At 32.6% G+C, this 252,608-nt stretch overlaps 12 protein-coding genes across 24 annotated transcripts; 7 read left to right on the forward strand and 5 right to left on the reverse strand.

The window, feature by feature from the left end:
- Positions 1-41,434: 41,434 nt before the first annotated feature.
- Slmap (Sarcolemma associated protein) lies at positions 41,435-67,623 on the reverse strand. The gene is made up of 13 exons (XM_068776992.1): positions 66,862-67,623; positions 62,418-62,534; positions 51,090-51,227; positions 50,298-50,432; positions 48,951-49,169; positions 48,263-48,412; positions 47,428-47,529; positions 47,066-47,218; positions 46,425-46,518; positions 45,547-45,657; positions 44,567-44,673; positions 44,024-44,245; positions 41,435-43,071 (listed from the first exon to the last, which is right to left on the reverse strand). Exons 1-13 carry the CDS (start codon positions 67,051-67,053, stop codon positions 42,388-42,390), a joined length of 2,424 nt encoding a protein of 807 aa, XP_068633093.1. The 5' UTR covers positions 67,054-67,623; the 3' UTR covers positions 41,435-42,387.
- Positions 67,624-68,093: 470 nt separating this feature from the next.
- Lis-1 (LisH and WD40 domain-containing Lis-1) lies at positions 68,094-99,089 on the forward strand. 2 transcript variants are annotated; one of them, XM_068776912.1, is made up of 10 exons: positions 68,094-68,243; positions 71,084-71,224; positions 89,256-89,409; positions 90,447-90,593; positions 91,302-91,458; positions 92,592-92,769; positions 93,416-93,557; positions 93,892-94,047; positions 95,872-96,067; positions 96,796-99,089. In XM_068776912.1, the coding sequence occupies exons 2-10, from the start codon at positions 71,187-71,189 to the stop codon at positions 96,867-96,869; spliced, it is 1,242 nt and encodes a 413-aa protein (XP_068633013.1). In that variant the 5' UTR covers positions 68,094-68,243; positions 71,084-71,186; the 3' UTR covers positions 96,870-99,089. The 2 variants fall into 2 exon arrangements, with proteins under 2 accessions (XP_068633013.1, XP_068633014.1); XM_068776913.1 differs by lacking the exon at positions 68,094-68,243 and adding an exon at positions 69,362-69,405.
- Positions 99,090-101,023: 1,934 nt separating this feature from the next.
- LOC137933570 (transmembrane protein 120 homolog) lies at positions 101,024-111,845 on the forward strand. 3 transcript variants are annotated; one of them, XM_068777561.1, is made up of 9 exons: positions 101,024-101,187; positions 101,624-101,742; positions 102,473-102,646; positions 102,739-102,831; positions 103,484-103,701; positions 104,854-105,077; positions 106,938-107,027; positions 109,756-109,908; positions 111,583-111,845. In XM_068777561.1, the coding sequence occupies exons 1-9, from the start codon at positions 101,125-101,127 to the stop codon at positions 111,625-111,627; spliced, it is 1,179 nt and encodes a 392-aa protein (XP_068633662.1). In that variant the 5' UTR covers positions 101,024-101,124; the 3' UTR covers positions 111,628-111,845. The 3 variants fall into 3 exon arrangements, with proteins under 3 accessions (XP_068633662.1, XP_068633663.1, XP_068633664.1); XM_068777562.1 differs by lacking the exon at positions 106,938-107,027; XM_068777563.1 differs by lacking the exon at positions 109,756-109,908 and having other exon boundaries at positions 111,583-111,844.
- Positions 111,846-112,011: 166 nt separating this feature from the next.
- On the reverse strand, positions 112,012-119,903 carry LOC137933567 (myb-like protein X). The gene is made up of 7 exons (XM_068777555.1): positions 119,682-119,903; positions 119,360-119,591; positions 117,296-117,490; positions 117,004-117,069; positions 116,166-116,320; positions 115,982-116,090; positions 112,012-115,862 (listed from the first exon to the last, which is right to left on the reverse strand). Exons 1-7 carry the CDS (start codon positions 119,759-119,761, stop codon positions 112,257-112,259), a joined length of 4,443 nt encoding a protein of 1,480 aa, XP_068633656.1. The 5' UTR covers positions 119,762-119,903; the 3' UTR covers positions 112,012-112,256.
- Positions 119,904-120,233: 330 nt separating this feature from the next.
- On the forward strand, positions 120,234-125,722 carry LOC137933571 (prostaglandin reductase 1-like). Of its 4 annotated transcripts, XM_068777566.1 has the most exons (9): positions 120,234-120,360; positions 120,464-120,642; positions 121,240-121,342; positions 121,925-122,110; positions 122,190-122,308; positions 123,124-123,278; positions 123,808-123,913; positions 123,981-124,100; positions 125,569-125,722. In XM_068777566.1, the coding sequence occupies exons 2-9, from the start codon at positions 120,477-120,479 to the stop codon at positions 125,631-125,633; spliced, it is 1,020 nt and encodes a 339-aa protein (XP_068633667.1). In that variant the 5' UTR covers positions 120,234-120,360; positions 120,464-120,476; the 3' UTR covers positions 125,634-125,722. The 4 variants fall into 4 exon arrangements, with proteins under 4 accessions (XP_068633667.1, XP_068633665.1, XP_068633668.1 ...); XM_068777564.1 differs by lacking the exon at positions 125,569-125,722 and having other exon boundaries at positions 123,981-124,420; XM_068777567.1 differs by lacking the exon at positions 125,569-125,722 and having other exon boundaries at positions 120,526-120,642; positions 123,981-124,420.
- Positions 125,193-148,210, reverse strand: LOC137933568 (ATP-dependent translocase ABCB1-like). Of its 2 annotated transcripts, XM_068777556.1 has the most exons (23): positions 147,836-148,210; positions 142,129-142,186; positions 141,748-142,026; positions 140,722-140,822; positions 139,661-139,832; positions 138,136-138,307; positions 136,838-136,968; positions 135,915-136,139; positions 134,911-135,036; positions 133,671-133,874; positions 133,042-133,212; positions 132,645-132,834; positions 132,489-132,568; positions 132,230-132,388; positions 131,332-131,436; positions 131,101-131,262; positions 130,610-130,813; positions 129,785-130,026; positions 129,203-129,362; positions 128,366-128,560; positions 128,088-128,294; positions 127,865-128,011; positions 125,193-127,266 (listed from the first exon to the last, which is right to left on the reverse strand). In XM_068777556.1, exons 1-23 carry the CDS (start codon positions 147,949-147,951, stop codon positions 127,072-127,074), a joined length of 3,801 nt encoding a protein of 1,266 aa, XP_068633657.1. In that variant the 5' UTR covers positions 147,952-148,210; the 3' UTR covers positions 125,193-127,071. The 2 variants fall into 2 exon arrangements, with proteins under 2 accessions (XP_068633657.1, XP_068633658.1); XM_068777557.1 differs by lacking the exons at positions 139,661-139,832; positions 141,748-142,026; positions 142,129-142,186; positions 147,836-148,210 and having other exon boundaries at positions 140,722-140,818.
- A 486-nt stretch (positions 148,211-148,696) lies between these two features.
- On the reverse strand, positions 148,697-168,036 carry LOC137933569 (ATP-dependent translocase ABCB1-like). The gene is made up of 21 exons (XM_068777558.1): positions 167,796-168,036; positions 167,452-167,552; positions 166,813-166,984; positions 166,062-166,233; positions 165,722-165,852; positions 165,039-165,263; positions 163,959-164,084; positions 161,014-161,217; positions 160,275-160,445; positions 159,710-159,899; positions 158,544-158,623; positions 157,704-157,859; positions 156,729-156,833; positions 155,872-156,033; positions 155,205-155,408; positions 153,905-154,146; positions 153,362-153,521; positions 152,682-152,876; positions 151,830-152,036; positions 150,312-150,458; positions 148,697-149,026 (listed from the first exon to the last, which is right to left on the reverse strand). Exons 1-21 carry the CDS (start codon positions 167,955-167,957, stop codon positions 148,832-148,834), a joined length of 3,507 nt encoding a protein of 1,168 aa, XP_068633659.1. The 5' UTR covers positions 167,958-168,036; the 3' UTR covers positions 148,697-148,831.
- Positions 168,037-172,243: 4,207 nt separating this feature from the next.
- On the reverse strand, positions 172,244-175,181 carry LOC137933383 (uncharacterized). Its single transcript, XM_068777327.1, has 4 exons — positions 174,540-175,181; positions 174,337-174,417; positions 173,909-174,074; positions 172,244-172,407 (listed from the first exon to the last, which is right to left on the reverse strand). The coding sequence occupies exons 1-4, from the start codon at positions 175,179-175,181 to the stop codon at positions 172,244-172,246; spliced, it is 1,053 nt and encodes a 350-aa protein (XP_068633428.1).
- Positions 175,182-184,373: 9,192 nt separating this feature from the next.
- Positions 184,374-188,110, forward strand: LOC137933214 (putative leucine-rich repeat-containing protein DDB_G0290503). 3 transcript variants are annotated; one of them, XM_068777068.1, is made up of 3 exons: positions 184,374-184,680; positions 184,776-184,996; positions 186,487-188,110. In XM_068777068.1, the coding sequence occupies exons 2-3, from the start codon at positions 184,784-184,786 to the stop codon at positions 187,843-187,845; spliced, it is 1,572 nt and encodes a 523-aa protein (XP_068633169.1). In that variant the 5' UTR covers positions 184,374-184,680; positions 184,776-184,783; the 3' UTR covers positions 187,846-188,110. The 3 variants fall into 3 exon arrangements, with proteins under 3 accessions (XP_068633169.1, XP_068633167.1, XP_068633168.1); XM_068777066.1 differs by having other exon boundaries at positions 184,374-184,674; XM_068777067.1 differs by having other exon boundaries at positions 184,374-184,649.
- Positions 188,111-197,594: 9,484 nt separating this feature from the next.
- Positions 197,595-228,924, forward strand: LOC137933361 (G-protein coupled receptor Mth2-like). Its single transcript, XM_068777290.1, has 8 exons — positions 197,595-198,118; positions 212,662-212,839; positions 217,691-217,882; positions 221,688-221,766; positions 224,781-224,956; positions 226,602-226,773; positions 227,094-227,279; positions 228,184-228,924. The coding sequence occupies exons 1-8, from the start codon at positions 197,675-197,677 to the stop codon at positions 228,311-228,313; spliced, it is 1,557 nt and encodes a 518-aa protein (XP_068633391.1). The 5' UTR covers positions 197,595-197,674; the 3' UTR covers positions 228,314-228,924.
- A 3,833-nt stretch (positions 228,925-232,757) lies between these two features.
- Positions 232,758-241,658, forward strand: Ppat-Dpck (Bifunctional Phosphopantetheine adenylyltransferase - Dephospho-CoA kinase). 4 transcript variants are annotated; one of them, XM_068777059.1, is made up of 10 exons: positions 232,758-232,829; positions 233,156-233,337; positions 233,415-233,592; positions 234,390-234,566; positions 235,186-235,334; positions 235,959-236,162; positions 236,825-236,913; positions 238,034-238,199; positions 238,993-239,175; positions 240,697-241,657. In XM_068777059.1, the coding sequence occupies exons 2-10, from the start codon at positions 233,173-233,175 to the stop codon at positions 240,886-240,888; spliced, it is 1,503 nt and encodes a 500-aa protein (XP_068633160.1). In that variant the 5' UTR covers positions 232,758-232,829; positions 233,156-233,172; the 3' UTR covers positions 240,889-241,657. The 4 variants fall into 4 exon arrangements, with proteins under 4 accessions (XP_068633160.1, XP_068633157.1, XP_068633158.1 ...); XM_068777056.1 differs by lacking the exon at positions 232,758-232,829 and adding an exon at positions 232,974-233,095 and having other exon boundaries at positions 240,697-241,658; XM_068777057.1 differs by lacking the exon at positions 232,758-232,829 and adding an exon at positions 232,974-233,095 and having other exon boundaries at positions 233,162-233,337; positions 240,697-241,658.
- Positions 241,659-245,612: 3,954 nt separating this feature from the next.
- On the forward strand, positions 245,613-247,886 carry LOC137933486 (uncharacterized). The gene is made up of 3 exons (XM_068777445.1): positions 245,613-245,648; positions 246,003-246,432; positions 246,565-247,886. Exons 1-3 carry the CDS (start codon positions 245,613-245,615, stop codon positions 247,884-247,886), a joined length of 1,788 nt encoding a protein of 595 aa, XP_068633546.1.
- Positions 247,887-252,608: the final 4,722 nt, after the last annotated feature.

A 252,608-nucleotide genomic window follows, 5' to 3' on the forward strand; every position in this document is an offset into this window, starting at 1 on the left:
TCTTATAGATTATTAAATATTCTGTGTACCAACTGATCACTTTAAAAACCTCAGAACTCAAGGATTAAAATAAAATATATTAATAGAAATTACCTCATACCTTCTTTTTCTCTATCTAAATAGTACTAGTGGGTTTAAAAGTTTTCTAAGCAAGAAACTACATAAAATCATATTAAATGGGCTGTACAATACTATTTTTATATTGCTTCAAGACATCGCATCAGCGTGCTGGATCGAACGAGCAACGGAATAATTGTCTTTAGCAGGTGTTGAATTGCTGGTTGGGTCATTTTCTTGCAGTCAAAACGCCGTGAAAAATATAGGGGAATGGGCGCACCGCTTCTTATAATGGCTTCACAAGATGCATAGATTGGCAAGGGAATTATTTAAAAAAAAAAACTATAAATCATTTATAAATCGATACCTAGTATAATCTTCGACATTCTAAGAATTTTCAGTATTACCTCTCGTGAAAAAACGCCATTTCATGTTTTCCACTTTTGCATAATATTTTAGAACCCCTTCTTTTTGTTCTATTGTCAAAAGCGAGTAAAGCAAACTCAATTTCATAAAGTCGATATGATACGTACCTCGTGCAACACAACTTGCACTTATCATTTTGAATTATGGGGTACTTCAAGCCCATAATTTTTTAACAACTGTGCCTCCAAACTGGAACACAGTTATTACTATATGGCTTCAGATAAAAACATCGCTATGGTACCGAAAATAAGAATCCTTCTACCTGTCCCTGATTATTTGTTTTGTTACTTGTTTATATCAGTCCAGGTACGCCTGTGATGTGTGATTCATGTCCATTATCCCAGCCACAGCCAGGAGAAAACAATTTCTCACCATTTTATAGTTTTTAATTTTTAAGCGCCCTTTATCTTTTACGTAACGTTTGCATTTTATCATATTTTGAATGCACGCGACTATTAGACGTAAAAAAATTGTTATAAAATATTTTTTAAAAATTAAATACAATATTAATCAATAAAAATATAAAAAATCTAATTGAATTAGCTGCCCAATATAAGTTTTTATTTTTAAATTTTTAATAAATCAGCAATAATTAAGAAAAGGTATAAAGAAATATAATTTAATTATAAATTTACATAAAAAGTAGCTCAGAAAAATATCATAATAATGTTGATTTTTTTTCTTTTACGAATCTATGAATAGAAACTTCTGTATCAACTAACTTCAAACAATGATTATTATTAATAACAATAGGTAATGCAGCAATAGATACAATAAATTAATAATAGCTTTGTGCTTTCTGTGTTATAATAATGAAGGCCAAAGTCAGACTTATATTAATTATAAAGCTATATATTTTCTTTTTTATTCTACTGCTATTTCCTTCCTATGTTACTAAAGTACAAAATCAGAATTTTGGTATAAACATTTCTTAGAAGTAATGTATGTATAACTTAGTACTATTAAATGAGAAACTTTATCTTTTATGGATGGAAAAAAAATTTTTTTTGAACTTCAGATATTCGCAAAAGAGAAAGTTAATGGTGTAGTTTAGATATTTATTTTAAAAAAACGTTTCCCTCCAGATGTTAATATTTTTCACTTTAACTTAACATGCAAAATCTATCAGTAAATAATCATAGCATGTTATTCAATGTTACAAGTCTGAACTAAAAGACATAACGTTCGCTGTCCGTGACGAATCCAAGATGGCGGATTAGCGCGGTTTGGCGGTCGTTCACCCGCACCCGGCCGAAGCCCGGGTTGCATGCAACGTCGGCGCAACATTTTATCCGATATTAATTAAGTAACAACTCAATTTTATTTTTATTAACTAAAAGAAAATTTAAAAATTCATCGATTGTCTTCTTGGAACGAAATAGATACGATTACTACTATATTATTAGGATAGTTGCTAAAAAAAACTCTAACTATTTTAACGTTTGAAGCATAAATAACAAAAGTTATTGAACACATTATTGTAATAAACCATATTTGGAGTTTTTAATTTAAAAAAATGCTAATAGAAATGGCCTCATAATATGACTAACACATTTATACTTTTGTAAATAAATATAAGCATTACTGGCGCGAATATACAGAAAAACATGGCTTCGGATTATGAACGAGCTCTTCTTGGAATTAGCGGGGGGCAGATTCTCGTTGGCAAACAGAGCACGGTTCCAATATGAGGACAGCAGGTCGGGGATGACGTCATCACAACACTCCCTCTCCTCCGCACCAAATGATTCACCTGCATGACCCGGCCTGGCTTGAGTGGACGCGCCACGGTACAGATTATAATGACTTGAATAAAATATACAAAATACACAAATAGTACAGATCTACATAATTTTTTTATTATCTATTATACACACGATTTTCTAAATAATTATATTTATCTTATTGTTATCGTTTAAACTGAACACAATTTTCCTCGATAAATATTCTTTGATAAAAATGTAGACATGACAAGGACGTGTAAAACAATTTTTTTTCTAACAATCTTGACTAACCTATTTGATACGAAACTGTGATATAACGACATTAAATAGATAAACATTATTATTTACTTTACTTTACTAGTTGTCCTAAATCCATTTAAAATAAATGATAGGTTTTATATGTACCAGTAAAAGTTTAATATTACTTAATATTTTAAGCAAAATATTATTATTTTATGGGTCTTTTAATATTGTATTTGGTTTAATACATTTATTAACATTTAGATACAAGCTAGTAATATGGCCATATATTACTATTATGTTACAGGCGTATACTTCCCTGGCCATAATTATGTATACGCCTGTAACTGGGAAACATGTGTATTTTTTTCTTTGTTAAATAAAAGCAGTGAAAATATAAATTGTGTATAGTTGTTGGTATTTGAAATAAAAAAAAATAATTTAAAAATATAATCCCTTAAAAATAGTTATTCAGCTATAAAAATGCATGTTTATTCAATGAGCTCTAGGTTTAAACTTTTAAAACCGTAACCAAAAAAATTCTATCTATAATTTGAATTGAATGAATTTGAATCTAGAATTTGAAGAATATTAAAAATTTTCTTTAGATGGTATTGATAGTCCTATATTTGGGTGTTACCTAAAGCTAGTGTAACGATGATACGGCATAGTTAATATTAATGTACCACAACATATAATAGACCTTCATTTTCTTAGTTTTATTTCTAACATTAAAATACATTATTAAATAAATCTTATTAAATAAACCTTTCTCATTCAAGAGTTTTTATTTGAACAAAATGTGTGGAACTGAAAATTGGATATTGTAGAAATATTGTGGCCGAGTGTTACAGTTGGATGTGTACCTACGGAACAGTCTTTGTTCCGACGGCGCACCCGAGGTGGTGACTCAGGGGGCGGTGCTAAGGGCGCTACGCCCTGTCCCGCCCCGCCACGCCCAGACAGCCATGATTTAGCTGTTTTCTTTTCTCAATCACCAATTCAGCCACTTCTAACACATTGTCAAACTGTGGTGTTGCTGCTTCAACTCCCGATTCTCGAATTAAAATTGTGATAATTCAGTTTGTTTTCTTGTAAGTTTTATACTCTACTCGCTAAAGCGATTGCAGAGAGGCTACTGGTGTTTTAGTTATCTGTACTTCTGTACGCGCAGTACATAGTGAGACTTCGGAGAGCTGAGTTTGTTTCGGGTAAGTATTATGTATAATTATTCTGTTTTAGTTGAATATGAACGAATATAAACTAATATCGAAAAAATAAAATAATTTTTTATGAAGAAATTATGAATGATTTTGTTCATGTGCTTTATTGTATAATAAAAGAAAGCATTTTCTTACTAACCTAACAAAAGTTGTCAATTTGTGCGTGTACATGTTAAATAGAAGGAAAGACCACAGTATTTTGGCGCCAAATGAAATATTTTGTGTTATATTTTCAACATAACAATATATTAACGATAAACAGAATAATGTGTAATTTAAATTATGTTAAAATATATATATGTATTAAAAAGTGTAATTATCAAAATCTGAGAGATTTATGCTACAAATAATACACTTTAATACACTTGAGAGAAATGTATTTTCTTTTTGGTTCTACTCTATCAATATATTTATTTAATTTAGCGAAATTTACAGTGAAAAAATCAAGTTAAAATATAAAATGAGTAAATATGCACTAATTGCACGTTCCCTATTACAGATATAACATATATTTAAAATAGTTTAACCAAAAGTAATATAATTTACATATGTATATAAAGAATAAAGAATCATTTGTTTGAATTTTGTATCTAATTACATATAATCATAAATAAAGAAAAAATTGACTTGTTTGGTCATTAATAATAGCTTTGGGCTATTTAAATTATGAAAAGAGTAATTAAAAAAAATATTCGTTTACATAAAAAAGCAAAGGAAAGCAGTCTCTCCCACGTTGTGTTTGTTTTGAATTATTTATTAAAGTTAACGCGTTGTATAAATATTAATTTTATAATCAGGCAACCCACACTCGAACGAATCTATGATGATGTTTCGTACGTGATTGATTTAATAAGATAAAAAAATTAGTAGCTTACCATAATCAAACGTGATTCGATTGCAACAGTATTGTTGAGGATTATATTTTTTTTATTTTACTTTTACCGCAGCCAGTATTTTTTCTAACAATTGATCGATAGTTTATAACTGTAACTTTTTAAATATTTTTTTTTATTATTTTTACATATTATAAAGGCAAATATAATAGTTTTGATTTCCAACCCAAAGTCACCGATGAACCATAAGCAAGAAGACTATAGACTAGGTAAGTCGCAAATATATTTAATTTATTAAATATATATATATATATATATATATATATATATATATATATATATATATAAATATATGTATATATATGTATGTATTAAATTTATTTTTATTTAGAATCGAGCATTGCTACCACTACGTAGAAAACTGAGACTTGGGTTCATAGGGGATCGATTCATTCGATCACATTTTGTGAATTAATAAGATATCAAAACCACTGCTCAGAAATAAGCTTCCAGAGGATGGGGAGCATCGTGCTCAGCGTGGCATAATACCACACTGCGATCACCAGCCCTCTTGCAAAGCGTGGTGATTATGGTATACCCTTGCATAGGTATTCTTGGGTGAGATTGAAGCTCATGCCTTCAGTGAGTGTTTTTGGCTTGAAACGAGAAACCATTATTTTAATTTAATAACTAAAATAACTAAATACTGTACCTACTAACATCTAGTAACTTCTAGAATTTACTTTATTAAAGTTAAGGAATGATACAAATATATGTCAAAGTTCGCCGATGTTCGCTAATCAAGCGTCTTGGAAAACGATTACTTAACTAAAATAATGCTAAAAAAAGCCAACTACTAAGAGTTATTTTTTTTAAATAATCTTAATAATAAAGATACAATTAATAAAATATTTTTATTAAAGTTACATCACTAGACAACTTCGATTGCACTTCGAGAATTATCGAGATACGTGAATAGATTGCAACGCGCGAGTTTTCAGAAAACTGTTTTTATTGTCCACAGGAAAACGCTTAGAGGACCTGAACCTCTGGCGTAGTTGCTCTATCATAATTAAGGTCTACGACCTGATAGGTATACAGGCCTGTAACCATTGGTTTCATTATAGAATTTCTCACTGTCGAATTTTCGATTTACAAATGCGTAAAGAGATTTTTATAGATTTACACTGGCTACCTATATATATATATATATATATATATATATATATATATATATATTATAGTATACACTACGTGTAATTTAAATTCAGGTGACGACATGACAAACACATATCCACGTAAACCAATAGTTTTGAGAAATTTATGGAAGTTTGACTCAAAAATTTAGTTTTACTCGCAAAATTTAGTAATCATATAATAGTAATAATTTTTTTTATAATCTTCATCGCTAATTTGGACGATATATGTATACAGGATGGTTAGTTAAATATATAAAAGCTTCAAATGTGAGATTGTGACACATTTTCAGCCTATTAATAAATGTTACTTCCTCCTCAATACATAATGGATTCAAAATTTTTAAATAAGGTTATAAAAACATAGTAAGAAGAAGCGTTTTTAAAATTCGGATTACTACATATTAAAATTAATAATTTTTTACAATATATCCCTGCAGACTTTGTACTTTCGGAAGGTATTGGTCTGTGGCATACGATTTGAAAAAAATAATTCACTTAACATATTTCAGAATAATAAATTTATAAAGTGTGGTCAAAAATAGGAGTTAAAAAAAAATTTTAAGCTTTTTTGACTAATGAGCTATACATTTACCCCTTGAAAGCCTTAAGATATACGTAGTTCCTGTATACGTAGCTCAAATTGCCAAATACGTTTACCCGCGTAACTTCATAGTTTTAGCAAATTTATAAAAGTTTTTACTGCCTTAACACTAATTATACCAACACTTATTGGGTCCTACTAGAACGTATGGAATATGGTAGTTAGGAAGGAAATACAAATATAATTAGACAAAAAGGTACGTTGATCATTTCTTTTACAAACGCAAAATACAAAAATTTTTGATCCATAGCTCATCATGTTGTTTAAATTTTCAAAGCAAAATATCAAAATGGGTCATTTGACCCGTAATGGTATATTTAGTGTTAAATTAAATTATATATTTATGTTGTGGAGTTCGATAACCATATTATACGCTTTATGTTTATAAATTTTTTAATACTGTTTATTGTACTTCATAGCAGTATATACATTTAACAAAAATATGGAATGAAGACGGTGTTTTGGCGACAAACAAAAGTAATCAATTGTCTGCAATTTAAAAAAACGTACTAAGGACAACAAAAAATTATGATTAAATAAATAGCTTTATTGTATATAAGTGAAAGTGACCATTATTGAAACTAAAATTAATAAAACTGTTCCAGCTACATAAAATTCACATGACCTATATTTTATGCATATATATACACTTTCTTTTCTACTGAATATCTATGTTTGACAGTCAATATAAAAAAACAAACATTAGCCAGATGGACAGCAATAACTATCAGAGTAAAGAAATTCCTACCAGCATCAATGTGTATCATAAATTTTTCTTTCGTGTCTAACGTAGTGTTCGGATGCTATTCGTCTGTGTCAAAAATAGTTCTTCAGTTCAAAAACAAAAATATGGCTCATTACCAAGCCTGGGTGATATAGAAAATAAACATAAGTTCATTAGCAATGGTAGTCCAGCGGTAAAGGACTGAGACTTTCGATTGTAGGTCGCGGGTTCGCTACTCGGGATACAGTCTTAAATATAACTCACACTTTGTCATTAACTCTATAGGATTGCCACTGATCTCTAATAAGTTCCAGAGGATGGGCAGCAACGTTCTTTACGTACCATAATACCACACTGCGATCGCCAACTCGCCTGTCAAACGTAGCGATTATGGTATATCCCACCATAGATATCTTTGCGGGAGACCTCTATACCTTGAAATGTGCGTCTATGAGCTAATGCAACGATAGTACACTAATACACTTGTATATTTATTTAATTATTATTTTATTCGTTTTTAAGAAAAGTTTGGAAGCTATACATTATACCTTTTTTGTTTTGCCAGTAGTGAATGTTATTATCACTAGATATAATCAGAAATAGGCATTACAAATTAATATAGACTTGACATAACGTGTGTCTAACTTGTGTCTTGACATAACGTCGTAAAAATGTATAAAATATAAATTACATTCAAATATTAATATTTAGATCGAAGATTTCTCAATTTCTCATTTATGTGTAAATTTATTTGTATGTAAATATTTAATTCCCATTTGCCTTAGGAAAGTAGTGTGAAATAGTCTGTCTGTGTTGGAATCCACTTGGCACAAGCCGAAACGATAAATTAAAACAGATTGTCAACGCACTTAGCTCGTAACACGAGTCTAATGTTGCCACTTTAATAAATATAATTTACATTTAAAATTAGGAGAGCCGTTACGTGTACATTTTAATTAATATAGAATTAAAAATATATTGATATAATAATTATATTAGTTATAACCATATCAAAATATTAACACATTTTCGGAAATTCTTTGGGACTTTTTTAATACGCAAATTTCTAAATAATTTGAAAGAACTGTATTACAAACTAGATGTCCATGCGACTTAGTCCGCGTGGAATTTAACGAAAAAAAAATTGTTTCGTTTAAGAAAATTTCTAAAATAAAAGTTGTGCTACCTGCCAGTGTACGTTCTTTTAAAATCGGTACAGCAATTTTAGAGATTAACCGGAACAAACAGACCGACAGACAGACAAAAATTAATTTTGGTATATACACCGTATATATTTATGTGCATTTAGTGAAAGGCGGTTATTTTATTATTATTTATAAGGATTATACACTTTTACACACTGGAAAAAAATTCAATAATTAAGACTAAATCTGAAAATAGTTTAACTAAAAGTAATATAATTTACATATGTATGTTAATGAAGAATTAAGAAAAAAACGAGTTTGAATTGCGTATCTAACTAGATATAATCTCATAAATTAAATAAAAAAATAAAACTTTAAATGAATTGCAAACAGTTGTATGCGGTTTATAATATTGAAAAGTATATTTGAAAGTTATAATTCAATGTTTCTATTCGGCACGTTGGCGCCACGTCGTCTGAACGGCTCGTGGGCTAAGATCCGTCCGAGAAAGTTCCGTCTAAAGACGCTCAATCAAAATGGGCATGCGCTCATATTATTCGTTTGCTGGTGAAATAACGGCCTCGCGAGGTCAGCACACCGACGTTACAGTTGTTTTCAACGTTGCAGACAATCTAAAGAATTTTCTTAAGATGTAGCGCAACAATTCATATTGTAATTCATCAAATACATACAATAATATTGTAGTATAATTCGAATTGCTATTAAATACATATCAGTTATTTAAATTGAAAATATTGTATTGATTAAAATCATTTAAGTATCGACACAGACTTTTTTTGCTCTCCGAAGTAATTCAAACAGTTTGTTGTGTTGAGAAGATATATTCCACGCCTTTTTTTAAAATGAAGTCAATGTTTGTCACCTAGAAAGCGTGAATTGTATGGGAAAAAATATTCTTACTTCACCTCACAATTTTTACATTTTTCTTTTCTTGAGAACTTTCCTTATGCTTTAATAAAAATATGAAAAATAGCCCAGTTTGATGAGCCTTCCATCACCGCTTCGAGCTTAGCATATTTTCGAAAATTATCTTTATTTATACAGATTAGTAATATCATCATTAGTGACAATATAAAAAAAATTACCATATTTTTGAACCAAACCGTACGACGTTTATTTATTTATCTCTTTTACAAACGCTTCGTTTTTCTCAATTACTTATATAATGCCAGTAAATTTTCTACAATTTTAACATTTATATCTTTTTTGTTTTTAAACGTTTATTCAAATGAAATTCTTCCTCCACCAAATACGCAAGATATGTAGAGTATATAAAAGTACGCAGTTAACATGAAGTTCCAGGAAAAAAGCACTTAACTTAGTACTTACCGAACAATTACGCCCCCTTACGTAACATCAATAATTTTTGTATTAAAGCGAAAAGTGTTAAACTCGAGTCGAGTCCACTTTTGAATTGGCTCCCTTAACATTCAAATTGCCTCCTTGTGGGGCGTGAGTCTCGTGTTGGGAACCAATGGTTTAACATCTCTATCAAAGAAAATGGACAGACGGGTTATCAATAAAATAATAAAGAAAGCCCATTAAGATCTAAATACATAGACAAGGAAATAAAAAAATAGTAATTTATTATTATTTTGCCGAACAACCAGACTGAAAATTAGGGAAAATAAAGTATCAGTGTATAAAAAAGTATAGTCCTGTGTCTTTAGCCTTTTCTTCTCAGGTCTGTATTCATTTTGTCAATTTATCTTGTTGAATAAAGAATATATGAATTTGAATTGGGCCGCACTTTTATAAATCAAAATATGATGATACTTGAGCACTGTTTAAAAAAGTAGCTGCATGTAAACGCAACTTTAAGTTTATTAACAATCGTTGTTTAATACAATCATCTGTCCCTTTCATATGCTAACAAAAGTGCGCTTGAAAGAGCACTATACTAACTGCATCCAACGAATACAATATAGACTTTTCTTGCACCAAGTCATCGAACCAGATACGTCTGAAGCATCTATTTCGGTATTAGTGTCCCAGTTTAAAGGGCGCTGAAACTTGTAATTTACTGGAATAACGAATTGTTGTTATTTCAACTCTGCAGTATTATCTTACATATTAGAGTATGTTTTCGAGTATCGTTAATAATTATTATTCCTAGTTCTATGTCAAATCTCTTCATTGTCACTTTCATCATATTTTCAGCCGCAGGACTTGCTCAGTTGAGCATAGGCCTCCGCCATAGATTTACAAAAGGACCGGTTATAAACGGCCTGCATCCAGCCTCTTCCGAAGACTTATTGATGTCGTCTGTCTAAACATTAGCATGAGTCATTAGATATCTGAGTAACCTGACTCAAGTTAGTGTCTGCGATCGCAGAATTTTGTTTTCGTTAGTCCTGATTAACCATTAAACATGAGTATAAAGGTTACAGAAGATATATAATATATAGATACGTGCTAGTTCCGTTTTACCAAGGATAGATGAGACACGGAGTGTAATAGTAAAAAAATTAAATACAATTTTATTTTCTAACCTCAGCTAATAAATTATTATGTTTCCGGCTATGATTGATTTCTGTCTCATTCAAGGAAATTATAAATATATTATAAAATTCAAGTTGAATATGTTAGTTTTTTAAATAAATAATGAGTGTTTGCCAAATTTATCAATGAATCAAAATACCAAATTTTTCCGCTGTTTAAAATGCAAACATTTATAGAGTGAATAAAAATTTAATTATTACTGTTAATTTATAACAGTATAAATTTGATTAAATAAACAGAGTGCTTTTCGGAAAGAAACTTGCAACCTTTGATACTAAATAGTAATCGTATTATATTTGAGGAAATCAAATTGTGTGTAGTATACTTATAAATCCGATTACATCCTTAAGAACAAATATAATAGATTAATTATCACATTTTATTATTCTACGTAATAAAAAAACATTGTATGTGATAATTTGAAATATGTAAATAAATTACGTGTGAATGTGTACTTTATCCAGTGTATTGTACACCCTACCAAAAATCAATTGTTTCAAAAATTACGTAACGTAATAGTAAGAAAAAGCATTTGTATAATTGGAATTACTACACGATAAAGTTAATTACTGTTAACTATCTATTCCTACAGATTAAACTGCAAGAAGTTATTCCCCTGTCCCGTTTCAATAGAAAAATAAATTAATGTAGCATATATATGTGATATCACAGAGATCGCTTCATACAGAGTGATTGGAAATAGGGGTGAAAGTTTTTCAGGACCAATACTGAGCGAGTTATACATTTTAAACAACAAGAAATTCATTTTAAGCCGTCAACGATTTGCTCCGCCGCTGTGTTAGACGTACAGCGATGAGACATAACTTGGCCGTCGGTCTCTCAACGCCTATCACTTGCCGTTCCATAACGACTGGCGGCACTGCATTCAATTTCAGTCATAATCCAACCTTTATTTCATTTATTTTTTATCTATATTCTTTGGTCAAAATCCTACTGAGAGTACAGATTATAAGATAAATGACATTATTTGTATTATATTTTATTTTAATCTGTACAAATTATATAAAAAAAATTACAAAACAGAAATCGTCTTCTTTGTTTGCCATCTAATCTTTTCTATGTTTTTAATTCATAAAGCAAAAAAATATTACTAATGTTTACATTAGTTGATCTGAACTATTTTGACACTAAGCATGAGTTTAAAACAAAATCCGATCAGATGGATCAGCGCTACGACTATATTTTGGATAAACCTTTTTACAACACATAATAAAGTATACTTTTCTATGTGAAACTCACACTACCTTCAATAATCAAGTGAGCCAAATAATATTTTACATTTACCCTTATATTTTCGATTATGGTTAGTGATTTCTAGTGCAATAAGATAAAATATCTTTACCATTATCATTGCAAGCGTAAGATATCCACTGTTGGACAAACACATTCTACTAAAATTTGTGACAGCACCGTTTCACAGCCAGTCACCGTCCAGTTAAATGCGACGACATTAACGTGCTCGTCTGACCACGTCCTTTGTTACGCTTGCCTAGGGTCCTTACTTTTTCTCTTAATGCCTCAGGAGTCATCAGTTCTAATCTAAAAAAAAAAAAAAATCTCCTTATATTAATACATAAAATTTTTAGGATAGTTCGGTTTGCGTTTTTGTTATCAATACGATGGTTAAATGCATAATCATTTCACAATATGTAAAACTACAATATAATTGATACATAAAATGAAAGTCACTTGTTTAAAAACAGACAATAACTGTAATAATGCACATTGGAAGAAAAATATCGTTCAGTTTTGTGAACATAACTATTCACTATCCTAACTATATGTAATTTATCGAACGTAGTACAAATAATTACAATAAATTTATTCTGTGTAATATAGTGATATTCTACTTTCGCCAATAAAGTGTGCAATTTAGAAGGTTTACATGTAAATATTTTTTATTATGTGAAGATAAAATTTAAAAATAAAACTATCGCCGATCGGCATTAATCTTATCTATTATAATGGAATAAGGATTTTTTAATCTGTTAATGTTTTAACATCTTATAAGTAAATGGTGCTCTAGTTTTTAGTGTTGAAAAATCGTGATTGCGAACGCTTAGGTCCATTTAAATGTTCCCGCCTTTTTTCTTTTTACTCAACAACTAATCGAGGTTAAAGGTGAGCAAATTGTTTATTGCTGTTACTTGATAACGAATAAAGTAGGTCGCTTTATACATATAGGCGTATTTATCTGCTCATTTTGCTTTATCGTATTTAATTATCAGAAACATTTTTAATTCATATAGATACCTCGTATAAAAAGATAAATAATAATAATGATTTTTATTTCTATTACATCTAAATTACAATAAAGCTTAATTTTTAATAAAACACACACTAGGCATAACCTATGCAGTAGAGTGAATTAAATATAAATTAAACTTTAGACGGGGAAATGACTCTAACAGACGATTAAAACTAATATAGTCAATAGTAAGATAAAATAAAAAGAATTAAAAAAGGAAAACTAAGCAGCTGCCATGTTAGAGTTAGTTATATATATTCTTTAAAAAAATTCTGAGTGTTAGCTTATTTTTTAGTTTATCTATATTTTTTTAATCTTCTGAATTTGTTTTGTAAAAAAGTTTAGTGTAACAGCTGAAGCAGCGAGAGAATACGGTTCGTACTGGAGGCACTGGTTGAATGCAAAAACGAAAGGTACTTCACTGTGATATTCTAAAAGAATAGCCTAATCTTAATAATATTCCCTTAACAACTTAAAATTCTTTAAAAACGAGGTAAAAAAAAAACATTTCTGCATCCCCATAATGCAGAAATGTTTTTTTTAAATGATCTTCACGATAGCACATCGGGTGCTTTCCAAGACAAACCTTCTTTTTTGGTTAATAAAAATGCTGTGTGACCGTTGGCATTACCACGTTTGATGATCATAGTATTGAGGCAACCGAGTGCTGAAAGCATTTAACCTCTTTGTACTAGGCACGGGGATACCTTTGAAAGCGTCAGCTAAAATTAATGATATTTCTATTTTATTCAATTGGTAAGCGTTAAATATAAAAAAAAAATATTTAATACACATGAACATCGCTACAACGTAAAACGTCCCCTGATAGACGTAGGCCTCCTCTTTAAATTTTATCAGGACCCGTTGGACGCGGCTTCCATCTAGCGTTCTTCGACGACCTTAACAAGGTTGTCTGTTCACCTTGTGGGTGGATGTCCTAGGCTGTGGTTTTCCGTCTGTGGTCTCCTCTCCAGAACCTTAAGGCTCCAACGGCTATCTGTTCTGCGCTTGTCGGTCCTCGTCGGTTACTTTCGTGGTTATGTCTTCGAAATTATTATTCGTTTGCAGTAAATTTATTATTATAAATAAATTTAATAAATTGTGCATTTTTTGCCGGAAATTTACTCAGTTTATAATTTGAAACTTTATCGTAAACATGTTTATTTTTTACAGCTTTGTCGATTACAAAATCTTTATACATCTATACGAATAGTTTCATTTTTTTTTTCTAATTATTGTCCATGGTTTACAAAAGAGTGTAAATAAATTGAAAGGCCTCCTTTAATGCTTCTTTGACCTGTTGTTTGCAATGCGCATACATTCAGGAGGTGTCATCTTTTTTAAGTCCTTCCAAACGTTTATTTAGTCTACTTTTTCTTCTTTTACAATCATGTAAGTACTCTTCCGTTACTAGCCTATCTCTATCACTTAGCACGTATCCTGTCTATCTCCATTTCACAGTTGTTAATTCACACAGTATATTAATTTATTGATAGGGCGTATATAAATCACTTTGGAAAGATGCCGTCTCCAACCGGACATGTTGGAAATGCATTATGATGACTCAAATTTATACAGCAGCTACTCTTGGGTAATCATAGGAAAGCCTTTAGTATTAACACAAATTCTTATGAACACAGTTTTCTTCTATGCAGAAAGCTGAAATGTTGCTAGAATAAAAATATCACAAGAATTTTTAGTTTTATTATAAAAGATAATGTTATATAGTTATATAATTTTATGTAAAACATTCGGCCTAAATACAATAAAAATAATATTACTTAGAACTAACAATCGTTCATAAGACGGACAAAATAAATGAGCTGAAATATTATTAGAGAAAATAAATTACATAAATATGTATTATATGTGTGTGGTTTTATTTCCTCTCATCTAAAAATTAAATCTCAACTAAAAACTAATCTTACATTGTCGACCATAATAGGTTACTACTATGTAAAAAAAAACAAATTCGCCAATGTCTGTGAGACCATTATGCTATTAGTTATAGCTATTAAAATATGAAATGTATTCCCGCGCTTTTTAAGATGGTAGGTTATGGCCATTGGTGCCTGGGAGTATATAGAGATCGTACGGAAACATCGAACGCGGAACGTCGAAATTTAGACTCAGTATCGAGCGAAAAATGCATGTGTGCTAGGCGGGAGGGGAAAACGGGCGCAGATGAAACATATTCGCGAGACGCTAATATTTCAGAGGCGAACGTGTCCGCCCCTCCACCGTATGACAGTGACCCAAATGGAGCGCCGGCGCAGTCAGTTCCGCGAGCGCGCGACACCTTGCTTGACGCTTGCGCCGGTACCACAATATGCGCAGCTGCGTACTCCCATTCGCTAGCGTTTGTGTACTTTGCGATTGGATATTGCCGTGTACAATGCAGTGTGTGAGCGCCGGCCGTGTGCCAGGTGGCAATCATGCTAGGATCATGACCCGGTCAAGGTAAGAAGGCAAAAGAAAACGTGTCGTATTTTTCGAGTGAAAGCAAAAAGACATTTATCGCAAAGCGTTTCGATGTACGCGTTGCTAAGCGAACTGCGGCGGTCGGATGGGGTGATGAGTCACTCGCATCTCGAATTTTCCTTTTGTGCAAATAGTGGTATTGTCGAGCACGGTGACGGCATGTGGCTAGACGCGGCCGTCCGCCCGGCAACAAGTCTCCGGCCCACCGCTGCGCTCGCCCCTCAGCTAAGCTAACGGAATCGGATTCCTTGCGGCCGAAATTCCGGCGCGGACGTTCACGTCGCGACCGACTGAAATAAATCGCTCCTTTAACACAAATAGCACAGCATTGTCGCCGCATTGACAAGCGTTTCCGTTCCTCTCCTTATCTATCTCCCTCGCCGCTGGAACCATTAAAGAAGCCCGCTTCCTCTGACGCAATCGTGCCTTCCGTCATACATAATTCCGTCGGCCATTACGTTGACCACCGAATGCTCGACAAAAGTAATTTGACTCGCATATTAGCGCGGCCACAAAACGTAGAAGCAAATTCAACTCTGACGACATTAACAGCGTACAAAAAATTATTCTACCGCTCCGAAATTGCCGCGTACGCGGCGACCTTGTTTAACGAATAATTAGTTGCAAGCGGCGGCGATAATGCGAAGATGATAAGCACAAATTGCCGCGTGCACGGCGGCCTTTTGATGATTACCTTCGGCGCGGGAAAAGGTCGGCGGGTGTGGGTCATCCGTTGTCACTTCGGGGATATCTTAGTTTATTGCTGGCGAACGAGCGCAGATGCTTCCTCAGAAACAAGACTGTGCGCGGAATCGTTGTAGATAAGGCAGCTATCATGCGCGTGACGTCAGAAGGCGATTGCGCGCCGCCGGTGACTCGATCGCTGAACTTTGCGACAATGTCACTGATAACGACACCACTAATTCCAAATAAAACTACACAGAGCGCATCCAAATTACCTCATGTATTCAGGATAATCGCAGGACTATTTCTGCTAGGGAAAAGGGCCGTAAACGTGAAGCGGACTAGAGTAATATAAAAAAAGCCAAACTAAAGAAGACTTTGATACGATTCAACTTCTGTTAGTTCAGGAAAAAACTTTTGATTGTCAAGAATGAAATTGTTGTATAAACTTGTCGGCGTACTTTGAGCACATAACTTATTTCATGCCATTAATCTCATCTCGGATTTTTAAACCTAATATAAAATAATATTTCAAATCAAATTTTAATCAGGTATCCCCTGACCACGTGGTGTTTTTTTTTTAATTCCAGGAGGGTACTTTTGAAAAAAAATTCTGTGATTAAAAAAGATATATAGTAAACCTAAATTTAAAATAACGGCTTACCTGTGTTAGCTTTAAGGTTAATCTTAAACAAAGATTGTAGGGAAACTGCACGAAGTTAAACGTTTTATAATTGTGCGGAGGTTATCGCGCGGGTCCCGGCGGAGGGCGATCGCCTCTGTGCTTCAAGTTGCGACTTGTTACGACAACTTCACGCCAAAGGAAATTACAATTTAAACTAACAGTTTAAAATTCATTTTAACTCGATGCTTTTTTAGACTACCTGTGGAATTTTTAAAAAATAATAGTGGGTGATATAGATGTAAAAGCTGTGAATACATTATAAGCACTTGCTGTTTATATAATTAAAATAAATCAACGGTTTCTAAAATAGCAAATAACGTAGTAAGAAAACGCATTTTCGAAATTCAGATATTCTGTCTACATATGCAGAATTTATTCGCCTGACGCATTGCAATGGAACAAAATAAATTTATGTAACATATTCAGAGTAATTACTTTATACCGGATGATTGAATAATATGTAATATTAGATTTAAACGATTTTGTGACAAATAAGCCATATATCCACCACTTTAAAATTTTCAAGTTCATAACCATAAAAAATAACATAATCAGCCAAGTCAAAATAGCAACACGAAATATATGTAGCAATATGGCGGGACGGTTGACAAATTTTTAGAATCCATTAGCTATAGACTTATTCACTTAAAAGCAAAACGTGTAAAAACATATTGTAGGTATAAGTTTAAATTGTTATTTTTAAGGCGGTACGATAACAAAAATAAAAGATAATTGTCTGAGCAACAAACACGGAGAGGATTGAGTTGACGCGGCGCGCTCAGACGCGGGCCTTCGACAATGAATGAGTCACGGGGCCGGTTTCCACTGCAACGCGCTTAGCACATTACCGACTGTCTCAATTCTAGCTTACGTGAAAATAAATCTGTTCACTTTGAGAACTCGGCTCATTGAAAATCGCCAATTACTTCATTCATATTCGGCTACCTTAACCGCTTTTATAGCTTCATCGACCTCCGATCCGGAATCGACGATTTAAAAAACTTGTCAAAAGATCTTTTACATTAATTTCAACCCCGTATGTTAATTAACCTTTCAATTTACCTATTAATTCCGATAGAAATTAATAAAAAGTATTTATAAAATTTACATATTAAGTTTCAATAAACTACCAGTTTGATTGTCCATATATTAGGAAGTCGATGATGAGAAAGCAGCAGTCTAACACAATTTTATGAGCGTCCAGGAACATAATATTTTTAACCTTTCTAATAAGTAGCATTAAATTAAATTTATAGTAAGTTTCAAAGAAATGTTATTCTTTATTGAAAATTGCTTAAGGAGGAGTGTACGTGCACTAATATGCCATCACCTGTTCTAAAATTAAAAAGCTAATAGAACTGGAAGGTACTAAATTATTTCATAGTGACCGGTGATAAAAATAAATTATTTTAAAAATACCCACAGGTGTAATTCATTTGCTATATTTTACAATAGGAGCTAGCACAGAATATGTATTCGCTTCATAGATCCAACCCGCACACAAAGAAAGATAACTTATCTCCCGACTTGCCACCATAAAATCCATTTACATCAACGTATATCACTGCACTTAGTCTAGTGTGGTATTTGTCAGTCATAAATTTTGGAGAAAGTAATAATTTTACGTTTTTAATCTTAGTAGGAAAATATAACCTAACTTTAAAAGGAAAATAATTACACATTCAATAGTTTAATATACTTTTTTACTCGAACATTTAAATCACTTTTATTTTACCTACTTAAAAATAAAACAGATTATATGAATACATCTTACACCGTTTGCCTCTTTTCCGTTTTTATTTGTTTAAACACAATGTATGTGTAGCGGGGAATTTTTTTTGTAGGAAGGATGCATTTTCTACCAGTTAACCGTTTGGGCGGTGAAGGAAAATAATAACGAAAAATAATAATAACTTATACTTAAATTACAACAATACTTACATCAAGCTATTCGGTTATCCTTGTATCATAAAAATACATGGTACCTTGGAAAACCCTTCATTACTATAAAATAAACAGTAATACCATATAGATTACTGAAGATGTCCCTCTAAACGACAGCAACTTTTTATATTTTGCTTAAATATTAATCTAATATTTTATATTATCTTATTTATGATTTTGATTACCGTTAAAATATGTTGCGTTTTCTGTCACACTGATGAGATCAGAATGGTCTCTGAGTAATAGTGACATATTCTGTCTTTACACTATACACTTGTCGATGATAGGGAACACTTTGGAAGACGAACGCCAGCGGAACACCGCTGTATATAAAATGGTACAGAGTTTATAATTAAAGTTAAATCCCTACTATAAAATCTGACGGAAGAACACTCCGGACTCTGGAATATGAGGGTATAGCGATTTTCAAAACTGAACACAGAAGAACTGGAATTCTACTATAGATACTTTTAATTACTGTATGGATACAACCATCTAGATGGCCGATTGCACAGAAGAAAAAATAAAAGATTTTTATAGTTAGAGAAAAAACACGCGATTGTCTCAAGTAAGTTTGTTAACATTTTTAATGAAAACACTAGGTATTAATTAAGAAATAACGTAAAAATGTTACAATAAACATTTTTGAACAAATATAATATTGATGCTTGTAATTGCATTGCGATACACTCATATAAGGAAGTTGCAAAGTTCGTATAAAAAAATACGTATTTAGTAGAATTTTTCCATAGATACTTCGCAATTGAATATAAATTGTGGGCGTGACATGTAAACTGGCAAATAACTCAACTAATTAACAATCAAATTAAAATTATAAGAAAAACATGAATAATAAATACATATCATACATAAAACATTAAAAACCTGTGTAGTTCACTACCTGTATTCCTATCGATATATACCCTCGTCTCGAGTGAAAAGTGAGTTATCGCAGAGATTATAAAGTTTGCTTTTTGATACGTAGTAGATATTGTGATAATGTTTGTCTCAGGGACTCCTATGTTAAAAGAATATGTTCAGGCAAACTAAGGAAAACAATGAAATCGAAGACGTGGCCGCCCAAAGCGGTGGACGAACACTGCAGAAGTGAAGGTAGTTGGAATGACGTGGAGCGAAGTAAAGCGCGAAGCCCAAGACCGCTCGGAATAGCGACGTACTGTGGACGACCTCTGCCCCATCTTGGGGACATAGGAATAAATGATGATGAATGATGAAGAAAAACAATAAAAGCTATATTATTCAAAAAAACTATGTTGATTTTTTTTAAATCTAAAATAGACCTGGTTTTAATCTTTAAATGACGATTTCAATACACTTTTACTCTATTTGAAAACCTTACTTGTTTCAGTACTTTTTTTCTAAAGTAAGTATTTCACTATATTCATAATTATTAATCACACCAACTGCAACCTAAACAGACATGATTTAAATCTTTATTCATAAAATAAAAAGCTATATTGCTATTTATGCTATTTTAAACATGGTTCTATCATAAGGCAAATAATAACAAAAATTTTTAGACAGTTGGTTACACGTTACATTTTCAAAGGTTTGTATGAATCTTACACGTTCTTCAATTTCAATTAAAAGTATTATTGCCTCAAATTTTACATAATTACTTTAAATCTGTTTTCAGTGAACATCTTATTTTAGACTTAGTTCAACGTTGTTTTTCTACATCAGTGTTAAAATGTGCGTCTATATTATTTTTATTCGCGCACGTCAAGACCCAGGGCGTTTAGAAGCTTAGTACATTGTCGAAGTATAACTCAAACGTGATTTAGATATAAATCTAGATGCGACTCTCGGCCGAAAGCGTTAGCGCGTGATTCAGTGGGAGCTGACGTGGGCGCGGCGTAAGCGCGCTGACAGCGATGCACGTCACCGACACACGACCGCGTCGTCACACGTATATTTAGAACGGAATGTGGAAAAATATACATAAACTTAACACCTACACTTTTTCCGGAAAAACTTGGATCACGTCCAGCGCTGTCAGGTAACTAGGTTCAAAGAAATGGGTAATAATAAATTAAACATAGATGCGCACAATGCAAATGGCGGGAATGTAACACGTGTCAGCTTTACTCCGGTGCAGTCATACGCATCTTCGATCTATATCAATCTTCATCTTTTGTTTTATATACTAAAGTTAATTATTTACTTATTTGATACTCTTTATTGTATACTACTGAAAAGACATAAATGCACTGAAAAAAAGTTCAATCGGTAGTCGTATCGCTCAAGGCAATTTCTCACAGAAAAACATACAAATATATATGTATTATACACATACATTATACATTTAATTACAAGCATATATTTATGATTAATTTTCATAAATACTTTTATTATAATATCACAGATTTAACAAAGGATTTTACGGTATTTATTCTATTATTATAATATTTTATACGGTATAGTTACAATCCGATGAGAGTGTACCAAATTTATACAATTATATCGCACTTGCTACGAACGGCCTCTAATCTGTTTTCCTAATACTACTTAAGCATGTTCGTATGATAACGCAAATAAAAGAAGCGTCGGCTTCGCTCTATGAACAATCTAATCAGTTAACGAACTGTGACGGACGGACGCTAAGAATTCCTTAATTAGGACATTAAACTGTACACTTTCCACTGCGCTGTGAATCTGAACGCTGAGGTGTCCAAATTATTATAAAAACAGTTTTAAATAAACTAAGTGTAGCTGTTTTTTCATGCAAAAAGTTACCATTTAAAAATATATTTAATCCCTTCTGCCTTATGCCTTCTTAATTCAAAATATTTACATTTGAGACAGATGGCAACTTCATGAATATTTGGTATTCACAGTTTGCGAATTAGAAGTGGCAGAACGCTGGGAACTCTTAGACAAAAAAAAACTTTTTTTTTTAGTCTAAACTACTCTTTAACTCTTTTTCCGCTAACCAATCTGTGTATTAAATATGTAACGATATATTTACTTGGTTATTATATTAAGAGCAATTATAAAACATTGTATGGCCATGTTATGTTCACGTTGAATCATAAAATGATGTACACCCATATTACAAGTTGAATATAAAATAAGTAGAGAAGTTAGATGATATCATGTTTAAAAGTAATGAGAAATACAAAATAGTCTAGTCAAAATAGTCTTTAGTTTATATTCGTTTATAAATATATATACATATATATAATCCTGTTTAGTTCCCTCCATTAGTTCTTCTCAGGTATGAGGCATTAATCGCTCCCCTGTGTAGAATAAAACATTTTTGAATTTGTATATCGTCTACGAGAAATGGATCTAAGCCATGTCATACTGAAAACAAATGATTTCAAAAAATAAATTATTCTTAAGTATTAAAAAGTAAATTAGTAGCTGTTTGTTTAAAAATGTGAAACAAATAATGTTTAAAGAATTTGAAAGATGTTATAATTCCTAACACACTTAAAAAAAAAATCGCCAGTTGTTTAATTTTTTTAAATTAATCCTAACTAAGCATCCCTTATCTCTCTTTCCTTTAAAATAACTTGCAAAGATTTACCGAACAAAGAACTAGTACAGGAAAAGTTTAGCCGAACAAAGAACACTTTAATCGTAAGATCTGATTATGTTTTGGATGTAGGACGCTGTACTATCTAATTATACTTGCGAATTGCGTAGTGCTCCGCACATACATTGTCGGACCGTGCCAAATGACTCATTCAAATTTTCTATACGAAATGCGACAAAAATTTGGCAATTTACATTTGTTTTTCAAACGATAAACATATCCCGGAAACGTAAATCGGGTATTCTAAAAACGTAAAAATCCAAATCTTCTGTACAAATAGTTTTTTCAAAACTTAAACTTTCATTTCAATCTTGGATGCAAAATAGAATTAGTCCTCTCGTCCCTGACATAATAATCGTCGTTTCAGCTCATAGACGCACACTGCAACGAATAGATTTCCCTCAAAGATATTTATGGGGGATATACCATAATCGCCACACTGTGCAGGCGGGTTGGCGATCAGAACCTAATAATACTTAATTAATCTTCATTTCATACAAGTCTTTTTATTTCTTAAACTTAGCTATCGTCAGATACACATAATGATACAGACAGCTAAATTGACATTTAATTGCTTTGAAAAGGATATATAAGTGACTATTTATATCAATTATATTTTGACACAGAATAGATGACTCTTGAAGTAGTTCCGTCGGCTTCGTGACATGCGCTGCCTTCCATGGGTGTAAATTCAAAAGATCTATTCGATGTAACTTTTAACTTGCCAAAAGAATCATTCTGGTCATGTTCTATAGTTTAAAAATACGCACTTTTTCAGGAACTCTCCTCCAAACCCTCCTGAGGAAGGAATGGAAAAATTCTTTCTCAGCCGACTTCTACTGAGCGAAAGGAAAATTCCTACAAAATTTTAAGTTTCTAAACATTACGGTTTCTGAAATTGTGATATTGGTACATAGGTGGATCTCTTATTTATAAATACATGTGTATATGTAATATGTATGCACACAAACTTCGAGTGTCCCGGGTGTTATTGTGTTTTGATAGTTTTGTGATGTTACTTCAAAAAATCTATTCTTGGTGATTTTTAACATACCAAAAAATATTGTAGCCAATTTTTGTAAAAAATCAGTCCTTAGCTAATTTTTACTCGGCCAAACGAATGTTCGTACTTAATTCTAAGTTTCTGAGCTTTATGGTTCAAGAGATATCGTGATGAGTCAGTACTTAGGTGGAAATCTCATGTATATGTATAGACGTTTGACATTTGCAATGTGAACAAATGTGACTACATTGCAAAGCAACATCTATTTTTTTGTCAGTAATTAGCTTCACTGATCGAGTGTTGGCGCGCAATGCTGGCGTCCCTCAGGAATGCGGTTCAAACCCGTTTCACAGCTGTGTCCTGATGTAACGATAACAGTTTCACATAATACAACATAATAAATTAATAGGAACTGAAAAAAATATTGGAAATACTATGTCTTTAAAATATATTTTTTTCGAATCAATATGATAGTTTGCTGATAACATGAATCGATTTTTTATTTAAACGTATAATAAAATTACTCGCAAGCTAAGCGTGAAGGTATTTTTTTTATCTACTTATAAAAACACTATAACTCATGTGTGTCATTATAAACACATTGGATAAATTTTACATTGAATCATCTGTTTTTATAACAAAACCGAAAACATTTCGATTGCTTCCGATGTTTTCGTAGAAACGACTCTACTCAGCTGACGATGACGTAGCACACACTCGCTTTAGGTACGATGACACAACATAGATAAAACACGCACACATAGACAAACGTTTTTTTATTGACGGTGCAGGATAATGTATTTTAGATGTATCATTACCGCCTCTTATGGATTACCCTCTAGATTATTTACTTACATTTTAACTAATAAGCATAATTCGGATAAATGGAAGCATTTTTGCCTAAAGTTATTTTTGAAAAAGTATGTGTGTAGCTTCAACGAGCTATTAATGTCTTGTTCTAATTCAACCGTTTGTAAAATACCATTCAATACTAGTCGATAATCTTTAATTACCTAAATAATACAGCCGAATAATCTATCTTTGCTAATAAAAATATGCTTTCGCATGTATCGTAAAAATTAAAAAAATATTAGCTAATATTATAAATATTCCTTTCATTTATACATATAATAGAAGTATTGCATCATCATCCTTTTAGCCGAAGGTTGTCTACTGCTGAATATAGGCTTTCCCTATAGGTTCCTAATAGGATCGGTTAAAAGCAGTCAACATTGATTCTCTTCAAACGACATTAACAAGGACGTCTGAACACTTGCAGATAAACGTCTTACGCAGCGCTTGCTGGAATGGTGGCTCCTCTCTAGAGCCTGTAGTCCCAAGCGATCCGTTTTGTTTATCGGGGAGACCTTTTATTAGTAGAAGACGTACTATGACTGAAGTGGTGATATCCAGAAGTGTTTCTACAACTTACTTTAGCATATGATCAGAGATGTGCGTGTGCAAATATAATTTAAGTTTGTCTTAATGACAATGTATTACTGACAGATTGCGCGCAAGCAGGTATAATTTTGTTTTACTGAAATTTGCCGTTCGTTTTCTGGGATTTTTACAATATAGAAGTGTTGTTCGTGTTTACGAAATAAGCATCTGAAAATTGAAAATTATACAGGATGATTATAGGTATAAAACTTTAAAGAGGTCAATATTCAGCTCATTTACTGTGATTTAGTATATCTTACACCCTACCTAAAAATCAATGGCTACAAATATAATAAATGACGTAATTATTGTGTACTGTCTTTTCCTGCAGAATTTGTACTGCTAGAAGTTGTTGATCTGACTTATTCCGACAGGAAAGTTGAATTAAAAAATTAAAAAGTGTTTTATAAATTTCATTTTTCTCACATTAACCAATTTACCCCTTTGAAGCTTTTATTCCTATAACCTAAACTTAACTTTGCGTAAAGGTTACGTCGTTCGTTACCAATGAAAATAATCTGTGGTGTGATTGTTGCTATTAAAATACTTATAACCTACCTATAAATATGTTACAAAATATAGGTATAACTAAAATAATACCAATCAAGGACTATAAAAAGTATATCTCACGTGTTTAATAATGTACCATGAAAACATCAACTCTTCCTTCCTTAATTCTTAAAGTACTGCTTCCATGATTGTTACGAAAACAAAGTAATAAAAATAATACTTGAAGCGGTTTTTAAATAAACAAGCTTCGAAAGTATTTTCAATTATATTAATTAATTCAATATCGACTTATTTGCTTCTTTTTCGAAAAGTAAGACTAATGGAATTTCAAGTTAACGATACATAATTTTTTTTTAAATTTCAACGTATTAAAAGTACCTTGAACTAAAATTAATTTTTCTTTATGAATTTATTGTTTTTTTTTTAAAAAAAAAAAGCATACCATAATTATTATATAGGTCTTAGTGATCTTGGATCATCATAATCATGATCCTTTTAGCCATAAGACGTCCACTGATGAACGTGGGTCTTCCCCATAGATTTCCAATAGGTAAAGTTAGACACGGCCTGCGTTCAGCGACTTCTGATGAATTAAATAAGCTTGACTGTACATCTTGTGGATCGATGTGTGTGGTCTAGACTCCTTACACTCCAGAACTTTAAGTTTCCAGCGGCAATCTTTTCTGTTACGTTCCTGTTATGGGCCTACCCACTGCTACTTTAACTCGCGAATCCACTTTTTATTGCCATCAATGGATTGACTATAAATAAGACAACTCAAATCTTTTTAAGATATTAAAAAAACAATTTATATCTAGGACATGAATAGTTTTTTTTTATATAAAGAAGTTTGTTATCTTATAATTCGACTAACAATGAAATATTTTTTTGTTTCAGATAACGTTGGAAAAGTACATATTGGTAATTTACAGCTGTTTTCGATTATTTAAAGTCCTAGTTTTTTATTTAATTCTTTAAACCTTTTCAAAAATAAATAATTTCAGTAAAATGAAAATTCAATGTGAATGAAAATGTGAAAATTCAAATGTAAAATTCAATAATACGAAAAAATCACGAATACTTTAAGTGGTTTGACTGTAAATGAACTATCAGCAAAAGATTGTTTGAGCCAAATGCCATGGCCGCACATAATTAATTCAATTTGGAGATTTTTCTCGGAATTGATGAAGCAAAAACTGTCAATCGCGGAACGACACGTGCAAGGCATTTCACGCATGTGATATGTTTAATTTGGCATATTATCTTAATTAAGGTAAAAGAATTCTTTAATCAGCGGAATTCGTCTCATATTCTGTCACGTTTTAAGATATTCTGTGGTTCAAATTATTTTATACATATAACCACATTTTCATTTTTTGCTGTGTAAAAATAAAATAGTTATTACATTCCAAGACAAATTCACTTAAATATTCTGTACGCGTACATTATGCCTTTGACTATATTATAAAATAATTATAAGCAAAATAATAAGCTGTTTTTATTTTTTAATTAAAATACTACACCGTGTTACAAAATTTAATTAAATTATCAGTTAAAAATGGCATAAATTGATCGGCATTTCGTATTACGTCATCTATAAGTATAAACTATACGAATACATTTTGATCTACAAAATCAAATCTAAATTCCGTCGCATTTTTTTAAATTTAAAAATGCAAAATTCAAGTAACGAGATTAATTCTGTTACTTTTTAATACAATAATAACGCATGTAATTCATTAATAAAACCCGATTTATAAAAATAAAAAGTAAAGTAATGATTTAATTTATTCCAAATTGTTTTATTTGCAATTCATAAATGTAAAATACTATTGACTAAATTCTAAAATTTAATCACATGTCACACAACAAAATGTTCTGAATAACAATAGTTGCTATACAACGGACGGAAGGACGTGGTCACCGCTATTGCGGTCAACGATTCCATTACGATATAGGAAGTTGATTTCTAAGAAATGTTGACAGCATCATGTATTATTAACTATTTTTTTATTGAAATAAAAAAAAAATTGCTGTTGTTTTTGTAAAATTTAAGTAGCTGCTTGGTTAAATTACATTGAATGCATTTTTATCCATAGTGCTACATGTCTTTTAGGTTTTTACAAATTCAATATCTAAATTGAGCTTGGTTCCGGAATCCGCATGCTAAATATACACAACAGGAATATATGTTGTTGATATGTTTAATGTATTCAACAAAATTTTCCTTACTGTGTTTTGGCTATAAACAATTCACGGGTGTAAACAATAATATTTTGGAAAAATAAAAATCTAAGACGATCTAACGATATAATATGATTACTGTACAATGGATATAATTTTATTTATTTATTTTGTCTACATACAAAAAATCAACGATGAAGGACGAACACTTCCATTACTTTACATAATTTTGGTATATAGCTGTAAAATAGGCTATTTCCAAGGATAAAATAACATTAGTACCTGAACAGTTTTTATTACTTTCAATAAAATTATACTTTATCTGTACTAAGATCAGAAATCTTCAACCGTACATACCATCTAAAGATATATCTTGGCTCCTTCAGATTCAAACACTTCAACCATGAGCGAGCGTCTATTATACTGTCATTTTGGAGGCGACTAATTCACAAACAAATGACGATTCGGCTTGGCCTAGCTCGCGCTCCTCTGACTCATGTTACCGGATACGAACATATTTACAATAAATATTCATTAATAATTAAACACTACGAAGCGCATTGACGGTTACCCAAATAAGAATATATTTCTTCAAACTCATACATATCCATTCATAGATACTCCATGTATTAGACAAGCATTGTTTTTTGCAAATAAAAGTCTATTGTTATCAGAAAAGAACTTGACTAGTATTATCAATACAACAGTATCCAAAACCGCTTATAATGCCTTATGTGATGACAGTTTTCAATTATTTTTATAGTTATAAATCGTTTACGTGGATTTTATTATTATCATTTAATTTAATTTTTATGTTAAATTTAATTCGTCATTTGTTAAGTAGGGTTACATTTTGTAGGTTATTTATGCTTTTTATAACTTACTTAGTTTCTACGTGATATTAAATGTTAAGCAAATTTTACCTAGTCTATACGAGGCATGATAAATATACGTGACTAATTTTATTACGAACAAAGTATTAAGTTTACATAAAATTTAAATTAAGCTCCTTTAAAGTACTCGCCTTAAATAGCGATACACTTATCCCAACATTGATAACACGAGTAAAAGCATTTCTGAAATGCTTCTTTCAGAAGGCACTTCAGCTGGTTTCGTAGCTCTTGCATGGCTGGGAATTGTGTCAAAACGGTTTCCTTTCAGCACGGTTTTTTGTTAAGAAGAAGAAGGTGGGTGTGTACCGACAGTCATATCTATTTGTCAATAATTCGCGAAACAGTAGTGATGTCTGGGAACAAATTTCGACTCGTCTCATTTACAAATCATCGTTCAAAGTTATTTGCACGGACACACACGAGATGTTTTGTTCTTCAACGAGCTCTCAAATCGTCAATCATCTGTTTGATCAAACCAACTTTGATACTCTTTGCACGTTTCCTTCGGATTTTGAGGTCGGGAGACACCTCAACCCTTGCTCATCGTCGACCGATTTATTCTTGCCTTTGAATCGCTCCTGTCAATTGTTTCTTTAGTCACCACATTATCGCCATACAAAAATATTAACATTTCATGAGCTTCTTTGACTTTTTTTTGCAACTTAAAACAAATTTTTATGTTAACGCTTTGTTTAAAACCCACGATGCGCGACAGATATAACGAATATTACCGCACTCTTCCAGTCTGGAAGCTGATAGACAAGTCGCAACTTGTTTAAATTTGCTACAGACTCAATGAATCATACTATAAATAATAATAATAATAATCATACTATAGAACATAATTATTCAAATGAACGTAGATTCAGTAAAAATTCATTCACCGTATTTTTAATCATACCTCGTATTCACTAAAGCCTGATTTTTGCTTCAAAGATGGATGTTGTAGACCGTTTAAATAAATGTAATTGAAACATAAAGAAATGGGACAGAAAAAAATGTACACTTCTCATGGCAGGTATGTTACTAACTGCAATAGTTCAATAACTTCTGACACTTTAAGAGTCCGGAGAAATAGTTATTAGTAATTTATTTTAATATGTAATAAATCGAATTTTAAAAACAATATTTTCACATTATACAATCACTGTTTTGTTTGTAAAGTCTGAAACTATTTATTTACAATAGGCTGTACCATACATTAATTGGCAACAAATAAGCTTTACAATCATCGCTTTTAAAGCTTTTACACCTATAACCAGTAACCCTGTATTATAGTTGAATAATTCTTTTAGTGTCTCCTTTGGTGAGCGATAAGAATGTCTGTACTAAATGTAAATATTTCTAATTTTATTAGTGACTGCATATAAAAATGTCATTTTATTAGTCGCAACGGTTACTTGACATCATGTAAAGAATTTTAAAAGTTAATCCAATTAATCATTTCAACCACTTTAATTTTCCCTAACCTAATTTTTTTTATTAAAATTTCATGAAACTTATTATTTAACTAGTTACGTTTTACTGGCAAGGTATATACACGGTGTGGCTGAATTGAAACATTTTCTGTCATTTTAAACTTTAAGTTTTATACTTAAAAAAAATCGTCGATTTATAAAAAAAATCGCTAATTTTCTCTTTCTATTCCTGTTTCATTATTAGAGCCCCAGCAACGAGTGGTAGGTAATTACAAGAACTTAAATACAACTATTACGTGGTGTCGCTAACTTTCTACACTGTTCATATACACTGTTAATATGACTTTATATTTATGAACAGCGTGAATATATTAAAATTATAATTACATATATAAATTATATTAGATACATGTAAATAAATTTTATTATTCACGAAGGTTTTTAATTAGCTCTATATTTACGGGTAATTACTTTTTGTATCTAAATCGAGCAATAATAATATTTAGATCATTGACAATTACTTAGGTTAGATTATACCCGCTATAACGTTCCTTTATTTATTTTATTATACAAAAGATATATGATTAAAATATCTTTTAATAAAAAATAATGTGTATATAGTTGGTGTATATTTAATTCGTTAGTTTATTTTCCGTTCCTGCTTAGCACGTGGTAAATTCTATTTCGAAATTACCATTATAGCCCATACGTATAATGCAGACGTGATAAGAATTCATTATACACGCGTTTGTGTAATAAGTACATACGGTACTTAAATTATAAATTTTATAGCTATTAAAAAAAACATTGTTCGCTTTTCGTTTCGGCCATTTTTGATAAGTAGGATCCGTGCCGTAGGAGGTTATCTAAAATCGAAAATATAGAAATATGATAAAAAGTGGCGTAAAATATAATGGCGGACTAAACTTGTGATGACACGTAGCATCGGCCGGGTTAACGACACCTGACTCACGTCCTGCGCCGGCGCGAACTCCGCTGAAGTTACACGGGCATTGCTTGTTGAAGTATTTATTACTTTGACTCAATTTTTTTATGTTTCAATAACAATGTTGAGATATATTTATTTATTTCAAATAGGCACACCAGTACAGTTTACATTAGTTTCATTTTAAAAAAGTCCCTAATTAAATATGTTTGCCTATTATAGGCATAAACGTAAAAAAATAACAAAACATGTAAGAAAACAATATAGGAATTATTTATTATATGTTAAATTAATTATATACACAATATTATAGGACCAAAGAAAAGTAAATTAAACGATTTACGAAGTGTTCAAATATTCTATCTCTAAAAGCATCACCAGAGTCGGGTAATTTTGCAATCATTCATATATTCATACACATACATACTCTTTGAGAAACTTCTTTTTTTTTCGGACAATTTTGGACGTGTTTTAAAACATTTGACCTAAATCAGTTTTATTTGATTTTCTGTTGCACATTGATCGTCTTGCTTAATATGTAATTTCTACGAATCAACTCACTCGGCTTATTGGTTTCATTAACAATTATTTTTTTTATTATGATCATGTTCCGTGTATATTACCTTTTCGTCGTTTTCGAGAAAACGATCCGTATCTAATGCAAGATGTTATAGTTATTGTAACAAAAACGTGATTAAAAACATTATCTTTTGCTTGTGAATGGTTTTATGGTTTATGTAACAATGTTTAACATCACGGCTAATTCCTACGTTTTCTTATTACCTTCTCACTTTAACTTCATCAAATGTAGCTAACTAAATATAATATACTTGATATTTTTGTGTGTGAAATGAAAAATTCTTAAGTTTTTGAGATGCTAATTCTCGGTACTTTGATCTATAATTTTATTATGCATTATTTATTTATTATTTATACAATTCTAAAGTTGTGGTCAATAGATATATTTAGTCATTTATTCCAATAACATGATTTGGTGTGAAATGTGCCTTTTTTTGTACTCAAGTTAGCAAACAATTCTTCCAAAGAAAGTCAGATAACGGGCTGTAGACCTATCAAAGATCAAATCCGGTAAATTTGGTACAGATATTTCATTTAAATCGCAAGGGTGTTTATCGGTATTGCCAGTATAATTTTAAAAAGTTTTATTTACAATAATAAACGGATTTATATTCAAAACCGAATCTTAAATTATACTGATTATATTTGTACAATATTTGTTAAATTATTTAACTTTTTACAGTTCCAATTTAATCTTAATTTATACAAGTGCCAACTTACCAATTTGACAATTATTCAAAAATTTCAAACTTTAAAAATATTTATTACATCAATAATACTATATTCTTACTTATAATATTATATTCTTTTTAAAATTGTTATTATTTGCCAGCGTTTTGAACATTCACAGTAATTATTAAAATTAATGTAAAAATTCTATTACAAAATCCAGATTATTAGTATCCCGTAATGTTGGTACTGAAACAATTTAACGTGGGCGACAATTTGCATCAAATTTTAAATGCTAAACTGACACACAGCCTACACAATATAATAATAGGTATAGAGAACATTCCCAATAATAAATTCGATATTACCAACCGCTCATCGTGGTTGTAGGTAACATATTTGTAACTTTTATACCATAGAATGGTCTCGTCTGCTGCAAATATATATTAATATGGTCCTAAAAGTTTGCGGTTTACTTATTTTAACTATACTATGGATTACACGAGGCGATTGGTTTCAAGCGTAAAATTTTAAAAGAATGAGTGTTTAACTCATTTGTTGTCAATTTGTTCAAAGATAATTTAAAAAAAATCGAATAACTGCATATTAAAATTAATCAAAGTTTACTATTTGTCCCTGCAGACTGTACTGCCAGAAGTTATTGAGCTTGTCGCATTCCAAAAGAAAAAATTAACTACAAACATATTTCAGAGTTATCACTTCATATAGGCTGATTGGAAAGAGGTGTAAAAGCATTAAAACTTTTGCTGAAAATGAGCAGTACATTGACTTGATGCATTGGTTAAAACTTATAACCAATTACCTAATTATAATTATTGTTTAGACGTTGTAGTAAATAATGACTTAATTATAATGATACATATTAAAATTTATTATTCCTTTATTTCTCAAAATGGTGATTATTTTAATATCGGCGAGCATATACAGAATTGAATTTAGTAAAATGGGTACAAACAGCCAAATTTTAAGTTAAGCCTATATTTTAAGTTTTATTAAAAGTTAGGCAAGTGTTCAAATTCACAATTATTAATTATTGAGCTTTATAACAAACAACAATATCGCCGAAAATTAATACACTAGTACACGAAATTTACAAATTTCGTAAAAAATATATTTAGCCAGCTATTATTATTCTATACGCTAACTCTAGCTCTCTGTATTTAATATTACGTGTAATAATCCACCTAACTTAATAACAACACGTTAAATAAAATTAATGCTTACAGATAAAATAAAATATGAAATTGATAAGAAAGGAAGAAAATAAACAAATAATCGTCATTAAACATTAAGAATTAATTGTTATTATTTATTTGTTATAATGAATGTGTAATCAATTTAGACACTAGTCATTTAAGTGAAAGTTTTAAAAAGGTAATTCAAATATTTTCGCGCCATTTCAAATTTCTACGTAGCAGTAGTTGCGCGACGACCCTCGACGGTGACGTCAAATCTCATGTTGCATCCGCCATTTTGGTGATAAATGGATGATTAAAAACGTCAGACTAATTTAGTAAGAATTAGTACAGTTTGGATTTTTATAACCATGTTAATAAAAGTACAATAATACACGGTATTTTTAAATAAAATTATTTTACTTAGTATAATTCTGTAAGTTATGAGTAGCAATTAGCTCATAGTTTAACGACGCTATTCATTTATTTATTTGAATGGAAACCTACTGCTGTGGGAAATCATATGTACAAAATAATATTCTAGTTAAACTAGGAGCCAATGACAAGTCTTCACTTGTAGCATTTCAATAAGTTACAAATGGAAAGTAAAGTAAATACATATATAAATATATGCCAAAAAAACTTAGGGTATGTATAAATGGTCACCGTAAAAGGATCTGTCACGCTGCCTACAGAGACTATTAAAGTTTTTGTTCGCTAGCACAATATCGCTATTTGGCCTATAGTTATTTGATATATTAGGTACACATATGAGTGGATTATATCAGAGGGCATAGCCAGGTACATTATAATTTATTTTAGATAGGAGTTCGGGCAAATCACGTTCTCTTAATTATTTTTAAAGATAAAACATCAAACAAGGGGCAGCAAATTAAGTTTTTGGCATAAATCCGATAAATTTTTCGTCTCGTATGTAATTTTTTGCTAGCAAAGATTTTGTAGACTGACGCTGATTAAGTAGTTTTAAGTGTTCCATATAAATAATTAAAATAAATTAACTGAGTTGACCGTTAGTGTGAATGCATGTTTCAGAACACGTGCGAAGGAGTGAGTTTGAAAAAAGAGCGCTGAAAGCGTGGCACCGGCGCGTCGTGGCAGCGGTCAACATTCGGGCGAGTGGTTCCCGCCAAAGCGGGCGCAGGTTGTGGCGCGAAGGCCTGCGATTGGCCGGCGCTGCGAGGCGGCGGCGCGGCGGTCGCCGGTGCGCAAGGCCGCCGGTTTTCCCGCGAACAATGCCAAATGGTGCATTTGTCAAGGTGAGTTCGTTCACCGCCGACGCCGGCGCCGCGCTCTTCGCTCGCTCACTCGCGCCAAACGAAGGTCGTCGGAAGGCAGCGGCGCGTTTGGCGCTCTTTGCATCGCCACCAACACACCTTAATTACTAAACCGCTTCTATACAGGTGAAATCATTTCTTTTTTTTTATCACTTTTTAAAATAGTATTTTTAAAATGAATTCAGACTTGTCTTCTCTTATTGTCTACTTACTGTCAATTCATTGTTGATAATGTTGAAGAAATAAAATTTACAAAGTTAACGCAAACTTAACCAAAGTGAGACATGACTTTCGAGTACCATTTGGTAATATATACCATATTGGGAGGAAAGGAAAATATATTTAACCTTTTCTTTTATCTTAATTTATCGCCAAAATTACTTATTCTCGCCATTAAAATTTTTTTTCCAATTTTTTTTAAATGTTTATATTTTTAAGATATTATAATATTTAATTTAACAATTTTTTTTTTATATTTAAGTGAAAAGGTACGACAAAAAAGAAGAAAGAAAAATTTTGAGAATGTAAAGGAAGAAAGAAAAAGAGTATCAAGTGCTACGCCCGGACGAACTTCCCAGTTCGGCCGACATTCACGGGTCGGTGGGATCTTCGTCCGTTTGTATCGCTTATACGTTTTATCAACGTCAACATGTTCGGACATGAAAGTGGCGGCACGGAAATTCTATTTTTAAAGTGAGAACAGTTGGAAGAATGTGTTTGAAGAAAAATATGTTCCAGTGAAAGTATTGAATGGTAGAACATTTTAAATAACTTCCATAATAACAGGCAGCGTTGTGAAATTGCTGAACGCGGGAAAACAAAGCCTACGTCAAAAGTTTTCTGTCATTCGCGATATGAACAACAAATACAGCTTTTTTTACTATTTTGTGCTATGTCATATAAATATAAATTTATCTTTTAGCTTATTGACATTTGTGATTTATTTATATTATTGTGCACTACTGTATATTCTGTATAATTTAAGTTAATTTTGTATATTAAGCAGGTTTTTAATTTAATTTTTAGGTTAAATTATATGATGAAGTTAGCCATTTTCTTTATCCTGATCTTATTTTTAATTTTTCGAGAGAACCGACTCCAGCGTCTGACGGCAGTGGCAACAAACTTTGAAAGGCAACGTGCATGGTCATTGAGAAAGACTGCGATGGGAAGAAAATTGTACTCATGAGAAAACATCAAAAAAATTTAGCATTCGATCGACAAAGAGCTAGACTACGAAGAATATTATTTCCTTATTATACATTTACAGGTATTAAATCAGGACACTCCATTGAAGAAAAGAATCAAGAATGAAAAGAATTAATAAATTAATTTAAACCAAGTAGCAATTTGTATTATTTTTAAAATGTAAGTCACGGAAAGGTGGGTATTTAAATAAAACTTCAAATGTTAATGTCTTGGACATAAGGATCACAAATATTGGAATAAAACTATGGTCAAACATTAAAGAGACACTTTAGATTAGGGAAGTTAAAATAAGACTAAACCGACGCCATTTAGGTTTGTTTCCATTGCCTAAGTATTCACATTGAAAGGTTAGCTAATACTGCAATATGATACTGTAATATTGCGGAAAAATCGCAGTTTTTCTGTTCCAACGGCGCTATAGTAATTAATTGACGTAACATTCTATTATATTATTCAAGGTAAAAAACGAAAAATCTTTTTTGCGTCAGACATGATATTAAGAAACGAAAATGTATTAGCAAAGACAATGGCATATCAATACGAACGATACTATTTTTTTGTATACGAACACATTTAGTAACTAAATCATTTTCTTGTTATTTATTTTTAAGTCCATGTATACCTTTAAATAAATCTTTATACGAATATCACAGATTATTTATAAAATTATATTGATTCGTTTGTTTAAACATGAAATTACAAACGAACCCTAATAATTAATAGTGGGCAGAATTTTTCGTATATTAATACTATTAATTATAATAAAATAAGCCAGCAATACTTTACACTTCGTATCGGAATGTATGTAATTATAGACATGAACTATTTATATTATAATTATGTATGAACTGCAATATGTCGGTGCGGTCAATGCGTAAGTATTATTCACAAAATTACTTAACAGGACCACTTTCAGTATTAGCTTCTCAGTAAGTTTAATTAAAAATGAAACAAAATGATATTTCCTAGCATTCAAGAATACTTTATTCAACACATAACGACGTCTGTTACTGAAGTCAAGCTGAGTTTACCACCTGTTCGCTTGATAAATACCTCAGAAGTAAGAATAACAGGTAAAAGAAACAGCGAGACTGTTTATTAAAAAAATATAAAATAACATATTTAATAAACATTGAAATAGCCACCTTCTATAAGTATTTTACAGTGTAGTGACCATTAACACAAACTCTCTAAAAATCCACCTAACTTTCGCTAAATCTATGAAATCTTTCTGAACATTATTTGGTATCCTGTAACCAATTATTAGTAAATATCATGAAATTAAATTATCATTTTTATATAAGAAAATATTGAGATAAGGGGATCAAGACATTGTCAATATCGATATTTCGATGTATCGCTAATTGGTATCGTTTTTAAACAAAAATCTAGAGATAGGGTTCCTATCGGTAAAACCGAAGATTGTAGGACTCAGCTTGAGCAGACCTTGAACTAAAACAGAATCTTTAAGCATCAGCCGTGGGTCTATCCAGCTACCATTGCTAGTAATTCAAATTAAAAAATATTAATACTGTTAACAGACTTCCGAAGTAAAGTACGTCTAGTTTCCATACGTGAACATGAGGTAAAATGTTCATAAATTCGTTACGTGTTAAAAAGAAAGGTAAGGTTTTTGTTAATTTCGAAAGTCGCATTCCGATCTCGTAAGTTGGCACATCGTGTCGGTACGATTTAGATGACTCATCTTACATCGCCAAAAATTGCCAAGTTTTGAAAGCGCGCATCTCAGAGCCGTAGAGACTTCGTGAAACCAAAACGATTTCTATCTCTATAATTACACATTTGATTTTTATTCCCTTGTTTTGAATTATTGTTTAATCGATTTTTTTTAAGGTAACCTCGTAATTTGTACTGCAATGTATGAAGATAAAAAGACACTCAGTTATTCAGAATCAATATGAAATAACAAATTGTTTAATTTGCAAAGGAAATTAATGAAACAATTTTTATTTCATCGTGGTTGACTAATACGTGCTTTGATTCCGTTCAGTGAAAAACATTTATATTGTAGTTAAGTTGGTAAATAAGAAGAAGTTCGTATTAATTAAAGCCGTCGGAACGCTGAACGCAGGCTGCTTTCAACCGGTCCTATTGGAAATCTATAGGCAGGCCTATATCCGGCAGAGGGGCCGTCTTACGACTGAAATGATGATAATGATAATTTAGACGAACCGAAGTAACCAACTTAGCAAATTCAAGTTGCAGTGAGCGGGCCATATGGCGCGCTTGACGCTGGTTGAAATTTTGATGATGACGTTTAATTTCGTTAAAATAGTTTATATTTTACTTCGGCAATAAACCTACATATCACACGTGTATAAGTTTAAGTAAAACTTCATAAAGTTATTCACGGGTTAAAATATTACTGGAGGTAAATCTCTTTTCGAATGGAACGTCCATGTAAGTGACGGCGACCGTTTCTACTACTAAACACTGGCGTAAGCAATATTTCAATTTGATACGACATTAGATTAGATTCATTATAGAATTTTATACTACGATAACCTATCATCAAATGATCATGGCTGACGCTGCGCTAATGCCATGAAAAAGTTGTACTGCCAGTGGGTAAATTTAATTAAATTGAAATTTAATGAAATTTTTACTAAAAGGATGAAAAAAGTGGTGTTAATTCTTAGAACACAACCGGCTATGTATTAATTTTCTAATTGCTGTTGATTCACATGGATATAGGATCTCTTTTGAATAAATATCCATCGTAACATGTTTTACCCAGACACAGCACGATATTTATTTATTTATTTATTTAACAGTTTATTGTACACAATAAAAACACTAAAGTAACAATGCAAATATAACTGACACAACAGGCACTACTTATTTCTAACCAGAAATTTCTTCCAGTAGGCCTACGGAAGGAGATTCATAAAAAGTAAGGCAGACACAACGTGCACAATAATTAAATTGAAATATTTACAATAGATATTTTATCTTTTCATTAGTAATCTATTATTATTTTCTAGTTTCTTCACATTTTATTTAAGAAACGGGGCAATAGGCTCCTTGTAATAAAAACAGAGCTAAACTAAAGTGACTACAGCGCAAAAAAAAAAAATAACTTTAATCTTGTTCTTAAGCATTCCCGTAAAGCTTAATATTATAGATTAATAAGATAATCATAAAGTTGCATAATATGTATGCTAACAAGATTATTGTATGATGTACTTAAAAAAGTTTGTACAGTACATAACTTTAACAATAATAACTGAAATTATTTGATTGAATTATTTATTTTTATTAATATAACATGATAGATACATGTTTTGACATTACAGTATGATAAATCCAATTCCAGTTTGTGTGGATACTGAATTCAATCACAAAACCACAAGGATATAAACTTGTATATAATTTAACTACACATAAAACCGTATTAATGAGGTACTTATATTTTTTGTAATCCAAAATCAGAATGACCCAAAAAGTAACTAGGGTAATTTGCTAAGAATACAATAAACTAACTTTGCGAGACCCGTATAATGCACAGATACCACCAGTGCAATTTTGTGATACTTATATAGATATATATACAATATGCGTTATAAAAACATAATATTAAAACAAGGACAATCTTTTTTTATGTCTGTTTCAATAACACGAGTATTTTAATGAGCCCAAACTAATAAAGTATGTTTTAATTTTAGATCTGCCTCATTGTAAATTTGTTCTTTTTTTTTCAATAAAATCAAGAAGAGGGTGAGTAAGTAAGAATTAAACATCTTCCTAAGTTAACAAACTTGACGCTATTAAATTATTTGTGAAGAACTAAAATAAATAAATAAATTTGCAAATCAAATTAAAATAATATATTATAACCTCAAATATTTATTAATCTGCTTAAAGAACAAACAAATTAATTCAATTACCCATTAAGAATTATTACAAGTATTAAAATGTAGGATACTAAAAAATATAAATGCGTAACTCAACGTTTTCCATGGATTATCTACGTAACATCATGTTTGTTAAAAGCAAGTAAAACAGTGTGATACCAATAAGTCACAATATGAGAGTAAAAAGTGAACAAAATAGGCTTGCCGGTTAGCCACAAAATATTGGAACCATAAGTATTGTAACAAATATTGTTTTAAGTACAACTTAAAAACATTATTTATAGGTTTAGGTTCCAGGAGCTTTATAGAATTTAGAAACAGTTTTTACACAATACATAAGCAATATTTTAATCATCCAGACGATTTCTAATGTTTGATATGCCTTGCGTTAAAAAAATATGTGGTTAAAGCCCCTGCCAAATATTGATGTAAAGAAAAATATCTTTTTTAAAATACTTGTAGATGTTAACGATTATTTAAATACGATTCGTATGTATAAATATGTGTGACATTTACTCAATTAATATATTTATTGGCAGTTTACTGTACAAGATATAAGCTTAACAAAATATTTAAAGCTATAATATTACTTCGAGACTACAATACTTAATAACGGCTTGAAACGTGGTCATCCTGCACTGCAGAATAACAACCATCCAAAATTGTAACACTTTTATGAATAAAATATCTATCAAAAGTTATGAAACAAATACAAAATATTCCATAGAAACATTTAAAAATAATATTTTTTTAATATATTATTTTTAATCAAACAACTTTTATAAGAATTTATTAACTTCAATTTTAAGTCATTAGTGCCTTTCATTTTCAATTGTCTTCGGTTTTCTGCTGCATTAGTATTGTTACAACTTCAGAAATTTGCATAATCGTAAGGAATAAAGAACAACAAAAAACCAGCGCCAAAACGTAATAAATATTTCTAGACCAGGGCCTCTGAGGTTGTGGAATAGAGACCACGGGTCAGCAAGAGCGCGGTAGGCAGCACACCCTTAAAGTGGACATACAAACTTGTCGATCGAAATCGAATGAAAATCATTTAATTAATGTCATTTCATTGACATTGGAAATCTATGTCGGAAGCGGATGTGCAGCAATTGGCGTCCAACGGCTGAAATGATGATTTTAATTAATCAGCCTTACTGAGGCTATCATCATCACACAATTTTTTTGATATAGGACAATTTTTTAAAATTCGGCACATTTTAAATGTATTTGAACACGATTACGTTACGTATATAAGGTTTAAAAAATAAAAATCCCAATATTTAAACAAATCAATATTATTTCCAATAAATTTATCAGAACATCCACATTGAATGCAATATGTTACTTTCTAAAATAAAACAAAGTCTTCGACAGCATGAAACTAAAATGTAAGGAGTATATGACGTATTTACAATAAGGTGGTTTAAACACAAATTAAACATAGAACATAACAAAAAATCAGTGCAACAATAAAATAATAAATATTTCTAGACAGTGGTTCAACGTGGTAAAGTTACTGTTAAACTAGAGATATAATTAATTTGTTAGTTATACAAGTTTTGTTACAAAATTATCTATTGGCCTTCACATCACAGAGCAAAGCGGTCTCGAGGTTCGACCGACGCCGATATTGCAGAGACCGCGAAGCCGAGTGAAACCTCCGATCGTTAAGGTCGGTTACGCGAAACGTCGGGGATTAAAAATATTTAGCAACAAATAAATGGCTATCAAATACAAAGAAACTTGCGCACGCGACCTCTACAAATTCATATTAGGGCCTCGAGTACTAATTGTAAAATAGGATATATTACTTTAACATTAATAGAACTTTAAAAATCGAGGCACCGACAGGCGAATGGAGGGCCGAACATAACCCCGAGCCGTAAGCCGTAAGCTGTCAGCGAATTAATTTTTCCCGGGCCCTATTCACCATACCGATGCAAATGATACTAAGTGTAGACAACATATCAAAGATGCTCACAAGTAAAAAACTCATTGATAGACAACTCCCCACCTAAGGCTCGTGTTAACTGCAAGATGTAAAACGTCATGCAATCAAATCTAAATCGATTGTTAGGACTAGAAAATGCAAACGATTCCAAAAATGTATCGACGGCTCGTTCTGGAGACACGCGCGACCTTTACAAAATGATATGTGCGACAACTTCAACAAGAGCAGCTGCCGAAGCGATGCGGTCTCTCGGCAACACAACCTTTGCAACATTACATCATGAACACACTATCAAGTATGGTACAGATTATTCAACAAGGATGATATTGGTAGATTCATTTCGCCTCCAATATATCACTCCACAGAGAATTTACTCAGAAATATAATATTGCGAGACCTAGTATAGTAATAATTTACAACTTAGACAGTCGTTAGGCCTTAATATAAACAATATACAGTTATTATGGCAGATATCAACAACGAATTTAATATTTTATCAATTTTCTTTTATCAATAGGATACCGACATTTTTACAGAAACAAAACTAGACAATATACACGCGATAACAAAACGCACCGACCCCCGCGGCGCCGCGACACTTCACTAACAAATGGCACGTCTTGCAAAGCTCGTTCGGCGCCAACCATGCCGCCCCACAGCCCGCCCGCCGAACGCTGACCAACTGTTACATACTAAATTGCGCTAACTCCCAAACAGGTCACTTCGGCTACCAACGTAAGACATGATTGGCGCGAGTCACTACTCTCAAAATAGAATAAGTATTACGTGAGCAAAAATTTGAACTTGTATCGTGGGAACCCTTTTGGAGTCCCTGCCGCCACGGGCGAGTGTCGGGGCTAAGCGTACCCGGGTGGGTCCCAAGTGGCCGTCAATCAGGAGATGTAAGGAAGCAGCAGATAGTAAAGGCAAGCGAGAGCGATCGGCAAAACCAGGGCAACGCCGTGCGAGGCGTCGAGACGCACGGGTTTCTTCTGCATGGTCGCCAACTGCGCGGCCAGTCGAGCCCGGTCCGCACACACCTCGGCCCACTTCTCTTTGGTTCGCACTAGCTCTTCTTCTAAAGCGTGTAAGGTCCCGTTCTGCAGGGTCACTTGCAAGCGCTCCTCGTCGTCTATTCGCACGTACTCGCTGCCGAGGCTCGCGTCGACGTTCGGCTGCTCAGTGACGCCACGATTGATTTCGGTCGTGACGGAATCAGATTCGTCGTCTTCGTCATAGTCGAGCTGGAACATTTCGTCGATCTCAGCGGAAATTTTAGTTGGGTCAATATCTTCCACAGTTTCTATTTCGTCTAGATGTTCTAACGACCTGGAGGTTTCGACCGCTTTATCTAGCGTGCACCTTTCTTTGTTCAACGCCGCTTGAAGTGTATCGATCTGTTGCTGCTTGGCAAGCAATTCTGTGCGTAAGGCTCCGACAACTGCGGTCAGATCATCGATGTCGGCGCGCGTTGGTCGGAAGGCTAACTCGGCCTGCATCTCGGCCGCGTTGGACGCCAGCCGTTGTATCTCCGCCAGGTTAGCCTCTTCAGAAACAGTCGTACGACTCAATTGCGTCTGGAAGGTTAACACAAAGTTTTATTAATAAAGCGGTCCTCATATATAAAGTCACCATTTTTAATTTTCAACTGGATCAATTACATTGTTTAACAAACCCCCATCCCAATTTTAATACAATAGTTTCCAAAACAACAACAATCAGGACATGTGTTATTTGATTAAAGTACTACTTACGGCAAAAACAAACGCTTCTTAACCTTGTTGAAATTATACTATGAAGATTTATAATTTAAGTTAAGCCCGGATACTTGTTTATGATATGTGAGGCTTATGACTTACTATTACATTAACATGCAAATATGTACTCTTCACGTTACATTAAAAAGAAACCTTGTAAAACTGGACTATTTGCCAGTATTATAGAATTGTACTACATAATTACATATTTTGTAACAAAACGAATTACTAAATATGTTATTGGCTAACATTATTTTAGTAGGTTATACACTTACACTGTTATCTTTTATGCAACACAATATATTTTTTAAATTGGTCACTTCTATAATACTACTACGTCGTAACTATTTGGAATCTAATGGAAGGGCTTATTAGATTATTAATACATCTTAATTTGTGCAAGAAACGGCGGATTTTTTTGTTATGTTAGTTCAATTTATGTTTATACATTTATCTAGGATATGTAATGAGTTATTCAAAGATAAATAAAAAGCTTAAATTAAAGTTTGGTTAGTGCAATGAAGTGGCAGTGGGCGCTGCACTTTACTTGTGCGACCATCGCTCGTTTAAAAAAAAAAATGGCAATCATGAGCCGATAGACCGACGTCAATGTCAAGGTGACAGGAAATCGCTAAATGCGGGAAGCGCATGACCAGTCGTTGCTGTGATTTTTGTCGGAGGCTTATGGCCTTGCAATGGGCATCTATCAGCTGACATAATGAAAATAATGCTTGCACTTGAATAATGTAATAAAACAAGTTGGAGGTGAGACCTGGAGGTCGTGTATCTTGGCCCGGTAAGCTGCGGCGTCCTCATGGTCCACTGGGGGATCATGAGGGGGATCGGGCTGCGCGGCGAGCAGCTCGTCGCGCACGTCCCGCAACTGCTCCACCTCCGCGCCGGCCGCGGCCAGCCGCTCGCGTAAAGCATGAATCTCTTCATTCAACCCAGCCATAACGCGTAGGATGTTCGCGTATTCTACCTCCGCTTTGCTCTGGATACAATTAAACGCACTCATTAGTTTATTATTTTTTTATAAAGGTACACCGGAAGCAAATTCATTAAACTGGTACAATAAGCATTATAACCATACAAAATTAAATTCCAAAAATTTATTCAGTCTTGCATTCTACCTCTTACTCTAGTCCTCGATGATGATTAATTAAATCTAGAAATTTTACATTAACTTAATTTAGAATCGATCTTGTCTTGAATATTATTTATTTATGAAGGCTAATTTGGATCAGCTAGGCCAGACTAGACTTACACAGAGATACTCGGTGCGACTGATTAAAGACAAAAAAATGTTACTTACGGGCAATTCGACCGCCGTGCTGGACACGCCGTAAGTTGAGTTGGCGTTGTTGTCAGGATGCAGGTCCCCGTCAAGTGGGCTAGATGATTCCACTTCGTGTCCTGGCTCTATAATTTAATTTAAGATATTACCTCACATCAGCTTCAGGTGACAATAATAAATTTTACAAAGTAACAGTAATAACAATAAGAAAATTCTAAAATAAGATTATATGTAGTCAGATTTAACAAATTACTTTACACACTATAATGTCTCGTGATTTGTCTCGAATGATTTATAGTGCAAGAGAAGTATCGTTATTAATCATAATCTAATGCTGTTTTTTCAATGGTATGTACAGCAATATATTTGCACCGTTGACAATTTATCAACACCCTCGTTTAATATATTATATTAACTAAGGTTGTCGGAAAGCTCTAGGTTGAAACCACTTCTAACCGGTCTTATTTGAAATCTACAGTAGAAGCCTATGTTTAAAAATTTTGTGGACATTCTATGACTCAAATAATGATGGTTAATTATATTTTTTTCTCAATAATAGTAAATGTTTTTATAACAACAGATAAACACAATTAAACACTGAAAGTAATAATATGAAGCCTCAATGTACAAATGATTACTAACTTTTGTAATAATCAACACAACAGTAAAATCAATACTTCCATAAAATTTCTCTAATTTAATATTATCTCCTATGATTTTGATTATAAATTTGCCTTAGTTAATATAAATAGGTAGTAGCGTAAATAGTAAATCTATTTGAATGAATTTGCATAGGTAACCTATTGGAAGGTTTATATATATTTCTATTGAAAATTTTTCACATATAATTCTTGGTCATTATAGACAACTTTAACATAACAGACATCTCGCAAAGCATTATAAATTTTGTAGTAAAATGTCATTTATACACAATAAATATTTCTGTCAATACTTGATTCAAGTTTAACTAAACTTTGTCACACAATAATTATACAAACCATGATTAAGCCGGGATTGCTTTTCGTCATCAGTACAAGAATCGGGTTCTTCTTCAGATTTTTTTTCTTCGCCGCTGCCACCAACTCCTCCATCTTCCGTTACTTGTTTCTCTGTCAAGAACATGAAATTACAATGTTTAACTTTCTTTTTCAATTTTTATTAATGTTCGGGGCAGCAAGCATTTAAAACAAATTGGTACGAGTTTGTAGACCAGTAAAAATACATAAGATTTATGTGACTGTTTTTTTTTAAAAAAACCTTTAAACGAATCTATACATTGCCTCATTTAAAGCTTTTACATCTAACAGCAACATGCCTTATGATTTATTGCACAATTTTCATTCATCCACAGTACTCAGTCTACAAGAAAGTTGTTACCGTACATGAATTGACAGCAAATATGCTACATATTTACCAAAAGCTTTTACACCAATAATCATATCTAAAATTGCTCATTATTTAAAATAAAATAAGAAACAGAGGCAGTAATTTGGAAGCATAAATATTACTATTATATATTTTATTTTTCCTGGGAAATATATTCTTTGAGCTTGCAGTGTTGACATACGATATTAGAATACCTAAAGTTAATATATTGTTTTATTGTAGGAAACAATTTAAAATATCTTTTTTTGGAAGTGCAAATGGAACAGATAGCTACACCTTATGCTAGTGAGACAATTACCACCACACATGATACTTTAATTTCTTATTGCTCATTTACTCATAAGTATCTTATAAAAGCCAACTGAATTTTTAACAAAACTTTAGGTAAATATGAGTCCAAATATTCGACCTCTTTCCATAAGACGTACATAAATTGAAAGATACAAATTGAACATTTACTACATCATTAAATCAAACGCATTGTCCTTACCTTTATTGTCAGAGTTGTAAACATTGTTCTTTTTTAATATTAATTCAAATTCTCTCGCAGATTTTCCTTCCGCCGATATAACTTTTATGCCAACCTAAAAAATATCAAATGAACCCATAAAATAATTCTTTGAATATGTACTAAATAGTGAAAACATAATCATAATCATCAAATCAGCCATAGGATGTCCACAGTTGGACATACCAATCACAGATTTCCAATAGGACCAATTCAAAGTGGCCTTCATCTAACATCTTCAAACTACTTTGGCATGGTTGTCTTTACACTTTGTGAGTGGATGTCTAATGCTGCGCTAGCCAATCCTTGGTTTTCACTCCAGAACCACAACGCTCCAACTACCGTCTATTATGTGCGCTAAGTGATCAGCTCACTGCCACTTCGATTTGCCAATCCCCTGGGCTAAGCAGGAAACATTTATTTCTCTGTGTCTTCTTATTCCTATTTTGATCTCGTAGAGAAATCCCAATGAAACCTCTCTGTGAATCTGAGGTAAGTGAGAGACCACATTTGAAGGTATTATTAGCTTAACTTAATTAAAAACTGAAATGAACATTACAATGGCTCTCTGAATTGGAAATTATTATTTTAAGCAGAATGTTGATGAAGCTATGATACGAAACCTTATTAAGAAGGTTCTGTGGGAGCAGCAACTTGATGTAATCGGGCAGGGCACGCACTGCATCCTCCAGTGACCCACTTCGCTTGGCCTCAAGCAACTTGTTGCTGTCCGTACTCAACACCAGCATCTTTGCCTCGCCGTTCTGCACCGAGCACTATAAACAAAGTTTTCATTAATAAAGTGAACATTAAGATCATTAATTGAAATATTGAATGAACACGTTAGTGTCCTTCTCATACAATGTTTAATGTGTTAATGTGTAAAAACATACAAAAATGTGAATAGACATTAACTCCCACCAAGGACCAATAATCTACATAATAACATATGTCCACTGGCTGTTTGACACATTACAGTACTCACAGTGAGCGGAAGATGCTTGCGCACGGCTTGTTCTCGCTCTTCGGCCGCTGCGATAGCAACTCTAGCTGCGCACATTTTCCTCTCGCAACGCGCTGCTAGTTTCTGTAATAGCATATAATGTATATTGAATTGTGTTAACAAATGTGAATTTTGTGACTTAATACGAAATCACGAACAGTGATAAAACTTGGCAGTTAGAAAGTTGTTTTACAGTTAAATCAATGGTTCCGTAAGAACGAATTTTTCGCAATTGCACCCCGCAAGGGAAGTCAAGGTTGTCCATTAAAATGCGTATTTTAAAACTAATACCTCATGTAGCTTTGGTAAAGCTTAACCTGAATATTATAAAGAATTGATTTCTTGAATTAACACCCACAAAAGGCCACACGAAGCGCGCGCGCGGCGAATAACTAATTATTTATAGAGGGCGATTGGTTATTGATTTAAAACTTTTAAAGGTGTGAATGTATAATTCATTTCTTTTCGTTAACATACCAATATAATATACTCTATCTAAAAATCTTTGTTAAAAAATAAATAATGATAATATAATAAGTATGCATTTTTAAGATTTTGAATACTACACATTAAAATCAATTATTTTTTACTATTTGTCCCTGCAGTTCTGGTATTGCTGAACGTTATTGGCCAGTCACATAATATTAAAAAAATGTAATAATATAATGTGTTTCAAAATGATCACTTTAAAGATTGGTTATAGATGCTTATTGCTGACTTGTCGATATACATTGACTCTTTTAAAGCAGTTTACACCTATAACCGATGACCCTGCATACTGCAGGGCGGATAGAGGGACGTGATGTGAACTATATACCTGCAGCTCGGCGAGTGCGTTGTTGGCGGTGAGGCGAAGGGCGTAGTTATGCTGGTGAAGCGCAGCTGCCTCCCGGCTGCGCCGCTCCAGCGACTCTTCCAGAGCCAGTCGCTGTTCATGCGCGGTTCGAAGACTTTCCTGCGCCACTTCCTGCACATATAACACTGTCACATTAGCAATACTTATATATATTAATGCACTGCTGCGAGTGCAGGCAGCAAGCTTGCACAGGCAAGGCAATATCACCCAAAGGGCAATGGAGAGAGCATGAGTAATATGCTCCGAGTTTCGCTGCGAGATCAAATCAGAAATGAGGAGCTCCATAGAAGAACCAAGGTTACAAACCTAGATCGAAGAATAGCACGTCCTTAGTTGCCCTCAGCTAACTTATCTATACAGTAACTAAATTTGAATGCTTCCTAGGGTCAGACCTGCCAGGAGTACTGTTGTTTGGAACCCTTTAAGCTTTATTTTAAGTTAAAGTATCTCATTAAAACGGAGCTCAATTTGAAGTAAGTTCTGATTGCATTTTCTTCTACAGATGCTTAGTTTCAACCTTTGCTATGCTACTTGCCTAACATTTGGCTAGTTTTCATTAGTTTTTGTCTATGATATGCTATATTTTATATTTAAGTCTATATTGTGCCATGCTATTTATTTTTAATATATGGTATAGTGTGCGTTGGACCTGGTAGTTCCTCTTGTCGGTGAGCAGCTGCACGACGTGGTGGTGGTCGGGGTGCTTGCCGGCCGCGAGCATGGCCTCGAGCGTATGCACGCGCGTCAGCAGCCGCTGCTCGCCCACGAACAGCTCCCACGAGGCCTGCGCATCCGCGCGCGTTCGCTCCACGCACTCCTGCAGCGTGCGCAACCGCCCTTCTAGTGACGCTTCGCGCTGAATTGCTTCCTGTAAACAGCAAAGTACACTTCCTTTAGCTTCAACCACTAGTTTGCATACTAAACCTTTTAACTATCGCTTTAACCGAGGTTAATAAGAATAGGGCTAAGGCATCCTTTACAGGTCGAAAAAAAAGACAACAAAAGGGCATCGGGTACGCGGGCAAATATAGTCTACATCGCCCACTAAAAGCGAACCCTAGAAAGACAGCAGCGATAAATAGTCATGTTGATGCAGCACAGCGGAGATGCCGACGACGTTGTCATAATAAAATTAATGGAGAAACCTAGCTAAAGTTTTGAATTTCAGTCAATCGCAAATTTTACAAAGGGCGGACATCTAAATCAACATAAATGAGAAAAAAACTATGCCAAATGCCCATGTCATGCCCACTCCAATAGTAGTAGTTCTTAACTCCTGCGTGTGCGTGAAGTAAACAGTCAAACTACATTAGTTGAATTTTAAGAAAGATGTCAGTCGTCGCATACAATTCGGCTTGATAGTATTCGGGAAACGGAACGTTATCATATATCACATATCTATCTATGTTTTACCAGTGATAAGCTATAGTACAGAAACATGGTCTCTGACTTTGGGTCTTATTGGGGAGGGCTATGCTCACGATTTTTCAACGAATCCGATGGCATGAGAAGACACCAAGTGTGAAACGATTCATCGACAAACGAATATAACCATAGCTCAGTGGAAGTCAAGTCACATAAAGATCAAAACAAGTGGCTGCTGGAGCCGTACAACGGTTCTGAAGTGGAGATCACTGGTCGACTATCGCAGTGTATGACCTCCATTCACAAGATGGACAGATTAACATGTCAAATTCGTCCGAAAACGCTAATTACAGGCTGTTTCCAGTAGGGATTATTGGAAATATATGAAAAGGGAGTATGCCAAGCAATGTATGTCCTATAGCAGAAATGATGATGATGAAATCTTTGCAATTCGTTCTTATTCTCGTTTCTATCAACACTTTCAACTTCAGCTGTCCCTTCATTTATGGCTCCTAGAGATGCTGTTGCATAATGTTTCACGTTATTTCTTTATAGTGACTTTTACTTTTACTTATATTTTACTTTTACTTTATCGAGAAGACGTTGAACAAAACAATCACAAAGCTCTTACCTGTATATAATTATTTAGCTGGTATAACTCTTTCAAATGCAGCGGCGTCGTCATGGTGGGATTAAAAGAGAGCTTCGCTTCTTTGCCATCTGGATGGTACAGCTTGAGGAGTGCAACGACCGGTGGGAACGTGTTCTATAATATTAATGACAACTTATTTATACAAAAATTCAAATATAAACAAGAATTAAAATTAAAACAAAAAGAATTATTACAAATATAATATTTAAAGTAAAGCTGCGTAATGCATAACGGTTTGCAATTTAGTAAGAAAGATCAAATCGACCGCATTTGCGTCTAATTGCAGACGATGTCCAAGAGCGTAAGAAACAACAGCCAAATGTCTGAAGACCTAACTAGCCACAGGGGTTAGTAACCTATGGCTCTTCGGATATTACGTTGCGCCATCAATAATACTGTATAATGTAACAATAATATATAAAACATTTTCTTGCATAAATATTAAGTAAAAAGCTAAATAACAAATAAAAATTAATGTATTATACCGTAAACTTAAAAAATATGAATCAAATTTATCCAAACATTGTTTAACCACAGTGTTGTAAGTAATTGTATGAATTATGTAATAAAACCATGTGTTATACACACAGTGTATACATTTTTGGTTCTTCCGACTTAAAAGGTTGCCAAACCCTGCCCTAGCTAGTTTTTTATCATCATCTCTTTATGATTCCTATAGCGTTTATTTTATTTGCGGCGTAACAAACAAACAGTAACAAAAAACAACAAATAACACATACAATATTACGTATATGTATTTAATCAATGCACCTTTTCGGAATTTCCAGTATTCTCAACGACAGGAATGCCGAACTGGACCACGTCGCCGGAGAACACCTCCTGCGGCTCGAGTTCCGAGATTGAGCAGCGTTTGTTGTTGATGAACGTTCCATTGCTGCTCTGGTTGTCCTGTAAACACCAAAACAACCTTGTCACCCGTCATTGAACACAAATGATATACAATGACTCGTGGCGCGTTTGTTTACGAATTGTAATGTATGACGTTAAACAGCGAATTCTTATGAACACTAATATTGACATAATATTAAAATCTTGACTTTATAACGACACCCGTTCAAAGATGTAGTTTAAGACAATTAACATTAAATACACGGTCATAATAATAAACGAGAAACATTCACTCACTCTGCCTCTGAATTAATATTCAATAAATATACGAATATACGCAATCGCGTAGTAAAAGCGATGATTTTTCATGCTATCAAATACGCTGTAATAGACATTTATAAGTGTTAATAAACATTTGCACAATTTTTTTATACCTTTTTTGCGTATTCTAAATAGATTTTTTTATTCAATTATATTTAGAGAGTAAAGAATATTAATTCTTACAGCTCATGGAATGTATCATTCAGCTCAATAGAGAAACAACCTGAAGAATATTATAACAAAGAACGTATTCCGCGAAAACAATACGTTGTTTAAATCTGTACTGAATGATGTGTGAATCTGCATAGAATATGCAAGTTTTTACTTTGTAATTGCTGAAGCCTACATTAATTCTTAAAGTCAACATTTTAGTTCTTCATTATCGAAAAGTGGTAAATTTTCGTGGATGAGATTTCGCTTATGAATTGTGAATCTCCATTTTTATCGGGCCGACGTAGAGTCCGTCGAGTCTGCCGTAGAATCCTGGGCGTCCACCTGGATCACTTTGTATATATTTATGTATACAAACTAGAATGGTTAACAGAAAAATATTGATATTTAATAATGTATGTAGCGGTGAATGAAGCTCCCGAGGCAGTCCCCTAACATACGCCCTGCCAATTCAAACCCGCGAAATCTAAAAACGCCAATAGGACAATAGTGATCATACATTACAAAAAAGCAGTTACTAATTACATTAATTATTTCAAAATTGTTTATAAAAATGGAAATAAAATATAAAGAAAGATAAAGTCAGACTTCATACAGGATTCGACCAGACAAAGAAAACATAAGAGACAATGCATTTAAATACCATACGTGATGCATTAAAAGCTATTGTAAGAATGTCGAGTCGCTACAGATTTTTCTAGGTAATAAAGTAATTTATTCCGCAAGCACAGACAGCCAGACGTCTTTAGAGACATACTGATTTGCTATTTCTTAATGCCTACAATTTTAAGTCAATAAGTACAGTCAAACGTTGTTAGGAGTAACAAATATACACATAATAATAAAAATATTTACCTTTAAATACATATTTCCTAACAAAGGATTGAAACAATCTATTTATAAAGAATTTATAGCACGTTTATTTGCAGTCAATTAATGTATGGTTCATCCTATAAATGAATGCTTTATAAAGTAATAAATAACGTAATGCTAAAATAGCAAGAAAAAGCGTTTTTAAAATTAAATATCTATAATTATATATGTAATTTTATAATTTTTTACTATTTTTCACTGCCGATTTTGTAGTGCCAGAAATTATAGGCCTGCCGCATTCCGATAGGAAAAATAAATTAATGTAACATATTTCATAGTGATCACTAAAACACAAATTTTTAAAGCATTTTGCTGATCAATGAGCATTGCATTCCGCCCCTTAAAGGCTTTTATACCTTTAACTCGAATTGCGAAAGGTGGTGCTAAGAAAGTAACTAGAGAACCGTTCGAACAATTCGGCCAATTTTTTGTATTCATATATAAAGAACTGTCCCAGCATGAAAACATCTGCCCTTAGGTATTAAACATTTGTCGTAAACCAAAATAAAAAAAAAACTAATCTAGTTATTTCAACCTAAATTTAAATAATTCCAGTGAAATCAATAACATAACGTTCCGAACCAAGGCTTGCAAGGGACCGCTCGAGTTTAGCTGCTATTAAGAGGTCTAAACCCTTAATTCCTAAAAGGAGACCCTATGAGGCCGTCCACAGTTGTCTCGGCGAGAGTCTATGTCGACGTAGCAAAAAATAGGGTTCACAATTTGTAATCGGAAATCCACGAATATTTGTCTGTTTTCGATGGTGAAGAACTATAACGTCGGCATGGCAAAGTAGCCTGATAACATACTGCTGGAGATACACCTGAACCTGCTAATTTAGATATTAACCTATGAGAAAAAAAACATCTGCGAACCTCTGGTCTAGAAAAAATAAAACTTCTTCATTACTCTGCTACGTCTCACCCGGTAAGACTGTTGAAGTAAACGGACTAACGTCGCCAATCCGCAACAAAATTACTCCTATATAATTCCCATCTGCGCAATCAAATATTATAAACCAACAGTCCCTCGCCCGCTTCGCGAGGCTAACACCATCTTTTTCGGATGCCATTTCATAAAATGCATTCTTGGTAATTTTTAACGTACTAAAAATATATACTAAGGTTTAGTTTTATACCTATTAGAGCTATATTTTAACAATGTAACAATTCTTTGAGAAATGCCATTCCTTATTCCCCCTGGAATTATGTAAATCGATTCTTCGCTGAGACTACTCGGCGAATGGGATATTCGTACCAAATTTTAAGAGAGATACCGAGGATGAATCAAGATAGATACGATTTAAATAGAATATCTTGCCGTGAATCTTTGTTACACAATTTTCATCTTCAAAAGCCTCTACAGACTAGAAGGTTATCCGCTAATTTCCTTATTTTCTCGCAATACTTGCGAGGTGAAATAATTGCTACAAATTCCTTAACCTTAATTTTTTCATTATATATACGTTAACGCGCGTCTCGTTTTGAGGTTGTTTATCACAGAGATTATATAAATTTATATTAATAGTGACGGGGTACCTAACCGAGATGCCACAGATTTTTGTTATTAATAGATGTATATATTAAAACGAATCCCTACTTTCCTTGATCGCACCATTACTTGAAAACGACTTGTATTGGTTACATTCATGTTTTATTTATAAACTTCTTCAAAACTTTAAAGATATTTTTGTTCTCTATCTTTAAAATCTGTTTTTCACATGGCCATGGAAAATTATCGTGATTATTTATTTGTGCACCAGAAAATAGATCTTTCTGATATAAACTTTTTTATTAAGGTTCAAACTGATTACACGTAATTAAGAGTGTTAGAGTGTACTAACGCAAGTCGTCTTAAAACGAAAGTATACCTAATGTATCAGTAATATAGAGCGGCAAAGATATCAGTCAAGAATCGTACTACACTCAAAGAGGGTGATTATGACAAAACAAAGACAGCTCGCCGAAGTAGACATGTGTCCGCAAGTCAGTGACAGTAGCAAATAGTACGGAGGCATTTCCAGCGAAAACAAAGAATAAAAAATTAACATCATTGTACTGATAGAGGTCGATCACGTCAGCGAGTTATTACGATGCAGCGTCGATATCGGCCAATCAACATACACGTTTGTATATGCGATGACGACCGGTGAATAAGTAAAAATAAATGCGTGTCGATGCATCCAACTAGAACCATTACGACTGCTGTAGTCGTAATGGTATATGCATACATTCAAATTGAAGAAGAAACAAGTATTATTTATTTACCAGTAATCAGTATGTGTAATTAATTCGTGATACTTTGAATATTTTTTGTGTTCAACAAAAACTAAAGGACTACGTAACACTTGAAATTCTGTACACGATAACCTACAACTTTATTTAGTTAGTATCAAGGTCTGTAATTTGTGAGCCAATCGAATTTTTGCTCTTTCGTATTTCATACTTTGTTCTTCTATTTTTAAATTACTTTTTTAAGCTTTTAGCATTGTAAAAACTCAATTAAAAAACATTTTTTCAATTAATCAACTAATTTAAAAGCTTTGAAGTTATTTTTTTTTTGTTAATTTTTACGTATTTATAATCTCATACATATTTGTTACGGTTCGTAAAACAAACCCATATATTTCGGTTAAAAATATATGGTATTGTTGCCAACCTTTGAAGACATGCCCGCCCGCTATGACCATTGCTTATATTTAGAAGATGCCCAATAACGGGTTAACATTATGCCTAGAGGTAGGTTCCCAACGGGAGTCTCTCTCTAGTGGGCGAGGGAGGTTTTCATAACCGTCAAAAGAAAAAAGTGCTGAGGTTACGAATGCAATGAAATACCTCCATTGACAAGAATATACATATTATCTAGACGACTCAAATGTTTTTTTTTTCATTATTATGTGCAAAAACACTAAAATATAATAGGCATTAAGTATAAGCAAGTTGATGGTACAAGAAGCACCATTAGAAAGGGAGATGATATTTTTTTTTAATTTGCGATTGTTAATTATTATCTATTGGACCCACTAGGTAGACAGACAACCTCAAAGTCGGAAGACGCCAGATGCGGGCCGCTTCCAACCGACCCTGTTTAAAAATCTATAGAGGAGCTCTATATCCATGTGCCAATAAGCAGTGAGTGCCCTATGGCTGAAATTGTAATGACCTTACTACTTATAGCGTAATAAACGTATTTAAATTACATAATAGTTAATATGATTATAGCTTTGCGACTGGATCCAGTATTTGGCCTGGACTACCACAAACCTTAACTAGGTTTTTGATTTATTTATTTATTTACTTTATTGGAGATAAACAGTAACAAAAGGCAGTAAGAAAGTACAAACTTAGAAATATAAAAATAGTTACAATTATTACCTTATAACTATCTCACTAAGAACATTTAATGAATCAAAGTCAAACAATAACAAAACAAAGAAAAACATTACCAAACAGGGATTAAGGATCCAGCGCATTCTGCAGAAACAGACAGTAATAATTACGAGTCACAGCAAGCCGTCACGTTCCAACGAGGTTTAAATTGTATTGTGAATATTCGATATGAAAGAGCATGAGAATATATCCCGTACCGTACCCCGATATCGCATCGTGAAATTAGCGTATGCCTTTCTCGTTTAATAGATACATAAAAAGGTAACCTAACATGTATAATTAAAATTTCACGTTAATGAAAAAGAGTTATATTTGATAATTAACTATTTTTCATTTGTAAAAGTTAGCGTTGGAATTTTATTATTATTAGAGAGGCGGTAAGATTAAAGACCTGTGGAATAAACTAAACGAAACTACTCTACATTTATATAATTATGCACATGATACAAAACATGTAGCTAATAAAGACACGTGCGTATTTTCCACGGTGAACAAGCAGATCACGTATCTCGTCAATCATCGTATCGACGGCTGAAGATCCGGCATGGCTCTAGCACGTTCGCGCCACAGTGCTGACCGCAACAGTGCAGCTGATTATGGAGTTATAATCCCAATGAGATGTCATCCGTGACCACAATGCAATGTTTTGTAAATGTAAAAATAATAACGTGCATTGTTTTAATTGTCGCTGTCGGACTGTATCAAACATCAAACTTGCAACTAAGACATCAATTAATTTATACAAGATGTCAGGTGTGGTCTCTGACGTAGGTTTTTTTTAAATTAATTTGCAATCCTCGAGTCCAACGAAGCTGTAAAAGCTGGAAAAGCTAACAGAGCATTCCTATAGAAAACAATTAATGAATCTAGCATATTTCAGAGAACTAACTCATTTTACCCTTCATATTTAGGAGTAAATTTTTTAAAGCTTTTGTCTCTATAACCTATTACCCTGTTTATATATCTTTTAAGTTCACGGACCCTTCCGCTCAGTGAACACAGCTCCTATGAAGCTGTAAAACCTCCCGGGCTAACAGCAACAACTTCAACCGAGATGAAGTAAGCATATATCTGCTAAATGAATAGACATTCCATGTTAGTTTACTACTACAAATGTCTTCCTAACTACACATCGCTTTAAAAATATTAAATCTGAATACTGCACTTTTTAGTAAATTAGATAAAACAAACTAAAAAAAATGTTTTTATTATTATAAATAAAACGTTTACTAAAAACAAAGTTTTCATCTTTCAAATTCTTCAAATGGAATAGCAAAGAAAACGAAAAATTTTAAAACTCCACGACCTTCTTACAATGTGTAACACGTGCGGTATGTAGATAGTATAAAAACGTAATTATCATTAGTGGGTTTTTTTTATTAGCACCTTTTCAAGTTTCTAACCTTATGAATTACACTCATAATGCAGTAATTTAATTTACTTATGTGCAATAAATGTAAATTTTGTAGATTATTTAAATATGACACACAATAGACTAATACAATACTTAACTCCACATTCTTATTTTTCTTTTTTACCCAAGGTGGAGGACTATACGTTTTCTACTTCCCTTATAGATATCCCATAGGACTGATAGGATGCGGTCTGCATCTAGTCTTTTGAAGACCTCAACAAAGTTATTAAGTTCTTTATTATAAGCCTCTACATTTTTAACACAACACAATAAAACCAACTAACACGTATCTGGTGATTCCATCCTCTTCCTGTTATCCTTGGCAACGTAAACTTGCAGCCTTTCGTTCATACATACATAGATTAATAACATACTTAACAAAGTTGTCTATCTACCCACATTCCTATTAAATATTATTATATCTGACCACGTAAAAAATGATTATAATGTAAAAAAATCCTAAATCATCACCATAGATTACACCACAGACTTGTACATTTCACTAACAATACATCCAATGTTCCATATTTAAATCAAAAATATCTCATAAAAATTCCTAGGGCCGTATAATAATTCAATTGTGAACCTTTTGCGATCATTGAACTTTCAAAAAAGGACAACACGTCCATTCTATGGCTTAAATGGTTTTGCCAAGCCCACAATGAACCGTTATTTTTTTGGATTCTTAGTTTTTACACATTCAAAATTATTTCACTTTATTTATTTAAAGATGTCGAAAAATTTTTGACTGCACAATAATAACTAGAGATTTTAATTCAAATATAAATTTCGTGAGCACAATAGAGCTATTAAAGGTTATAGACAAACAATAGGTAACAAAAATGAAATCTTAAAATAAGAGGATTGTAATTTTTTCCACTATTTACACATCCCACCCATATCTTATTTTTTTTCTTTCAATCCAGCACTCGGATATCGTAAGTTGTCTTAAAATTCGTTTGCAAATTAAAAAAGGCAACAAATGCTATTGACCTGTCAACTACCTAACAGTCGTATACTCTAGTCCGCTTTTACGATACACAAACTAGAAATCACTAGTGGGCGTAGCAAGTGAGAGTGGACTCGTTACGAGCCTAAACATAGATAAACCAATTAGGTTCTTTCATAATAGCAGCATGTGAGAACGGATGACGTAAGCATCCAAATTAAGGTTGTTGCACATTAGCAGAGGCAATTTATAAATAAAACTATCAATTAATGTGTCATTGACGGATAATTTACCCCGAAGCCGAAATCAATGTATAAAAATTATTGTAGCCTATCCAAGTGTGTTGTAAAAATTGAAATTGCGAATCGAGTCAGTGCTCAAGCTGAGAACCTATCAGAGGTCTTGGGGTCGAACTATATGGTTTACCAGTCCAAATGTAATACTTTATAGCATCGTTTTCATTACCGTAATATGAAGAGAGCCAGCATGATTGATATGATAAACATATAAAGAAGTCTTGGATAAAAAAATATAAAAGCCCTGACATCCATATCAAGTCTACATTCACAGGCACGAATGTATAGAGCAGTGATTCCCAAAGTGGTATATCGACCCCTAGGCGTCTATGACAACCGGCAAGAGGTCTGTTTACGTCAGCGAAAAATAATTTGGGGGTCCATGAAATGAAAATTGGGGTCCACAGACTGGACATCATTAGCCGAGGAGATTTCAAGATTAACCCTTACAAAATTGACGCCAAATTTTGATAATTTATTATTAAAGCATCAGGTTCATCCTTCTCACTAAAAATATTGACTTATTGCTTAGGTTATTTTATTTATAGTTTATTTTATGTTTATTTAATGTTACGTATATTTTACATAACTGGTACAAAATTTTATTTTGAGAAGTTTTAATTTAAATTCAATTAATAAATGTATAAATTAACATGTGTTTTTACTTTAAGTTTTTAACACTAAACTTCACTAGTTAGAAATTTACAGGAAATCCATATCAGGTAAGTAGGGGGTCTACCCAACACGGAAAAACATGGCAAGGGGTCTACGACACAAAAAAGTTTGAGGAACTCTGGTAAGAGTCACAAGAACGCAGCTGTAAAATAAATTCCAATTTAATGAAATAAATGATCGTGACATTAATGTAACACCGCCTTTATTTATATTGATGTCATGATTGACTGATGTGTACATTGTTCTACATATATTATGTACTCTATAAAGCTGTGTGCCGAAAGTCTTATTGTTTTCGTATTTTTACTTTCTTATGTATAAAATATTTAATAAATATAACTTTTTTACTATGCCCACTTTTAAATTTACATTGAAGATTTTTTGTCATTAACAAATGCTTTGTCCACATGTATTTACAGATTTACGGTATTTGAGGCAAAGCGTTCATCATCATATCAGACGATAGATAACCACTATAAGGCATAGGTCTACTTTTTTATCTGTCTTGCTCTAGTGCCCAAAAGACATTTGCAGATTCCGCGGGTGCGAGAGCGCAGGGCGCTGAGGGCGCTTTGCCTATCACTTCTTTTATAGACGCAAAGCACGAGGACTCTATAGGAAGCGTCGGCTCAGGGCCGCTATATACTACAATTTCACCGGAACCGTTAGAGCGCTTCGGTGGACGCTCCGCGGAGGAATCACAACTTAGGCTGTCACTCGTCGATAATACCCGTTTACCATTCCGACTCAAGGATGCACGAGACAGCCGAACTTCGACTTGGTCAGTAGTTATTACCTGGCTAACGTTACAGCCACTTCGGAAAGCGTTAGCGTTGTAAAAGAAAATGCGGAAAAAATTCCAGCAACGCTTCTATCTACAATAATTGAGGATTTCGACTTGTACGAGGTCGGTTGCTGATAGACTTGCTCCAAAGATAGCTTAGCCTAAACTAATTTACAGGAACTATATTCTCATTCTTGAGGGCACCTTCACGAACCCAAATCGGGGCGATAATTTATTAAATTCGATGGTTTATTTTTATAAATTGTATATCGCACATGTAACATCTTAAGTACTGGTCGTACGGGATTTTTTTAAATAAGTATTTCTTATTTTAAACGATTGTCATTATATGGTAATTGCCAGTAATAATTCTTTAAACGTACAACGCAAGGCAAGATATTAATAGTTACGTGGACTCTACAACTGGCCTATAATCTTTTATCTTCCAATTGCGTGCATGTAGTGAATGACTTTTCATCAAGCCATCCGTTCTACTAATTTACCAGCAGTACAGGTACCTTTTAAAAAACGATCCAACAGAACCGTTATTGATATTTTTTTAAAATAAACTAGAAATACCGAATCATACCCTTTTTGTATTTTCTCTATTGTTAATGAAAAACATAAACACACATTTTATGCATATATTTTGAATCGAATAAAAAATAAAGCTATAAAGTTTTTACACGTAATAGTATTAAACCATTGTATTAAGTGATTAATCTGAAATATGTTACACTCGTTTACTTTTTTATTGGAATGCGAAAGGCCAATAATTACTGGCAGTAGTCTGTAGGGATAAATAGTAAACAATAATTAATTTTAAAATGTAATAATCAAAGTCTTTAAAATACTGTTCCTTTTATGTTACCATTACGTTATTTATTATATTAGAAAAACAATAGATATTTGTAAATCGTGTACCGTATTTTAACTAACATGAGGGATATATTCACCCCTTTAAAGCCTTACACCTATAACCAATCGCCTTTATAGAATCATAGTAAAGTTTATGTTAAAACAATTGATCGTCGAAAAGGGCTGAGTGTACGAAACCCTTCAAACGTTAACATTTAAAAATTAACCCCCACTTAATCCTACAGTTAAGTTGTTAACAGACTGTTAAGGAAATACTACACGGTTAGTAAATTTGCATTCACCCGTGTTTTGAATGCGTTTGTGAATTTAATACGCCTTGACATGCATTTTTAAACTGACTGATCTTCGATATTTTGGTTCTGTATTACTCGTTTTTATTTTACAGGTCTTAGATTCATAAATTAAAAAGTGTTAAATAACAGAATACAGTTATATGTTATTTAAATAGTTACAGCTATTTAAAGAAATAGAAAACCTTTGCAATATACATCGCGATTGGTTTAATGCTGAAAAGTAGTTATTGTTTAGCACAGCAAAAAGTTTTAAAGCTTTTACACCTAATGCCCAATCATTCTGTATAAAGTGATGACTCTGAACTATTTTACATTATTTTTTTACTAAAGGAATGCGACTGGCAAAGAATTAGTAGTACAAGTCTGCAGAGATAAACAATAATAATTTTTAATGTGGAGTAATCCGAACGTGGATAACGATTTTTCTATTTATAGTACACGCTTTATTATATTATTTAATAACAGCAAATATAACAAATCGCCTTAAAAAGATTTAATATCTAAAACGTATCACCAAGAAACACGTCTTACGCATTTTCACACAATTATATTTTAAAAAATATATGTATTCGTTTATCAACCACAGTTTTACATTCAATAGTTATAACGTTTTAAAAATTTTTAAATTATGAATTTCATAATATTACTTTCTTCAGTTTATTTTTTGTTTAAAAAAGATTTCGTCACATGTTGCCTGTTACCCCCATAGGGTAACAGAAAGAATGAACTCTACGCATGGGTATATAAAGTACATAAACCTTTATATGTGTTTTGAAAGGTTTTCATAAAGATTTAAATGATTGTAATATTTTCCTACAAGAACAAATTACAAATGAGGAGATCCATAGACGAACGAAACTTATTGACTTGCAATTCTACAGATTGGCAAGTGGCAGTAGGCTCTATAGCCCACAGATGAAGGCCCGCGGGGGCCTTAAGGTGCTAGAATGGAAGCCACGGACAGGTAACCGCGGCATAGGACGTCCATCCAAAAGGTGGCTAGATGACCTTAAGGTCGCCGTAAAAAGCTGGATGTACTCCGAAACGGTCTTATTGGAAATCTTTTGGGACATCCTACGGCTGAAATTATGATTATGATGATATCTAGATCAGCTACTTGGAATGTTTATAACTTATAATTCTTATATTCGTAGATAGATATCCCAAACGCTGTATATTTGCTAAATGAAAACAAAAGAAACTCACCACAAGATAAAAGTGTCCTTTGTCATAGTAGAGTGTAGCGTGATGGCGGGAAAGGACCCTACATTCAAAGATAGTGTTCGTCGGTGTAGCTGTCGCTCTGTAGACGTTTCGTCCAATCTGAAATTACAAAATAGTATTTAATATTCATAATTATTTTACGAAGAAACGGATTTAAATAGGCAAGGCTTCGCAGAAGGAATAAATTCAAATTCAAAACACCTTCATTAAAGTAGGCACTTACGTGGACTTTTGATTAGTCAAATATTTTAGACATTATGAAAGGTATAGTATATTTAGTCCGTGAGTGAAGCTACCACGGGCTCGGAATTCTGATCCTTTCACTACAGAAGAACTGCCCTGGAACTCAACAGTTGCATGAGACTAACTACGCCCAAGCAGCAAGTGCAAACAACATTTTATCAACATTTTGGGCGCAATGCAGCGAAGAAAGCCACTCACAGCATGGACGTCGTCTACCTTGTTAGGATCGGCGGACCACGCTGGATGCTGGTAGCTTCCATGTGGTCCTATTGGGAATATATGAGAAAGATCTATAGTGGCATCTAGTACAGGACCTGATTGCCACAATGCTAAAATAATGATGAACATTTAGTTTTTATTATACATTACCAGATTGAGGTTTTTTTTTGTTATTTACAATACATGTTTTGACGATGACATTTAAAAACTTCACAGATTTCGAAATGGAAGAACGCTGAGGGCGCGTAAAACTCCTTACAATAACTATGCACGAGGAAGCTGTTAGAAACCTCGGGATGAGCTGTTACATTATTTATTTTATCGGCGGCCTTCTGGCTCTGAAATAACTTGAACAAACGTCTGGTTTCAGAACCTCCGAGAGCACTTCTCAGCTAGGTTTCTCACGCACGCGTTTAAAATTCCGATTCGAGTGTGCCCCTAGGACGTTCTTCGACCCTATCGGTAATTATAGGATTAAATCCTGTACCACCTTACACTTATTTAAAACACTTGTCGATATTCAGCCACAATATTAAAAAAACAAATTTCATCTTTTAAAAATACTTTAGTCAATACAAATAAATATAAACCACTTTCCACGCAGTGTATGAATAGGAATTGTTGTAAGATTTGATTTTGTTTACAGCTATTGTGTCGCTGATAGCAATAATGGATATTGTTAATAGGATTAAAGTTTAATTCAGTATATAATATACAGACTGTCTCCCGCCTGCTTCGCGAACTCAACGCCTTTGCGGGTGAAATTTCGAAAAATTCTTTACTGACCTCTATTCGATTAATGGAATATTCCTGCCAAGTCAACCTTATGGTTCAGAGAATATCGATAAACTTTATAACAATCCTTGCATTACGGTTAGAACTTTTACACAAGACGTTTTGTGAATCTATAATCCACAATTTTATTTTCATCTTTGAATGCCTCAAGTCAAGTTATCGGTTAATTTCTTAACTTCTCGCTATACTTATGACGTGAAATAATTGTTACAAATTTCTTAACCCCAATTTTTTCATTAGGTATATGTTAACGCGGCTTTTTATTTAAAATTGCCCATCACATATGATGGACGTAATACAAATTTATATTAGGGGCGCCGAAATGTAATGTCGCTTTTTTAAGTTAAATTCTTTCGACTACATTTTTAACAAGTTTTTATTTCTAATCAACAATATTTGCACCTTCGTAATTTGCCATCTAGTATACAACAAATTTTCAATGCCGGTGCGGAAAAAATCAATCGCTTTTTGTGTAAAATATGTCAACAGAAACGACATTAATTTTCGGCCCCCTTATATATACAAACATTGTGACGTTTTTAAAACGTAATGGTTTTTAAAACAATATCGAAATGTCATTACATGAATATACTAACCGCAAATTATTAGTCTAAGCGGAGTCTAATTATTGCTCTAAGCCGACATCTTCGGTGGGCACTCCGCTGTTATTAATATTACGCTTCCTGCACTCGTTGCATACGAGTGATAAGAATCAACTTCCGTTACAGCAGGGTAACAGATGCGAGGTTAGAACCAACACAATTTAATCTCATTAAATTTAATTGGCGATCCACAATTGCTGCCGTCTCGAGCACCACGGGTTACGCTGACTCAGATCCCGGGACACGTACCAATACATAGCTTATCATACACGACATTCATACATAATGAATTCAATTGACAATGACTCGTAAAAGTTGTATCTAACTTGATAGAGTTTTACACTAAAAAATATTTCAGAATAGCAACAACAGATATATTAAACTACCACCAGCTCGGAATACTGATCTGTTGCGAAAAGCCACTCAGAGACTCAACAGTTGCTTTTTTATATAAAATTTATACATTTCTTGGTGTATATGTAATAAAATCAACACCTTAAATAACACAACAAACCGAATTCCACACTATTGAATCATCTAAAAAGTCTTGAATGCTGTAATAAGATTTGATTTATTTCATATATAATTTAAATTTTAGATTAAAAATTAAAAATATTAAGGTCTACAATATCTTATGGAAACTTCAATAAAGTACCATATATTATTATTTTACATTATTTATATTATATATATATATATATTATATAATATATATATATATATATATATATATATTATATATTTATATATATAATATATTTATATAAAAGAAACTCTTAATTTTTGTACAGTGTGTACTTTAAATTAATTGGCAGCAAGTAAGCCGCCCATTCACTTTTTTAAACATTTCATTTCATTTTTTGCATTTTGAACGCACACACAAACACACTGTTGAACATTATAAAAGCTATAGCTCTTACCTAATTCTCAATATAGACTATTTAATCAACAATCAGAGAAAAGTTACAGACAGATTATAAATCTTTGTTTTAAACACATAAAGGTTTGCAGACTCTTGTTCAGAGGGGTGTTTATTCAATAGTAAAATGATTTAGTAGGGAAATCAGAATAAAGACAGCTTTGTGAAAAAGACAAAGTAACACGAGTAATAAACAAGTATTATACAGATGTAGATTTCTGATATAGTTTAAGTCAAGAAATTGCAAGCATAAAGTTACTTCGGAAGGTAAAGGAAGTTAATAATATTTTAGGTGATAAACATTTATTAACATAATAAGTAGTTTTCATCTGTAATAAATTACTAATCTATAATAAATTTAATCATGTCCTAACAGAAATAGATCAAAGTAATGAAATAGACTTACCACATAAGTACCTTTGACTAGCAAGATAAGTCTACATGAAACCTAATATTTTGAGGATACAGAAACAGTGATAAACATTAGTTATACTGAGCTGTATATAGATAAATTCTTATCAACTGTACACTTACAATACTTGAGATTATAATGTACCAAAATCTTGAATTACCATGAAAGTTATAATATTACAAATATCCTGCCTTTTTTAAATCACAAAATACAAAATGTTAAAAAACTATATTCAATATTTATTGCGATATCTTTACAAATACTTTTAATGACAGTACTATAGTTGTTTAAAGGTAAACAATAAGTCAATGAAATAACTACACTGATAAAACAACATGAGGTATCAAATATTAAAAAAAAATGGTGCAAATTTGGAATTTAGATTAAATTACTCTAGGTACCTCTTATTCAATAGCGTTAGAAGTATTAATATGAAGAATAAAGAAATAAATGAAGAATAATGTATTGACTTCATTGCTCAACTTTGTGGGTAGGTGATAAGATTTTAGGCAACACATATATCTAAGTGTGTATCACAAAATTCTTGGGGTAAACATACAATATTCTTGAAGCCACAATTAGAAAAGGATTTTAAATACTGGTTGGATATAATACTACACCAAATACAAAAATTTTTAAGTTAAAACATCTTAAAAAACAAACCTGTGACTCCAAATCCTGTCTTGGTGTCACTGGCCTGTATTTTTATCGAAAACTTCTTTATTCTCCACAACAGTGAGACACATAATGTAAAAAAAATCATATGAAAGCATTCTTATATAATGCTTGAATATCTATTTTTTTATGATTTAATAATGAGAATACTTTAATAACAATTTAAACTTGTTGTGTGTGTATGTTCAGTGGAAAAATTAATGAAATGTGTAACCTTCATGTTGCACAGTTATTGATATGTAATGTGTATTTCAACACGGTTACAAAATTTATTTAGATGAGCTGTTAATTATACACAAGGATACTAACTAAATTACAAATCTAAAGACTTCAAAGTGAAATTAAAAATCTCTTTTTAATCATATTATTAAATTCTGTATGATGCTTTATTAAGAAATAATTTTAATCATACTCAAATCTTTTACGGCATATTCCTGGTGATTGTATACTTACTTTGTAGACTAGCCATGGTATATTTAAATAATAAAATAACATTTTCAATTTACATACCATAAACTTCTAAATTTAAGATGGTACAAAGTAAGACATCATATTATTTACCTTGATTGGTTGTTCTAATGTGACACGTCTTTCGTCAAACGGCAAAGAATTTGAATGAGGAATAAATATAGCCCGAGGAACACCCACTTCTTGATTGTTGGGAGGTTCCTGGCCAGATGTCCAACTGTAATCCATGCTTTTTATAGTATTGTTCATTTTGGGCTTAACCTTCTTACTCTTTGCTATAACCATCGCACACACCGCTTTGCAGAGTCAACATCCGTGCTTCGTTTGTGAGGTAATGACAAACACATCAATGATTAGATCCAGTCTACTCACTCAGTTCATAGTGAAAGGTAAACACGATTTCACTGGCATCCCGATTATTCCCTAGTCCTAATTGAATATAAAAAGACTATTGTCGTAAAAATGTTTCAAATACTTTAACACTCATTCGTTTATAAAACTGCAAAAATGAAACTTGATTCCACTCGGCCGTTCTGGCAAAATATTTTAGTTTTCCAAATAAATTTTATAAGAAATTGTGATATTACTAAAACGAATATAGTATACTTTATAACTCACATATGCCCATACATATTAACACAAATTATTTCGAGGGCGTTGATCGAAATTATCGTTTGAAGAACTTACGAAATGGGCGCACGAATCGGACATTTGTTTTGTTGAGGTGGGTAGTGGATACCATCCGTATCGTATAGTTCATTTGTTTTTAACAAGCACGTTATAATCTGTACAGGATACTTTTTCTTCGACATCGTTACAAAGAAAAAATAGAAAAATAGGATTTTCATAAATAAACTAAATGATAAACTTTATCATAATAATAAATGTGTAAAAAAATTAGCATTTCCATAAATAATCACTTCACAAATATATGGTATATATTCATATGTTATAATATGTGTATATAATATAACATAAGAATATCTTCCATAGCATTGTTATAAAATTTACGTATTTAACGATTAATCAAATCAAATAAATAAGTGATAGAATCAAATAAAAATTAAATCAAATCAAAAATAATAATCTAAAATGTGGTATTTAAAAACATCGTTGTCATTAAAACCCATTTTGTAATTTTCTCTTAATAATTTGAAATTTCTCAATGCAATAAAATATTAATAACAACAAGTTTATTTAATAATACTTCTTATAATTAAAGTATTATTTTATATACATTCGCGACGTAGTGTTGCTTGATCACAATTTTTAAATTGTAAAACCATAAATCTAGGTGGCGCTGTGCACTTGAAGTTGGAAAAGAAAAAAAAAGGAAAATCGAAACTCGCCATTGTAGTGTATTGAGTGATTTTGAGCCATTGCAACGAAAACGGTTTTCTGCATTAGGTCTCACGTGAAGTGTGTTGATTTTGTGTGTGATTTACATTTGATAAAAGTGCAAATTTTAGTGTTTCGTAAGTATTAATTCATTTTTAAAATTGTTGCATTGATGACTTCGTAACGACGATGTCTGTCTTTTTCGTTTCAGTTACGAGATACAGTTCAATATGGCCGTTCTGATATTTTAATATTTCCTTTACTTTTACTTCTAACGGATCATAATAAAACGTTAAAGTCAGTTTTTTATTAATTTTATTGACGATTTGGTTAATTCGTTGATGTGGCAAAATGACAGTATGGTCTTTGACGTTTAAATTCTGAGTCATTTACTGCAAGCTCCTTGAATTTGCGTTATTTATTTTCGCGCAAATTACTTTTGGTTATAAATTCATTAAGGCCATTGATTCAGTGTCGGTTTGTCTCTCTTATACAGAACTCATTTAATTTTTTAACAGAACTTCGTTAATTCATGTAAGTCGGCCAAACTTACAAAGCAGTAATCTTAAGAGTTGTAAATTATTACCTTTTTTTTGGAGAAGAAAGCTTTTCTAACGTGTAACATTTACGTCAGGTTTTTCTTCAAAGTGGTATCTATAGTTTGTTACATAAACGAATACCAATTTCTCTTTAAATACTTCTCTTTAATGAGTAAATAAGTAAATAAATATTGAGAAAATATTTGATTTATGATAAAATTTAATATTACTACATACATTTCTGTATACATACTAACAATTTAATAATATGCAATTTCTTATGTAATTTTATACCAGACATTTTGCTCAAGACGTTTTATGTTAATTTAAACAACATTCACAAAAATGTTATTTCTTCTTCCCCTTGCTGTTTTACCTCAACTACTGTAAATTGAAATTGAAGAAAAAAGTATTTAATATTTGGTAATCAACTACCTCCAATTTCTATAGACATTAATCTTTCTGGATTAAAAATTTATGCATACAGGGAGTAAGTGTTATATCAACTGTATTGTATACATTTTTGTTCATTAATAAAAATTTTCATGTTAACACAACTGCACATCTTACTATTTAGTACTTAGTAAATATAATAATAGCCTTGGATTTTCTTTCAAGGCCATTATTAAAATTTATTAGTTAATTCATGAAAATCCATTTTAATTTTTAATATAATATTGGTACAGATTAGTTTTGAAAAATTAATACAAATTATCACCAATGTCAAGTGATGAATCTTATGATATCAAGTATAGGAATAGTAAGTAGTAATAGTCTGAATGTACTTCGTGCTTTATGTTAATTTTAAATTGTTACAATTTTGTAGAGGAGTAGGTGGCTAAAATCAAGCTTATTGAATAAAAATGAAAAAATCCTCTGTATAATATAGTTAAATGCAACCCACCACTTGTTAGCTAATGAAGCAAAATTTTACAGGTTTAAGATTTCTATGTAAAAAAATGAACATGCATGATATGCCAGATGGAAAATTTACTCATTGCACATCCAATGTGATAGTTGTTTAGTTCAAGTTAATAAATTGACTTCCTATATAATGTTAGTATTTTAGGGTTCCCATATTTTTTTTTTACAATCCACTTTCAAATTTTACTGATACTGCTGGACATTCTGTAGCTATTTTACTATCATGTTCCCAAAACTAGATAAATGTGAAGGTTAGGTGTAACTAGGGAAATTCGTGTTGGAGCTGAGTTCAAATTACAAATCATTACTTTTTGAAAAAAGAAGTGAGAATTTATCAATTGATTAATTGTGCTATAGAAAAAACTAAATAAAGTCTGTTAAAAACACAATTCAACATTAAATTATTATCTGCATGCATTCATATTTAAAATGAGCTACCATTTTTATTTTTTACAGCCTCCACTTACAAATTGTGAATCCATATTTTTTTGTCTATCACATAGACCATCATTGAGTATGTGCACCCTTGATTGGTCTAGATGTATTTATCTATTGATCAGGTTTGATTTCATATGCACTATGTAATTATGTTTTTATGAAGATTTTGCAAATTCTCATTGAGATTTCAATAGTTACACTCATATAAAAAGAAAATGGGTTGTGAATGTTGAACAGATTATTGGTCTATAGTTAAAAAAATATACAATGTTCCTAATTATTATAATTTTTACATGGGGTAAAAGAAATATTTATAACTAGCTTTTGCATTGAAAGCTCTTAATTACTGCTTAACCAAAAAAGTAAATAAGCATAGTAGCTAAAGAAGCCATAAAGTAACCCAATTCATCCATTATGTGAAACCTTAACATTTTTGAAGGAAGTAAAATTAGTGTCATAGGGCTTAAAATCATTTGGTGTTTCATGCCAAATGATTTTAAACCTTACTCATAAAGAATAATTATTTTCTTACTTTCTTTAGTTTAACTTAAGGGTGTAACACTGTGTAATATTATGTAGTGACATGATTATGTTTTAGTTAATGAGATTGGTAACAATTCTGTTGTAATTAATATGTGATTTCTAAATAAAATAGTAAAGTGAAGTAGTAAATTCCTACTTTGAGACATGGTAATAATGAAATATTATGAATAATTTTAGTACAGTATTCTTTCTCATTTGAATAAGACAATATTGAACATTTATTCTAGTTTTTTTTTTAACACACTATATTTTGTCTTGCTTTTAAGTTCTAAAATTCAACATTTCTCTGAATGTGTACTGATTTGTTTATAAATAATACTAGAGTCTATATTATTTTTTTACTTCTCAGATGGCTTCTTTGGATATTTTTAGTTGTAAATTAGGTTAATGGGACCAATGTTTAGCACTCGCAGTGTTTATAAACTCAGTTCTTGCACTAGGAATCCATGAGCAATTACTGTTAATTAAGGTCAGGACTTTTAACATTCCTGAACAGTAGACAGATGTTTTAACTATTATGTGCTTGCCTACAGGTGTGATAATGGCAACGGCGTTCCCGCCGTCGCCCGCGTGAACAAGTAAGACTTAGTGCAGAGAACCTTCTGGGCCCGCCGCCTCAAGCGTCACCCAACCACAATGAAAATGGTGTTGTCACAACGGCAACGAGAGGAGCTGTGAGTATTTATTCTTTTACTACATTTTATACAATTTATAGAAAATATATTTTTTAATATTGACAAATGCCTTTTGCCCGTAGCATATCTGCCGTCCTTGGGTATTTTACGGATTACACTTACCCTGTTCGCGAGGCACGAATGAATATTATGTATTTGAGGTCTACTTGTGAAGACAAAACTCGTTACTTGTTTAATTTTCTAAATCGGGGGTGGCCAAGGGTGCCAAACGTCAGCATAATCAGGTTGCTATTTTCGAATAAAAATATTCCACCGGCAAGCGCAGCGTAGTATGGCCACCTACAAGGTGCACATCGTATCTCGCTTCTAACTAGTTTTACTGGATAGCTATGGGGGAGGCTTATGACCAGCGATGAACGTCCTACCGCAGAAATGACGATGATAGAGAACATTCGACCAATACGTAGGTGCTAATGTTTTTATTACTGAAAGCGAGAAGGCGAATAAGGTGTTAATCCGATGGTAGATAAAACAATTTGTTCATAAAAGCGGTCTGAAAACTATTTTAATACAAAAATATTCTGTTTAAAATCTCGTTTAAGACATTACATTACCTAGGCTTGAAAGGACGACTGCCTTTAAAGTCTCTCTTGCTAAGAAGTTATAAGTTATACAAGCTTCATTGCCCTCCAAATCGAATCATGGTTTGTCTACCCTCCACTATTTTATATAGCGGTAGAAATCTTTGGCTCAAATCGTACCCACTTATATATTTTTTACATAGCTAATCAAGCAAACGCTCAACCTATTATACATAACGCTTTATTTACACGCAAAGTTCAGCTGCAGTACATAAACAGTTTTTATATTTATATTAATAACAGTCATTAGTTATATTCACACCGTATTATTTTACATTCAATTATTACACTTTTTTAATTTTTTTATTTACCTATTTATTTTAATCGAGACAAATACCTTAACATACCCGTAATTATAAAGACAAGTACATGTGAACGACTTTTACCGATTAAAACATTATTGATGTTCGTTCATTCCTCGCTAAATGGAGGGAGGATGAGAACATTTTCACACATCTGCAGCCTCGCCGGAGACGGCCGTCATAGCGGAGAAAATATCTGCCCTTTTTTTCAAGAAAAAGGTACACAGGCTAGGTGCCGGCGTACCTTTCTTCTCGGCGCCTCTACCTAACACAAGCAACAAACAACCACAAGGCCGTCGCCCAGAGACCAAAAGAATTATAAGAGCGAGTTCTTAACTATACTACCTCCTCGGTCCAGTCCTTAACCTTGGATATATTGGTTTCTCTAAGCTTCTCGGGGTTGATTACTTTTGGAAAATGTGGTGAAAGTTTTTATACTATTTTACCTCTTCTCGTCGTTCGTTTTCTAATGAAACAATGTTTTGAAACAAAAACTAAAGTACGAAGATGTACTTGAAAGTGGAATAGCATACTCAGATGCATATTTACCTGAAGTTCAAGGGTTTTCCTATTATGGAAAGCCCTTTATTATCTAAAATCCCTCCCGACGAATGAGCGAACGACACGGATCTATTTAACTTACTTGTGCGAGTGAGATGGTAAATTACACCTGCTTGTGCGTACGCAGGTAAAGACTCCGAAAATATTTAGTAAGTTGTTATAGCCGGTTCCAAAAAGTTTTAACTAAAACGTTACATCCGAGTGAGTAGCTGTCGGATTATCGGATTTCCGCCAACTTACTAGTTGTACTATTTCTGTAGGCCTCTCATCTGTTAATAATAAGACCAAGTAATGCAAATTATAACAAATTCGTAGCAATCATCTGATAATCACATTGATATGTGAGGCTAATGCATATATTATGAATATGCATTATTAATATTTAATACGCCATTAAGATTTATAATCAAAAAGAATTTAAAGATAAAATAGTTTATATTAAAGCTTTAAGGTCTGGAAAGACCTGAAACCTTTATTTTACACGTTCTTCTTTGTTCTGAATTAAAATAGCATCGTAATGATTGTGTTGAACTTTTAAGATGTTATCTGACTGTTAGAATATAACTCTCAGATAAATAATAATAGTCGATGGGCTTCCATTACATACTGTTACTGTAACATAAGCAGCTAACAGCTAAAGCTACTCGTTTACTATTAGATTCTCTCACAGATTATCTGCGGTGACGCGCTCCTATACACTTGCATAATGATTAAATAAACTATCACAAATGAGAATAATTGATAGCTTTGTCTTTGTAAATAAATTATTACCTTTATCATCATATCATAGAAGTAAATAAGTTTAGGTTAAGTGCCTTCAGCGCTCTGCAACAGCAACACCTGGTAAAACTGTACATACTAATGGACAAATACTATTGTACAATGAAAAAAAAAAGTTATTTCCCTGTAACTATGTAGTAATCATTCTCTGTTATACTTGTGAACTATCGTCTTCTTTCAACATTATATACATGTAAAGCGTCATTTCATTATTTTCTTTGATTTTGCTCTGGACTAAGGTCAGAGACAGAGAACATATAAACAAATCGAATACATTCACCATTAGACCAACAATTAGCTCTCTAAGAACAAATTAACCAGTCCTACAAAACTTTACTTTTCTTTAACGAAAAACTGAAGTGGTTAATAATTATTATTATAAAAATAGTAATTCATTACCTTTACAATAGGAGTTTTATTTTTTTTTATTTCCGGTATTATTTTGATTTGTTGTACTAGTAAATATGTTCGTTTCGCAACTGGGATATGGCGTCATGAAAGTTTTTTTAATTTTTTTTTAATTAAAATCATTTTAATATCTCGTCATACAACTCTTAAATTCAATTAATACAACTTAAGAATAGTCCCAAATATAGAAGAGATAAAAGTTTTAAAGTTAGATTTTGATTTGATATCAATACCGATATAAAATAAACCATACCACTTATCTTATAATATTAACAATTTATCAAAAATTATCTAATGCGGCATATTATTGAGGAGTATGTTATAAATATATAGTTTCTTATGTTGATTCGATTCAGCAAGTTGTATGAACATCATTTTATTTCTCTTATATGAAAGTGATTTCCAGAAAGAATTTTAATGGCTTTAAAAATTGATTACGTTACATAATAGATCAATTTGACAGTCTGGACATTGATGTCATGATAATTAAATATAGTATATTAGTAAACCCCCTAGGAGTATATATTTTTAATTTTTGGTGTCCCCGTTTAATATGAAAAATAAACATACACAGAAAGAAGATCGAGTTATTCGAAGCCGCGGTTGACGAGGTCGATTCTAATTGGTTAGGTTAAGCAAGAATAATCATTGATTGCGGTTTTCGCACCAAGTTCAGATTATTGTTGATAAATATATTAACGATAAATGTCTTAACGTTTTGTTAAGTGTCAATAATCTATATCTTTAATTATAACTATGATTATTTCTGTATTAATGCGTTATCTATTTCGGTCCTATGAGATGAGCCCTATTGCTATTGTTTCTGGATAGCATAAATTATTATTGGTCGAGTCCATATCTTGTGTAAATCCCATAGACGGAACATGTACTTAGGTAACTTTATTTTTTTTTTAAATGGTTAGACTAGAGTATTATTTGGTAAACGTATAAATACTAACAAATTAATCTCTTTCAATATGTTCACAAAGATTTAATGTGCAGCAACCAAAATTATTTTTTTCTGTTTAGAAATTAGATTGCTATGCGGCAGAGCATTTGCTGCATTGCGTATTTCTTCTTGCCATCGTTAAAACATTTCCTAGAGAAGTTTTATTTCCTAGTGAAGTATTTATATATAGTATTAAACAGCATAGACGTACGTTCGTTTGTGTATATACATATTTGTTTTATGCTTTTCTTGTTTTGTAATTAAAATTAAAACTTACCTATATATTTCACGAATATATGTATTGACACATATATTCGTGAAATATATGCCGCGCATGACCTCATAGTTTTGTCGACATATTTTGTTCGATTATTTTTTTGGGCATACGGTTATTTTCGGCCATAGTGTCATTGTACTACAATAAGTAACACATATGAAAACAATCTTGTACTTAAGTATCACTCTCACAGTAAAAACTTTACTCTATTCCTCTTTCGAAATATATTCTATTTTTCTCTGGAACGCACTATTCATTATAAGGATTAACAAGAATAGTTACGCATTTAAATAAAGCGAAAATCCGAATGCTTTACTTGACAAGCCCATGGGTTCATCATAATTATTATCAAACTTTGATATTAAAATTGTCATTTATTATTATATACATAAAAAATAATTTTTGTACGTACATATATTTTTAATTGTTATTTCTGTTAGATCTTTAATATACGCTTATGATTCAAAATAGATGATCTTTTTTATCACTATATTATGAAGTATCTATTAGCGTTGAACGAGAATAAATAACATGTGTTTTTTATGTTTGACGTCTTAGTGGTGAGAAGTAAAGAGAGGAAGAAAATATGTTGGCAAATCCTAACTATTCAAGTTTTTACTTGTATTTTAATAGTTAGGTTTCATCCGCCGGTGCGTTATCGCAGGTCGTCCAACCGGCCGCCTTGCACCTCGCCCGACCTTTGAAAGTAACAGTGCTCTTATAGCGCCATGTCGTTGACCCCGCTGTCGGCGACTTCCCTCGCTGATCCCTCGTAGGTGTACAACTTTCTTTATGAACCTAGAAATCTCATCATCATTATAACAGCGTCTGTTTAATTATATGGGGCAGCTTGACGATAATGCTCTCCGAACAACTTTATGTAAGAAACTCGCCTAAGCTTTTTGCTCGGAACATGGATTAATGAGCAAGTAACTGTGCTTCTGTTTTAATATGATGACATATGACAGAGTATACATTATATTTCTGCTTTCAACAGTTTGACGCTGATTGAACCTGATCAATAAGTTTGTTCATTTTCTTTAATACGGTACATGTATCATCAAAACACATTGTATTTTTTTATTATTGTAATAGTATTACCAATAAAGATAAATTTACTCCATTAAGTGTCATATAAGAGTTGTATCGTCATGACTATTGTTCACTTCACCGTTAACAGGATGCATTATAAATATTATTTGAAGTTTTTATTATATTAATGTGTAGTAGTTACTTTTTGTTTTAAGGAAATATATAAAAAAATACCTTTCCGATTGCCGATATAGACAAATATAGGGTGACTGATTATAGGTATAAGTTTTAAAGGGGTGAACGTATAGTTAATTTGTCAGCAAAAAGCTGTGAAGCTCTTTCACCTAATTTCATCTTATCTAAAGTAATCCCTCTGAAATATGTTACATTAATTTATTTATTCCATTTTAATGCGACAGGTTTATAACTTCTGGCTGTACAGTCTGCATGGATATCTATCCATCTTTACCATCTTGTTAATTATAATTAATTTTTATATGTAGTTATCCGAAAATTCAAAACGTTTTTTTTTTTAAAAAAAACGTTATTTCTGAAATTATTTATTATTGCATAGGTTAATACCATACATTAATTGACAACAAAGAAATAGACTTGTTTAAAGCTTTAACACCTATAATCCCTTCACACGTTACTAAGAGTTAATTTGCGTTTTTATTTTTTATACCTAGTCACGTGCGCGCCGGTTTACATCGCTTCTGTAGGTTTTATTATTGTCCATCTGTAACTATATTCAAATCGCATTTGTTACGTTTCAATTACGTTTACCGTGATTTAACTAAAAGCTGTTTATAATTTGCTTTGGTTACGAAAGCTGCGTCGAAATAATTATTACGGAATTTTTCAATCAAGAAAAAGTTTATACCTACTGTCGATACAGGAAAATACCAGTAGTTACAATTTTTACGTAAGTTTAGTGAATAGGTGGCAGATGTTAGTTAATTATCATAGTGCCCTAGTAACATTTTCCAGTTACTTAAGTTTCGTAGCATTCGTTGATCGGGTCTGTTTTGCCGTCTTTGTTTATTTCGTTGTGCCTTTTACTTTTATCGTCTTATCCATTGTAGTGTCGTGACCCGAAGTCCTCGGTTCACTCCCTGATATATTCTTTGCAATCACTGCGCGCTAAAGTGAAAGGGAACCACTGCCTATTCTAGTAAACATCAATAAACATGTCAGTCCGTTAGCGACGAACGATTGTTTACTGTTTGCGAAGCGACGTTCTAAATTACCTTTATAAACAATTTATTTGTAATCACTTCTCTATAATGTAGAACTTTTAGAGTAATTTCATTGCCGTCTATAGAAAAATATATAACATGGATATGTGTAAATAATCCTTTGATTCGTTCTCCTTTTAAAACTGTATAGTTAACGTAAATGCAGGTCACTTTCAACCGCTCCTATTGGAATAATATGGCGGAAACTTATATATCCCGTAGTGGACGTCCGTCCTATGGTTGTAATGGTGAAGTCCAACGCTAGGACCCAATAACCAAACTCTAATATCTTAGAACCTCCAATTTAGTGCTAAGAAGTTTTCACTTGTATATATCACACTCAATGTTGTTAAATGTTTATGTATTCATTATGTTATAAGCCGTAATAACAAGTGTCCCTGTTTCAAGCGGTTTACGTAACCTCGATACAGAAATGCGATCGTGCTTTTGTCGTAAAGTGTAGCCTTCGAGTGACAGTATCCTTAAAACGTTAAGCCGTTCGTTGCATCACCATCTGACCGAGTAATCATTTACCATGTTGGACATTCTCTTGTAACTTGTTTCGGACACATCAACGGTGCGTCGGCAAGCGTTGACTGGTTATTGGGCATGTTTCTCTCGGCATCTCGGCGTGTAAACCAATAGCAAAATCACGGACAAAGTATGTTCGTCCTAGACGTCTGTTCATCTTGTAGGCGGACGCCCTACGCTGCGCTTGTCTATCTGCGGCCTCCACTCCAGAACTTTAGGCTTCAACGGCCATTTGTTCTGCACTTTTTGTGGCCTTTCAACTGCCACTTCTACTTGCCATTAGTGCTTATCGGTGTTTATTTTAGAGTTTTCTATTAAATGAAGATTAATTGCGATAAATAGTTAATATTTTCTCAAAGAAAACTTTTATTTTAAAGGAATATTATAAATATGTAAGATATTATAATAATACCACCTGCCTTAAAAGTGTGCTATATGTAAAAAAAAAAATGGTCTACACAGCTATTGGGTGTAATCCCACAATTAGTAGTAGATAAAGCTATGCATGGTTACCTATTATAGCTCATAACTGTTTAAAGCTATAATAAGTGACGATGATATGTATCTAACTAACCATAATAAGCCGTTATTTAATTAAATTTTGTGTGGTCTTAATTCTTGTTATTTTACGCATTCATCAATAAGAGTCACATTCAAGCAATTTTTTAATCTAAAAGGCTATTGGTTGTTTGCAAGTTCGTTTCTAATTAAAACTCTTGTTGTTAATTAACCCGTTTCATTGCCGTAGCCATTCTCTACTAGAGTATAAAACAACAAGGCAATCGTCGGAACAACAAAGAAGATATACTTTAGACTTTTTTTCTTTGAAGGTCTTGAAGTTTATTAACCATCTGTACAATTACACACATTATTGTATCGCTAGGACTGTCGATTAAACATTTCCTTGTTTATTTGTTGATTTTTCAAATCTGGCAATTTTAGCGCACGTCAATATTTATCATAGTTATTATGATCCTAATAATTACGATATATATTGATGAGTGTTTCTTTTAAATGTAAACCAAAGCTCTAGATAGTACCTTTCATTAAAAAAAATACGCACAAGTATCAATTATCTTGTTCGTGTCCGTTAAGGTAGGTTAATAAAATTTTCCAAGACATACAAATTGTTACTTTAAACTGATCCTGATCTTTTTAGCGATTTGAATGTAAAAAAAATCTTGCGATTGTTTTATCGTTTGAAATGTAAGAATTTTGGTGTAAATTAGGTACGCGAAACATTGATCTTGATCAATCTTTTTTGATTATATCTTCGCATATATGTGTGTGTGTGTGGTTTCCGTTAAGGGAAAACTTGACTACATCTATGTAAATTGTATTTAATGTTGATGTATTGGAGCCTCTGTCTTTTAGCAAGTAATTTATTTAAATGATATTTATTATTATTGATTTTATACAGGATAGTCCTAACAATAATTCGTTTTTTATATCTTAATACAGATTCGCCTCGCATTCAAATTCATTAACGATTTTAGATTACATAGATAAATGTGCCAAATATTGAACTTTCTATGATATCTTCGGCTTACATAACGAACTGATCGTGTTTGTAAACTGTGACGTAACATTTTTATACATAGCAATATTGCCTACGGCTATAGCTTCATTGAAGACGATAGGCGGTCTCAAAACCGGCGTGTGAGATCTTTATCAATCAACCATTCTAATAGTACTGTAGTAGAACTTTTAGTGTATTTACTGCATGCGCCCGCTACACTTTCACTCTCAATATTTTAAAGTGGATACTATAAGCATCCTGTCGTAAGTATGTAAAACATATGTGCAAATAAAAGTATAACGTTTTCACGGATGAGTTATAAATTATAAACCAGTATTTTAAAAATAAGGTTCACAGGAGACATTTTTTAGTTGCGAAAAGTCCTTGAAGCCCATAAAAATGACGTCAACTCCGTTTTCGTCACATCTGTCACACAAGTTTCTAAAGGCGAGGTGAATCATCAACGGACATCAAGTATTAAGTTACCGCCATGTTGACCTTTACCTGATGTGTTAATAAAATTCATAACCTTAAAACTTCCGACCTGTTTTGCCAAAATTTACATATAAACATCTTTGGAAATAATGCAAAACTAAGAGTTTCTCAAACGACACTACCAACAAACAAACTTTTTTCAAATAAAAATAAATTGGTTGATAGATTATAAACTTGTTATATAATTAATATAAAATTGTTTAAAACAACCCTTTATTTAATTTAATATTTAAAAATAATAAATTGTTTTTTACAAAAAATCAAATTAAATAACGTAAAAAATTCATCGTCGTCGTTCAAGCCCATAGACGCCCACTACAAGGATATCTATGGTATAGATACCATAATTTATTTGTTAGCAATTGTGGTTTTATGGTACAAAGAGAGAACGCTGGTGCTCATCCTCTGAAAACGTTTTGTGAGCAGTGGCAATTCTGAATATTTAATACACAAAGTGTGAATTTATAAAATTGTATTATGGATATAGAACCCGCGATCTACCATCGCAAGTCTTAGTCCTCTACCGCTGGGCTATCACTGTTCGCCAAAAAACTTTACCGCTACGAATTACGCAAAAGGCATCATAAGATGTGTTGAAATGTCTGGCGTATCTCTCCGAAGTCAAGATTTTTTAAGATTACTATATCACAGTCACTCATTGTTACACTGAGAATACTCTCAAAAGTCAAAGTATAAAGAAACCCGGAGAAAGATACCTTTTTCCGAGTTTTTCATAGTCGGACTTATGAATTTGAATCAATAGTAAAGTTAAGAATAACTTGTCGCAAGTGTCATCATTCCAACATAAGTGCAAACACCATAACTGGATATTGCTACTATAGCTGTTTCAACCTTTTCCTTGACAGAAATCTATCGTCTCTTTCTGTTGTACTTCTTTGACGGGCCTTTACATTTGTAAACTATCTAGTCTGTTAGTCTAATAACATTGCGAAAAATCATAAACTTGGAATCCCATATATTTTCTCTTTTTGCAATGTTATGAGACCATTTTTTTCTTTACAGCTTTAGACGCCTTTAGACATTATTACTCAATTTTATTATCAAATGATACATACGTACCAATACATTATAAAGACCAAAACAGATGTTTAATTATCTTAAAAAACAACAACCCGCAAAATGTTATTTTATGTCATTTAAACCTTTGCGTTTCTCCAAATATGTCTATAAGTTGTGTATATATAGCGTTTGATACAATTAGCTGTTTTAATTCAGTTTTACATGACCACCCATTAGATTTGCGGTACAATTTTGGATTGACGAAACAACATAGTTGATTCTGTGAGCATGTACAGTCAATGTAAGGACTAAGCCGTTGTCCGTTCATCGGCTCGCGGTGGATCGAAAGGAATGCAGTTTCCACCGGTCGCCTCGTATGCTCTGCCGCATGCCGCATTCTGCATACTTGGCTCACATTACTCTTAATATATGAACATAAAAAAATATTCTAGTTCTAGTTATGTCGCACCGAAGGGCGCCGCCGGTTGACTATATTTCTCATATTATTTGCTAGACTAGCACAATACTACCACTAAAACATTTATTACATGCAAAAATCTTGTTTGTTTTCAATTTGTTTCAGATCTCTAAATTGCTTACAATATTAACCCATTATTAACATTGCCTTTAAATAACAATAGTTACGTACTTCTAATATTGTCGCACTAGAATCTAGAATAAAATGTATTGATTTTACTTTTAAATACATTTTTTTAACTATCTGTGTTGTTTATTTTGTTATAAAATCTTTATAAATTTCCGAGAGATATAAGCGGATTTTCTAGATAATTTTATTTTCCCTATGTAATACGTTATTCAGTTGCATTTGATATTTTACTTGTTAAAGAACTGCATAGCAAAACTAATTTTTTTATAATTTCCCAATTACTGGCTTACGATACTTGTAATATATAAAATTATTTTTATTATATTACTACAAATAAAGAAAATGGTTGGACAATGTAAGTTGCTAAATAAAGAGAAGTAAAATTTATTACCGGCTAAGATTTGTGCATAAAACACAGTAGCTATAGTGCTTGTGTTGAAACACTAAATTTAAAAAAGGCTAGTTAATGATTTTATCTTGGGGATATAATCACTTCAAAATTAATAATTGTCTGCAGGATGAATATGTACTCGGGCACTGATATGCTCTACTACTACTTACTACAATTTAATGTTACAAAGCTTTTGAATGAAAGCTAATATTACGTGTATTACATCATTGGACAAAGAAAGCTTCTATCGATTATCGTCGTTACCGTAAACATACCTAAGTATTCTTAAAATGTATGAACTTACTGTATTTAATAATTACTCTAATAAAGTATTAAAAACCTATAAATAATATGCGTAATGCTTTTCAAATACACACAGCTTAGTTATGTTTAAACAACAAAATAATTATTCGTAGCTGTTACGATACAAGAAATGATTGAATGGAGATCGTAATACTAATGTCTTTCCGGCAAAGGAAAGATAAAATATATTTCCGGTTGTCATTGTCGTTTTTAACTGATTGAATGGTAAATGACGATGTAATATGATCATATAGTTTAAAGAATATTATCTATACTCTATTGGCCGGACGAATTAATCTCTTTCAATCGCACTTTTATGTGGAATAAATGGGAGGGGGAGGGGCATTTGTCCAGCAGATGTCTTACGACTGATATAATCATTGTGATCAAAATTTAAAGAAAAGTTTTTTCATTGTTTTGGTTGACGTAAAATAACTTCCAAATCTCCTTTTTGCTAAGTTTTTCGATGTACTTGCTATCGTTGTCCAAGAAATGCATCGAGTAACGAAATAAACAGTAATCAGTTCAAAAATACACCAAATCACAGGTTAAATAGAAATCGGTCATCAATGCGACAACACGTGAGATTATATTATATTCATTCTGTTTGGCAAAGACAGTACAGTGATATTATAGACCAAACGCGACGTACCTACACGTCTATAATATCACTGTAACCATAAGGCACAAACAAAATTTAATTAATATTGTGTCATTCAAAAATTTGGTAGAGCCGTTACTTTATGAATAAAAAATAATGTATACTACAAATAATCTTGGTCGTTTTAGTCTTGCGTTGTATAAAAGAAGTAAACTATTAAAATAGTCTAAAACATAAAAATTTCCAAAACCTTGAACATGTCGTAATGGAAATTTTCTTTTCCAAGTCACCAACTGATATTTAATCTTTATACATGACGTCATGTTTCCCCTTTTCAACATAACCCTCTGGAAATACTTCTCCATCCCTTGCAAACAAGGGTTAGCCCGATGTTTCATTATACGAGCGAACACGCTACAAACATTTGTGCGCAGGTTATTGCCGATGGCAACTGCTTAAGCCATGCCTATTTATTGTATTAATTAATTATTTTATTATATAGTGGTATAGTTTAAGACACGTAAAAATAACAATTTTGTTTTGGTATCGGACATATAGTATTAAAATTAATACACTCGAATGATATGTAGAATTTTAATTGTATCCACATATACAGGGTGATCGATTATGTGTGAAGTAGATGTATCGTGTATCATTTATCAGCACACTTCTTTCCTATCATCTCTGTATAAAGTAATCACTCTGAAGAATGTTTTATTCATTTATTTTTTCTATCGAAATATGACAGACCGATAAATTTTGACTTTATACTTATCAGGAAAAGTTAGTAAAAAGTAGTTAATATTTACATGCAGTAATCTTAATTTTAAAAAGGCGTTTTTTAACTTATAATATCATAATATAATTATTTCTGAAACCATTGATTTTGGATAGTGTATGTAATTATCAGCAAATGCTACCTTTTGTTAATCACCTTTTACATCTAATATTAGTTTATTTTCATTAGAAATATAAGGCGCCGACAGTTCGTAACAGATCCGAAATGACGCATTTGTGACGTAGACGGGCGCCGCTTGCTGGCGCGATCGATAGCAGTCGCGTGGGCGACCCTCTCCCGCCCCCTTCCCCCGCGCGCTCACGACGAGGAAATACATAAGTGCAGATAATATTCCTATAATCCCCAAATTTTTCCAAGACACAAATGCCACAAATCATATGTTGATTTGTGCCCTTTTAATTGAAAAACAATAAACTTACTAACCAGGAATATGTTTAATGAAATTAGAAATTATTAGTAGTTAATGTTTTTCGTTGAATACGTAATCTCATATGTGTCTTTTAAATTACCAAGATAACCATATGTTGATAATCTGATAAAGTCGTAATTAATGGACTGTCAATTAATAATTTTCAATATATTTTAGTTTTTCGGGCAATTCTAATTAAAATTTATGTCGAACACGAGTCGGTATTACTATAAATAGAGTTTTTAGCTATGCTAGACGGACGCTCTTAATCGGTCGACAAAGTTTAACAACGTTTACTCTATATTCTACTCCACAATCGGACCCTTCTTGTGTAGTTCAACTACTCTCTTACTTATTTAGGGCATGTTTAACCATTAGTTGTCGTTGTCATTTAGGGGTAACGTTCACAACGACCTGATAGTTCCGTTTCTTCTATGCGTAGCTACAACTCTCTAAACTATAATATATAAACATTTAAATAGTTAAGTAATAAGCTAAATTTGTGAACGATTTCTCTATTCTATTGTAAACATCAATATTGATTATTGAAAATGAACAATAATAACTATTGATCAAGCGTGCGAAATCATTTTAAATGTAATTTAAATATTTTAAACGTAAACTTACGTATACAAACAAAACTCTAAATTCGGAGTAATTGTATGTGAATAAGGTTAACTACAGGTTTTGTAATCTATTATGTTAAGCATGCATGTGATGTTGCAATCTCTTACAATGAGTTATTATAGTTGGTTAATATATTGGAAATACGAAAGTTTCTTCTAAATAGCATATCACTGATTAAACTTTAAGAATTTAGGGGCTTTCCCATGGAAACAGCCATTCTTCGACTAGTTTCGGGTCAAGTCAATATATATGCAAATGACATACGCTTTGTGCGCCGTACTGATAATACTAATTGCGATTTGTTTTAAACGTCCTTCAATCTACCGTTCGCTTTGTCGTTTTATTGTCTTTGTGTTTGCCGTTAGACTTCTCCCAAGATGCTTTTGTTCATCAGCAGGTTATTTTACCGCAATGATTTAAGTATCTTCAGGGGAATAATATTATTTGTTAGTCAATTGCGGATGTGATAATTAAATGATAACTCTAACTATGCGGAATTTCGTTATGGCTGTTATTTAAAAGATTTTTTATATTGATTTAAATATAGAATGGTGGGTTATTAAGGTGTAAAATCTTTCAAGAAGTATAGCCAATTTCACTATCTTTTACACCTATGTACAATAATCGTGTATATAGTGGTGATCACTCTGATATATTATTTACATAAATTTATTTTGTCTGTTGGGATGCCACAGACCAATAACTCCAGCCAGCTCAAGGATTGCAGAGACAACTGTTCCTGCGGTCAGAAGTAATAAATGTCAATAAGAAATAATTCTTTTTTAAGAATACATTTTTACTGTATTGTCATTTTGTATTTCTGGATCGGCGGGTGTTTAACAACAATACAACAATACGTTTATAATCAATCACCTGTATATATTAATACTATGATTATTTGTTCTCATTACTATCGTTAATAAATAGCGATTAATACAAGATAATTAATCGCTTAAAAATAGGACTAATTTAAAATTAAACGAAATATGTAATTTTGTCGTCGTGTAGTAGAGCCAATCAATACGTTGGGGAACGTTAAATTACGTTAAAAGTTTGAACCAATTTAATGCACGTGTACTGAATGTCATTTACATGAGTTCAAACGATTACATCATTGATGCACAACGTTACGCGTGTCGCCGGCCAGCGTTCCGCGCGTCGGGTAATCGATGCTCGAATTGATAATTATATTTATTTTCATAAAATATCAAGTAAACGGGATTAATGCATTTATTCATGGAATGTTATTTAGGACATCGCAATTGTATAATTATGTTATTGTATAGTTATGTATAAAAGCAGGTAGACGTGTCGTAGGTAGGCCCCCAGTATGTAAACCCACGACAGTCAATGCTGCTCAATATCGTCAATCTAGAAAGATCTCTTTGGAGGAAACTTATATTTTACAGTGGGCCTCTGCCGGTAGACATGTTCATGTACTACAGTTACGATTAAATTTACAACTACTAACGTCTTTATAAAAAAACGTTATTTCTCTTAACAGACGTGAAAATTTTGGTTTAAAACATTGTATAGTATCACATATCCCTAAAAATCTTGACATATCCATATTTATCAAACGTTAGAATAAATTTTGTTATTGATATAAGAATGAGCGATTAGTTTTTAAATTTTGTTGCGAATATGGCATTATTATTCAGGGGAGTGATAAAGATTGGTTTATGTCTATTTTCAAATTATAACGGGTTTTTGTTTTATATTTTTCGTTGTATCAAATATTTGTCCGTATAACTGTTATCGTTATTTCAACCGTACGACATCCGATCGAAATATGAAGACCGGTAGAATGCGACCTGCATCCAACGTTTTCCATCGACCTTAACAAGGCCACATGTTCACCTTGTAGGTGGACACCGTGCTTGCCAGTCCGTAGTCTCAAATTTAAAACCTTTGGGCTTCTGCGGCTATGTCTATAATTGTAGTAATATAACTATAGACTGTATTAATACGTAAAAAGAAATTAGATTGAGTCTCATACTTATTGTAAACAAAGGCACATAAATCCATTACAACGTATACACTGTACGACAGCGGTTACTGGTTTATCGGTTGAAATTCACAAGTGCCCTTCATTAACAGACATTTCGACAGATTATTCACGTCAAAGTCTTTTTTCACGACTGTTATGTCCACGCGCTGATCTTCCGTGCACGAAACTCGTTGAATACACATGTGAATCAAACAAAGAAAGTTTATTTGTTAAGGGTTGCTACACTAAACTCCACACTTGACTACATAGAACATACCTTTGAAATTGTCTTCGCTTTCCAGACTATTTCAATGTTTAATTTTGTATTCTTTTAAAATATATTTAATCCCTTGAGTTTCTTTCGCTTGCTCTGAGACCTGTGAGGTCTGTAGTATTTATCATCCTAAAAGGTAGGTAGACTCACTTTGCCGTCAATATGAAGTAGGATTCCTCGTATGTTGAATAAAGATGATTTGATAAAGATTATTCTTTATTTACATAACAAACCAAAAGCTCGACGTCATAGAAAAAAAAAATAACAATTTAAAAAGCCACCTAAAATCGCAACCTAGTTAGTGTCTTTAACTTTAATTACATCTGTTTTGTACGTTTATATAACACGATAGATTTCATAAAGTGGCAGATTCATTTCAAAATGATTTGCTACCTACGCGCTCGTACTTTTCTCTTAACAAAAAGACATGGTCGCTCCCACACAAACAATAGCCGCCTTATATTGTCTTTACATTCGATTTAGTTTCACCATTTAGATATCGAAACTTGATATAACAACCGAGAAATGAAATGTGTACAAACGAAATCTCAGGTGGAATATTCTGTAGATTATTTTTTATCTATTCGAATAACTGCTGTACATTCGTGCATAGATTGCGAAAATTGTTTTTTTTTTCAATATTGCAATAACTGATTGAGTTTATAGGGAACAATATTCAAAGATAATAATCGAGCGAAAGTGTAGAGCGTATAAATAAATTATTGCAACTTTTTTATCAGCTGATTTCCTATAGAATACATGAAAAAAAAATTAAGTGCTGCTAATTCCTTTTGCGTAACGCATTCGATAGAACCAGTCTCAGAACATCATTCGCTGTTTGGATTAATCAATAAATGATAACTTATACGACATCAATCTAGCGAACCTGTACTTTTCCTTTAGAAAGTTGTCAACTCGGAAAGTAAATTGCTGTTTTATAATTTTTCTTGTACGCTTCAATGTAGCATTTCCACTGCTTTTTTATTTCATATTTAGTATTCATTCATTTATGTGAACGTATAGACGCCTCCTGAATGGCAAAGGTGCTTCCCAAAGATCTCCACTATGACCAGTCTTGTGTTTCTTATCCCCTATTTATAAAAATAATAGTGCAAAATGCATAGAATGCGTACACGTGTACAATTCCATTTATTAAACCTATTACGTTTTTACAATATTTTAAGAAAACATTGTAGTACAGTAAAGCAAAGTCAGTCACTCGCAATATAAATGTTTTTTTTTTTTCCTCTAAAATGTGACAGTCCATAACCCGCATAGCATACGAAAAGAGATAAAGGTGATTATCAACTTTTGCTGCAATAATATTTATCAGTTCTTGTTGGGAGTCATTCAATCAGTGGAAATATTTTACACGTGGAAAAAATATATAAACGTGGTCAATAGGAAAAGCCGGATAGATAATTTATAACTCTTCTTATAAATGTAACGCTTTAATACGTTAGCCTACAAAACGACATACTATCACCCCAATAGAACTAGTTATACCATGAAATGTTATTTAGTGGACATTGATGCAAAACGTATTAACTATATTGTACTGAAATGCGATGGTAATTTTATGTTTTAAGTGGGTCATTTATGTTAAAAAAAGTTGTTAATAATTTGTGCGAATGTATTGATTAAATTTGTAAGTTAAATAGTTAATGTATAAAAGTGATCTCGGAGTCGCTTTGAACCTTGCTTATTTGAGATACGACCACTACGCTGTTATTTCTCTCTTGTGTTAAATACTATATAGCAGGTGTGGCCAAGCTTCTTGATAGTTCGTCATTGTTCAAAATTTGAAATTTTTTGCTAGCCGCAATTGAATACGTATTTAAAACACGCAAATGAATATTTTCTTTACTAAAATTATATTTATCGAAATTATTTAAACAACAGTACAAATATGTGTATTAAACTTAGATATAATGGCACAGGTATATGACAGCATTCCTAATAATACTTAAGATGCCGGTTAGTTAATTATGATCGGGGTTTAGATTTTGTTTCATATAATGGTAGAATAATAATTAAAATTATTCACACTAGTAATTTTTTTCGATTTCCCATGAGCTGACTTAGATGATATAAATTTAAATATTGAAAAATTCGACAGTCAATTGGAGCCAAAAATGATCGTTCAAAGAGCCGCATGTGGGTCGCGAGCCGCGATTTGGACACCCCTGCTATATATAAATGAATTCTATTTTTTTAGCAGTTGTAATTTTTTTTTCTTCGGGTTTTTTTGTTTTTTACCTTTTTTCTCTTAAATGATCGATTGCTTATTCAACGTTAATTTGTATTTGGTTGCAGGAACAAAGCTATCGCCGACTACCTTGGCAGCAATGGCTACACAGACGCGCTTGAAGCTTTCAAAAAAGAGGCCGACATGACCGGCGAAATGGACTGCAAATTCGGCGGCCTTCTAGAAAAAAAATGGACCTCAGTTATAAGGCTCCAGAAAAAAGTTAGTTGTGTAGTCTGTAAATACTTATTACACAGCACAGATAATGCATGAAGAGAAGTAGGTCTAAACCAAATTTACAATACCATCCAAAAATATTTTACTGAAATTACTGTCATTAAATTGAACCGCATGAATACTTCTCCCTTATTCACAATCTCAATTATTCAAAATTAAAATTATTTTTTATTTCACTGTTAGCTTTATAAAGTTTAAAAAAAGTAATAGTACAGAACCTTAACTTCATAAGTTTTACCAGTTCGAAAATAGAACTCTCAACCACAAGGCCACACCACATTTTATTGTGATGAAAGTAACAAATAATAATTTTACATTACGAAATAACATACTTCTTATTTAATATGAAATAAACGGACACAAACAGTAAATTAAAATTTTACCGTTGTAAAAGCTATTGGGTCTAGGCACTGGGATGGATCGATCGATGTGTCGTCAAAGTTTCTAGGTCGCCCGCAAGCTCTGCATACCGGATGCCTATTATATGCTATATATACATATACTTCAATGCAGTAAAATCTCATTTAGTTCCGTAGCTGTTACTATAAACAATACAGAATTAAACATCTTTTACCTCATCTATCATATTTGAAATCCTGGTGTACCAAAAGATTTTCAAAAACACTTCTATTTACCATAGCACTCACTATTTGGGTTATTGTCGCATACACATGGAGTACATGCGACAATGTGATCTGTTTGAGGTGATGAGGAAACCATAAGCTGTGGTTTAAATTGTTTGTCCACCATTAGCGATTAACTTACCTATTATGACGAAGAGCATATCCAAAGGTTTAAAAAACTGTTGATTGATTTATTTATTTATTTTTACTCGTTGAGGAAACTTAAAAACTAGTTAAAATTTAACAAGCCACCTATACTTCAAGAGGCCACCTATACACACCTTTCACTATCACGGGAAACGGTCCAGAATTTCAACAATGTTCAATTGAAAAGACAAGTAACAAAAACCATAACTAAATATGTGAATGTAATTTCGTATTATTTTATTACGTTTTCAGGTAATGGAATTAGAATCGAAGCTTTCGGAGGCTCAAAAAGAGTTCATGGAAGGCGCGCCTACTCGCGGTAAGCGCACCCCCGCCGAGTGGATCCCACGCCCTCCGGAGAAGTTCTGCCTCACGGGGCACCGGGCGACTATCACGAAGGTGAGAATATCAAATTATTTTGTAGAAGACATCGAGTTTTACTATTTTTTCCTGTTACATGTTATTTATGTGTGCAAGATCAGTCATCGTGGCTATCTTTGGAGAGCCCTGTGCTTTGCAGTGGACGTATGTCGTCGTTATATTATCATCAGGCGGCATTTGATTTCTTCTTATGTCCTGTTTATGCACAATACTAGGTTGTAGGTTTGTTGAAGGTTCTCGTAGACCCGGCGTTGGCAGGTACACCATTAGGCGGACCTATCACATAGTTAATGTCGCGCGAAGTCGCTGGATACGGGTAGTGAAAGACCGGTCGTCATGGAATTCTTTGGGGGAGGTCTTTGCCTTGCAGTTGGCATCCATCCGCTGGTACAATGATAAAAACGATTTAGAAAAAGAGTAAATAAAACAAGTATCTTTCCGCTACCTTTGTTAATTAATATATATAAGTATATAAATAAAACTATATAAATAAATATCATTGGCTATCTTTAACCTAAAGGGGCAACCGGCTACATGATATTCAGTTAAATCAATTATAACCGCGTGTTCATCCTAACAACTATAGTTGTATTTCTCATTAGTTCAATTATTTGAATAAATACGGCAAGTAATACCTTCATAGTTTTTAGTAAGTACCTTTAAGTCAAATTATTTAATATCGAGTATAAAATTAGTCTCATATTTATATAAAATACATTATTTCAGGTGATATTTCATCCAGTGTTTAGCTTGATGGTATCGTCAAGCGAAGATGCCACCATCCGAGTGTGGGAATTTGAAAGCGGTGTGTACGAACGAACCCTGAAAGGGCACACCGATTCCGTTCAGGATATCGCATTCGACCATCATGGCAAGCTACTTGGTGAGTAGTTATGCGTAGGGTTTTATTTTTACTTTAATTTTTGATTAAAAAAGTGAACGAGTTACATACCTAGTCTAGCCAAAAGTTCTGTTACAAAGAAAATATTCGATAATTTAAAAAAAATATATTTTTTGAAGTTTTCTATGTGATTATGTAGAGGGAAAAAGATATGTTAACATACTAGTTATTCAAAGTCGGGCCATTCGTCGATGGATGTACGAAAGGTTTCCTTTGAAAACTTTAACACTGCTGCCTCAAAAGATTTCTTGAGGTTTAACTACTGCTTCTAACACGTTATCTTAAAACTTTGGTTAAGGTTTTCACTCCTTTTTCACAAAAATGAAGTTTTTTAACCTCTTGGCAAGAGATACCCTACCAAACCATGATGTATTCTGGATAATGGCCTCGCTGAAATTTGGCCACTACTTTAGAGCTGTCTGCATACACTCGATCATTTTGTTTGTTGTAGTGCTCCTCCATTGTAAAAATGTTTTCATCGGTAAAGAGAATTTTTCTGTTTTTCGTCCGCGTATCGGAGTAACAGTTGTTTTGATCTCTTTTGTTTTTGTGCCTGATGTAAGGACCTAAGTCTTGTTTGATAATCGTGGAAGTGTCCTTGGTGGGATTCTCATTTTTCTGGAAAGAATTTTGTTCTTCCTTATGGGATTTCGACGAATTTTGGCATTGACTGCATTAACGGCCTCGTTTGTTCGAATAGACTACGATCGGCCGGATCTCTCGCGGTCATCAATAGACATGGTTTCAGTTTCCTTTGGGTGGTACAACACACAAATATTCAGCTAATCTCTAGCTTTTTCAATGTATCGAAAATGTTGGCTGGCTCCTTACCTACTTTATACAGCGCAATTACTGCTATCTTATTCTTTTTAGTGCCTCATTCCATTTTCAAAACAAATAATTTCTAAACGAAAAACTTAACAATAATGGCGAGAAAGAAGTTCTATTTTTTATCATAGAAGCTAAGGTTCGAAATTCAAATTAACGCTTTTAATGTATATACAGCCAGTAACAGAATTTATGGCTAGACTAGATATATCGATATATTTACTGTCGATCTTAAGCTAGGCAACATTTTTATTTCATTTCTAAACTCTGTTATATATTTTATTTAGTTTCGTGCAGCGCCGATATGTCAATCAAACTTTGGGACTTCAATCAGACGTTCGAGTGCATTAAAACGATGCACGGTCATGAGCATAACGTGTCTTCTGTGGCGTTCTCGCCAAGCGGCGACGTAGTCTACTCCGCCAGCCGGGATAAGACTATCAAGGCGTGGGACGTGGCCACTGGGTAAGCTTCACATTAAATCATACTTTCAATGACAGCCATCCTAGGGCCCCATAGTCTGATACATGTCGAGTTCAGACTATCTCACAAACGCTGCACTCTTATAATAATTTCTTTTAAAAAACGTTCATTCGTTTTGAGAAACCATTTAACACTTTTCTCTGCATGTTGATCTGATGTTTATATTTTATTTTGTTTAATAAATTTTTAGTTAAATTAATTCATGTTTGTTGTCGCTTATGAAATAACACACACCTAACAGAACCGCTATTTATATGTAAACTTGTACAGTATATTTAATTCATGTGTACAAACAAACAGGTTTAACAAAATAAATCCTAATATTATTAAAGGCTCATTTATAGAGGCAGTAGGTACCGCACATTGCTCGTGTGGCATTACCGCAATGGCTGTTGTGGCCGAAAGGTTCGCGAGTGTAAACGCGGCTTGGGTAGGGCCCCCCACGAGGTAGAGCGACGACATAATTAAAGGAAGAAGCTGGATGTGAACAGCGCGAAATCGCTCATAGTGGCGATCCTTAGGGGACTCCTATGTTTATTGTCCCACTGTCTATCGTTTGATATGATGATAATAAAATGCATTTTAGAATTGTTGTTTAATTTTGTGTAATTTTCCTAAAAATCTCCAGGTACTGTGTGAAAACGTTCAAAGGGCACCGCGAGTGGGTGCGCATGGTGCGAGTGTCCAGCGACGGCGCGCTGCTCGCCTCCTGCTCCAACGACCAGACCGTGCGCATATGGAGTACTGACAACAATGCCAACGAGTGCAAGGTACTGTTTACTCATTTATGTATACACAGAGTGATTGATTACAAGTGTAAAAGCTTCAAATTGTTGAGTGTATGGCTTATTTGCCAACAAAAAGCTTTTACACCTATTTCCAATTAATCTGTGTTAAGTCTTAAATGCAACAAATTTCATAAAATTGAATATGTAATGAAAAAGTAATTTCAGAAACTTCATTATTGGTATACCTTCGTTTTTTTAAATAATTGACTAGAAACGAGCTATACATTCACTTCCTTTTAAAAAGCTTAAAAGGTATTACACCAGTTCTCACTGTGTACACAAAATAGAGGCATTACTTATCAATAATACCTATCAGATGGAGTTGCGTGAGCACGAGCATGTAGTGGAGTGTGTGGCGTGGGCTCCGGAGGCCGCAGCCAGCGCCATCAACGAGGCAGCAGGAGGGGACAACCGTCGCGCCAACCACGCCGGACCCTTCCTCGCTAGCGGTTCGCGGGATAAGACCGTCAAGGTATAGTTTTGTTACCGTCATTTTATTAGGAAGCAAGGCGGGAAATGTACCTTATTTTCGTTGAAATAAGTCAAAGATCTCTTTTACAAGTCTCAGTTTTATAGTCGTCATTTTGTTAGAGGGTAAGGTGGATCAACCTTATTATAGTTGATATTATGATTCCAATACAAAATCCTGTTTACAAAATAAATACACAATTTGTAGAGCACATTATCTCTCACCAAGCATATAACTGGTCTTATAAGGTTGCTAACTAGCCTAGCCACAAGATACTTCTTTAAAAACTACCTACCATAACTAAAGCACAAAATCTTATTACATTTGTGGTCACAGTCGAATTACATAGAAAAAAAAAACTTGAAAATGGGCTACTTTTATTCTTATTACCTAATTTTTATTTTTTCTTCTAGCAATATGTTGAACCATAATGTATAAACTGTACAACATTTGTAATATGAATTAGGCTTACAACTTCTTGGAGATTATGGTTAAAAAAAAATCTCCAATTATTTATTTACTTATTTAAAATATATCTTATACAAAATATAAAGGCAAACTTAACCCAAAAGCTGAATACATTTTCTACTGTTTAAGGATTTACGCAGTGCATGAATAAATTATTGTGATGTAGGTAGGGGAAATAACTAAGTATCGTAAAAGAAAAAAAGAAGTATATGGAAAAAAGTAAAATGAAAGAAACCATGACATAAGTATGCAAACAACTACTATAAACATTATTATACTTATATAAATAGGTGGTATTGTTAAAGAAAAGTGTGTAAAGGTAAATACCTATCAGACAGCAAATATAAGGCCGTAATATTTCAAGGATTCAGTGCAGTAGCAAGTTGCTCAAGAAGTGAAGTGTCTTTTCTGTATATTGGCTACGGACTGGAAGAGAAAAATATAAGTTCCCACAAGGAACAGCGCCGTCGCATAGGCTGACATTTTAGTGGAGCATGTTAAATCATTTGACAAAAATTATTTTCTGCTTAGTGTATATTATATATTATGATTTAATATGTTCTAAATCAGAGTTCCCTAAACTTTTTTGTGTCGTAGACCCCTTGCCATGATTTTCCGTGTTGGGTAGACCCCCTACTTACCTGATATTGATTTCCTGTGAATTTCTAACTGTAGTGAAGTTTAGTGTTAAAAACTTAAAGTAAAAAAAACATGTTAATTTATACATTTATTAATTGAATTTAAATTAAAACTACTCAAAATACAATTTTGTATCTGTTATGTAAAATATACATAACATCAAATAAATATAAAATAAACTATAAACAAAATAACCTAAGCAATAAGTCAATATTTTTAGTGAGAACGATGAACCTGATGCTTTAATAATAATTTATCCAAATTTGGCGTCAATTTTGTAACGGTTAATCTTGAAATCTCCTCGGCTAATGATGTCCAGTCTGTGGACCCTCATTTTCATTTCGTGGACCCCCAAATTATTTTTCGCTGACGTAGACAGACCTCTTGACCACGGGTCTGTGACAACCTGTGTCACAGACCCGTAGGGGTCGATATAGACCACTTTGGGAATCACTGTTCTAAATGGAAAATACATAAACTTTATAAATAACACATCAATTAACTTTCTATTAGATTAAAGTATAACAATAAATCTATTATTCACCTACAGATTTATTGTTGATCTTATTTTTATTTTTATTTTTTTTGTACTTGACCTGTTTTTATTTAATTTGTTTTTGTGTGTAATATTGTGAATTTTATTCGTAATCTTTAATAAATAATACAAGTAGTTAGTTTAGAGGTGATAGGATTAGAGGCATATACATTATCGATTTTCAGATCTGGGACGTGAGCACAGGGCAGTGTTTGGCTACTCTGGTGGGGCACGACAACTGGGTACGGGGTGCTGCCTGGCACCCGGGCGGCCGCTACCTGCTGACGGCGTCCGACGACAAGACACTACGCGTGTGGGACGTTGCGCACACGCGTTGCCTTAAGACGCTCTACGCGCATCAGCACTTCGCCACCAGCCTTGGTGAGATAGATGCTTACCAATATTTTCTAACTTTAAAACCAACATAGATTGGTCAGTAGGCAGGCCAAATAGTGTGTAACTCATTCAAATTTAATTATTCATAAAAGTCACTTAACTGTTCTTGTCCCACTTTGTATTTTTTAGCATATAGAGCTAAAATTTTGAAAGAAATAATGTGCCCGTTATATATACTTACTACCCATTGTCAAAAGGAAAAATAAAACGTTTTACGGAGTGATCACTTTGTTTATTAATGTGATGCCTTAAAAATAACACAGTTTTGTAGTGTACAAAATATTTTTTAACTTCTTAAACACCCTTTTTGATGTTTTTATTTATTCTGTTCTTTGTATGGAAAAAGAAAAGAGTCAATTTTAGAATAACATCACATTTTTTTTTCTCAATCATACCTTAGCGAAATAAAAAAATATATGTGGAATGGATCAAGATTAATTAATTATTATTTTGCTCACAGTTAATATTATACTTATGATTAATATTTGAACTTTTTACAGGCGGATAATAAGTTTGTTGCAATTGTATGAATGACCTGAAATTGGTCACTCAAAAATTTTATGGTGCTGTAGTTTGCAATATGTTTTTTTGGTTCTAAAACTATTTGTAGCAACAGGGTAAATCATTTTGAATCTCAGAGCTGAAAAAAGCGTACTTATTATCCTACTTTTCTTGGTAACATTTGCTAACCAATATGTTATTTTTGTTTTCAGATTTCCACAGGAGCTTGCCATATGTGATTTCGGGCAGTGTCGATCTTACCGTCAAAGTTTGGGAGTGTCGCTAAGAGCATTGCCATTTTAGTAACCTTAACTCACCGATGATATCTTTATCATTATTTTTCACATAATAGCTGCAATGAGAATGTTATGAGTTTCGATTTTAATGTTTAGATCATTTAGAATGGAAAATAGTTTTGATAATTTATTGATATTTTATTCTTTGGCTCATTGTAGTCCCTTCCTGGTGTACTTGACTGTGCTATGCCCATATATTTGGATAAGTTCTCAAGATTCAATTAGTGTTTCACATTCCATTTAAGTATCTGATTTCCAGATATCACGTTTTTAAATCAATATCCTATAGCGGAGCCTGTAACACTGGCCACGGTAAATGTTCTTTCATCATCTACTGCGACGTAGCAGGTCTTGTACGCCACGGCACGATGGAGTGGGGAGTTAAAAGCTGTGTTATAATTTAACATTTCATTATTCTGTTTTATTTTATAGTTATTGTTTATTGATAAGAGCGTTTAGATGTAATTTTCTTTCATACGAATAGTTAATATGATATACATGTCCGCTCTTGAAAACTTGTACCTTGATTTGTTTATGGATAATTTAGTTTTATTACATTTGATATTGATGGTTATTCATGACAGTCAATCTAAAGTTAGTCATTTTTACGCAAAACACATGCGAAATTCATTTAAACCTACATGTAAATAAAACGCTTATTACTGTCTCTACTCGATTCGATCCTCATTATGTTTGTTTGCTTGAAGGCTAACAGCATTAATGGATATCCATAGAGACAAAAGCTCAATAGGTCATTACTAATACGATAAAGTGAAGTTTGTTGATGGAGCTTCGTGCTTTGGTATGGACAAATAGCCAGCCGTGTTTAATAGCAACTTATTTTAAGTTTTGGTTGATTCAAAACTTTAACTATAAGTTAGAGTGTTATATTATCAAAGTTTTTTTACTATTTATTTACCAGCGTTTAGTTTAAATCTCTCAAACGAAATTCTCTATAATTGTACCTAGCCATTATTAATGCTAGAATAATGATTATTTTGCATTGATTTTATTTAAAAAATAATTACTTTATATCATACTTGAATTTTACATAAAACGAAGCGTGTGATATAATTATTAATATATATATTTTTTAATCATCGCTCCTTTTCGAGGTAGCTAGATGCAACGTTGATATAACTTAATTTTGTTCTTTGTTAGTTATTTATTTATGTGATCGAGATATTTGGTTGCCTGGTAATGTTAGAAACTAGAGATAGAGGTAGTTGAGTATGGTCAAATAATTAGAAGCTTTGCAGTGCTAGCACATGAGTTAAAATAAATACAGAAGTATTTGCTGCGGTGCCATGGTTGATTGTATATGCCTCTTAACATTTTTCTAAAATAGGTAATACTTATGTATTATAATGTGAAAGCAATGTTTTACATCGGTTGCTTATTAAAACTTATAATTTAAATAAAAAACATTTGTTTAAAAAAATATCAACTATAATTGAGACATGACAGCTAAATAATTTTAATTAAATGTAATTATTTTCTGTTGTTCCCGACTATGATAATGCTTTGGTAAAATCGTAATTACTTGATGATGGTAAATTTTTTCAATTTTTATTGAAGGGGCTATATTTTAAGAAGAGATAGAGCCTGGCACCGTAGACTTGTGCTTAATCAGTTTAGACTGATGGCAGAGATCAAGGAGATTATATTTTGATTAGATGTTCACTCTTGCTATCTTTGAAGTTGGTACTTATTAACAAATAGATATAATGGTAATTGTTAGAAAAATTCTTTTATTAACGGCTTATAGATAGACCATTTTTAAGACTGTATTATGATTGGAATATCCTAAATACAACTTTCTATAGCTTAACATTTTTTGATATTTGCTCTTTATTTGATTATATAATCTCCTTGAGAGGAATTAGGGGGCAGTCTTATATTTAAAGCTTGAAAAATTAATGTATGTTAACATGAATAAGGAGTTTGTATTACGAATATATATAATAGTATTTGCACTCATGCCAACATTATTGCTTAACATAATAATAAATGTGTATCTAAGCAAAATTCTCTAACCGCGAAGAAGATCTTAACAGCAACTGTTCACTAAGCTTACTTTCGCGAGGATTTTGTACATGCAGCATGTAACCATGTATTTTGTCTAACTTTATATAGGAAGTTACAACCAAAATTTAATAGGATTTGGTCTAATATTTTCTGTAAATAAATCGATTAAATATGTAATTTTATTTCGTGTATTTATTGCTATGCCCTACTGACTTTTTAATTCAAAACTGAAAACAATTATTAAAAATTTATTTATTGTTCTTATCGTTAATATATTTTCGTGCAAAAGCCTTATACGAAAATATGTTAATACTTCAATATAAAGAAGAGAATTTAAGTTTTTGACAACCAAGTGCTTTAAATGTGGTGCATTTTTTGTGGTATATAAGTTGTTGAAAACGTTTTTTAATATAATTAAAGCAAGCAGAAGACTCAATATATATGTTTCCATAAGTCAGCGGCCTCAGCACCGGATGAAACCTCTATCAAAATCCATCATCCATGTCCTGGAGGAGTTTGCTCATGTGAGTCGCTTAAACGTACGAAGTGCCTCAGATATTTAGCAGTTCATATTGATGAAAACCTTTCATTTAAATTCCATATAGAGGCTCTCTCGTCAAGAGTCAGAAAGATTATATCAGTAATGAGAAGTGTTAGAGATGTAGCAAATCGGGAAACCCTCAAATCAATTTACTACGTATTGTGCCAGTCAATAATAACATGCTGGGGGAGTGCTGCCAAAACCTTCATGATCCAAGTCGAGAGAGCACAAAGATCAGTTCTCAAAACCATGCTTAGGAAGCCATATAAATATTCTACAGACAAACTGTACAAAGAGGCTGACGTTCTTAGCGTAAGAAAGCTTTACGTTTTAAAAAGCACGCTGTTGACGCACCGCAAAATATTATCTGCCCCTGATGAGTACAAATATCTACGAGATAAAAGGGTCTACAGAGTGAATATGCCAGTGGTGAATACTGCCTTCGCGCAACGCCACGGTCTCTTTGCCAAGGCGTTTACATATAACAGAGTGGCGATGCACTGTAACATTAAAAACAAGAAAATCTACGAGGTAAAAAATATCGTGTTAAACTGGCTTGCCTCGTTGTCCTATGGCGAACTCGAGAATAACCTGGATTTAAATCGGCTAAACTAAAAAAAAAAAGTGATAACTCATCTGTACATAATCCTCACGACACAGGCTTAGCCTAGTGTGAGGGTTATAGGAAATAGAAATTTTAGAAATAAGTAAACTTTGTTAATCTATATCGCCAAATCTAAACTGTAAATAATTTTTGTCAATAAATCTTTTCATTTTCATTTTCAATAAAAATCGGTATACTATAATAGTTGCAGATTGAATAAAACAAAAATTAATTTTCTGTCTTAACAAATGTAAAAAGAAATGCTTTCACTTCAATCTAAACAATATTTTGCCTCTTACTTGGAAATATTTTAAAGGAGTCATGGGCTAAATTTCACAACTAAAACTCTAAGGCTGATTACTTATCACGGTTCACGATAATGCTATGATAAAAATGGTGTGGCCATGTGTGTACATGGCCACACCATTTTTTAGTTGTACTCTCTTGGGTATAGGACACAAGAGGGCAAATATCCTCTTAGTCTCTGTGGTAAACCTAATCTGACTCCACTGCTTATCAAATAATTTGCAGAAGATAGTGAGAATGACACGCATACACATTGCTACCGTGTTTACGGTGCTATTCACCTTAGTCCCCGAAAGATACACAGCGTACATATTGTAATTACAAGAAAGTACAGTGTATGTAGTTTTGTTAAGTTTTATTGTTTATTTCTGGTAGGACTACAGTTTTATTTATTTTGCTATGGATGATCCATGGTTAACTCTGGTAAAGTGATGTGGGTCGAACGAGGTTCTTTTTAAAAATAATTACTTTTGTAATTTTTTCCACTTTTTTATAAAATTACTGCAGTACTTTGTCGTGACAAGAATAGATAAAAGCTTAACTTATTCAGAATCGTTGATAAAATTGTAAAATTTTTAGTAATGTAGTTGTGGTAACATTTCTTTACTACTGTCAATTTACTTAATTCATTCTCATGTCACTTAGTTCTTTGTCACTTTGACAATTATAAGCGCAATAAGCATGAGATTTGAAGTTTAATAGCGAGTGCCGAAATTGACTCTATTTTTCTTTCTTTAAATATTTATTAAATTTAAAATCGGCAGAAATGGATGTTGAAGAATGTATAAAAGAATGGCAAGATTTAATTGCAGACTATAAACGGCTAGAGGTACGCAAATTGAAAATGATACCTTAGTAGTATTAACTAGTGTTTAATTACTTGTGCACTTTACTCCCGCTAACAATCTATATTAAACTATAAAATTGATCATTCACTTTAATAAAATGTAACTAATTAATTTTAATGTAAAGGTTTAATGCTCTGTAGGTCCAATGTCCATATACACTTCATTTCCTATCTCTTTTCAATTATCAATAGATTTGGTATTACTTATTTGATAATACATACTGCTCTGGTATTATTATTTATATTACCATTTTATCAAAGTTCAAAAATTCTTATTAAACATTTTTTACTACATCTGAAACATACATATAGAATATTAATTTATACTATTGTATAGCTACTAGTTGATCATTATCAAATTGTGTGATTATTGATCTAATATATGAAGATAAAATTCATAATAGTATGTATATTCCAGACCATAAACAAAGATTATGCAACTAAATTAGAAGAAGTTGGAGAGCTACAAGCATCATGTATGAAGGAACTCAATCATCAAAGATATCGCATGTCAATAATTACAAATGCACTTAAAAGGTCAGACATATTGTTTACAGTTAAGACACTAATCATTAGCTTAACATAATTTTCTTAGTGTAAATATTATATGATCTACATTTATACCAAGTATATACTCATTAAAACCTATTTTAGAGCAATATATACTCTCATTACTGAGGCATGAGAAGGACCATCTTGGCCTGCTAGTTTCCTTAGTTAAAGTACTTAAAACTGGTATATATAAACACATACAGATTTGAAATAGAATTTGATGGCATATACAATATATGCAACCAAATTCTAGCACAATTTCATTGCATAAACCGCATGCAATACAAAAATATTTCTAACTACAGCAACAAGTATTGATGTTAAAAGATAAAAAAAAAACTTACTTAGTTAATCTACACAGACATTAACAAATATGTAGAATGTTTTTTTTATAATTTATTCTCTATTTAAATTGCTTTTGTAATTTATTACTTAATCTAAGGAAATAGTTTTTTATTCAAAACAATTTTTATAGACATTAAATATTTTATCTATATGCCAAATATTTCTGCTTCATACTGTGTGATATTGCATAATTAAGCAGTTTATAAATTATAGACATATCAATGTTAATAATTACAGTTGGAACTTAGTAACAGTGTTACATCAAAAATGCCATAAAATTTTAAAAAATGCCAAGTTTTTATTGAACTTTTTAAAAATCCTATAAGGAATAATATGGCCTGATTATTAATTAAAACATTTACATATATAGATTAGAAAGAAAGGGTTTACCAAAGGATGAGAGTGTTGCAAATCTCGAGAAGGAGATTATGAAGAGGAAAGCAATGTTACATGAAATTGAAGCCACATTGCCTAAACAGAACAGTTTATATTTAAGGATCATTCTTGGAAATGTCAATGTATCAATATTGAATAAAAATGATAAGTAAGTCTTAGATAATAAGAAAGGTTTTTTAAATATCCAACACAGTACAAAACTAACAAATATGTTTATAACATGTGTATTTACAATTTTAGGTTCAAATATAAAGATGAATATGAAAAATTCAAGTTGATTCTTAGTGCAATTGCATTTGTTTTGGCTGTTGCAAACCTATACATAGACTTCAGGTAATCTTTATTTACAATAATATATTTGAAAATTTTTATATTTTAATGTGGATTTTCCTAGCTGATATAAATAAGTAAGGTTTAAGCAGCACTTTAAACAATTTCTGCACCAACCAACATGTGATGTAAAATGTTTACACATAATTTTTTTCATATTAATAATCTCAATAAGATGATGTTTTAAAATAACTGTTTATGCCCTAATTTCAAGACATTTAGCAATGGATCGTTCCTGCATAATTGATTTTATGCATATGTTTTGTATAATTAATTAAAACTTCTTGATGGCAAATTCAACATTACCTTGTAATACTCGTCTCAGTAATTCAAGAGTTTTCTTACATTTTTACAAGTTGTGAATCATGTGACTACTCTCTTGTCTTTCCATGTTAAAACTGAGGCGATTCTTGTGAAAATGCAGTCAAATAGTGAGCAAAAGTGACTTCTTGAGTTACTGCATCAATCCCAATCGTGATATGGACTCACCTCTTCAGGGCAGAGAGTTAAATATGAAAATTTTTAGATTTAAGAATTTTTTTGGGATCAAATGAACAAACTCAAAATACAAACTACAATTGTTAAATCAATGTGATGCTAGGACATCTATTTGACACTCCCCAAATGGATGATTAAAAATTCTATAATTTTTTAGGCCACTTCAATTGATATTGATTTTCCTTTTGGTATGGTATTATTGTACTTTAACCATAAGGGAAAGCATTCTCAAGGTCAACGGGTCAAGAATTAAAGGCTGGTGGCGGCTACATCACTTTATATCTACTGTAGTTGCGGGCATACTGTTAATCTGGCCACAAAATAACCCCTGGGAGTTGTTCCGACATACATTTATGTGGTTTATTGCCTATATCAGTATGTATACTATTTATATTACAGTTCTTAGTTTTTGACTGATTTAATTTATTTCTTTTAGTGTATCTACAACTTTTTGTGTACAATTTTAATTATGTTAACTTTTATTAAATCACTGCTAATACACGATATTGTCAAAGATTGTAGGGATATTTCCTTATGACATTAGTTCATATCACAAGTTCTTAGACTTTTTTATTTTTTCATAACACAGTTTCTAAATTTAGATGGTCTGGTGGGCCCTTGCTACATTTTTGTTATATTCCTAAATATTGACAAAAACATGGAGATTAGATATATATTGAATATTGAATTACGAATGTTTTTACAAGTAACAGCTATTGAGCTTCTTAAAATATTACCTGCCCACATTGATATAATTTATCAATGTAGGCAGGTCAGTCATGTTATTCACTATCGAAAACAGATAAATTTTCATGGACTCCACTTACAATTGGTGAATTTCTATTGTTTTGTCACACCAATGAGGACCCCAGTCAAGTCTTTCGTCGGACCTAAAGGTAAACTTTAACCACTTTGGAAAAAAGGGGGTATAGACTATAGGTTTCCGACGGGGGGCGATACTTCCCTCTAGTTGGGAACTAGAACTTTTTATGGGGTAACGGGTTAAATTTTTAGTAAGTATGCACCCTAAAATCAAATCTCATTATGAAACACTAATAGTATTTTGATAAAGATAGTAGGAAACTTTCTCCAAGGGTACTAAAGAATGTCTCTAGATTTTGTCCACTGATTCTTTGTAAAGATAGTAATTTAATGACAGACTCTGTTAAAGATATAAAATTTTTATATTAGGAAATATAAACAGAAAATTAGAAATTTACTCAACTTATCTAAAATTAGTGCAACCGAAGGCCGTTTGGACCAAAATGACGTCCGCTATCCTGTAGACGTAGTGTGGGGAGGTCCCCCTCTAGGTATACCGACAAAATAGTAAAGGTTACAGAAAGTAGCCACATGCAGCCAGCGCTCGACCGTTCATCGTGGCGAACCTTGGAGGCCTATACCTTGCAGTGAGCGTCTACCGGCAGACATGACGATGATCATGATGGTTCAAAATTATTAGTAAATTAACATAAGTAGAAAATATTTAAAATTAGTTTTAATTTTGTTTTACATTTATTTTTACAGGTGTAGTTCAATACATGCAGTTTAGATATCAAAGCGGAGTTCTATACAGGCTCAAAGCTCTGGGGGCTAGACATAATATGGATATTACTATAGAAGGTTTCCATTCGTGGATGTGGCGCGGATTGTCTTATCTTCTACCATTTCTTTTCGGTGGATATATCTTTCAACTTTACATTGCATACACTTTATACCACCTCAGTTACCACCCGGAGGCAACGTGGCAGGTATGTTTTATTATAAATTTTTTTTCGTAATTTAGTAATAAGAGACAGTACAATTAAGTGTCCGAAACTGCCTGGTTCAGTGCTCTCGGGCATCTATCCGTGACATATTAAATGGAGCTGCCAGTTAGACTACAGAGTATAGACTCGCCGTCTTCAAAATAAGTATTAACACCAACTTTATCTTGAAAATATAGTTTTTTTGTTTTTATTTACGCCGTAATCATAAGATAATTAGTTGTGAAGGCTAAATTAAAAATAATGAAGCTATTTTTGTGCCCGTGCCACCCAGACGAAAACGTACAGCGTTCACTAACGGTCGGTACCGTCTCTTTTTCTGGATCGTCTACCGCCTACATGAAAACCGCTAACCTCTATTACTGTCGGGAATTTAAGCCGTAGAGCATCCGCTCAGTACAGCGCCTTCCTGAGGGCGATACCACCCCTGTTGGAAACCTATACCATAGAGCATCTGCCCCCTTTTGCGTTTAGATCTTCTACAGCCTCCATGAAAAGCTTCAGTGCGCACTATGGGACGTTACCGCCCTTGCTAGAAACTTGTATCATAGATCTTCGGACCTCTTTTGCCATTGGAATCTCTTTCACCCTATGAAAAACAATACCCACTAAGGGACGGTACCTACCTCTTTTCCAATGGCACGTACTCAAGAGCATTGCGACTTGCTAATTCGATGGAAGATGTAATTTATAGATCAGAGCCGTGAGATTGCTGTTTACAGAATTCTTTATAATTTACAGTCAAGTACAACTTTGGTAAATGTTAACAAAAGGAATGGAGAGTAAATTAGAGTAGTCTGTGTAATTCAGAAATATACATGGCAAGAAATATTTTATCGCATAATATCGTTTATACTATGCCTTTTATTTACTTACGAAACCATAAATTAAAAAAGGACTCGCGAAATTAGGTCGTTTATTGGTGACTATTATGCCTATAGAGTATAAACTATACTGGCCAAATCCAACTCGGATGGGTAGCGCTCAGGAGGCCTCAAAATACTTCGTTCAAAATACCGCAGTGTTTGAAAACGAAGGTCTTTGACCAGTTCCTAGCCGGTGATAACTTACGGATCCGAACCGGAGTCGCTTAAGCATAGGTTGCGAGCAGCGCAAGCGCGTCATCGTTGCGATCTTTCTGCGCGGCCTATAGCTCGCAATGAGCGTCTGTCGGCTGAAAAGAAAGAGAAGATTAGTTAGTAGAAAGACTTCTTCTGACTGAAATTTTGAACATGTATTACAGAAAGTAAAAATTACTAATCTATCAATATATTCTGAGAGTTTGCGTTAGCCACGGACTCAGTTCCATAAGGCATTACTCTCTTAATGATTCTTACGTTAGGTTTGTTTTCAAGACGTCTAAATAAAACGGTAAATGGAACCTTGTAATTTGATAGTTTAGTTTATGTTAATATTTTAAATAGACGATCACTAACCTGCGAAGGCTGCATATCCTTTTAACATCAGGCGATATCGTATAGATTCATATAATTAAAAATTTGAATCACGTTTTTAGATTTGCTTATGTGATTTGCTTATGTGAATTATTTGCATTTGTGGTAGTTGTTTAAAACATCGAAAATTTTGAAGATGTGTTTCTTTTTTCTTAAAAAATTACTAAACTATCAATATAGATTATAGGAAATGTGGATTTTAGAAGCTAGAAGTTTTTGCGGCATTAAACTCGCTAAACTAAATGAAACTAATTTAAAATAAATGTTGAATATGAATTATTTTTTTCTATTCAGTCTATCTTTTTACACTAACAAAATTGTGTAACTGCTAACAAATACAATGTTCATTTTTATGCCATATAACCAATATCGATGTACCGCACAAAAACAGGTAGCAGCTTTAAGCATATCATTCCTGACGATTGGCATTGGCAACACTGCTACCACGTTGATGGTGATACCACAGAAGCTCAACGAGCAGGTAACGATGTAACCGCTCAATCTGCACATCGAACGCACGTTTTACAATGTAGTGTATAGCTGACTTGTACCTTTATTTAGAACAAATGTTGTGCTGAATGTTATTTATTATAACCTATTTTAGTTTTGCCTTCGGTATCTGTGTGCTTCGACTTAGCGATTAAATAATTAATTAGATGTATATAATTGTCAATGAAAATTATAATGGAAAAAATATATTTATTATTTATCAAATGGTGTTAGATCTGTTTAATTTTTTATTTGCAATTTGCATTATCTTTATTTATTATGGCTTCAGTGCCAGATATTACAGATAATACTTGACATTATTTTTTGTATAAAATTTACCTTGATGCTTTTATTTATATACCTTTGTATGCAAATATATAAATCGAGCTTCATCGAAGTATAAAATATTAGGCAATATTGCCCAATTGGTACGTGTAAAAGCAGTACGCTTTGTATAATACATTTTGATTTTAATTCACTTCATGTATGTATTCCGATAATTAAAATTAATTACTGTATTGTAATCGTCTAATAGTGTTAATAACGGAAAATGTGAAATTCAGTTTATGGGTTATATGACCTGGTAATTGAAAACAAGAGTATACATATGGGCGAAATAAAAAACAAGTGGTATTGTTTTATTGCATTAAATTTGTTATAATTGTATTTTTGAATTATTTTAAAAAATCGTTTTTCACTTTTTAAAAAGCAGGCATATGTTAAGCGCATCTTTATATTTGCATCTTTTGCTTAATATTATTTCCTATTTATTAACAATCCGGCAAATGTAGTATACGCTTGATAATGCTTTTAATTTTTATTCAGTCCCGTAGTCAAAGCCGGAAGATATTTTCTATAAAAACCTTGTTACGCAAGATAAAAACTTTGCATAACATTACGTAATGACATTTTCGTGTTCGTAATTACCACTTTACGAGTGTTTTTTGACGCCCAAGTTTTTTTACTTCCTATATTTGGAGTTACAATTTTGTGTACAGGTATAATGTAATACATTTCATTTTACTCATCAAATCACCAATAGAGTTAAAAATTGTACCTCCATTTTTAGGGTTACCTGTCTTTTTTTTAAAAAAAAATTACAACTTGAAGTTTACTTTATATACTTGAAAATATTTTGTTATATATTGTTATTTATATGCCAATTTTTAACAAACAAACTCAGAAACACAATGCATTCATTTATACAGAAAGTGTTTAAAGGGTTATAGCGTGCATTTATTTATTATGTTGTCATATTATTTAAGGCGGGGTTTTATTTTATAGGTTATCAGCCGTTAATGATTAATAAGTTCAAACGTTAAATATATATTCCAAATGTTTTATAATCTATGTATTACAAATTGTCACATAACATTAATATATGATATTGAAAAATCAGCGCTAGAATGTTTTTGTTAGATATTACAAATAAATCCCACTCGGAAGCATTTTTTTTAAACTTATTGCTTGGACCAAATGTTAGACATAGTGTGTAGATTCCTATTTTGTTTTTCAGTGCTATATTTAAAATTACCTAATCTGCTTTTGCGGCTTAATTCAATATCTTAAACCAAATAGAATGTAAATAAGATCTGATCAAGAGTTTTAATGGTAAGAAATTTTATACAATATATATGTATATATATATAAATTCAAATAATTGAATGAAAGTAAATAAATCCTAAACCTTCGTATAAACATTTTTTTAGTTTGTGAACATATTTATTGTGTAATTTCGATAGTTTATACATGAGTATTATATCCATTTTTGTCTGTAAATTGGTAAAAGAGCAAGGCTTGTAACTTCGTTATTAGTATAATTTCAGTTTTGTCTTAAGTATTCCAGTTTGTGGTGTAAATTTAGATTTAATCTTATTTTCATGTAATATGCACTTATGTTATCTACACGAACCTATAAGACGTAAACAACGTCAGAAATAAGTTTATTAAATATTCACTATCCATTTTTGATTTCAACCATTATCGGACAAAAAATGATTTAATCAACACATGGAAAGATTGTAATTCACGTTAAAGAAAATCAGTATTTATTGTTTGCATTTCAAGACAATAATTCAGTTTTTTTTGCTTTCTCTAATTACTTTGCCAAATTTTAAAGATTTTGTTATTTGTATATTTTTGTTACTTAAATAATAATTGTGAATATAAATTATGGCATTACGTAAATAAACAAAGCAACCAATACTTTCTATTACTATATGGGAGACGTTTTTGTTTTTGTTGAATCTGCATTTTTTTAATAAACACATTTGTCGTATGTGGTATGTTAGTATAATGGTAAAAGACAAGAAAATTCTTGATCGTTTAGTTTATTTATATAATTTTTTCTTATTTTTGTTTATGAAGAATATTATCTTGTCAAATATAAATTCAATAAAACCTTATTTTACTACAGTTAAAGTTTGCTCTGTCTAACTAGGATATATTTAAAAGTAAATTTTTTTAACGAAATTTATAAGTAGCCTTTATAGATGCTGATGTACAGAATGCAAATTGATGTTTTTTTATTATAATTACATAACATGTGGTGTAATACATATTGTACTTACGCTTTATATTTTAACGTGTAAGGTCTTCGTCGTGCCGGATTTTAACTATTATTATTTGCAATACTGGTTTAATAAAATTTGTTTTCAGTTGCAGCTTTTTTGTTGAGTATCATTTTTTTAATTTTTTATTTATTTTGCAATATTTGGCAGGTTTCTTATCTGGCAGCGCTGTTCCTTATCATTCACTGTTGCAATATGTATACGATTTTAAAACTATTGAAAAAGAAAATGAAAGGCGGCTTAAAACTTCGCTACAAATTGCGTGCCATTGCCTACAGGCTATCTAATGAAATTGCAGTATTGGTACGTCTGAAAAATTCGGATAAAACCTGTAACGTCTTTCATCACCTCATGTGAATGTGCTTGATCTTTAGTATCATTATTTAAATAAGAGCGCCGTCAAGTAAATGATTTGATTATGGTAGTAGTTCTATCACAATATTACAAAAAAATATATAAGAATATTATTTTTACATTTGTACGTTATTATACTTGGGACTGTTGGTGGCAAGTTTTCTTGCTAAAGGCCGTTTAGGTAGATATAACCGCAGTTCCTGTATTTTCTGCCAAACGCTTCCAGGTTTGCGAGTCATTAGTTATATTTTATTTACCAGAGAGAGTTAACACAAGAAAATCGAAAAGTTGTATCATTGGCCAGTCATAAGTTGGGTGCTTTTACTTGCATGTTTGCATGATTCGACTGCGTTTTTAGTGTCGTTTTGATTTGGACAACGATCTCTCTGTGTCTGGCACTAATCGGTGAGACATAACTCCTGAAGATGCCCCGTGGAGGGGTGAAACACGTGTTGAATGATTTAACGGTGGTAGTTATGTAATTCGCATTGTTTGCTGCATGCGCATTTATCAGCGGGCTGGCGGGCGGTGCACTTTGCACGACTACCAGTGCATGTGCGGAAGTAGCTAAATATTGGACCTTTTCTTACTTGGAAATAACTTGTTTTAATTATTTCGTCATATTATTTTTTAATATATAAGTTTACATATGTAACGCATTTGCATTTTATAAGTCCATATCCGAATTCTTTCGTCCCTTTTAAATAATAACAAATTAGACAATAAGTAGAAATCATTTATTCAAGAATTCACTTATCGTTACATTGAACGAACGTAAGTGCATAACAGGACAACAAAAATACCATTTTTCAAGTTTTAGTAATGTACTATATAACATGTTACGTTTTTCCTACATTAAAAGAAAATTTTGTATTACAAATATTGCAATCAAATAAGAAGCAAGGTTTACAAAAACATTGTTAGAACATCAAGATTATGATTATATGTAACAAATACTATGGTTACATGATGGCCTACCTAGCATGTTTGACATCAGAGAATCATTTTACTAATATTTTTTCTAACTACTACAGTAGCGGGAGTTTTAGTAATTTTTATCTATTTATTTCGTAAAAATCAATATCTCCACTGCTTAAAAATTGAACATGAGTTATTTGAAACAAATTTATTTTTCACATCAGCATCATCTAATCACTTGAATAACCTGGCCAAAAACATTGCTTTCAAATCGCTTGTGACAGAAAGAATGATACAGCATCCTATTATCATACATTAGTGTATAAATTGTTACACTTGCTTGCATGCTCCTGTATTTTTTCATTATATACATAGTGAGTATGCTTTACGTGTGTGATTATTTTATGTCATCATAATGCTTTCATATCACAAACTTTTCACCTAACATCATTTTTTAACCAAATACTTAATCTGTGGTCGGATATTTAGATGCATATTCGCCTATAGTTATTTTCAAGTGGTTATAAAACCAATTTAATATTTAAATTAATAAAAGGAACTTTTTAACTTGCCCAAAAACAGGTGTTGTTTGTTGTCTTTCAAAAATAAGTCAATACTTCTATTTTAGGTAAATATGCATTGGCATATCCGATCTTTTTATAATATATACAGTGTTACCAACTGAGCCATTTTTAATGATTGCAGGAACAAAAATGGAGACCAAATAAGTTGGAAACCAAACCAGAATGAAAATATGTTTATGAAATTGTGATTACATGGTGGTTGATCATTTGGTGTATTTAACAATATTGTTTTTATATTTAAAATTATCTTATAAACACATTTATATTTTCATATTGCATGGTCTTTGATGTATAGTTATTAACAGTTCTATGTAAATAGTTTACATAATAACAAATCATTGTCTTTATTAATAAAGCAAATAAAACCTACTGTATCCTTCATTGTATGTCTATTTTAATAACATGGTCTTCATGGTTTATGTTATCCTAGTTATGGAACATCAATATTTTGTTATTTACAGTGCTACCATTTGTAAAGTAACACACTAATGTATATTTACAGGTAACATTAAATATTATAATGATATTACATATTAAATTAAAACAAAAATTTAAATAAATATTTTACATTTTAATTATCAAATCTTGCCTTATAAACAGTGGTGGTATAGGCCTGTGACGTCATCCAAAAATTTATGCACACAAGACTCATTGTCCACCGCAACACGCCTATACCTCGCAGCGAATGCGCTCCTATTTAATTACTCCTCCATAAATCACAATCACTATCACTTACACTAACATATTTGGCCACAGGCCTATATGAGCTACAGTTTATTGAATTGGCCAAAACTTTCAACATAACTCTTCCTCGTTTTCACTATCGGAATTTGAAAAATTTTCCTCATTATCTTCTGGCCGAGGCCTCTTAATTAAAAGTCCTTGCTTTTGTAATTTCTCTAGTGCTTCCATGGCTCTTTTGGCGCCACTATTTTCTATCCTCTCTTCTACCTGTGCCGCTACTTTGGAACTGGTTTTTACAACTTTCAATCCCGAAATGTTTCCTATTCTATTTAAATTAGTGCTTCTGCACATTTCAGACTTAATTTGTGTGGATGTTACAACAGATTTACCTTTAATGTTTTTGACTTTGCTTGTACAGTCAGACTTGCTCTGTGTTGCAGAGAAATGCATTGTTGCTTCTCCATCTGGCTCAGTTTTGTGAGATGTTATTTCTGTAGAAAATTCTTTTGGTTTCTTAAAGCAAGTGAACTGTCCAGTTGACTCTGTAGAAGACCTTTTCATTGATTGTTGAGCCAGAGGTGAAATTTTTAAGGCTCTTCCTATTACTGGAGGTTGCTTTGCAGGTTTGGGACTACTACTAGCAACAGGTCTAGCAGAGCTACCTGTCCTAGTGGAACTGACGCCAGTCCGAACTGGAACTACTTGATTTGATGGTCGAATACTTGTATTATTAACAGAATTAGCATTTTTTATTTTTGTTCCTATGCTCGGCGCTGGATGTCTAACCGTCAAATTCTTTATGATTCTGTTTGGTTGATTAAAGTTAGCAATTTTTTGATGTTTAAAACTGGGAACAGTGCAAGTTTGGTTTGTACTTTTAACCTCTCGATTGACAGTTTGATTTACTGTTCTTATTGTTTTAGTTACAGTTGTTGTTATTTCCTCTATAACTGTTTGAGTTTGAAATGTTTTTACAGAAACTTCTTTATTTATAGTATTAAATTGATTGGTTGTGCTTTCAGCTTTGTCACCAATAGTAGATAATGTTGTTTGGTTTTCAGTTATGTTATATTTCGCAATATTTGATGAAATTGATTTTCCAAGTTCTTTATTACATGTACTACCAGAATCCATTGTTGAATGTTCTTCTTCACTGTTGGTATCATTGATTTTATTGGCATTCAATGACTTTATTGTAATTTCTCTATTAAATTTCTTAATATTGTCTATAGAAGACAGTTGACATTCATTTGATTGCAGATTAGATTTAATTGATTGACATGGCTTCTCTAAAGATTTGATTTTTATCTTGCTGTGTGAACTATTGTTTTCAACATCTGAAAATGATTCATTATTTTCTTCATCAATATGCTCATCGTCAGCATCACTGTCAGTGGCTGTCGGAGATTTTACCAAAATATTTTTGTCCAATTTTTTCTCATCTTCATCAGACCAGTAATCATTTTCGCTTAAGGCACTATCTGTTACTTCTGTAACTTTTACTTTGCCTATAGCATAATCTGAATCACTTCCACTATCATATCCATGCATGCCCACATTTTGAATTTTTATGTCATGGTTTTCTCTTGAATGTAAATTAGGAAGTAAATTTTTGGACTTTATAGTGATATGCTTACCAAGATTCTTCAATGTTGCTTGTAGATCTTCATTATTATGTTTAATTAATTTATTCACAGAATTGTTCATAATTTTTTCAGTTTGTTCGATGTTTTCATCTTCATCAGAAAATGGAGCATTCTGTTCTGGAAAATTCTCCTCGTCTTTATTATTTCTCTGTTTTATTAATCTTTGATTCTTAGATTTGACTATTGTATTTTTACCAAGATTTTGTAAACCCTCTTGTGATCTAGGAGCGGTGTTACTGTAAGTAATTTTATTGATATATTGTCTGGATGATTTAGGTGATTCATTGTCACTATTTGCATCTTGTTTGTCTTGGCTATCGCTATCAGAATCGTCTATGTTGAATATTTCTATTTCGTCATCATTTGATTTTTCTTGTTTAATAATCTTTTCAGTATAGTTCCCTTTTTGAGTACTTAACAAATGTGCTGAAGATTGAACTGTTTGCTGGTTTATCTGAAATTTTTTAGGAATGTGCTTTGCAGTGACATTTGTTAAACGTTTCAAAATTTCAGTATTTTTAGTGTTTATTTTATTACTTTCATCTAGCAAATTAGGTGCTAATTCATTGTCTAGTTTTCTAAAATTTTTTTTTATGATCTGGTGAGATGGACTTTCTTGGCGGTTTTTTGCTGACGATTCCTGTTGGTTATGTATTTTTAAATTGATTACCTTTTTACCAATAATATTTTTCGATAAGTTTTTGTTCAACAAATCTAAAGATTCTGGATCAGTCATATTTCCTGCTTCATCATTTTCATCACAAAATTTGTCTATGCTGTGGGGTGACAATACTCTGGATGCTACTGGTTTAATTGTAACGTGTTTACTAAAATTTTTTAAAGTGTTTAAGGTTCTAGGAATGGGTTCTTCTTCAATGTCTGATTTATTTAACTCCAATTCCAAACATTTTTCTTCATTATCGTCTTTTATATCTTCATTGTCCAATTCAAGTTGTGACTCTTTGAAGTTATCTTGACCCGTGTGATTTAAAGAGTTATCATTTCGAGAAGGTACAGAACTGAAATGATTAACCGACTTTACCGTTATAAGATGACTTAGATGTTTAATTACATCTAACGTATTATTAGGAACCTCTTGAGGCTTCTGTTGAACAGTGGTTTCAATATTTTCATTGTTTATTTCATTTCCTTCAATGGACTGTTGAGCCACATTAATGTTTTCTGACAAATTATTTCTTAATATTTTTGTTGTAGCAAGGTCTTCTTCAAAATCATTCAACGTTTGTCCTTCGACATGTTGATTTATAACATTTATACTAGAAGCTGCTTTTTCATTTTTATTCATGCACTCAGTGTCTAATTTGTCATCGATTGTTTTGTTTATAGATTCATTAAAACTGTTTTCTGTTGTTTCAGGGAGGCCTTTAATTTTACACCTACTCTCTTTAACATCGTCTCTTCTTACATCACTATCATTAGGGTCAGAGTCTTGCATATTTTCAGTAATATTAATTTTGTCATTTGGTTCAATATTTAAGTGTGTTTCTTGTACTAGATCTTTATTTTCTTGTGACACATCAATTGGTGTGTTTACTACCTTTTTTTCATTTGTGCTTAAGTCTACATTAGAATTATTAGTTGCAGTCTTTTTTACTACTTTAATCTGACTATTACTTTGATTCATTAGTTTTGATAACACTTCACTAGATGTGCTGATAGCATTTGGGTTTATACTAGTGGGTTTTGAAAAACTTGAGCTATGACATAATTTTAAAGGTGCCATTTTTTTTTCAGTTTTCCTTTTAATAATTATACCTTGTTTTTGTAATTTGTTTATTTCCGAAGGCAATGGCACCTTTTTTTGACAATTTTTTAAACCATGTTCTTTTTTAGGTTTCAGTTGTTTGGTGACCACACGGGTGGGAACTTCTTCTACACCTTGAAAGTTTAAACCTTCGCCAAAAACATCAGTATTCATGTTCAGAAATTCATCTAAAGTAATGGCCTTTTTGGATTTTTTGTGCTTTTTGTGTTTCTTTGACCTAACTTTCTCTGAATGTTCCACTTGTTCTTCAGGTTCTTTGGTCATGGTCAATTGTAAAAATTGATCCTGGAATAACAGTGAAATGTTAGAATTGTAACAGAGAAAATATAAACCCATAAAAGTATAATGTTCTTTGATAATTTATTGTGTTATTAATAATGTTCCTATATTAACTTAAAACTTACAATTCCCATTGAATTCAAATCTTCATTTTCTCCATCAATTGCAGAAGCTTCCAATTTCTCCATTAAAGGGGGTACAGTATCTAATGAAAATTCAATTATTTGTTTAAGCCTGAAAATATATAAACAAGAAGTTAAATAATTCATTAACAATTAGTAGATTTAATTATGTGTACTCTATACTTACATGTCATTTTCTTCACTGTATAAGTCATCCGATGAGTGGAAAGTGAGATGCACTTCATAAGCATCCAAATGATAAAATATGGCTTCACATAAAGGACATCTGAGTACATCCTCAGGGCTTTGATTTTCATCATTATGATCATCAGTCATGTGTTTCTGAAATAATTAGCAATTTTTTAAGTAAAATATTAAATAGGATTCTATTCCCATATTTCTCTTTGGTAGAACTGTTTCTAATTCGTTTTGATAGAACTAAAGGTTGAAAATATCTTTGTCTAATATGAATAAGTATAACATTATAAAAACAAGTTTTCGTGCCAAATAAGGAAAAATGTATCATTTGAAACCGATTTTTGAATTATATGACTAAGTGCAATGTCCCTAAGAATGACTTAAATGGTGCAACAAATTTCGACTCGGAAATTTTCAGTTTCATCAATATTAATGTTGGTTATAGACTAGACTCACACTGGTCAACTGGTTACAGATATCATAGCAACTTTTGGAAAATATCAAAGGTGAGAGTTTAGTTGTAGTAGAATGTTAATACATACACTAGCCTTAAGTTTGTACACTCACATTTACACTTTTATTGGTCTGTTAATATTTTTTTAGGTAATGTTAGATCACTAAATGCCTTTCACAAGTACCTGTTGCAGTTTTTTTTTAGATCAAAATTGATAAAATTACTAGACTAAAGATATATTATTAAATATAATTTCATGTTACATCAAAATAACATGCAATTTTAAGAGAATAGGTGATAAATTTTTTTACACTAATGTATTTAATTGCTTTATTATAGTAATATCACCTAATATTAGTATTTAAATACTTACATGTAAGTTAACTTTATTATCATACTCTTCACCACAAAATGGACAATAATATATTTGAACCAATTCCTGTAAATAAAATTAAAAATGTTACTTAATCATATTATTAGATAATGATAAATTTGCTAATATATCAGTATAAAAGAAATAATGTTGAGCAGTTATAAAAGAAAAAAATATGTATTTCAATTTCGAATAAAGCTATTTTTTTTTAATTAAAAGGCAAGTTTATAGGATAAAATTTCACATAATATATTTTAGCTGAAAATGTAATATCTAGAAAATATTAACTCACCTGACATAAAAATTTTACTTTTTTTGAGTATCCAACTGTAGGTATGTCTCTATCTTGCCTATGAAAAAACTTATTATGATATACCATAGCTGATGGAATAAAAAAATCAACATTGCAACAGTCACAGTGGAAGCAGTGGGTAGCTTCTGTTTTAATAGAATCATGACTTGTTTCCAAATGCTTGTTATACAGATGCTGAAATCATAAATTAAACATAGTGCATATGCTTTGTGGTAGAAAGGAAACAATCAGAACAATAACAAGACATAAGCTATTTATTTTGATGATGTCTTACAAACAAGTCTATGAAACATTGTAACATAATAAATACTAAGAAAAAAGGGGCACCAGTTTCTTTGTGGCATACCTATTACTTTATTCATTGTTATATCTATTTCAAAGAATTTAAGTAAGGGTAGTTGTGGATTCAATTAAAAACAAAAATCTTGTGAGCTTTGTTAGCCACACCCATTGTTTGCCTGAAGGCAGCTTTGGTCTTAGGCAATAGTGAAAACCTTGAGATACAACAAAACTACAATTATAATTGTTGTTTTGTCATAACTTTGGTATGAGTGTGGACTAAAGTGTACACAGCCTTACAGCTTTTACTTGCTGTGCGCTGCTTCACGCAGTGACACTGAGCATGTCTTACTCTTTAACACATTTGATGAGAGTGTTTTACATTACAAGCAGATATTACTTGTAACTTAATTAAAACAGTGATCATATTTTGGTGTACAACAGTGGCAGTATCTTTTTACACATATGGTGTGGACCAGGCACAGTGGCAATAAACCCTTTTGGGGCTTTTGGTTAGTTGCACTTTTCAGAAATATATACTTGTTTTGCATTTGTAATTGTACCTGCCAGGTTCAACTGAGTGTTTCCACGGGTGCAAGTGCCATGTTTGGTTATCTAATTATAAAACCTGCCAAACAATAATTGTGGAGTGTTCCTCGAAATCTGATTAACAAAGCTTTTTCTTTTGGATAGAGCGCTGTCTGCACTGAGAGAATAGCACTATTGCTAAATGAATACACATGAAAAGTCATTCTGATATGATGCATTACATTGACCTAATGTAATTATAACAAACTGTAATTGCAGAGATAGTTTAAAATTTCTTAGCTGACAACTGAAGTTGATGCTCGGCTGTGTCCTTTCACAGCAGTTAACTGTAGTTGACTTTCAGTTGTGGGTAAAATTTTATGGCCAAAAAGCACAATACCAAAGTAGTTAATGCATTCTTTCCAAGTCCAGACTAGCTAATGTAGGATCTTTATATTCCCACTGTAAACTGTTATCTTAATTAGGAGAGAATATGGGCTGTACAAAATCGTTATGCACAGCTGTAACCATGTTACATGTACTTCAAAGAAGGATTGAACCTACAACTATTGCCATGCAGTAAACCAATTCTGACTGAGGGCCGCTCCAAACCTCTGTTTTGTGAAAATGACATCTTTAAGTCATAAGGTATCGGTCATAATGAAATTGAGCCATCAAACTATTGTAACCAGTTAATGACTGGTTACCATATATATATATATATATATATATATATATATTCTGATAAATAAATATTAGCTTTTTAAACTGAAAGTTTCCTCAGCTGTACATTTTATCATTATTGTAAATTAAATTTCACTATGGTTGATCTTTAATATAAAATGTCAGTAAATCTAGTACTACTAACCAAATGATTTAATATTACTAAACAATAAATTGAAAAATAAGTACTATTGTATATAATAATATGTGTAATATTTAAAAAATAGTTAAAAACTTTGAAATTTATTTTAAAAAATAAAGAATATAGGAAAGCAGAGGCCAGAATCTTGTTAGTAGGGAAGTTAAGAAAATTAATATATGCAATGACTATAGAAACTGCAAGCGCTAGATGAACCTATTTGTTTGTTTATCATGTTTCGTCCATAAAATATTGTTTCTTACTACGAATATCAAATACATTCAAAATTAATATTTTTTACTGAGAGGCATAATAAGCTTTTGAAATTTACAAAAAATTGCATTTGGACTATAGTTTTAAATTAGCATATTTACCTTTAAAGTGAACAACTTGCCGCACCATGGACAAAAATACTTGGCGTCATGATCTGGATGCACTTTATGTTTATGCGTTATTGCTTTCGAGATTGTTGGAAACACTTCAGAACATACATCACACGAAACCATTTCGTTGTCGTCTTTTGATGTCTCACTGGACGTAGGAGATTCACTCTGGATGCGAACTTTAGCTTTTGCCGTTTGATTAAACTTTGGGTCGCCGTGTTTCCTATTGTAATAATAATATATATGTTTATAAATAATATATATATTTGACAGTAATTCGAAATAAGTACATGTAAAGTACATTGATAACAACCTAAAATGTATTTGTAGTGTTTCTTTATCTTCAAAACTTTCTTTGCAAAATATGCATGATAACTCTTGTAGAGAAGTCATAATGAAACCATTTATTTGTATGCCTATATTATTTCAGAATTCGTAGTTTAAGTATCGGTGCTTTACGTAAACCGTCCATATTCATCACACTTTTTTTAAGGTAAATGTTAAAATTCTACAATAACGAATATGGAATCGACAACAAGAGAACGCGATTCAGCCATTTAAAATTGTAGAGTATAATAAATACAATACTACATTATATTCTTGCAATATAAAAAAAATATTGGACTACTAAGTAGGCTGTTTTTGTCTATTAAAAATTATAATAAATTTAGGTAATGACATTGTTTTTCATGAAATTAATTTAAAGCAGTGTTATAATATACCATCTTTGTACACTAGAACTAAGAATTAAAAATAAATCTAAAAAATCTAACAGATGGCGTTCTTTTCCTTCTTGTTTAAAATATATTATTAAGTATATATATTGTGGTATTGTTTCTGAAGATGTTAATGATGTTAGCTCTAAGGCTTTTACAGCTTCATCGGTACTGAGTTCACGGAGCGGAAGGGTCCGTGAACTAGATCATAATTAAGAAAAATATTTATGATCGTTATCAACCGCGTTTTCCTATAAGTGTGTAAATCGTGTCAAGGTCAATATAAATTGTTTATCACTTTTTATAATCACTCACTAACCTCCATAACCAATAAGTTCATTTTTTTAATAGTTTCCTACTTTAATTTTCCTTCACCTAGGTAAACGATTACCATGGCAAATAAAGTTAATACAACTTTTTTATTTTGGCGACTGTATTCAGGATATGTTGGAAAAATACATGCTAAGAAATATGTCCTTACAAAGCATTTTCGAGGCGAACCAAAAAAAAGCGACTTTGAAATTGTACAGGAAGAACTGCCAGAATTAGCTGACGGAGGTTTGTTGTTATTTGTTCTATTTATTTTATTAATTTAATAGAACGAAAGTAAGTGATTTCACACATACATTGTTAACTTTCTTAAGTTAGTTTAGAGTTAAATTATACTCTTTTGAGATCAAGATAGCCTGGAGCTCTCGGATGATACGAATATTGCGTCACAACTAAATTACACAGGTTCACAGCCTACATGTAATAAGTTCGTACTCGTAATATCGCTAGGTTCCAGGCAGATTCTAGGCGCAATTGGAGTTTCTTCTGCCACTTTTACCTTCACTAATGCTTTCCGAAGTTATAGTGACGTTTGCTTTAGTTCAAACGATAATTTATAATATAAAAAAATCGAGCCATAATTTGGCCCTCTCGGAAAACGAAATGCTAAATACGTTTCGTCGTCATACGTAAAAATTAAAGTCGCTTTACGGCCAGTTACTTCAAGTAGCGTTCGTCTAAATATCTGGAAATTACCTATCATACCCATAACCTTGGCGGTTTCTCCCTTCGGGAGTAGTGACTGCCTACCGCCGAAAAGCATTTTTTTATTTTTATTTTTAAACAAAATTTAAAAAGGTAACATTATTTAATATTTTATTGCAGAAATATTAACTGAAGCTGAATTCCTTAGTGTAGATCCATATATGAGAGCTTATATGATAGGTTACAAATTGCCGACGCAGATGATTGGGGGACAAGTAGCCAAGTAAGATTTTATTTTTTATTAAAGATTATATTTAAATATTCGCATATAGATTGCGATATAGACACCTATAGTGTAAGTAGAATTTGTACATTAGCTATTTCGATCTTATACATTTTTGCTATATGATTAGTAAGAAAGGTCCATGTATACAAAGAGTTGCATTTTTTTTTAAAGTAACCGGTTCCATAGACAATAAATTCCGGTTCCATAGGTAATAAATTCACTAAAATAAATGATTAAAATGATATTTGTCAATCCATTAGTTTTATTGATGTGAAATTCCAAGCTGACGAATTGACCACAAATATTTTCCGCTCCGTTATTGGGGTATTTTTATACTATTTATAAATAAATATAAAACATACACACACACACACACACACACACACACACACACACACATATATAAGTATATATATGTTTGTGTATATATATGATTATTGAAAATTTATACAACGGGTAATTTAGGTTTTATCGTGGATTCGTTAATTCCTGTCAATTTTTTGGAAATTAATGACGTTTAAAATATTGCAACTTGTTTAATCATCAAATTATTTCTTTAAACAACACATCTTTTTTAAGGATAACAGCAAGTCGGAATAATAAATATCCGGTAGGTGCTTATGTAGTGGGACATATGGGATGGCGAACTCATACTATTTGTAATCCCAACAAACCGGTCGAAGGCCGTTTCTTACCTTTATATCTACTGCCCGATATAAAATCCTATCCAGTTTCTCTAGGTTTGGGAATACTTGGAATGCCCGGGTAAGGAAATAGAAACGAATTTATTTAATATTTTTCCGAATGAAAGAATTTGAAATAATTGTTTTTTATTTTATCATAGCAACACTGCTTATTTTGGTATGAAAGAGCTTTGTCAACCTCAAGCTGGTGAAACGATTGTTATAACGGGTGCAGCTGGTGCTGTTGGTTCTCACGTGGGACAAATAGGCAAAATTTTAGGTAAAACGCAAACATTAAAAAAAACACTAAGAAAAGGTGTTATAATTACTACTTTATTTTAGCTTAAGTTACATGTTTTAGTATTGTATGACTTCAATTTAAAGAATTTATTGAAATTGTAATTATTGTGTTACCGAAACTTTAGTACTGCATCTTAGGAAAGGGCGCTGAGATGGAGGCCGAGAAAAGAAGAGCATGAGCATACATTACTTATGAAGATGCAAATTACGATTTGATTCTCCCTACTGCAATGTTAATAATACTGACATTCTTAGTTTGCAAAGAGTATATTTTGAATTATATTTAGAGAATCCATCGGATTACCTTTATCATATAAGTTCTATTGAATGGACCGTTAGCAAAGATCAAATATGTTTAACACTGTTGTCTAGAGAATGTACTTAACCAAAACTTGAACTTGAACAAAGCGGCATTTTAAATAAATTTTCTTGTTCGGATCTTTCTCAGCTTTCTATCGCATTAAACTCGGTGAAGCTGTAAATGCCATCCGTTAAGATCACTACATTTACATACAATTACAAAAATAAAATAAAATTCATAGTTATTTATTGCAAAGTAATATTATATACTACACGTTAAGTTTTCTTATTAAACATGTAGTTTGTTGGGTATTTATAAGATAACAGCGATTTAAAGGCAGTGATGGAATGTGTGCATCATTGGTAGCAGATATTTAAAAAGTTAACAAGTACAACGCTTATTTGTTCATACCCCCTCTTTTGGATCTATTGAGAACTACTTAGTCTAGTTTATCATGATCAATTCTTTCTCAAGCTGATATTTTTCTTTTTAAGGTTGTCGTGTTATAGGATTTGCTGGGAGTGATGCGAAATGTGAATATTTAGAAAAAGAACTTCAATTTGATCACGCTTTCAATTATAAAAGTGTCGATATTAGAGCTGCTCTCAAGGAAAGTGCACCAAATCGCATCGACTGCTATTTTGACAATGTTTGTATTTTAAACATTCACCTAATTGTACACACTAATCTTTACAAATACTTGGTTATAGGAGATGTTTCCCTTTTTATATGTACTATCATTGCTAATGGCACCGTGTTAATATGGACTGCGTCCGTTGCAAGTCCGATTTTGTTAAAAAAAAACACTGGGCTAGGATTTTGACAGTTATTATATCAAAATATATATGAATCAAAATAAAATAAACTGTTGTAGTTAAACATTACATCGCCGAATAAAAAGTAAACGAACGTTAGAGATATAAAGGAAACATAAGATTACAATTAATAATCATGTCTTACGATTAATTAAAAAAAACGTCATGTTTTATAGACTATATGACTATATGACTGTTTTTATATCTAAATATTTATATTTGCAATTATTATTAATTATATAATTTATCAATATTGTTTTTAGAATAAACGAAAGAAACGTATCATTCTAAGATGAGACTTGTGTAACGTGTATGAAAAGTTGGATTGGAATATTTTATGCTAATAAGATATTTATTTTCAAGGTTGGAGGTGAATTAAGTTCAACTATAATGACGTACATGAACAAAAATGGCAGAGTTGCCGTGTGCGGTTCTATTTCGTCTTACAATGACTCAGTCTTGCCAAAAGGTATGTCGGGATTAAATAGTGTACATTCTTAAGATATTGTTTGTAAAGAGTTTGTATGATGTTTCAGCGACTATATTACAGCCCGCAATTGTTTTCAACGAACTGAAAGTAACAGGATTTTTGGTTAGCCGGTGGATAGATCGTTGGGATGAAGGTATCAATGCAAATCTGGCTTGGCTACAAGAAGGTAAACTTAAATACAAAGAGAAAGTTTATTACGGCTTCGAAAACATGGTAGAAGCGCTCGTAGGCATACTAAGGGGTGAAAACGTCGGAAAGGCTGTTGTAAAAGTCAAGTGAAGTGACTAAAATAACGTAATATTTTTCTTCAATCAAAAATCGAATTCAAACAAACGCTAATGTTGTGTAATGTTGAAATTATTTCAAGAATTGGGTATATGATATTTACGCATACACAAAGAACACTTATATATTTCAGTACCTAGTTTAAGTGATGCACTGAATATTTTTTATACTATTGATTTAAGCATTTGTTTTATTATTTTAATAAATGAAATAAATAAATAAACACTTGTCTTTTATTTTATCCCATTAAATACATTTCGGATTTTATGTTGTAAAAAGCATAATAACACAGATTACCAAAGATGAAAACAATGAATCAATGTTAGAATTCGGAATCGCTTTGTAGTTAAAACCAAAGCACAAATTTTACTCTAGGAATACTTTCTACGAAAGCTATATTCACTTGATCTAAAAAATACTTCATAATAAAAAATCTTATATTTCGTCGCGAAAGTCTTGATATAAATCCCGGAAAAGGTGTATCTTTTTAGTAATAGTATTACAGGTTACACTTTGGATTAAAGAATGTAGAGATTTTATTACATATTTTTACATACATTACATAAAAGTCAAAAAGCTTTATCTTTTACCAAACTAAGCTCGAATAACATCTTTAATCTCTAAAAGAATGTCAGAAGGTGAATTTAAATATCCAGGACATTTTTATAAATTTTTTATTAAGTATGTGATATTTTTTTAGCTATAGTACATGATAAATAATATTTGACGGTTTATTTTTATGAATATTATTATTTACAGTATATAACTATTTTATTCGAAAAAATAATTTAATTAATTTTTAACATTCCATAACATTTTTTTCCAGTTGCCATAAAAAAAATCCTATAGCGTGAAGAACAGTTATTTTAATTTTATTTAACGTGTGAACAAAATGATATCCGAAATAATTAAACAATACTCTAGTAATAGAGAAAATAAAGTATATTTAAGTATTTTTAATACATCTGTGGGAGAATTAATAGCTGCTGCGGACGATAGTTATATTTATTTTATTCTCAGTTTAGATTCAAAAGACTTAAACAAAGAATTACAAATTCTTGTTAAGGAAATTAACTGCACATTTCTAAACGATAAAAACGAAATTCTCAAAAAAGTCGAGATTGAGTTAGAAGGATATTTCTTAGGTAAAATTAAGAAATTTAACATACCAATTAAAATGATTGGTACCGATTTTCAAAAGGTAAGCTTGCAATATATTAGAGTTAATTTTTATTATTTGCGACAAAATATCGTAACAAAATCAGAAATATTACTAAAAATTAAATTTTAAGAATTAAGTGTGATTTGTTTACTTCAAACTATTTTGCACAATATTTAATTTATAACAGGAAGTGTGGAACAAACTATTGGAGGTTCCATTTGGTTCAACAATCACATATGGAGATCTGGCTAAAGCTATGGGAAGAAAGGCCAGCCATGCAAGAGCAATAGGTGCAGCTTGCGGAGCTAATGCTCATTTGCTTTTGATACCTTGTCATAGAATAGTTGCTTCTGGTTCTAATGGTGGTTTTAGTTGTGGATTAAATAGAAAAGAATGGCTTTTAAAACATGAAAAGAAATTTGTATGATATATTAGACTAGATGCCTTTACTGTTAATTAATTATTTTATGTGAAAATAAAGATATTAATGTTATATATTTGGTTTGTATGAGTATAAAAATTAAGATCCTTGGTATCATGAAACTTCAGATACTTATTAATTGTATTATTATTATGTATTTTTGTCATTGACAATTATTTTTTACTCCTTGACCTTTTATGACATAGCTAAATGATAAAAATGCTAAACTTAAACCACAACATGGTAATTAAGCTCAGGGTCGACCTCAGAGGTTTGGATTCAGGATGTTATGTAATTTATTTTTCAGAATTGGACTCTTGTCTTATATTATATGCTAAGAGTTCTGCTAACATTTTTATATCTGCAAAAAATTGATTGTTTGTAATGTTAAACAGCTAATCTTATAGTAACATACATATTCAGGCAATAACTTATTATTTCATGATCAAAGAAAAATAATGAACAGTAATCAGGCTTGGTTGGTTTTTCGGCCTTAGAGCATTTCCATTACAGCAATACTTAAAATGTTTTGCTTTATGGTGACTGTGGGTGTGGCAGATGCTTATGTGAATACCCTAATCCTTGCTGTGGAGACCTTTTTTATACTAGAAAGAGACATTATGACTAGGGTAATAAAAAACTTGATGGCAAGTGATGTTGCTTACACATTCTGTAAACACATCTGTTCCTACAATGAATTATTACATGAGTTATAGTATCAGTTCAGTAATTTCAATATCACATTAAGAGTAAGATGTGAGTGAGTTAAAATTAAATGCTCATATTTTCACTGTGATATTGTGAATCTGTTGCCATTTTGATGCATGCCTTCATTTTAGGTTAAAACAAACTATTGCTTTCAGCTAATATTTTCCTACCGGTCTATTATTCCTGGACTGGATATTAAAAAAGTTATTAAATAAAATATTCTTTTACCAATTAAAATTTTACTATGTATAATAGTCGATACAAAATTAATATGGTTTAAAATTTAGGTTGATATTTTAAATGTCACATGTTAACAGTTAAATGTAGTAACTATTTATCACTTTTATTTATACATAAACAGTATAAAACTATATTAAGGTTTACCACTCGAAACAATATGAACTCGGTTGTTAATGTAATCATGCAAGAATTGTTTTTCATAAGAAAGCAAAACTGGCTGGTAAATCTCAAAAATTGAGATACTAATTTTTTGGAACATTGCATTGTTTTAGTAGTGAGGTACTAAGTTATGTCTAATTCTAATAATTAATTTAAATAAATCTATGTGTAACCCCGTCTGTTAAGGTTGTAATACAGCCCCTGTGCCTGCATGAGCTCTGTGTGCGTGCCACTCTCGGCCACAACTCCGTTCCTCAATACGCAGATGCGATCAGCGTCGCGGACTGTGCTAAGACGATGCGCTATCATAACACACGTTCGACCTGCTTTTGCTGCATCTAGAGCTTCTTGCACAACCTGTTAAAATTTTTCATTTTAATACTTTCCATTATATATCTTTTTACATTACTAAATATTTCTCCAATGCGGCGACATTAAAAAGAGTAACTATTGAGCTTATGGCCGGCTCTTATTAGCGGATCAGCATTCCCAGCCAGTGATAGCTTGGTACTTATAATGTTGAAATATTTTCTTCCGCTTGTTTTTCTCATATCTAAGGAATTTTGAGATGTAACTGGAGAATAAAATAAAGAATTTTTAAATTTGAGATATTTGTTCCTGAGGAAGCCCTCGGCTTAGTTTTTGTAAAGCTTGTTACATTAAATTCGGTGAAGATAATTGCTATTTATCTCGGGCAAACATCAATCATCCATAACAAAAATAAAAAAAAAATATCAACGTAATCATTTCAGCCGTAAAGCCGCTAGAAGTAGACATTTCCTAGAGATTTTCTATAGAACCGGTTGGAAGCGGCCAGACCTTAACAAGGTTCCCTTGGTAAGGTCTGGCCGCTGCAAGGTTCCACCTTGTGGGTGGACATCCTACGGTGCGTTTGTAGCCCTGTAAAATCTACCCCGAACCTAGAAAAGTATAAATAAAAGTAACCAATTTCCACCTTTTCACTCTCTGTGTCCAAAGCACTGGTTGCTTCATCAAGTAACAGCATTTTTGGTCGACGAATCAAAGCCCGTGCGATGGCAACCCTCTGTTTTTGTCCTCCCGATAGCTGTGTTCCTTTTGAACCGATATTCGTTTCGTAGCCCTAAAATTTATCGGTATTACAATAAAACTATCATACAGCAGATTATTTTCAAATTTCAATTTGTAAACATTTATACCAAAGGTAAGGACATAATAAAATTATGTATGTTAGCCTGTTTAGCTGCTGAAATTATTTCATCCATGTTCGGTTTCCTTGAGTTGTCGCCATAGGCAATATTTTCGCCTATTGTTCTGTCAAACAATATGGGTTCTTGTTGCACAAAACCAATCGATTGTCTTGCGTCTTTTAGACGTAGTTTTGGTAATGGTATGCCGTCAAAAGCCTGAAAATGTAAATATTGTATAAGTACGAAATATATTCCGTAACATTACTGCCAAGAAACTGTATACGTACAACTATGCCGTCATCGGGATCATAATATCTCTGAATAAGTTGTATGACAGTACTCTTTCCGCAACCGCTAGCACCGACTAAAGCAAAGGTTTTCCCTCGTTCTATTTCAAGATTAAACTTTTTCAATACTTGTATCAGTGGGCGAGTTGGATATTTGAAGTCCACGTTTTGAAGACTTGCTTCCCCTGTACCTTTCTGAAAATTTTACGCAGTATTTTTCTATGTTATTAAATTTATAGAAGATAATTTTATTGGGACATGAGGCTTTTAAACATTGAGAATAGTATAAATGAATAATAGTAACACTTGAATCAAATGGATGTAACAAAAAATAAACATACAGAGTAAGCTTAGTATCTCCAGCTGATATTATTAATAGATGATACAATCAGAATTTAGTACTGTGTCCTCTTTGTTGTCAAAACTATCTACATTCAACGGAGCATCTTATTATCAACAAACTTAGTTTAGACCACTCAGCAAATGGATATACTGTAAAAGTTAAAAATGGCGTCTAAACTAGGCCTAGACTCTTAGACACCTGTTCTTTCTTTAACGTAATGTTGCGTAATGAAAAAGACTAGTTTTTTTTAACAAACTTATTTAAATAGGTCAAAGCCGTTTTGAATTATAACGACCATGATTACAGGATGGCATTTTTTTAAATTACCGTCTGTGATGGTTTACTGTTTAAGACTTCGAGAAGACTAAGGACTCGTTGTTTTAAAATACGAAAGATATATTGACTTTTTTTTACGATATTTCACGTATATTTTTAAAAAGATTTTCTATTTCATGTTCGTTTTTTCTTTTAAACCAATATTCGTATTAACTTACAAAGTTTTCTATGGCAGGCTTGTCTGGGTCTGTGATGGTCGATTGTTTATTCAGAAGGACATAGATACGTCCGGCCGCTTTTATACCTTTTTGGAAATTAGGAGCGAAGGCAAAAGCTTGAGCTGCTGATGATGCGCCCATTAATAACGCCTGAGCGGATCTAAAATAATTAATTATTTTTTTTTATTTATTACTCTTTATTGTACACACGAGAAAAGAAAAAAAAACATAGACGCATAATAACTTAAAAGTACAATGTACGGTTTTGTCACTGAAGGCAATTTCGTATAGACAACCATAATAAGGAAATAGAAGACAACACAAATAGCGGGTTTTCGACGTGTACAAACATACATATATTTAATTATATACATACATTTATTAATTTATGTTAATAATAAGTACAATATAATACATAATTATAAATACAACAATAAATAAAAATATAAAATTAATCTTGATAAGTTCCCACTTACCAGAGAGAGGAAAAGAAAACAAAAAAAATGGATAAATAATATTCTTATGAAAAATATTAATCAAAACGTAATATTTATAAGGATATTATTGTGACAGTTTACTTACTTAAGTACTACTGAATAATTAACGTTGTCATAGATCATAAGTGTTCCTCCGTAGTACATCGCAGCCGCGTACACAAAGTTGAAAAGTCCTCTGGAGAGCCCAAAGACAATTCCTCGCCAATGGGTTGTTCGCTTGGCGCTTAGTAAAGCTGGAAATAGTTGCCTTGCGTACTCGTTAACAAAAGTTTCCTCTCTTCCGAGAGATGCCACGGTCCGTACGTTCGCTACCGCCTCTACTGCCAACTACAACAGCATCAATATCATTATTCATATTATTTCTCATGTTCATTTATTCACATTATTATCGACATTGGGTCATTTAAACTTATGTACGTCATGAAAAAATTGCCAAGAGACTCCATTTGTTAAAAACTAGAATCCGATTAAATTCTCTATCACCCTTCAACTAATATATTCCAAACGCTCTTCATCTGATAACCCAAAACAAATACAGTTTTTTGTGGTCACTTACAATATCGTTAAAATACTTGTTAGAGCAACTCATTTCCAAGCTATCATCACTTAAAATATCCTTTACCCTATAATAACATTTTTTTTAAAAAATTTTCTTTATGGACTTCTCAAATTATTTACTAGATAATTCAGAGCATATTGTAATACCGTACACAGTTGCACATAAAAGACTTACTATTTTATGAAGCCTCGAGAAAATATTAACAAGCCTTTTAAATAAATAAAAATTTCTAGAGCTAACCTTTTGTACACCTCTACTTTTATGTAATTTGTTAACGTTTTTATATAAGACTAAATTGTCCAATTAGACAAAATAATATTAACAATACATAAACATAAAAAAATACTCTACCTTGGAACTATTTTTCATTGTCTGTGCAGTCCCAAAAGATTCGGCACTCACCAATCTACCTTCTTTGTAGAGAATGGCAGCAATAAATGGAACAAATGTTAATGCCACCAAGCCTACTCTCCATTCATATATCAGAGACAAAGTCAAAGCAAAACTGAAAGTCCCAATTGCCTGCAATACAGTTCCTATACGTTGTCCCGTTGCCTAAAATAATTATCAATTATATTTTATATTGTATGTTTCCATTTAAATAACAATTTTTAATGTTTTTTTTGTATATTGTCTATTTGTATATAATAAGGATATAAGGTCTGTAAGGTTATTTGAATTTTTTACTTGATGCTTATGTCCAACTGTGGACATCTTACATTTGAAATGATTATGTAAGTTGTATGTTTATGTGAAGACAAAAATGTGTGATTCTATAGTGAAAAAAAAAATCGTTTTATTGTGGTAACATGTGGTTAGTCCGAAAAGTAAACATTTATTACCCCTTGGACAGTAGCTGCTTCACCAGAGAGCTGAGCACAAAGGGCTCCCGTTGAATTGTTCTTGTTATCGAAAAATGCAATCTCTTGCTGAAGCATTTTATCAAACATTAGTAACCTCAAACGCGCAGTTAAATGTTCTCCGGCTACCGCATACATAAACACCTGTGTATAAAATTTATTAACAAAACACTTAAAAGATAGCAAAGTAAAAAATATATGTATTAACAATACCGTTATGAAGTTGGAAATTCCTGTAAAAATGCCTATACCAACGAATATAAGCGCAAACCTTCTGACTTCAGCAAACACCTCATCAGTGTTAGGATTTGAGAGAACCTGTAAATAAATTTAGATAGTTTAATGATAAACACTCCTGTCAAGATTTATGGGCGTATCTCGAAATTAATCTCTAAATGAAATTTAGTATTATATAACAAAAAAAAAATAATCACGCAAAAGTTCTACGTGAAGGTTTTATCTGTACATGAAACAAATTTCATCGTCTTTATAGTTTCATCATTACGATGTTTCCGTAATCATAAGGCTTAGGTACTTTAAATTTGTTAGAAATATTAATTTCGTCGCGTATAGGTCAGCAATGAATTTACCGAAGGTTCATTTAAAGTTCACTAGTTGTTGTTCAGTTGTATAGGGATTGTGTCAATTTCACACTCCAAATTCAAAATTAAATTGCGCTCATTAATTAGATTATTTAATTCCGTTATTTCATCGTATGTGGCACTTTAAAGCCGAAACATAGAAATACAATTTTAGTGCTTGGTTGCACAAATAGGCACCGTGACAGTGATAAATATAGGGCAAATTTATCTGTGATTTATGATCAAAGGGGCAAAAACTTTTACGAGTTTATAAAGATTCTATATCTTGTAAATATTTCCACAAAGACCATTTTTACACATTAAGTTCTCAAGGCCTCTATAAATAACTTTTGAATTATACAGAAGAAATATTATGGATAACAGAAGAATTATTATATATAGATTATAAATTAAATATGATGGTTACATATGTTATAATCGTTATCGTCATTTCGTCCAATGTTGGATGCTGGACCGGTTTGAATCTATGCATTAAAATATGTTTTTATATTTAACAAGGAAGTACTTACTCCTACAAAATCCCCCAGGATAACAGCTAAAAGAGGTATGCCACAACCACTGAGCAAGGAACAAATACTGGCCAATGTTATAGACTTCCATTCGGGTGAATTTAAACGAATGACACGCTTGAATGGTATCTGTGTTTCATTTTCGATGTCTTCCGTTTCCTTAAAGAAAAAAACATTTATTCAATACTCTGCATGAGATTTTACTCTAATATTTAATTCTTTATTATACTACAATAAGTCATTATAAAGAAATTCTTACTTCTATTTTAGTTTTTACTTCTTCATCTTCGTCTTCTTCAACTACTTCCGATACTTTTCTTGCTAGAACACCTGATGAATCTGAAATTATCAAAGAAGTATATAATAAAACAGGAATACACAATAAAATTATCCGTTTAAATATTTACAAGACTACCTGCGGTGTCATCGCCTTCCGGAGAAGACTGTATCATTACCATGTCGTAGTAATGTCCTTTCATCTTCATGAGCTCGTCGTGATTTCCATATTCTAGAATTGTACCGTTTTTAAAGACGTAAATTAGATCCACATTCCTGATAGTTGATAGCCGGTGAGCTACTACAATAGTTGTTCTTCCTTTTTGAGCCTAAAAATAACGACTTTTTATCTATATTTTATTATTATCAAATATTTTTAATAGGATTTGTCTATTTATGTACTGCTCATCGCGATATCTTCGGAACCATGAGACTTAAAGATTTTTAATTAGGAAAGAATGTTTTTCCAAGTATCAACAATTTTCAATACCATTCGATAATCAAGAAGTAAATTTTCAAAAATAAATCCTACTTACCCTATCTAATGCGGCTTGCACTTTAGATTCGGAAGACGTGTCAAGAGCGCTGGTTGCTTCGTCGAGCAACAAAATCCGCGGATTGCGAATAAGCGCTCGTGCGATCGCGATCCGCTGCTTCTGTCCGCCAGACAGCGATGCTCCTCGTTCACCAACTAACGTATCGTAGCCCTGCAGACAACAAATCATGGCTATATATCATTTATACAAAATTATCTGGACAGATTCTTCATTAATTTTAGTGTGCTATTGATAACAATACTTCCTTCATTGTTTCTATTGAGTGTAGTTGCTACTAGCCCGGGGGTCTTTAGCAGCTTCATAGGAATTGAGTTCAAAATTCAAATTCTTTGCCCATATTATGAGACTATTGTGTATACTCTGTAAAACTCTCTCAATCATGCCTCATTGATAGTGTCCACCAACATCATGTCAGCCAATAAACGTATTCTGCGAGATGCGTAAAATTTTGTACAAGTACTGATAGAGGGTTCTTTTATAATAATAATCCATAGATTTAATTTTAATTTTTTCAGTATCCTATGTCTAAAAAAACCTCGACTGCCAAGCTGCTAGGTTACAATTTGACAATTCTTTTTCTAAAATTGATTTAAATAGTTTAGACTTACCGCAGGAAGTTTCATAATGAAGTGATGAGCATTAGCTTGTTTGGCAACTGCTTCAATTTCAGCGTCCGAGGCATCAGCACGTCCGTATCGGATGTTCTCTCGCACTGTGGTGTTGAAAAGCACTGGCTCTTGACCTACCAGACCTATTTGCTCTCGTAGCCATCGAACCGATAGGTCACGTACATTTTTGCCATCGACATATACCTGTTATACACGTCAAAAATTTACCACAATTATAAACAATTAGTGGGTAGGTGGGTATGAAAGTAACTGCTGTAGCCCAGCTGATTGGCAAGTTAGAAGTGCCAGTGGGCAGACCAGATAACGAGCAGAACTAGCCGCTGCGGTCTTAGTGGACACTTATACTTAGTGGACAGACGATTTTCTCAACGTTGCCGGAAGGCAGCGGATGCAGAACATTTCTAACCGACACCTTTCGAAAAATATTGGAGAGGCATATGCAAATTATTCCACTCTTATGCTGGATGTATTAGATTTGAAACGCTTCGCTTAGTTGCGATGCATATCTTACAAGAAAGAAATAGATGGATTGTGCTACTCAAAGTTCATGAATAGAAAGTGAACGGTCAAAACAGACTCAAACAAACACCTCGTAAAATCTGCTTTGACTGGGACACTATAATGCAGTGAGGGAAAACGTGAGGATGAATATCATTCCGGACAAACAAATATCTCGAAAATATAAAGGAAACTAGATAAAAGTAAGCCGCTGTAAAAGTAAGCGCAACTTAACAGTTTCGGGATGGATTCTTGGGGACACAGGCCTCCAGAGATTACCAAAAGGACCGGTTCAAAGCGGCCTGCATCCAGCGTTTGCCGATGTTCGTAACATGGTCGTCTGTCCACCGTGTTGGTGAATATTTTCGAGCTATGCGGTCTTCTTACCAATACACTGAGATTTATCTAGGCACGTACCATGTACCGATTTATCATATAAATGTAACTTTAAATATTGTTGTAATATTATTATTTTACATTACAAAAATAATAATTAGATTGTTATCTATGCTGTACTAAGGTATTTGTCGATAGGAACTATTAAAATCCAATACAGGACAAAAAGATAACATTACGCTTATCTAATTATACTATCTATGTCTATAAATAATAAAAATACATGTTTCTGCGTACAATTAAATCCGCTTTTAAATCTTAATGACCTTAAATTACACTTGTTGAACATGAAGAGATTTTGATATAAACTTTATAGAAAACTTACACTTCCATCAATGGTGTCATAGTAGCGTGATATTAGCTGTATAATGGTAGATTTTCCGCAACCAGAATGACCCACAAGTGCCACTGATTGGCCCCGTTTTACGCTTAGGTTTATTCCTTTTAGCACCTACAAGTTTTTTAAATCTTTATTAAAGTTCACATCTCACTCCCTACATATTACTAAATATAGTGCTAGTGTAGGTTGGCCCAAAATATGTAATTCAAAATTTGCTACCAATATCGCTTTAGAGCGGCGGAACAGGGGGAGAATCGGCCACTCTGTTGCGTCACTCCGTTGTTAACGTGGCGCTCATATAATTTTTCCGGCCCCCACCTCACCTCTCTCTCTCTTTCAGGCGCAGATGTTTCGGTAGCACTATTACCATATTTATCGAAGAGATATAGCGCTCTTTCAATAGCGCTTTAGTAAGAAAATGAAAGGACAGGATGATTGTAGTAGTCAAATTTCACAAAAAAATTAAAAATTAGTTTACATAATTGTTATTAAATATTTAGGTACCGTCCTTTATTTTTGTTGCTGGATCTTTTGAAGCAAAGGCAAACGTGGTACAAGACAAACAAGAGTAAAACACGACAATTTTTAAATTTATAAGGTATTTGAAAAAAGTGCAAATAAAATGCGTCCTCAGGAAAGCTGGTTATACTCACTTGCGGAGAAAACTCGTCGAATTCTCGAGCAAGGTTTTATAGGAAGGGGGACCTTCAGCAATGAAGATAAATAACCAAGAAGAATATATATGTAATTGTAACTGTGATTGTTAAATATTAGTAATATTTTTGTCTAATTATGTTAATAAAATGGATTATAAATTAAATATACTATTGGAAATAATTGTCTTTTACCAAGAGACTTCTGTTAGAGGTCTTGTGACTTCTCCATCTTTAGCCAAGCAGTAGGGTTTGAATAATGCTGTATTTTAGTGTGACGAGTAAATGATAGCTCTGCTTGAGAATTTGCTATTTAGTATATAAAAACATATTTACTGGCACGTCTGGTCTGGATGGATAGTGGTAATATACATCCTTAAGTTCAATGTTGCCTTCAACAGCACTGGGAACCACTCCTCGATTCAAAAGAGGGTTGATCGTTGGTACCAAGTCAATAAGATGAAAAATCTGTGCACCGGCTCCTCTGGCTATTCCAAACACCTCCATCAATGTAGACGAAATTCCAAAATTTGCTGAGCCCATAAGCACACCAAAAAAGACCTAAAAAGATTTGTTTTTGAAAATTGTTATTTTTTGCCACAATTGCATGTAGCTCCTTTTAATTAAATTATTCACCCGCATTTTATAATATAAAGGGAAATAAATTTACCGCCTAGATATATTTTTAAACTAAATTTACATTAAACACGGGCAAACAATTGACAAATTGATTTACAATTACTTTAAAAATTGCGAACAAAAGTTTTTATACCTGTTTTCATTCAACCTGTGGGTGCATGTCACATGAAACATGACATATTAATTATTTTTTTCTATTGGAAAGGTTAATAACTTCCGGGAAAAATTTTGGCCCAAAAAATTTACAGCAACAGATAGTAAACAATAATTCATTTTACATGTACTAATTTGAATCTTAAAAACGCTTTTTCTTACTATATAATCATTACGTAATTTATGGTTTCTGGTAATATTTATTTTTGGACATGATGTAATGTTCATTAATTGACAGAAAATATGCCAGATATTCACGCCAAGTACACCTTTAACCAATCACCTCTGTGTATGATACATTTTGCATGACTAGTCAGCACAGGCTTTATCACATATGTTGTCTTAAATAGTGCTAGATGTTTCTATTTAGTATTTACTAATGTATATATGAATATAGTATATATGAATTGGAAATTCATAAAGCAACAAGACTAGGGAAGCGGCAAACAGTATATTTAAATACTCACTGATATCATAGTGTTGATGTCATAATTTTCTGGTTCGTCTACCATAAGTTTGTATCCAAACCAGAAGGACAAAGCGTAAGAACAAAATATGCAAAAAAACAGAAAACCCATCGCCAATCCGGTGAAAAATCCTGAAGCAAAATAAATATTTTTAATACACATGTTAAATAAATAACTAGAAAATTGCAGAATAATAACACCTTTAACTTTTTAAATTAGGTTAATGTAAATAGATTTCTTGATGATCTAATTATTATTTATTCTTGTTTATATAGCGCATGTTATGGTTCGCCTGTCATTCAATGATAATTGAAATTATTCCTATATTTTTAATAGCTTTGTATTCGTACATAATATTGTTAATTTTGTTAGCTATTTTTAATAAATATAACAAAAAAATTCGACGTACAAATATAAGAAACATTAATGCTTCGTCGTAATCGTTTCAGCCCAAAGACGCCCACTATATTCGCCATGCTGGGCAGGCGGGTTGGCGATCGCGTGTAGCATTATGATATGTAAAAGACGGTGCTGCCCATCCTCTGTAAACTTTTTACTGAGCAGTGGCAATTAATATTGCATAAAGTGTGAACTATATAAGATTGTATCTCCGGAATCGAAAATTCGACCCACGGTTGGATCTCAATCTTCTACCGCTGCGCTACTACTGTCTAAGCTAAATATGCTTAGTGTATTAGAATTTTTTTAGTGAAACTGGAACTAGTAGCAAATAATTATACTTTGGTATATTCTGTATAACAAATTTCCATGGCACATTTTTACGTACAAACTATAAATTAAATTTATGTGCAATATCGCATTTGTGAATAGTTAATATTTTTCTTAAAACACTAATCTTTAAATGAAAGTCGTGCTCTATTTGAAAGGTTTTTTTAAAAAAGCTATTTTTTTAAAAAAATGTGTACCCTGCAAGACATTTGACATTGACAAGGTTTATTAGAATTAGGTGTAAATGGGTGAATGTATAGCTTATTTACTGTCAATTAATGTATAACACGCCTTATGAACAAATCAATAGTTTCATGGAAAATAAATTGCCAAAAGCCAAAAAGTGTTTTAGCAGACTTTACATTGCTAAAAGTTGTTGGCACGTCGGCATTCCAGTAGAAAGATATGTTAATGGAATATGTTTCATGGTGATCACTTTTTATGCTCTCAAGTGAGTATTACATTACATAAAGCTCTTTAAAGCTTTTACAGCTATTTTTAATCATAGTGTATACTTCGAAAGTAATCATTAAATGTATGAGAGAGCTATGAAATAATATAAGTCCCACCTTTCTTAATATTGATACTTCTAGACTCTTCTAGGTAGGTATTGTATCTCTCTATTTCCTTCTGTTGTCCACTGAAAGCGTATACGGTGCGCATCGCAGAGAGTACTTCCTCAGCCACTGAGCCGGCTTTTCCTGAAGCTACCGCCTCTTTCTTTGAAAGTCTTGAAGCAATCTGTTTTATAAATAAATAAAAATAACATATTCCTCCAGTGTCGGTGTCAAACACTAAAGACAACTTGCGCCAAACAAACAATGCTTGACTTTACGTAAGTCAGTCAAAAAAAAAAATCAGTTGCATGAACAATATTATTACTTTGACTAGTACAATGTAATACACATATATAAAGTAAATTATTATTGACCCATGTACCGTTTAGGATAATCGTTATAGTTTATAAATAAAGTTTATTATAATTTTATATGCTGGTTACATTTGTTGTTCACATTACTATTGTATTTTACTTTGCGCTGGATATTTTGAATAGCCCACAAAAATGTCCATCGCCGGCTGCGTTATGTGACACTCCTATACTACACTAAGTTCGACCCATGTAACCGCCTATATCCAATTTCTCTCTCTTTCATACGTACTTGGTAAATAAGTGAAAAGAAAAGATTGTAACGGACGGTGGCTATTGTAAAAAACATAAAATTCGTTTACATAGCTACTGTTTTAAAATATATAAACAATTTTTATGTATTATAATAAATTCCGTGCCTATCTCTTTTTTTACCGCACCGGGCGGCACTTACTTTGGGGCGGCATTTTTTATATTTACTTATAGTTGTAAAAAGAAACTTTTTCATTTCAAATATATTTTCTTTCTTGAATAATAAATGATTATTATAAGTTTAATATTTGATTTATATAAATTATGATTAACCTTATGATTTCGAATATTATTCCTCGGTGTATATAAATGCATTTTAGTGTAAATTTTGGATTCTAATTCAAGAACAAGATAATAATTTTATTTTATTGTATTCATTAAAATTCGTTGAATTCGTAAAAGGATCTTTACGACTTTGTTCGGCAATTTTTCCTAACTAAAATTTTTTGATGTCAGTTTATAAATGTCATTTCTTTTGAAAAGTTTATATGATTACTTTGAAGTAATATATCAATAATTTTTAAATCAAAAACCACTATTTGATTGACATATAATAGAAAGGGCGGCAAACTGGAGATCGCCCCGGGCGGCAAACTGGAGATCGCCCCGGGCGGCAAACTGGAGATCGCCCCGGGCGGCAAAAGTTCTAGGTACGCCACTGTGTACAGCGGTTTCGGTAGCGCTATAAAAGTTACGATACGAATCCTATATGAATGCTTTCTTGTTTTTTTTTAAATTAACCACGTATTAAACCCCGTTCAGTTTAAACCCAATGATATTCAATGGCTCCGTTATGCCCTGAACATCGAAAATTAAAATGAAACGAGAACTTCAGTTTTATTCTTCTCCTAATACAAAATATCTGAAATATCTAGGTCCTATTTAAGAAAAATGAGTTCGAAAAAGTAACTTACGAGTCCTGCGATGCCAACCAAAAACAACGTCACGGGAAATGTAATTAAACAGAGCAGTGCCAGCTTCCATCCCTTAATGAGCGCCATTGCGATAGAGCTAACAAAAGACGACTGGTAGAAGATAAAAGTGCCTAACTTTTCTCCGATTCCGTCTTCAAGCTTCACAACATCACTGCAAAATATTCAATGTATCTTAAATAATTAATTGTCCTTTATTATTGTATTTATGAGAGGTGCAGGCACATCAACTGCATCTATAATTTAAAAAATATCGCGGAGCAAAATAGTCAAGCCATAAAAGAGATAATAATATGACATTAAAGAGGCCATAAAGGTATGTAATATCAAATCTATTACAGAGTTCCATGTCCAGCAGTCGTCGTTCGTTGGCTGAAATGGTAGTGATGACTACGTTAATGAATAATAAATTTGTGTACATCAGTTACTATAATTTAACAGAACTCAATAAATAAAGTTTAAAAATAAATAAAAAGATACCGATTTTTTTAAAATTAATATGTAAGGTAATAAATGACATGTCTTCAAGGTAGATAAACCAAATGTTTTTGAACTGTATTACGGGGTAAATTTGTATTGGTTTGGTTTACAAATGAATTTTGAAAAAAATATTTAATTGAATATTTACTTATAGTGCTAACGAAACCGCTGTACCACGCATTAGTGACGGGATGGGATAGTATCGACCGCTCCATTCCGTCAGTCCGCCAATAAAGATCGCGGCGGCTACGCTCATACTCGTTTTTCCACGGCCACTACGTCGCCGCATTTTCATATAGCACGGTACAGAGGTTTTGGCAACACACCCGTGCTGTCTTCCCAAGATTTACTTTAGTTTCGTTGGCATTAACGATTAGTCTTTCTGGCCTGGCGCTATGCGATACGATGACATTGTAATATGACTAGTAACATTGATATCGTACTTTATGATACTTGAATGATAATAAATTGTTAATTCCTCCATTATCATTACTAGAACAATGCAACCGTCTCGAAAGGCGCATCCACTTATGCTAATATTGATAATCTTATCTGATATTTACTCGGTCATTTTTGAAGCGAAGTCTCCAGTTTGATGCATATCGAAAAATTCGAAATCCTGGTTCAACGCTGCTTTCAAATATTCTTGACGAATTTTGTAAACCTAAAAACGATAACAAATTTTCATGTGGATATTCTAAAACTATTCCTGTATAACCTTAAAACAAATAAAAGATTTAGATAACATTTTTTTCAGCATAATTTTTATTTGACAATGTAAATTTCTGATAGTAAATAAATAAGTTGATGCTTTATTTTTAATTCTAGAATAAAGCTTTGCTAGTATTCATTTTCATAATTATGGAATATTGTTAAGTCATGACGCTAATTCTCGTATGATCAAAAAGTCTTCGTGCACTTGGTGTTTTTGCGATAACATAGTTATCAAGCGAGTGCTTAGAATAGACACCACTTATAGCACCAAGTAGTACTTGTGAACAACAACAAAAACAGGATGAGTTTATCCCTGAAAAATACTTATAATTACTATTTACATCGAAGCATTGGGTGCGGAACAAATGTTTATTCGTAAGGTTCGATAAAAATTCTTTAGTATATCAATTTGACAATTTGACAATGTCTATGGCTCAAATTTAAATCAAATTCTGTATTTTTTATAAGTAACATTTATTACACAAGTATTCATTCTTATTATTATTTCACCCAGTGAACCATAGTCATAATTTGTACATCTATAGAAGAATGGCAGGGGAGTCAAATTTGAGAGAAATTATCAGAACGGGAAAGTACTCAATACTGACACTTTGCAAAATAAATCTGAGAGGGTTACAAATGTGCCCTAATGTCTGAAGAACATAATAAGCATGTATGTATGAGTTTTTTGTGTGGTCATTTTCAATAACCTCCTTAATCATCATTATGTCAGCGAATAGACGCACACTGCAAGGTATATACTTTACTAAAGATCGGTGCGATGACCGATCTTGCTCTCCTCACATTCAACAAGTTTCCGCGATCTTAATGGCAGTGCCAGAAATATGTATTTTTGTTATAAAAGCATTAGTTACCTGATTAAAAGCGGATATGTTCATCAAGACGGTTGCAGCATAAGACATTATGACAAGAACAATGCCGGCAATACAGTTGTACAACGCGAACAGACCCAAATCAGAGAGGAAGACGTCGCTTTGTGGCGTTCCAATTATAACAGAAATTCCGAAGTCGACCATGCTTTGCAATAGAGAAGCAAATAGCAGAGTATTTATAGGCGTTGTTATCCCACATATTATCGAAAATATTATTCCAATAAATATATATACTTTGTCTTTGGTGGTGGCAAATCTAAACTGTAAAGGAAATATCGTATTTAGGATATATCGGTTGGTTTTTAGAGATCGATAATAGCTAACTAATGTGTAATGTTGAAAGTGGAGCTTTTTCACGCTTACCAATGTGAAAAATGAAATGCTTGGTAATTCTTCTGTTTTTGCTTCCGGCTCAGAGGAACTGTAACAATATTAAACGAGTTATCATTTTAGATACAGTCATTGCACGTGATTAGCGGCTGATGTAAATAAATCAATAATTTAAATATAAATTGTCTTGCTCCTCGATATTAAAAATATAGTTGTTTAAATGTTACAAAAATTCTGTCACAGTCTCCGATAACTTCTTGACTCGAGACAAGAAGGGGTTTTAAATCTTTGTTAAAGAATGAGGATCCATAAGTGATTGATAGGAATTTAAATTCGTATATATTTTAGAATGCAGTGTTAATGAACGTAGAACAAAAGATATCAAGGAACCCGGAAAATCAACAGCCATCAGATTAAAGATCACATTTTTAAAAATATAATTATTAAGGCGAAGAGTAACAAAAATCCTATTTTTAATATCTAGTTAAGAAATAGTACCAAAATTATTTTAGACCTAGAAAATTTTTAAATTTCCGAACATTATAATAATACGGAAATTGATATCGAGGATAATTATTATTACTTATAATCGCTTTACGTTACAGATAAAAAAGCCAAAAAACAACAATTTTTTTGGAATATAGCGGAATGTTAAATGAGCATTGTGTTATCTATACAACCAAGGTAAAATTCCTATGAAATCAAATCACTAGAATCAAATAGTTTACCTATAAATTATTTGGTTAATAGTAATTGGAAATTCGTTTTTTTTTTTTAATTCTATATTGTTGCTAATATTGATATTAAAAATCATATTGCTAGAAATGCTTTTAAATGTAAGAGATAACGAGCAATATCCATTTAGCATTGAGTGTTTATAGCTTTAGGCTTATAGTTCAAGTGCGGAGATAATAGTAATTCCTGAAATCCTCCGTTTCTGACTGTCACCATAAGTTCAATTACACCATAAAGTTCATTAACAATAAAAATAAAAACTAACTTTTATATAAGCTTCTGCTATAAACCTTAACAATAATCAAAATTTATTTAAATTAATAATACTTTATGGTAGAAGTACGTGTCTACCATCCAAAAGAGATATTAATGTAAGTAATAAAATAAACATACATTTCCTTCGTAATCTTGGAAATAATTCGAATTGCAATTCGGGCGAACTAGGATCTTGAGTTCTGCGAAGTCTATTATTGTAACATTAATAGGAAAGGATTATAAAAATTGTTATAATCATAAAACTGATAGCGTATTTGTATGTAGCATTAGTAAAAATGTTTGTTTTGGATATAAATAAAATTATTGTGACGGAGCACAAAACTGACGTTTCCAGACATTTGTACGAAAAGTTCCGATCTCAGACTTATACGAAACATAAATTTACAGAGTGAAAATAACATTATTTAAAATTAAATATCTAAAGAACTATAGCAGGGATTGTTTATTGAAAAAAATCGTGTTTTAATTACTTTTTAATTTCTTATTTTTCTATTGAAGTTTGGGAGGTGATACGGATTGTAGTGGCCATTATTTAAGAATATTTTCCCTGAATCCTTGAATTAATTATGTCTTGTATTGCGTATTTACACATATGATTTATATAAATCCTTTATTGTAACGTTGCATGTTAGCGTCCCATACATCTCAATCAAACAATTGAAAAAAAAACTAATAACTCGTCTCCGTTCTTCAACTATATTCTCGAAGCATCTTTAAAATCACGCCTCAGTATTTATACCGCCTCGCACCTTTTAGGGTGCAAGTTTTATACTTAAAACAACTTTCGGTCATTGAGGTTGAATCTATTCGTACCTCGCACCGGCACGAACACATCCTTCCAACTATGGGCGCACCCTGTTTTGACTTGCTGCCGCTTGACCATGCCTGGGAAATCGTGCGTCTGCTTGCCACCACCATTAGGGTGTACCGAGTTACGGTGTAAAATCAGACCAGGACTTCTGCCCCCCTACCCTTTTTATTAAATATATTTTTCTTCTGTTGTCGAATTCGCTGTTTTCTTTTTTTACCTTACCACACACAGCTAGAAACGGTACAACACAAGAAAATATGCTCTGTTTAACGTACTTAAAATTCTGCAGTATATAGCGAAGTAATGTGATACTTTTAATTAGATACCATAACAGTACTAGCATTAAAGATTTAATGTTCCATGAAACGACTTCGTGCCTATTACCAACTATTTTTTTTTGAAAACGAGTGCGTGTTCAAAACACTCATCAAAATTACCTCGAACTCTATTTCTAATGTAGGTTAATTTTATGTCCATTTAAATAATTGGTTAACCGATAATAACATTTTCTCTACACAAACGGGGAGGGAAAAGTAACACCTAGCTCTTGAGTGTTGACGGCGATTTATTATTATAAATGCCTCCGATTGTAAATATATTCCCACTATTACCTTCACTAATTAAGATGTAGTTACAAACAAGAAGTAATGATTCAATTGGTATGTTTGACATACCAGAGTTCATTTTTTTTAAGTCTATCAGTTTGTACTACCTTGGGAACTAATAATCATCATCCTTTCATCTGTAGGATTCCCGCAGCTGCAACTTCCGCATAGATTCCCAATAAGACTGATTGAAAGCAGCTTGCATACTGTATCTCCCGAATGCGTTAATAAAGTCCCATGTCCTGATGACCTTGTGGATAAATGTTTACTGCTGCGTTTGCCGGGCTGTGATCTGCACTTCAGAACTTCCACTTCCAAGTGGCCATCTGTTTTACACGCGATATTGCACGCCCACTACTACTTCAACTTGCCAATACGAAATGTAACTAACAAAGTCCATAAAAAAACAAAAGTAACCGAAATGATCCACCTTTCTCGGTAATTTTTTACGAGGGTCACGTTTACATGTAAAATATAATGAGGTCGTCATTTTATTGTGCACAGCTCTTTTTTAAGACTTATGAAAACTATTTGCCTAATAACATTTACAACTTCCCATAGTTTAAAGTGGTTGGTAATTAATCTTATAGTTTCTTCGGCGAGCCGTGGCATGGGCTGTTAAAAGAGTTTGAAATTAAAAGCCGCACAGACTGATACTTTATGAAGTGACGCATATACCTATTTAACTTTTCGATTCGATGGTGCTCGAGTGAGCAGAACTATAATTTTGTCAATTGCTATCATCGGATTATGTTTAATTCTAAGCGAATACGTACATGTGCGATGCATAAGTACGTTATTATTAACTTTGTAATGTCTCCGCAGTTAAAACATGCTGTTTTAGAGCGAACATAGAACATTAATTAACTTTAATTCTTTAACTTTATCAAATCGTTCATTATATAAAACAATATTTTATATTTTTTCTACATCATCTATATTTTCTAGATTCATCACATGTTAATTGTAACAAAATTAAATATTGTATTGTACTTTGGCCGTATCCTCCTGTTTGTATCTTATATGTAAATAAATACGTAATTCCAGAACATTCCTGCAACGTCATTTATTGTGATTTTTGGTTGGAGATGCTAAGCGAGTTACCTTCGCATATGTTCCTTCGCGCTTTGCAAGTAATTTTATACTATCGTATTAATTTCCAAAAACTTGTGTCTATTGAGGTCGAACTCGCGACTAAACCTTATTACATTAACGTTAGGTCTATCGCTGTTTTCTTCAGTAATCAAGTCGTAAAATTAGTCTTAATTTTTTTTATACAATGTTTTAAGTTTAACTGACGCGTAATGTGATCAACTTTTTTTTGAATTTCCTAGAGATTGCAATTATAGCAAAAAATATGAACTTTAGTAGAGCTAACTAATAAATTTATATCAGTTCAAATTACTAACAATTTATATGATTTAACAAATCATATTTGCATATAAATAGATAAACCTTTGGTACGTTAATAGTCATTGTTAAAACAACGAGTATTATTGACTAAGGTTTGTTTATATCATATATTTATATCATACACGCATCAACGTAAATAATTATTCATTATTTACGTTGATGCGTGTATGATTGTGAAAAAATATTGGCGAACACGTGTAGACGGTCCCAAAAATTTACTATCATGCGTGCGTCTATCGAAACTAATAAATGCATTAATTTAAAAGACAACGTGTTCCGAATTCGATAAGTGACGTTTAATCATTCCGGCTAATGATTAAACAAATTGTGCATGACGTAAACGCGTGATGCAAAATTACGATTAAGAAACTAATAGCGTTCATTAATTATTATTTGTTTTAATATTTGTACCAACAATACATAGCTTATGGTTATAATTGCCAATCATCTTCTAGTCCAATAAATCTCTGTGCCTTAAGACGATGGTCTACGATCAACGTTAGCAGTGTTACTAGTGATGACTTTTGGCAGTTAAACATGGATTGTAACTTCAGGCCTGATTGTCAAGCTCACTGTTAAGGCATGGAAAACATTGTGCTCTGAATTTACTCCGCGAGATTGATTTCGGGCTGTGATCCGTAGAAGAACAAAAGTAACCAACATGTTTCATCTGATTGGAAGTGGCAGAAGGCAGGAACACATCGCGCAGAACAAATTGTATGGGCTCTTAAGGAGAGGATTGAAGAGCATCAAAGAGACTTGCGCTGCGTACGACTTATGAGACGCTGGATGCAAGTAGCTTCTAGTTAATTTTCAAACGACAGTTGCATAAGACTGCTTTACGGTGACAATCTGAGTAAATACGCGAATAATGTTGCGAATAATATGCGAATAAGTTTAATGACAGTTTTAAAAATTAAGCACTAAGTGAAAAGGCATATTAGAATAGCACGTAATACCTTAATCTAAAACAAAGTTACACAACGTTAAGCGTCGTCCCATTTAAAAGAAGAATTTGCAATTTCGTCCCTTAAAATATTTAATTCAACCTAGATTTCTCAACAGATGCCCTGTCAAGATTATAAAAGAGGAATATAATCGGAAAATGATTTAAACTTCAAGAGCTTTCAAGAAATACCTCCGAATTTACAATTGTGCACCGTCACGCCGAGAATCTTACTTCTTATATATTAACGAATATGAGAAAAAAATAACTTCTTTAATTCATAATGGATGCAGTCGATGGTAAATAAAACACAATATTTTTTAAAAAATCATGATTTTTACACCTCGCAAGATAGAATAAAACATGATCTAATTGCCGAATCGCTATTATGAGAAGAATTTAAATTAAGGCTATTATAATGAGAGTCATAATGTTATTAAAATTTTAAGTACACAAATAAATTGGCAGTTGTTTAACGTTTACAACATGAATGAATAATATTCACCGTTGTAACGTACCCTTTCAGTAGGAGAAGCAATATGACGCATTTAATTTTTCCATGGCAATAAATTGATTGTTTGATTCATAGAGGTTTCTAGGCGACATGTGTTTCATTGGTGGACTTACAGCACTCGTTTTTAATAACCCGTCATTTAATTGCGTAATATTTTTGTCGTGAGTGCATAAATATTCTATTTTTTAGAACATATAAAGGAAAACGTTTTTATATTGTAAGGATATAACGACGTCTCTTATTTAATCATTATATTTTATAAAAAAAACATCTTTTATACTGAATTTGATGTTCATGAAACTATTTAATGTTTATAATGGATGCTCAAGATCCGCAACCTTGGTTGCAGTTAAGGCAAATTTATCGATCTAATAAAGCTAAAAATAACGACACTTCTTTACATTGCTGAAAATTTACCAATTAATTAAAATAATACTTACTTATCTTTGTCACTTCCCGAAGCTTTTGCTGTAAATTCAACGTTGGTTAGATCGTTGACTTTATATTTGTTTTTCATGTTAAATTTATTTAAACCATTACTTTTTAACTCTTTCATATTTGCTCCAACCTTCACTATATTATTATTTCAACCATGTGTAAATAATTAATTGGTATTTTTTGGTACAGGAAAAAAAAATCACAGGCCCGTAAAATAAGCGTTCGCAGCCAGTCAGCGTCACAATTCAACTATCTTTGATATGACTTATCAAATAGATAAATTCGCACGTTACCACCAATTGTATATTGAAACACATTGTGAAATATTATATATTAATTTTTGTATTTTATTTTGTTTGTGCCAAAATCTATTTTAGTGATTCGGTACGACTTCTTCTCTGAAATTACGAAGACTGACTAAGATTGTTTAGATTTGTTGACGGTTTGTGGAGACCTATCAATCTGTTACAATTCATACAATTGTTAGTTAATGAGTATTGACGTTATCCAAGCGGCAGATTATTTTTACGTTGGTTTTGAAATACTTTATTTTTAATTTTAATCGATTTTTAATTGACCATTGCGGTGTCAATGTCAATCAAAATTATAACAATAGCTTTTAATAATTACATGTTATGTAGGAAAAATTTAATTTATGTCTCGAAATTTTTCACTTGTGGTATATCTACTATATATTAGCAATATCCATGTGTACACAAATATATTTGTGTAAACATATATAAAAATAAATAAAAATATATTTTCGAATGTGAGTTTTGTATATTTATAATATACATAAACATATTTACACATGTTTATATATATGTATATATAAAGGATAAACAATAGGAATATAGGCCAAAAATTGTTACAAAATTAAATACCACAGTAAATTATTTAAAAAAAATTATTTTACAGTAAAAATACAACAAGGATGTGTAATTAATTACTTTCACTTAATAATCTTATTATTAATACATAAAAATAATTTATTAATTTTAAATATTGCCACGTCGATTAAGGTTGTAATATAGTCCCTGAGATCGCATGAGATCGGCATGCGTGCCGCTTTCCGCAACCGCTCCGTCGTGAAGCACGCATATGCGGTCTGCATCTCGCACTGTGCTAAGCCTGTGCGCTATTATGACACAAGTACGACCAGCCTTCGCCGCCGTCAACGCTTCCTGGACTACCTGCAACATATAACTGACACATTATGATCCAGTAGAAATCATTTACTAATTAATAACTTAAAAGATAGATAGCCATACTATAAACTGCACATATATAGCACAGCTATTAATTCGCAGGCTCCAACAGATGGTATGCTTCAAGCCAGCAATTCAAGTACGCCGCCGCAGCAGACTGCGATGAAAAACGGTATGCCATATGACACGCCGTGAGACAATCAAAACTTATTCTTATGTTAATTGCGCAGGTGCATAAATAGCCGTGTAATTTTGTCAGTAAAAACTTTCCGTATGGAACAGTTAAGCGTTTTACTACACACAATAATCTCCCATTTCAATAAGCATACTATCGTATTTTTAAAACAGTAAAATTCAAAAACTTTTTAAAGTTTTATCAGGTTTAAACTGTTGAATACCTATTGACATATTTATCCGAACTCCCCGGCTGCGTACTGGTCAGATGTGCCCGTAATAAAGCGGGTTACTTTATATCGAATCAGCTTAAAAAACAGTTTAAATCGCTTACTCTGGGTACGGACCACAGGATCGTAAATAGTAATATTTCATTTATCAGTAAAAAAAATTGTGTGTGACACTGACAGGCGCCATGTTGCGGCACACGAACGTTAAGTTGACACAGTGGTGAAGACGTGCACGGGGCGTCCGCGATGTGGCGCGCTAAGCTCTCGAAAGCGCGCTATGCGCGAGACACGTCGTTGGAGCGATCATGCCCATCTTCGAGGCCTGGATGGAGGCGACTAGACGGAAGGCTCACCTACAGGCTTACGCAGGTGATCACCGGACACGGTTGCTTCGGTGATTACCTGTGTAGGACTGAACGCTAAGCGACGGCGAACTGCTTCCATTGCGGTGGGGCCGCTCAGGATTCCGCCTCGCACACGCTCGCGGACTACCCGGCGCGGCATTCGGAGCGGCGGATCCTGGCGGACGAGATCGGACAGGACCTTTCCTTGCCAGCAGTCGTGTCGGCGATGCTGAGCGGGTCATCGGCGTGGAGGGCCGTGGCCTTTTTCTGTGAGACCGTCATGGTCCAGAAGGAGGCGGCCGAACGGGATCGGCAAAGGACAGATCCTGCTCGGAGACAACGCCGTCAGCGCAGGGACGCGCCTCGAAAGAACGAAGAATTCCTCGTATGTGCAATAGTCATAATTACGTACTTCACCTGATAAGAAAGCCGCCAAGTCCAACACGTCATGTCGTGTGCAATCCAATAAGCAACAGTTTTGAGACAAAAATGACAGTTAGAGGGAGATGTAAAGTGTTTTACCTTTTCACTCTCTGTATCAAGGGCGCTCGTAGCTTCATCGAGTAACAGTATATTAGGTTTTCGAATGAGTGCTCTAGCGATGGCCACCCTCTGTTTCTGTCCTCCTGATAGCTGAGTACCTTTTGAACCAATGTTTGTGTCATAGCCCTAAAATATATAAAAAACAAATCACAACCAATCAATTAAGCCGGATATGGCTAAGGCAGTTGGAATAAAATCCGCCAGTTGGAATAAAAAAAATTGGTTGGAATAAAAAAAAGAATGCAGTTGGAATAAAATCCGCCTTTGGATTGTTGTTGTAAAAATTTGTTGCACTAAACTTGTCACTAATATTCAAATACAAAAAATCTTGTTTTATTATACTGGAGAATTAAATCGTTCAAGGAGAGGTGTGGTTTACGTTCGTTACCTTCGAGCATATACTGCCTATGCTTAATCTGTCCATAAAAACTGTTACAATTAAAAAAAAACTTAACTTTAAATTTCATTCTTGTATAAAGTTTAATTCTGTTTTATTCTTTTTCGCGCCATTCAGTGTTAAATGTTTTTCTGATATCAATATGGAGTGTGGTGATAAAAAGAACCGTATTGCTGTAATAGAGTTACACGAACTTGCAATTTTGGAACTCTCCAGCAGGTTTTTATTTAACCTCATATGTTTTTATGCAGTCAAAAATCTGTCCTTCCGTTATTAAAAAAACAAAGCAACGAAGAACTCACGGATTTTAAGATCAGTTTTTAAGGTATGGTAGCCTTTTAACACCATAATAAATTTAACTGTCTGAAACCATCCATTATAATATTGGCAGTGAAGATTTTTTTCTACAAAGGGAGTGCGTGATTCTATTACATATAACTGGCATCAAAGTTTAATTTTGATTTTTAAACTTACGAAGATCATTTTGAACGAGTATCATATGTTTTTAGTGTTATTATACCAGTGTGTAAACTAACATGTATTACATTGATAAATATTTCATGTTATATTAAAATAAAACATTATTCTTTGTAACAAGGAAAATTATTAAACAGCAGCTAAAGTCCTATCTAATCCTCTATAAAGAAAGCATCATTATTAACGGTTTCTACAGTTAAATGTAGCAGAAATGTAGTTTGTAATAATTGGCTAAATACCTTTCGTGATTTTACTAGAACATATTGTACTACAAAAACTAACTTATCATCATTGCCATCTCAACCTTATGATGTCCATTACTGGACATTGGACTCTCTCAAAGATTTCCAGTGGATCCTATTGGGAGCGGCCTGTATCCAGCATCTTCCGACGACCTTGGTACAGTCTTCTATCCACCTTATGGATGGACGTCCCTCTCCATGGTTTCCACTCCAGAACACAAAGGCATCAGCGGCCATCTATTCTGCGCGCTGTTCCACTAGCACTTCAACTTGCCAATCCGACTAAAAAACTTAAGTTTAAATAATACACACAAAAATAATATACATACATCCAAAAAAATAATGTAAACGAATAATAATTTAAAAGTGTAAAATAAATACATTAGGTAGAGAAAGAATGAAGTTATGTATGTTCGCTTGTTTAGAAACTTCAATGATTTCATTCATGTCAGGCGTTCTTGAGTTGTCTCCGTACGCTATGTTCTCGGCGATGGTCCGGTCGAACAGTATTGGTTCTTGTTGAACAAACCCTAAAGTCTGTCTTAAGTCCGCTATACGAAGTTTCGGTAAAGGAATACCATCTTGAGTCTGTATAGAAAAATAAAGTATAATTAAAGTCGAAAATTGTCAGCTTTTTCTTGTGAAAATAATAAAATTTTAATGTAAAATAAAATGTTTTTGTAAACTATATTTAAAAATGGAAATAATTTTGCATAAGTATGAGATAAAGTTTATATATGGTCTTTATAATGATGATTGAAAATCTGTGCAAAAGCTTTAAAGGGGTAACGCATAGATCATTATTTGTCCAACAATGTATTTGTACCCTTTTCCGAAAACCAATGTTTTCAGAAATAATAAGTAAGGTAATAATCATTTACTATCAAAAAGCGTTTTGAAAATACGGATTACTATATATTAAAATTTATTATTGTTTCATATCTATCCTTGTTGACTTTGTACTGTAAGAAGTTATTAACAGTTGCATATTTGATCACTTTATGAAGGATGATTGGAATTAAGTGTGAAACTTTAAAGTATTTTGCTGCTAATTGTATCATCATGTATAGAGAAAATCAAAAAAAGAAGATGTTTCATGTCTAAAAGCTTCTAGTGATGCATGTTTTGACTTTTAAAACTCTGTATAGCAATGCGTTTTTGTGAAGGATATTGACGAGGCAAGTTGAGACTCGTCTTGTCATTTAAAAGTACAAAAAATATTGAACTTCTTACCACTACACCAACTTCGGGGTCGTAGTATCGTTCTAGAAGTTGGATAATAGTACTTTTCCCGCTACCGCTTTCTCCTACTAGAGCGATCGTTTCGCCACGCGGTATTTCGAGGTTCATATTTTTCAGCACCTGTACCGCTGGTCGCATTGCGTATTTAAAATCGATATTCCGGAGACTCGCTTCGCCTTTTCCTCTCTTTCGGAAAAATAATTAAATTTATCAAATTTAAGCCAACTTCATATTTTCAATAAAGTTTAATTCTACATTTGAGATTATTACTCATACTATTTTTCAGGGTGATTGACGTCAGTCATCATCATTTTAGCGAAGGGACGTTACAGTTGGACATAGGACACTTTGAAAACGGTTTGCATCCAACCTTTTTCGATAACCTTAACAAGGTCGTTTGTACACCTTGTGAGTAGACGCTTGCCGATCCGTGAGACCCACCTTTCAGGCCTGAAACCTTAAGTCTCCATTGACCATCTTTTCTGCGCGCTATGTGACTTACCAACTGCCACATTAGTAATCCTGTGAGCTGAGTCGGTTACCTTCACACGTCAACAGATTAACTTTATTTACTAACTTTACTTTTTTTATTAACTTTATCCACACTTGTATAAAATATCATTTTGGCTGTACAATAAAAATAATGTAAACTCATTTATGAATAAACTTACAAAGTTTTCAACTGCTGGCTTGACAGGATCAACAATTTCAGATTTTTTATCAAGAATAACTATAATTCGTCCTGCAGCCTTTATACCTTTTTGGAAATTTGGTGCAAAAGCAAAAGCTTGTCCTGCGGAACTTGCACCCATGAGTAGAGCTTCAGCAGATCTGAAAGTAGTACAAATTACAACTTATAATATTAGTAGGTAAAATATCTTGACAAGAGTTAAATGACATATTATTTACTTCCTTCATAAAAAAAAACTAGCCCCGGACTGCATTTTGTACCATATGCGAAAAAAATTCTTGTCAAGTTTTTTATCTATAATAGGTAGTTTAAAAATATCAAATAACGCTGTATCAACTTACCTTTACTTGGCGAATGAAATATTTTTGGAAAATTTTTGGGACTTGAAATATAGAATATAATTAAAACCTGGAAATTAAACTCTGGAACCTCCAGAGGTATCATTATATGTCAGTACATAAGTGGAAAGATTTCCATACGAGTTCTTATATACTCTTTCTTATATATACAAAGTAGTACTTACTTAAGAATGAGTACGTAATCGACGCGGTTGTAGATCATCAACGTCCCGCCGTAGAACAAGGACGCTGCATAGGCAAAGTTGAAAATACTTCTAGACAGACCAAAGACTACACCACGCCAATGAGAACTTTTCTTAGCGTGCGTGAGGGCTGGCTGTAAATGCGTTGAGTATTCATTGACGAACATCTCTTCCCGACCCAAAGACGCTACTGTTCGTACGTTTGCAACTACTTCCACCGCTAACTGTGGTAAAATAAGACAATTAATGAACGTAACATTTCAAATATCACGTGAATGAAAAATGAAATATAGTAAAGAATACCATAATATTATAAGGGTATTTTGCGTTGATAGAGTACTGAAGGTGTTTATCTTGGACTTCTGCTCTCTTATGCTTTTCAGCCGATGGACGCCCACTGCAAGGCATAGGCTTCTCCCAAAGATGGCCACGATGTCTGGTCTTGCGCTGCCCGCATCTAGCGAGTTTATGCGCCCTTAACTATGTAGCCGGCCCACCTAGTGGGCGGCCTTACGCGCGAAGCATTGCACTATTTATTTCATCGGATCTCCCAATCCAGTGACCACTTGACTTGGAGATCTTAAAGCTACTCTTTGGTGATCAACCATGAGCGGTATTTCAATACACACCGCGTAATAAATTAAAGTTTTTATTTACAAAACTTGTAAAATATTTTTATTATGATTCTTTTTTAAGTGATAATAATGCTCGAGAATGAATTTTCCACTGTTGTAGTAAGCATTGTTAAAATACCCACAAAAAAAATCTGTTTCTTGTGAGTTTGTATCAGAATAGCGCGCGATTGGAACCCTCGTTGTTTTACATTGGAGTATGTAATTGCTGGGAGCTCTATCTGATTCTAGTTTCGATCCAATTGGTCTTTCTACAACGTATATAAGTGGTCACTGTAAATGACTCTTTGCGGATGATATGAAGAAACATTAAGTAACTTAAGTAGTTTTATTACATTTCTCAGACAGGTCTTGGAGACAAGGACTGTGCAAGAGCACTCAAGTCAAGTCAACTCTCGATAACGCCCGAATGGGATAGACTTTAGCTATTGCTGTTATCTGATCTTAAAATGTAAATACAGTCGTGAAATTGAACAGATTATGCAATTAATTAACACACCATTAAATGAACAACCTTCTCTTTAATCGCTCGAAAATAATAACATGCTTAGAACATAACCAATAGTAATAACCTAGTGTTCTTATATACTACTTCAGATATATATTTTATCAAAACTATGGTCACCGATGAGTCTGTATTCATTTTTTACCTTTGATGATGCCTCCATTGCTTTCTTCGAACTGGAGGTTGCGGCGTTAGCTAGTTTACTTTCGTAGTACAGGACTATGGCCATTAGTGGCACGGAGCACATAGAGATCAGGCCTACTTGCCACTGATAGTAAAGAGCAAGCACCACGGAAAATAAAACGGTGCCTATTGCTTGTAAGACTGTCCCGATTCTTTGTCCAGTTGCCTAAAAATTTTATAGAATTCATGTTGAGTAATATTGCTGTTGAGTTAAATATGGAAGGGCCCATCTGTACGAATTTTGGTTAGTGATATTAGATTTATCTAAATCTTGTATTCCATGACGATGTATGTACCTTGTGTATCCCGTATAAATACTTCTTTACTATACATGATATTCATGTATAATATATATAGCATAGTGGTGCAGTGTCTTACGATAGTTTGTTGTAGGTTCAGTAAAATATGGATTTATTAAAGATCGTTAACATATATAGAGACAGAAGAAATCCGCATATCCTAGAATCAAAAATGCTTTACGACGAAAAACTACGACTAATGTGTGTCACAATGTTCGATTATTACATTAGATAATTATAAGTTTAGATGACGGTAGATTACAACATCTTTCTTCTGGAAGTAGACTCTCAACGCTGGAAATATTATGACTAATTTTTATATCAACAAACCCCTTGCACCGCTGCAGCCTCCCCGGAGAGACGTGCACAGAGGACGCCGGTCGAGTTCGCTTTGTCATCGAAGTACGCGACTTCTTGTTGCAGCATATTTTTGAACAACAACACTCGGAGTCTCATCGTTAGATTCTCCCCCGCCACACCATAGAAGTATACCTTGAAAATTATGTTTATTGTTCCACTAGTAATAGAGAGCTATTCGTGTAAATTATACAATGAGAGTTCTGTAAAATTTTTTAGTGAAGAGTTTAGTGAAGAAAATATAATAAAAAAGATAATTTAGTGCCATGTCACAATTGTAACATAAAAAATCTATTTTACAGAATATCATAAAGATAAAAGAAGGTGGCTCAGTTTGTACTGGCCTGGTACAAAGCTGATTTATATATGTATAATATGATGATCAGCTAAAGAACAATAATAAATGTTAAAAAGTAACGTTATACATAAAGTCAGCAGTAGAAATAAAGATAAGTTGTTATACCTATCTCTGGCATAATAAAAAAAAATTCAAGAAGTCTTAAACTAAAACTTGATAAATACTTAGATATGAAAAGGTAAATACATGGAGTGAAGATTTGATATTGGAGAAGTAAGTAAGGATAAAGAAAATCAAAAAAACCCATGTGAGGTTGTTGTGACCTCTTTTCAGATCCGGTCGCATTTGGAACCTTCACAGCTTTAAGTTATAGTATGCTATTATAGGATTCTAGTATTTATATAACTTGGCCCTTTTGGATTCCTTTAACCTAATTTTTAATCACTATAAAAGTTTTTTGCGAGGCTACCTTTAGTCCAATAATAATGTCCGCTAATAAAGATGATCCAAACGATGATATTAGTATAGTTACCACTACGAAGTTGACGATTCCGGAAATGATGCCAATTAAAAAAAAAATTATTGCATATCTCTCCACTTGTACAAGAACTTCGACGGTGTTAGGATTTGATAATACCTGTAATAGTAAAATTTTAGGTGAATTGAAAATTAAAAAGAAATTGTTTAAAGAATTCCAGAAAATAAGTAAGAAATTCCTAGTACATTAATGCGGATGTGTTATTTTTTGGCAATTCGATCATTGAAAACAATATATAACGACGGAAATGTGGAGAGCACAAACATACTTATAAATGTACAATTTATTTTGATATCTTTCGTCCTCACCACAATCAAACGATGTACTTTGATAATTTAGAATAAAAATTATCCAGTACCTTTTGAAAAGTTGATTCATTTTCACAAAATTAATTTACAACTTTATTATAATAATAATGTACATTACATTTATTACATTACTAATTCTATCCTTTTAAAATATAAAAAAATCTCTATTTCATTTTCGTAGTATACAATGATTTACAATTTAAAAAAAATCTAACATCGCTATACTTTTTCACTCAATAATTAATAAGGTTTAATTATAGACACAACTTCAAGTAGCATTCTAATTAATAAAACAGTAAACAAGCATTGTTTTTGGCGAGTTAAGGTGGCATTGGGCAATATAGCGCGCAGAACAGATGGCTGTTAAGGCCTCAAGTTTCTGGAGTTTAGACCACTGATCGGCAAGAGCAGTGAAGGACATACACCAATAAGGCGGACAGACAATCTTGTTAAGGTCGCCGACGTTGGATTCAGACTGATTCCAACTGATCCTATTGGAAATCTACAGCGGAGTGCCGAGTCCAGCTATAGATGTTTATGAAAGAATGATGCTCTCTTTAATCTTGGGACCACAGATTCGACAGCAAAATAATATTTCAAATTGCGGCTACCATAGAATCGCCTTTATCATGACGACCACTATTAAGAACAAAATAATTACCCCCATGAAATCGCCCATGACAACTGCAAATAGCGGCATAGCGAATCCGCTTAACAAAGAGCAGAGACTGGCCGCTGATGCCGACTTCCATTCTGGAGCGTTAAGACGTATCACGCGCCAGAATGAAACAGTTTCTTCTTTTTCTTCCTTCTTTTCCTATCAATGAAATACATTTTTTTCTAGTTATCACTAACTGGAATCTGATCATAATTAATATTTTATGTATTTAATATGTATGCCCAAAATTGTAGAAGTTTGTTGTGTACATCTATCAACAATGCTCTGAAATATTGGCACAGCTGTAAAATGTCAAAACTACAAGCGCAACAGGCTCAAGCATTGTACAATAAACAGGGGACATCAATACCTATCCATTTCACTACATTTTATGTTCAGCAATTTTCAATGATTCTGCTGATATTTGAAAAAATTTGATTTTTTTGAGAATTCCCGATTCGTACAGACAACCAATTGACGCAAAGTAACTGACAAGCCTACGCTCCTTACCACAGTTAATCATTCCTTTATAAATTTTGAAACAACATTGATATGAATATATTTTAATAAGCTTGAACATTAACATTAATTTCGAGAAGCTTTAAAAACTTATATTCTTTATTAATTCCACATATTAAAACTAAATTTTGGAATAAGATCTGCATAATAGGTTAGATAACACTTAGTTTCTCCAATTCATATTATATATTTACACTTTTTTTAAACGACGTAGAAAGTAAATATTTACAGAAAGTGAATTTAAACTAACATAGCAATACTTATTACACCTTTTGAATAAAAAAATCACGCTAATAATAATACTAAGACAATAATAAATATTACCTCGATTTTGACAAATTCACCTTCATCTTCTTGCATTTCATTAATATCCCAGTCTGACTGCACAATGGTATTCATTTTGTCTGTTAAAATTTATTATGGATTAAATATATTACAACGAAAAGTCGAGCAAGTTGTACACACGATGTTGAATGACACACAGCTAATATAATAAGACCCTCTAAACTTGATTGCGTAATAAAAATTCCTGTCCAACTCTTTCAATTTCCTTAATGTTCGGTTATGTTTATCCTTTCGAGTTTTGCAATGACAACTCAAGGCTAATAAATCCCGGATAGATTTCTATTAAATATTATCTACAGCAACATGTTCTATTAACTTCTCCCTACACTAATATCTAAAAGTACCGAAGGAGTAATTTTTTTTAAAAAAAGGCATGCTTAATGCTATTGAATCGCTGGGAAAGGAAGTATATCGACTTCAGTTGATGCGAATAGTACTGTGCCAAAAACTGCCAAAATACGAGCAAAAACACTTGAAAATGTAATTTTACATTATGACAACGCTCGGCCTCATGTTGCTTAACCCGTTAAAACTTAACGAAAGGAAACTTTCAAAAAGAAGGTCCTAACCGGCTCGACATATTCCCTAGATAGGATAAGGTCTCTGATAGCTCATATGGAAAAATCCTTAGTGAATTTATTTGTGGATAGCTTGAATGGAAAAATCCTTAGTGGATTTAATTGTGGATGCTTGAATGGAAAAATCCTTAGTGGATTTATTTGTGGATAACTTGAATGGACAATATTTAGAATAATATATATGTAGGTATTTCTTCACAATAAAGTTCCATTTCATTAAAAAAGTAACGGAATTTAGTTGCACATCTAATACATATGTTTATTATTAAGTGTTAAAAAATGTTCTCTTATAAAAATTGATGTTACAAATAGATTTTCAGCGTCTTCCGAACTCGTTGTTATTTACATATGTGCATATACAAAACTTTTTTTAATCTTGGATGCTATAAATCTTTTGTGACAATTATCATTATAATCGTGTCAGCTGATAGACGACAACTGTCCACATGGCATAGGTCTCTCCCAAAGATCGCCTCGATTACCGGTCTTGCACTGCCCGCTTCAAGAGGCTTCACGAGCGAACATACATTGTCTTTTAGCAATATAAAGAAACATATGACTGATAACCTGTTGTAATGTTTTGTTCCGGAGACGACTGTACCATAACCATGTCGTAATAGTGACCCTTAGTGTTCATCAACTCTTCGTGGTTGCCGCATTCTATCACCTCCCCATCTTTGAATACGTAAATAACGTCTACATTTCTTATAGTTGAAAGTCTATGAGCTACAATAATAGTCGTACGACCTTTTTGCGCCTGAAAAGCAATAAATGTTTGAAAAGATCTTATAAAACAATATAATTGTAATGTTAGGATATGTAAGTTAACAGATTACAATTATTTTTTTATTATTTTGCCACATCTTTTGTTAAAAGCATTTTTTATGTAATAATGGTGTTCTCGGGTAACATTTAAAATAATAAAGTTAAATTTAAAAGTGATGAAATGGTAACCTTATTTCTAAAAGTATAATACTTTGGTTATACTAGTAGTGGCGTCAATAACTAAACTTATCTTTTTAAAAAAAGTTTTTTTTAATAAGGTTTTTTTAGGTATTTAAGGTGATTTCGAATGTTATCGCCACGACAGTAATCTAGTTTATTAAAAAAAAAACTACCAATTGTTAAATACCTTATCTAGAGCCTTTTGAACTTTTGCTTCCGAAGACGTATCTAACGCACTTGTTGCCTCGTCCAAAAGCAATATTTTCGGATTTCTAATGAGGGCTCGTGCAATAGCAATTCGCTGCTTTTGGCCTCCGGAGAGTGACGTACCACGCTCGCCCACCAAAGTGTCATAACCCTATATATTAACATTTGGTTAATGTTTTCCCCCTTATATAACAAATAGCTAAATTGTTAAACCAGTGTTAATACTAATTTACGTAAAAATAATGTATGTAATAATGATGTACGTCTAAAAAAGTAAAATGTGGTAGTATAATGTAATAAAATTTAAGCGGCACTTACTTAGCATTATTTTACTTTAGGGTCTAAAAGTTGCTGGTAACATAAGATTGGTTAAAGAAAATAATTCATATTTTGTGTTTTTTTTTTCAATAGACTATTTGAGTTTACTTTAAAACAATTGTTTTTTTTTTATTTTATCATCATCATCATAATTTTAGCCTTAGGACGTCCATAAGCTTCCACAATATATTTTAGTTTAGAGTGAAAGCGACTTTCTTCTAGCGTCCAGCGTCTTCGGAGCTTTACACGATCGTCTGTCCACCTTGCCAACAAGAGTAAATTGAAAGTTAAGAATTCCATAGTATATGACCGTTATAAAAAGCTGTTACCATCCGCGGTAATTAACTTAATTATTTTAATTTTAATGGTTATGGATAATAAACATTACGTAAATTATTTACCGAAGGTAGTTTTATGATAAAATCGTGGGCATTGGCTTGTTTAGATACAGATTCAATTTCAGCATCAGAGGCGTCGGCCCGCCCATAGCGAATGTTCTCGCGAACGGTAGTATTGAATAGCACTGGCTCTTGGCTCACCACACCGACCTGAGCCCGCAACCAACGCACTGAAACCTCTCGAACATCGTTACCGTCCACACTAATCTGAAATATTTTTATTTCATTAGGGAGATCAAACATTATTTGTTATTAACAAACAAAAATAATTTAAGATGAAATTAATATTTATTCTTTCGCTCTGCTAATTACTTTCTAAAAATCAACACACAGATATATATATAATATATTTTAATATTTATTTATACATTGTGTTACTGATCAAAATATTTCAAATACTACTACTGCTAGGCCCAGAATATTTACTCTATCAAGAAACTGGCAAGGAACTCCATAGTTACTCTTTTCAATGATTTTACAATTTTTCTGTAATGAATCATGTATTTTTTTATATTAAAATCAACGTGATATGAATCCCAGGCATGTTTATGTCCTATATAATTATAAATTAATACAAAAATATATTATAATTTATTAATTATTGGTTTAATATAAGCTTTGATTTTTTTCGCGGATGGAACGTAAAATTGCTACAGGATTTTTATTACAGAAACTTATACCTTGTACCAAAAATGATGAATCAACTTTATGTAAACGAAAACTGGATAATAAAAGCTTATCTCTTATTGTTGTATTAAGAGAATTGTGGTCGCTGGTTTTTTTTTCGGAATTATGTGTATTGTGTTTTATTGTCGAATATAATGGATATTATATTTAATATAATACTTCACGACATCAATTTTGTTTTAAATAGAGGACATATTTTAAAAATTGATATACTCGAGAATCTCGCGCTTTGGGATTGTAAATTATGCTTTTAACTATAAATTAAGCTGTAAAGAAACAATTACACACCCAGCATAAATTGCAGCAAAAATTCTGAACAGAGCGGATTCTACGTTATACCCATAAATAAAAGTAAATTGATTTCAATATAAATCAAATATAATCAGTCCGATTCTTAGTCCATCAGCTCTCTATAAATAGTGTATAAAATAAACATTTTAAACATTTACTGCAATCCCATATCTACGATCAAAATACAAAAAAATATTTTAGAACATATTGATGATAAATAAATAACTGTAATAATTAATTAATCAGTAATTAGATAATCACAGAAAAAAAAATATTCACTAACTTTTTAAATTGGATTAATGTATATATGTAAATAGATTAGTTGTTGATCAAATTTTTTTATTTCAAATATATACTTTTTTGTCCCGTATTTTTTTAACGCTTTTTATTTTTATTTTAAATAAAATGAACATGACAGAGGCAGAAGAAATTTTTACTTCAGAAGATAACCTATATAAAACATCTTTAAAATTATCCAAGGGCATAACAAATGGATCTTGAAAAGATAGGCGACCATTATAGGCTATATTCTATATATACATAGTTAATCTAATTAGTCAGTTGAACACTTTTTTGTCGATTAGTTGGTTTCTACAGATCTTATAAACAAGCACAGTATCTAATACATACGAGGGTGGATTGAAAAGTACTCGGCCTAACACAGATCCATTCAATTCTAAAAATCAAATCTACGCACATTATTTAGTTCAGTTCAGACTAGTTCATTGTGTGAAGTTCGAAACGTGTGCGATAATTAGTTGTGATTTTATAAATTTATTAACAAAGTAATCGGACATAATTTCCGCGAATTGAGCAAATCGAGCAGCGTGCCGTCATTAAGTACCTCCATAAGAAGGGGCTATCATCAAAAGCCATCCATGATGACATGGTCAGTACATTAGGCGATTGTGCTCTGTCATATTCATCCGTCAAAAAATGGATAGCAGAATTTAAGCGTCGTAGAGAGAGTGTGAAAGATGAACCCCGCTCTGGAAGGCCTTCGACGTCAACTACTGACGAAAATATTAAAAAAGTACTTGATTTAATAATGGGAGACCGCAGATTAAAAATTAGAGAGATAGCCGAGATTATAGGCATCTCTTATGAACGAACTCAAAACATCATTGTCAACGAGTTGGGTTTCCACAAGGTGTCTGCGAGGTGGGTTCTGCGACTGCTTTCAGTTGAACAAAAAAGGACGCGATTGACTATTTCACTCGACTGTTTGGAGTTATTTGAAGCCGATGCAGATGATTTTTTGAATCGTTTTGTTACTATGGACGAAACATGGGTTCATTACTGTACACCGGAAACAAAACAACAATCAAAACAGTGGAGAAGACCTGGTTCACCACCCCCTAAAAAGGCTTAGTCGATTTTGTCGGCAAATAAGGTGATGGCTTCAGTATTCTGGGACTCGAAAGGTGTGATTATGATTGATTATCTTGAAAGGGGTCAGACTATAAACTCTAATTACTACTGCACCTTACTACGTCGTTTACGAGAAGAAATTAAAGAAAAACGTCGAGGAATGCTCAGAAGAAAAGTCCTGTTTCATCAAGATAACGCCCGTGTTCACACGTCAGTACAGTCAATGGCTGAAATTCACAACTGTGGCTTTGAACTGTTACCGCATCGGCCGTATTCACCTGATCTGGCACCATCCGACTTCTTTCTGTTCCCTAACCTAAAAAAGCACTTGAGAGGTCAAAGATTTTCGACAAACGACGAGGTCAAAGCAGCTGTAGACGCATATTTTGACTCTAAGGAAGAATCATTTTTTTCAACGGTCTAAATGCTTGGAAGGGGAGGTGGCAAAAGTGTATTGAACTTGATGGTGATTATGTAGAAAAATAAAAATATAACTGATTTAGTATGTGTTTATTTTCTTGGTTAGGCCGAGTACTTTTCAATCCACCCTCGTAATATGCAGATAACGCAAAACACATTATAAAAATAAATTCGCTTACATTGCCGTCGATAACATCATAGTACCGGGATATGAGCTGTAGAATAGTAGATTTGCCACTACCCGAGTGTCCCACCAGAGCGACGGATTGTCCACTTTTCACATTTAGACTCACACCTTTCAGCACCTGATCGAAAATATTCGTTTTTTATGGTAAGGTATCTATATGGGAGACCTATACTCATACGACTGAAATAATGATGATGATAGCGTACCGTCAATTCCGTTACGTAATCATGTTACGGTTGAAACAAGCTTATTGAATAGGGTAATAAAAGTAACTTATATAAACACCGAGAGGACAGAGACATGCGTTCGTAGGTATCGTGTTCGATTCCCCGGATGCAATCCTGTATAATTCACACTTTATGCATGAATTATATAGGATAGCCACTGCAAACAAACAAGTTTCCAGAGAATACGTAGCAATGTTCCGTGCGTACCATCGTACTACACTGCGATTCCCAACCCGCCTGCCAAGCGTGACGAATACGGTATATCCCCTCATAGATATCTATGGTGGAGGCCTTGCAGTGGGCGTCTAGGAGTTGAAACGACGACTATAAAATCAAGTCTTCTTAATCATGATGTTAAGCCGTTGAATGTTTATTGCTGGATATGCCTCCCCCATAAAATTCCAATGCGAACAGTAGGGAGCGGACAGCACCTATTATAATTGGACAACCTGAAAAGGTCTTTTGTCCACCTTGTAGAACGTCTTAAACTGTGGCCACCTTTTCTGCGTGATGTATGGCCTGTTCACTGCCACTTCTACTTGCCAACCTACTGGGTCATGTCATTTACTTTCGTTCGTTTACAGGCAGACTACTCTTGATTCTACATCGACTTCGTTTTCAAATCTCGAGGAAAGACCTCTTCATGATTCATTCGAGTGACCGTATGTTTGTCAATAAAACTCGAAGGAAAAGCAGGTAAAGTAGTAAAATCAAGTACTGCATTAATATAATGAATACTTGTGATAACGAAAAAATGCACCAAAATCCGTAGTACCAAATATGTAAAAATGCAATGTTTTTTTTGTTTGGGTATTTAATTTACTTTTTATAGTGTAATCACGTACAGGCACATCGGGTCTCGACGGATAATGGAAGAAAACATTTTTGAATTCAACGTCTCCATTTATAGAGGTAGGGCTAAAGCCTTGGTTCATCAGCGGATTAATGCTCGGTATATTATCGATTAGCGAGAAAATCTGTACGCCAGCGCCTTGGGCAACCCCGAAGACTTCCATCAGCATCGACGACATACCGAACTGACCCGTACCAGTCATGACTCCGAAGAAGACCTGAAAATTATTTAGAATCTATTGAAATCTAAACATATGTTAATAAATCAACCTATATTATATTACTTATGTAGAAGAGTAAAATCAATGCACTCATTTTCGTATAGACCTGACTTTATACAAACAAATGGAATAAAATTTAGGTTCAAACAAAATGTGACAAGCATTTTTATAACGTCTTTTAGATTGAGGTACGTTATATTTGACAGAAAATATACCAAATCGCCAAAAGTTTATAATTAAATAAGCTTTAAATTAACGAGACGAGAGTGGTAAAAGAGATAACTAATTTTTTTTCAGGAACATAGATATTTTCGTTAATAATGTTATACATTTTTATAATAAATCTGTAGTTAATGAAAACACATAATGGAGACTATGCCTGTCTTTTTATATAGATACGATAGATTTTTGTTTATCATTCCGTATGCAGTCTTGCTATAAATATATACACTTACCGCGAGCATAGTGTTAATGTCATAGGTCTCAGGTTCGTCTAACATCAACTTATATCCGAACCAAAAGGACAAGGCGTACGAACCGAAAATGCATGTGAACAAAAGACCCATGGAGATGCCGTTGTATAACGCTAAAAAATCAATACAAATAGTTTAGAATATTATCTATCCTTAAAACAAACTAACAATCTTTAATAAAAATGTGTGTCCATTACCATTTTTGTTTAGTTTTTTTTTTCATAATTACGAAAAAAATGTTTCTTGAATAATTCATAATACTCTTGTATGGGAGGCAGAATAATAAAATACCGACCAATTTTTTACAATGATTTTAGGTTACCTTTATTTATGTTAGCATCTCTTGCCTTAATAAGATGTTTTTCATATCTTTCAGCTTCCTTATTTTGACCATTAAATGCGTATACAGTTCTTATAGCACTAAGTACTTCTTCAGCTATAGAACCTGCTTTACCCGATGCATCAGCTTCTTTCTTCGATAGCCGAGAAGAAATCTATTAATGAGAAAGCTAGTTATGTGTTTTGAAAACTTTTTCGAATATAAAATTAATGGGTAGAAAGGCGTTCGAATTTCAAAAAGCCTACTCAGCAATATTACGGTACTTTTTCTTTCAACAACTGCATAATTTTGCAGGATATGGTTCTGACAAGACGTTGCGATATTAGATATATTTAATGAGTCAGGCAGTTGTAAGCGAAATGTATAGTGCTAAACTGATATCACGTCTAGGGAACACTCCGTAGTCTCCTCGGAGTCCAGATCTTTCGCAAATAGATTTTTTCTCCAATACTACAAGAGTTGCGTTTACGCCAATAAACTGTTGACGAATGCATAGTTAAAAAACAACACTCGCGAAGAAATGTCTGCTATCAAACGAGCGATGTGCAAGCGAGTTTTTTTAGTGTTAGGTTCGAGTAGAGTCTACGTTTAGATCGCCCATATCTACTTAAGTGATGTTATTTTTAAATATAAAATTCCCATGTTTTTAATATAACATTTTTATGATTTTTTAAAATCTTCTAAACATAATGATAAAAACAAATAAAGACATATAATATTCATTTTTACTTACCCATCCCGCCATTGCGACAGGAATGAAAGTGATCGGAAATGAAATAAGACACAGCAAGGCCAGCTTCCAGCCTTTAATTAAAGCCATGACTACACAACTGACGAAAGACGCCTGATAGAATACGAAGTTTGCTAACTTCTCTCCGATGCCGTCTTCGACTTTTACTATGTCGCTGGTGAAAAAAAGAAATATTGTACGAAATCATTCAAAAGCTTCTAAGTACTTTCAAAATTAGATTAATCCAGTTGTAATAAATAATTGTAAAAAACCTGTTTATTAAACAAGTGTATAAAGGTTGTTTATTTAAGTTATTTAATATTTCTACGTAAATTACTATAAAAAGTTTGTCTTATAATAAAGTTTACAGGTATCTTATTTCGTACGATATATATTAAAACTTATTATATAAAGTTTTCAATGTATTTTAATTTTCTTGTTCGTATTATTATTTCAAGTTATAAATTAAGGCGTCATGGATATATATATGTATATATTCTATTATTATATAAATAATACTATGTATTCTATTATTACATAACCACAATTATTTTTATAAATTAAATTCAAAATAAAGCTAAAATTGTTTGACTCAAATGTATGTATGTACAACTAAAAATGTAAACATGGCATGAGACTCACTCCGTCATTTTAGCTGCAAAATCTCCCGACTGGTGTGTATCGAAATATTCAAAGTCTTGATTAAGGGCCATTCTTAAATACTCCTGTCTTATTTTGAATATCTAGTACAAAAGTTGTCATTAATATTACATTTTTTATTGTCATTCTAGTATGAAATTTATTAATTCTCATTCACATTAAGTTTTGGATTAGATAAGTAAATTGCAAGTGATTTATCTTGATTATTATGAATAGCATTAATTATTTGACACATGCCTAGTTATTACTCAATTAAGAAAAGAAGAAAAAATCGTCATTAATGAAAATATTAACAAAAAAAAATTGTACTTTCATGCCGATATTACCTGATTATAAGCAGCCATGTTCATTAGTACCGTTGCAATGTAAGAAAATATGAAACAAACTACTCCAAGTACACAATTGTATATAACGAAGTCCGTGAGAGCTTGAAGAAATAGTTCGTTTTCTGGAGTACCCTCAATCACCGACTGACCATATTCAACCATAGCTTGAAGCAGGGCAGAGAACAGTAATACCCCAAGGGGAAAAGTAATCCCGCATAGTATTGAAAACAGGAGCGACAAGAAGATGTATAAAATATCCAGCCTGTTGGCAAATCGAAACTAAAAAAAATGATATTTTTAAAATATTCTCTTATTCGAACGAATACTTGGGTTGACCCATGTTAAACAACTTACCAACGTAAAAAACGATACACTCTTCTTACTTTTGCGTATTTCTTGTTCATCGGAAACCCTGTAATAATAAGTTAAAATTATGACATAATAATATTACATTTTGATTAGTATTTTTATTTTTTTAGTACTTTTCATTGATATCCTGCATACGTTTTGTAAGAAAAGACTGATTGTTTTAATGAACAGGATATTTATCACACAAGTAACTAAAAAGTCTTATTTACCGAAGTTACGCTTTCTACGATTTTTTAAAAATGCAGAGATATCTAATTTATTCACTGAGGTGTCGTTGATCTGACACTGAGCCGCTACAATCCTGAGAGCTCGTATTTAGCGCAAGAAAAATGTCACACAATATCGAATGTATCGAATCCTCCATTATTTTATTTTTATAAACAAGTGATATTCATATTTTGACATTTGATATCTGTTATATTATATCAACAGTAAGCTTATGTGATTTCTCGGGAACGTCGGCTTAAACAGTTGTATTATTTATTCTAAAGGATTTCAAAGCTACGAAGGTCTTAAGCCGCTTAGTGTACTGCTCTCACTGATTATAATTGAAGAATTAAGAAAAGTAGATTAAAGAGACCTGTGGAGGCAACTCGTCGCATACTAGCAAGGCTTTCCAGGAACGTTGCGACCTTCAGCTGTGAAGATGAAGTATGAAGAAGAAGTATGCGAAAATCTACATGTAACCCACTTATTGCTTGTTCTCCAAGTTCTTTTGTACTTTCTACTGTCTAACGCTTTAACGACGTACTAATTGTCGAAATGACGTCCTGTTAGCTCTCGATGACGTTTAAACTGTCGATACAATTACTCAGTATTTCACCATCCACTTGTTTATTTTAAAACTTCACAGATAAAGGCATTATATTTATTTAGCGGCTGTTTTCCAAAGAATCAAAAAATATATCTGATCAATGCGTACATTCATTCGGTGATCATTATATATTTAATTTTTACTTACACTTTACATGCTTTCGCAGTATCTTTAATAAATCCTGTATAATTATTTTCATCACCAGTTTCATTAGTTTTCAGTGCACCGTTATCCCGTGGAATCATTTTGATATGAAATTTTTTATATTAATAACGGGCCACGTTCACGTGTTACTTCTCCTCTGGCTTCATTTAGACTAATTTAAACACTTATATCAATCTGTTAGACGTTGCTTTAATTGCTAATTAAATAGAAGCGCGCAAAACGCAAATAAAGTATGAAATGGCTTAGCGTTTTAAAAAAAGTCATGTTTGTTAGATAAAGGCGCGATCGTGATCTTGAAACGTACATACATGGATGTGTTCAATGTTAGATTCTCAAAATATAAACAGTGCTTATCAACATCATTTACCCGATTGATGAAAAATTCCGCTCCGTCTAGCGGCACGTGGACTCGAGAACTTTTCGGCACCAAACGACTATCGTTTGCATGAGCGATGTGCCCCATCCACTGCCATTTCAGACGAGCAATTCTTCGTACTACGTCGACGACTATAATTCTTTCTACGGATCTTCTCATTTCTACGAGCATAGCCCTCTCCATTGCTCTCTAGGAGGCTTAAAGTCTTCTTATAATGCCCGTATTTTATACCAAACAGTAGTGAGTAATTATAACTTTGTTCCAGTTTCAGGATATTGTCACGAGTGTAATTACAGGACTGATAAGACATACAATCTTAAAACTAAAGATAAACATAACAAATAAGGTAATATGATGGTGTTAGTATTAAAAAAATGTATATCGCGCTATTTTGAGCGGGTTAGTTAACATCATCGAGCCTTTGCTACATTCTTCTTCTTTTCATCCAATGGACGCCCGAAGGCTTAGGCCTTCCTTAAAGATCGCCACGATGACGCTACACTAGATGCTATGAAGCTATCTATATCTGTCGTATATCTGTTACCCCGCAAGTCCCCTGTCGTTGATTTCCCTCTTGTGGACATTTTTATATATACTCGGACATCAAATATTATTAAATTTCATAAAAAAGGGAATTGTTAAATTACTGTCCGGCTCTTCTGAGCAGATCATCATTCAGAGTCTGTGTTAGATTAGTCACGGACTATCTATATCGAGCTTATTATAATGAAGAAAAAAAACTAACGATTCAATAATGCGTGTAAGTCCCTATTTGGATGAAGATAATTTGATTTTTTTGTAATAAAGGAACTTCCTTCATACACGGTTTCTAACGCGGTCGCTTTGAGATGGCTCGATTAGTCCACTAAAGAGGCGAGCATGTGCGTAGCTAATATGACACTGGAGAAAAATGACGGCAACGCAAGATAAAGAGCAAGTCGGCGACAGTGGAGCGCCGATTTTAAAAATAATCCATTTATATGTTGCATGCCTTTTAAGTTAATAAATATTATATTATTTTTGTTTTTTACCTTTTTTTTGACCGACGACATAGTCGAGGTCGCAAGAAGTCGCTGGATGCAAGATAAGCAAAACCGGTCATCCTGGCGGTCCTAGTCCGATACATTGCAAAACTCCGTTTTTGTCAGAATTCACTCTGAATTAACTTACCTATTCAACTAATTTATTTTTAGTCACGATCTAGACTAGTGATTTAACACATGAAACTAGAATCAAATTAAGGCGGCATCCTTCAAAAAGCTATGAGGCGGGCACTAAACTGAAAAGAACCTACAAAAAACTCCGACGAGTCTTTTTTTGTGATCACTTTCACAATTATCCTCTAAAGTAATTCATTCCTAAACTTTATTATTACTTTAACAGTTATTTACATTGTGAAACGATTATTTCACAAATTGTTGCTTAATAATTAACACGATAAAGCAGAAATCCAGTCAAATAATGAGAATAATAAAAAGACAATAAATAAAGAATACTTATCTTTAAAGTCCTCTGTTTTGCGAGTTATATTATAAGCGTTAAGATAATACTAACAAATAAAAATAAAGATGTTTATTTTGTAACATAAGAGTGATTAATTATGACTCAAAATTTGTGAATTCGTGAATAGTTTTCCTAGATGTTAATAAGTATTATTAAATATATGGAAAAAAGAGGCGCAGAAATAAATATTAGGAAAAATTTTTGTAGCGTTGGAATTATTTTTCTAGTCAAATCTTAATATAAAGGTACATGCAGTTTAATTGTACATTTGTAGAATAAACCGGAATGCTTGCTTTAGTGTTAGTTAAAAGTCAAAAGTTAAGAGCAAATACAAGTAAATGTTCATTTTAATAGTATGATAACCACTACTGAACAAGGGTCACTCTTTTATATTTTCAAAAGAACCGGTCGCCTTTGGCCTGAAGCTCGCGTCTTCCGACAACCTTAATGAAGTTGTCCACTTTATGTCGATGTTCTAAGTTGGTGCTTGCCGATGCGCGGTCTCCACTCCAGAAACTTAAGGCCCAAGCAGCCATCTGTTCCGCGCGCCATGTAGCCTGACCACTGACATTTCAACATGCCAATCCATTGGACTATGTCGGTTACTTTCGTTCGTCTACGTATCTCCTCATTCTTGATTAGCTCTCATTTAAATTAATATTTACAGCGGCAACATTGAGTTAAGACAGGAACGGGGTGTGACAACCGAAAGAAAGGAGAAATAACAGATGGTCATGCAACAATGTGGAGCATATAAAAACTGTAAAAAATAAACAAGTAATAAATACAAAAAAATTACACAGTAAGAAGTTTATATTATTTCTCCAAGAGTGACGCTCACAAATGGTGACCCCGACGTGATAATAGTTATCATATAGATAATAGTTATAGTTAAATCTCGGCGATAGCTTTTTTTTAATATTGCAAAGATAATTGTTATAAATAAAGATAAATAAAGTAGAATAGAAAGACCTAATTGCAATGCAGCGCAGAGCAATGATAAAATCCAGCTCTTAGTTTTAAAAACATTTTTTTTTAAATTAAAGTCGTCGTATTTCTGATTGAACATATAATTATTTTGTCATTAACAATGCCGTTTACCAATCTGTGGTATCACCGGCTTTGAGGTGGCTAAACGAGAGTACTTAAAGCTTTTTCTTCTAACATCATAGAATAAAAACAGCATATAGAGTTTTTATTAACTTTTAATAAACATTTAAATTACTTGATGCTCTGCAATATGATAATTGTATAAGTAACGACTGCTGAGGCGATAGATACCAAAAGGGAATAGTCGAAGCGGAAAAAATAAGCCATGTGAAATGTAATAGCTCTTGACTGTACCAAATCTCGAAATTCCTTCATTTCCGTTCGAACAATGTTACCTGAAAACAAAAGGTTATAAAGATATGTTATTGCAAAACTATTAAAATTAACCAAAATCATCTTGGTACCAGATAAGAATCTGGTGATTTATACAGTTTATACAGCATACAACATATAAAATACATAAACATAAAACTTGAAACATATTAAATATAATATTACAATAATATTACTCTGGAAAAAACAAATATTACAAATCCACAAATGTAATTTAACTTTTTAACACCAAATAATAAAAAACTTACTTGTTTTAATTTTTATAAAAAAAATATTTAAAAAAGCAAAACTCTGTTGTAAATCTCACATAGAATAAAATAGCTAATGTAAAGAAATCCGCGTTACAATTATTATTACCATTTAGCGGGAATCCCGAATTTTTACGACATTCTTTGTAAATCTGGCTTAAGGACATGTAGATAATAAAGTGGACTTGTAGATGGTAAATATGTACATAAATATCAGATTTGATAACATGATATGATGATATGCGATTTTTTTAACTTTATATCTTTACTACACTAATTGTTACATAGTTCCGGTTTGAAATTGAAAATATTCGCATTTCTCATAAGTCGAAATGTTAAGAGTTCAGACGAATCGCGTTTATTTTTGATACGAATTCGAGTAGTTCATATTTGTTTAATTTCATTTAGGAGTATAAAGGTCCTCTATCCTACATGAAATGAAATATTATTGCATGAACCGCTTGGGTTCATACGAAATGTTTATGTTATCAAATTTACATGGCTATTTATACATCCGCGGAAATAATACGCGGATTTCGACAATTGGCACACGGACAAAAGGCGAGTCGTCTGTTCAGATATTGTCTGCTTGTAAAAACATGCCATCGATCGGGGCTCACGAATCAACAATTGTGCGATTGTGCATATGTAACTTCCAGCGTGGTAGCTACAAATATTTCTTATTATTTTTTTTATACGTTGATATTTCTTGGCATGTAATTATTACACTTAATTATTTTTGTAAACTTACAAAAAATTGTTCTACAGCTTAAGTTTTATTGTAGTTTGTTAAAAGAATGGATATAAAATAGTAGTACCTGCCACTCGAACCTTACATAATTTACCCGCCGCTTGTTATCCCGCTAGTACCACGGACGCCAAAATGATCGTCTTTTTCACAGACATCGGACTTCGCGCAACCGCTGAATCGCGAAGGGACTATAACTTATGCGCCGCACGACTGGGATCTTTCCATTATATTATTTCAGTAGGTATATAAATGAGCATGTAATTTTGACAGATACAAGCTTTCCGGATAATAGGGTTCCGCTTGGTTTACTTCACACGTCATTCTTTTATTTCAATTGGCATAGAGAACCTGTCTACTCCCATGGTTCTCTATTCTTAAAATGGAACAAGAGTTCCGCATGACGAAAGTGGTTCAATTGGGAACTACATAAACAATAAAAATTAATAAACATTGTCAATATTAAAAAAAAAAAACAAACAAACATACCAAAGAAGTAAAACTTACTTGGATCTTTCATGATGAGATAGTGGTCAATTATCCATATAAGTCTATCCCTTTCGCGATAAGCTTTTTCACAGTGGTCCACAAGGCTGATTACAACAGCTACACATGTTGACAGCCGCATAAGACTGGAAATTGCAGGGAAATAGTCTAAAGTGTCTATTACATCCTGTAAATAGATGATATTTGTTATGTAGGAAGACTGACATATCTCAGCGGCAGCATTTGTAAGTTGCAGAGGCAGTGGACGAGCCACATAGCGCGCAAATCGCCGAACGTTCGAAAATCGAAAAATAAATGTTTACGACATGTCGACGTGATTACATATTTATAAAGCAAAAAAAAAAAACAGTACGAGAATACCATATGACAATTTTTTTGATATTATGGTGGACATATAATAAATATTAAAATATCATAATTTGAATTACCTGCGCGTTAATTATGAATCTGACGGCTATGTTTGCAAACCTAACCATATCGATCAGCAAACTCAAACTATTTAAAAGTATCTGAAATCATTTTATTAATTTTTACATTCAATAATTATTACGCTAGTTGGCATAAAAGAGTTTGATCAAAATTGTAGAATTTTGTGAAGAAAGAATAAATAATTATTTGTTTACGCACATACCCGTAATCCATACATATTGTTGATGAAGGCAGTTTGCTCGATCAGCAATAAATAATATTTACGAAACAATTTTATTTCGTCGTGTATATTCATCGATGCGTTTTGTGGGGAATGACTCGAAACTTTATTATTTTGACGTAAGCATATATATTTAAGTGCGCAATAGTCAAAAGCTCTGACATTTTTCGGATTACAATAAGTTAACAATAAATCACCAATGCAACGCAAACGACATTCGATATGCATTACTTGCGAAATTAAATCAAGAGTTGTGAGGATTTTTATTAGTAAGTAAACATAAGCAACCGAGTAGATTATTGGAGCTTTCCATCCAAAACTAAGTAACCAAGCAAGGAAATCACAGGTGCTACTCATGGTCCAGATTAAAGCGAAGAATGCCATTAATTTAATAAGTCTTTGTTTAATGTCTGAATAATAAGTCATATGGATAATATTATCAATCCTTCCATATTGTTGAAAATATTCCAAGCTCATATCTTGTCCGAAAATTAATATAAATGTTAAATCAACTATGTACTGACACAAATCGTATACCATTTGAATAGCATCTGTTATCCTAATGGAAAAGTTAATCTTAGAGTAAAAGTTGAAAATCTTCCAATACAATGAGGTTAAACTCATTGTGCCGAGAATCATAGCCATAATGACACGTCTTGTAATCAAACAAAATTTGGATATATTCGAGTTTTCTTTTTCTTTGTTACAATCCAATAAAAATATTTTTAAAAGAAAACGGAGCGCTTTGCATGAATCACACGTTTGTTGAATATTTATGTTTATATTTTCTTTTTCCGTTTCTGTTTGCATGGCGGACAGCGATGGAGGCACTTAGTTAGTTGGTTGTTAATTTAGAGTGCGTGCTGACCAAGTTTTCCACGCGATAATAAATTTAAACGTTTCACGAAACAGGTTTTATATGGATTAACTTCACATAAATAGAGTTTGTAATATTAAGTTTAGTACAAAGGATGTAACATTTAAGATATTTGGAGAAAAACAACAATAACTTTTAACCTTATTGTTACCAAGTTTAACAATCTTGTTTAAAATTAAAATTAACAAGCGAGTTATTAAATGAATCAACCAGAATAAAACGACTGAGAAATAGTTTCCGCCGTCTTGGCGGCGGGGATTAGATTCATTGACTTATTTATCTAAGGTGAAGCTAAGAATAACCTCAATATGTAGCTTAAAAGGTCAGCCTGAGGCGTAAAGGCCTGATTTAGAACATAGTTGCATAGCAAGGTGCTTACATCAGCGATAGTGAATGGTCAGTGAGTGAATGGAATTGCGATGCGCCGCTCTCTCTAGCCTTCTCGATTGAATGAGGTCTCCGTAGATGCAGTAGTGGAAGAGCCGTGAGGGTTAACGATCTTTTGGGACAAAACTATGGTTAGCAAGGAAGCCCAGAATCAAATTCGTCGCAGAAGGTTGAAAAATGCATCTAGTTGAATGAAATTTACGGGGTAATAAAAATGCGGGGGAGGGGATGCGAAAAAATAAAATGGCCGCTGAAATCTCGCACAGCCATGTTCGAGTGCTCGCTACGCGATCGTATGACTTCAGTTTCCTGAAAATTTCGCTTTTTTTCGGAAATATTACCAACTTTACCTTCCGGGATGGATTTTTTTTTTCAAAAACACCCTGCCGGAGCCTCCGAGTGAAACCTGCAATAAATTTCACTTTTTACTATTTCATCATCTCTTAATTGCGACGTCGAGGCCTGTAGCTTCTGAGAACTAGGCTCACTGAAGTTTTTAGAGGCCAAGTTTTTTACCCCACGGTCATAAAATTTTCCAACTTTTCAATAAAGAAATTCGAAAATGGAAGGAGCAACTTTTTAATGAAGAAATCACACCGATAAATGCGTCGCGGTCGCAGTACTGATATTTGACTATTTTTGTAGCAGTTTACTGGCAACACTGGCCACGGGTTTTTTTATTAGAGTGCTTTACCCAAGTCTTACTTCCGGAAGGTGGTGGTAGTGGTTCGCAATGTATGAAGCATTTTATCATAATTTTCACCCTAATAATGTGTATTTGTATGTCTGTGTATTCTATAAAAATATGAAATTAGGTAAATGCAAGATGACGGCCGTGCTGCAACTTCTTAGCTTTTCATTTGCCACGATATTGGTTACATTTTCGGCAATTCAGTAGATTAGCAATACGGTATGTTTAAAAAAATAATAAAAACAAGATGGCCGCCGACTTAGATAAGAATTAGTAAATTAGTGTATAAAGTTTGTCGATTTCCCGATGCAAGCCCGCCAAGTCACTTAGTTTTTTCTTTGTTTTGTCTATTTTAGGCTGTTATGTGTACGATTGATATATATAATCTACCAAAAACTTGTAGATGCGGAATGATTTAACATTTTTTAAAATTTTATGTAATATCGAGGATTGTCAATCACAGACGGCGTCCCTTTTAATTGTACGTATAATAATAATTTGCAACATACTTTGAAAGCCACATATTGTCATCAATACAAGTACACAACTGTATATATGTACAACACTTTCAAATGCCACTTGCCGCCATTAGACTATATATAGTTTGTGCAAAGAGTTACACATTTGGCTTGTCAAGATCCTTCTTATCGAATCGTGCTTTTAGATATCGCTTAGACCAGTGATTCCCAAAGTGGTCTATGTCGACCCCTAGGGGTCTATGACAACCTGCAAGGGGTCTACGTCAGCGAAAAAAAATTTGGGGTCCATGAAATGAAAATGGGGGTCCACAATAGTGGATCTCAACACATACACTGATAGTACCTATTTACTTACATCATACTATCTTATAATATCAAAACATTTACATTATTTATAAAAGTACCTATGAAGTAAAAAAATATATGTTTATAAAATTGTGTAAGTTGTAGGATGTTGGTATTCGCTTTGTGGTCGCAATACAATTTGAATTTGTAAAAACCGCCGCCGCGAATAGCGTGGGCTATCCGAGGTAGGATCAGTATCCTTCTTAGATTGCCGAGTGGTCCACGCTGCCGTCCACACTTAACTCCTCACTCAGTACACTTCAGTAACACTGACGAGACATGCGCGCTGACCGCGGCCAACTGAGTCGCGCTGGGTTTGTGTCCTCGAGGGCTGGCTGGGTGAGCCCCGCTGCTTCTATCTCGCGGCCACTACCTTTGTGACTTCCTCGTCTCTCCTGTAAATTTTATATAGTTCACGGACCCCTCCGTTCCGTGAACTCGTCTCCGATGAAGCTGTAAAAGCCGCAAGGCTAACAGCAAAAGCTTCACATGAGACAATAGACAATAGTTACACATACAACTGTATCTGTCAGCACCTGTGGAATATTTTTTATTATGTTGACAATGAACTAAAGTATACTTTGCGTATAGTTATACAAGAAAGAATCAAATAATTTAATTACGTAATCAAATAAGGCTTTAAAACAACGAGTTTTTAAATATTAATATTGAAACTCGATATTTCAAAATGATTTCATTTTATATATATTAACGACATCCATCGATTGTTTTCTTAGAACACATTTATAAACTCACTAAACAATTTTTTTCTTTGTTGTACTTGATTCGAAATCGATACTTTACAATATTGATATAAGAAGATCAACGTTATCGATATCTCGTCAGTTTTGCATTCAGGAGCACGATTACTTGATAAATGTTAACTCAAGTCTGAAAAACATTACGAATATTGAGTACTCTTATTACATTTATTTGTGTAGGTGTTGTGGCATTTACGATTTACATTTACAACAATTACGGTGTATATTATTAATTCATTTAAACAAATCACGGTCACCGTGTAAACGCTTGAGAGTGTGTTCCATATCGTTACGTTATTCTGTTACCACTGCGGATGCGAGCCGGCGCCGGCGCTGCGATCGCTCCGGGGCTCGCGCAGGAGTAACGAAACTACGATTCCAACTATTCAATAAAAATATTTCTTGCTGTGATATGGGCAGTTAAAATAGTATCGAATATTGAATATTGAAATTAATAAAATTAGGTTACGTTGTTAATAATTGTACAATTTGCAAGTGCAAATACAATTTTTCAACAATATTTGAAAGTGCAATAAAGTCATCAAAGTATAAAATAAAACTTTCCTACTGAATTGCCGTATATGTAACCTGAATAAAAAAACAACTTACAAAGACTCATTTATCCCAAGGCTAAAATAAATCTGTTCATCAGCGCAAAACACTGTCATTTAATTGCAAGTTTAATTTAATATTCAATAACATTTAAATGCAATTATTATGAACGAAACGATTAATCTATTCTATTAAAACGTTCATTTATTGATTAAAATTGATTAAAAGTGGTCACTAAACTACACATGAAAAATTTTATAATAAATCGGTCCAGTATTGGAATTTACTAATCAACAATTGGTGTTAAATTGAAGGCGCGGATTGACATATCCCAGCCAGGTTAAAACCCTTTATTAAAAATAAAGATAGTGTTAATAGGTAGTTAAAAAGTTACAGCAAAATAATTATTTAAAAAAAGCTAGGTATAAATTTAATATATAATTAAATTTTTCGTTAGGCTATGCAATAGCCTAAATATCGCCTGCCTTTAAATATATAGGTATGGGAACAAATGGTTAAGATAATATTTTTTTTATTTAAATAATAATGAACTTGTTATTTTGTTTCACATTTAACAATTAAAATGTACTAAAACATTTGATTAACGCGGTTGTCTGAGTTGAATATATATAACGTCTACATATACCGTTATATCATAGTTTTTAAACACAAACAGCATTATTAAACAATTGGACCAATGTCAAAAAATTTTTATTTGAATTTGAGAAGACTTTTATTCGTTTTTATTTTAGGTTAAACCTTAGATTTATAGTTTTGATTGTTATTTCTTCTAAAAAGTTTAATTCGTTCGAGTTTTTCGTCCTACAATTGATCTCTAGTAAATGTATGCCAAAAAGTGTCTTTAATTGTTATTATGCTTTATTTTATTTACAAATAAAGAAAGATTGATTAAAAGCCACGAAATTATTTAATTTTAATATACATAAAAAACAATAAATACAAAAGTATACAAATAAAATTAATATTTACGTAATATTTGGACTTCAGAACATAGCGGTCCGAGAGACCGCTCGTCCATGGTAGTGTGACAAAAAAATGACGTCCATAGTTAAAGGTTAATACTTACCTACAGAGCTTGTGTTTTGTGTTTTAGATCCGAGTGCCAGATCTTGGGTTTTGTGAACGTCTCTATACAAATAGCCACCGAGATATGTGACATTTTTTTCAGTGTCTGTGAGGTAAGTCGCGAAGGTGAATAATATTGTTCTACAGATTGCATGTACACTAAATATTACCGATCGAATTAAATATAAGATATAATATATTCGATAAGGAGATTTGTTCGCAGTTTTGTATGTCGTTTGAATATTTTCTTGTGTCTCAATCGAGTATGGCATATATGTAGGTTTTAGGTAGGTGGTAAGATGCACGCGCACAGAGCAAATAAGTTTCATATATAAAACTACCATATTTATAACTCAAAAAAGTGTATCAGAGCAATTTGTAATTTGAAACCAATGGACAGCTGAAAACCATATTTCAGAAATTTTAGGTAACTTTCATTTTTATCGTTGCGTCTACGAGATTGCTGTGTTCACAAGGGCTAATATACAATTGCACCAACATCTGAGACGAATCGACTGCTCATTTCAAGCGTAACTTGCACACACTCTTGGTCAATAAAGCATATTATACAGATGATGAATTTTTAAATGATAAATTAACATTTAAGATTGTGTACTATTATGTGTATAATATATATATATATATATATATATATATATATATATATATATATATATGTGTGTGTGTGTGTATATGTGTGTATAATTAGTATATATTTACATGAAATGTATGTTTTAAGTTGTAAAGGCAGAATGTCGTCATAAACTTATGGTCAATGTACAACACCATGTGTAAGAACCGCTGACATTACTTTTTTATGTTCATTTATACAGAGTGGCCACATATGCCGCCCTAAGCGATCGATTCACAGCTCTAATTGCTGAACATGAGTGGTCGGTGATCGTAATGAAAATTATAAGTAAATAACTCTCTATATATTTATAATTAATTTAATTTAATTGATATTTATTTACGACTTTAGAAATTAAAAGGTCTAAGGCTAAAGGCATTAGGATTTAATCCTACCGCCAAGAAGTATTGCATTTAGAATAGACCGTAAATATTCTAGTAGTTATTTCATGGTAAAGATACATTTTTTGCATAAATACAGGTTCGACGAATCGGTTATCACATAAGAAACCGGTTCTCGAAGAGGAGCTTTGGCTAACCTGCAGAATCCTTCCAAGAGCCGGTAGATCTTGAAGGTAATAACAACACGAAGACCGAAGTAGAAGTGTGTATATTCGTTTAAGCTTAGCTCATATATATAGGGATTTAAAAGTATGAAAGCAATGTTCAACCAACAAAAATCGTCAGCGATTAACAAGTGAAGAAGTATCGTAGAGCGCCCTCTATCGCTCGATATGTTAAAGAATTATATTTCTGTGGAATTCCTTTTTTCGATGCGCCGCTGATGATGGCGGAATGTAGCTTCTACATCACTATTCCTCAAGCGAAGCGTACGGACGGCTTGACAGTTCTTCCAGTTTTTGTGACGTAAAGTTGCTTACCTGCAAATTGAGATTCTTCATCTTCGGTGTAGATGTAGGCGGGTTTCAGTCGATGATACCGTAGATATACGTATTGGTAGCTAGATCTTGAAGAACTTGTCGTAGCGCGGTTGTACCTCGTACGATCCGTCGTATGGTGACGTCTGAGGTGCTCGAACTGTATCTTTACGAACAAAAACCATATGTGCATGAGGTTATTATGCACAAACGTTCGTAGTTGCGTCTCTGCCTTGGTCGGTTGAGACGCGTAACAGCCAAAACGAGCTGTCGCGATGTCGCAGGATGTTTTGGCAATCGTTTCGGTAGCCATTTCTCGACAGCTTCTTATAATGCAATAGGGCACTTATACTGTAGTCGGATGCATCGGTTTGCGAGCGTAGAGGCAGGGACTGGAAGACTCAATTTTGTAGCTTTTAAAATGCTTTGGCGGCAATTTTCAAACGATAATTCGGTCTGCGTCGTTCAAAAAAAATTTTACACTGGGGATCTTACCTCAGTTACGACGAAGACGGCTACATGCGGAGAACTATAACCGTGTAGGTGTATAGTGTAATGAGTGGGGTATTGAGTATGTAGCACGAAGCGAGGACTACTCGACGGTCGGGAGAGACATGGTACTGCCGCTGTGAGTGGGGGAGGGAGCAGCACGGAGTGACCTCTTCCTCTTGCCAGTGACGAGAGTGAAGTCGTCGGTTCGGAGGATAGACTACGGTCCGTCGATCTCCATCGCCGAGTCCGAGCCAAGATACTTGGACCCGGAGGTGTAGTCCGACGAGCCGTCGCTCAGGTGTGGGTCCTCGACGGGGAGAGATTTTCGCTCTTCATAGCGAACGGGGGTGTCTGGTGACTGCGAGGAGTCACTGAGGAAGCAGGTGGGACGGTATTTGGCATCTGCCTTGTATTCTTCCGGGTATTTCATAGCCATCTTACGGCCGAAAATAATGACCGGATCTTCACCGAAGGGAGGGCCCGTATAATGACGCCAGGATTGCACCATCGTTGGGTGTAGTGATTACGTTGGGGCCAAACTACTCAGTATCTCCCTGCCGAACGGCTGGAGTGTGGGATGGACACTGCGAGCACGGAACGATGGAGAGCGCGGGATCGCGGTAGCCTAGATAAATTGACCTCTGAAGTCACTTTGGGCACCCCTGTGCCGGACAACGGTGTCCGGCGAAAGGTAAACCCGCGTTACTGAGAGTCACAACGTCAGCAAACTGAGCTCGGCGAAGACTTAACCCTAAACGGTCGTAAGGGGAAGTGGGGTCACCCGGAGTCCGTAAAACGTGCCAAATGGTCCTAGCCTTATCTACCTAATTCCCTGAGCAACCCACGCGGGGGTGCCGTTGGCGGGGAGGACAGTGTCTAGTCACACGCGGACCGCAGCTCCGCCCCGGGGTGGGGATAACGGCGACGACGCGCAACGGGTGTCGGAACGCGGAGGCGCGGGGAGCTGGCAGGCCGCCAGATGTTGACCGAACACGTGGTTCGGGTGCGGCTTGCTTCTTGACTTGGCACGACGAAGGAGCCATTCGGACCGAAGCGACAAGAGCAGCGCAGTCTGCGACCGTTAACAGGCTGAATTTCGCTGTCGGTTACTCAGGGACATTCTCTACCAGTTAGAAACAATAATCTGCTTCAGCTACTAAGGGAGGCGGGGAAATCCGAAGACACTTCCGACACTCCAAACGCTGATCGCAGGGTTTTCTTGCACCGAAGTGCAAGAAAACAGACACTACGTCGGCAACTACGGGACGCGGGAAAGTCCGAAGACACTTCCGACACTCCAAATGCCGAGCGTAACGAATCCGTGCGCAGGTTCACAGGATTTGACGGGCACCAACAGCAGAGACGGCGGCGGTAAAGTCCGAAGACAATTCCGCACTTCCAAACACTGTGCGCAGGAATTCCTTGCACCGGGGTGCAGCGAACCTAATTGCAAGTCAGCAATACGGGAGGCGGGAAAGTCAAGAGACACGACCGAACGCTCCAAGCGCTGATCTCGCAATGATGAAGTTTTTATTCAAGCTTAGCTCATATTTATACCAATTCAAAATTATGAAAACAATGTTCAACTAATAAATATTGTCAGCCAATCACAAGTCGAGAAGTATTGTAGAGCGCTCGCTTTCGCCCGATGTATATAAAGAATAATATTTCTATGGAATTCCTCTTTTTGACGCGCTGATGACAATGACGTAATGTAGTTCCTACAAACCTATCCACTACACACGGTCTACCTTTGCGCGGTGGACCGAGTTGGCTGGCAGGTCGTTAAAAGCATTGTTTTTCCACGGCTACGGTGTTATTGAAATATGTCAGAGGAATCATGGACGGATACGAATTTTATTTGAATATTTAGGTGACAACAAATTGAAATCAATATCACTATGCACCCTTTAACTTTTCGCTGGATTAATTTATTGGATTTAATTTACGCAGTTATTTACGTATCGAGATGAGTACTTTTCAATCTTCATTTTTTATAAATTATATGCACATATTATATGTTTGATGTCGTATGTCATATTATATGTATTAATTAAAAAATACATCCTAAGAGAATCAATACGTTTTAAGAATATTTAATTCACGAATTTTAAAAGATACTTCTAATAACCACCCAATCGGCAATGTAACCACCGCTAACAAATAAAGAACTCGTTTCAATAATGCATTTAAAACTAATGAAAAAAGCTATAAAAATTATAAACAATTTCTACCTCTTTATTGCAATATCCTAATTAGCGAAGATTTTAAAAATATTGTATTTTCAAGGAAACTAGACAATATTCTTTAACGTATATAATATTATCTCAAAAGTTTTTACACTTTTTTACTTTGTAATAACAGTTATCGTTATTTGAATGCGAAATTTGTGTTTGAAATAAATATAACGTTATTTTTACTAAAGAAAAATATGTCTTAACATTTAAACATCTTGGTGACCATTGTTAATAGAAAGTTAGGTAATAAATACTTACAATGAATCCTTTTATTGTTATATTTGATTATTTGTGGTTATTATATGTATGCATTATCTGTGGTCTCTGTTTGCTTAAATATCTGTGTTCTATCTGAGTTATTGGCTCAATGTCAATAATTGTGTTTACGTTTGATGGTGTGATTTATTATTTTATAAAAATGGAATTCAAGGAAATCGTAATATCTGCGATATTTTCTTCTGAATAATTCACTTAATGTAAATTTTATATCAGACTTTAATGTATCAGAAATGATTGTAGCATATTTTATATTTTATGGAAAGAATATTACGAATATAAAGAACTTTATGGTGTGGAAACATATAACTATGATGTTCACCAAAAAGTAACATGAAGTGTTGGAGTTCAGCTAAAATATTACACATACGTCTGTACCATCGATCCTAGTGTTTGTGCTTGTATGTTAAGTGTTCATTTCAACAGGTTTTAGCATTTTTCTTCTGTTACCTACATATTTACTTTTGTATTGTATATTAAAGATGTAATATTTATCATATAAATATATCGTCGGTTTCTGTTTTCAGCCTCAAAAATGGGAGGATGCCGCTGTACCTACCGCAATTGTATGGTGAAGACAGATGGAAAAACTCATATGTTTCATTATCCAGTATTTGATAAAATACGGTGTCACCAATGGCTAGTTAATGCGCGCCGTCTGGAATTTTTGAATTTAAAAGTATCACAACTTAAAAATAGAGTTGTATGTCAGCATCATTTTAAAAATGAATGTTTTATGAATTTTAAGGTATGCAATGAATAAAATAAATCAAGTTACCCATCTCACAAAATATTAACTATTTACTTCAATATTTTATGATAGTGATGATGAATTAAAGCAGTCTGCTAATTCATCATTTCAGCCCATAGACACCCACTACAAGGCATAGGCCTCCCTCACTGATATCTATAGGGGGCTATACTATAATATTCTATAATCACCATGCTTGGCAGGTGGGTTGTCAATTGCAGTGTAGTATTATGGTAAGCAGAGGATGCTACTGCCCATCCTCTGGAAACTTGTTTAAGAGCCATGGCAACTCATCTTGATTGATGCATGAAGTGTGAATTTTAGGATTGCATTCCGGGAATTGAATCAACAACCTATGATTGCAAGCCTTAGTCCTCTACTGCTGGGCTACCACCGCTCTAATTTTTTAGTATCATTATTCTTCAATAAGTAGTTATAGTAACTTTTATCTTACAGTCTCAATCCTATTTAATTAATACATTATAAAAATACAGTACACATATAAAAAGAAAAAAACAGGTTTATCTAAGTGGAGGTTTTTTTTTTCATATACCATCTAGTAAAATTTATAAAACAAGCAAGTTCTACTAAAATTCATGAAAATGAAGTTAAACACATGTTAATCACAAACACATATAGTGATGCTAGTCTTTGTTTTACTAGTTGCATTTTAGGGAATTTGCAGAAATCAACCCCATGGCCATTTTAAATTAGTTAAGATGCTCAATAGTACACCTATCCCCCGATTTACACATTACTCATTTTACACGTTTTCGCTTTTACACGGTTTTACAAATAAGTATTTTTTTATTTTTAATAACCAATTTTATTACCATTTCTCATAATGTAAATATTTCTGCTTCAAACATCGAATCGGCACAAATAACTTCGAGTGATGAAAGTGAATTCGAACCTTTGATTCCGAAAAAAAGAATGAGAGTAATTTCTGACAGTAATAAAGGATAATAAAATACCTTTGGTTTAATTTTTTGCTCTTCTGTTTAATGTATTATAACTAAATAAAAAAAACAGTGTTTCTGTAATATATTAAATATTTTAACTTCAATGCATTTTATTTTTATTTCTGAGTACACCTAAAAATATTGAAAAAAATAGCAACTGTAAAAATAGCAAAATTATGCATTTCCTGCAAGTTTTTCGATTTACACAATTTTGACTTGAAAATTTTTAATTTTCGATTTACACGTTTTTCTCAAGAACGTATCTACCGTGTAAATCGGGGGATAGGTGTATACTATCTTTATGTTATAAACATTCATATCACTTTGTAAACATGTCCCCCTATGTAGTGTTGACTGTAACACATACAAGAAAAGAATATTTATCATTAATGTTGGTGTTTTCATCAAGAGAAATATTTAAAAGATTAACCGTTACAAGGGGTGCAATAGCAACTGTGCTGTACAATTAAGATACAAGATGTTAACATGCTATGTATAATTAAAAAGTATCTTAAAATATTTCAGAAAGAAAAACTCACTTTTGAAGCTATACCTACTGAAGATGGACCCTATTGTGATTCTAGCAAGTGGATTGATAACTCACAAGAGTTTTCTAAAATATATCCAATTGTTCTTGAAGATATTGAAAATGAATATTATTCAATTAATGATAAAAAAGCCAATTTTTCTCTAAAATATTTGGATTTTCTCACAAATTCCGAAAGTGTGGAATCTTCATATTTGAAAACGGACATTAACTCACTGCCATCCGGACAATGTGACAACCTAGCTCAGCTAAACTATGTGTTAGATAACAATTTAAATGATAAGATAAACCAAAATATTGATGAGCCCAATCTGTTGAATGATAAATTGGTGACAACAAAAAATAACATTAATAAATCCCAAATGCAACCAATGCTTATAGTGCCTCCTTACTCAGAAAAAAATCATGAGAAGAAAACCAAAGGTGTAGATCAACCAGAAATCATTTCTAACATAGACTATACTCTTAGACCACAAACAGAACCAACAAAACAGAAAACAACACCAAAAGTGCAAATAATATCTGAAAGAACAATCACAAATCCAGTTGCAATAAGAGGTTCTTTTGAAGCAATATCTCCATCTGTATTGCTTAATGTCTCACCTATGAAAGGCAATCATTTGAAATCTACAAGAGCAATGCTTGATAACAGGACGCCAGAGCAACTAAAAGTAATAAAAACACAAGAAATGGAACCAATTTTATTACAAAAAGAGCCAATGATGAGCACAGAAAAAGATGAAACACAAGATGTAGAACCGATAAAAAGAAAAATGTATATTCAACCATCATGTAGCAACGACTCTGGAAAAGTATCAATATTGAAATACAAAATACCACCAGAGAGAAGAGCTGCCATTCAAGAAAAAAGAAAGTTCAATATGAAGTTAAAAGATGTTATAGAATCATGTGTTATCAAAATAGAAGATCAAGAACAAGTTGATCAAAATAAGGGGGATCAAGTTAATGGAAGTGATCAACAAAAGACAGACGCCCTTACTAAAACAAATTTATTGCAAAATAATAAAGCTTATTTGTCTTGTCTTGAAGCTAGAATGACCAAAATGGAAAATTTATTGTTAAACAAAATAGATCAGAACTCTCAAAGTATTATCGATCTTAAAAACTCTTTGAAAATTACTTCTCAAAAGAAAAAGAGTGCATCTACACAAACTAATAGCAATCAAGAAGCTTACAAGAGATTCCTTTATACAGAAATTTCTAAATATTTAAGTTCCGAATCAATTAATCTAATTTACGAGGAACTATTCATTAATAAGTTTACACAAAATTCATGTCTTAGTGATGCTCACACAAAACGTAGGAAATATAGATGACAATATAAGTAACAAGACTTAGTTTATTTAATTTTGTAATCTGTTATCATTAAGTGCATCCCATTTTAGCACTTTTGTTCCATTTGTTGCATAACAAAGTTAATTAGATGTTATAATGTATTAAAAAGAATTTTAATGTCTTGTTTTTATACATGTCTGTCCATGTATCCTTCACTGGCAAGTACGTCAAATGTAAACTTTTTTTATTTAGCCCTTCTTTTTTTCTATATTTGTTTAGTGAAAAAAATTAAATGTATTTATGATTTCTCGCAGTGTTCCTTGAAGTTACTCCATAGCTGTCATACTCTTTTATTATATTATTACATAGTTTGATTAGTTATAGCAGTAGAAGCTTTAAAGGAGTAAATATATAGCTCATCTACTGTCAATCAATGGATGTTACACCCAATCTAAAAGACAATGATTTCAGAAATAATAAATAACATACACATGGTAAGCACACAGCAATGTGGCAAGAAAAAGCGTTTTGAAAACTGGTATTACTGCATTTTAATATTAGTTATTGTTTGCCCAATTCCAAAAGTTTTAGAATGATCACTTTACACAGAATGATTGGAAATAGGTGTAAAAGCTTTTTGCCGACACATTAGTTATAGTTTCACCCTTTTAAAGCTTTTAAGAAATCTAAATCCAATTTAAAGTTTGTACAATATTCAACTTTGTTTATATTTGGTTCAGTCGACCTCATGTCATTGTATTTAGGGTCTACTATACGATGTTTCATATTTATAAAATGCTTGTGTCAAATAGTTCATTTACTATGTTTTCACTTTATTATATATTTTTTCTAAAATAACTACATAGATTTTGTACTATTCTGGACGATTTCAGTTTTGCTTTTCAATAAGCTATTACATCTATAATATTTTCAATGATGTAATATGCGCGGTGTTTATATTATAAAAACAGTTCATTGCTAAGTGATGTATTTGGTGTATCAAAGTTATTTCTTAAAACCAAGCATGCGATTGCTGATCTTGCTTAGTTTGTCAATAGCAAGACTATTATTTTCGCGTCGGTGTAGACTCCTGGCTCAGCAAGTGGCCAGTAAAATATGAATGTTCAAGTGGAAGCTACAAAAATATATCGGATCGTTCAGCTTTTTCATAGCAGTGGAGTTTTTTTCTTTTTTAAGTCTATAGAGAAGAACAATCCAATTGTTTTATGGATGACAACACTAAATGGTTTGAGCAACAAAATAGATAAAAATACGCATTGGAGATTCCTTAGAGCTTGTTCAGGTAGTCAGAATTATGCGTGTAGAAGAGTATCTATATATTATACAATGATTTCCACACGTTATGCGCGGTAGACAACTTGTAATATGCGTGCCAAAAAGAGAAAAATCTAAGTTTAATTTGATGATAAATCACATTCTTACGCGCGTAATTTGCTCTGATATTAATGTGGTACTTTCTTATCTACTTAGTCTGGCCATAAATACTGTTACTATTCAAAAAAAGAAAATATTACGTTTGAATTTGGAATCTGTCATTTTTATATGATTGCTTGATGTGTTTTCTTATTTTCGCGCCATTATATTGTTAAATATTTTGTTATATTAAAATGGAGTGGGGTGATAAAGAGAACCGAATCGCTGTGATTGCCTTACATAAAGTAGGTATGGAGAAAAGTGCAATTTTTAAAACCCTCCACCCGCTTGGTATTAGTCAAATGTTTGTTTACCGGGCTATTGATAGGTACAATGATACCTCCTCTGTTTGTGACAGAAAAAGATCTGGCCGTCCACGTACCGTTCGTGTGAAAAAGGTGATTAAAGCAGTTAGGGAAAGAATTCGAAGAAATCCTGTCCGTAAGCAAAAGATTTTATCTCGGGAGATGAAGATAGCTCCTAGAACCATGTCGCGTATATTAAAAGATGACTTAGGACTTGCAGCCTATAAGAGACGTACTGGTCACTTCTTAACTGATAATTTAAAGAAGAATAGGGTGGTAAAATCCAAACAACTACTTAAGCGGTACGCAAAGGGAGGTCACAAAAAAATTTTGTTTACGGATGAGAAAATTTTTACAATTGAGCAGTATTTTAATAAACAAAATGACCGTATTTATGCTGGAAGCTCTAAAGAAGCTTCGCAATTAGTAAACAGAGTACAACGTGGGCATTATCCCACTTCAGTGATGGTTTGGTGGGGTGTTAGCTATGAAGGGGTGACTGAGCCATATTTTTGTGAAAAAGGTATTAAAACGTCGGCACAAGTTTATCAAAATACCATTCTTGAGACGGTAGTTAAGCCTTTAACTAACACCATGTTCAATAACAAAGAATGGTGCTTTCAACAAGACTCGGCACCGGGTCATAGAGCTCGATCCACCCAATCTTGGTTGAAAACTAACGTTCCGGACTTTATCAGCACTGAAAACTGGCCGTCGTCAAGTCCTGACCTAAATCCATTGGATTATGATTTATGGTCAGTTTTAGAGAGTAAGGCTTGCTCTAAACGCCATGATAATTTGGAGTCCCTAAAACGATCCATTCGGTTGGCAGTGAAGAATTTTCCTCTAGAAAGAGTTCGTGCTGCTATTGATAACTGGCCTCAACGTTTAAAAGACTGTATTGCAGCCAATGGAGACCACTTCGAATAAACATTGTATATTTTTAATAGTTATATATTGATGTATTAAACTAACTCACTATGAAAGGAAATGTTACGTATAAAAAAAAAATCGTGCTTTTCTTTATAACAATATTTATGGCAAGACTAAGTATATAAAAAATAACGATTTGCTTATATAAGAAAATATATTTTCGCATTACTATATTGCATGTACTTAACAAAAGGTTCCATGGACAGTCCTTCAGGATACCATCTTTAACAGACTAGTCCCTATTACAATTGGAAGTTTTTTAATGTATGCATTTGCAGACAATAAAGTTTACAGAGTAAATATATTTTTTTTAAATTTTAGACAAAAACCAACAGGACGTAAAAATAAAAAACAAATATTTTAATTCCATTTATTAACACTTGACACAGGTTTCATGAATTCATTGACAGTCAAGGTTTCTTCATAAACCTAAAACAATCGAAGACAAAATAAATAACGATAAAAACAAGATTTATGCATTTGTTGTAAATAATAATTAGTACCTAAGAATGATAATATACGAGTTTACATTTCAACTATTTTATTACCAATAAATTGAGAGGTTGAGAGGAATTGCAGTGTATATAGACTGTTTGACGTTTACGTTTTACGTTTTCTGTTTTTCCATCTAGTTTAAAAAGTAATGAAGAAAAATGTTATAATTAAATTAAGATATTTCTTGTCATTTGCATCTGCGACAATCGTATTTTTAAAGAAAAGTCATATGTATAATTACAAAATATTTACTTAGGGGGTGGGTGCCGCCATAGCAACAGCAGTCAGCTGTGAAATGACGCTTCCCGTCACAAGGTTGCCATAATACGCTTGAGCTGCAGCCGCGGTGCTTCCTGCAACTATACCACCGCTGCTGAAGCCTAGCATGGGCGCTACCCATGCAGCTCCGAGGCCACCTGTGCCATAAATAACTGCTCCTCCGACAAGGTTAACAGCAAGTGCTGCTAAAAATCCCATTTTTATCTGAAACATGCAAAGGAGTTCACGCATATGAACACACTAATACCTCACTTTGCGTCGTGACAACGTTCCAAAATACACGACGCAAAGCGAAAGATTTTCTATTGCAAACTATGTAAAGATCGAAGATGGGTTACAGGGTTACGGAATTACACAATGCAGACATTTAAAAAACTTTAAAGTAGTTTACACTTTTGTAAACAGAAACAACACGTAAAATTTATAGATCGCTTAAAAAAACCAAGACAACGTAATTGGAACTGAACTCTGAAATTAGCAAAACAAAGAAAAAAAAAGTGAATTTATATGGAGTGTAGCAAACTTTAGTAACGTTCGAAAGTACCATTGAATAACCAGCAATATGAATAGTTATTGATGCTTACAGCTAAACTAGTTAAATCATAGCAAGATGGTTCAAGTCGCCATTTTATAATGCTTTTACAGCGCAGTCTTAATGCGCACAAAATTGTTTTAAAAATCGGTTAAGCCACCAGAAGTTTATATAAGATTTTGGAAAATGTAATGTAGATAAATGATTTACACTTAGTACAAAGAGTAATTTTACCTTGGATATTAACTCCAACAGTAAGCACAAAATACAAGTCACCGCTGTTACTTCGTGAGTCCGACTAACTTCCGGAGGAATTTTCATGTATATATATAACAAAAATAGCAATGTTGACATCATCCGTAATTAATTTTCCCTGGAAAATATCCAAAAAATTTTCGTTCGTCAATTATATTTAAGATTATCTAGTGTGTGTTGCTTTTAATAATTTACTCAGTTTTGTATATTATAGGAACTAGTTAATTTTTCATAGCCAGCGCGACCTTGCTGGCCGCCAGAATCTACGACTAACGCGCATGTCTGGTCAGTGTTGCTGAGGTGTACTGAGTGAGGAGTTAAGTGTTGACGGCAGCGTGGACCACTCGGCAATCTAAAGAAGGATACTGATCATACCTCGGATCGCCCACGCTGTTCGCGGCTGCGGCGCCGGAAGGCCGGCGCCGTTTACGTAACGGACGATGAGAGCCGGTATTAATATTTCTCAGCCTTATATAAGCAGTCATTTAACAGTTGCCACTTAAGTATTAGAACAATTAAAGTAATATGTGTTTCGAAAATTTCAACTAAAAATCCTAGTAAAATTTTATTGTAATTAGTGTAATAAGATATTTGAAATCTATATATTGGAGACTACTGTTACAAAAAATATAAATTTAATGTGAAATTAACTACAAAATAGAGAATGAAGAATTTACACTAAATTTCTTAAAACAAATAATCAAACTGTAAAAAAAGTGTTACTGAAGTTTTCATAACTGGTTTATGAAATTAATTTGACTGAACCAGTATCCTCTTAAATTTACTACGACGAAACTTTAAGCAATGAAAAAAATTTCACCACGATTTACTAAAATTATGATATAACGACTGTGATAAATTGATGTCATTAATGCAAATTAAATTGAAAGATCTTTCCTAAAGTTGTCATATTTAATTTATTATTATTACAATCATTTTAATACTTGATGCGACATTTATGTATTCAAAAGCCGATTTAATTTTTATAAGTATGTGTCTTATATATTATGATTAATTGCATTTGTAACTTTATAAAAGAAATATTTAAAATTACCCGATTTTGTGGACACTTCTTGTTGTTATGGCAATAGTAAAGTGATTTGGGAATCCCTCGTAATAAATACATCTCAAGTACTTATCGATTCATGTCTTTGTTGAGTGTCTTTAAGATTGGAAATTAAAACTATTTTTAAATTAATGATTATTAAAAAGTTACACAGCATTAACAATTTTCGGTTAAGATAATACCGCAATTCAAACCAAAATACGGAGCTTGTAATAAAGCGTTGAAATTGTAGTTCTTTACATGATTTTATAACAATTCTGTCATACATCACACTAAAATCATAGCCTACACATTTTTATCTTTAGTAGCCGTAGAATTTTGTATTGATTAATAATAAAAACCTTAGTTGAACTTAAAACTGTAAAAGCCATTTTGTTCAACACATTAATTACATTGCCACACGCAATGCCATCTGTCGGTGAGTTTTAAAACTAGTATTAGCAATCTCCGCTGATCATGCTTATGACAATGTTTTTCCCCTTTCATTATTTTGTCATTACTCATATGATACTTTGATTCATACCTTCGTTATATCGCAAGTAATTTAATTAGATTATTTTTTCTATATTAAAGGAAATTCACAGCTGCCGAATAAATTTCAATTTTAGTATACGTCGCAACAAAATGCAAATTTAATTGAAATATTTAAACAAAATTAGCCAGTTTTAAGAAATCGATTTGGTTATAAAAAAGTTTTTGTACTTTTATAAAAAAAAGCACAAGCAATTCTATAAGTCATTAAAATTGTTTTTAAGATTCTTTTACGATCTTATTTATTTACAATGGGACAACCTACAATCTTATAATATTTAATTTTTTGTATATGTATGTCATTATACTCTTTCTAATTGATGTAAGTACTCATTTTTATCGATGTTAAATATAATTCATTAAAAATGATTGTTCACCAGAACAAAGTTCGATCGATTGTATACGTTATATTTGCTCGCAAAGCTTATGGCATAAAACCATAGAAAAGTTGTCATTGGTTTTAAAAGATCCAGCAAAGTATAAAAAACAGCTTTATTATATAGGTATATTATTTTTCGCGTTAATACATAATATTATTAAAAGTTTATGCAAAGTAGGTATATATTTGAGGTGGCCAATCTACGGCCACCGAGCCTCATGTGGCTCTTTGAAGGATTATTCGTGGTTCTCGATAAAATTACCTGAATCTCAATTTTTTTTTATATTTACATTTTAAAAATATTACTACTCCTTATATTTTAAGGTGTCTTTTAATTTACTGACAACTAATATGAAATACTAAACGTAATTTTTATTTCAAAAAACTTGGCTTGTTCTTTTATTTATTTATTTTTATTTAACAATCTTTATTGTACACATGTGAAAATATAAACATAGTGCATTATAGCTAAAAAAAAAAGGTAAAATAAGAGGTCTTGTCAGTCACGGCAGTTTATTACAGACAAAATATATTAGTTTTCGTTCTATATAATTTGTGTAAAAAATAATTTCTTTTTTTTGCATACCTTTTAAATTTGTATTCAATTGCGGCTCGCCTAAAAATCATTTTAAAAACTGGCTCGGACGAGCAAGAAGTTTGGCCACCCTTGTGCCGCTATTTCCATTACGAAACACACACACACACACACACACACACACACACACACACACACACACACACACACACACACACACACACACATATATATATATATATATATATATATACACACACACACATATATGTATATATATATACACACACACACATATATGTATACTTAAATATATTTATTTATGTGTGTGTGTGTGTTTCTTTTTGTTTGCATATTTAAAGTATTAAAGTAGTTATTTTGTGGACTTCTTTAAATTCTAGTTTAACTCCATCTGCCGTTAAATTTTAAAACATTGGTTGTCATCATTTTCACTCCTTCGTTTTTATAATAAAATTAGTATATTCAACATAATGTTTTTCATAATGTTTTCAACATAAAGTCATGATAAATTACGTATTGCGCATAAAAGAATAAAGTCTATAAGCAGAAAGGTAAAGCGGGCAGGCATAACAGTTAAAATACCCATTTTTGTTAAAAAAATTGATAAAAACTTATTAGGCAACTAATAATACGAACTAATATTAGCTTGTACTAAATCATATAAGAATTTATTTATTTATGTTAATCGACCTAATTAATACCTACTCGTTACTAAGTTTCAAAGTATCGATGCAAAAGGTACTTGGTATCTGAAGAAAAGTAACGAGTGATTATTGACAATTCCTTCGTATCCTTTTTTTTATCCATAGGCCAGAGTGCAGTTGATAGGAGTGACGAGAGACGCACATATTGTAATCTATTGGTATTTGATCCAGACATACCTACTATCAAATGTCTATTTTGTTTTAAATTGTGTTAAAACCGAATAAATAATTTTTGTACATTTTGTACATAATGAACGTGAATTTATTTTTGAGTTCCAGTCACCTTCGCGTCCACATAAATATGGGTTATTGACTAATTTTTGATAAATGCTAAATCTATTAAACCTAATTGAGAAGTATAAAAGAAACCTAATCGAGAAAAACTATCTTACCATGATTTTAATTAAAATTATTATTTTGCAGCCCTGTTTTGTTTTATATTTATTTTATTGTTTTGATGATGTTATGTATGTTTTAAGTCCTTTGATGAAACTATCCAATTAATTCTAGCATCGTGACGATCTTTGGGGTAGGCTTGTGCCTAGCAGTGGGCTTTCATCGGCCGACGTAATGATGATGATCTAATTAAAACAAAAGCAGCTTGCTTTGCTTATGTATTAAATATTTAACAAGTTAAATGAAGTTCGATAAATAAAAGAGTATTTTTACGCAGACTTCACCATTGATCAGTTCATTAAATGTAATGTAATTAACATGTCTACGTTTTAATATATGTTGTGATAAACATATTATAAAATAGTAGTAAGGCGCCTTCTACAAAAATAAGAGAATATAAGAAAAATGTACATGAGGATAATACTAGAAATTAAGACAAAAATGTTGCCTTTCTCTAGGCTTTGTAAACTTCAGTAGTAACAATAAACTTTGAAATCTAATGCAAATGTGAATCAATAATAGCATGATAATTTTAAAAAGCTAAAAATTCTTTCTTAGTGTAAAGGGTTTTTAAGTGATAATTTAGCTTGAAAACGAATTGGTCTGTTGGTCCTTACATTGTAAAAGTGATCACAAAAAAAACTGAGTTTGTTATGTTCTCTTCTGAGATCAGGGTGCGTTTGAAACTTGCGTAGCTCTATTTTAAGTGTAGTTATCGTTTTATAGGAGAGCTCAATTTGATTCTAGCCCTTTTGAAGCTCTTCTTGGTTCTTTTCTTGAGGCAAACAGCTGATCATCAATAACGATTCAAAGTAGAAAATAATTTTAATTAATGAAAAAATAAATCGTAATACATACCGGAGCGATGGAACGAAATACGAAGAGAAAAATTAAAATAGTTAATGTTAAATATCAATTACGAAACAAAAGTATATGTATGTAAAGTTATTTTAAAAAAGTTGTCAAAGCTTAAATGGTGCATGCTTTTTTTCATATTTCTTTTTAACTTGGTGAAAATGGTAGTGATTTAATTAGCTTTTAGCACCAGAAACTATTATTAAAGAGATTACGTCTCTATTGTTACTCCTCGTTCAGTACTACCAATGTTTAATTTTTGTTGCTAAGAAATAATTTGGTGAATTAAAATTTCTCTTATAGAATATAAAGATGGAAAGACTATAAAACAACACTTATATAAAACTCCTTGAAAGAAATAGACTTTGTAAAGTCTCTCTCTTGTACTGGCCTTGCTTTCAAATATCACTTTTCAACTAGCCACTAACGTCTACTTCAGTCCATGAATGAACATGAATGAAATGAACAGGATACAACACATGTTCGATTGAATAACATTTTGTTAACATAATCTTTAAACTTTTTATACTTATTTTTCAACTTAATTTCTTCTACCTAATATTTAATTGAAGAAAACACATAATTTACACGTGATGACATTAAATGAATTTCAATTTATTTACTCTTTATTGTATTATATAAATAGGACATAAAAATTAATCACATGTAATTGACCAAAGAATGAAATACTAAAGACGGTCTTAACGTGAAACGCAAGTTCGTTCTGGCAAAACTAATCCATCTTATAAGAACAAGAAAAAACAAATTTGTTTGTCGGCAAAATTAAAACATATTTAATTCATTTTACAATAAGTACCGAGCTGCTTTAGTTTGGTTGCCGTACCTAGAATAGTCAGTCGGGAATGAGGTACCGCTTCAGCCCGACGTTTGCTTTGCCTCGTATCCGCGGCCGTGGCCGAACCAACCGTTATCTCTTATCACTATAAAAATGATACATCGAATTACCTCACGAGTGTGATAAAGAGCGCATTAATACGCGATATACGATATACGGTACTTCAATTTTTGATTGAGTTTGTTAACTTTGTTACGAGGTGTATACTCTTAAAATTTTCCCGTGAAAACCGCCGTCTTTAGTATTGGAAAAGGGTTGTAAAACTTTAGCAGTAAATTTGAATGCAGCGAAAACATGGTGAATGTGAAAATTACAGTGCTTGTTTATCTCTTAACTGTGTGTTATGTTAGTGGCAATCCATGTAAAAGAATAGAGAGTTTAAATATTACCAACGGTGTGGAATACGCTAACGGTACAGTAATATACGATGGTCTGCATTATGATAGACAAGCTTGGTACGAGATTGAAGAGGACGGTGTGGTAGTTAAACTGGGCTGTCCGTGTATACAAAGAGTGTGTCTTTGGAAGTGTTGTGGTGATGGACAAGCTTTCTTCAATAAATCATGCGAGACTACAGACAAGAGCGTAGTGAACCCTTTCAGCCCTCTTGTTTACGAAGGCAAGGAACCATTAGAATTTACACCAAATAAAGAGTTCTTTTACATGCATACAAAATTATGCGACGATAGATACTTAGTTGACACACTGTCCGGAAGAGAAAATATATATATACAAAAGGTATGTTTAAACAGTTACTTGATAAAGCTTTTCAGTTTTAAATAATATGTTTTAACGCACAATTAGTGTAAAATATTGAGAAGTAACTTTTGCAGCATTTCATGGTCCCATTGTGTCTTCACCGACTAGTCCCTACCAAACTAAAATTTAAAAGCGGGCAATGCTGCTTTACCAGAAATGAGTTTATTTGTTCTTGACAAGCCTAAATCCTTAACAAATGCACTGTAAAAGCGGCTATTACAAATGCACTGTAAATTACTAGTTATTTGGATGACTAGGTCGTCGTAGTACTTGTTCATCTTAGTTATGTAGTCTTTAGATGATTTTAATTCCCAGGAAACAGTAAATTCTATTAATTACACGTTTCGATGGTCTTGAAAATAGGAATCAGTCCGGTCTAGAAGACGCGAGCACCATATCCTCATATATTCTCTATAGTTTCTCATTCGTTTCCTATCAAAAGCTGCTTTAAGGTTGAGGCTTTTGTTTTGTTCTTATAATTGAACTTTTTTATAAATTTGATGTCTTTGTTCGTTGTCACCATCAGTGCTCTTGCTATTGACAGACGTACCGCATTACTTATACTTTCCGAAACACTATCCTGGCAAATCGGCTAACAACCTCTTTCCAGGAGTACCTCAATTAAAAAATCTTAGACTAGACGCCATCTTAAACCAGCGGAATCCGCAAATGCGATTAGTGCGATTAGTCCGAAAACAAGAAAGAAAAGTATCTCATACTAGCATGCAGCTTTAGCACTAACAATTGTCTCGGTAGCGATATAAATTTTTTTTTCGGTACGTTTACCCCATTTTACTTGATTTGGTATGATCTTTGATATGGTCAATTGAAATTAAGTCTGTTGTTTAAGTAAAGTAACCGAGAGACAAGAATATTATGAAATTTGTGAAAATAAAAAAAAAATTGTGTAGGTTTACCATCTATCCTATACTTATAGGTATGTATGTACGGTGCCCTCCAGATACATACAAATGATGATTTTGTTTTTGATCCAAATAAGATCCAGAGCAAGGCAAACCGATTTAATATTGAAATTGTTTTAAAATTGAAATGTTATAAGCTCGATTCAAAATTATTTTTAGAAATTTGATTTAATAAATCACATGACTTTGGTCGCTTTCATGACATCAACAACATTTGAATATTATCAATATCTATCAACATTTTGGTTTCTTAAGGGAATCTTTAGTATGTACAAGGTTTACATTGTGCAAAGGACAGACTTATTTGAGAGTCCGGCTCCGAACACTGCCCTGGCGAGGGTTTAGAAGTACACCCTGGCATTTATGTTTGTTATAATGTCTAGTGACGGAGGATAAGGAGAAGGACTTGTTAGGTAGTTGAATTAAAGTTTTAGAAGTAAATTCAAATGTTTTACCGTTGAGCATCCCACACACGCATATATATATATATATATATATATATATATATATGTATGTATATATATGTATATATTATAATTACCTTCATTACTATCGTGTACGAAGAGTACATACATTTTGCAAAGGTTATTGCACTTTTCACGGAAGACCATTTATTAAAACAAGTTTATTGAGAATATAAACGAGAGAAATTTCATAAACTTAAAATTAGTTACAATCATTATTAAATTTATGGACCAAAATATGACACGATGATATATCATATAATGTATAATCTTTTTAGTCACCACATTTATAAAGAATATTAAACGCGTATAAACTGTCACGCTCGAATAAAACAAATATTTAAAAAATGCACTAAATCAATCATCGTAGCCATAATTTAAATGTGATCTACAATTAGATTTATAGATGGAGTAACCATTATGTTTTTCACGTTATTTCATAAAAATAAATCTCTTTCATTTCTTTTAATCTCCAACTTTTTAATGCAAGGTATTGATTGAAGATCAGAGCGGACTCTTAAACTTCGGTAGTTGTTGACAGAAAGGTGATGACTCAAGGTTGTGAAAGGTGGTTCATCACTTTGGGCCTCATTGGCAAGCTCATAGCCGCTTAAAGAACCATGAAGATTGCTATACTCAGGATTTTTCTACGAGATCGAAACACAAATGAAGGGATTCGTAGACGAGCATACGTAATCGGCATAACCCAGCGAATTGATGGTATGGGCAGGCCGCATATCAGAAGGCCGCTGTGGTTTTAAGGTTTTAGAGTGGTGATGAGATTGGCAAGCGTAGCGAAAGATATTCACTTACAAGGTGCTTACAAGCTTTTTTAAGTAGTCCGAAGACGGTGGATGTAGACTGCTTTCAACTGGCCCCAGTGAAAAACTATGAGGGAGGTTTATGTCCAATAGTAGACGTCTTACTATGATGATAACAGAAAAGTACGGAAGCTGAAAAAGCCATCCATAAAATCGCAAATGTTTTAGATTTTCTTAATTAAAAAAGTCAAGTATGTGACAAAAAAAATTGTCTAATGGATAAGCACGCGTACATTTAAAAAGGATATGAAGATATATTTTTTTTGTTTTTTTTTGTCTAATGTTATCTTGCAAGTACATTATTTCGATGTTTAATCTAATCAAATAATATTACATAGTGCTAATATTACCTGTACACCTTATATTAGAACACTGTAATATTGGGCCTAATAACAGCATATGACTGATCCAAATCACACATTGTTTACGGACATAATGGCCTTTGTTAGATTATCTAAAGTCAACATTCCAATCGTCCATTAGCCCATAGATACGGTGGTGCAAGCAGTTTGTACTATTTTAGGCATTAAAGACAAAAATGTAAAACATAAGTGAGATAATTTATTTTTGTGAATATTACAATAACTTGTTCTCTATATTTTTAGCTTGTGTGCGTCAAGAGAAGAATTCCAGAAGAGCTAATTTAAAAGAGAGTAGTACCAAATTGAGCTTTTCCGTAATGACATCCCCTACCTACTAAGATTCCTAATGCACAATGATCCGAAAGCTCACTGAATAACAATAAACTAAATCCATGTGTTATAATGACTTTCATTAACTTTATTACAGTAGGTGGAATAATTTGTGAGCTTCATTAAGCAATTAACATGGTTTTGACTATTTTTTTTTATTTATTGTTACATTATTTGTACATGTAAAAACCAAACATGTACATGTACATGCTTGGTTTTTTAAGTGACATAAGCTTGCACAGATTACGAAGCAAATCTATTAATCACCACTAGGAAAATTTATAGGGGATAAAAGAAAACAAATGTACATCTGTCTAGTGAGGTTGATATTATTGAATGTTTAAACATTTTAAATTTTTTTATAAATAATTTCTAAAATTAATTTTTCATAACAATTTCCTTAATTAAAAGCTTTATCCGTTTTCTGTGTTGTCCACAATTGGTCCGAAATTTCGTGGTGTTTGCTGCTAAACATCGTGATTATGCCAGAGTCGATGAAGTAAATCAGCACGATGCTTAAGGACTTCAATTGACTTTCACAAAGGCCTTAGCGACGAAAACTATGTCAAACGTCCATGTCATGCTCACCCCGGGCAGGCGTGATTCCTGAAGTTGCCGACACATACGTGTATCTATACCAAATAGACAAATAAGACAAAATTTTAATCGTTGAATCCAACTAGGCTCTGCAGCGTTTGCGAAACTACGAAACGCGGTGTCGCACTCTGTTCCTCATTGGCGATCTCAAAGTCATTTAACTAGCAATGGAGAGGCTTTGCTTGATGATCCTCTAAGAGATCGGATCAGGCATGAGTACATTCGTAAAATAATGAAAGTAACCGATGTAGCGCAGCGGATCAGCTTGTGGAAGTTGCAGTGGACAGTCCATATAGCGCGTAGAATTGATGTCCGCTGGGGTTTTAGGTTCCTGTGAGGAGACCTAGGACCAGCAAAGCAGCGTAGGGCATTAACTGACGTGTCGGATAGATGACTTGGTTAAGGTCATTGCTGGAAGTTGAATTTTGCCTGAACCCATCAATAGACGTCCTTCGGCTGAAATGATAAATTATTTAAAGAAGTTGTTAGGCACTTTGGTCCCAAGATGCATTTTTGTACTGTGTTGTTTTGTATTTAAGTAAGTAAAATTATTACCACTGTGATAGGTTAATTGCTTTAGCGTTCTAAAAAGACGATAATGAAGAATAACGTGAATGTGTTAGTCACTAATGGTAGTTTATGATAGAAATGATTAGGTAACTTTTTCTAATTATTGCGGAGCATTTAAGTGGAACACGCGATAAAGATTGCAAATATCTTGTGGTTACATTCGCGTGAGATGTTTGATGACAGTAGGATTTTAATATAAAATGCGATATGTTGAAAGTCGTCGTCATTGAAAGCGAACCTATGTTTTGAAAACGTAGAAATTCGTGTAGTTGTCACGTATTTCTACGTTTCACGTGGCAACTACACGATTTTCTCCGGGGTATAATCCTTTTAGTAAAGTTTGCAGTGTTAGTCATTTACAGCTGTATAAAGTTAAGGTTTTAAAGGCATCGTAAACTATGTCTCGGTAAGAATTCTTAGAAAACCTGCGTTTTATGAGTTCATACAATTTGCTCAGAAAATTTATGATATTATATAATATTATGTATAATATGATGTATTATATTATATTATATTATATTATATTATATTATATTATATTATATTATATTATATTATATTATATTATATTATATTATATTATATTATATTATATTATATTATATTATATTATATTATATTATATTATATTATATTATATTATATTAAATTATATTAAATGTGTAAATGATGATAGTGCATAACTCATTTTTCAAAATAGTACCATTGTTAAATTTTAAAGTTTTTTCTGTTCCTATAACTTAGTTCGTAAAATACAGTCTATATTGCAACTACCGGACGGAATTACGCCTCGGGGGAAATGACCTAGGCCATAATTTTACCGCTTGTACTTCGCGATAAAAGTTCCCGATATAGTCAAAGAGAAAAAAATAATACGAATTCTTTTATTTACTATAACGATTTTTCATTGTTAACTACTATGTAAAATAGTGTACTTGTTAGTTTAATTAAATATTATCTGTTAAATTACTTATTGTATAGGATGATTGGTTTCGTCAAAAAAGCTTCTAAAAAGCTCTTACAAATACTTTCAATCACCATGTACATAGTAATCATTCTGAAAGATGTTACGTACATTTATTTTTTCTACAAATGCGACAGGCCAAAGACTTCAAAAAGTCTGCAGGGACTGATAGTAAACAGTTATTAATTTTAATATGGTGTAATCCGAATTAGGAAACCACTTCTTCTTATTATATTATCACAAAATTATTTATTATTTCTGAAACTATTGATTTGTGAATAGAATGTATCATACATTTGTTGACAGCAAATAAGCTATACATTCAGCTCTTAAAAGCTTCTGCACCAATTTCTAATCAATCCATATAAATTTAATAAAGAAATAATAAAATTATGAATATCGATTCACATACTTTGCGATGTTTATCGCAAGGGTTGGTTATTATTTTAGCTAGCCAAGCATTTGTAATCATGGAATTGTTAAAGGGCTTTCTTATAGTCTTCCGCCATTTTATCTCTTCCAGACACATGTATAATATATTAAGGTTAGATTTTGAGATAAAACTGATCTGGGTAGAGCAGAGTTGGCCGATATACAAGCATACAGCTATTTCATTATGATCATCATACCCTAGCGAAATGGTAAATAGTAGTGGCAGTGGACTGACAGAAAAGTGAATAGCTATATAGTTAGGCCCATGACCATCATTGAATGTCCTATGGCTGAAGTGATAATATTATAACCAGGCGTTTTGCATATCAAAGACGGACACAAAGTGGCGTTTAGAGTTATTTTATAATTGGAATTGCCGAACAGCATATACGTATTTATTTACAATGTAATATCTATTTCTATAACATCAGAATTACCATAAAACTTACTGCTTAACAAAACACTCTAGGGATAATCTGTCTCGTAGAATTTATAAGCTTGCCATAATATAATGGACTGGTGTGTAGTTTTATATAGTGCTGAAAAAAAAAATAACAAAGCAAAGTACATTTTAACAGCTACTACTTTGCTTGATACGTTATAAAAAATTTTGTATTACCAATTTCACAATTCTTTTGTATTGGTATTTTAGTAAAGGTAGTAAATTTCTTGGATTTTATTAAGTTCGTTATAAAACTACGTCTTGTTATAGGAGTCGAAGTGTTGAGCTAACTTTATCGGGCTGTAGTAATATAAAGACATTGAAATAATTTGATTACAATGTGCATTTCATTTATAAGTCAAGTAAATTACATCCTGGATGGTAAACTGTTGTGTACTCGTATTTGCAATGCAAATACATTTGATAATTCCTCGATGCGGTGGGCGAACCACTTTGTAGAAAAAAAATAAGTGGACATAGCCCTGCACAATTATGTCATCTACGTGCAACATAATTGTAAACATTTATTTCGTTATTATTCGCGTCGCATTCCATAGCAAGGTATTGTCATATGTTATATAAGTTTATCAATCGTCGTCTTAAAGTAAGAATAGAATTAATTACAAAAAAATCCTTCACTCTTCAGAACTATATTCCCTTTCTAAATTTCTGATTTTTGAAAGTTAAATATTAATATGTAAGTAACTATCATAACCATAGGCAGGCCACATAATGCGCAGAACAGATGGAAGCTGAGGTCTTCTGGATTGTAGACCACGGTCAAACGCAACGTAGAACGTCCACCCACAAGGTGTACACCCTAAGTAGTCCAGTCGATTGGCAAGTAGTAGTGTAAGTGGGCAGGTCACACAGCGTGCAAAACAAATAGTTGTATGGGCCTATATGTTCTGGAACGGACACCACGCATCGGCAAGCACAGCACAAGACATCCACGCACAAGGTGGAACAATTATCTTTTTCAGGTCCTCGGAAAACGTTAGATGCAGACCGCTTCCAACCGGTTTCTTTAGAGATATGTGGTCGCGGACCTTGTCCAGTCGTAATTGTTCTAAGGCTGAAATTATGATAAATAATCCTCGGTTGTTCGTGTGCCGTCAATATATGTGTTTTTGTAAAAAAAGAACAACAACTTTTGTGTTTTAGGAAATTGAGTTAAGGACGTTTCCGATTAAATCACGATGCACAGTGTATGTAATTCTTTTTTTGTATATTAAACAGCTACAAGCGTATTTAAGTTTTTTTATTATTATAATATACTGTGCATGCCAAACCTATGAAGTTATTGATAAGCAAAACATTAATTTAAAAATAGAAATGAAATACTTTAACGCGCTTTATTTGTACGTTTTAGTCATTAATCTTTGTTCTGGCGTAACATATGGAATGTTGGTTATTGTTTATGAAGTATATTTCTTGAAAGGTACTCCTATTTTGAAGTACTCACGAGTATTTATATTCCAATGCTTTTGCTTGTTCATCACCTAATGGTTTACAGGTGTTATAAAAATCTTGTTAATATAGTTTTACATGGTATAATTGCACGTACGAAAATTTCAATGTCTTTTAAATTTTACATGAAATGGCAGAAGGAGGTTACAATATTTTTTATTAATATTTCATTTCACAGGGTTGATACTCTTACGTAAATTAAAAATTGTTTACGTAAAAAACTTTTTATTTTCTGTTTTACTATATTTCAATGCATTTGTGCTTATTTGCAAACATTTAAAATTTAAAAAAAAAATATAAATATAAGGAGTACGATGTTGATCAAAATCTGTCCATTGTTTCGTAGATGTGTTACATATAATTAATAGATACGTTTTAGAGAAATGGCGAGACATTTATACAATTTCTTGTACAAATATAATACTAATAGTTTCATCATCTTCATCAACATCTGATCAGCCTATAGTGGTCTTCTACAAAGTATAGATCTCCCCAAAAATCGCCAAGATGACTGGTATTGTGCTACCCTCATCTAGCGACTTGCCGCGACTTTAGCTATGTCCTCGGTCTGTCTAGTGGGGGCCTATTGACGTCGTATACTCGTAGTCACCGCTGGAGAACCTTCCGGCCCCAACAGCTGACGGTTATATGAAAGATGTGCCTCGCCTGTTGCGCTTTAGATGAGCAATTCTTCGAACTAAACCGGTGACGTTGATTCTTTAAATATTTAAGGCATTTTAAGACATTCGTCATTTGTAATTTCTGCTTGAAAACAATTTACCGTACTGTTCCAAGACAAAAGCGTAAGTTGTTACTAGCGGTATGCTAACAAATGCTGGTTAGGTCTAAATAATCTCAGATGCTTGATTGTTTATTGTTACGTCAAGCTTGTTATTACTCCGGTGTTCTGAGCGCTTACTGAGAATCACCATATGTCCGAAGCATTTAATACAAAAACGGTGTTTTTGGCATGCGTTTATATGTATATATCCCTGGGACACGGACATTGTTTTACATAATTTACAATAAATTTGTTTGTCAGCAGTTCTCTTTAGATGTAGTATCATTTGTTCGAGTAAAAGTATTTCTTTCAATGTCTTCGATATTTTTTGTTTAAACAACATTGCAATTGCAAGATCAATATCAATATACTACGTTCATAAATATATTTAGAATTCAAATGAATTTTAGGTTTAAAACATGCTTGTCTACATTGTTTCGTGTTTAACTGTTATAATACATGAAATGCATTTTAGTACCTATTGCTGATGTAGTTTTGTTTTGATTACGCATTCTCTAACATAAGTGGCAATAAACGTTTGCCGTTTTAATGTATTTATTTGTATATAAGATTGATGAGAAATGAAGGTTCTCAAATTTTGTTGTGTTAATAATGCCTACTCTTGTAAAAACATTAACTTCTATTGTTATATTCGGGATACCGTATTTGAGTTTAAAAAAATTGCCGCTTTTCTTAGGATTAAAATTTTACATAGATTCAGAAGATAGCGCTAAATTTAAGCAGAAATTAAAAATATTATAAACTTATTACTTATTAACAATATTTAATCTATTTATAAAAATAAGACATTTACCACGCATGTTCAGCACATATATAAATACATAGATGTCTTTTGAATCATAATGCTTAGAAATTTAAAATATGGTAAAAATATTCCATAGTAGAGGAATTTTAGAAAATTTTACCAACTTTGAAGGTTGAGGAGGCGTTCATTAAAAATCAGGCAGTATTTTTTTGCATGTTAAAAATTATCAAAAATGTATTTTATCCAATTACACTAGAAAAAGGCAGTTCGAAGCAGGTGAAGCACATCTAGTAAGAAATAGTGAAATGACAGAAATTGTAAAATGTTAAAAAATTTAAATATCATTATCTTAATCGCCAAAAATAATTTTAAGATAATGGTAATAATATATTTACTATTAAAATTGATTTGTTAACGAATTATAAAACATAGTTTATTAAGTAATAAAGCGTATAATAAATGACCGCGTACGTACAGATGGAGTACTTGCTATATATTCTGTGCCTGAGAACAATGCGGTATGACTATACGCCAGAAATAGACGCATAATGGCGACCTTTAAATGAGCTGTTCAAAATTTGGACGAATTAGACGAGATATGTAAATTTCCCGTAGGCGTAACAAGATGAACTGTTAATGTAAAAAATAAATTACTGAGATTGTGGTTAAATATCGTGGGACATAATTATCTCGTCAATTACATCATATCTGTAAAATATTTTATCTTACTTGCTTGAACTGTCTTCAGTTGAAAAAAAATATTTACACATTTATACATACTCATACATACATACCCACACATGTATACAGTCAAAAATCAGTCCTTTGGTTCGGTTTCAAGGAGAAACCACAGGTTCATTATAAATAAAGGATTAAGTAAAAGATGAAACATACACCGAGATGGTTATGTTGTCGCAAATGTTTAATGATTCGTATGATAAATGAAGGTATCTCGCGAGAGCGACTGGAGTGATGTGATGTCTGGTTGACGCATATAGTTGTATTGTAAGTCGCCAACTATTGGCGGCTAAGCAATTGTTTGTAAAAATTAAATTAAGTTGAAATACAAGGTTCTGATTTGAGGTGCGTATGTTAACGTTAATGAGAAATGGCACTTTATGACTCTGTGAGCCTCTAGTGGCACTACGAGGTTAAATAAAAAGAGAAAATAGAGAGAAAGAAATAAGGAGATTGTCCGAGAGTAACCCGAGGTCACCCAGCTGATTGGTAAGTCGATGGTCTTTTAAGGCTCTGGAATGGAGACTACAGACCAATAACAGTCAAAATTGTTCTCCCACGAATGCCAGATGCAGGTCGCCTTGAATCGGTCCTTTTGTAAATCTACAGGGAAGGCCTTTGTCCAACAGTAGACGTCCAATAGCAGATACAATGGTGATAATTATTGGGTACTGATAGTAGACTTATTAAAAAACGTAGTACTTCGTACACACGCACACATACATGTGTGTATATATATATACGAGTACATATATATGGCTAAATGGAAAATCACGATTTTACATTCGCATCACGATACGTAACGTGATGTACTTTATCCCCAATTTATAAATTGCAAATGGCGTCGTACTCAAAAAAAGCCATATTTTTCAATCAGTCCGAGTGACGTCTGCGTTATTGATCCACGAACACAATGCGATATATATCATACAAAGTTTCTCAGATTTGTTTCGTGATTGTTTGGCTTCGGATACGGCCTGATTTCTTGCATCTGTGTTGTTGATAAGATAAACAAATAAACTTTAAAACGCGACCGCCTACTCGTCACTTACGCAAAGAATTGAAATATTTTTACGTCTTTCCCACGCGTTAGGTGTATATACTATACTAGATTATCGGTCGTTATTCATTGAATATTTTGTAAAGGTTTTTCTTTAAGTCGCTCCACTTTTATTGGAAATAATATCTACTATTTAAACATACGTATGTTATATTCGGTGAAACACAATATATCAAAGTCACGAGGTATTTCTTGTATATCTCGTTATTCATAAAATACATTTATACTTCTTACGTGGTATTTTTTTTCATCGAAGCTTTTATCAATCGTGCAAAATTATTATGAAATCATTTACGAGCGTCCGCATTTTTAATCTTATCAAAACGGGCAAAGTTATTTTAAAGGAAGGATGATTGAATATATTTTTAGGCACGTAAATATTTTTGATTATCTTATTGTTTTCCTACAAAAATACTTTTTATATATTAGGTACATGTCATAAAGCTTTGTTTTAGTCTTAGTAAGCCATGATATAACTATAAACAGCAATATTTTTTTTTTAAAGAATAAGCACCAGTTATATGATATCGCATTATTTTTTTAAAAAAGTTAGTGTCAACCAAGCATTAAATAAGCAGTGAATTGTAACGAACAAATTTAGTGCGCGCAATAAATATTGTCTAATTCTCAATTAATTAAATATGCTTTATACAAGATAGATTATTTTTAAAAAAATATACTTATAGAATCCTAGATGAGGAGGGAGTTTGAACTTTAAAATTACCGCATAACTATGAAGTAAATTATTATTAAAATAGTTTAGAACCAGCTATTTATTTATTTAAATAAAACTGTTGCTCATGCTCTGGCAACCTATGTGCTTTTTTTCATTAGATACTCGCTGCTGTTCTGTTGGTATCTTTTTTTTTGTCGCCATCTGAAACTTCACTGCCTAATTGCAGTTTTTTATATTAGGGCAAAATGTTTTTCAGACTTTTTAGTTTATTTGCAATTTGATTTTACTACTAAATGATTACTTTGCTGGTTTCGATTCTTATTTCTTTGACCCATTTGAGCTTCACAATCTTTCCTAGCCTCTCAACCTCGGCTAGTTTTGAACGTATATGTAACGGAATCGGGTGACAGAAAGTTCGATCCCTTAGCACGATCTTGTGTCGCTTAGGATTTCAATCTTCCGTCAATTACCCTCGATATAGCTCAGCTTGGAACACGGTCTAGTAATGCTGATGCTTGAGTTTTTATATACGGACCCGCCGACGCCGACCTTACCTTGAATCTAACTACCGTCGGTGTAGATCTGGAGCCTTTTACCCTCCCTACTCACCCGAACCCCCATTGTTGGTTCTTCGAAGCTTCCATCTCGACCATAGGCAACGACGCAGTATGAGACATCTCCAGGATGGTCATGAGTTGTTCGAGCTTACTGTCCTATCCTGTACCGGTTTAGCTTGGCAAACTCGAGGGTGTCTGAGATCTACTGGCAGTGTCTGGTTGCAGAGCCGATGTGAGCACCCTGGTGCTGAACAAGTTGGCAAGGCAACTCTTATTATAAGAACGTTTTGATGTTCTATTATTATAAAAAAAATATTTAATTTTGTCTTTACATTATCTAATCTTAGTACACAAAGGCTCACGCGGGGGCCGAGGAGCGTGAGGACGGTGCCAGCCGCGCGATACGCTATACCCGCACCGGAGCGGAGTACCGACGGAGAGCATCGGTGTAGGGAGGAACACGTATCGAGTGCATACTTATCGCGAACTGTATTCCACCCTTAGTTGCATTTATTCGGCTGGTAGGCAAAGAAGCCAACCGGAACAAAACGGTAGGAGCAGCGTTATTAGCGGCGAAGGGCGCAGACATACCATGTGATGACTGTTGAATTTCGGAGCCGACCGGATGCTATGGTGGCAGGGTGCAGAGTTCGCCTAGCCTAAGACCCCTTTTAAAGTAGCCAGGATCGAGGGCTCCTGTAGGAGCCTGAGCTGGGGCCGCTACATACTACTAAATTTAAGCAAGTGAGCGGTGGCGATCCTTGTCTTGTCTTGACTCTGCAAACTGGTTTCCACAATCTCGCGCCACTGCGCTTATTTTGCTTCGGGCAATCCTATACAAACAATACACAAAATATAAATCTAATAACGTATATAAAATTCTCGTGTCACGGTGTTCGAACTTGAACTCCTCTGAAACGGCTTGACTGATTTTTACCAAATTTAATATGCGTTTTCAGTAGGTCTGAGAATCGGCTACTATCTATTTTCTATACCCCTAAGTGATAAAGGTTGTTCACACTTAAAAAAAATTTTTTATTTTTTTAACGAAATTTTTTGTTTTTATTTTTTTATGATACAGCATACAAGAATACATACAACCATAAATTTTCACCCCTCTACAATCAACCCTTATCTTACATTTGTTAATTAAAAACTTTAATTTTTTTTTGCAAAACAACGTTTGCGGGATCAGCTAGTTATATATAAGACTGTATCCCAGGAATCGAACCCGCGACCTACGATGACGCACGTGTCACTTCTCTACCGCAAGGCAACCACTGCTCAAACTTTGCTTATATATATAGATAATAATTGAGCATTCGGTGTTCCTTATTTTCAGGAATATTCCAAAACCAATAATGTTTTTTTATTTTGTCACGATTTCTTGCTGCTTACGATATTATTATTGACAAGTTTATTTTGATTTATACCATGCCTTATGTAAACATAAACCACTGACCTAAATGCCCCTCGTAAATCGATTGTTAACGAAATTAATAAATCGACGTTTCAAATCGGCCTCGCGTTGTGAAAACGTGTTCTTTTTTTATTTGACAAATGTTGTTTCGTATCAAATATTATTTATACGCTGTGATTGGTTATAGATCGAAAATTTTTAAAGGGGTAAATGTATAGTGAATAGATTGTTTCCATTTGTATAATGTACTGTATATTTTTTTTTGTATAATATTTTTTGTCCACAATCCAATTCCTAGATTTAAGACTATTAGAAAACTTCTAAATCCTATATCCTATCCTTTATATAGTATAAATTGATCGAATTTAATATGAACTATTCTTCGTACAATCCATCAATATATTTTAGTATACATAGGCGCATAAAAGTGTATAAATTATTATTTATAATTAAGTTAACATTTTCTTTATATTATTTTTAAACACAAGTCTATGAAACCATCTCGAATACACTTAAATGGAATATACAGAAGGTAATTGATACTTATTTCAAAAAGTATAATTTAATCAAAGTCAGAAGTTAATCTAAGGTTAAGTGACAATCGTAGCCAATTCACTCACGCTGTTGTTAAAACAGACTGTTTCCTAATTGTTATAACAAACAGGATGACTTGTTATAGATGCTTTAAAGGGATTAATATTTAGTAAATTTGTCAGCAAATGACTTTAGAGCTTTTACACCTATTTCTAAACATTCTGCAAAATTTATTATTTCTTAAAGAATATGACAGGCCAAAAACATTTGGAAGTGCAAAGTCTGCATGAATAAATGGAAAATACTAAATAATTTTAACATATGGTAAACCCCATTTTGTAAGCTTTTCCTTACTGTATTATCATATATATGTTATTTATTGTATTTCTCAATCTATAGATTTTTGCATAGTGTATACCTTACTTTGGCTGACAACAAAATAACTATATATACTGCTTTAAAGCTTTTACATTTATAACCAATAAACTCTCAGTAAAAAACAACGATCTCTTAAAAAATCCATATTGAATAATGCTTTAATTTTAAAAAGTGGAAATAAATATTTTTAAGTATTTCCCTGACTATTTTATTTCAATTTTTTTTTTTTAATTTCAGAATGCCAGTCTTTACATCGAAACTTCGAAGAGCCAGGTCTGGATCAACCCTACACAATATTGCGTCGACATGATGACTAATCTATCTGAAAACGACACGCGCATGGTAGCAGTGGTATGTTATCCTGATAAAGTGTCCAACGATGACAGCCCAGTACTGTATGTTACTTATGCTGTTGGTGAGTATAAACCCGTATTTTCTATCAATATTATATATAAACATCGCGTTTAAACGCCATTTTCTGGTCGTCACATTTAGTTTTAATTTATATGGTTAAAATTTATCAAAGACATTCAGCTGGCCGATATATGCTGACATCATTTTTAAATATAGAACAAACGCCTGATTGTGTAATATGTAACACAAATTATTTGCCGCTATTATTTTTAAAAGTTAATAATATTACGAAAATAATATCATTAAGTAAGGAGGATATTCGAAGACGAACAAAAGTAACCATAGCCCAGCGAATTGGAGAGTTGAGGTTGCAGTGGGAAAGCAACCTTGCGCGTAGAGTCGTCGACCGCTGAAGACTTAAGATTCTGGAGCGAAGACCAAGGGCCTGCAAGCGTAGTGTGACACATCCATCCACAAGCTAGACAGATGAATTTGTTAAGCTCTTCAAAAAATACCTGATCTTATCGGATATTTTTGAAAACGGCTCATATCCTGCAGTGGATGTCTCGTAGTTATAATGAAGATGATGAATTTATTTATACTTGCTATATTAAAATAACTCCTAACCTAAATGTATTGAACACAATTTTTATATTGGTTTACAACGAACATTAACAAGCAGAAAATAACATAGATATTTTTTTCTATTGTCAGCAGACATGACTATTTTATGTATATTTCACTCAAGAGTTTAAATCTAAAGGCGCCAATGGTTTCACCTCAAATACAAAACCGTCATACAAAGTCACTTAAATAAACAGACGTGTTTGTGCAAAGCAAAGACTGTCGCATGACGTGTTGTGTTTGGCACTTCGCAAACTGTATTGGATTTATTGAAAATAGATCTCTGTTGCAAGCGACCATCTACTTATGTCGTTTATTTTTATCGCTAAACGTACACAAACTGTAAATTTTCGGAAAATGCAAATTCTGGTTTTCAGTGTCAGAGTAAATTATATTATTAGACTAAGACACTCTTTTGTCTATGAACGTGAAGCGATAATCCAAAATATTTTACCTAAAGCCTGTGTAATACTACTCAGTACAGTCAAGTACCATTAATTAACGAGTAAATACCTTGTTCATTCAATCAGCTTATGATACAGAGTGATTATTTATAGGTGTAAAAGCTTTGAAAGGTGTAATGTATTGCTTATTTGTCAACAAAAAGATTTAAACCTTTTACACCTATTTTCATCAAATGTTTTCTATTCAATCCCCAAATATAAAGTGATTACTTTGAAATAAGTTACATAAATAATTAATTTTTCAACAAAGTGTACAAAGCCTGTAAGGATATAAAGTAAATAATAATTAGTTGTAATATGTAGTAATTCGAATTTCGTAAACGGTATTTCTTACTTTACGATCAGTATGTTATTATTTATTATTTCTTAAACCTTTGATATTTTGATTAAGTGTTCTATACATTAACAGCAATGAGCTTGAATCATTCCTTTATTTTAAAAAATTACCAATCACTCTAAAAAGGAATAACTGTATTGTAGGCAAAATAATAAATTTTAATACCTTCAAAAATTAGGTGTCAAAAAACATTAGATATGCTCTGGAATATTTTTTTTAATTTAGTAAATAGCCTGTCTTCATAATTTGTCCATTTAATTCCATAACTTTAGCATTTCATCAATCAAATTCGGAGCTGAAACGCCTTAACGCCTTCGCTTAAGTTAATAGCCAATTCCGTTTTATGACGTACCTACGCCATTTTATTAGAACTTGTTTGCTAACGATTCGGCTTTATCATTAGGAGGAATGTTAACATAACGAAAAGATAAAAATTAACAAAACTGATAATGATAGTGTTTAAGCTTTGCGGAATTATCTTAATTTAAAAATAAACTCTTTACGAACTCTCTCTCTGTTTATCTCCACTTTTTTCTATAGACTATGTCTTTACTGGTCTATTTTTCTTTCATTATCGACTAGTATTGTACGATCGTTAATTCTTACAGTTTCTTTTGGTTTGAGGTGGCAAGGTTTGAGGCGTTGAAAGCGCTTAGTCTTGATTTCTTTACAAGTAACTAAATAGAGGGATCCCTTCGAAACCTCGGCTTTTCATCAGCATCACCATTTTAGCTTTAGGTCATCAACTGCTGGAAGTAGACCTTCCTTATAGATTTCCAATAGGACTTATGGAGCGTTTCTAAAGACCTTAACAACGTCGTTTGTTCATCTTGTAAGAGGACTTTCTAAATTGCATACCCGTCCGTGCCAAAGCGTGTTACGTGGCAAGGTCCCTGCTACTTTAACTTCATGCCAGTTCGTAAATTCGTGCCAGTAAATCGGTTACCTCGGCTCATGCTATTACAATATGTAATTAATCGAGTTGGAAAGTCGTCTAGCGGAGGCTGTGTAGGAAGACTTGGCATAATAACCCCAAAAATTGAACCTCGGCTTGGTCTACCTATCCAATGATTTATTTTGCTTGCTTGAAGGCGCCATTTGTTGCATCACATTATGAAACTTCTAATCTGATATTATTACTACTACTCCGGAAAATGATAGCGCTGGGAGAAATGGCTAAAGGAACTCTAGCAACACTTCTAATTTTGCCGGGAATAGGGTTGTATCGCGAGTTAATATTGCCTGATTAGTTCATAATGGAAGTGCGTGTATATTCCGATACCAGTATTGGCCACTTGACTGTACACGATAACATTGAGATAATGATTAGTCTGTTTACGACATTTTAGCTCCGAATTTAATCAATGAAACGCAAAATATTTGGAATTAAAGGGCCAAATTATAAAAAAAACAAGCTATTGAAAAAACTAAAAATAAGTCATATAATCTTAAACAATCTCAATCTCTTTTGACGAAAAAAATTTCTGTTCACGTTTACGATTTTAATCTCTTATGCAACATTTGTTAGACCATCCAATATCTCTGTGGAAACCAGCCAGTTGCATAGTAAATAGTAAATCAGCACGACTACATACGACGTGTTCTCGGTTGAAGTTGTTGCTGTTAGCCCGGGGGCTTTTACAGCTTCATCGGAGCTGGGTTCACGGAGTGGAAGGATCCGTGAACTTAAAACTACTTACGAGTGCTATTTGATAGCTTCGTGACTTTTTGAATTTTCTTGACCATTACTTTAAAATTAACACTATTATTTTGATGACAGTACCAAATATCAATAGGATACTGTCAAACTTTGTGCAAGCTGCATCTTTTAGTTTGAGTTAGCTATTAAAATTGTTAAGCGATGTTTAAGTATTACTATTTGCGTAAAAACACGGAAACTATAGAAAGATTTGACAAAAAATATGTGAACTCTGATTAACATCAATGGTTAAGAAGTGGTTTACTGAATTCCGTTGTTGTCGTACCAACACTCGTCTATGACAAATGTCCCTCATTTATTTCTGTCTTTTGCATCCCCGAATAGTTTGAACCGGTTAAGGTTATCGCTATGCTTACGGGAAAATACTATCTGTTACCAAGTAGTGCATAGATAACTATTTTTCTTGTGGATAAGACAATCTTACCAATTTTATTATCTGTCGAGCGGTTGTAATCTCCTGGTACAGAAATATTCTTAGAAAATTATCTTATTTAACTGCGGAAGTAACATATGTGCTTAAGATGTTTTAGAGCCTTTTTTGCTATGTAGTCAAAAATGTCGTATGTCAATTATTTAAACTTTATTTTTTTTTCATTACTTATTTAATAAACTAATTTCCCCTGCATTCACTCTAATAAATAACAAAAATACCAATTCGGATGCTTTTTCAGATTTTTTTAAAGTACTTGTTTGGAATTTAATTGACACTTAATTAAAGTCATTGCATATCATAATAATAATTAATATCAAACTTTATTTCGTTTTTCTGTTAGTCGTGTGATGATACAGTTGTGTATATTCTTATCATATAAGTGAATCATTCAATAATATGCACCGTATATGTTTGCTTCCAGTTTTAGATAGCTTTAAATGACATATAGGTCATTGACAAAGCGATATTTTTGTTCATTTATTTTAATTGTTAAACTCATTCCATTGCCATCGTTATATACACAAACTATTATTAAACTGTAATTACTTGCGGAACTTTAGGGGTTTCGCAAACATTGTGTTTTTGTTACTTTTGATTACTGATAGAAGACATTTGGGAGGGGGATTGCCGCTAATTGTTACAAATTCAACTCAGCTATATCTATGAATGCTGAACGGGTGTCATCGACGAGTGACAGGTCAAACCGAGGTTCCCTCGTGACGGCTTTTGAGCCTAATCATTCCATGGAGCGTCTATCTAAGCGATCTAAGACTTTTGCAGTATGCTAATACCAGCCCGGGCCCAAGCACTTTAAAAAGCCCTTGAGCTTCGTAATCTTAACAGAGGTGCTAGGTTAAGCGCCCACTGCACCTTGCCCTCTCGAAACTTCGGAATCTGCAAATGCAACTTGGGCAGCAGAGTAAGCCAGGACATTAAAAAAAAACTATTGCTTATAAAGTTAAAACTTTCTTAATTATCTTAGGCAATGTATGTTTTAGGCATTTGTTAGTTTTAGTTATTTACTTTATTAGCTATTTACTTGCTATATATTTTAAATCCATCTACACTCTTTTTACTGCTGATAAAGTTGTGTGTATTACTATATTTACATACAGATTTAATCATATTATATGTAATACGCAAAGGACACTTAATTATTACATGAATCATATTTTGACTTATTTCTAGGTCACAAGCATAAGTTAAGCTATCTTTACGTTTATACTTCTGCAAAACTATGTTATGATTTTAAAACACGATGTACAGTAAAAGAGCCTGCATAAATTACTTCATTGGCGTTGTGAGTTTTACGAATAATTTTGTTTAAATTTCAGGTCTTATGTTGTCAATACCATTTCTTCTCGCCACATTTTTGGTTTATGCCTTTATCCCAGAATTACGCAACTTGCATGGTATGTGTCTGATGGCATATTGCGGGGGCCTGATCATCGCGTACACGTTTTTGGCCTATTTGAAGTTACATTCTGGAAAAATTGGTGTGGCGATGGCCGGCTGTTACACTATTGGTAAGTTTATTTAAGTATTATTATGGATCTATATCTATGTATAAAAAACATTAACAGCTCATGGCTTCTTTTGTTAAATTTGTATTTATAGAACTTGGTTAATTTTTTATGGGTGTTTGATCTTCCTTTACTAATGTTCAAACAAACAGACAAACTTCCTACACTGTTTGGGTTTAGGTATGTACTTAATAAAATCCTAACAAAAATAATTTTGTTTTTTATTTAATATAACACAATAACAATCTAAATGCCACAAAAATGTAAAAAAAGTAGCGGAGGGTATTAATTTTGAAATAACTGGCGAAATAATGTATGCTCAAACTGTTTACAGTTTTTTTGAATAAGTATAAAATGATGAATGATTTAATATATCAAATTTAACATTTGAATCTTGTCAAATATAACCAAGAAGGTTATTTCAGGTAAATGACGTCGCCTGCTGAATCTCCTCCATAAATTTCCAATACGATCGGTTGCAAGCCGCCTGCACTTAACGCCTCTTATTGAGAAGATGTGTCAATAGACCATTTAATTACTGCGTCAATGTTGACAAACCTGTGACCCAATTTGCGCACGTAACACCAGTATTTCAGCTCAAACGTGAAATACCGCAGACCATAAAACAAAAGAAAAAAACTGACTCGAATAATTTACAGTATACGCTTTTTCCGTGTTAACACGCAAACATATGTCACGCAAATCACGTAGAGCACGTGTAATCTCCACATTATTACCACTGGGGACACACCTATAATAAAATATGGTTAATTAATACCTCATTTACAGGTAACGCATATTCGTCTAATCACATGCTACGATTTGAAGGTTTAGTGTTCAGTTACCACCGATACACGTAAATAAAATAAACGAAAAAAATTTCAAGGCTTGCATTGGCAAAATTTACATTACTTACCGATGTTCTAGGTATTTTATTCACTAACATCATTTATGACTACTAGCGTGCGTCAATTCTTAGTCACAGCTTAACCGTTTATAGAAATAGTGCAAGTCATATTTTGACTGAAACTTTATTTAAAATTTTACTAAACTTTATGTTAATGAAATAACTGGTGACTTCTCTAAATCCAAGTAGGGACCTATTAAATTAAAATTAGTTCACGACCTCTTATTTTTTTTTAAAACATATATTGAGATAATCCACAATTTTTTATTTAAGAACTGATATTTAACTTTCGTTAAAATTAATAAAAATTAACATCAATAATCATCTCAAGTAATAATTTACTATCAAGTAATAATATAATATTTTTAAAAATCTCTCTTCATCTCTTATGAGTTTGTATTTACCGCGTAATTAATTTTTCTACGTAATATTTATTTATTATCAGTATATTGAAATAATCGTCTGTTGATTACTTGTAAAATATTTCCTCTTTAAACAGCTTTTCTTTTTTTGCAAACTTATTTCGGCCATCGTGACATTGATGGCATTTTTTTTGCGTAATTAGCCACACCTGCGCCCTTTCGTCGACCCTGTGTTTTATGACTGTTTGCATTTGCCTAACGTTTTTGCTTTCAACGGCTAACTATACTTCGTAGGGATTGCCATTACCAAAACAAACTATGGGGAAAGTGTTTATTTCAACACATTTTTAAACGCAATTGATAATGTTTATCTCAATGTATATCAGCTTAATTAAATTGATAGGATTTAAAGGATGTGTTGCCTCTGACCGAAAAACTGGAATACAAAAATTAAAAAGGAAACAATTTAAATTACGTAATCCTTACATCTTGTCTATAGTTGTTATTTTGTTAGTTAATATTTACAATATAACATGTGTGGTGTTCAATATTCTTATTTGTTTATTATTTACATACATAATTAAATAAGTACGATTACACGATATAAACAAAATTAAAAATTCTTAAACACTTGCTTATTTATGGTGTATATAACTTTCACAATATCATGACATCATAAGTAGAGAATAAACATTTTATGATATACAACAGCAAAGATTTAAGATAAAGTAGGTTAATATGATAATATTATAATGATGACATGTCGTCGTCGTTTAAGCCCATAGACGCCCAATGTGAGGCATTTGCCTACCTCAAAGATATCTATAGGATCATATACCATAATTACATAGGCGGGTTGGCAATAGTAGATTGGTATTATCGTACGCAGAGGACGGAGTTGCCCCATATTTGTTTTTTTTTTCTCCGTGGATATTTATAAAAATAATATATATATATATATATATATATATATATATATATATTTATATATATATATATATATATATATATATATATATATATATATATATATATATATATATATAAATCTCCGGGAAAAAAACCCGCAACCTACAATTGTAAGTCTGAATCCTTACCAGTTGACTACCTCTGCTCTATAATAACATGTTCTCGTAGGAATTATAAAACAAAAATTATACCACTATTCAACATTATTAAGCAAACGTGAAACGTGGGAATCTGTGAGGGAGGCCTTTGTCCAGCAGTGGAAGTTCAACGGCTGAAATGATTCTGATGATGTCAAAGGGAGCATGTCAACGTTTCTTTATGGACCCTGCTGGGCAATGTATCAAAAATGTCGAGATCAGGCGACTTACTGTTTAGATCATTATATATTTTACGCATTCTGAATATAGGAGAATTACTAACTGTTGACTAATATATTTATCTATTTCTGTGCATACTGGTACAGGTTTCCTAGTTGTATATCCCTTTTTTCCTGGTTATTATTTAAAGTTCATAATTTAGTTACTCGATTCAAATAAAAACTTCATAACAATTTTTGAATTACAAACATCTTGACTAAAAACAAAGTATCCATGAAAAGCTAAACGAATTCAACATGATCACTTATTTTTAGAATCATATTTATTTTATAAATATTACAAATAGGCCAAAGAAGATAAAAGGCAGTGACGAATGATATTAAACTGACAGAGAGAGCATTGCGCGATCGCTTCTAGTGATGTATGCTACCACAAACTAATGAATTAAAGTTAATGTTTTAATATTTAAAAAAAAACATGGGAATATACTCCTTTATGTAACAACATAAATGGAAATATATTTTAACAACTTCAGATCTACTCTAACAACATCTTTTGTTGTGTCTACTGTAATGTCTACTGAATTGTTTTAAATTCCTGCGCAGTCATAATTAAGAACTGTAATTCATAAATAGGATCTATGAAATTAATTATATTAGACAAAATGATAATAAACATTAAAATATTCGTACAAAATATAAATAATTATATCAGAAACCATAATTAAACAATAATTATATCGTAAAACAGAGTAAAGCACTCTTTCAACTACTCATTTTTGAGCAATTGTGAGCAATAGATAATTGCAGATTTAGATAAATTGAACATTTTTTTAGACATTTCTAAAATTCCCTATCATCTCACTCATAGTCATTTGCTAAGTTTTTTACATTAATGTAATAAACTTTTTCTGACATTGTTTCTATATTGCGTTTCATTGCATTTACTTTTAATAGATATTCATGTATAGTTCTATGACCTCTGCAACATGTTTGACTTACAAACAAAAAAAAATCTAAAATACGTAATTAGGATAGACAGAAATGATTAGCAAAAGAGCGCGTTCGCATCTAGACTGACTTTTGTTAAAGATGTAAGCGCATCTTTATCACGTTATAATCAACTAATCGGAATAATTGTGCATTTTGTGATGTTAATTTTTTCGGCGATTTTCAAAAATAGTAATTTTCTTTATTTTTAGAAGTTAAAGGTAAGTACCATTATTAATTAATAAAGTTTAATTTTTTTTTCAGCATTCATCGTTTACTACGCATTCCAAACGAGTTTCTTTTGGCTCAACGTAATGTGTTTCGACATATGGAGGACGTTCAGGTGATTATCATTCTATTGATTAAATAACAAACTAGGTCTGTTTTTATCTATATTAATAGATTTCCATTATTTTATTTTTTATAAATTGATATTAATTATGACCAATTTTGGCTTTTTTTAATGGCCATAAGCGTTTAAAAAAATACTTAGTTATATATATATATATATGATTGTGATTATTTGTACGATAAATTTTTTATCAACGAATTCATAACATTTAATAAGTCATTTAACATAAAATCCATAGTTTTCTTTTTATTTTACTCCACGCTTTTTATATTTTTAACAAATTTGTCATTTTGTTGACTTTTGGCTATTTCCTAATTTAATATTATTTCTAGTCTGAATGAAGTCGGCCCTTAAATACTTTCACTAGCCGAAAAACAAAATAATTTAAAAACTATTGGAATTTATTTGTATGCATGGTGGTAAAATTAGGTTTTCATGTTAATTTTCTACGATGGAAAGAACCCTTAAAAAGGAGCGAGTATACTATTACTTCACTATTATGGGATACATGAAATCTTCAGTGCGTCAATCTGTTACGAATGTACTGTGTTGTATAGTGACTACTACATGGAGCATCCGCTGAGAGCCTTCGAGTCTCTACCTTAAAAAGGGGTCTTAGTCTAGGCGCTCCTGCACCCTGCTGTCTCGAACCCACGGAATCTGCAAATGCCATTTGGGCGAAAGTGAGAATCCGGTCCATAAAAATATCAGCAGTAAAGCCTTTAAGGCCTATTTCAAAAAAGTAATAAAAAGCCTTGATGGTAATGTAAACAATTGTGATATTGTTTAAGGACCGACTACATATATTTGTTGAGTGTGTCGTTTAATCCATGTCGTGTAAATTACAGAACAATCGCGCCGGTTGTAGCCGACCACACAGATTCCTTGTAGGTCTTCATGTGACTAGCATCCAGGTCTATGTCCATAACTAGCATGCTGGTCATATTTCAATAGTGTTATGTTTCGCATTCGTTATTATTTATTTATTGTACTTTGATGTTTAGTATATTTAACATAAATTGTTATATATGAGTATTTCTAAACATGAGTATGAATTATCCTCAAGATAAAGGTTATAAAGAGAAAAAATTATAATATATAAAGATTAGATACACAATTCTTATTGTGTATATATAAATTTTGGTTATAAATAAAGCTTGAATTAAAATAATACTTCGTCTAATTGGTTATTGGCTTAACAATAAAGATATTACACATAAAACATATATTTGCATTATGCGTACATTGTGTTAAAACGAAGTAAATAATTTCAATAGGTTTGTCATCAATAGTTAAAAACCCAATTAGAACTTTTTATATTTATTGGTTATAACTGAAACATCAAAGCATTTAAATAGGTTAAATTTACATAGGCGTCCATTTTATACATGTTATATATAGAACGAATATATATTACAGTAGATTTTTATTACAAGTAGATTGAATAGTAGAGTTTATTTGTCTTTTTTTATACTGTAGCAATATATAGTTTTTGTATAGAAAAGTAGTTCTACCGAAATGTTTTTTATCAAGGAGCTATAAAAACCGTAAAGGGGTCAACCTTAACGGTTTTACAAGCAGCAAACATCACCAAATATAAATGAACAAAATCTCGTCATTAACGATGTTTTTATTTCTAAATCGTCATAAAATCCTCTTAGATCAATTAATTTCAGAATTTTAAATATAAATACACCAAAACGTTTATTAAAAATATCATTTAACCTTTTTTTTCTTCATTGGCGATGTCTATTACTTTTCTGTTTAATGTATTGATGTAGATTTATTAAGTAAATTAAAAAGTAGAAGTTGAATATATTTTATAACGATTATTGTACTTGTTTAGTAATGACATTTGACAACTATTTATCTTTCTTCTTTTTTTTAAAATTCATGTAATTGTGTTGCTAATATTTGAAGTTACTTCGTTTTAAAAGAACAAACATTTAAAACAATTTTTAAAAGAAATAATAAATGATATTGAATTGGTTTGATCATTAAATAGTATTTATTTAATGTATTGGCATGTCGTAAATAACATTGCACATGAGCAACTAGTGAATGATATGTCTGTTATGTGTATTGCGTTTCCAAATTTGTAATAATTGGGTTCTAAATGTGCTTTTTTAATGCAAACCAATGAAACAAGGACCGGTGGGTTAACCTCGTCGCAACAATCAAAATGGTAAGGTCGCCAACGAAATGATTCAAAATATTGAAAAAGCAACTTCTGAGTTTTTTTAATACAAAAAAACGGAAATTATGGATCATAAAGATATGTACTAGCATAAAGGCAAGACGTTATACGTAAATATTATTATTATTTATTATAAATTTGAAGGCAATAGTTTAATATCGCACTATTAATTATCATTTATAAAGTTGCGACTTTATTTCCAAAGATGCATTGTCGTTTCGTTATTTAACGTGTTAATAATAAAGATCAAAGCTTTCGATTTGAAAACATTAAATTTAATAAAAAACTCAATGTTTACAAAGTTTGTTACGTTATTGAAAAGTTCAATAGAATATATTGAATATTTGAAGTACACTGAGGTGTCGTCTGAAAACTTTTTTTTAATTCGTTTTCATATTAATGTCCGTGGTTATTAATACCTTTATTATCATAATCATCATTTCCGATGCAAGACTTCTAGCATGAAACATAGACCTCCCATATTCATTGTTTTTAGACGACCTTAACGTAAAACCTTAAGATCGTCTGGTCCACGCTGTGTATATTTATACCGTACAAGTTCAACACTTATCTCTACCATTCGATATAAGGGATCTAACTTTTCCGCTCTATTTTTCGTTATTAAACTAATTCTGTCTAATGTTTGTCTGGAAGAAATCGAAATTTGCAATAATGTCGTATATCATCTGATTTCTTATAATATACTGTGTCATATATACAATAAAGAGTAAATAAATAAATAAATAAAAAGGTAATAAAAACTGAAGCAGTATATTTGTAGTTTTAATCAATTTTTTTCTTCCTGTAGCGGATACCGCGGAAGCAGCAACAGGCGGCGGGAAAATAAACGTTTTGTGCTTTATGGGATATACGCATGGGGCGTGCCAGTCGTCCTTACTGCTGCCACCATTGCAATGCAGTTTGCAGATGTTCCTGATAATATCATCACCCCTGGCTTTGGAGCTATGAGATGCTGGTTTACAAGTAAGATACGTTTTCAAAATATTATCATAATATTAAATTTAAGGTTGCCATTATGAGCCGGTAGATGCGTCATCGCCGTCCCCACTGGGTGTACTAACAACAGTCAAGATCGACTAGATGCGAGCAGTGCAACAACAGTCCTTGTAGCAATCTTTGTGGGAGGCCAATGCTTTGCAGTGAGCGTGATGATGATGATTTAATTCAAGTTACAAGGTAGACGGACGATCTTGTTAGGGTCGTTGGAATAATTAGTTCTATTAGAAATGTATAGGGGACTAATCGTAATAAAAATGTAGGTATAGCAATGAATATAAGCTGAAATTATGGTGATGAAGATGATGATCAAATATAGTTTTTTGAGCAACGATCCTTTCGACGTGCTCCAGTTGAGCCGAGGACTCTTCTCGAAAGTTCTTACATTCAGTCACTCTTAGTCTCCTATTAATATGTAAATAAATTAAAACATGTAAATTTCCATATTTTATTAATACTACTATTTTTACTAATATTTTACTAATTAGTTAAATAGGTAGTAGGCACTATTTTAAAATAATTAGTCCTGCAATGTAAACTGTAATACGATATGTTTGTACTCTTCACGTAAGTTAAAGATAAATTTTATAGTTACAAAATATAATGACTTGGTGACTATTTTACTAAAGTAATGAAATTAAATAACCCACTTATAACATTATTAGAAACTACTCTTGATCGGTAAAATTTATTTACAGTTTACTAAAATTAATAATTCATTTGTGTGTATTGTAGAACAGCTGCGGAATATAATTTAATATATTCCAATGACGTGTCTCTAACTTACCGTGTAATTAATTTTGAGAAATTTATGAAGCAAAAACTAGTATAAAAGTCCCATTACAGAGTAAATGTTATAATATAGCTTGATAATACGATAGACCCTACACGGATGGGTCCCCAACTAGGTGGACCCTCGGCTAAGTCAAGGTCGCGAAAAGTAGCAGCGGGCGTATATCGGCTGACATGAATAAATGAATGTAAAAAGCTTGAGAGCTTAAATTGCTGAATAACATCTCTGGAATAAAGTAGATTAGGGTTATCATAAAAGTGACTACAAAAACACGCCTGAGTTTGTTGGGGGTTTCCCCAGATCAGGTAGTGTTAGAAACCATCGTAGCTTTAAGTTCAAGAATATCATTATAAAATCAAATAAAAGATGCTTAATCTCATTCTAGTTTCTATGAAATTTGTCTCTTCTCATGACGTAAATAAACAGTCACTGTAATTGATTTTTATTAAATAAGTAACTATATGTATAAATAAATAAATACAAATTCACGTTAAGTGCATGTCATATTTGTAAGTGTAAAATCACTTAGTTTTTAATATTTTACTTTGCAACATAGGGGGTTATTTCTATAAATTCAATACAATATTTAGGCTCATAATTATTTATAAAGATGACCTTTTTAGAATTAATTCTAATTACTAAATTCAACTGAGCATCTATTCATTCGATTAAAGTCGTTGAGAGTCAGGTGATATTTTGATGTTTTAAAACATTAAAGAATTTACGTTAGTTTTACATTACTTTAATCTTTCACTGTAAATCCGACGTACTTTATGCCTATATAAAATATTTCTACATATTAAATTCTGCGTATTACAGATTGGTTAAGCGAATTGGTATATTTTTTGACACCGGTTCTTGTTCTGGTCGCTTGCAACGTTGTACTGTTTTCTGTAACGGCTCATCGCATCCGATCAATTAAACAGGAGACAGCTATTTTAAAGGGAGCCGAATCAGCAAGAAGTGATAAGCTTAGAAGAGATAAGCAGAGGTAAGGAAAATATTGAATTAAATTAAATTCGTAGTTAAAGTACAATAATATATTATTCATTCATAAATCAAAATAAAGTTGATGATTATCAATTAATTATAAATAAACAATTAAAATATTATAAAGTATTTATACTTGTATACAGGGTTATGGGTTTAAGCTTTGAACTGGTGCAGGCTACATCGTGCACTGAACAGCCGCTAGGTCCATAAGGTTCTTGATTAAAAACCACTTAATGTGGGATGTTCATCCATGAGATAGACAGACGATGATACGTGATGGATACCATTTACTAATAATTTTTACAATTTTTTAAACAGGTATGGCCTCTACCTGAAGCTCTTCATTGTCATGGGTGTAAACTGGACTGTCGAGATCATTAGCTTCTCTGTAGGTGGTTCCAATTGGTATTGGATCCTCATTGACATATCCAACATTGCGCTGGGTGCCTTCATCTTTCTCATCTTCGTCTGGAAGAAGAAAGTACGAAGTCTTGTTGCTAAAAAGTAAGTATTTCTCAGTTATTTCAAAGTTAACATCACGGTAGACGCGGCGTGGATAGGTCTCCCACTATGTGAACTGACGACATAGTTAAGACCGCGAGAAGTTTCTGGATTTGGGCAGACTGAGACCGGTCATCGTAGCAATCTATGGTGAGGCCTTTGCCTTGCAGTGGGCGTCTATCGGCCAGTAGAATGATGATCAAGTATTTTTTTACATATAAACATCAATAACTTATTGTTATGAATTTCTTTCTTAAGTCATGGACTGTAATTGTGATAACCGCGAAATATTTTTTGTCGACAAAATTGCGTTATGTACTGGGCTATATATGCCGTATTGTCTCAAAGATGAACAGGATTTTGAATCTAAAATGCCTGTATTTCAACACCCCCCTTATTGCAGCCTTGCAATATTATGAAAATGACATGTCAATGGCTTTCGTTATCGGATATTAGAAGCTATGTGGTATCGTAAAGCGCTGTCGCTAAAACATCGCGACGAGGTAGGCTCCGTTAAAAAGTGCATGAGCATCACATTCGTTGATGGAGGTTAGAACGAATGGACCTGCCGATGAGTTACGCTTTTTCCCCCTCGCCACGCGCTTACCTAAGGCGCGGTATAACGGATTCGGTAGCACTGTAATCGAGCCATACTCGTCCCTTTCAACTCACCAAGCCAAGACCGTATGCCATCTCATCAAATTATTTTGAAGAATGTCCGCTAAAAGCAACTCAAGAACCAGGGTTCTCAATTATTGATTAAGATACTTTGGATTTGCACTTCTCATAAATCATTTACTTTACTTACTGTAATACTACAAAAATATATAATATTTTGTTTATATAAATAATTTGGAATTGTTACTGTTTATATCCAATAGATATTCTAACATACATTCTTTTACAGGTGGCGTAGCGTACGCGGGGTCCGTGCGTCGGACTCGTCGGCGTGGGCAACACGCTCAAGCTCGGCGCCCACTGAAGAAATGCGTATCTCTTGTGACGAAACTGCTGTGCGCCTTAAAGAAATACGTTAAGTCTTAAATGTCCAGTCCAATTACTTTTTATAAATATATTGTTAGATATAGAACAATATATTTTCAACATGTTTTGACAAGATTATTAAGATCACGAACCGGCAAGCACAGCGAAGAACGTTCGCCCATAGGATGTCCACCTCGTTACCTCTAGTCTCTCATTTCTAGTGACTATTTGCCCGTAGACGCATTTCGGTGTTCTTCTACGAGTAATGACGTACACAATCGGTCACTATAAATGATAGGATCATTTCATGTAGATAGTAATAAATAAACGAAGACAGCGCAGTGCAGAACGACCTACCAAAAGGTGTCCACCTTATTGTACTAGACGAATTTGTCAAGGTTATTGAAATACTGGAGACTGGACGCAGGTCGCACGCAACTTGTTGTAAATCTAGGGGGGAGGCCTATGTCCAGCTATGGGCGTTCTTTGGCTGAAATAGTGATGATGATGTGTCGATAAAAGTACCCAAGTGTATTTGTAATGTTGTTTAGCTAATAAAATAAAACAATTCAGATAAGAAGATAATAAAAAAAAAATTGTTTTAAGAACGATGAGAAATCAAATAAAATTGTCAATAATCCGATTCCATACAAAAAACGAAAAAGCGAAAACATATTTTTTTTGTTATAATGTAAACTTCAAACTCCTTTCGTAGAGTATAAGGTGTTAATGTGCTTATTACAATGCTTTAAACATGTTTGTATGCAAGCTATTAATATAAATACAAGAGATTTCGCTTGTTTACGTAATTCTTTGATGTTAACTACAGTATTAGGCAAAATAAATGAGTATTTACATAGAAAGGTATAATTGTTTTTACATAGATAATCTGACTGAATAATCAAAAAGTATGTATAATTTATTCACATTATTACGTCAATTTTTACTTTAAAAACAATGCTTTTTGTTACATCCAAATTGTAACTAATTTATATTAGTCTTGTTTATAATTTAAAAACAAGATGACACAATTAAAACTATATTATTGTAGATGTCATTAGTATGTAAGTTTAAATACTAAGCGCTACAACTCTTGTTTTTAATACCTTTTTTTTATAATCTGCAAGCTAGCGTAACCAAAATTCCAAAATGTTATGATTGAATGTGAAAATGTGAAAATTAATGCTTTAAAGAATACTCGTATTTTCCTCTACAGTCAAAAAGACGTACTTCTTATATATTTAGTTTTTTACTTTGTTCCCGTGGAGGCATGGAAATCCAGTTTCCTTTGATTTCTTTTCTTTTTAAATATCAATTTTGTGCAAATTTTATGCCCTGGCCTTAATTTCCTTACTTCCACTTTACATTTTATATCTAATACCGTTTTCGATTCTACTTCAGTCCTTCATTTCCTTTTCTTTTTTTCAACAGCTTTTGACAGATTTTTCATTATTACGTACACACGCGTTGCTAGAGTTCCGCCATTTCTGCTTTCTGCGCTCATCTTTTCTGTAGTGGTAGTAATGTTAGATGCATAAATTCAATTCAAACAAGATAATACTCATTAATATTACATGAGTAAAGGCGTAAAATAATAATGAATTATGTTTCAGAGATACTTCTTTACATTCTTCGCATTTCAATTTCATTATTTCTGTAATTAAAGTCAAACAGAATTTAGCGGTGGTCGACTGATTTGTATACTTTCGAAAAATCCGCATTAACTATTTCCGCATTAACAAATAATATTTATATGGTACTTCCTAAACAATCAACTTTCTATACCATTACTTTCGTTCTTACGTGGTAAAAGTAGATTAGATGTCTATGGTTCTGTAGTTGCTACTTGAGCCTTAATATGTTATCTGTATCTCGCTAATCTGCAATCAAAAATGTCATGCGTCACGCTACTGAGAAGTTTTCACTATATTATTCCCGTAGGTATATAAATAGCCATGTAATCTTGGCCGTCCTCGAAGCTGTAGCTGGCAAAGCCCTCATTTAAGTAAAATATTAAGGTTAAATTGGCAGCTAAATTTTTTTTTTACTTTTTTGTTTCAAAATTATTGCAATTTTTTATTAAATTAAAACATATGTGATTAAATTTTGACTACTTGGTAATAGGTTAGAAGATGTTTAAAGTCGTAATGTTTTTGTGCCATTGTTCTAACAGATTATTTATAAGAATAGAAATAATATTACGTGTTCATTAAATAGATTAAAAACGTGAGATACGTGTACATTTAATAAGCATTTGCTTGACTTACATTGCTAATTATTATGTATAAGATTTTTATTTTTTAGTTTTTAACAATTTTATAAATTATTATAAGAAAACCACCGAAGAGTTAATTTAGCAAGAAATAGAAGACTTCCAAATGATAAATTTTGTTTTAAGATGTAATTACAAATGTATGACTGTTTATTAAAGGATAAAATACATCAGTTTTGTGTATAGTTGTTAAAATTAAATATTACATAATTATTACGCACATGATTGTTTTATTCGAATTTAATTGCACATGTTCATTAATAGGCTTTTTTGCATTGCATATCTACAATAATTTTAACATAAATATAATACTTGAAGGTTAGCTTATTCAATGAATGGTGGAATCCACAAGCCTTGGTTTTGTGCTTTAATACATGTAAGTTTAAAGAACGATTCAAAACCGCAATCGCGGAATCTTCAAGTGCAACTAAGACAGCGGTGCAATTCAGGTCCAAAAAAAAAATTAAGAAAATAATTTGTAAGTACAAAAATCGCCTCTGGCCCAGTGGCGTAGCTATGGTATTTGGGGACTGGGGCAGATTGGGGCTTGGTGCCCCCCCCCCACCCCCTAAAGATTCTAAATAATTTCAAAATTCAGAACAGAATGTAGGTAATATATTTTTCTTTGATTCAAAATAATAATAAATATGTTTAAAATAACATTAAATCTTAATAAAATTTATTAGGAAAATTTAAAAACGAACATTCCTCGCTTTTTGGCCTGCAAAGTCATTAATCACATTTTCAAAATCAATAGTGTCGACTAAATGACATGTTCTATTGACATTATTTCAAGATTATTTAATCTATTTATCATTAAATAATCTTGCAATAATGTAATATTTTTATTTTGTCATTTAGGGCCCCTTTTAAAAAACACTTTGTGTTTTGCGAATGAAATGCTTAAACACTGTGTATATTATATTTTTGTAACCGTTTACTTTTTTTTAATGTTCATATTATTTAACAACTTTTTCAGCTCAAAAATAGTAAAATTCGATTTTTTTTTATGTTATTAACTTTAAATTATGGTTTTCATTTTTCTTTTAACATTTCATTATTCATCTTTTCAAAAAAAATTAAAAAAAAATATTTTCAACTTTGGTGCCCCCTCTGCTTGTGATGCCTGGCGCGGACGCCCCGCTTGCCACCCCCTAGCTACGCCACTGCTCTGGCCTATATATTACGAAGTATTCACATATATTTAGAATTTTAAACTTACCAAACTTACTTATACAGAGAATTTATAATTGTAATTATTTTTAGCTATTAATATTTTTCAATAAACACTGGAACACTTACAGTTGTAGATGAAAAAACAATCTGTTATAATGTGAATGATCTTTTAAGTTATAATAAATCTTAATAACACGTCTAAGTTTGTTGTGAACTCTTATCAGATCGGGGCACGTTTGGATTAACATATCTTTATCTGTCGTGCGACACGATAGCATTCTTATTGTTATTGCAAGCTTTAACCACAGATCAATTTGCCATATGGAAAATGCCGGGAATACCTGCATAAGAAGACATTTTAATAGGACAATGCTTAAGACGTTCTAAAAGTTGTAGCCTGTACAGTGTCATGGATGCACTCTTCAAAAATAGTGCAACGCTTAAACTCTTTAGGAACAATCCAACCGAATCAGCATCAAGAAATCAAGTCCATTGAACACCTCACCACTCTCCGAATTCAAGAGTCATACAATTCTGATAGCAGTAAAATAGAAGTAGATATATTTTACTTTTTTCTTTCAAATTAAGGTGTCTGGCTGGTAGTATTAAGCCCATTTGGTGTCCAAAATAAAAATATAACTGTATAGGTCTATAACGATAGATATGGGTGCTTATTTCTGAGGGCGCTTTATCTTCGAGACTATGCATTTGCATAGCGGGCATTTTGGTAAAATTCTATACTTAAGTAAATTGCTATACTTTGAATAATGCACATTAGTTTTCTTGTGTTTTTTGTTGCAATCATTAAAAATATATTCTTCATATTTCTGTGGACAGACAAAAATGCTCAATAAGTTCTCAATAATCCTACTTCAGTTTAATACTAGATGGCGCTTTAATAAATAAAATGATTGAAACCACTTAAATTTGACAGTGTATTTAATACATGTTCTGGAGCTATCGTTCTGCCCTCCGATACTCTTTAGTCTATGATAAGTTTTTTAAACGCGGTATAAACAATATTTGACGTTTATTAAGTGATAAGGATTATTTTATTTACAATTTAGCTAAATATTATACAATTAAATAAGTTAAGATACAAGCATTTTTTTATTTTGTAGGTAATAATTGTCTTGTTTACAATTTTTAATTAAGTACTAAGTTTGTGATATGTAGGTGTAATATTACGGCTTTTCTTGAAGTTTCTAGTAGTAATCATATTCGTATTTTGTTGAGCACATTTCACATTTATAATACTTCAATGGAATTAAATAAAAATCAACCTTTGGACTTGTGAAGATGTTTAATGCAGTATGTGTAGTGTCATTAGCAGTTGCGACATTATCAGTAATTCTTTCATATATTTTCTTAATAAACACGAATACAGGTAGGTATTAAATTTGGTATTGGTAATTGTATATTTATGTATTATTAAATAATGTTTCAGTTTCAGAATTAGAAGCAATGTCTACAAATGGATTAATGTTTATCTGTAATGCTGCTAAAGTTCATAAATTAGTATCAAAAGTGACAAACCTAGTGAAAAATGTATTATATATTAAAATTGGCAGTGGTCCAGAGAATTTATTACCAATTTTAAGCAAGCAAATTGTTAATGTCTACAGCAATGTGGGTGTCTTATGCATTATTTGCTAGAAGTATGTAGATAAAAATAATGTATTAAAGTCATTAACGCAAATTTACAGGCATCAACTCAGAATACAGATATAAGACTAATGTTGAAGCCAATAAATTTCCCAGAAAAGGTTCCAACAAATCATGCTATTGATATTATATTTTATGACAGTGTACTGGGACAAAAAGTGGAGAGTTTACAACAATCAATTAATAATTTAGAAACAAGACACAAAGTACAAATTGTTTGTAAGTTGCTATAACACATACTATTTGCTAGTGGTAAAAGAGTAACTATTGAATTTCTATAGCCAGATTATTTTTAATAGAAACAACCTGAACCTGGCAGGTGAAAATTGGAAGGAATAACTGTGTATAAATACAAATTTAAATAAACATATCAATTTCTCGACTTTTCATAAGTACTTAGCAATACTTCTTTTATTTTTATATTTTATGTCTCTAAAACTTTGTACACAGCATAGGAAACAATGACAAACAAGACAACAAAGAAGTTATGACATTGTAACATACTATGGATCTTTCATGGCCCTGGAGATTAAAAGAAATTTTACAAACAAAACTTATATTAAATTTTTGTAGAAAATATTTATAGCACATCTGTTATCCAAACATCATTAGCAATTCTTTGCATAATAATTTTTTTTAGAGCCTTACTACAATATGAATAAATATAATAGAAATTTATTGCTGTTCAAGGTCAATGTGTCATTGTGAACTTTTGACAATATTCTTTAGTTGATTTTGTATAATTTCATCAACATAATATCATTGTAGGTTTTTTCTATAATAACCCCCAGGTCCAATAATAAAAATTTTTAAAATCCAACTTTAACCTCAGATAAGACCCACCTTATTTCATGTGCACCACTCACAAATATTTTAATTCATATATATTCGAGTTGGACATTTATGGAAATGCAAACTGCTAAATGTTGTCCCATTTATTTAAAATTCTTTATATTCTCTTATATAACTGTTCAGTTTGTCGTTGATTATTAATTTGGATTATTTGCTACTTACAGACAGCCACGGTATTGAAGAAATAACTGGAGGTGACGAAGTGAAGAAATATGAATATGTTGCTGTTGGAGGAACTTTTGACCGACTACACAATGGACATAAAATTCTTTTATCCCAAGCTGCACTAAGGGCTACCAAACATGTGACAGTGGGAGTGACTGATGTAAATATGATTCAATGTAAGAAATGTCGATGTTAATGCATGCCTGTTATTGTAAATCAGAGGTGCCCAGACTTTTATCTCATAGACCTCTACCCTTGCCTACCACAAACACAAAACAGCAAAAAATTTGAATATTAACTGGTAATTTACATTGCGCTTGAGTTCCCACCATAAATTCATAGTTTGAGAAAAAAAGTGAGAACTGATTGTTTAATTAATTGATTGCGCTGTGAGTAAATGTCAAAAAAAAGAATATACAAGTGTTTATAAGTAATTGTTGCTGAGCTTCTTTAAATGAATTCTATCTAAATTTATAAGTGAGATCAAGGCAACTTTCTTGTTCTTCAATATTTAAACCAGTTAAATTTTCATGAAACCTTATGAATTGTGAACCCCCATTTTTTTGTCAAGCTGATGTTAGACACTCATCAAGTCTCCCGTGGACCTCTGGGTCGACCCTATTCCTATTATTATTCTAAATTGTCTCAATTATAGTTTTTCTTACAAACAGAATCTTGCTTTTTCTTATAACTTGCAAGTGATTTGTATGGCTCTACTCCTTACAAATGTGTCAAAGATCTAGCCATCAAGCAAATTTTATTCCGTTTTTAAAATTCTATCATTTATAATTTCAGCAAAAGTTTTATGGGAGTTAATAGAGCCAGTAGAAAAAAGGATAAAGGGTGTGCTTGATTTCTTAACAGACATAAACCCTGACCTCGAATACAAAGTTGAACCCATACAAGATATGTATGGACCGACTAAATCAGATCCCAGGTATGAGGTAAGTTTTAAATATTAATGTTTATTATAATTATATTCCTGACAAAGAGAACATAGTTGGGATATTATTATTAACGAAACAAGAAACAAGCTACTTGATCAACACATAAATTTGTCTCTGGATATGATGATGCATCTGGTTTATCAGGTGTGTCAGCGAATATGATATCATGAGTTAATATGTAATAGCGGGTGTTATCACCAAAAACAAGATGTTTTTAGCGATAACACTCACTGAAACTGTTTGGAAAGTTGTTTAAATGAAACAATGAAGCATTTTATAAACAACTTTTTTCCAACACAAAACTTTTTTAATTTTTATGATACACATAGCCGCTTTTAGAGAGCTTATTATATAAATAATTAATACTAACAGAGCTAAGTTCTGAGATCGCATAGCTGGGTGCTCAAAAGAATGACCTGGCGGGAGGGCCTCAGAGATAGTACTTTGTTGTGGGCTGTGACTGAGTACTCTTTAGCATTCCGTCTCAAAGGTGCCCAAGAGACAGATGTTGCCTAGCAGCCGATGCTATTGTCTGGCTAAGCAGTTAAAGGTTTTCCTATTCCTGAATGATTTCATAAATTATTTCTTGTTTTCATTCATTTTATTATTTTACAATTCTAGTTAATAGTAGTTAGTGAAGAGACAAAACGAGGGGTGACAAAAATTAACCAGAAACGCGAGGAGAACGGATTGCAGCCTCTAGACTCGTACGTAATAGAATTAGCTACAGACTTAACTTCTAAGCATACAGCAGAAGAAGAAAGTAAAGTTAGCTCCAGTAACCATAGGATGAGGCTACTTGGATCCATGCTGAAGGAACCAGAAGTATGATTTTCATTTGCTCTCAATAAATTATATCACATATTAAAAAAGTGTAATGAATTAATCAGCATGTTAAATTAAATCCACATACAAACTATAAAGAGAAACTTAACTTCAATTCTATGTTAAACTTTTTTAAGTTACAAAGGTAAGCCGTAAACCTTCCATAGCTGAACTTGAACTTGAAACTTTCCACAAAGGTATCCAATAGAATCGGTTGGCAGCGTTCTGCATCCAGCATCTTTCGACGTCGCATTTTGCTCGTGAACGTTGTATGCTTCGCTTACCGGTGCCTGGTCGCTACTTCAGAACCTTGAGGCCCTAGCGATCATATGCGAGCTATGTGGTCTGCCCACTACTACTTCAACCTACTAATTCGATAGGCTGTGTTAGTTGAATTTATACAACTATTCTTATATGGACGCAGCGTGGATATACCGCTTATTAGGTAGACCTAAGATAACAACTCAACAAGACTGCTCATCCGAATGTAGGAAGGTGTATGCCTTGTCTCGGCTTTTATCAGCTGATATGATGTTGATTCATGTATAAGTCTTTCTACGTTGTCGATCGAAAACATAAAATTTGAATAACGTTTAGCCATAGCGTTATTAACTTATAAAGTATGTTGAACTAACATAACGAAGCTTTGATTTTCCTTTCAGCCAAATCCTCATATTCCGAAACGTCCATACGTAATAGGATTGGCAGGTGGTATTGCGAGTGGAAAGAGCAGTATTACCGAGAAGTTAAGGTTTGTACTGCATTCAAAAATTCCTTTCAAGATGTATATCGTGTACATCTATAAATAAAAGTTTTATCTATATGAAATCTATTTCCTTTTTAGACCTAATGTGAAATTTGTTTAATTTGTTGTGTAAAGTGAAAAGTAATGTAAGAATTTAAAAAACAAATACAGTGACTACCGTATGCCATATCGAAGTAAATGTACAAGTTCTCCAAATTATCATTATGGGCAACTGACGAGTGACAGCCCAAGCCGAGCGAAAAAATTAACAGATAACTATGCTTCCGAAACCACTATATAGTACCCGGAGATATTTATCGATATAGAAATTGGTAACGGTACTTATATTATTTTTCCTCGCCCCCCCGTCCTTTCCTAAGGCGCGGTACAGCGGTTTCGGTAGCATTATAATTAATTTCAATAACACAGACACTTATATACCATTTTAGACAGAATATTATAACTACTTAGACATTCTGAACAGATAGTTTATATGGTAATTTTAATTAGAACCTATGAGCTGTTATAACAATAGAAACATTAATTTTTAATTTCATTTCATTGCGTTGGACATGTTCCAAACGTGACAAAAATTGAACTCCTGCATATACAAACACTGAAAACCCAAAGAAGAGGTCCAAAATAATGTGTTTCGATACAAAAAGAATGACTGGAGTTACTACCAAGCTTAGCGAGTGTGAACAATTTTGCCTAGAATAAAAAAAAATTTAGAAATAAAAATTTTTTTTTAGAAATAAAAAAATTTTTTTAGAAATAAAAAAAATTTTATACATAAACTTTGGGTAGCAACTAAAAAACGATAAACATTGCATCGATTTTTTTATCTAAAATGCAATCGATGGCCGTTGGGGCCGAATGATTTTTGAGTGGTGACCACGAGCAGGTAAACAAGGCGTGAGTCGGACCCGACGAGACAAGGTCGCGGAAAGTCGAGGGAAGTCGCTGGAGACAGGCAGCGCAACACGTAAGCATGGCGTCTTCCCGCTGAAATGATGATCTAAAATGACGGCCAGCGCAGTGGGCGTCCATGCATAAAGTGTATAGATAAACTTATTAAGCGATAACCTTAAATCCCTATTATTATAAGAATCTTCTTTTTTTTTAGATTAAAGGGAGCAGCAATTGTTAATTGTGATATAATAGCGCACGAACTCTACAAACCAGGTTTATCTCTCAACCGAACTTTATCAGAGACATTCGGTGAGCACATTATCACAGCAGAAGGTGAAGTGGACAGAAAGAAATTAGGGCAGATTGTCTTCAGTGATAAGGTGATGTCAATTCAAGGTTTTCAGCCTGTGTTACTGTCTTTTGATGTGCCTTTGATTATTACCACCAACAGGAAAAGCAATTCACGTAGGCCCGCATACCAGGACTCTACTCACAGCACATAGCATACGGGTTAGATTCAGGTAGTTAGGAGTCAGTCTCTAACCTTCTTTCATAACAGAGTAGAAGCATAATAAATAGCGAAAGTCGCGAGTTGATGAATATTTAAATTATTCGCAGCTCGCATGTGTAAGTCAGCTGACTACGAAGGTCAGGTTGGCGAGACTGGAGGAGTATCGGTGTAGCTCCATTCCGTCAGTCCTCCTCCTAAGGCATGGTGCAGCGGTTTCGGTTACACTATAATTTGAAACCGCACGATTTTCATATCTAACTGACGTATACTTGCTAGTTGTGATTAATTTAAATATTTCGAATCCGATAGACTAGAGTACTAAGAAACTTATATAATCGCAAATAAAAGAATTTAACATCAGTAATATTGTCAGATTATAGAAAAAAACAGACTTATTCGATATACATGTGGTATATAGAGTAGTAGAGTAGTAATCTGTTGTGTTTTAAAAAATATTAATGTTTCCGACGTAACTAATCAAATGCAGGATACTACCACTCTAGCAACAAGCCATTGCTTTGAAAATGTATTTTTAAACATTGTTACACGAATCTATGTAATAAACATAAATTTAAAGCTTACTTGCAATTTTAAGACCTGGATGATAAAGAAAAAAATGTTATTTATCGTAATACGATATTTTAAATATTTGCAAATTTCAGAATAAATTAGAAAAGTTAAACCAAATAATATGGCCTGCTGTAATAGAAGAAACACAGCGGCGAATTAAGGCGCTGGGAGAAGAGGGGTTCGAAGTGGTTGTGATGGAAGCTGCTGTTATGGTGAAGGCTAAGTGGTACAAATACTGTCACCAATTGTGGTCAGTTATAATACCGCGTAATGAGGTAAATACACAATACATATCACATAGTAAGTTACAGTATATAAGTTTCGATTCGTTTTTAACCTTGACAAATACTGTCACGAAAGAGAAAAAGGTTTATTGTTGGCCTAATTTAAATTTATACCTAGAATATTATGCTTAAAAATATTAAAATGAAAACACAAAATATTATAAGACTACCAACAACGGAAATTCCACAGTCTTGATTTTCAGTAAGGGAGTCAGTAATTTTATTTAAGAATTTTTATAGCTGGTTGTTATCGCTCAAACCGTAAAATAGTGGGATTTGAAAAAAAGAAAAAAAAAGAAATTGAAAATAATAAATAAGTGACAATTTATGCCAGTTGAATCAATTGACATCTTTAAAGTATTTTATGGAACAACCACATTTGCGCAAACGAAAACATTTGCGCATTGTGGGTACCGTCCAAATATCTGACACAAAGAAGGCCACGAACACAGGACAAAAACATGAACGAGCCAATCGGGGCTGACGGTGCGACATCAAAAATAGGATAATCAATGCAATAAATACTTTCTTTATTGTATGTCCCGTGTTTTGTTGCATGTTTCATTGCAGCAGGCAATGAGTTGAAATAAAGAAGCTCATCTATGGGTGGCTTTATTATTTCTTCACCTGACCTCCCTAGCCCACGTCGAACCGTCTAGGATTTACTTGCTTGCGGTGTTTAAGTACGTTTGAGGAAGGCTGTGAGTTATTTCGTCTGACCCTACGGTTGGTTGAAGTAGAGTTTGTGGCGTGTATACTGAGGGTGTTTGCGTTAGTCTAGTGTTCGCGGAGTTACAGTCTAGCATTCGCATAAGTACGAAGTTGTACGCAAATAGGTGGCACACGTCAGTCACTGTATATCTTGGTGGAGTTAATAATCTTGAGAGTACAAGTGCCATTTGATTAGATTCCTATCTTGAGCATGAGTATCTTAAACACTCTCTATTCCTTACTGATGTCTAACTTTTCGCCTTTCTACATAACTCTATACTTGCAATTTCTTAACTGAAATTATGAGAGAAATCTGCGATTTTTAAATATTTATCCTTAAACCTTTAAACCGTTATTTGCTAAAAATAAGGTTCGAGACTTATTGGTCTAAGAATCGACGTAACTTCTCTCTAATTGGCGTATTATATAGTACATTTATGTGTGTATATATATACATATATATATGTGTGTGTGTGTATATATATATAATATATATACTTATTACACGAAATAAGACGGATCAAACGTCACATAGGTAGTGTGGGACAGAGATAGTGCTCTACGAAGCCAAATTTGACAAAATTAGTTGATTGTCTGTTATCGTCGGGTATTGTATTGAGTATATATATAGTATATACATACATTTTATACCAACGACATTGTTAATGTCAGGAAGTTGCTGGATGCGGGCAGCACAAGACAGGTCCTTAAAAATCCTCGCTCAAAGATCGCGATATTTGAGGCCTTTGCCTTGCGATGGGTATTTATTTGCTGATTAATGATATCTTTTTATTTAAACAGGCCATTAAAAGGCTTCAAGAGCGTAATAACTTATCGGAGGAGGAAGCAAGACAGCGCGTCGATGCACAGACACCGAACATTGAACAAGTAGCCGCAGCCAACATTGTCTTCAGTCCTTACTGGAGTTACGACTACACACAAACACAGATAGATAAAGCTTGGGATCATTTGCAAAAGTATCTCAAAAATTAAAACTTTCATTGATTAAGAATTTTAACTGTTAAATAATATACAGGATGATTTGTTACAAGTGTAAAAAGTTTAAAGGGGTAATGTATTGTTGATTTGTCAGCAAAAAGCTTTAAAGCCTTTTTTAAACCTCTTTACGGTCATCCCTACATAAAGTATTCACTCTGAATAATATTTAGCCGTTGACTTCTGAAACTACAGAGTCTGCAGGGACAGATAATAAATAATAATTCATTTTAATATGTAGTTATCAGGATTTTAAAATTATTTTTTTTTACTATATTATTTCTCTGTCATTATTTATTCCTGAAACCTTTGGTTTTTGGATAGGGTGTACCATACATTAATTGGCAGCAAACGAGCAATACATTCACCCTTTAAAAGCTTTTACACCTATAACTAATCACTTTGTATAAAACTGTTCACTGCTCAGATTTTTATTAAAGGAAAAAAATATTTCATAATAATATTATGAAATATCCTTTTCACTTTTAACGAGTGTATGTAGATTTAAAACTAATAAATGTTTTTCACAAGAGAATACGGTCCATAACTGCATTTATTTTTTAGTTTTCATATTTAGTATTTATTTTAATAATACAATTTCCTCCTATATTTATGTTTACATTTAAAAAGAATGTAGACGCTTTTAGAAATCACTTAAATCAGAATATTTACAGGTACATAACTTTTTATTTAAATGTTTGATAAATTTATTGCCACAACTTGAATAAAAATTCAGTGTAATATATATAATATAATATAATACATTTGATATATACTGCTTTTAGTACAGGCCAGAGATATATATGCTGTTGATAATACTGTTTCAATGTATCAATTATTGAGATAACATGTTTTTAATTTTTGTTATGGTTAGTAAAATTTTAATAAATTATAATGGTTATTGTGTTGTTTTGGTGAGGGAATAATATGGTAATATAAAAAGGTTTTATTGGTAATTTTACTACGTATTATGTATTAAAAAGTTTTTAAAGTGGCTAATGGCTTGATGCATGCGCACTTTTTGCTTTTTAATGTTGCTTTATAAAAATGACCATTATAGTACTGTCTGTTTTTTTTTACGAAATAAACTGTAAAAGTACATTTATGTTTATTTATGACAGTTAATAGTATTTGGTGAAAAAAATTACACACATATCTAACATTAACGAAATAAAATGTTACAATAAATTTAATTACACGATGGAGAGCAATACATTTCTAGACACATTAAGTCAATTTTAATTATGATAATCGCAAAGTTTAGCAATATCAGTTACATTTTATTTTAACAGGTAAGTGAACGGATTTTATGAAAAAATAAGCAATGAAAAGTAATGTATTGTTTTTATATTGTTTGTGTACACTATTTAAAATTGTGTAGACATTTTTGAATAAATATTTTTGTACAAATCAATATTTTTTTTAATACACCGAGCTATTATTAGACCCCAGAGATATGTAGCCTTTATTGATTTATGCACTTTACTATCCGTAATCGATCCACGACCGTGACCAGTGTCGACGTACGTTGGGGCCGAATGGTTCTAGAGTGGTGACCAATGAGCCTTTAGACACGGCAGGGGTCGGGCTCCCATTAAGTGTACCAACATAGTCGAGGTTAAGTCGCTGTAATGTGTAATGGGCAACGAAACATTGTCACTATTTTTTAAGGAAAGCTTTAATCACAAAGCAACGATTAGTGTAAAACGTTCATTCAAAATCAAAACATCCAAAAAAGGAGACCTTTTAGTGATAAGTAATTCCTATTACATAGATGGCAATATTTGTTAAGATTATCATCATTTCAACCATAATACGACACTACTGGACGTAGACGTCCCCATATATACAATAAGACCGGGTAAAAACAACCTGAATCCAGCGTGTTTCAGACAATGTTAAAAGACGTCTTGTCCACCTTGTGACTACATCCTTCTCATGTCGGTCCGTAGTGTTCACTCCAGAACATTAAAGCCCCAGAAGACGAGATTTGTTCTGCGCGCTATGCCTGCCCACTACCACTAGAACTTGCAAATCCGCTGGGTTATGTATATACTCATAAAATGACTTAAATTAATGTACATTATTATATAGCATAAACACGAAATGAAAATTGACGGTTTCAGGATAATTTAAATAAGCGAGGTAACAGCATTAACATAGCGCTCCTAAAACTGCACTTTTTGTAACAAAGTGTAAAAGTTGACATGACAGTAACAGTGACAGATGAGGTTAGAGAGCATTAACAATAGGAAAAATATTAAAACGCGGCATTAAAGGAGTCAACACATAAATACGCCAAATATCAGGTTAAATAAAATTTAAACCAAAAACACTAAATTGTAAGTTAAACAGATATAATCATCTTATTACAAGCAAGAGAACTCGTGTGTAGACTCTGTATAGCGGTAGATAGATCGACAAACAGTGTCCCAGGCAGCGTAAAGACATCATGGGTCGTTAAGAACTTTGATACTGATAAGCATGTGTTAGCGACAACCATCAAAGAGGCTGCGAAAGCCTTCACCTCAAAACTGTGGGAAGGCCAGGGAGAAAAAGCCCGAGATAGAATCACTTTAAGTGAACGAGCTAAGGCAAAAGCGACGAACTTCTTGTCGACGAAGCGCTTATAAAGCACTTCGATGCTGTGGTGATGGCAGTCAAACTATCCAGGCGAAAGAGATCACCATAGTAGGCGGCTTGAATCAGCTGCCCTTCATCAATCGCAACTACTTGTTCCCATTGAGGTACGCTCGTCCAGATTATTTCTTTCAGCGGAAGGAGAAGCTTCTGTGCACCCGTAGGAACCCGATGCATGTGCCGTAAGTTATGAAATAGTAAACACTGTAACATGCAAAACCTGAGAAAAAAAATCGGAATATTAAATGTTAGGTACATTTAGTCTAGCCATAAGTTCTGTCACAAAGAAAATATCCGATAATTTATAAAAAAACCATTCTGTTTCAAAGTTTTATGTGTGATTATGTAGAGTGAAAAAGATATGTTAACATACTTGTTATTCAAAGTGTATACCCTTAGCTTTAACGCACGTTTTTAACAATCGGGCCATGCGTCGATGGATTTACGAACGGTTTCCATTGGAAACTTGGTCACTACTGCCTCCAAGGATTACTTGAGCGACTCAATATTTAGGTGACGCTTAGAGCAGGCTATGTCCTCTAGCACTGACCACAACATATAGTCCAAAGGGTTTAAGTCCGGACTAGCCGAAGGCCAATCATCGGCCTTAATGAAGTCTGGAACATTTTATTAAGCCAAATTGTGTAGTGCGCGCCTTTTGACTCGGGGCTGAATCCTGTTGGAATGTTTACACTTAGTTTTTAAATAAGGTATTATTGAGAGGTTTAACTATCGCTTCTAACAATATATCTTGATACACTTTGGCTGAAGTTTTCACTCATTTTTCGCAAAAATGGAGTTTTGTAACCCCTTGGTAAGACACATTCCACCAAACCTTGACGTATGCTGGATGATGAGCTCGATGAACTTTGGCCACTAACTCTGAAGCTTCTTTAGAGCTTTGTGCATATTCTCGATCATTTTGTTTGTTGTAGTGCTCCTCGATTGTAAAAATTTTTTCATCGGTAAAAAAAAATTCTGTTTTTCGTCTGCGTATCGAAGTAAGTAATAGATGTTTTGATCTATCGACTCTCTTTTGTTTTAGTGCCTGATTTAAGGTATGTCCTGTGAATCTCCGGTAAGCCCCTAGACCTAAGTCTTGTTTGATTATCCGTGAAAGTGTCCTCGGTAAAATTTTTGGAAAAGATTTTCTGCTTCCTTCTAGAATTTCGACGAATTCTGGTCCTGACTGCATTAACGGCCTGGTTTCATCGAATAAACCACGGTCGGCCGGATCTCTCCCGGTCATCAACAGACATGGTTTCAGTGTACCCTTGGATGGTACGATACACAAACATTCGGCTAATCCCTAGTTTTTTCAATGTATCAAAAATGTCGGCTAGCTCCTTATCCGCTTTGTACAGTGCAGTTACTGCAATTCAACTCCCTTCAGTGCTCCACTCCATTTTCAAAACAAATCATTTCTGAACAAGAAAATTGTAATAATGGCGGCAAAAATATCTATTTTATTATTGTAGAAGCTAAAGTTCGAAATTCAAATTAATATTTTTTTAAATGTATGTAAACAGCCAGTAACAGAATTTATAGCTAGACTAGGTAATTGTAAGAACAAAGGCACGGACGCTAATGTATGTGGAATAAAGGTTCAAATAATAAAAAAAATCCACTCATGCTAACTTTATTTTTAGCTTCACTTAGCTATTGCAAATCACTAACTTCAATATTTAATAAAATTTCTGAAATTGTTTTTTAGTTATCTATTTAAGATACTTATACAATAAAACTTATACAATGATACTTAGTTGATTATGACATTTTTGATCAACATTTTCGACCAAATATGTATATCACTACACTAATTACATATATACGATTGAAAATCGTATCATCAGCGACGGCCATTTTGATATCTAACATGCTGGAACAAATTTGAAATTATTATCGTAATCGTTCCTTTAAATATTTTATGGGTATGAAAATGATTACATTATTTTTAGTACACGAGGCGGTTTGCTACAGTTGGAATTAAATAAACTTACGAAAAAGACATGATTTGGTTAATAACATGTATAATATTATTTTTAACAGCATTGGTTAATGGCCAAGAAAAGTTTATGATAATGCCAGATCAAGAAGACATCAGAATAAACATTATTGTAAGTGCAAATATGTTTAACTCATTACATTCATTCGTTTAAGCCCATCGACGTCCATTGCAAGGCATATTCCTCGCCCAAAAAATAACTATGGGGAGATATACAATAATCGTTACGCTTGGCAAGCGGGTTGGTGATCCCATTGTGGTATTATGGTATGTAGAGGACGCTGTGCGCATCCTCTGGAAACTTTTTGTGAGCGGTGGGCAATCCTATATAATTAATGCATAAAGTGTGAATTATACAAGATTGTCACAAGTCTCAGTCCTCTGGGGTACTTCTGCTCACTGTTTAATCACATTGACGTGTTGCATTACAATAACTACATTATTTAATTAATAATATTACTTTCAGGCAAATATAGTCAGAGAAAATTTAAAAACAAATGGATGGGATAATATTCTTTGCTTTGGCCATTTACCCGATAATTTTTACAATAAATTAAAAGACCTGCATTTTACTTTTTCTATTTCAAATGTTGATGTAGAAGATGATTATGATATAGAAGACGTAGAACCGTACCATTCCAACTTTATTATTATTAACTGTTTAAACTTTGAACAATTTGAAGATATCATGACAAAACTAGTAACTATACCATACTGGCATCCACTAGCACATATCATTTTATATTATCATTCTATTGAAGATATGAAAATCTTGCCAAAGTTATTTTACATCATGTGGTATTACAAAGCAATTAATGTGATTATCATACAGTACGATGACTCCGAAAATTTACTTTATGTGTCATATTTCAATCCCTACACTAGTGAACCATATCGTTATAAAAACATTTACGCATGTAGATTGATGAAAAAAATTGGAATACCCTTTGATGGATTTGATTCAGGGTTTAGTTGTGAGGAGGGCTGCCAGAATATGCCTATAAATTCTAAAATACGATTCAACTTCTTTGGAACTTGCCTTGGATATGATACGCTATCTATGTACTATAATGATACATCAATACTACGACAAATTAATTTATATGAGAGCAAAGTAAAAAATTTTCATGGATATCCATTGAGAGCATTTGGTGTCGAAGTATTACCTTTCTTAGAAATCCGAAACTATAGTGACGGTACTTACTCGCTTCACAAAAGAGACGCTATGGTATGGACTACAATGGCAGAAATTATGAATTTTACGATTGATCTCTCTCCCGCCGAGGGTCATATTAAAAAACCTTTCGATTATGATTTAAATATTCAAATGATCTTTGCTTTTTCACATAGAAAATTTGATTTGTTTCTTTTTCCCGTGTACCAGTTGGATTTAGTTCTCGTAAAAGTAGATAATACATTCCCGTATAAGGAGAGTGGAGTTTGCTTTTTAGCACATCGTGCTGATTTTGAAACTATTTTATTCGATCAAAAATTATTACTTAACAACATAGGGTTGGTAATTCAATTCCTTTTGTGCTTTGTATGCTCTTGGTTTGCTTTCTTCATTTTCAACACACAACAGCGAGGGCATGTTAGTTTAGATCAGGCAGGAAAGGATCTCGTTAATACTGTAAGAACGATTCTATCGATAGGTCTGCACAACCCGCCTAAACAAGGTTCATTTCGTATATATTTATTTATATCTTTGTGGAGTTTCTTTATTATTAACTTTTCGACTCAAGCGGCAATTATATCATTCTTTTCTGCTGCTAAAAGAGGTAAAGAAGTGGATACATTTTACGATATTGCTGAGAAAGGATATATTGTTGAGGGCATGGCATCGCCAGATGTTATACTTCCTGATCATAAAGAAATATATCGCTTGATAAACTCCAAGCTTGTTTCTAACAAAGATTTATTTGGATGCGTTAAGAAGATGGATAATGACAGCCGTAGATTCTGTCTACTCGATTGTGCAGTTTGCAAATATTTAGAAAGGAACAAACTGAATGACAAGGGAGAACAATTCTTACATGTTCCTAGGGAAGCTAAGGCTCACGGACTTTTTTTGGCAATGCGCTTTCATAGAAACTCAGCAATGACTGAATTATACAATAAAAAAATATTGGCCATCGTAGAAGCTGGCTTGGTTACTAAATGGGAGCAGTACAGATTTACCGAAATTAAAGAAGAAGCACCCGTGCGGCCTATGGGATGGGAAGACGTAGAAGGAATTTACAAATGCTATTTCTTATTTTTAGCCTTAAGTTTTATCACATTTATAATTGAAATATTCATAGAACTAATCTTTAAATTTAAAAATGACTGTTTAAAAAATTCATCAAAGTAGTGTCACATTTGTATGTAAAGAAAATTACTTTATAAAAGCAATCAGCTTCAATAGATATTATTTGTAATTGAAACATTGAAATTGATAAAAATCAGAAGAGTGTAGAAGTAGCAAATTTTAGAAGTAGAGAGGCGTTTTCTGTCATAATTTAAGTGAATGACTGTATGTGTGACGTGTTGAACCCTCGATCGTTTCACACGGAACGCTATTATGAAATACACGATTGGCTTCTTTTTTTGACTTGCACTGCTGTCCAAGTGGCATTTGTTGATTTCGCGGATGCGAGGGAGCGGGACGCTGGATTGCCAATACGCCAATTTGGCAATGCCATATGTAGTCTAGTGCAGTAACTACAAAAATATTTAATATTCGTAAATAAATTACATATGCGTATCTAAGGTATTGCTAATATTTTGTATCATGCTAAGTTCGAACGTTGCAGAAATGTTGCCACATTGATATTGTGAAAATTAATGACCATGGAAATGCTAATGGTCAAATGTTCGGTTGCATATTTATCTAAAGTTAAATACGGAGTGAATCCACAAAATACATCATTTTATTCCACGTAAATATGACGCACCGTTTTTTTAAGTTTTTATATTATTATCTAACTTAACTATAATAATTTTTAAAAAAATCCGGATTATTTTCTAATAAGGACATTGTATTAGTTTCAAATAATATACAGCACAATGTCAATGATTCTAAATAGTGGTATTATGTTGAAAATTATATAATGCAAAATATTCTTATGTGTATTATTGGATTTATTTTTAGATTACATTGCAGATTTATTATTAGATTACTGTGTATTATTTCTCCTTCATACTGTTCCAAACTAATCAGAATGTTTGTTTTTTTTTATTAAGGCACCTAAAATCATTTAGAATTAACTTTAATTAGCTTTTTTATAATTACAATTTGAATTTGGTTTCATATTTACTTTATTAAATACAACTTGAATCACATTTAAACTTTGAATTATACCGAATTACGTATACGTAAACGTAAAATCTTACGTTTGTAATCACTCGCCTAGACCTGCTGCCGTTTATTCTCATGTGTACCAATTATGAAAGCAATAAAGTTAATGGTATTCGCTTGGTTGCTTTAAGTGTTAAACATCAAGTACTACATTGAACTTCGCAGCAAGTTTGTCGGTTGGTAATAATTTAATTTTTTTCGGTACTATATGGCATTAACTCAGTGGCGTAGCTAGGGGGTGGCGAGCGGGGCGGCCGAACCAGGCACGACAAGCAGGGGGGGCACCAAAGTTGAAAATATTTTTTTTGAATGATGAGTAATAAAATTTTAAAAGAAAAATGAAAACCGTAATTTAAAGTAAATAACAAAAAAATATCGAATTTTACTATTTTTATGCTAAAAAAGTTGTTAAATAATATGAACATTAAATAAAAGTAAACGGTTACAAATTATAATATACACAGTGTTTAATAAGCCTTTCATTCGCAAAACACATAAAGTGTTTTTTAAAAGGGCCCTAAATTACAAAAACACATATATGTTTTTCGAATTAGTCGACACTATTGATTTTGAAAATGTGATTAATGACTGCAGGCCAAAAAGCAAGGAATGTTCGTTTTTAAAATTTCCCAATAAATTTTATTAAGATCTAATGTTATTTTATATATATTTATTATTATTTTGAACCAAAAAAAATATATGTTAACTACATTCTGTGCTGGATTTTGAAATTATTTAGACTCTTTGGGGGGGGGGGGGGCGCACTAAACCCCAATCTGCCCCAGGCCTGAAATACCAAAGCTACGCCACTGCATTAACTATTATTATAATTTTATTATCCATCTGTGTGTTTTTCATTATTCTTATTATTTATATTTTTTATTTCCCAACCGCTGACAATATTTTATGCGTGTCTTCCAATTGCCAGTAATAGGTGACATTTAACATACTGTTATATGTTACACGTTTTTTATCTCTAGTTTATTGTTAATTTACTTAATTTCTACGAGTTTATTAACCTATCCCCCGATTTACACTGTACTTGTTTTACACGGTTTTCGAAATAAGTTTCTTTTTGGGTTTTTATCGCACTCTTCTAAATGCTACTGTGATTGAACGCGTGTGTCGTGTACACATTTCACGGGGAATCCCGAGCTTATGTGCTGACTTGGCTCAATATGAAGAAGTTTACAAAGATCTTACAAAAAATTCGGAGCAATTGTTAATAACCGATTTTATTACCATCTCTCATAATGTACATATTTCTGCTTCTAACATCGAACCGGCACAAATAACTTGGAGTGATGAAAGTGAATTCGAACCTTTGATTCCGAAAAAAAAAAATGAGAGTATTTTCTGTCAGTGATAAAGGATAATAAAACACCTTTGGTTTTAGTTTTTGTTCTTCTGTTTAATGTATTGTAATTAGATAAAAAAAACAGTGTTTCCGTAATATATTAAATATTTTGACTCGTCAATGCATTTTGTTTTTATTTCTGAGTACACCTAAAATATTAAGAAAAATCACAACTGTTAAATCGCAACATTATGCATTTTCTGCAAGCTTTTCGATTTACACGGTTTTGACTTGAAAATTTTTAATTTTCGATTTACACGTTTTTCCCAGGAACGTATCTACCGTGTAAATCGGGGGATAGGTGTATAATACAGTTATTTATTAGTCTTATATAATGTTACCATTTACAACATATTGGTACTTGAAATTACATCTAAATTATATTCATCTTATTATCAAATTTATTTACTCTACCCTTTGAGAAACAAAACACCTGGTCTGATTATGGTTGTCTTTATGCTAGCCTAGGAAACGACTAGCTGCTATTTCTGGCTATTATTAGCAATACGACCCCTTCGATATAAAACATTAATAACGATGCAGAACCTCTTCTTCTACTTCCGGATTCGCACTCGCACGCTGGGTCGTCTTTAAGCCGAAACCGGCATATACGATGAAGAGATTAAACGGGCTCGCAGGAATCAGCTTATAAGACGCCCAGACATGGCAGTAAAACATTCGTGGACTTGGTATTCGCTCCCTCCATATAGTGTTTCTGCCAGATTTCCAGCGAGCATTGCCTAAGCAGGCGCTTAGCGTCCGAGAAAAGCAGCCTATCGTAGACCAACTTGGTCATAACCTCATTCTTTTCCAGACCTATATGTAATTTGGTCAGTTTCGCTCTTATTTAGAAGGCTATCGAGTGATAAGACGTGTAGTCGCTCAGCAACTCCAGCGATGATTTGATCGCTAAGGATATAGATGTAAGGCCGGTTTAAAACGAATTAAACCAATCGGTTTAAAACGAAAAAAACCGTTTAAAACCGAAAAAACCCATTTTTTTCGATTTTAAACGTTTAGTGTTGACGACTATGTTTTTCTTAAATATAAACACATTATCTATTCCAAGCGTAGACATTACCTAGCTAAGTTGAAAAACTATTACCTAGTTGACTATATTAATTATTTTGAAAAGATTTATCAATCAGTTTCATTCGGGTTAAATCCAAACTCACACACTTGCACTTCTCACGCGGAGAGACCTCAAGATGCAACGTTGCCAGCTCGCCTACTCCACACCACACACACACATACATAGCGTGTTGCGTGCGGACATGTCAGTGTTGCCAGTATTGTAAAAAAATGTACAAATTTGGATTCAATATAAAGGTACTCGTACCAAATATGCCAAACATTACTAAATAACTAAAATGTAATGAGCTGTTATAAAATTAGATTATTAGGTACCCGACTTTTTCTTGAAAGTAATAAAAAAAACTGGCTAATCTTACACAGTCCACTCGACAACATGATGATCATACAGTCAAGAAAGTCATGTCAGTCAAGAAAATTATTGAGGCGCCACTATCTTTGTAAAACTGACTGACATTTCTGTCCTATAATTAAATATGGCAACACTTTATTTCTTTTCATGACTTTCTTGACAGACTGTGTGTGTGCATAGCAGTCGGCGGTGGCTCTCTGTCGGCAAACTCTTTGAACAGAAATTGAGGAGTGGACCTTTGAGTAGACCTTAACTACTTGGAAATAAAGGTCAAAACTCCTATCCACAATTTATTTATGATTTAGGTACATATTTTAACCTATTGTACGTAATATTGTTTCTTTATAATTATAGTACTTTATATGTAATATACTTACCTACATAGGTATAAACTGCATAGGTAACTAACACAAGACCAAGTATTGTCGATAATGATGTGTAAAAACACTGTTCTTATATTTTAATAGGCGAGTTTTAAACCGTTTAAAAAGATTTATTTAGGGTTTTAAACCGCCACTTTTGGTTTTAAACGTTTTAAATCGGCTTTTTTACATCTATAGCTAAGGACATTAGCTACACAGGCATCTATATCCGCAGCACGCCCAGCCGTCGAAATAGCGTAGTTCGCGAAATACGAAGACGGAATAATTGTTAAGTTTGAATTTTCTTCCTCCGACCTCAGTATATCTGTTACAGGCAGGCGTATTGCTTTCTTTCTTTTTTTATGTTGTTTTCGTTCCTTAAGTAATATAATAAAATCCACGTATTTAGTATAAGTCTGTTCATGTAGCCAAATAGAATACTGTACTTATAGCCATACAGAACAACTTTTGCTTCTGTGGATATTACTTGTAAAAGGTGGTCAAAATTCTCTCCAAAAATAAAACTAAGTGGATAGCGATGACAAGTATTAAGATATTTAAATAAAATTTAT

The sequence above is a fragment of the Battus philenor genome, unplaced genomic scaffold (assembly GCF_028537555.1).
Source record: "Battus philenor isolate CCGP_79_NKW_IND1 unplaced genomic scaffold, ilBatPhil1.0.hap1 SCAF_13, whole genome shotgun sequence".
NCBI lineage: Eukaryota > Metazoa > Arthropoda > Insecta > Lepidoptera > Papilionidae > Battus > Battus philenor.

Excerpts from the sequence above, each read along its gene's own strand:
- Slmap (XM_068776992.1), bottom strand. The coding sequence starts at position 67,053 with ATGGTTATAGCAAAGAGTAAGAAGGTTAAGCCCAAAATGAACAATACT. Across the intron at positions 51,228-62,417 it reads AAGGACACTTTTATCTTGTG|GACAACCAGAGCAGCAATGG; the intron begins GTGAGTTTCTTT and ends TGGTGTTTACAG. Across the intron at positions 45,658-46,424 it reads TTACAACTCTGACAATAAAG|AGAAACAAGTAACGGAAGAT; the intron begins GTAAGGACAATG and ends TGTTCTTGACAG.
- Lis-1 (XM_068776912.1), top strand. The coding sequence starts at position 71,187 with ATGAAAATGGTGTTGTCACAACGGCAACGAGAGGAGCT. Across the intron at positions 90,594-91,301 it reads ACCGGGCGACTATCACGAAG|GTGATATTTCATCCAGTGTT; the intron begins GTGAGAATATCA and ends ACATTATTTCAG. Across the intron at positions 93,558-93,891 it reads ACAATGCCAACGAGTGCAAG|ATGGAGTTGCGTGAGCACGA; the intron begins GTACTGTTTACT and ends AATACCTATCAG.
- LOC137933570 (XM_068777561.1), top strand. The coding sequence starts at position 101,125 with ATGGATGTTGAAGAATGTATAAAAGAATGGCAAGATTTAATTGCAGAC. Across the intron at positions 101,743-102,472 it reads ATTACAAATGCACTTAAAAG|ATTAGAAAGAAAGGGTTTAC; the intron begins GTCAGACATATT and ends TTACATATATAG. Across the intron at positions 107,028-109,755 it reads CACAGAAGCTCAACGAGCAG|GTTTCTTATCTGGCAGCGCT; the intron begins GTAACGATGTAA and ends AATATTTGGCAG.
- LOC137933567 (XM_068777555.1), bottom strand. The coding sequence starts at position 119,761 with ATGACTTCTCTACAAGAGTTATCATGCATATTTTGCAAAGAAAGTTTT. Across the intron at positions 117,491-119,359 it reads GCAAGTTGTTCACTTTAAAG|CATCTGTATAACAAGCATTT; the intron begins GTAAATATGCTA and ends TTATGATTTCAG. Across the intron at positions 116,091-116,165 it reads TACAGTGAAGAAAATGACAT|GCTTAAACAAATAATTGAAT; the intron begins GTAAGTATAGAG and ends ATATATTTTCAG.
- LOC137933571 (XM_068777564.1), top strand. The coding sequence starts at position 120,477 with ATGGCAAATAAAGTTAATACAACTTTTTTATTTTGGCGACTGTATTCA. Across the intron at positions 122,309-123,123 it reads ACAAATAGGCAAAATTTTAG|GTTGTCGTGTTATAGGATTT; the intron begins GTAAAACGCAAA and ends TTTCTTTTTAAG. Across the intron at positions 123,279-123,807 it reads TCGACTGCTATTTTGACAAT|GTTGGAGGTGAATTAAGTTC; the intron begins GTTTGTATTTTA and ends TTTATTTTCAAG.
- LOC137933568 (XM_068777556.1), bottom strand. The coding sequence starts at position 147,951 with ATGAAAGAGTTAAAAAGTAATGGTTTAAATAAATTTAACATGAAAAAC. Across the intron at positions 142,027-142,128 it reads GCATTTCATTTTTCACATTG|TTTAGATTTGCCACCACCAA; the intron begins GTAAGCGTGAAA and ends TTTCCTTTACAG. Across the intron at positions 130,027-130,609 it reads CAATGAAAAATAGTTCCAAG|TTGGCAGTAGAGGCGGTAGC; the intron begins GTAGAGTATTTT and ends ATGCTGTTGTAG.
- LOC137933569 (XM_068777558.1), bottom strand. The coding sequence starts at position 167,957 with ATGGTTGAATATGGTCAGTCGGTGATTGAGGGTACTCCAGAAAACGAA. Across the intron at positions 155,409-155,871 it reads AGGCTGCAGCGGTGCAAGGG|GCAACTGGACAAAGAATCGG; the intron begins GTTTGTTGATAT and ends TAAAATTTTTAG. Across the intron at positions 153,522-153,904 it reads GATTACGTACTCATTCTTAA|ATCTGCTGAAGCTCTACTCA; the intron begins GTAAGTACTACT and ends TACTACTTTCAG.
- LOC137933383 (XM_068777327.1), bottom strand. The coding sequence starts at position 175,181 with ATGAGTTTAACCTCATTGTATTGGAAGATTTTCAACTTTTACTCTAAG. Across the intron at positions 174,418-174,539 it reads ACAATATGTATGGATTACGG|ATACTTTTAAATAGTTTGAG; the intron begins GTATGTGCGTAA and ends AAATGATTTCAG. Across the intron at positions 172,408-173,908 it reads TCTCATCATGAAAGATCCAA|GTAACATTGTTCGAACGGAA; the intron begins GTAAGTTTTACT and ends TTTTGTTTTCAG.
- LOC137933214 (XM_068777068.1), top strand. The coding sequence starts at position 184,784 with ATGGGAGGATGCCGCTGTACCTACCGCAATTGTATGGTGAAGACAGAT. Across the intron at positions 184,997-186,486 it reads AATGTTTTATGAATTTTAAG|AAAGAAAAACTCACTTTTGA; the intron begins GTATGCAATGAA and ends AAAATATTTCAG.
- LOC137933361 (XM_068777290.1), top strand. The coding sequence starts at position 197,675 with ATGGTGAATGTGAAAATTACAGTGCTTGTTTATCTCTTAACTGTGTGT. Across the intron at positions 212,840-217,690 it reads GTATGTTACTTATGCTGTTG|GTCTTATGTTGTCAATACCA; the intron begins GTGAGTATAAAC and ends TTTAAATTTCAG. Across the intron at positions 227,280-228,183 it reads CGAAGTCTTGTTGCTAAAAA|GTGGCGTAGCGTACGCGGGG; the intron begins GTAAGTATTTCT and ends ATTCTTTTACAG.
- Ppat-Dpck (XM_068777056.1), top strand. The coding sequence starts at position 233,008 with ATGTTTAATGCAGTATGTGTAGTGTCATTAGCAGTTGCGACATTATCA. Across the intron at positions 234,567-235,185 it reads TGATGTAAATATGATTCAAT|CAAAAGTTTTATGGGAGTTA; the intron begins GTAAGAAATGTC and ends TTATAATTTCAG. Across the intron at positions 236,163-236,824 it reads CCATGCTGAAGGAACCAGAA|CCAAATCCTCATATTCCGAA; the intron begins GTATGATTTTCA and ends TTTTCCTTTCAG.
- LOC137933486 (XM_068777445.1), top strand. The coding sequence starts at position 245,613 with ATGCCAGATCAAGAAGACATCAGAATAAACATTATT. Across the intron at positions 245,649-246,002 it reads ACATCAGAATAAACATTATT|GCAAATATAGTCAGAGAAAA; the intron begins GTAAGTGCAAAT and ends TATTACTTTCAG. Across the intron at positions 246,433-246,564 it reads CTACACTAGTGAACCATATC|TTGGAACTTGCCTTGGATAT; the intron begins GTTATAAAAACA and ends GATTCAACTTCT.